This window comes from Haemaphysalis longicornis, unplaced genomic scaffold (genome assembly GCF_048455015.1).
Source record: "Haemaphysalis longicornis isolate Haplotype H1 unplaced genomic scaffold, Haemaphysalis longicornis Haplotype H1 scaffold_2, whole genome shotgun sequence".
Lineage (NCBI taxonomy): Eukaryota > Metazoa > Arthropoda > Arachnida > Ixodida > Ixodidae > Haemaphysalis > Haemaphysalis longicornis.
In genome coordinates this window covers 239,864,805-240,133,023 of record NW_027526295.1, presented here as the reverse complement: position 1 = coordinate 240,133,023, position 268,219 = coordinate 239,864,805, and the positions used below count along the sequence as shown (strand labels likewise).

The 268,219-nt window shown below is 47.4% G+C and overlaps 9 protein-coding genes across 20 annotated transcripts in view; 5 read left to right on the top strand and 4 right to left on the bottom strand.

The window, feature by feature from the left end:
- Window positions 1–15,583, bottom strand: part of LOC144167710 (cathepsin B-like) — a 25,292-nt gene extending 9,709 nt beyond the window's left edge. Inside the window, exons 1-4 of one of the 3 annotated variants that reach the window (XM_077696896.1) lie at window positions 15,230–15,583; window positions 11,544–11,750; window positions 8,693–8,808; window positions 3,727–3,965 (exon numbers count right to left, since the gene is read on the bottom strand). In XM_077696896.1, the coding sequence (XP_077553022.1) occupies window positions 3,727–3,965; window positions 8,693–8,808; window positions 11,544–11,750; window positions 15,230–15,361 (694 nt within the window). In that variant the 5' untranslated portion in view covers window positions 15,362–15,583. The remainder of the gene's footprint in view (window positions 1–3,726; window positions 3,966–8,692; window positions 8,809–11,543; window positions 11,751–15,229) is intronic. The other 2 variants (XM_077696898.1, XM_077696895.1) reach the window with 2 other exon arrangements.
- A 15,872-nt stretch (window positions 15,584–31,455) lies between these two features.
- Dock (SH2/SH3 adaptor protein dock) lies at window positions 31,456–44,331 on the top strand. 2 transcript variants are annotated; one of them, XM_077699915.1, is made up of 5 exons: window positions 31,457–31,711; window positions 31,790–32,262; window positions 33,972–34,199; window positions 37,730–37,927; window positions 42,927–44,331. In XM_077699915.1, exons 1-5 carry the CDS (start codon window positions 31,693–31,695, stop codon window positions 43,125–43,127), a joined length of 1,119 nt encoding a protein of 372 aa, XP_077556041.1. In that variant the 5' UTR covers window positions 31,457–31,692; the 3' UTR covers window positions 43,128–44,331. The 2 variants fall into 2 exon arrangements, with proteins under 2 accessions (XP_077556040.1, XP_077556041.1); XM_077699914.1 differs by having other exon boundaries at window positions 31,456–32,262.
- Window positions 44,332–48,969: 4,638 nt separating this feature from the next.
- On the bottom strand, window positions 48,970–73,127 carry LOC144170248 (tetraspanin-6-like). Its single transcript, XM_077699917.1, has 7 exons — window positions 72,843–73,127; window positions 66,605–66,793; window positions 66,201–66,374; window positions 58,428–58,562; window positions 52,535–52,618; window positions 50,849–50,927; window positions 48,970–50,272 (listed from the first exon to the last, which is right to left on the bottom strand). Exons 1-6 carry the CDS (start codon window positions 72,918–72,920, stop codon window positions 50,859–50,861), a joined length of 729 nt encoding a protein of 242 aa, XP_077556043.1. The 5' UTR covers window positions 72,921–73,127; the 3' UTR covers window positions 48,970–50,272; window positions 50,849–50,858.
- A 1,625-nt stretch (window positions 73,128–74,752) lies between these two features.
- Karybeta3 (karyopherin beta 3) lies at window positions 74,753–106,459 on the top strand. The gene is made up of 20 exons (XM_077699913.1): window positions 74,753–74,900; window positions 82,103–82,376; window positions 82,912–83,014; window positions 83,332–83,428; window positions 84,011–84,115; window positions 90,635–90,760; window positions 90,852–91,063; window positions 92,099–92,205; window positions 95,039–95,163; window positions 95,266–95,748; window positions 96,237–96,320; window positions 96,837–96,969; window positions 99,553–99,614; window positions 99,999–100,328; window positions 101,934–102,101; window positions 102,640–102,762; window positions 103,634–103,708; window positions 104,321–104,694; window positions 104,828–104,969; window positions 105,652–106,459. Exons 1-20 carry the CDS (start codon window positions 74,820–74,822, stop codon window positions 105,736–105,738), a joined length of 3,291 nt encoding a protein of 1,096 aa, XP_077556039.1. The 5' UTR covers window positions 74,753–74,819; the 3' UTR covers window positions 105,739–106,459.
- Window positions 106,460–110,967: 4,508 nt separating this feature from the next.
- On the bottom strand, window positions 110,968–142,860 carry LOC144170241 (uncharacterized). Its single transcript, XM_077699898.1, has 22 exons — window positions 142,644–142,860; window positions 138,185–138,253; window positions 137,294–137,488; window positions 136,481–136,528; window positions 135,808–136,053; window positions 133,751–133,891; window positions 133,499–133,622; window positions 132,211–132,314; window positions 129,560–129,655; window positions 128,371–128,511; window positions 127,607–127,681; window positions 125,658–125,762; window positions 121,000–123,900; window positions 117,570–117,668; window positions 116,846–116,929; window positions 116,309–116,369; window positions 115,155–115,243; window positions 114,896–114,969; window positions 113,898–114,006; window positions 113,772–113,819; window positions 112,610–112,702; window positions 110,968–111,825 (listed from the first exon to the last, which is right to left on the bottom strand). The coding sequence occupies exons 1-22, from the start codon at window positions 142,719–142,721 to the stop codon at window positions 111,814–111,816; spliced, it is 4,992 nt and encodes a 1,663-aa protein (XP_077556024.1). The 5' UTR covers window positions 142,722–142,860; the 3' UTR covers window positions 110,968–111,813.
- Window positions 142,861–143,030: 170 nt separating this feature from the next.
- On the top strand, window positions 143,031–193,008 carry LOC144170243 (leucine-rich repeat flightless-interacting protein 2). 5 transcript variants are annotated; one of them, XM_077699903.1, is made up of 13 exons: window positions 143,031–143,473; window positions 146,678–146,787; window positions 177,190–177,276; window positions 177,534–177,608; window positions 177,697–177,786; window positions 181,461–181,631; window positions 181,708–181,800; window positions 181,887–181,983; window positions 183,949–183,998; window positions 184,984–185,104; window positions 185,648–185,727; window positions 188,432–188,536; window positions 189,214–193,008. In XM_077699903.1, the coding sequence occupies exons 2-13, from the start codon at window positions 146,710–146,712 to the stop codon at window positions 189,313–189,315; spliced, it is 1,149 nt and encodes a 382-aa protein (XP_077556029.1). In that variant the 5' UTR covers window positions 143,031–143,473; window positions 146,678–146,709; the 3' UTR covers window positions 189,316–193,008. The 5 variants fall into 5 exon arrangements, with proteins under 5 accessions (XP_077556029.1, XP_077556030.1, XP_077556031.1 ...); XM_077699904.1 differs by lacking the exons at window positions 143,031–143,473; window positions 146,678–146,787 and adding an exon at window positions 159,551–159,705; XM_077699905.1 differs by lacking the exons at window positions 143,031–143,473; window positions 146,678–146,787 and adding an exon at window positions 175,559–175,593.
- Window positions 191,860–203,167, bottom strand: LOC144170245 (putative oxidoreductase YtbE). The gene is made up of 7 exons (XM_077699912.1): window positions 202,999–203,167; window positions 199,709–199,786; window positions 197,604–197,891; window positions 196,817–196,908; window positions 196,639–196,749; window positions 195,850–195,943; window positions 191,860–195,365 (listed from the first exon to the last, which is right to left on the bottom strand). The coding sequence occupies exons 1-7, from the start codon at window positions 203,060–203,062 to the stop codon at window positions 195,220–195,222; spliced, it is 873 nt and encodes a 290-aa protein (XP_077556038.1). The 5' UTR covers window positions 203,063–203,167; the 3' UTR covers window positions 191,860–195,219.
- On the top strand, window positions 202,101–228,101 carry Med1 (Mediator complex subunit 1). 2 transcript variants are annotated; one of them, XM_077699900.1, is made up of 17 exons: window positions 202,101–202,232; window positions 204,254–204,381; window positions 207,544–207,622; window positions 209,129–209,183; window positions 209,266–209,395; window positions 210,708–210,736; window positions 210,814–210,885; window positions 211,911–211,985; window positions 212,815–212,882; window positions 214,204–214,290; window positions 215,541–215,655; window positions 215,729–215,853; window positions 216,551–216,657; window positions 217,127–217,310; window positions 219,366–219,461; window positions 219,537–219,642; window positions 225,068–228,101. In XM_077699900.1, the coding sequence occupies exons 1-17, from the start codon at window positions 202,223–202,225 to the stop codon at window positions 227,715–227,717; spliced, it is 4,116 nt and encodes a 1,371-aa protein (XP_077556026.1). In that variant the 5' UTR covers window positions 202,101–202,222; the 3' UTR covers window positions 227,718–228,101. The 2 variants fall into 2 exon arrangements, with proteins under 2 accessions (XP_077556026.1, XP_077556025.1); XM_077699899.1 differs by lacking the exon at window positions 202,101–202,232 and adding an exon at window positions 203,573–203,834.
- Window positions 228,102–229,713: 1,612 nt separating this feature from the next.
- Window positions 229,714–247,918, top strand: Icln (chloride nucleotide-sensitive channel icln). 4 transcript variants are annotated; one of them, XM_077699909.1, is made up of 8 exons: window positions 229,719–229,889; window positions 230,189–230,323; window positions 235,481–235,626; window positions 235,687–235,761; window positions 236,768–236,845; window positions 237,793–237,897; window positions 239,295–239,398; window positions 247,447–247,918. In XM_077699909.1, exons 2-7 carry the CDS (start codon window positions 230,205–230,207, stop codon window positions 239,372–239,374), a joined length of 603 nt encoding a protein of 200 aa, XP_077556035.1. In that variant the 5' UTR covers window positions 229,719–229,889; window positions 230,189–230,204; the 3' UTR covers window positions 239,375–239,398; window positions 247,447–247,918. The 4 variants fall into 4 exon arrangements, with proteins under 4 accessions (XP_077556034.1, XP_077556036.1, XP_077556035.1 ...); XM_077699911.1 differs by having other exon boundaries at window positions 229,721–230,041; XM_077699908.1 differs by having other exon boundaries at window positions 229,714–229,889; window positions 235,481–235,761.
- Window positions 247,919–268,219: the final 20,301 nt, after the last annotated feature.

Sequence of the window (268,219 nt, the reverse complement as noted above, 5' to 3'; positions counted from 1 at the left end):
GAGGGGGGGGGGGGGGAATGGAGAGGAGCAAGGTCAAGTAAAGGTCAGGCATTCGAGCAAGTAAAATTCTAAAAGCGGCGGCATACACAAAATACGAGCCGCAAAGGAAGGGAAATCGAGTAGGGATATTTTTATTTCTACACCGAAGCTGTGTTACGGCAGGTTCTTTAAATTTTTTCTTTAAAGCACGCGCGATGAGCACATAGATAAGGCCGCTTGCACTGTAAAAACTGCAATTTATGGCTGATAATTGGTTAAAGCGTCGTTTTCTTTTCTATAGTTTTAGCAGGCATATACCTAGCTTACTTGGCTCGCGCCTCCATGACTTTAAACAAGCGTGTGGTTGTTGTTGCTGAAAGTCCCCTTGGTTGTGAAGTGGAGGAGCCAAGTAAGGTATATAGCATTCGTTAGCAAACCACGCCGCGTAAGGCCACGGAAGCTAATCAAGTTCAGTATTGGCGGTGAGCGCGAACACAGGCGGCGCTGCGAAGCGCGCATCTGTGACGTCAGCTTAGGGATTCCCGCATTTGTCGTCTGCTTCATTCAGTATCGCTCTCCCTGCTGTTTCTTTGCGCTCGGTCAACGTCTGATGCTTGTCCGCACCAGAATTGGCGTGTGGGTAACTTTTTATCAAAATAATAGGCTTAAAATCGCATACACTAGCTCATGGTGTCAATTAAAGTATAGTTTTGGATACCGCTACGAGAGAAACATTGCCGGCGCCACCCCATTCCTTGCGAAGCCGGTCCTGTGCGGAGCGCGAAGAGTCGGAGCTAGGCGTCAGCTTCTCATGTAAGCATTCGAACAAAAGGAACAGTCAACTGTTAATAACCGACAACAGCGAAAATGGAAGGCCAAAACAAATTCTAGGCCTTCAGGGCTGTCGACTTTGGCAAAAGGCATCACGATTCCCGGTAATCAAAAGTAAGGTGAAACAGTTTTTGCCACCTTGCCGAACGCTCGAGCGCGTTTTGTCACATCACTTTACGTTGTAAACGCATGAAAGTTTGCCGACATGCACTATAGACTGCAAAAACTGTAGGTTGAGTTCCAAATAACCCAGTGTGTATATACGCGCGTGCTGATTCTATACCTGGCATCTAACCAGTATCGAGGTTTATTGAGCAAAACGAGTCACGTCTTCGTTAAATTTATAGTAGCACATATATGTTTGTTAAGACCTGGAGGGATATTTAGGAACATTTTGCACAGCCATATCTTCCCGATATTCAGATATGCGTTATAGGAAAACTGCACTTAAGAGGAGGAGGAGGAGTAAGGGGAGGAGGGGAAAACTTTGTTTAATAAATTGATCTGGTTGGTGGGCCGGGTCCTCACTCCAGGACAAGAGAGTAAAAGCAATTTTCTTCAAATCATAGAACGCCATCCCGAGTAGAATAGGATTTGTTAAGGGTTGAAAAGCAAAGAGCTACTTGGAATTCTTCTTCGGTTTCGAGTCTTGTAATATATGCAGGTATACTATTTATTACGTTACTTAGCGAGTATATCGTGCCTTCAACACCGTAATCATGTCATCATTGTTCGAGTTGAGAGTCAGTTCGTTATGATAACGATATAATTACGACAGAAATTCGGAGCACAAAAGCCGCCTTCGAGTACTGTGGACCACGTTGTTTAGGGCGCGATCGCGGTGGCGTAGCACCAACCTTCTCATTGTATTTGCAGGTGAATAAACAAAGCACGCTGCGGATATGCACCTTCTTGCACGCAGCCGTGATGAAAGCCAATTTGTGAAGAAGGGAATGTATGCCATACAAAATGAAGGAAATATCCACACGACCTTTGTGAGGCTCCCAAACATCCCGAAATCTCCTAATAAAAAGTTGGTGACAGCGCAGAAAAATTATTGCGTTGGGCAGAAAAAAAAAAGCAAGAAACATTAATCCGATACAAGTCAACAACGAAAGAAACAGAAAAAAGCCGCTTTATTTCCTGTTGTGCGATGAGCGTGTAGAGCCTCTGCTTGGTACGTAGTATTAGACTGTTGAGTCTTCATAGGAGCATCTCAAAAATACTGCAGGGAAGCCTACGCATTTTGAATACTTATCGAGAAGCTCTGATCGCTGATCCTCGCGAATAAGCAAGAAATCACGAGTTACACACGATCTTCTGACCGATACTCTGAAGAAAGTTGTTCTCTATCTCTTCGTGTGTTGCAAACTTGTGGGAGATACAGCTTCAAATTATTCAGATGCATCAGAAGCTGGAAAAATAACTGAGTCGCTATAAATACGCTTTTTAACGCACTATAGCAACGAAGCGGGCGATTTCTAGCCCAGGCACTGTTGCCCCTCACAAGCGGAGTGTAGCAGACGACAGCGGCGCGAATCCCTAAGCCGACGTCAGAGCCAGGGGGCGCCACTCAAACATCTCACCGCCAATAGTGAAGAGCACAGCGGGGGTAACCTGACGTTTCTAAACTAGCACAACTGGAACGATATGTTCGGCTAATAATTATTAACCTACCAGTGCCTCTGCAGGCGGTCGCGCGACTGCAGCAGCAGTCTATCCTCTTGAATCAATCACTCAACCGAAGGCGGCATCCTCAACGTACACAATAAGCGGCGTGTCTGCTTGCTTCGTTGCAAACGTAAAATCGATAGCGACGATAGCAGTCTCCCGCCCCTGCCGCGTAACACCCTCTCCTCCTCACTCGTTTCCCCTCCGTTCTCCCTCCTGCCATGATTAATGTAATGGAAGTTTGCTCAATTCAATTTTCCCGCGTTCGCACTGCTCCCACGCTGCTTGGTGGGGCCTTTTGTTTCGTTTGCGCTTGGAGCTGCTCGAGCCGACACTTTTTTGTTTTAGTATTTGCTTTCATCTCGCCTGCCGCCGACGCCGTTTTCTTGTTCTTTTCATTTGCTACTGCGAAAACAAATCCAACGTGTATTGCTAGTTAAAAGAACGGTCTTGATTTTATGCTTGCATGTCTCCTCAAACATGCCTGAGGTCTTCTTGGCGCTGAATAATGTGGGCACTCTCGAGATAAATGGCAGCATCTCCACTCCGTGGATGATGACGAGGGTGAGGAGTACGGGGACTCGAAATGACATCCAAGTTGCGCCCCGAGTGACATCCGATTTGCGCCCCGACCGTCATTCGATTTGAGCCGTGAGTTTCACCTTGATTATTTCCTAAATGAAACTGCAACTCACGGCTCAAATCGAATTTCGCTTCATGGTGGTGTGCGCACGGATGGACGCGGACGGACATTGTGCGGTCCTAAGGCACTCCGCACCGTTACAGGCGAGGGAGTAAGCCGTTTGACTCTCGGGTACTAACTCACGGTCGTAGCCCAATGGGTAAGACGACTGACACTAACTCTGTCTGGTCTACCAGACACAGGCTTGAATCCTGCCGGTGCCAGTGTGATTTTGTGCGATTTTAAATGCTATGTGCAACGGACGCGGACGGACATTGTGCGGTCCTAAGGTACTCCGCACCGAAAACTATCTTCACCGGCCTTTCATCCCCCGTCATCAGCACGACCTATGAAGCGAATTTAGTATAAACAATGGCAGCAGCTTTAGTAGCTCCGAATCGTCTTGCCTTTACATACTTCGCTTTCAAGCATTTTCACCCGTTTTTTTTTTTTTTTTCGCTGGACGGTTGATTCGAGTCACAGACAGACAGACAGACAGACAGACAGACAGACAGACAGACAGACAGAGAAGAATTTCCGCGTTTAGGTAGAGATCGGCTCACCGTGACGCTTGTCACTCTCGTAGCCATTTCCATATCCCGGCCGGCAGCGGGTCTCGCATGCGGGCGTGTCAACTATGTGGACATTCCATACGGGACGGGAGCCGGAGCAGTTGGCGTGCCCCCTGTTCGGAGGCACCTGATACGGCCGGCAGCCGTCCTTGGAGCCGCGATCTCCTCCCGTCACGATGCCGCTTTTCAAGTAGTACCGCCACGCTTGCTCTACGGAGCCGCTTCCGCACCTGCGTGCGAAAAATATCAATTTATTGCGAAAATTGTCCAAGGCGTCGTTCAATTTGCAGCGAGAAGACGCCGTTTCTTAGTAGTCTTACGGCTTCGCGTGTCAGTAGCGTCGTTGTTGCGTTCGCCATGCAATGAGTTCGCATAAAAGTTGACGTGTGAAGTTACGTACTCACGCCGTAGAATTCACGCATTCATAGAGGAACACGTGGCAGATAGAAAAAACGGCTAATCTAATGAATAAGTCGGTGGGCCGCTCGGTCGGTCGGTCTGCCGGTTAGTCAGTTAATTGGTTGGTTAATTAATTAATTAGTTAGTTAATCAGTAAGTTCATTTTTTAGTTTGTTTGTTTGCTTGCTTGCTTGCTTGCTTGCTTGCTTGTTGTTAGTTAGTTAGTCAGTCAGTTATTGTTAGTCAGTAAGTCAATCAATCAATCAGTCAGTCAGTTAGTTAGTTAGTTAGTTTCAATTACCATAATTTTAGTAAATAATAACTTCATCTGTCGCGGAAATTCCCACCTGCTCTGAGTGATCCTCCCTTCAGTATACCAACAATGTACTGCATACACAAAAGAGGATTGATCAATGCCTTACAAGACGGCGAAGGAAATAAATCGGCTTAATCTATCAGTTACAACCAATCAGCAGTTTTCATCATTCATTCATTCATTCAGTCATTCAACTTTTTACTCAGATAGTGTTGGTGGAGAGGCAAAAGTATGTGCGGTGCCTGGCGGCGGCTTATCCTCCCCGATACATTAGACGTTGCACAGCATGATGGCAACAAAAGAATTGTGCAGACAGATACAGCATTTACAGCCACTATAAAAAGCCTGTATAAAAGACACAAAGTGCAAAACAACCGTAAAAGCTGAACAAGCCGCACATAAATTAGTCCAGAGACAACAGCTGTACTCTTCAGCACAATGTAGATTTAAAAATGTTTTTTTTTTGTTTAAATACGCAATTCGTTAGATAGCTACATTATGCAAAAAATGACCTGGTTCTTCAAAAAATCAAAGTTCGTTTTTAGGAGAAATGCGATCAAAAGGCGAAGTTTTCCCCCATGCAACCTGAGTCCAAGTCAAAGACCAAAATCAAAACTGCTCCGACCTTGTCGAAATTGCGCAATCGGATAGACGTCGGTTTCATAACGCGAGGTATCCAGATTCAATTCCAACCACGGGAAGCGTTTCTTTTACTGAAGCGCTTGATGTACCTTTGTGTAAATTGGCTTTCCTGCAACGCGTTTCGGGCGTAAGGATTTGGATTTAGGGCTCTGACTTTTGATCAGGGGTCCTATTCCCGACTGCACAAATTAGCAGGGAATTCGTAATTTGTTTTTCCGTAAGCACAACGCAAGCAATCAGTGACGTGATGCACGTATAGCTCTGACGACATGCAGTGTAATTTGAAAGACCCCAACTAAAGTGTCAGATATTAGATGCGAACGCATCTCATTCACTCGCCTTGTCCCTGCATCCATCCGGCGTTGTCGGCGTCCACCCATCCCCCATTCTCCTCGCCGCTCCAGCTGCGCTCTCCGCCGCTCACCCCCTCTCCTCTCCGATAGCGAACACTCTCTCGCGAGGGGCATTGGATTGGATTCGATTGGATTGACTTGGCTTGGATTGGCTTGGCTTGGCTTGGCTTGGATTGAATTAAAGTGGATTGTGCTGGATTGTGTTGCGTAAGCCGCGGCATACGCACTGGCGCCGGCGCGTCCCCTCACCGTTATGCGCGCTATAAAACGCGGTGCCTGCGCCGCTCCGCTCCATCGTTCCAGCGCCGTTCCTCCGCTGTCCGACGCTGCAACGTGAACCCCCTATGCGTCGCATCTACACAGGGGTTCCCGCGAGGGGAGGTGGGAGTAATTTTTTGCCCGTAAGAGATATAAAAACCCTTGGCATGTATTATAAAAATTTAGACGGTAGCTGAGGTTGGCAAGGGAAACATTTCTGCAGGTCAAAATGGCGTGAACACCACAAGGCGATCGAGTAACGTTGATCCAAAAGCGAGCGAAATGAGGTTGAGATAAAGAACATCACACAATCTTTTTTACCGTATCTATTTATTTCTTTCAATTGCTTTTAGTAACGGAGTTGAGCTCTCTGCTTTAATACAAGCTTTGTCGCGTTATCACCTTACCGGCCGCCACCACCGCCACGCTATCGTCTGCTGGAATGTTACATGTTTATGGTGTGATCACAGAAAAAAGACGGTCGTGACCATCGCTTGTATGACGCATAAGGGCAGCAAAGCGCTACGCCTGATAACCGCGGAGCATACCGATGTCGCCGATTCACTAATTCGTCAAGCTTGACTTCAGTCAGCGCAATAATGCATGAGGCAGTCACTTTTCTTTGTTATTTTTTTTCTTGAGTTCGATCATGTGACCCAGCAGCTTACTAGGAGGAGCGTGGGCAAATGCCATGCATTGGGTCCTCTGTCATGGAGAGGCTTCTACTGTCCTATTATGTTGCTGTTACACTAAACAAGTAATCTCTGTCCTTGTCTTGCCTCTCATCTTGTGTAGAGTGTTTTTCGTTGGTTTTTCCCTGAACATGAAGAACCAACAGGCCAAGACTTCCACTTTACTAAGTAATCTCTATTTTATTGTCAATCATAAAAGCAAACTACGGCACGTTATTTGTATGCTCCATGATTACTGACTTGGAAACAGTCAAAACTATTGCTTTAAACCACGCGTCGGGCGAAACTGCGCCTGCTGCAAATTCACGGACATTTCGCGGCGCCAAAAGTGGGTGAAATTTTTTGCCCTATTCCGCGGCAAAGCAGCCGCCATTTGCAAGCTGTTACGTATTACCACGTCATTTTTACGCAGACTAAAGTTGCCAATGTGCGACGTATACATCCTATTCAACTGTTTACGTAACGTCACATCTTTTCAGCTAATCACAGAGAGGGCGTGGCCTGCACGCCATAATGTTGTTGAATGGCAAAGACAGGCCTACGCTGTCACATCCGCTGCATTTCCTCTAGTTTTTCCTTGCCGGCCAAGAATTGTGCACTTCACGTAGAGAGAAATAAGGCAAACTTTAGACCTGTTGACAGTAAACGTCATGAAACGTTAAAATGAAAAAAAGCACACAAAACCGCTTTTTCAACCGGAGGCACTTGACCAAAATTGAAAGCCAATCAGAAAAGACTTCCGGCAAATTTACAGTTCCCTGGGAATTTGTGCAGTCGAGAATAGGGCCCCAGAGAAAGCTTCGTGTTTCAACCATCTTGCTCTTCACTCACGATCATCATCATTGTCAGAAATAGTTGTCGTTCGTGCAGTGCGTCCTGCTACTCCTGCCGTGCGGCGGACGCCATCAGGAAGGCAAAGAAATCTCCGCTTCAATGGGAGTACCGGGGAAGCGAGTTATGAAAGGTTCAACGAAGACATGGCGTGTCGACGCCATGTGTACCGACAGGCGTCGCGCGCAACTAAAAAAAAAAAAAAGGAAAGTTCTTGAATGAGCTGGCGGTCTCGGCCAGACCAGCCGCCCGACTTGCTACGCCAGATGGGGGTGAAGGTGATATGGAAAGATATGAAAATAACTCTCACGTACACATGACTGCTCAAACACACAGACATACAAGGAAAGAACGCAGGCACAGTCAGGCGAAACAGTACTTTGTCCAAGAGTTTGAAGCTCACTGTCGACTCCAGTGTATCGGAGGAACGTTAATAGCGCCTGTGATGCGCGGCATGCCATTCCTGTAGTGAGGCACGGCCCAATAATATACCGCAAAGAGGTCTGGGCTGGCACGAGCAGGTTCAGAGAAAGTTTAGGGGTGGCGCCCGTTCAAGTTCGTAGCGAGGACATGTGCGGATAATGGGCTTCAGGTCTTCGCGAACTGTACAGTTCCGGCACTGAGGGGAGGAAGTATGTGCAAATCTAAATAAAAATTCTCAGTGTAGAGCACATTGAGCCTGGTACGATGCGGGTCAGCTTCTTCTTGGCATTTGAAAGCGGCAGGATGCGCCCAGCGGCACGGAGGTCTTGTTGGGGTCGGTCCGCGGCAAACGTTGAGCGCTCTTTGCAACCGAGGAAGCAAGAAATGCTTGTCGCGCCTTGTGGAAGGGAAGGCACTGCGCCAACAGACGAGTTGCAATGCGCGGAAGCAGCTGCTCTGACAGCGTCATTGTAGCCAGCCACACCACAGTGAGATGGAAGCCACTGCATCACAATAACACGGCGGCCATTTGATGCCCGTGTGTGGAGATTAATTTGTTGCGCGACCTGCTCGTGAGGAAGCGCCATCAGGTGCTGAATGGCTGCGCGGGAGTCGGTAAATACAGCCCATGCCTGAAATGTAGCAGTTAGAACGGGTTGCAATGCAGCACGCAGGGCCGTCAGGGCAGTGACTATCGACGACGTTTTGTGACCGAGCTTAGCGGTGATTTTTGTGCAGGTGGACGGCATTCATATTCCTATGGCAGATGATGTATCCATTACCAAGTCGTCCGTGACAATATCAGTGTTATCTCGGTAAAGAGTGGCGATGTACTCCAATGCGAAGAATTCCGGAAGATAAAAATAGCGCATGGCCATGCGCTATTTTTATCTTTTCTTCAACTTTCTGCTCGTGCTAACGAGCCATTCGGCAGCTTCACAGCATATTCTGTGCCCCTTTTCAAAGCCCACTTATGTGAAGTTGTACTATGTTGAGGGGAAAGTAAAAGGTATCTTGCCGCATCGAGGGGCTGCTGCACTTACCCTAGACCGCACGTCTTGCAGCATGACAAGAGATCTTCGGCAGAGATTTGCACTTTGTTACGGCCCCCGCTTTGAATACAGACCCGGTCGGTCATGACCTCCGTAGCAGCCACCGCCTGCATGCAGAACACAAGGCGTGCTCACTCTTTATCACTGGCGACGAAAAAAAAAATCGTTAGAACTATATATGTCTGCAGTAGTCGACACACTTGTTTATAGCAGCGATGTTCAAAGCCCACTTATGTGAAGCTGTACTATGTTGAGGGGAAAGTTACAGGTATCTTGCCTGAGTGTACGATTGAGCAGTGTAGGGAGATAAAGTTCCTTAAGTTAAGGCCTTTCCAGAGCCGCCTACGAAGCGCAGTGCCGAACCATCGCCAGAGCAGCCACCGGCGCCCGGGAGAAGGTAGCTCTGAAGTGGCACCCACCACGTCGTAGCAATCAATGATTATGGAAAATATTTTGCACTCTTTCTCTTTCTCTTTCTCTCTGTCTGTCTGTCTGTCTGTCTGTCTGTCTGTCTGTCTGTCTGTCTGTCTGTCTGTCTATCTATCTATCTATCTATCTATCTATCTATCTATCTATCTATCTATCTATCTATCTATCTATCTATCTATCTATCTATCTATCTATCTATCTATCTATCTATCTATCTATCTATCTATCTATCTATCGATCCATCCATCCATCTATCCATCCATCCATCCATCCATCTATCCAGCCATCCATCCATCCAGCCATCCATCCATCCATCCATCTCTCTCTCTCTCTCTCTCTCTCTCTCTCTCTCTCTCTCTCTCTCTCTATATATATATATATATATATATATATATATATATATATATATATATATATATATATATATATATATATATATATATATCTATTTCTCCCTTTCAGCCCCACGTAAAACTGACCGTGTATCTGCTTGCTTTGCCCCAAACATCATCGAAAGAGGATAGTCGGATAGTCTTCTGCCGCACCTGCCACGTAACTGCCTCTCCTCCTTCCCCTTCCACCACTGCTGCTCCCCCCATGACGAATGCAACGGAGATTTGTTCAATTTAATTTTCCCGCGTTCCCATTGCTCCCGCGCCATCCGTTGGGACAGCGTGCATGTGTTTCCTTTTTGTTTTTGTTCTGCTTATCTTGCCGAAATCTTTTTAGTGCTTGAGTTCCTCTTGCCTCTCTTCGGCGCCGTTTTTTTTTTTTAAACGCGTAGTTTTTCATTTGCTGTTGCAAGAACTAATCCAACAGGTATTCTTAGTTTAAAAAAACACTGGCACTCTCGTCTATGCACTTCCATTTCACCTCAAACGTGCCTGAGGTTTCGTTAACGCTGAATAATATTGTGGGCATATATTAGTCAGGTCAGCAGTTGTAGTAGTCTGGAACGGTCCTGCCTAATATGTGCTTCGTGTTCGAGCATTCTTTTGCTTTCTTAGGGCAATTTATTTTTTTATTTTTTATTTCAAAAAAACCCTACAGGCCCTCTGGGGAGGGTATTACATATGGTAGGGGGGTTACACTGATGTCACAGGAACTACAAAAAGAACACAATAAACACAAGAACTAAAAATTGCAAAAATAATTTACGTCGCTAGAGTGGAAAAAAATGGGAAAAATTCAGCAGAAAAATAAGAACAGCGATTGGTACAGTAACCAGAACAAAGTACACAGATTATAACCACATGTAATAATACCACACGTCATTTGACAACGCAAGAACTGAGTGAAAGGAGGCAGTGAAATGATACATAGTATACCTTGATATTTTTACTTAAAGCATTAGTAAATTTCATGGTATTCGGTTCAGTAACAATGTTTGATGGTAGATTATTCCAGTCTATTGTGGTACAAGGAACAAATGATTCGGCAAAAGCAACGGTACGACATGTGATGCGTTTGATTTTGCATGAATGATCTCGACGCGGAAAAATGGCTGCGGGTTAACAGATGAATTCGTTACGAAGGGAACGAATTCGAATTTAAGGGAGGAAGTGGCAGACAGACAGACAGACGGACAGGCAGGCGGACAGACAAAATTTTCGCGTTGAAGTAGCTCAAAAAGACTATCGTTTTTGAAACAACGAAAAGGACGCCTGCAGGCCGGTCAGCGCCAGCTGGCAAGCGTTACAAGTAAGCAAAGCGAAAACCACTGGCAAGCGTACTTTCAGTCCAGCTTCCAAGCGGAATGCATTCCCAGATGTTTCCGCGGTGCTTCCACTTGCGTTACTAGGGCTCACCACGAGGGGCGTTCTCATCCGTTCAGTACGCCCGTAGTCTCAACTGCGCAATTCCGTTAGAATTGTTCGTCGCTTATGCGCGCTGCAACTGCGAGCGTGCGAGCATTTCAACGGTTCAAGTGTTACCATGTCCGGTGACCACCCAACTGTTAGCGTATTCAGTATAGGCGATAGCGAGTCAATAACGATGTGTTGTCTCTCCTGGGTATCCTACTACTCTGGCTTGCTCTCCACCTGCTACGGCTGCAGCCTCAAGTTGACGCAGTACAGCAGAATCAAACCTCTCAGAACTGCGGGGCATTCAAATCTTCGGCCACAGTGGGGCCCACGCTGGGACGAATACCCGCCGATGTTCGATCGGCAGAGTGGTACCACTACCGGACCAACGCGACAGCTCCATGCGAAATGCAGTGCACACCATGACTCCACCGCAACGTCTGCGCCAAACCTCTTACCCTTTCCGCGCGCGAAATTTGAGAAAATGAAGACGCGACACAAGACAGGGCGATCTGTATGTTCAGTGCGTTCCTATTCAATGTGTTCACAGTGCTGCAAATACGCCGGCTAGGAATAAGAGGAGTATACAAGAAGACTCAAGTGCTCACCCAGCAGGATGCGCATTCGCCCTGGTCTCGAATGAGACCGATGGACGGGCAGCGGGGCCATTTCTGGCGCGCGTCGAAGGACTCGGGCAGGTTTTCCACATCTTCGTGTGTGTACACGGGCAGACGATCTTTCCCGGTTCGGCCCTGATGCGCAAGCAGACCCATGTAGTACGGGAACTGTTCGTGCTTGTCCCATTTCTCGCCCGCCTGTCGAACAGTCAGGTGGAAAAAAATTCTGCGGGAATTCAGAGAGTTATCCACTATGCGTAGCATTTTATACCGCTTGTCTCGAGTGTGGCTTTTTTCTAGCCAAATTATTTTTTTTTCTAAATCGTTGTTTTTTTTCTAAATCCTAGCTGTACGACCAATTATCTCCATTAATGCTATTAAAACGATTAGAAGTTCAACTTTCGAGAATATGCATTATTGTGGAAATGTAGGGCGCTACGCGGTTCGCCATTTTCCGTAATTTTTTTTATATTTTTCTTATTTTTTAGTGTTTCAAAATTTCTTTCTTCCAATAAACTCAGTTACGCTAATATAACGATAATAGGTGGAACTTCCGCAAAATCTGCATTATTGTGCAAATAAAGGTTGTTATACGATTGGCATTTTCCGTATTTTTTATGTTTTTGATATTTAATATTTTTTCAACATTTAGTTAAACCAATTATCTCCATTTACGCTATTATAACGACTGCAGGTGGAACTTTCCCGAAATCTGAATTATTGAGGAGATGCAGGGCGTTACGCGGTTCGCCATTTTACGTAATTACTTTACATTTTTCTTATTTTTTGGTTGTTTTTTTTAATTTAGTCCAACCTATTATCCCCATTCACGTTATTATAAGAATTACATCTGGAACTTTCTCGAAATATGCATTATTGTGGAAATGCGGGGGAGTTACACGGTTCGCCATTTTTCGTAATTATTTTGTATTTTTATTATTTTTTTTAGTTTTTGAAAATTGCGTTCGACCACTTATTTCTATTTACGCTATTATGAGAAATACATTTGGAACTTTCGAGAAATCTGCAATATTGTGAAAATACGAGGCGTTACACGGTTCGCCAATTTCCGTGATTATGTTTTTTAGTTTATCAAAATTTTGTTCGACCAATTATCTGTATTTACGCTATTATAACGATTACAGGTCGAACTTTCGTGAACTCTGCTATATTTTGGAAATGCCATGCGTTATACGTTTCGCCATTTTCGGTATTTTTTTAATATATTTCTTTTTTAGTTTTTTCAAAATTTCGTCCGACCATTTATCTCCATTTACGTTATTATAAGGATTACATTTGGAACTTTCGCGAAACCTGCAATATTTGGAAATGCAGGGCGTTGCACAGTTCGCCATTTACCGTAGTTATTTTATATTTTTCTGTGTTTTTTAGTTTTCAAAATTTCCTACGATCATTTATTGACCGTATTATAGCGATTACGGGTATAACTTTCGCGAAATCGGCATTACTGCGGAAATGCCATGCGTTATATGTTTTGCCATTTTCCGTAATTTTTAATATTTTTCTTATTTTCTAGTTTTTCAGAACTTCGTCCGACCAATTATCTCCATTTACGTTATTATAACGATGAAATTTGGAACTTTCACGAAATCTGCGTTATTACGGAAATGCAGGGCGTTACACGGTTCGCCATTTTCTAAGATTATTTTATATTTTTCCTTTTCTTATTTAGTTTTTCAAAATTTCGTCGACCAGTTATCTCTATTTACGCTGTTATAACGATTACAGGACGAACTTTCGCGAAATCTGCATTATTGTGGAAATGCCATGCGTTATACGTCTTGCCATTTTCTGTAATTTTTAACATTTTTCTTTTTTTTTCAAAATTTCGTCCGACCAATTAACTCCATTTACGTTATTATAAGGTTCACATTTGGAACTTTCGTGAAATCTGCATTATTGTGGAAATGCAGAGCGTTACACAGTTCACCATTTTTCGTATTATTTTGTATTTTTATTATTTTTTTCAGTTTTTCAAAATTTCGTTCGACCTCTTATTTCTATTTACGCTATTATAACGATTACAGGTCGAACTTTCGCGAAATATGCATTATTGTGGAAATGCCATGCGTTATACGTTTTGCCATTTTCCCTTTTTTTGCCATTTTCCGTTGTTTATTTTTTTTTTACTTTTTTAATTTTCTTAAAGTTTCATACGTCAACCCTTTCGTGTTTGCGGTAGAAAAGAATGCATATTCCTTGGACAAACAACTCCCGCTTATGCAATCAACAATTATAGTATTTATTACTGTGTTGTGTTGTGCCGTGACGCTGCATTTTTCTGGGACGCTTTGCAACAGACTCTTAAAAAGGATTTTGACATTACTCCATACATTACTCACTTACCTTTCCGAAATGCAATCGGGTGCCACTGACCGGCATGCGTAACAACCCTTCCCCCCCCCCCCCCCCCCCCCAATCCCCACCCCCTCCCCCGATCCTTATGTACTTCGGCGCGTTTATGCTGTTTATGCTGCACAAAATGATCCACCGGAGTAACCACTTGCTGGAATTTTGAAGGGCGCCGAAATTCAGTCAGAATTACTTGCCTCACGTTCAATTTCCGTAGGGTGACTGTTTGTTATTCGTTATACGTGTAATCGTCGTCTGTGGGTTTGCCTAAATATTTCTTGCTAAAATAATAGGAGCCACTCCGTTCTGCCAAGGTGAATGACAAGTTTTTAGCACCCGACTTAGAGGTGACACCGCATTTAGGCGGAAGGTTTACCCAAATTCTATTCTGATGGCGTGCGCCCTTACTCTTCTCCCTATCCTCCTATCTGCACTCCTCCCCTTGGAACGAACGAGCGATTAGACGCTTTCACTGCGCAAGCGCACGAGGCGCTGGCTTCCCCTTGACTGAGCTTGCAGATCAGATTGACGGAACGGGGCGTTTTCAGGGTTTGACCTGGAATACTAAACTTCGCTTAAAAAACTGCCGGGGTAACATAAAGTGTAAGAACACTCGACCCTTGAGTGCCGGGTCCTCGGTTCGTTACTTGCCACCGCCAAGTGATTTGTAGCGTGAGCTACACTGGCCGAGGTTTAGCAGTTTCGCGTGGCTCCTGGAGAGCCGTGCTGCGCATGCGCGAGGAGCAGTGACGTCTCACGGCGCACAGCCGGAGCGCTGGAGCCGCCGCCGCCACGACTGGGCTGGACTGGACTGGACTGGATTGGATTGGATTAGATTGGACTGGATTGGATTGGATTTGATTGGAAATCGTTTTAGCAGCAGTAAGCATGATAATCAGCTAATCCTAGACAACCAGGAAACCTAAGAATAAACAGCTGAACCTTAGCTCACCCTACGTATATCCTGGCATAGCCGAGCTAAGCCACTGCTAATTTTTTTAATGCTTTAAGATTTTCGCAAACTGTTAATTTTCACGTAGTGTCCATTATATTGCGCTACGCGTTTTTCGCAGCACGAAAAAACGGGGACCACCATTTTAGGTGATCCTGTAGAAACCCCATATTACTATGCAAATAATAAAAGATACTGCACGCATTAAAAAGATACTGCACGCATTAATAAACACATGGGGTCATGCCAAGGTCTGCGGGGGAAAAAACTGCAGTGGTATTCGGTGAACAGACTTTTCTTCTTTTTTTTTTCTTTTTTTTTTTTTTGCCGACGAGCAAAGGAAAGTTCTTACCTTCCACGTTGTGTTGAGTTCGTTGATAAAGCCGACCATTTCGTGCCCAGGCGCCATCATACGCGACGGATGGAGCTCCACTGAGGGAATTAAAATTCCGAAAAGTACGCCTACTAGCATTAGATTGAGCATGACTGCGTTTAGCAATCCCTATACCTTAGAAACTAGAAGGGTAACCAATCAGCCGCGGATCAAGGCATAACTAGCGGAATCCTCCACTATATCGAAAGGACGGAGACGCCCACCATATATAATACTCGGAAAGCCGCATACGAGAGGGGCGCGGAAGTTCTGTTTGCTGCGGTTGCGCCTGGCGTGGGAGCTGGAATTCGCTTGGCCAACTAAATCTCCGCTTTAGACAAGTGCATACGCACCATTTTTCCCTCGGCGAGTGATAACCTTCACACCCCCAAGGATAATATTTCTTTGTTTTATATACTTCGGTTATTCTGGAGTATACCTACGAGGAGAGGACGTCTGCATGTTCGAAACATCGGTTATTCCGACGTAGTAGTTCGTAGAAGTTTTTCCGACGTATTCTGACGTAGAAGTTCGCGGAAACCTTACACCAATATAAAAAAACAGGTGCTTGCGATAAGCTTGGTCGAATGCACCAAGGCCAGACAGGGCGAATTATATTATTGCTTTGAAAGAGCGTGTTCACTTGTGCGTGTACTGTAAGCCGACCAGTAACACTTTGAGTCAGCATTCCTCATTTTTTCTCCCAGTGATACGGTGGCCTGTATACTATAGGCTGAGTATAGCTGCTGTCGGCTATTGCTGTTCCGTCAAAAATGCCGCAGCCGTTATTCTTAACGTTGCCTTCAACGGTTGCGGAAGCAATGCTGCCGGCGGCTGCAGCGGGGAAGCTTTTTGCTGCATCAGGTTACGTTTCAAGGGCGTGGCAGTTGCAAATGCAGAACGCCCTTCAGGAGCTCAGAACACCTGGCGAAGGTAATTTAGTACTCACGCTTCAACCATGGGAAGACCGGAGCGCCTATATTTAGTCATGCGTCCTTTTGAAATCAAGTGTTGGACAGAAGCGGAGAAACGCATGAAACAAATTAAAAAGAGACACCGACCACGAGTGTTTATAACACGAAAAAAGACGTTTCGGATTGTGAAAAAAAGACAATCTTTTTTTCGGATTAGGAAAAAAGATTGTGAACATGACTCCCGTACGGGATCCGAAACGTCTTCTTTCGTTTTATAAACGCTCGTGGTCGGTGTCTCTTTTTAATTTGTATCATCCGCCCTCTTCACTGCGAAAAACAGCCGCTCGGGCCCCACGGCTTCCAAAAAAGAAGTTTTTAAGCAGCACCACCAATATCTGTCTTTTAAAAAATGACAGGCGAAACTTCATAAACAAAATTTGCGCCGTTTTAGAGGCTAAGGTTTAAAGGCTCGTTTTAGAGGAAGCGACAATAGAGGTTTCTTGAGACATTACAGGAATGGCGTCGATTATAGTTGACTCCGTTAATGCAAAGTTCACTGGGACCACGAAAAACTTCGAATTAAACTAGCTTAAAATTACCCAAAAATAACAAAAATGAGCATTTTATTAGTTTGAAAGCTTACGGTTAGCGAAAAAAAATCCTTAATTGCCGTCTGCTTGTGTTGCAGAATATTGCTGCTGAAAGTAAATGCTGTGTGCTGTAAGTGTGTCCGAGTGCTTCTGCGTTGTGCCCTGCAGCAAAAAACCGCTGCAGGAAAGATAGGGAGAGAGAGAGAATAAACTTCTTTATTAGCAAAAAAAAATCGTGGAGTGGCGGCCTCGATTCAGGACCCCATTCATGGTGCCAGCTGCTACGGCCCTTTCAACCAACCGAAGCTGGTCTTCCAGACTGGAACTGGACAGCACGCTTTCCCACTGCTCATAAGACGGACAAAGAATTCTGTCTAACTTAGAGTTTTTCTGACAACCCCACACCATATGGTAAAGCGTGTCAGGTTCGCTGCAAAACTAACACAGCGAACTGGGTCGGATTCATTAGGTGCAATTTTGTCATGTGGGGAAACGTATTCGTTTGAAGCAGCCTAAGTAATCTCTCCTGGGCTTTCGTTAACTATTCGTGGGCAGGGGGGTAAACCCTGCGCTCGAGCCTGCAATGCTGACTGGTCTCGTGGTAGGGGAGCAGTGGGCTCGCAGCCTCTATCCCTCGTGGTGCCCGATGGGTTAGCTCTCGGGCAGTATTATGGGCGGTGTTATTGCCCTGGAGAATCGAATGAACTGGAGTCCAGAGTACTTTGACTCGTCGGTGAAGGGGACGTTGAAGAAGAATGTTTAAGGCACACTTGGATATTCTTCCATGGAGGTGATTTCGGCATGCCTGTTGCGAATCGGTTATAACTGTATCTGCAGTCGTCTGAGAGATGGCCAGGGCAATGGCAGCCCCTTCTGCTTGGTCAGTGGTTGTGCAGAGTAAGGTGATGCTGGTAATATGCGATCTATATTGATGTGGCAGACTACGCCAGAAGGGGATCGATGACTGCTGTTGTGGAAAGATAGGAAGACAAAGACGCAAAAATGTTGCTTGCACCGGGGGCGCCGGGCTTGAATGCTTGAAGGCCAACCGTACTCAAATTTTCGTCAAGTGAAAATGCTGTAATCGAATAGTACACACAAAAAGAGCCGCAAATGCAAAACAGTGCGTTCAAAATAGGAACACACGCAACGCGAACGGCTCGTAAAATCTGGTGTTTTCGAAACCGAAACTAAAAAATAAGGCCGCCATTACCGGCGGCCGGACGTGACGTAGGTGATGGAACGGAAGCGGGCGCGCCAATGCGTGCGGCCGCTCACTGCAGCCTTGGGATGCGCGTTTCGCTTCGTTGTTTCGACGGAAGAACTGCCACTAACATTTTGCTGCGTGTAGTGAAGTTATGTACCGTGAAAGCGCGTCATCGTGTTGTTATCAGCCGAGACGCGGTACCTCGTGCACCAGTCATATTTGCATTATAGTCTACCGCCGGGATAGTAATTCTTGCCTTGGCGTTACGAGTTAAGACGTAGTGGCCTGATCACCAAGAATTTTTTCTTGTAAAATATCTAAAAGTGTCTGTTACAAAATTTGATCTGGTTGTAAGGAAGACGAGACAGAAGGAATGAGCCCAGCAGCAGCAGCACGGGCTGCGAGGCTCGTGACATCTTCTTCCTTTCCTGATTCACCCGCTCAAAGATCATGACAAACCGGTGCTCCTTTAACCGCGTCTGCTTCCTGGTCTTCAACAGTGTCTTTGCTTAGGCTACGATCTAACTATCATCTCACTTTTATTGGGGGAACGAACCGCGCACGAGCGGCGGCCAATCACAAATTGTGCTTATTGCGTCTTACGTGCACAAAGCTTTGTCAGTCTCAGATCCGTAGCTTTCACCACGACGCACATTCCGAATCGAATTCTAAAATATTACTGAAACCGTTCGTCAACCTACAAAGCTAGATGTTGAGATAAAATTAAAACGACAGAAATGTTACCTATCTACCAGTGTTTGATTATATATATTAGTACCTACTTTCAACACTTGGAACATACTCATTGAATACGAGAGAGAGAGAGAGAGAGAGAGAGAGAGAGAGAGAGAGAGAGAGAGAGAGAGAGAGAGAGAGAGAGAGAGAGAGAGAGAGCTCTTTATTAGAGGAAAGCAGAGAGGTCTGCCGGCATGTTAACTTCGACGTGCTACTCTGCGGGGAGGAGGGAATAAGGTTGCAATAGGAATTAAGAAAGGCGGAAGGGAGAGAAGAAAGAAAGAAGAAAATAAAAGAAGTAAAGAAAGGAGGTAGCGTGTGCGTTGGGGACCGTCAGGTATTCTAGTTCACTATACCGTCAGTGCGACACGTGAAAAGTCTATGGACGGTTGTACAGTGCAAGGATGGTCTGGTCCTATATCAGCTCAGTGACGCCGATGTCATTGAGGTATTCAAATAATGCAGTTAGCCCTTTACGCTGAGAGGAGGGAGATGGCCATGGTCCCAGAAGTGCTTTTAAAGTCAAGGAACTGTAGTTGAGGCACTCGATCTTCTGTGCGAGGTTGATCCTTGCTTGACAGTATGTAGGGCACTCCAGTAAAATATGCTCGACGGTTTCTGGTGAACCGCAGTTGTCACGAGGTTAGGCCAAGGCGATAGCGGTGTGTTAGCGCCACGTTGAGACGTAAGCGATGGAACAAAGTCTCTAGCCGACGTGGAAGTCGCTCCGGTAACCTCAGTGCCAAAGTTGGGTCGACATGATGCAGGAATGGGTGCTGGTTTTCCGGGAGAGACCAGAAGGTGCTTCTTTCCCTGAAAACAAGCTCCTTTGAAAGTCTAGAGGCATCGTGCTTCGTGAAGAAAATGTTCCTCACGTTCCGCAGTCGTAATCCTCTCTTGGCAGCCTCATCTGCTTTTTCATTGCCTATGATGCCGCAGTGGGCAGGGATCCACTGCAGTATCACGCGGGGCCCGGCGACACAAACTAGATGATTTAGGTAAGAGACATCGCGGGATATATGTTCGTGAATGCTGAAGCAGCTGGCACGTCGAAGAGTTTGCCGTGCTGGCTTCGAATCCGTGAAGATTACCCACTGTGGTGGCTGCTGGCGTAGAATGTAGCGAAGTGCTTGTTTGATGGCATGAAGCTCAGCAGATGTAGATGACGTTGGGCGCTCAAGACGGTATGAGAGTGCTTGTCCGGTGGGTGAAATCAAGAGCCCAGAAGAACTGCAGTCAGGCGTAGATGATCCATCAGTAAAAATGTGGGTCATATGAGGAAGGAGGCATATCTGAGGCATAACTTTTATTGAGGTGAGTCCAGGTATGTTTAATTTTATGCATAGGGGTGATAGAGTCCAAGGCGGGAAATCACATGGCATGAGTTGTCGTCGTTGGGTAGGTACAGAGATGTTTATAGTATTTATAGTTTCTGCGAAGCTCGAAATTTCGTTGCATCGTACAATACCTGCCAAGAACTTGGATTTTGCGTGCAGCGTATGCCTCAAGTATATTCGAAATGTTTCCTGCATTCTAATAATATCTAAAGGCAAGCAACCAGCCTCTGCGACAGTGCCAACACACGATGAGCCCTTAGGAAGGCCGAGGCAGGTACGCAGGCAGTTATTCCTAGCCGCATTGAGTTGCTTTTTGCATGTGGGCGACAGCCGTTGCAGAACAGGCAGACTGTAGCGCAGCAAGCCGTCTACATATGCTTTGCAGAGAAGCACCATGGATCTGCAGTCGCTGCCCCATCGACATCCAGCAAGGTACTCAATAACTTGTGCCACCGCAGAGAGACGAGTACGTAATCGCTTGACTTCCGGCGCCCATGATAGATTTCTATCTACGATGATCCCAAGGTATTTTTGGGTTCGTGCGTATTGCAGATAACGACCGCCAAGGATTAGAGGGTATTGGCTCATCCGCTTGCGAGTGAACGCCATGGCAACGCTTTTCTCGGAAGAACAGTGAACAGTGAACAGTGAACTTTATTGACATCATGTACATGTACATAGTACACAATGCCGGAGGGCGGCAGAAAAAGCCAAAAGCCATCTCAAGGATAGCTTGACGGAGCTACGGGCCCCCGTTTTGGCGCCAGCGCACAACGGTGTTCTCAGTACATAAAAAAAAAGCCGCTTAGAAACATGGCATCCATTGCGCCATTGAAAAAAAAAAAAGGGTCCAAGGGTCTTGCGTCCAAGGGTCTTGCGTCCAAGGGTCTCCGCCTTGCGTCCAAGGCGGAGACCCTTGGACGCAAGGTACGAAGACACATTGCTCAAAGCTTTCTGCAGCCGCTGCTGCGTTGTACGACGTGACTTTGCCGCACACCAAATACACATGTCATCCCCATAAAGTGTTACTTTGACGCCGGGAGGGAGCGCACGCTTTAGGTGGATAAGCGTAAGGTTGAATAATAAAGGACTTAAAACGGCTCCTTGAGGCACTCCTTTCTGTATACTGTGATGGGAAGTAGGGCCTTCTGGCGTGCACATGAAAATTTCACGTCATTTGAGGTAGCTCGCAATCCAGGCGTACAGTCTTCCACCAAGACCAAGGGCAGCTAGGGACTCTAGAATTGCAGTGCGCAAGACTGAATCAAATCAAAGCTTACTTTATGTCAAGAAATACTACCGTCGGTATGTGTCCGCTTTGTAGTTCTTCCAGTGAAGCGACGAGAGCGATTATGTTGTCAATAGCGGATCTGTTTTCCCGGAAGCCATTCATTTCAGGTGGGTAAAGGTTTCTGCTTTCCAAGTACCACGTAATTCTCTTAAATATCATTTTTTCCATGATTTTGCCAATGCAGCTAAGTAAGGCGGTAGGCCGGAATGAGTCGAATCTTGTCGGTTGCTTCCCAGGTTTTAGGATTGCAGTAATTTTAGCGATTTTCCATTATGTAGGAACACTACCACAGAGCCAGGTTGAGTTGTAGTATTCCAGAAGGCGTAGGCGGGAATGGTGAGACAGATGGGAAATCGCTTCGTCATGACCTGGAGAAGAACATTTCTTGACATTCGAGATGGCCGTGTCGAGCTCTCGAATAGAAAACGGAAGGTCCATTGCGGCTACAGCGTTTGGTGGCGTTACGTCGGGGACACGTTGAAGGAATAGCTGAGGCATGGATTCTGTAGATATGAGCCGACAATACTCCTCAGCGGCTTCTTTTTTGTGATATGCCTTCGTCTAACGACAGCGCTTTGAAAGGATACAGTTGCTGTTTGTCTGTGCGCATACCTTTTATAATGCGCCATATCCTCGATAATGGTTTGTGGACATCTAAGTTTGTGCAAAAATCACGCCACCGTTGCCGGTTTAACTTTTCTAAATAACGCCTCACGTGTATTTGCGCTTTGCGAGCCTGCCTCAAGTCCTCTAAGTTTTTAGTGCGTCGCGCCTTACGTTCAGCGCGTCTGCGGATGGCACGCAGGCTTTCATATTCTGGATCGGTCTTAATATCTAGGCGCTTCCTCACTACGATCGATGACTCTGTCAAGCAATTAACCATATTTCGTATTATGTCATTGTCGTTAGTGGCTGCGGTTATTCCCACGTCAGTGCGGTTTTTGAAGGCTTCCCAATCCGTGCGCTTGACATAGCTTTGACGTCAACCTACAGCTGCATCTTGATAAGATATTAAAATTGGAAAGTGATCACTGCCTCTCGTTTCCAAATCTGTACGCCAAGTAAATTTTTGGATGAAGCTGTTTGACACGAAGGGAAGGTCAATAAAGCTGCTGATGGTTGTATTTTTTATGTAGGTGATGCTGCCATCATTGAGAGGTTCGATACCGTGATTGATAAGTAGATCAGCAAGCCTTGCTCCACGACAATTGGTATGGGCACTTCCCCATATTTCATTGTGGGCGTTGAAATCACCGCATATGATGTGAGGTGGGCGTGTCCATGCAATTATATTTTCAAGCCTGCGGGCATCAAATGCAGCTCCTGGTTCCAAGTAGGAAGCAATTAATGTAAATCGCTGAGTCCCGATCATAGTGGTGGCACACACATATTCCTCAGTGTCGTGAGGTTGGACGGGTACGCCTGCTGCTTGTACATCTTTCCGAAAACCAATAAACAACCGACTTACTCCCGTTAGGCGGTGCGAGTGAAGGAAATAATAATTTCTTAGCCGAAAGTGATCTTCAACGCGGGATTTCGAGATTACGAGGAATGGGAACTGGTAAGTCTGTACAAGTTGACGGAAATCTGCAAGTTTTGAGCGCAGGCCGCGGGCATTCCATTGTAAGATTGTGCAGTCCTTGAAATTAGTGTTTGTAAGGTATGTCAGGTAAGGTACCTTTGGAGACTTGATTTGAAACTTGGTCGTCATTGCTGTACTCTGAAACCCCGCTGTAGCACCTTGAAGGAGGACGTCACAAGGGGCTCCAAGGCCAAGATAGCCTCGACTTCAGGAAGACATTGAGCGGACGGGTTAGCGTGCAGCAGAGCCTTGAGAGCCATGAAAAGCATGGGAATGAGAAGACTCACAACATCTGGCTGTGTGGATTGATGTGCCGTCTCGTCGAGGTTCTTCCGATGACGTCGCTGTGAAGACGAGGCTGTGCCCTTACTAGCACCTGACAGTTGAGCAGATTTGGGCGGTGTCCGTTATTGGAGTGCTCCCGAATATGACTTGTTCTGTGGTGGGCTTTGAAGCGGTGCGTCGTTCGATGAGGAAGTCACCGTTGTAAAAACAACCTGTGGGTTCGGCGGAGGTTCACGTCGATTGGTTGTTTTGCCCTGGATTTGCTTGACACTGCGAGCGAGAGTAGCAGCCTTTTTCTTCGGGCAAGCTCCATACGACGCGGGATGTGGGCCTCCACAATTCGCACACTGAGGTTTGATCCGGGAGGTGCAGTCCTTGTGCGAGTGATCACCGGAGCATATTTTACAACGCACTGGTCCTCTGCAGTTTTTGACGATATGACCATATGTCGCTGGCCTTTAAAGCATTGCTTCGCTGAACCCATATATTCTGTCACCGGAAAACTTCAGAAGCCAAGGAACATACGTTCCGGCAGGGGTGAACCTGATTTAAACTCCAGAATCACAGATTTTCGGCGAGATTCAGTAACGACGCCGTCGTCATTAGGCCGGTAGGAAACTTGCCTTCGGGCGGATATCCCGCCTTGGTCGCGTAGGTAGTTTCCAATATCCTCGTCCGTGTACTCGAAAGGAACACCTTCGATTTTCCCGTAGATATAGTCATGTAAGAGTGCGGTACCCGAACATCCACAGCCATGCCAGCGAGAGTAGAGATCTGGAGAAGGCGGTTCACGGCGGTCAGAGACGATACGGTGACAGTGAGACTGCCGTCCTTGTTCAGTCTATGCGTTAAGACTTTCTCCTGTGCCGCCGCAACGACGTTCGCAGCCAAGACGTTTGGGTTGACTTTCCCCAGGGTACATCCAGCTACTGTCGGTTGGAACACGACCGGGATTCCGGTGGTTCGTTTCTTCTTGTAAGTGACAGGCGTGAATGGTACCTGGTCCATTTCAACGACGTCGGCATCAGGGTCTGCAGTGTCCGCTGGAGGTTGATCTACTGCGCGCTTTTTCGGGGCTGATGGGCTCTGTGGGTCTGTAGGTGTGTTACATGGTACAGCAGAGGGAGACTGGTGCGGAAGGCTCCTGTCGTGGTTCTCCATGATGGCGGCATGGAGCGCAGGTGATGGCTGCACCCTGCCGTGCCAGAGGGCCCGCTCACTGCTCCCAGCGAGCCGCTTGATGCGGTGGGTCCTCTTCCTGGGGATCGCGGCAATGCTAGGAGGAGACAGTGCGAAGGAAGGTGACCCAGAAGGGTAAACACAGACAAAAGAAACGAAGAATTTGGAGACCGGCTACAGCAACCAGCCTTCCAAATCGATCTTCTTATACGTGCTTCTGATTTTACATTTTCCTTTCATGGAATCTAAATTATACCTTTTGCATAAGTAAATGCGTGATTGCGAGATTTGACAAAAATAAAGTTAATTGCCGTTTAGGAGAGAGGCGCTGTTTCGACGGCCGATCTATGTGCAGTTGCATTTGTTACCACGACCAGGTCTGAGTTGTGTCAATTTAGCGAGAAAGGAAAATGTCGCTCGGGTGTTTCTACCGTATACGCGTAGAACAAGTTTCGTTAGGTCCTTAAAGTTTCGGAAAGGTGAAGATTTTGCCAGCCAAAATAAATATTGAGCACAAGAGTGTAAATGATTAAGCGGGGTGTTTTTTTTAATATCTTGTTTTATTCCGCTTTCAATATTAAGATATGTCAATATTACGGCGTGGTTTACCGCTGTTCTATTTTTTGTTGCAGTTTATTTGCCTTCGCTGTCGTTAGATGCGCTCGCAAGGCCTGATCTGTGATCTTTAGCTTAATTCAGCAAAAAAATTTTGCCTGGCGCGAGTGAAAATTTATCATGCTTCAGCTGCGGTAATAAAATTTTCAAATTGATAAATTAAACAATCAAGGTCACTTTAACAGTGCGATTGTTTGTTTGCAAGGACTCTACATGTACACTACCTCTATGCGCATACTTTCGTGGAACACCAAGGTAAGGCGTCCTTTCGTGACCGTCGAACAAACGTCGGTCAGTATTTTTTGGTTTGTGTCGACCTAAAAAATATCGGAGAAACAACCCTATTCTTCCCCCACTTCACGGCTGCTCAGTGAAACATTGCTGCTTTCATCGTGGGGCCATGATGGAACCTAGACACTTTGTTGGTTTTTAAACAATGGAGAGAAATACCAGGTAGAGCATGCATTTACACAGTAACGGCGGTAGACCGTGGCATCGTAGCAGAGACACCCCCTGCGCCTGGCAACGATCCGGGCCAGTCGCCAGAGAAGCCCGCTGGATGCGCATTCGGCGCAGGTGCGCAGGTACGTCTAGGGTGCCTGGATGTTCCTCCTCGCCCGGAGGAACATCCAGGCACCCTAGGTACGTCCTCTCCGTCACCGGCGCGCGGGGACTTGTTTCGGCGACTCTCCGCCAGGTGCGAACGCCGTCTGCTACAGAGCTGTTTCGAACGCTTGCATTTATTGTGCTATATGGGTGCTGAGCTAAAAATTTGCCCACGGTGATTTTTAGATCTTAAACAACTTATTTCGATCAAATTTGAACAAAGAAAATTTTGAGTGCAATTGAGTCAGTCAGTCAGCAAACTTTATTGATGGGAAAGGGGATAAGGGAAGGGGAAGGTGGGGCTAGAGAACTGAGTGGAGCCCTCTTTCCAGGGCCCCAGTTTCAGCTGCCCCGATCTTCGCTCTCCGGATCAGCTCTCGCTGAGTCCCGAGGGCGGAGTTGGCCAGGGCTGCCTCCCATGTCTCTAGTGTGTTGGGTTCGTGGGCGTTCTCCGAGGGCCATATAACGGGGCATCCCCAGGATGTGTGGAAGAGATTTGCCACCTCTCCACATTTTTTGCAGTGTTCGTTTGTGGTGTTCGGGAACATTAAAGCAAGTCTAGACTTGTGTATGAAGGTGTTTGTTTGAATTTTCCTTAGTGTTTGGCTTTGAGATCGCTATATGAGCTGTGATGCTTTGGTCAACTGCGATGGGGCGGTGATACGACTAGGAGTGGCCCCACAATGTTGTTTTTGCGCTATAAAAATGGTAAATTTATCTGTTGTTCCGGTTTCCCGTCAGTGTTATTTGTCAGTGCTGTACACTGACAAATAACTTCTAATTAACCAATACTTTAGACTTTTACGGAGCATTCTTAACATAGGATTGCATGCGGAGCTGAACATACGCTGTGCGCGAGACTACTGAGCACTTGTGTACCTGCCCGCGATTTGCCGCTGCGCGAGTAACAGCGGCTAGCTGCCTGTCTCGTGTACGACCTGGAGCCAGGCTTTAGTTGTGTCACTTTCTTGGACCCTGGGCCAACAACAATGACTCATCTTGTGGGCCTGCTCTCTACGGCATGCCAAGGAATGAGGCACACTGCGGTTGCGTGAAAGAACTCTTTACTTACATCCTCGTCCGGGCATACACACGCACACACCAGCACCAAAACACTCTGCGTCCCGAGTCCGAGTCCCCGTGCGCGGTTCTTCCTCTTCCCCACCGCCCGCTCCTTCACCCCACTGCCCGCTGCCCCGTGTCCGCCAGCGCCATCTCTCGGGCCCCGACGTCCCCAGGTCCCGCGGCCCTGTAGCCGCACGGCAGGCGAGGAGGGCAAGGGAAGGGAGCTCGCGGCGTGGGGCTCTGGGCAACACCCTATAGGCCAGAAGGTGTCGTGCCAAGGCGCTCCCCACAATCTTTAGGGACAAAAATTCTTCTGCGTTTTTTGCGGGATTCTGGACTAGACAAAACTTTGTAATTCTTGCATTGTGTGCATGGCTACATCTGTACGCGTTTGCGTCGTCATGTTGTGGGATATCGAGGGGTTCTTAGGGGCGACCTAGCCAGTACTCCGGCGTAGGCCCCCACTACCTCAAGGCGTGTCAACCACGCGGGCTCCCATGCCTACGGCAGCCCAGCGCGGTTCGCCGATACGAGAACACAGTAGACAGTAGGGCCAAAGCACAGCCGTTTATTTGGGGACTCCCAAAGCATGCGAGCACAAGGCTCGACGGCGTTCACGAATCACGCCGTCCGGGTCGTGATCGCGAACGGGAGGCAAGCACTCACGGCTCGCGGCAAACAACAGTTACAACCTGAGATACATGTATGATGTATCCGCCACCGCCACGCTGTTCCGCCGAACCCACCCCGACCGGGCCTCCGGCGAGACTCTTAGCACGGCCGCTGGATGAGAGCGCACGCAAGGTGCGCCTTTCATCTAGCGGCCGTGCTTTGCGCCGCCCGCGCGCCTATGTCCGATGGACCGGTGGTGCCATCTTTCGGGGGCGCCGACGAACCAGTCGAGCGCCGGACCGGTTTCAGCGCAACGCGTCTCTCCCGAAGCGCGCGCCGGCTCGGGATCGCGGGCCGCGGTTCTCCACGATTCCCGCAATGTACGCTTTGACTCCTTTTCGTTGTTACGCGCTCTGCGCTTCCTGGGCTCCATTCGCTCTATTTTTTAACTTAACTTTATTTCGAGTTTTTTCTTGCATTTCATTGCGTGCCATTTTTTATTTAACCTTTGTTTTCTCTCTAATTGTTGCCTTCCCGATCTCTCACATTCGTTTCACTGCATTGTAATCACCCCCATCTGGCGTAGCAAGCACTGCCGCTAGCAGAGCTGACCCCTCCAGCCCACATTAGAGAGTTCTCTCTCTCTCTCTCTCTCAAATGACCCTAACTTCACTTCCAATTAACTGATAATTCCAATTAAGCGACTTCGAATTATCGGGAGTCGATTGCTTAAAGACGGCATACAACCTTGCTTCAATCATAAGATAATCATAAGGAGAAAACAAATATGTCCAGTCGAGCACGAACTGCACTTAATCAAACTAGGTAATTAGAAAGTCTGCTGAGCACGAGGTCGCGGGTTAGGCTGGTTAGGCTGGACTGGTTAGGCTGGAATAGCAAGGAACAACCATCCCGCATCGGGCCGATGCCGTTTCCGGGAGGGGGAGTAATGCCTCGGCATTATTATCGTCATTGCCAGACAGACGCGGCGGCCCACACCCAGTATTCGAAGTGAGGACGTTGAAGCGAGCAACTGAGAAAAAAGGCGAAGAGAAAGACGAAGAAGCAGTTTCGGTGGACGCTGTAGCTAGCGGTGACAGCGGACTTACGGGCACAAGTTCGCCCTCTAAATAAAGTGCTTTTCTTCATTGCTACAAACCCCAGTGCTCACTTTCACCGTTACAATATGAAACAAAGTGTTTGAGCTCCTAGGACAAAGCAGCATCGCATGGTCCCATGATTCTACGCATAGGCTTATATGCCCTCCCTTTGAAGATTTGCGTCGCGGGTGTATGAAGCTCACACACAAGCCGTTGCTAGGTAACGTCCTCCTGTTGGAGCGTGAAGTCTTTCAATCAACGTCACGGGAGAAAGGAATGACGCGCCAGTTTGACAAGGCGTTGCTAGACAGCGCCTGGAACAGTCGGTGGGTGGCGCTGCAGGTGAGAGATTGATTGATTGATTGATTGATTGATTGATTGATTGATTGATTGATTGGTTGATTGATTGATTGATTGATTGATTGTAGGGTTTAACGCGCCGACGCAACGCAGGCGATGAGGCGCGCCGTAGTGGAAGGTTCCGGATTAATTTTGACCACCTGGGGATCTTTAACGTGCGCCGAAATCTCGTACGCACGGGCGTTTTTGCTTTACAGCCCTCTCATTTTTATTCCTCTTTTCCGCGCGTCCTCGTTCGCTTGGACCAAGTATTCGCACACGTGAGCTGAAGCTCAGTGAAGCATCTGGCGCTGATGTGTTTGCATGTCAACTATTTTACTTTTCTGGTTGATAGAAGTTTTCCTCTAAGTTCTTTTAAGATAGACGATTTTTTAAGCAGTATTTCTATCTATAACAAGCGTTTAATTGGTGCTGTTTTTTTTTCTGCATATTTCCGTGGCCTAATAATTCCAGCAGGGCTTAGCTGGCCAATGTTTAAATTATTCTGAAGTCAAAAGATTTTTTTCTTTTCTTTGCAAAAAAAAAAAAAAAGCACTGCGTTTGGAGGCGTTCGCATGGAATTTGCAAGACTAAAACTATAAAAAGCATTGATTTGTTTTGCCTGTGTAATATCTTTCGAAACATAATTTGTGTGAACTGGATATCCTTAGAAGGTCTCAGCATGACATGACGTCGGCATGGCATGATTTCGTCGGAACACCTGCTAAATGCGCACAGGATGTTTAGATGGGATATTTCAGGACGGTCCCTGTGATAATACTACGTGACGAAAGTACTTTGGGTGGCCATTGAATATTATGAGAGCGACACTGCATATGGACATCCACGTTACGTGTTATGGCGCGCGCGCCCTCTCGGCGTATTGCTAGGGCCCTATTTTCTAGGGACCGTAGCAATGCTCTCCTCTTCGAATGCCTTGCGATCTTCCAGCTCTCCCCATCCTTTGATTTCACAGCGAGGCTGTTTATGGCTATGGCTTTGTGCATTTTTGTCCTGCTCCAACAGTTCTGCCTCAAAAACGCCTCGCGGCAGAGCCACTTTATCGCAGAGGCGCAGCAAACAAATCGGCCATAACACTTGTATCATCAAGACATGGCAATTGGCCAAGACGACTCTAATTAATTACTCCGATATTCATTTACTTGTCCCGATTAGTTATTTTACTTTGAAGTTGCAAACGTTACAGCTAGAATTCCTGCCTGCTATCAATACACAGGAATCTACAGGGGGAGTACGGTTACAGAAAGTAGCTGTAACTGTTCCTTTATCGAAAGTTTCCCAACAAAATTATATGACAATTGGCTGCCAGGACGACTCTGATTATACCGCGCTTTATTTACTTTTTGTGATAAGGTAGTTCACAGTAAAGTCCCAGTGGTTGTGGAATATCCGCCTGTTGTCAACGCATGGAACTTCTACGGCAGGGAGACGAACAACCCCATGTCTGTCTGCTAGGATAAAACCTTAGTCCTTCTAGATTTTATAAAGTAATCACAAAGCCATAGTCAATAGACCATTACCAAATGTTAAGTAAAACAAATATATACGTGTGCACTAATCAGTAATCATGTGTGATTGTGTATTTTATAAAGATTCATTGGTGGTCATTAACCACCACTGAGTAGAGTGGCTCACAATTTTTTTGAATAATGGATAATTTTACTGTGAAATATTTTGTCGTTTTCTCTATGTGTGGCAGCTTTACGGTGCCCAATTTACGATAACGCTCTGTGTTTTTTCGTTCTGCTTCACATTGTACCAGCTCCAACAGCAACAGTATTCAGGGATCGGCTAATATTGAGCGTGTAAGATTATCACAGGCACCCCAGGACATGTGCGCACGTAGGCATGCAGTTACACCCACCGAACAGAAACAGCTTCAACCGCGATGTTCTGCTACATCAGACAACCGAAACCGAAACAGCCACTCTAGTACCATAGCTCTAGCTTAGTGGCGCCTACCCACGGCCAAGTCTCAGTGCATTTGCACGTTATGGACTCATAATACACTATAATAAGTACACCAATATACTTGTTTTAAGTGGTTTAAGCTAGTTCTATAGATGTAGTGATAGTTTTATTGCGCAAGCGAGATGACGCTTGTCCCTATCACAACACAACTCCGGTTCGGGAGCTCTCCTGGCCTCCCGTACGCCGTCGGCTTTCACGCGCGTGTGTGCTTGTTGTTTATCTATTTCCACCGGGAAAAAAAACGCTCATGCATCGGGAATTTCATAAATAACAACGATTGGCCCTACTAGGAGTTTATCTGACAGGTAAGCACCCTGTGGCAGATAAACAACACGCACGCATGCGCCTGACAGCCGCCGGCGCACGCAGACTAGAGTGAACTAGAATACTAGAGCTAGAGCTAGAATACTAGAACTAGAACTATAGTGAACTAGAAGTATTCTAGTTCACTCTACGCAGACGTACGGGAGGGCAGGAGAGATCTCGAACCGGAACTGGCGGTAGCAGACGACGTACCCATGAGCCTTTGCGCTTTTTACCCGTCACCTATTGAAAAACTCTTACCTGAAGTTCGTTTGTTGGCGATGGGTTTCTAAGGTAATTTCTAGCGTATTATTGTTTAAGTTTAATGTTTAATCCGTCTGATAAAAGCATTAAAACAGTAGCGCGAAACCGCAAGCGATAATGTGGTAATGATGATGGTGTTCTCTCTCTTTTCTCTTCGGACTGAATCACTGAATTCTCTACGCTTCACTTTTTTGCTCATTCGTCTATCCGTCTCGCCAGTCACGCTTGCTCTCGCGCTTTCCCGTCAACTCCCGTTCGGTTCGGGTGCTGTCGAAAGTGGCTCCTCCGCTTCTCGGAGTGTCATGAATCTCAGTGATGGTTAGGACTAAGATGCGACTAAAATCGGTGCTCCTAGGGTAGTATTTATTACATTATCAAAATTGCGCTTGCTCTTGCGAGGGGGGGCCGTTGCTGCCGCGCCCGAAGATGTCCAACTCCAAGTCCGGTGAGCAGTGCATGCGTGCGGCCGCCGCCGGGATGGTGGTGACGGCGGCCGTCATTGATCCCCCCCGCGATGTCCCAGGGAAAGCCGGCAACGAGGAGACTTTCGTGGTGGCCAAGTACGACTACGTGGCCCAGGGCAGCCAGGAGCTGAGCCTGCGCAAGCACGAGCGGCTGGTGCTGCTGGACGACAGCAAGCACTGGTGGAAGGTGCAGAACGCGCAGCGCCAGGCGGGCTTCGTGCCGTCAAACTACGTGAAGCGCGAGAAGCCGTCGCTGTTCGACAGCATCCGACGGCGGGTTCGCAAGCGCAGCGAGGCCAAGCTGTCGCCGGCCTCGTCGCCCGTAGCCGCGGACGAGCCGGGCGGCGGCGGCGGCGGCCCGGCCGAGGCCTGCGGCTCGGCCCTGGTGCGCTACAACTACGAGGCCAAGCAGGCCGACGAGATCTCGCTCGTCAAGGGCGGCCGCGTGCTCGTCATGGAGAAGTCCAGCGACGGCTGGTGGAAGGGCGAGCACTGCGGCCGCCTCGGATGGTTCCCTTCCAACTACGTCCAGGTACACGCCGCCGATTAGTATAGTCAACACAGTGTACAGCACGCCAAGTGATTCCGTTTCCCCCGCCATCGTAGGGGTTCTTTTGGCAGTTGTGCAAGTTCTTGGGACTCCGGTGACAATACCAGCAGGGGTACCTGGCACGAACTGTTACTTGTTTCATTCGACCTGTTGACGTCCACGCGGCGTCAAGTTTCTACCTTTTCTTACGGGGCCTTCATTAGCAACTGCGTGGGTGGTCTGAACGAAAACGACAGCTCGAGGAGCTACTGTTTCGCGGATATTTTGCTGCTATTCCCGTTACTCTCTAAATGAACCGTACAAACAGCTTGCAATCTGCTTGAGAAAAAATTGGGTCAGAGTGAACAGGCGCCCCAATTTTTTACCATGTGCTAAAGGGCTTGACTAACGGCTTTTTGCTTGAGCGTTCCGAGGTGAATATCAAAACTAGTTCATCCTTTCTCGAGCACAAAACAAGTGTCACTCAGTACGTGAACTTTATAAAACTTCATCCTGCGTTATTGTGTATTCAGTTGGTGTTGTGATAGCTTGTGCAAAATTTGTGGGATGCGAATTGTATTTTCTGCTGAAAGATATCACACAAAAATTTTAAGGCTGCGTCAAATCTCACGGCAGCCGTGAGGATTACCTCCGGGATGTTCTCACAGCAGTTTTATAAAAGCTGGCTGGCCTAAAATTCGCTAAATAATATTACGTCCCAATGTAACGTAACGTAACCTAGCCTAATATAATTTAACCGATTCTACCCTACCGAATGTATCAACCTACCCAAATCCAGCCCAACTTCAACAAACCTAACCTGACCCTGCTCAATGACACAGACATCCTATATTAAACCTAATCCAACCCATTCTAGAAGTCCTGTGCATCGATCGCTTAATGTAGTAATAATCGGAGCGACAAAAAAAGCATTAACAAAATTACGATGAGCAGAAACTTCAAAAATTCCAAAAGCTAAAAAAAAAAAAAATTCCCCCTGCCAAACTTGAACCTGAACTTTTTCGTTTAAATGCAGGTGCTATATTACAGCAGCACAGCAGCAGCTGTAGAAGTGAGTTTTTGGCAAATATTTGTCCCAGAGAATTTCCGGCTAACAGGCTTAGCCAATCAGAGGCGACTGCCGTGCGAAATTTCTGACGGTAATTCTCACGGTTGCCGTGATAATAGACACTACCAAAATTTAGCACGGAAACATCCTCACGGTGTAAAATCCTAGTAGTGCTGTATTCAACCCTTTATCTGTCCACAGCAAGTGTATGGCATGTGATATGTGAAGAACAGATAAAAAAATGCGCCAAACTAAAAGAGCCCTGCACTACCACATACCTTGCAGTCTGACTGTTGTTTTTGCCTGTACAATTCCATATTTAAATTCTTAAATGAAGACAACATGCAGTCTCCTTTTTTTCGGGCACCTTTACCTTTCCTTTCACCTCGTACTACATAAAACCAGTAGACAAGAAGTTTTCTTTGCAGCGAGCGAGCAAACATTAACCCCTCAGCTAATGTTCCAAATCTAGTGTTCTGCCGGGTGATGGTGGAAATTTGTCTTTTCTGCAAGTTTTACATTGCTGACAACGACACAGTTTGTTCAGTAGTTCTTTGCACTTTTCTCCTGTCCGTGCTGTCGTCTATGTCTTCTTGTGCAACCTTGCTTGGTGACCCAGTGACGAAGGAGGGCAACCTTGCAGGAGGAGGCCCTGAGCCCGGACGAGGCGGCCACGCCCACAGACGGGCTCCCCGTGGTGCTGGAGACGGTGGTGGCGCTGTACAGCTTCGCCTCGCAGAACGAGGAGGAGCTCAGCTTCACCAAGGGCGAGCAGCTCGAGGTGGTGGAGAAGCCCGAGAACGACCCCGACTGGTGGAAGGCCCGCAACCAGTCGGGAGACACGGGGCTTGTGCCCAAGAACTACGTGCAGGTACGCCTTCTGCCGTCTGGCGTGCCACAGGGGCCTCTTCGGAAATGTTGTGAAACAACGAGGTGTCTAGCCTTAAAAAAGAAATGACCTCCTGAGCTGCCAGTGTCACAAAAGTTAACCTGCAGTGTGCTGCGACCTAGCACTACACCGGGCTTCAGACGCCTCTTCGGACATGCGCAGTGTGGGTGTTCGGTAGCTGCGGAAGTCGTGCGCAAGATTCGTTGGTCAAGATACCAGTTTGCTTGCTGGCGTAATCACCAGAATCTAATACTACTTCCAGATCTTGTATTAGGGGAACTTGTACAACCTCAGTGGCCAAAGCGTTGTGCTGCTGAGCAGAAGGATGGAAGTTCGATCTTGCCCGCTGGGGCCACTTTTTAGCTGGAGGTGGAAAGCAAAAACACTCATGCATAGATTTTTTGGTGGGGCAAGAGTCACCAAGTGGTCAAAACCAATCTGTAGCCCTCCACTACATGGTCCCTTATAGCCCGGATGTGCAGCGAAGTCATGGGTGCCACATATGTATTAAAAGCTGGATATGCATAGCTGTCATTGTGTGGAAACTGATAGCTGGAGTTGTGAAGAGCAACGTGAATTAAAACAGATGATTGTTGTCTTGTACAGTAAGGGAGCAATGGGGCTGTGCAATCGAATGAAACGACGGTTTGGTTCCAAACTGCTTTACACGGTATCAGACTGCCAGTGCTGAAGTAATATCAATAAGAAATTATCACTAGCGACAGTTCAACCCTGCACTGGGTATGTAGAGTGTGCGCGATTTTATAAAAACCTTCCTGGCTTGCACTGGAGTGAAGTGACTTCGCCTGTTCATCGCCAGTTCATCGCCTGTTAATTTCATGCTTCAACCTTGAAGCGCATGCCATGATATGTTTGTTTGAAACCATTTCTTGATTGTCTTAAAGTTTAATACAATGTGTGCATTAAACCAGGTCTTTTGATTCAGGGTGTTGTGGGCTGCTATGCCTCCACTACGGTGCCTACTTAGGTAAAATGATATTTGTATTACGTTCTGCACGTTTTTCATTCCATACTGGCACCAAGGCATTTGTTAGCAGTGGTCTGGGCGCTCATAAAAGCTCTAGGAACACTTCTGGCAGGTGGGCTAATAGGCAACTGCTTTGAAAAACATCAACAGATGGCGCAGTAAGCATTACCATATCGCGACTGAAAACTGGCGAAACGTTCTGCTAAAACTGGCGTTACGGTGCCGATGTAGCGAGCCGCAAAAATTTAGCGTTGCACGCTGTTACAGATTAAACTAACAGATGGCGCCACGTTGTCAAGCCGAGTGCATCGAAGTGACTAAAACCCGACTATCCATAAAGAGAATGCAAATTAAAAGAGCACCCCCGCCATCGTTCTCGCTGAGGTTGCGCTGTCCGCTAGACGTTTTGTAGGTAAAGTAAAAGACTGCGCGGCACATTTACATTGTTTAACCACCATCTTGCGTCCCGTGTGGCACCAAGATTGACATGCGCAGAGGGGTGGGTAACGGACGTGGAGGGGCGGCAAGTGGTTTTGTCGTACGTGCCGAGCACGCGACCAGTGGCTTTTGCGGCCGCGATGGTTCACTCGGTAGATTTTAGTTTTCTTGCTAGACCACGCCGCTGTCTTGCTCGCTTCCAGCCTCCATTTACGTCATGCGAAACATCGTGAAAAGACGCGAGGAATGAAATGTGTTTTTCAATTGGCAACTTCTCGGCAATTAAAGCATCTTTAGTCACTGAATAAGCGCTGAGAGGGCTTTGGGGCAGTTGAACTTTCGTCTGAGCCCAACTTGCTAGTTGCCTTCAGTGTCCCTTTAACTACTGAATATATTACCTGAAATCGATAACACTCAAATCAACTTCCTGGCCTCCTAATAATGCTTGTTTTGTGTTCTATGTAGTCGCAGCCTCCATTTTCTTAGCAAATCGGGTACTGGCATGCCCCTAATGACCTTTAAACCTAGCAGTAAAAGTGAGTCGCACGTAGAATTGACATCGTTGTGTTAACATAGAACAGCATGCTCGCCAATAGGTTTTGGTATCAAAGCTATAATGCTGCAAAACAACAGTGTTCAGAATTGGAGCCACTGTGGGCTTCTCTTATGAAGGCCACCATTCTTTTGAATTTGTGGCTGTGTTTAGTGGTGCTCTGGCACTACTGGGGCGTGTAGTCATGAAAGGTCTGATGAGTCACTAGCTGTTTTTTGCAATTATCTTTCTTAATTAAATGCAGCTTGGAATAAAATTTACGGGCAATAAAATGAGCGTGTTTGTTATTCTAGCGTGACATTGTTTGGTTTGTACTTGTGCTTCTTTTATTGAGGTGTGAATAGGGGCTTAGCACCTGTCGATGATTCACTGGGGTCCTATCAGGGATGCACAGCTCTGCTATGCCGGCTAAGGGCTTTTTTTTTTAATATAGTATTGTTATCTTTTATTGCATTTTTAATTTATGCTGAGTCTGACCCATCTGTATTACAACAAACAAGTGGTTCATTGTACCCAGTGCTAGGAGGCATGGCAGGCTGCTTTGCGGCACCTTATTAGTGCTAGTGAGTCGAGTGCCTCTTTTAGACTTTGCTCGTGGCTTCAGTTAACAAAGCGCCTTGTGAACAGTGCAGTTGCTGACTTTCAATGTGGTGTTTTTATTAGCAAGAGCAGTTGAGTTGCTCACTGTCAAAGTTGCGGGGTACCGTTTAGATACCTTGATAAGTGGAAACAATTCATCCAGGAAATGTGGTCTGGACAAATGTGCATATGGGTTGTCTTGCGGAAACAAATGGTCGTTGATAATAGGCACATAAGTTAACTTGGGGTATCTTTGGAGGTCCACCAAATGCCAGTGAGATTTTAGTCCCAAAAGATGCGAACTGGATATTGCAATGATGAAATTGTGAACTTGTGGAAAATACAGTAAGGAACAAAACTGGCCACATCTTGATGGTCCAGACAACTTTGCAAAAGTTTGGAAATATGCTCAGAAAACCAATCAATACTGGCACTTTTATTATTATTATTATTACGCTTTAAAAGCACCTGTGCATCATATTTTTATTATGCAAAATGGAAAATTTGACTTCCATCTGAAATGCAGCCATACAGCCGCGAGGGAAAGCTATACAGATTTCTCAAAAACTTTCCTGTGGAAAAAAATTTATATCCTAGGCCAAGACGAATTTGTTTCAACTGTGAAGTTTTTGAGAAATCTGTATAGGTTTCCTTGGTAGGCGTACGGCTGCATTTCGGGTGGATGTTAACTTTTCCCTTTGCAGAAACTTACTCCGCCTTAGGGATTTCCCCTAAGCTGGTTGTGTAACGTTTTTCATTATACGTTCAATATTTAGAATGTGGGATTACAAGAACGTTTTCACGAGCCCAGTGGAATTGAAGTCACTAAGGTTCTTTGCACCACTGCCTCTGGGTGTCCGTGTTTAACCGCCTCTCTCTTTGCCGCTGTGCTCGGCAACTTGCGTTTGTCTGTAGGAGCTAACAGAGTGCCTGGTTGCTTGCCTCGCACCCCAGGTGGTGGTGGCCACATCGACGCCGACGTCGACCCCTGCGGCGCCATCGACCCCTGTGCCGCAGCCCGCTGCGGGGCCGCGGCCTGAGCTGCGTGCCAAGGAGTGGTACTTCGGGAGCATCTCACGCTCCCAGTGCGACCAGGTGCTCAACGACCACGCGGTCGACGGGGACTTCCTCATACGAGACAGCGAAACAAACGTGAGTAGTGGGCACCTGGAGGGTGTGCGGGATAGTGGGTCTCTTTATCATGGTTTTGAAAGTACATTGCACTTGCTGGGAACACAGAGACTTGCACGGGAAAAAAATGTAGACCCTCGCGAGAAGACGGTGCACTAACAAAGGTACGTTGCGCTTGCTGTGTTCACAGCAAGCGCAACGTACCTTCAAAACTATGTTACACCAACTAGCCCGACATCAAGCTTTACTGAACTCTTTAAGGGGACACGCGGGTCGAAAAAACGCGATTTTTTCGAAATATACCGATTTTTTGTGCTCCCTTGCATTAGCATCTTTGACTATCCTTCTTTCATGGGTAAAAAAATGAAAACGAAATACGAACGAGAACTTAGTGAAAAATGTGTCTGAATGACTCGCGGTGACCCAAGAAATCGCGCAATCAAGCCAAATTTCGGCCAGGTTTGAGAATTTATTCCGCACGGCAGCGTGGCTCGCCGCCATTTCGGTCACTTGAGAGAGGTAGATCAAGCCTTCTTCTCTCGATCGAGCCGCTCGCCAGCTTCGTATCTCCGCGTAAAAAAAATAAAAAAAATGTTTCTTCCCGCTTGTTTTGCGAGCTCCCACTGGGCATTTAAATCACGTGACGCGAAAGCGGGACCGCCATTGGCTCTTGCCGCTTGTGAGCCGCCATCGCCCGCATCGTTCCGTTCGCTACTTCGCGCTATCTTTTCTATTTCCTTATCGTGTGGTTTTAATCGTGAACGGTGAGGAGAAGCGTGACTTTTGTCGCCGGAAGCAGCGTACTTCATGCCGGTTCAAAGGAAAGCGCAAGCGGCGAAGCATTGTGACGACCACGGCCAATGCCGGCACGACCGGCACCGTGAGGCCTAACGGCGCCGGGCCTTCAAGCGTTGCAAGCGCGGCTCTACCAGGCGGGGCTGATTTTATCAGCGAAGATATCGGCTTTATAAGCGCATCGGAGAAGAAGTCGGCAGCCTTCCAAGGTGAGGAGACAGCCAGCCACGGGAGCGGTGCAGTTATCTGTGAAGTCGGCGCTCTGACTGACCTTGAGTGGCACCGTGTGCGCGACGTGCGGGAAGTGCGAACTCGTCGTAGTTGAGGTTGCGAACAAGCGGAAGGGCCTCGCATCGGTACTGGAACTGAAGTGCAAAAACGAGAAGTGCCCTGCGGGAGTGGCTGCGGGAGTGATTTCTTCTGTTTACTCGTCGCAGCGCGCTGCCGCCGTCGGTCGCGGAGGCCTCAAACCGGAACTCTGCAGGGGAAGTCCCCGTGATAGTTTCGCCGTCAATGTGAAAGCGGTACTCGCTGCACGCGCGGTTAGCATCGGACACGATCAGCTGTGCAGGTTTTGTGCCATTCTTGGTCTACCAAAACCACAGCATCAAAAGACGTTCTACAACACTGCCAAGAAAGTTCATGTTGCGGCCACAAAAGGCGTCTCTGACAATCTTGCTGAAGCAAGGCAAGTAACTGCGTTGCAAGCTGGTCAGACTGACCTCAGTGTGATTTTTGATGGTACTTGGCAGAAGCAAAGACACGAGCCACAACAGTGTTGGCACTGCCATTTCTCTTGACACTGGTCTCTGCCTGGATTTTGAGGTGCTGTCAAACTACTTGTACTAGCCGCCACCAAAAGCTTGATGAGCAAGAGGAGGAAGTGTGGCAAGCCTTTCATGCCTCTTGTGTGTGAAAAAAATGTCGACTGCTCATCCCGTGCCATGGAGACGGAAGCAGCACTGCGCATCTGGCACAGGACGCTATCGTACAACCTGCAGTTCACTGTAGTGGAGACTGCCACTGCCCTCGCAGGGTTGTGGTTCAACAGGGGCCACACTAGCTTTGAGCAAGTTCTCCAAGAACTGGGAATCTTCCCTTCAGAAGAACTGGTCAGACTAAGCAATGCAAGTGACCAGCGGAGGATCAGGCAGATGTGTGCCAAGCTGACTGCTAAGGCTAGCCCCATTGCCGCAGCCTGGTGAAACGGTCCCATACCAAGGACTACCCCAGCAAAAACCGTGAGGGTGCAACTTATGCAGCGGGAGCATTCTAGTTTTAGTACCTCAATGTGGACATTTCAGACTGTATGCCCACCAAATTTCATGTTGTTCGAGCAAGAATTTCTGAATCTGTCAAAGAAATAAACTTTCAATTGCTTTTTTCTCAGCTTGTTGTTTTTGTCCGTTTTCTGAGTTTGTGCACACTTATTTTCCCACCTAAAGTTGTCGTATCAGGATGAAATTTTGCACAGATGTTCATTATAACACGTAGAGTGCACAAATCTTGTTCATTATGCAATTTGTGTCCTTAGATATTTCTGACGGTCATAAAACAAAAATATACAGAACAAAAAAAGGCACACTACCAGTCATTTTTTTTTCGTGGTGAGGAAAATGATGATGAGGCTTTTTCAGGTAGATTTGTGCACTCTGCAGTTCATAAGGAACCACCTAGGCTATTTTAAAAGTTTCAGAAAAAATTTTTACTATAAAAAAAAGTGTGCACAAAAAAGCCATTTTTCTGAAAGTCATGCTGCGTAACATTTTATCCGGAGCAGCTATTCAAAATCTGATTACATATATGACCAGAGGAGCTCAATCTCTACAAGCTGTGAAAATTTCAGCCTCCTAACTTCATTATTAAAAAAAAAGTTGTTTGGAGGAGCACGTCCCCTTAAATCAAAAAGCCCCACTATCTTGCACACCGGCAAAACTAAATCACAGTTTTGGACTCACTGCGGGTAGTCAGAAGACTGTGCCATTGAAATATATGTGAAAATGAATGCTGGATTGCTTCTCTGGAGTCCGCACTGAGTCGGAGACTGATAACTGAAAAGCACCATTGTCAACACGGCTTCCTCCCGCACTGGTGCTTCTATGCTTGCCCTGTGTGTATTTCACGCGTGGGGTGGTGTGTGCATGTGGCTTTAGTATTTTGCGAGAATGTCAGTCTTGCAACCAACCTTTATGCATTGTTATGATGTTTCACAAAGTCCTTGCTGCCAGGTTTGTGTCCCCGCTCCCTCCTTTTTTTTTCCAAAATGCATAGAGGCACAGATTGGTTCAAGAATGAAAGCTTTGCAGACCCTGAAAATAGTCTTCTGGAATAATTTTTAGAACCACCAGAAAATCATTTAAGGGAGCACACTGCTCTTAAAACAGCTTCCTTGCATTTTTAAGTAAACTCTGTGAAACTAGTCGGTCTTGCTGCTTTTTCCCCACTGATTTCCCATATGCCATTATTTTTTTAGTAAGTCATTTAGTTCCCAAGATAATTAGAGATAATTAGTCATTTTTGGAGGAACAATAGACAAAACAGTGTTAGCCATAAAACTGTAATCTTTATATTTTACAATACTATGAACCCTGTTGAGTGCAATAAGAGAATCGGTTTTTTGATGCATCGCTCGGAACTAATTTTACAGCTCATTAAACATTGGTGTTTGAAATAGAAATTCGACATGGTTCCTTGCCACTGGTGCCGCCAAGGCTTAATGAGCTGTAAAATTAGTTCCGAGCGTTGCATAAAAAAACTGTGTCGATTATTGCATTCACCAGGGTTCATAGTATAGGAAAATATAAAGATTACAGTTTTACGGCCAACACTGTTTTTGTCTATTGTTCCTCCAAAAATGACTAATTATCTCTGACTATCTTGGGAACTAATTGACTTACTAAAAAAAATAATGGCATATGGGAAATCAGTGAGGAAAAAACAGCAAGACCGACTAGTTTCACAGAGATTGCTTAAAAGTTAAAGCTGTTTTAAGAGCAGTGTCATTAACAGTGCATCACTGCTGTGCCCTAACGTTACTGCAGAGCTTGCAAGGCAGAACAGGGACCAAAGCTGGCGCTTCTTTTTCTGGGTGTGCTTTTATGAAGTTTTCTGGAAGGACGCTTTTAAAGCAACAAATGAAATGTCCACAGGAAAATGTGAATGTTCATTATTCATGAAGTTTCATGACTATTTTCTCACAAACGTCAAGTATCCCCCGCTTTTTTGTAATGGTAATGTGATACAGTCATCATACTCGCTAAGTAGTACTTGAGCCTTGCCACCATTTTACGCATATGGACAAAACGCTGAAACTTGTGCATTTATAATATCACATTGCGCTATGTGCATTTCATTTTTTGCTGACTGTGCACTAAAGAAATACAGATATCGCTGCGGTGTCATTAGTTTCTTTTAATTTTATTTTAATCTACCTGTAATTTAGAGAGTGGCTGAATGTGACACACCTGGCATGAAAAACATATGAACCTGTGATTGTTTCATGGTAGACGCAAAGGTATGACTCAAATAGCGAGATGCCTAAACTGGTGTAGTTTGCAAAGAACGTTGCATGCACCTTATCTGCCACATTTGGTCATGGATTACTCACAGTATAAAAAGAAAAAAAGGGATCATAATGTACATGCAATTATTGTGCAGCTCAATGCATGATTGTTTTGTTTCCACCCTAGATACAATTGCCTGATTAGGAGCCCATTATGTGTTTGCTATTGCTAGAGCTGCTACTTCACCATTTGTTTTTAATTCCATAGATGCCATTGTGTGATTAGATATGAGATACGTGTTTGCTACTAAGCACTGTTCTGTTTTCCCCCCTCATTTTTGATTGCAACAACCCACCGCTCCAATTGTCTGTTTCTGAGGGCGAGCTGAATGTGTAATTACCAAGTGAGAGACTGACTGGGCATGAGTGCACTTTCGCTATTCCAGCAAAACTGTTCAGATAAAGATCGGCACATTCATTGTTGCAGTTTACTTTTCATAAACTGCATAGTTAGCCAGAAATGATAACGCCTTTGAATAATCGCCTCACAAAGCTTCAGTAATCATTCATGCTGTCTAACGGACTCCACTTATGCTTTAGATTGTTTTTATTCGTATGTCCGAACAAATTCTGCCTCTTGAGAGGCCCGAAGGAAGTGCCCAGAACCGTTGAGTTTTGTGCATTCAGCGTGCAAGGCACCCCGTTTCGTCCTCTGTGTCGCAGGTGGGCGACCTGTCGGTGTCGCTGAAGGCGCCGCAGCGCAACAAGCACTTCCGCGTGCACGTGGAGGACGGCGTGTACTGCATCGGCCAGCGGAGGTTCTCCAACCTGGACGACCTGGTGGAGCACTACAAGCGGGCGCCCATCTACACCAGCCCCAAGGGGGACAAGATGTACCTCATACGGCCCTTCCGCAAGCCCTGACGACCCCCCTTTTTCTACCACAAGGCCGGCCGCAGCGAGGAGGCCGGCCACACTTTGTACGCGTCTCTCCTACTTACTAGTCAGTGCCGTCGTGCTTGTCCGCCATCCTGAGCAGCTCTCTCCCTCCGGCCTGCCCTGGCTGCACCCTCCCCCCGTTTACTCGAGGGCAGCCACTGTGGAGGGTCACCAGCTGCCTTTGCGAATCAGGCTCTGTTGGCGCAGTGCTGTGCCAGTGCCTTGATAGTCCAGCACTGTGGCCATCTGCCACCGCAGCAGCAGGGTAGCAAGAGCGGGGCCCGCACTCCCCATGGCTGTAGATTGTGTCGCTACTCATTAAGCGGCCCAGCTCTGAAATGAAAGGTGAGGTGTCACGCTGTCCGAACTAGTTCTAGCTAGTCTAGGATGGAAGCCTGGGATGTAAAGCCAGCACAGGCCATGCTGTTTGATACGCGATTTTTTACGGTAGTTCTAATCGTTTCTGCAGCACTCTATGTTATTTATGCGATCCTACTGACATGACATTTCAATGATTTTCCGATTCGAGTTTAGGCCGAGAAAAGGCACGCTATACATCTGTGTGCAGCTTATGTGTTTGTAACAGCTGCTTGGCATCATTTTTCCAATAATTATACTCCCAGTCTCCTTTTCTTTGGCACGACTTTGGATCTCGTGCTACCGGCCAACTGTTTTTAGCGTAGCACGAATAGTGCTTTTTCACATTTAGTGCTGCGCAATACCTGCTATGCCACGATTGCGGCTAGCATCATCCCTGTGCCTACGACGGCTATCTGTGCGATTCTAGCACAGGTGATTTTTGAGGGAGGCTGGTGCAGTCGGAGCAGGCCAGTGCTGGAGAGATCTCTTGCCCCCCTCCCCCATCCCTGCGGTTGCCTGAACATTCCACGAAGGTCCCACAGGCTGCCGCTGCCGCCAGAGGGATTTTCGCATGAGCAGCAGCGGCCCCATCTCTCTAGCCTAATTGTCACCAGGCAGCGTTCGAAGGCGACAGACACGAACAGCTCTTGAAATGCTCTAACCGCATTTACGAGGCCACTCTTAATTTATTGACTGATTGTACGGGGCTGTGTGACAACAAGGTAATGACGAGCAAAGCATGTGAATGATGAGTAACATTTATTTTGCTCAGTGTGTGACAACTTGCAAGGAATGATGACTTTGAATAAAAAGTACAAGCCTCTGTGTAGACACTGTGTCCCATATCTTCCTCTTGTGCGGGGGACAACCGCAACACGCGTGCTTTGCACGAAGCATGGGGAAAGCAGAGGTGGGGGTGCTTGACCTAGGCAGGAGTTATGTGCAGCTGACTTTTGCCACCCAGAGCAGAATTCCAAAAAAAAGGACGAACTCACGCAAGCACTCACATAGCTAACCCGCACAACAGCACCTGGACACTATTTAATAACATACAAGCTAGTACTTCGTAACCTTAACAACAATCACTCAATCTCCTTGCCTGTTGCAACCACTACTTGGCAAATGGCACAGTACTGCCCCAGTGGCGCCACACAGATATCACTTTACTTCCCAAGCCTCACAAACCCATCACTTTTGACAACTTGCGATCGAACTCCCTCACATCCTGTGTGGGCAAGCTTTCTGAATATCTGGTGACTCCCAGTCTAACGGACTTCCTTGAAGACACCAACCAGTTACCTCACACCATGTTCAGGTTCCATCCATACTCTCCTCTCTGCGCAAGACGTCAAGACGTCAGAGCAAGACGTTGAGAACAAGTTCTCAACTGCCTCATCAAAGCACACCCCAGTTCCATCCTTGCTCTCAATATTCAAGGTGCCTTGGATAACGAAACTCACACAGCCATTCTTCACCAACTTCAAACCATGGGCTGTGGATCTGCCACAAATGACTACAGTAAAATCTCGTTTCAAAAGACGCTCAAGGGACCCAGGAAACATGTCTCTTGTAACCAAGGTCTCTTGTATGCAATGCTGCAAACTTGGCAAACATAGGAAAATCAACCAAACCATTATCATTCAAGTGTCTCTTGTAAGGAGGTTTTACTGTATGCGAGTGCCTTTTTGACAAATCGAGCTGCCACTCTCCACATTGGCCCTCACCAGACAGAGACCTTTCACACCCCAGCAAAGGGCACTCCCTAAGGCTTGGTTCTCACCACTACTATTCAATCTAGCACTCGTGGGACTCCCGACAGTACTTGATCGAATCCCCCATGTGTCGCACGCCTTGTATGCAGACGACCTCACCATATAGTCGCACGCTCCTCCCAGACAACGGCAAGATAGTTTTCAACAAGCAATCAACACTACGCTCAAATATTTCCAAACCTATGGTCTCTGCTGCGCCCCATCAAAATTCGCCTTACTCGTCCTTCGAGCACAAACCCGGGGCCTCCTACCAAACCTTACCCCCGACCCCTCACTCACTCTCAACAGGCAAGCAATCGCCACCATAAAAAACCTCCGCATCCTGGAAGTCCACCACCACCACGATGGCACCATGGCCACGTACCTCCCCAAATCTCTACAGACAGCCTCCCAACTGACACACCTAATTCAACGAATATGCTCTCGCTAACACGGACTCGAGGATTAACAGATAACTGCCGCATCCTACAAGCAATGCTCATCAGCCGCATCACCTACGGGGCCACCTATCTGGCCTTTAAACTACAAGAACATGCCAAGATCAATGTCCCAATACGCAAATCTTACAAGACAGCCCTTGGTCTGCCCACCTTCACTTCTACCGACTGCTTACTGAAACTGGGTCTACACAACAGCCTCACGAAGATTATTAAAGCCCATCTCCAAAACCAACCACAACGCCTACAACTCACCCCCGCTGGTCGTTGTCATCTCAAAACACTAGGCCGGAAGGTGGTACAAACACCGGACTCGCCACAACGTATACCTCCATCAACGCGATGCAACATCCATGTCTTCCCCATTCCGCATCATATGCACCCTACATGCAACGCCGGCCGTTGTCAGCCTAGTACACGTATCCTCATCAGAAAATACAGCACCGACCCGACCACCCTTTATACGGATGCGTCTCCCTACCCTCAACGACCCGCTCACATCGCTACCATTGCCCGCTTCGACGCCTTCCTCACCCTTCCTCACCTCTAAAGCTGTCTGCACAACCTCTACTACCACGGCCGAAAAAGCAGCCATTGCCCTCACAATGACCCAATCCACAAGTCCCAGCATAACAATTCTGTCAGACTCACAAGCTGCCTGCCGTTGTTTTGTACTCGGACGAGTCTCGGCTCTTACCCTGGCCATCCTTTCTCAATGCCCCACCCTCCCTCGTGCCCACATAGTGTGGACATCCAGCCACACTGCCCTCTCTGGAAATGAGGTGGCACACACCACCGCCCGAGCTGTCCTTCACCTGGCATTCCCAGAAGAGGCCAACAACGCAGCCAGCATTGCAAACTCTCTTACGCCCCTCTTCCAAACCTACAGTGACATCTTCTAACCCGACGCACCTATCCCCCTCCCCACCCTTCCCTTCCTACCGCAGACCCACATTTGGTGCCGACTTCAAACCAACACGTATTACAATCACTTCCATCTCCACCACGTCTGTCCTATGAAGTACCCACTTATTAACATCACAGCTCATCTCGTATGGGCGTGCCCCACCAATCCTGCACCACCCAGATCACATACCCTTGAGCAGTGGGAGTGCACGTTGCAGAGCTACCAGCTCGAAGACAAGGAGGCCCTGATCTCTCGGGCGAGGATGGCAGCTGCGGCACGCGGCCTACCGGACTAGGATGGCCACCCACAGCTCCTAACTCTTTCTCCCCTACTCCGTCCCTGTTGTTTCTATATACTTTTCGCTCTCTCTCTCTCCTGTGCAAAGCTCGCTTCCGAGATCGGTGGCGTGAGCCACTCTGACGACTTGTTACTATGCTTGTTCCAATGTATGAACTAGAGCCCTTCGAAGTTCCTTGACCAACGTAGAGGCCGAGGAAGTTAAAAAGTAGTAATTTAAGCATGGCAACAACTGTCACACCACCACTGGCAGCTTACCCAACACATGCCCCTCCTACTTCTAATTTGCTCTTACCTTGAAGTGTGGCGAACCCACCATCATGTCGTGGACAATGCACATGGCACAGTCTTGAAGTGCCGACAGACGTGTGGCAGGTGCAGCACTGGTAACAATTGTCAATGTCGGTTAACGTTTACCATGGCACCAGACTTGTGCAGAAACCAGTTTCGTGTTCGTGTCCAATTGTGACGACATGACCTAAAATGGCTTTAGGTTGCTTTAGTTCATCACACTGATGTTTGCTTCCAGAAAGATTGCAACTGATACAGTAAAACCTCGTTACAAGACATTGATTGATTTGATTGTGGGATTTTAATGCGCCAATGCAACGCGGGCGATGAGGCGCGCCGTAGTGGAGGGCTACGGATTAATTTTGACCACCTGGGGATCTTTAACATGCGCCGAAATCTCGTACACACGGGCGTTTTTGCTTTTCGCCTCCACCAGAAAAGCAGCCGCCGCGACCGGGATTCGAACCCGCGACCTCGTGCTCAGTAGCCGTTACAAGAGACACTTGGTTAAGAGACGTTTGAATGAAAGCATTTGATTGGTTTTCCAATGTTTGCCACATTAGCAACATTGCATACAAACTTTGGTTACAAGAAACATTTTCCGGGTCCCTGAGCGTCTCTTGTAGTGAGGTTTTACTGTAGCATACCTGCCAACTCTTCCGAATTTTCCGTAAAATGTACGAATTTTGACCAGTCTTACGATTTTACGAATCTTGCCCGAAATATTACAAAAAATATTTGGATTTTCGAAAAAAAAAAAAAAGGAATATCCATTAAAACGACACTGTGCTGCCTTGCGCAGCCACGAAAGGGCAATACGTACTCTTGTTATCATCATCAACAGAAGCTGCGACTTTGTCACCTTCTCGGGGTGGGCTACGCATCCATGTCCGGAATTCGCTTCCACCTCGACCAGCCAGTTTAGAGCGCGTCGTTCGGGGGCCGGTTAGGACCTCCATGTTCGCGTCGCTCTTCGTATGACTGCCGCGACCAATGCACTACGACCTGTGGCATGACCGCGGTAGGTGCTTCGCAGTGCAATGACGCGAAGCCGCGACAATACTGTACCGCGTGTTTGTAAAATCGTACACGACAGAATTTGATCCTCCTGCCTTGTTGTTCATTACTCTTCAAGACTTGCGAATTTCACTTATGGTTGCGAAAACGTGACAACGCTTGACACAGGACGTTAATCCTTTTAAACTTTTAAAAAATTAGTGCGCTGCCCCCCCCCCCTGCCGGACCGCTGGTTTTACGAATTTCCAAGTCACCAGGTTGGCAGGTATGCTGTAGTCTCCACAAATCATGGTAATAGCAGCTACTGTGACAAGTTATTTTTTTTTTTGCGATAGTTGGCCTGCATTGTAATATTAGTTGGTTTCCACAAAATTTCAGGGTCATAGTTGCTTTGTGGGCCTGTACACAGCAAGAAGAAACATAGTATTTCAAAGAAAGACTAAGGGCATTTTAAACAACTTGAAATTTGTAAAGCTTTTTATGCACACTAATGAACTCTCTCTCTAGCACAATGTGATGAACATGTGAGAAGCCCAAGAAAAATTTTGTGCGGCTTTAAGAGTAAAAATTAAAACTGTTGGACATGTGCTGAAAGTGTGATCTCTACCGCAAACCGATCCGTCCACCAAGTTACCTCTTGCGTGCCCACGTGTGAGTGAAATGCAATGGTTCCTCCCCGACATCCTCAGACCATGCAGTGTTTTGAAGCCAACAGTGCTTTTAAGATACAAAATGACAACACATGATGCAGGGTAAAGTTTTAATGCACAGAAAAATAAAAAGAGGAGATTCAACGTCTCGTACAGTGAAACTACAATCATGACAGGCTAAGTATCAAAGCATGAACACACCGGGAACCTTGAAAAGTGCAAGCTGCGCCTTGAACGGCAATAACGGGCCATGAGAGTTAAGACTGGGCGCCTCGTATACGGTGCACAGGCTTGTACTATGACCAGCTTTTCCGACTTAAGTGATGCGCCCAGTGCTCACACACGAAATGCAGAGTGGCCAAGTGCAACGCTCGCAAGCAGCCGTGCCTCGCAGGTGATCCCTCCAAGCAAAAGCAAGGTGGTGCGGACACCTGCACTTGTGGTGACCTATTATATAGTAAACACTGCGTGCGAGGGACACCGACCCTCATCACAGTAATACAAAAGAAAAACCAACAAAAAAAGAAAACAAAACAAAAGCAGCTCTTCGAAGAGTGACAATAATACTTAATAAATGCCTGTAAGACCAAAGAACAGGAAACGGTTGCAATGAGCGAAGCAGAATCTTCCCACACAGCCACAGACGCTGAACAGCGGCATGCTGGATGAAAATGGGCATCACAAGTCAATTGGTTTGTGTTCTTTAAACATTAGTGCAACTTGCTTGAAAGCTGCAAAACTTATGCTTCTTTTATGCCGGAATTTGTAAGGCAGCCTAAGGATCTGTTTTGTTGGTGGTGGTCCTAGATCCACCCAGCCTTTTGCATATCCTTCTGATGACCACTAAAGGATGCTGAGCCGGTTGAACTGAAAGCTGTCTAAGTGCTGGGGCGAAAGAGAGATTCTGGATACTGAAGTTTGAATGCTGCAGCAAAAAAAAAAGAGATTCGGGATACTGAAATGCACGGTACCCATTAGCAGTGGTCTCTCTCGTCTAACCCCTGAAATGGCAGCACGAAAAAGAAAAAAATCCCATTGGTGGCATTGTCGCACTGCGAACTGCGCTGTCGATGTAAGTTGTGGGCCTCTGTTGTGGATACACTGGTGCGAGTTCGGGTGACTTCAATGCCCAGTTCAAGTGACCATGCTGTGAGCCGCTAGCCTGGCAAGTTGCTACTCTTTTTCTCGTGCGGCCATTTCAGGGGGGAACCCCTTACCGTGCCCGAAAAGCTGTAACGGCTCGTGATCTGTCAAGTGCAGTTTCAAGATACACGTATACGGTCACAAAATGAAGCTCCGACCATGGGGGTAGGCGTTGGCCACGTAACACCACCGCCCTCGTCCAAGAACAGTCGTGGGCCCGGGCTGTTGTGACGATGCAACGGTCGGCTCCCCCCAGCTACGGAGGAAGTAGGAGTGACAATAAGTGACGGGCTGTTACATTATGCAGTCAAACACCAGTACAACAATGCATGTGGGACTGCAATAATTCTTCGCTGTACACATTGCTTTGTCATATGCGTCGCACACTTCGCTCATCCCCGTAAAGCACACCGGTAGAATGTTTATTCAAGGCAAATTGAAACGCACCTGACGGAAAACAGACCACAATTTTTTTCAGCACATTATGCCTTACCACATGTGCAACCACCACCGACCTAACGCCGCCAAGCTGCAACGCGAGATGTGTAAGTGACGAGAGGTAGACCCTCAAGTTATCAAATGCTGCTAGCACTCAGCAGGCAGTCAAAACTCAGTTCTTCTGCCACTCTTCGTCACTGCTCATGTACCATTTTTGGCATCCCTTTTCTCTTTGATTGTCTTTATAATGTGATCAGTTGTTTAGGTCAAAGCAGGTATTCTGGGGTTAAAGCTCCTTTTAACTGACGCTTGCAGTTCTCAACTGGCCGAAGCAAATGTCAATCTCTGTGCTGCCGCAAAACACACTGCACAATACTAGAGAAGGCCGTCTTACCTGGCGATCACTAGACGCGCTCGTACTTGGCCTTGTTGACATTTGAGGCCAAGCAGAAGGACAGGAGCACCCCAAGGAGCTGCAAAGACAGAAGCACCTTGTGGGCAACGGCATTCTACGAACAGTGCCCGTCATGATGGATCACTGGCTAATAAAGCATTGGGCTTTTGAGTCTAAGGACACAGGTTCAGCCCAAGCTACAGCAGCAGTTCGTTTGAAGGAGGTGAAAATGAAAACGCCCATACATCGAAATGGTGGAAGAACAATTTTCACATTTTTTAAAGGGGCCATGCAGACAACATACAAGTTTGTTTTATTCGAAAGATTTCGGGTTTTATAGTGCCCTTCGCACTTGTCTGGATGCAAACGATGTTTTGTTCACTGAGAAATTAATTAATTTAAGTTAAAATTTTAATTTTCCTGCTAAATCGTGCGTTTTCGTGGTCTGCAATGACATCACAAGAACAGACCGCACTGCAGCCGATTGGAGAGCCTTGTTTAACGTTGGTGAACCTAGATGGCGCGACCACACCGCAGCAAGCCATTTTCTGTCTTTGGTTTGTTTTTGACCGCATTTAAACTTGGCTTGTTTTTGTTTAGGGAGAAAATAATCGTTTCGTGAAACATAGTGCTCGCTCGGCAAATATGGTAACGCAAGACACCGTTGCTTGCATCAGCCAGTGTCGTCTGAGACAACCCCAAAGCCCCGCAGTCCTGTGCAACTAAACCAAGCATAGTGCGCGCAGTACCAACAGCAGTACGCATCGGTACTTCTATGTTTACGTGCACTTTTGTAACTTCCACTGTTTGTCCCACCATTCTTACTGCTTAAAAAGAATGTGCCCTAAATTTAAGTGCAAATAGCTCGTTCGGCAAGCTGATAAGCTCTGCCTAATTTGCGTTTGCTTTTGCCGGCCTCTGCCAATCGCAGAGCTGGCTGGTATGACATCATAGGTTCTGTTGCGGGAAATGAGCGAGTAGATCGCATGGCCTTTCCCTTTTTTCCTAATTATTCAGCTTATTTGAGCGAAGTTTACGTTAAAGGTGGTGTGAGTATGATTCTAAAGAGGCAATCTTCTGAATGAACCAAACTTGTGTTTTGTCTTCATGGCCCCTTCAAATGCAGATTCGCAGTGTTTCAGTTTCAGTGCAACCGAGAACCCATCATCATTGGGTTTTCTATCGTGGTTGCACTGCCTGGCAGAGACATGGGCTAGCTGTGCCAAAAGATTTGCGACTTGTCATTGGTGTTTTTGCTGCCCTAGCCCTACGAGTCTGCACCACACGACACCCACCAATCAACGATGTTGAAAGCCACAAATGCAATGCTTACATTAGCATCCGAGAGCTCTGGGAACAGTGCCACCAGGCGAAATTTGGGGTAAATGAACAGAGGAGCATCCACGGTTGGCGAGCCTCATGGTAGCTATTTGCAATCCGAACAGTTGAGCATAACCGAGACAAGTTGACATGAGAAGAGCGGGTCTTTATTTTTGTGCCTCGTTCTGCATTTCATTTGTCACTGCTTGTGCACAAGTTTAATATTATTATTTCATTTTCATCACCTTGCACATCCTTTTCCTGTTGCAGCACGAAGGTCAGAGACTCCACCTACCTGCTTGATTATCAGGTAGTACCAAAAAAGTGACCAAATTGCCACGAATGCAAAGACAGAGTTATCCTCACCTGGAAAAATGCAAAGCCGACTGCGCCTCCCGCGATGGCGCTAAGGTTGGTGTCCAGGAAGCGAATCACCTTTGCGTAGCAGCCCTGCAAAAGAACAAGCCGGTCACACAGCTATCTCTCACAAAAGGAAGGAAGGCATCAGCAATATGACCCTTGACATTGTTAAGTGGTTGCAACAACAACGTACAACTTTGCTTCGAACGGAAGATTGGGCCTACCACACTTTTGTCTGACAGGAAATAAATCGGCCAGCACTAAGTAATCCATAATTAAAATGGTAGATTTCAAATTATCATTTTACTCTACCATTTTATTTTTGTGCATGACATAATTAGGAGAGCAGTAAAAATTTTAAAAGGGGTCGTTCCACAAAGTAATTCCGTATTCTGCGTGAGCTTACTTTTTCTCGTTTCTGCTGTCACTGTTGACCTAATTATTATGTTATTGTTTATCTAAATGTTTGCTATTGCTTGTTTAATTCATTATTTTATATCTCTACCCACTCCGAGACAGCACAATTGCATGAATTTTATTTCACATATTTACTAGGATTCACTGCTGCTGTTGTAATAAACGGGCGAGCATGTTCGCCTAGTGTTTGGCAATCAGCGTCAACGTTCCGATCGGTCGACAGTCAGTCGTAACAGTGCTTCCGTTGCATCTCAGTTTTCTTAAAGGGAAGGTGAAGCGGTTTTAGAATTAAAAGAAAAGTTGACTAGCAGCAAGTACACACTGAATAGTTCATGCGTACGAAATATTTTCCCAATACATGCAATAGAAGCAGCGCAATGAGCAAACAAAAGTGGCCCGATGCCCCGCCCCTATCTCGCCGCGCGATGCCGGAAGACCGAAGAGCACGGGCGAAAACCGGGTGAAAAACGTCACACCTGGACTTCCGGCCGGATCAGCCGCCTCGGCCATGCTCTTTTCGCCGTGTTTCCTTGTGAATGATACTTGTTGTTGTTGTGGTTGATAGCACTCATTTGTGCAATTTTCGTGTTCAAAAAGTATGCACGAACGCCAAACGAGGCATACGTTATCATGCCGTATTCCTAAGCAGAATAATGCCACGCCGGGATGCTTGATAACATACGGAAGCGACAGCCGAGGTGGCTGTGCTTAATGACAGAGAATATACTACACTACGTTAAATACTTCGTAAGCGGCGGCCGCTTTTCTGATGGAGGTGAAAAGCAAAAACGCCCGTGTGTACGAGATTTCGGCGCACGATAAAGATCACCAGGTGGTCAAAATTAATCCGGAGCCCTCCACTACGGCGCGCCTCATCGCCTGCGTTGCGTCGGCGCGTTAAACCCCACAATCAATCAATCAATAAATACTTTGTAAACCGCTCCAATGCGTTTTTTTTTTTTTTTTTTTTTTTTTTTTTGATGCGACGGACGTGAATGTTCCCATTAGATTCTAGATTTAGGAAGGATGGGGAATACTGCTGTACTTTGGCCGGGGACGTTTCGTTCCATTCCAGAAACCAAGTCACATTTGTTCAGGAAATACTTGTTTCGTTAAACGCGTCGGTTTTCTTTCCCTATGGGCTCAGGACAGTGTTCAAAAAAACAATTTTTTGGCGAAACTAAAACAAGGGGCCAATACTGATAGAAGTTCTCTCCCGGCTAAGAGGTAAACAGTATTCCTACAAAGTAAAAGAACCAAGACAACCAGATTACTTATTTTGCAAGTATACATGTCACGATAAGGTGATGTTTGTCTGGAATTAGAAAAAAAAAAACACCACTCCGAACCACCACCGTGCCATAATTTGTGTTCACTGCGGGGGCCTAATTTTTTGCCCAAGATTCCGTGTGGCTGCATATTATAACCTGGCAAGCACTTGTTGCCACTGAACCTCAAGTGTGCTTCAGTGATAGTCGGTGATATATATAATGATGATACTAAAAAAATTAGGAGCGAAGACTAAATATACGGCCTCTGTCCGACTAGCGCGGTAAATGCTTAAATCTAGAAATGCTGAAACAGGCCAACGATTCATTATCACAAACGTTTGGTGATTGTTACCTAAAGTAACGTAACTACAACGTAACTGCCTTGTCCGACTGGTCTGTTAATTATAACGAGGTGGCCGTAATATTGTAGCAGAATGCGCAACGCACAAGCGAAAATCAAGCCCTACAACAGCCAATAATGCTGAGCAGGCCTAGTATGCTGCAGTGTTTTCGGAATAAATGCATGTGAAGCAATAAGACGCCACTCATCGAAGTGCAGCTAGCAATCGCGGAGGCGCCGTAGCGCCGCTGCCGAAATGGCGCGCGCGTGTGGGTCTGTGTACGGGGATGAGTAACGGGGCTTGGGTGGGCGACAACGAACAAAGGAAATGCGGAAGCAAAGTCTGCTTGTTGGTTTATGAGTGTACCGGCAAGATGTGTCTCGCATATACGTTTACAGCGCATGAACGCTATTTTTTCGCGCAGTGCACGTACGTGCTTTTCGCTGGTAGATTGTTTATAAAACGCCCATTAATCTTCGGCATAAATGGTTTTGTGTATAATAAGAAACAGTTAAGGCAGTACCTAATATTAACATAAGGTATAAAATCCCCCTATGGTGGTTGCCTAATTCAAAAATATTTTGATGGAACCCACTAGTCGACGTCACAGTCACTGCTTTGGGGTTCTCTGTCGTGTAAAGCAAATTTAAGCTCCAATATAATTGAACCAAACAGCACGGGAAATTATAAAATAAACTTCCAGTCATGTGCGAAAATTAAATTGCAAGCTAAATTGCTGCAAAGACAACCGTGCGATCGTTCGCAATGCTTCCGACAACCCGCGCGGCCGAAGGGTGTCCTCCTTTGACGTCATGACGGGCGCAACCAATCAGGGGCGTCAAAAGACGAAAAGCGCGCGTCTTTCAAACGGGGCCGCGCTTTTTTGCAAGATAAATGCCACTTGGACTCATGTACGATAAATTTCAATGTGATATTCAGAATCAGCGTGCAAGAAACTATATAACTGTTAATCTAACTCAATTTTTTTGGAAAGCGCTTCAGCTTCCCTTTAAGCTCATGACTCAGATGCAAGATAGCGAGAAGCAGCCACTCTCTTCCTCTCATTTTTCTTCTCTGGGGACGATGAAGCAGACACTGGTACAGCATTCCTCTGAAGAAGCCAAAGCACAGTCTAGAGCATAGCCCTATGCTCATACAGCCACAACAGGAATCTTCACAGTGGGAGCACATACGCTCACGCATGCATGTTGCAAGGCCCCCTACCTGATAAAGTAGGAGGTGCACAGCAATAGCTTTTGAGTGTCACATCAAACTTACACTGTGTTGGTTCTTTAACAGCAGAGCTATTTAAGCTTTTCGTTCTGCCCTACAGCGTTACCAGAAAAAAAGTACCGAGAAAACAGACCGAGCGCACGTGAGCGTGCCCCTCATGAGGAGCGCCCGGCGTCAGCCAGCTCGACCTTCAAAAACATTCTGCCGTGTTCATGGCGTGATCTCTCACATGCGTTCACACCTGAAATGGGGAGCACAAATGTGCTAATGCAGTTCACTTTGGGAGAGATGTGAAAGCCTGCGGACAAAACGATCTGGGCCGGCCAGTCATGGAGAACTTTCAGCAGCAAGTTCGGAAATCTGTGTGAGGTGCAACAGCCGGGTCTCCGACAAAGGTTTGGTTGGCTATGAGCCTGCGCTGCACGCCGGCGCTACACCGGCGATGAGGCACGTTGTGGTGGAGGGCTCCGGATTAATTTTGACCACCTGGGGACCTTTAACGTGCGCCAAAATCTCGTACACACAGGCTTTTTCACTTTTCGCCTCCATCAGAAAAGCGGCCGCCGCGGCCGGGAATCGACCTCGCATCCTCGTGCTCAGCAGCACAACTCCAAGGAAGGGAAAGTGGCTGCCAACTCGGCTGTTTCTAAAGCCTTGCACTGTAGTGCAAGCTGCACCAATTCGTTTTTTTTCCATATGTGTGTGAGCACAGGAGGCTCAAATTTGCTGGATCTGTTCTGATCATCAGCAAAGCAGGGGAAGAGTACACCACGTTAGTGGCGGAGCATGCCGTCAACAGCAAGTTGCCAGCACACAGGTTTGGAAGCCTCAGAGCGGAAGTGTGCCATGTGCAAAAGGATGATGTCACATGGTGCACTTACCGCAGTGCATTGCTCATGTTTGCGCTTCGCAGCAGAAGCGTGTCGTGTGTAAAAGGATGGTCGGCGCATTAGACAAAGGGGCACAGAACAAAGTGTGTACTCCATGGAGCATCATGTGCTACTAGCGTGGACAGACCAGGACCATCAATGGACACCGGGACCCGGTGTTAAGTATGTCAAGCCAAGCACTGATGTTTACTACGCCAGTGAGGATGCAACGGATCCGTGCTTACACACATAGAGCGGGTCTGCAACCAATCGACCTTAAAACATTTTTCAACCATACAGTGCACCATTGTGTTGCTTGGGTCCCTTCGACACAGCACGGTTCACTGTCCCATTGATTCAATGTTCAATGTAGCTGCTGTATAGTGTGCACTGCTACTTTGGACCTTGGCACGTTGCGACGCATCACTAAAGTGACCCAGGTACCGCCAATCATGTGCGCAGCTTTGCGGAGGCATGCGAATGTCACAAAATGTTGACAATGTGGCTGTTGCTGTAAAAAGGGCAAAGCTGAATGCCAAAAGATACGGAACAAGAAAAACCATGGACTAGGGTTACTATTTTAAAACTAGTGGGGTACACTGCCTTTTTAATGGCGTGGATATGGGTACTGTTCCTACGTCCAATAATGTACCTCTCTCTAAGGAGAGCATTAGGCTAGAATTCTGTCCCTTCAGTGATACCGGACACAAAATGCTTCTCACAGGACAGGTAGCTTCGATTCGGCAGTCTTTACTGTATACCCTTGTCATGTTGTCACAAGAGCCACTCAGAAACAGTGCCGCGTTCCCAGAGACAAGGGGTTTTTGACTGCTGTAATGTTACACCTCGTCCTTGGAACACTGCTCAGTTTCGCACAAATTTTCGTACCACGACTATTCGTTCATTCAGCCATCACTACACGAAACTGCTACCATTGCCACTAATACTCCTACTCATTCCCATTAGAATCTGCCAAGGCAAAGCGAAGTTCGTAAAGAAGGTCTCGTTTACCTGCCACAACATGCACAGCTTGAAACTGCCCAAGACACACGTGCATAAAGAGGGTGATCAGTGAAACACTACACTCCAAACATGCGTCAAGTGTTTTGCCATTCTCTCTGTAAAACTGTAAGGCAGTGAACCTCATGTTACGCAGTTACACAGGCCACAATGCACTGGGGCTAACTCTGTGTGTTAAGGTGCGTTTGTACTCTGACTTTTCCGGTGGACCGGTGGGCAATTGCGCGGTCAGCGATGGCACATCGGCTAGGCTGCACCAGCGCCAATTTCTACCATCTACACTCCAGTTCGGCCAGTGCAGTGTAGTTATGCATAGCCAGCACGCCCATGGCTGGCGCATGTGCAGAAGGTTTTGCGATTAGTGCACCAACTGTCGTGAAAATCACAAAACGGTTGAGCCTCCGCTCTAGCCCGGCCATGAGCGAGCCCGGCCCGGCCGTGAGCGAGCGACCTAGTTTGGGCAGACTGGCAAGGTGAATTCTGGGATACAGGGCCGACGTGTTGGACGCGCTCCGCGCAGAATAGAGACCTGTTCTATCTCGACGCCCGTGCCGCTGAAGTGCACCGAGCTCTGCTTAACACGCTCACGGTTATGTGACCTTGAACTATAGAAAGCTCTGCATTCGGCGATGTAGCATGGCCGTTCCACACGCGCATGCACACTTACGCTACGTCGGAGTATAAACACAGCTTTAGAGGGCAATGTACTACAGTGGGGTAGCAAGCAGAATGAAAATCCGTCCTTTACCTCGGGGTGCAGGGTGGGGTTGTCTGGCTCGCAGGTGCCAGTTCCTGAACAGCAGCTCTTGGGGTACTGGTTCCGCTCCTTGTAGTAGTCCGTGTTGACCCAGTCGTCGGGGTTGTTCAGGCCACAGCAGCTCAGCTGCAATCACATTGCATGCTCAGACTCAGCTTCAAATGACTTACAGCCTGGCCGATTTTCGTACACTGCAACCTCACTGCAGCAAAGCTGTCTACCAAGCACAGAAAAAACAGGGGGGGGACTTCACTATATTGATATTTTTATTACATGAATCGCGATTATTTGCATACACATCATTACTAGGGGTCTATTGTACCTTTCTTTAAATATATTCATATGTTCCCTACAAAGTAGACAGAACACTTATACAGTGGAACCCCGTACATACGTTTTTCACCGGACCAGGAAAACAAAACGTAACAGCCAGGAAGACGCAGCAGTGGGGAAACCTTCAAAAATGAAGGAAAACAGTGGAGCTTTGACTTGCAACTATGTATTTCTGCAACTTTGTCTTTCGAACCTTAAAGAACTCGAGAATGTAGGATTGCCGCTTTTTGTGATCGCTGGAAAACACCCCGCGTGGAAATGCAAGGTCCCTAGCGAAGTCGACTCTCTTCCGTGCTGGCTCCTTGTCTACTGCGTTTAGTGAGTCAAGCTTTTCCTGAAAAGAAAGTGCCTCCCGTTTTCACGGCGCCATCAAAGCACGACAAAGTTCGCGGTTGCAAGTTTAACAGTGTTCTCAAAGCTTAAAGAGCACGATGGCAATGAGAGAACGTGCTATTCTTGCCGGGGTGCTTTATGGCAAACACACGATTTCAGCATTCCGAAGTGAAACTTCCGTTGTAAACACAGTGATGATGGTGATAGCATAGAGCAGGGGTTCTCAAGCATGTTGGTCCCAGGGAACCCTGCTAAGTTCCGTTAAGTGCCAAGGAACCCCCCCCCCCCTTCCGCCCCCTCCCGCCATTTTTCATTCCGTTCATGCTGCATTAACGTGCAATAAATCTTAAGCAAGCAAGGGTATCGTTTTTTTCCCCCGTCGACTTTACGCGAATGCGTACGCTAGCGGCACCTTTCTCCAAACAGGAGAAATGCGCATGGGGTAATATAAGACCCAGATTCAAGTGCAATAGTTTAACCACGTGGCCCGTTTTCGGAGTCTGGCTGGCTACAAGCTGCTGGCGAGATTTATTGCGCAGCTCGCGCGTTTCTGTTATGCGCCGAGATGTGCTTACTGACACTCGGGCGTGAGTAATGGAGGTTCCTTAGAGCGATCGCACCTCAAGTTCACCATATAAGACTTTGCGACTGCGGAACCAGGGAAAATTTATCAGTGGCTCGCGGAACCCTGAAGAGGGGCCTGCGGAACCCCAAGGTTCCTCGGAACCCACTTTGAGAAACCATGGCATAGAGTAACATAGGGCCATCTTGTGGTGACGAATCGCACCAGCATACGGCTTCATGCAGTCAGTTCCGTAGCCAACCCTGGCCAGGGCTCGTCAAACGTCAAACTGGCGGTCCGCGCTTGTTGCCCGGGCGGCTTCGGAGTTTTAGATTGCGACGAATGATCTCGATATAACTAATCTCGATATAACGAATCTCGATGTAACTAATCACGCTGGACCACTGAAAATCATTCATTATTTCGAAATATCGTTGCAATGAAAAACTGGTGTGCTCATACCGCCAGTGCTGATAACCGAAAATGACGTATGTTAGCAGTAGACGCGTGTGCAAACAGGCAATCTCTCAAATTAAAATGTTGCGCTCACTTCAAGGCTACTTTATTTAGAGAAATTAGTTATTTTTTTCTAGGAATGCCTCTACGAATGCATCTGCATATTCCACCTTGCACAATACCTTATCAGGTTCATCATTGCACCGAGCAATGAAAGAGCAAAATTCGTTCATGTGCACTAAAACACCAATGTTGGACACGATTTCATCTTCTGTGTTCGGAGAACCACAGTGGTATTCTTTCGCGTCGTCATCGTCACTAAAGACAATGAATGCTCTCACTTCTTTTTTTTGCTTTGTCGCTAGCTGCTTTCACCTTTGGATCTCACACGAACTTCACAGAAAAGTCACCTACAACAAAGAAATACCAGCCCGCACACGTGACTAGCATGAAGAATGACCAACCGGCCACCGTCACTGAACACAACGTGAGAGAAAAGACACAAACGCGGCTAGGCCTGCTAGGCTACTGCAGATGAGACCACAGCTTTGTGGTGGCGCTAGCTGTTGGCACTCGACATGGTGATAATGATAGCTGCTGCACTCGGGGAATACACAGAGAAACGGTGGTTTCTGTTCCACGCGAGAGTAGCGACGCTGCTACTCTTCGCCGATTTCCTAATACTGATGTTCCTCGATTATAATGGGTAAAACAAATTACGTGCGTTATTCTGAAGTATCCGCTATATTGAAATTCGTAGTTTTGAAATATTTTTTACATTGAAAATATAGGCAATCTGCCGGAAATTCTTGAAATATTCGTAAATCTGAGAAATTCGTTAATATGGGGTTCGTAGTAGCGAGATTTGACTGTACAAAAGCCAAATAATGGTTCCGAAGAAATTGTGAATGCTCACGCACATGCTGGTTAAGATATGACGGCAGTGTGGCAGTGCACGCTAACGTTGGTGCATGCACTGTTAGCTGGGAGACTACCGACATCTATCGACAAGTGGCCGAAAGGGAAGCGCTCGCCGACAGGTGAGCACTCAGTGGCCGATACCAAAACACAGCAGCTGGCAATCAGCTGACCTGTTTCAACGACTTCAGCCGTGTCTTGCGACAGGTAGGATGTATGACGCTGCACGAAACGGTAGTTAATGTCGAGGTAATGCCTTGAGCTCGCTGGGACGCCCTCATGCGTGCGCCACCATGCCCGAGCCCGTGAGTCCCCGCTGTTGAGGCGGCACACGTGGTTGCTGGCATGCATGCCACGCCAGTGAATACAACCTATAGCTATTACAAAACGCTAGCCACTGCAAAAGAAAAAAAAAAGGGAGCTCGAAGAGATTTGAAACTGACCCTATAACTCCCATAAGCAGACGCAAAACCTCTACATCAAATCACCCGACGGCAAATAGCGTCTGATTAGCTGGTTTCATTTTGTCTGGACGGAACTCCACACTTTTCACTTTGTCTTCCGTCTGGACACAACGCTGGAAACTTCGGGGGGAGGGGGAATAAGAACAGTTAGCAAAATGCGACAGTGCTCTTACATCAACGCACACGGCGATGGCACAGTCAGTGCGTCCATGTGTTACCCTTGTCGCGACCGGCGCAGAGAGAACCAGCTGCAACAGAATTTGGGCTCGAACTGACTTTTTATTCCTCCAGCGCGAGAGCACGTGAGTATGCGCCTCGTGCTTCCGCCTTTGTCGTCGTCATCGTCTCGGCACAGCGGACTCATGGCGCGCTGGTCGCTACAGGGCTCCTCCCCGTAGAGCCGGACGTCGTGCTCGGATGGTGATGAGCTTGCAATCACGAGGTCGTTGAGGGAGGCAAAGACAAAATCTAAACCGCGGGCAACCTTGTTGATGGCACATTGAAAGGTCTGGGCAGCATTACGCAAACTGAAAAACATGCGGACATATTCGAAGAAACAGAATGGGGTAATGATGGCAGTCTTTGGGATTTGAAAGTGAACATTTTGACAGACTTCTGTCTGGTTGGGAAGTTACTGAACTGAGATTTAATTAGGCTCCAACCAATACAATGCAAAAAGGCAAAAAAAACCGACGTTTCGAAGCCGGCTCGGCTCCTTCTTCAGGGGTGACAGTGGCCACGCTGCAGCTCCATCTTATAGTCTCACATTTGCTGGCCTCGCACAAAGCCCCTCGCTGCGGCACGTAATCCGTGTGTGTACACCGAGGGGAGAGTGCCAAGCGAGCGATTAACATTCCCAGGTGTGCGTTGAATATGCCACGATTCGAGGAAAAGCCGTTTCCTCCAGTTCGTTTCCCTTTCAAGGATGGCCGTTCCGGAGAAGTCAATTTTGTGGTCGGCCATGTCACAGTGTTCGGCGACTGCGCTGCGAACTCTATTCTGCTTCCGGACGTCGTTCTTGTGTTGCCTAATCCTCTCCGGCAGGTTTTTGGTTTCACCGATGTACGAGGCGTTGCACCCCGCGCACGGAATGCGGTAGACGACCCCGGGTGCCTTCTCTATTGTCGTGCGGTCTTTGGGGCGGGGGATTAAGCGCCCTATAGTTTTCGAAGGCTTGTGGGCTATGTGTACTCCTACCCCTTTGAAAATGCGGGCCAAGGCCTCGCTTGTTCCGGGGATGCCTTTTTGCATTGTATTGGTTGGAGCCTAATTAAATCTCAGTTCAGTCTTTGGGATGTCTGCTGGCTCCGCAGGTATCTGGTGATAGGCTTTGACCAAGTCCACCTAGCTGAATATCTTGCAGCCTGCCAGATTGGTGGTGAAGTCCTGCAAATGCGGGAGCAGGTACCGGTCCAGCACAGTGATCGCGTTGAGGGCACGGTAGTCACCGCATGGCCTCCAGTCATCGGGGTCCTTTTTGGGTAACATATGCAGGGCTGACGTGTAGTTGCTAGAGGATGGACGGACAATCCCCAATTCTAGCATGTGCTCGAACTCTCGACAAGCAATGGCATAACGCGATCCGGCAAGACAACGCGCTCGTGCGAAGACAGGGGGTCCCTTCGTGACGATGTGGTGTGTGATGGTGTGCTTCACCGGAGACTCCCCTGTGTGGGGGTCTTGTGACCGCAGGAAAATCTGCAAGTATCTTCGCATACACGGAAGATGGCACAAAAGCTCAAAGTCCGGTCACCGTGGCAGAGGAGAGAACGCCATGTACCGAAAAGCTCGTCATCATATCCACGAGGCGTCAAGAGTGCACGTCCATGGATAGGTTGTAGAAAGCCAGGAAATTAGCACTGAGAATGGGCTGCTTGATGTCGGCAATGGTGAAAAGCCACCGGAAAGTGCGATGTACGCCAAAATTGCCTGTGAACGACCGCTGGCTGTGGGTGTTGATCGGCAAGTTGTTGACGGCGATTGACGGGAGGTAATTTCTCGGCAACGTCGGTCTACCGAAAAGGCCAGTAGGACGCTGACCTATTCTTCCCTATCAGCCCAAGAAGTGGTGGCCGGCAACCTTGTCGGTGACGTAGAAGAGGCAGTTAACTGCATGACTGGATTCACTTGCCGCCGCCAGCATCTGGTCTCCTAGTTTCCTGTCTATGAGCAAGGCTGGCTGCACTTGCGTGTGGCAACGCCGAAGGTACGATGATACCAGCAGATGCCTGACGGGCCAGGCTCACTGAGCATTACAGAGGAGCGATGTTGAGAAACAGGACGGGGATGGGGGGTACCGTCGGCCGCGGGATGCACGTCGGTGTCGGTGCAAGAGGGGTACGATGGATAACAGCGAGTGGCTTATTTCATGAGTGCGGCTCTCAAGTCGACCAAGCCTGGAGTCATCCTTTGAGGTGGAGGGTGTATCAGCGACTGTGGCAATGCTTGGGGACCGGGAATAGTCCGCGATCCGGTCAGCCAGTTCCGTGACTTGGTCAAGTGGCCTGTCAGTGGCTGCCGCAAGTACCAATACCATGTTCTGTGGGAGGCATTGAAGGAAGAGCTCCCGAAGAAGTGGATTGTGGAGGTCTTGGCCATGATCGCCCAATAGCTGCCGCATGCGATGTAGCAGCTGCGAAGGTCGCCCGTCGCTGAGCTTTTCGGTTTTCAAAAGCTGCTGCAGCCGCTGCACTCCGACTCAGACTAACGTTGGATGATCGCTGCCTTGAGGTGTATGTACAGCGCAACAGGATGTGGAGCATTGAGGATGTCGGCAAGCTCGTCCGCGATGCTCCTGGCTAGTGATGCGATGCAGACGAAAGCGCGCTTCGACTTGCGTGAATCATGTTCGTGGGTCCCGAGTCCAAAACGGGGGTAGCATAGTGCTTTGTACAGCCGCGGTAGTAGTGTGAGAGGGCGGAACTGCTTCATGGATGGGCGGAGCTTCTTCGTGGTCACTGCTGAGCTGTAGTTGGCCCGCAGAATCCAGCAAGGCCGAAGGGCCCAACATGGCACGGTCAGAAGAGGCGAGTTCGGTCCACGTCACCAATTCATGTCGTGGCCGGCGCAGAGTCAACCAGCCGTGACAGCATTTGAGCTCAAATTGATTTCTTATTCCTCCAGTGCAAGCACACGTGAGCGTGCGCCTCATGCTTCTGCCCTCGTCGTTGCCGTCGTCTCGGCGGACCCATGGCGCGCTGGTCACTAAACCCTATTCGCAGTTTTTCCCCTGAGGGCACTATGTCTTGGGGGCTCATTTTGTGGTTCAGGAACAATAAAACATACATTTTAGGGTTCTAGAGACTTGCGCGAGGACGAGACAATGCAGATTTTAGACCAATCATTGCACGCTAAAGATCTCTGCGGAGTCTGCTGCAGCAAACAAGCAGCTTTTGGGCCGTTGGACTCACCGCGGAATCTCTGAGAAGCAATCCGAAAAACAATCCAGCATTTGTTTGTTTTTTGTTTTAAAGCTTATTTCGATGCCGGGGACAGCTCTCAGACTACCCGCAAACTATGCACGGCGAGTCTGCGACTGATGATAGAAGGGCCCAACTGTCACCGCAGAGCTGGCCTGCAGAAAGCCTGTAGAGATACTATGCCGGAACGACTGTCAGACCTGCCCTAGAGCGTTGCCAGTGATTCGTCAATCACGCTTGCTGACGTTGGTTGCACTCGCTTACCCGACATTCTTCAGTCGATTTTCTTTGCATTTGTGATGTGTGAAGAGAGAACGCCGTGATGAGCTTACATCACACTAGTGATGATGCGGGCGGCGTACACCGCAGGGGTAGGGTATTATGCGAGTGTGGGATTACCGCATTCGATTTCAGACCTCAGTGAAAGCTCTAATCAGTTCCCTCAAATAACCTTGGTCCAACTCAAGAATACGAGAAAAAAATACATTCTGGGTCAGGTTAGGCATGGTTAGATTCATGGCTTATGCAGTAAACACATGACTGCATGGTTCGAGATAACCACGTTGATTTTGAGCCACTCTGGGCGGTGTACGTCCGACATACCTTTAAGAAATCTTGCGGGTGCACATGACGTATAGAAATTTTGCAGATAAGTGCAACGTGCCTTTAGACACAGAGTTTAATTTATTCCTTTTTCTTTTCTTGAAGAGCGCAATTGCTGTTTTTTGGCATTTGGAAGAACGGATGCCACACAACAAAAGCTCAGCCGACACCATTGGTACAACATGACCCCAATGCAAGCATCTGTTAGTTATTCTCCATTCTTTCGTGCACTGTTTTGTTTGCCCACAATCTGAAATGCAGTTGCTTATCAGCACAACTTTAGGGTAGAGGCAACTCACCGCACAGTGGCTCACAATCTCCAAATGTGCTAAGGGGAAGGGTGGTTGGCTATCACATGACTCCAAATTGATTGTCAATGTTATTTTTTTAATCGAGAAAAAACTACACCTTTCACACCTTTCAGACAACTTTACCAATTTCCATCGCTACGACACAATCAATATGGTTCTCTACAGAAACACAGATGCAGGATAGACATACAAGGCACCTGAAAAGATCTAAGTCATCAACAATCAACTGCAAAGCCATTTCATGTGAGTCCCACACCCCATTTTTATTGGCTAATATGGCAGAAGCCTACTGCTGCACCAAGTACTTAGCCAAAAGGGCTGGTCTGACTGTTGAAGGTTGTGCAGGAAGGAAACAGAAAACTTGCCTTGTCCTGGACGAAATCGACCGTCTCATCGGCCATGCCGCGTCCTCCGGTGTAGTGGGAGACAGAGGCGTTCATGCCACGGCCAATCCCCTCACGCACTTGCTTGATGTACACGTATCCCACAATGCCAGCCGTCAGCTCCGCCACAAACACCACCACCAGCAGGGAGCCAAACTGGGGACAACAGCAACCGAAAACGACCACTTTCAGGACATGTTTCATATTCAGCCATGAAACATGAGCAGGGGTAAGACAGCTGAAACAAATTTGGGAGCAGCTTTCGGAACAGCAAAATCTCATTTTGGAGCAGAACGAACATTCATTTGGAGCAGTTAACAACACTTAGGTAATATGTCACCTCAGCAGCTTAAAAAGTCAAATTTGTGTCAGCAAAAGACACTCACGATGTACAGCAGTGCCGACTGGCCCTTGGCGGTGGCCACGCAGGCGAGCACGGCCACCAGCAGGACAAGCAGGCCTGTGGCGATGAAGAGCAGTGGCATGTGCCGGTTGTAGTCAGCTGACAGCTTCAGCACGTGGTACAGCGACACGTTCATCCACACGCCCAGGATTAGCAGCACCAGGCCCGTCACCTGTCATCGGGGCACACACACACCGGGGGAGAAAGAAGTGAGGCCTCTAGCTGTACGAGGCACCGTGTTTGCACTGAGGTGCCAAGGGTGGTGCAGCCACTTGCAGCTGCTGCAAAAAGATGCAAAATGAATAGAACTAAAGGGGGACCATTTTCAGGGTCTCACCAGGGCAAGCCGACAGCAGGCTCCCAGTAATGTTTAATGAGTCCTGCACTGCCCTATCAGCACTCATACTGGAGCTTACTGGGCTGCTTGTAGGGTTGCCACTTGACCGGTTTTGGACCAGCCCGAGCAGTTTTTTAGACAGCAGACTGGTTTCGGGTCTGTACCTATAGTTCATACCACAAGCTGCATGCACCACTGTGGAGGCTACATTGTTGTCAATATAGCGCCCGCTGAGGGTGGCTGCTGTGTGATTGATAAGATCAAAATAAAAAAAGCATTGGGTACGGATGGTGCATTCCAACAAGCCTGCCTGTGCCCTGCCTAAGGTTTTTGGCTCACTTGCTGTCACTGACCCAGTGTACACTTTGCTCCTAACAAACTCCGCCATCAATAATTCGGGCTGACGCTGCTTCAACTTTTTAAAGCAGTAAGACAAGTTGGGCGACCTGTATTTGGCAGGAAGTGGTGACAAGGGTGCAACTAGAACTGAGAGGGATTGGTACAGTATCATATTGCATCTTCAATAAGTTCTAATGCAATTAACAGCTTGAAAAGACAACTTGTCTGGCCACATCTAGGCTATAACTGAAGACAGCCCCTCTCCATTTCAGTTCCAGCACCCCACTTGTAGCTTTTGCAGCACCTGTTTCTGACCAACTATGGCACTGCCATTTAGATATGTTGTAGTAACAGACGGCCACACAATTCGCCCTTTTTTTCAGCAGGCTTCGCAACATAAACAGCTAAAAAATTTGTGTCCGTCATCAAGTGAACACACCAGAAGGCAAGGCTAAGCAGATACCAAAACTATTTCCGACTGAATAGCCTTGCTGCCTGCCCCACTGTACCACGGTAGTAACTCCGGTGCTGCTCTTGTGAGTAAATTTTTTTCTAAAGGGGCTGCACCAGTGTAGTACCCTGTCATATTAAGCTACCACATCTGAAGCGGAAGCAAGTCTGAATCGAAAAATTTTACGAATGGCAGGACCAGACTGTCACAAAGGCTACCAATAACTTACATGTGCCCCACTGATTTTTCTTTTTATTGTTGTTTGCAGTGGCGCTGTCTGATGGCTGGGCTGCAGCGACAGTGACACAATCGTAGCTCGTTTCATGCGTTCGCATACCAACAGCTGTGACAAGCTTGCCTGACACAGTTGGTGATTCAGTGCATTCCCACTAAAAAACATCGCTCGCGGAATGTGCTGTTTGGAGAATTTGTAACTGCAGAGGGCCGTGGGAGGGTAGGCACAGATAAGAAACAAGTGCAAAGCCAAGCTCATGGAACACGCAGTGAGAAAAGCAACATGCTGAAAGTCTGCAGGTGTTAGAGAACCAGGCCTTCTTACATAATCATTTATGTTTCTCACCCATTGTTTTTTTTTGTTTTTGTATTTGACCTATGCAGCATTTTTCGTTATCACTACAGGTGCACAAATATTCGAACTTACAATACTTTAAATAGTGTTTGCTATTCGATTTGATGCGATTGCCATCCAAGTGTCTTGATTTTGTTTATGTGTTTGGAAAGGAGTAAAAGTTGGGTTTGCTGTAAGACACTCGCATTTTTCAAGCTTCATTGAACAGCATACATTTCTTTTGGGTTGGCTTTCCCGCATGATGCAACAGCTGTATAAAAAAGCCAACACATGTAAGCCATGCACAAATAAGCTACGCAAACAGCCAAGTGTGCCAGCACAAATAAAGCCATACATTGCCAAAACTGAGATCTTACTACCATATTTTCCGGTGTATAGGTCGCGGTTTTTTTCTGAAATTTTCGTAGGTGCATCTTATCCACCAGTGCGATTTGTATGGAATAAATTTGGTACGTGGCGGCCGCCCGTGGTCCGTGCTCGAAAAGGTGCCTGTGTGCTGTGTGATGTCAGCGCACGTTAAGAGACGCAGCTCTATGGTCTAAATGAATGAATTATTTGTTAGCGAGTCGGAGGAAGAATGCTTCGATGGCTTTGCCTAAACGCCGTCTGTAAGTACATGCCATCTGTGTGTATCAATAAATCATTTTTGAGAAGTTAGTTCTGTCTAGACTTTGGACGGCAGACGCACGTGTCTAGCACTGCTCACCGGGGGATGCGTTCAGAGGTGGGGGCCGCCGCAACTATGTACTTTCACCGCACTTTCTAACGAACTGATCCTTTATGAGTTTACCCTATTCAAAAGTGTTTTGTACACCGGTGGGTCCTATACACCATTGCAACTTATATACATTTTTTTCTAAAAAAAAACTGCCGTTTTGAGGGGGGTGCGACTTATACAAAAGTGTGCGAGAAAAGTACAGAACAAAATTTTGTCACTACAGCCAACTCAAGCATCCACCCATGGACTTTGCAGCAAGAAAGCCCATTTCAATGTTTGGTCTCTTTCGCATCTTTCTCTAATGCTGTCAAGAAGGCCATTTTCGGTAGTTTGTAAAGTGTATCGTACTTATCAATTACATGCTTTTTATGACTTCTGGTGTATAACAAAATTAAAAAAAATAAAGGGGCCTTGAGCATCAGTGGTTACATCTGTGTTTTATAACCTTTTATTTTTTCAAGCATAAGTAAAGAAAAATATTTTACCAACGATGCGGTACAAACATGCCAACTTACAATGAATCTGACAGTCACACATCTGTTTGTCACAATTAAGTACATAAAAAGTGAACTTTTATTTTGCCAAAATATACTGTTGCAGGCTCAAGTTAGCCATTTATATAAACAAAATCTACATTTGTCACATATGAGCACAATTTTTGGAGACGGGCACTTACTGCTTTCTAGATGGACCATTTGGGTGCCTATATTCATTCAGTCACTATTTTATACGTGCAAAGAAACTTATCTACTCTGGGAAGGAAAAAAATGTGTGCCGTCCAGTGCACACACACCACAGAAGTTCAGACCACGTCAACATTACAACTGAATGTCATTGCAAAACAAAATACAATTTCATTGCTCCTTTTCCAGATAAATAAATCGCTAAGCTAAATGTCAGCAATCAGATGCTACATACACTGTAAAATTCCTAAAGAATGCCCGCCCAAGTTTCAAAGACATCAAGGTAAAAATATGGGGCGGGCGATCTATCGAGTCAGGTGCGAAAAACTACCAAAGAAGTGGCGGCACCACCAACTAAAACTGCAGAAATATCAAGAAAAAAATGCGAGATGGGCGAACTTTCGGGTGACGCGTGGGAAGGACAAATTAGTGCCCGCATCAGCACATGAATAGATGATTCGCGTTTATTTTGCTCGCTCGTCGGCGCTAAAGCCATCAATTTTAGGGGGTGGGTGATCCTTGGGGTCTTTTAGCAAACTGAATAGGTATTTCACTCCTAAATGGGCGATGTTTTGGGGGAGGGTGTTCTCTCAGAACTTTAGGGTAGGCAGAAGTTGCGCAGAAGTTCGGAGAATCATTATTTCTGCAAAGACAGCCTATCTTGCCCATTTCTATCAATTTCAGCCAAACATTGCCAACTCAAAAAAAAAAAAAGAGTCTAACCTCACTTCTAATCTACTGCTCGAACAGTGTTATGTTGAACTCACAGCATATTAACGAAGAGTTTGACATAGCTTGGAATTCAGCAATTCGAAAAAGGGCCAAATTGAACTCCGGGCAGAATAACGAAGAGTCTGACATAGCTTGAAATTCAGCGAGTTCGAAAAAGGGCCATATTGAACTCAGGACAGAATGACGAAGAGTCTGACATAGCTTGAAATTCAGCGAGTTCAAAAAAGGACCATATTAAGGAGAAGTATTTACAGAATTTTTTTTAAAAATCAAAGCCCCTTTCTTAACAGAAAGACGGTTAACACATGAAGCCTTTGCCCCTGCAACCTAAGTCAAAGTCAAAGTCCAGAATACAAACTGCTTCGACCGTGTCAGAATGTAGCAATCGGATAGACACCGGCTTTAAAGGCGAGGGACCGAGGTTCAAGAAGCGTTTTCTTCTTGAAGCGCTTCTGTAAGTTGGCTTTCCTGCACTGTGTTTTGGTGTTACGATCTACAGCGCAAGTGAGGCATCATAGAAAGCTTCACTTGAACAAGAAATAAAACCACCAAATCATAAGTACGGGTTACCAAGATAGCCACACCAGTCAGTGAACTGGTATCGGTAACACTGCAGCTGCATTCAAGAAGGCAGACAAATATTAACCCACTGGATTTTCTCACTACTTTCCCTTTGCTTATCTTTCTCTTCTCTTTTCTTTAACTTCTGTTTTCTTTTTCCGACTACTTTCTCTTTCTTTCTTTTATTCAAAGGCTTGCTCCACTGCACGCCAGTTTTGTGCTATTATTGTTGCAGCTATTACAGTAAGCTTGACGAACAAAACAAGCCCGATTAGTCGCACAACAAAAATAGGTCCTCTGCAATACCTCACAACCAGTAAATAATGCCTCAACCACAATGCAATCAAATTGCAAGCCCGAAATTTCTATTTGGTGTTGTGGATCCCAGTACCAGCATTAGCCAATTCATAAATTAGTCTTACAATTCAGCAAGTGTGGGAAAGCAGCTGGTCAGTCACCACCCTTTCCTGTGTTTTTATTATTGTATGCATCCCATTTAAGCTTATGTTAAAACTGGAATGAGTGGTATTGTTATGAGGCACACTTTCAAATGGAGCAAATCGTGTGTTGTCCAAAAGGTTCCGTTAAGGATGGATGCTCCAAAAACATTCAATTTTTAGCACGCGAGATGACCCTGAGATGAGATGACCCTGGCGCGAGATGAGTGGAGCCCAGTGGACCCTAAAAATTCTCAGCTTTACTCCTTGCATTATCTCCTCCAGTGTGAAGTCCGACATTTGCCTCGCCCGATTCTATATGCCGCCCCTCTTTGTTGCACTTGTTTGGAAGTGGCCGTTACAAACTCCTTATTACAGTTTATTGAGATTTGCGCGACTGTTCATTATTGACACCTAGGAGGCACCTCCGTTCCACTGCATTTAGTGATCTTTGTGTCGCATGATTGCCTGTTCGTAGCGCACAGAATATTACGATATTGGTGCCGACCACCATCCCCATGGAAAGAAATTTAAGAACTTCTGTGCAGCTGAAGTGCTTTTATTCTCTTCCTTATTTCTTTGTACTGCTTCATCCCCTTTTTTGGAGTTGATGCATATCCAAACGACTAATAGTGGTGGTGGTAGTAGTAATAAACTTTATTATGCAGAGCAGGTTTTTCTTTTTTTTCGCTTCCCCCTCCCTACATTAGTTTGGCAAGGCTTCGCCGAGTTTGAACATACATAGAGTTCACTAATTGCAAAAAAAAAAAAAAGCCTTTATAAAGCTCATTAATTCAAAGCAGTAGCGATGTGGAAGTTTTAACGATCGTGCTTAGTTATCTACATGAAACAGGTCACGCGACAGTGCGCTAAAAAGGAACCAAGGTGGTTATTTTGTTCTGTCTGCACCCGGAACTAGAGGGAACTAGACCGGAACCGCGTCCGAGTGCCACCGCAGCTTTTGGAATAGCTGCGCCTTTCTCGGGCCGTTGTTTTAGGCCGGGCGTCAACTTGTGCACCCTGCAACATGAAACCTTTAGGCAGATACAACCATTTAATTTTTGCCCTTTGTTTCCGCCAAGCAATATGGCAGATCCGTACGTCAGGAGCCGGAAAGACAAATTTTACGCTTAGTTACGAAGCGATGCTTGTTTCATTGGTTGAGCACTTGCTTCAGAGGCGACCACAGTTAATCAGCAACGACACTTCCTGGTCGAGCATATGGCATAGAGATTGGGCTATCTGATACACCGACATATGAATCGCCCGGCCAACAAGTATCCGCAAAGCAACAGCGCCATACTTGGATGCGCACCGCTTTCCGAAACAAAGTGAAAGACGACGATCGTAAACAGGTTGTCGAAGGTTACTTACGCCGAATATTATATTGAACGTCATGAGTAGCAGCTTCATGAGGTTGATGCATACTGCTGTTTGGAGTAGTTTCCCCATCGCGAACTCTTCTTAAACACGTTGGCACCACCTACGCCTTTCGGATAACTCGATATCAACCGCAGCGGTATTTGCGCTGTGACGCACGGACGGACGCCTCGAGATGCACAAACCAGAGGCGCTGCACAAACAAATGGGGCCTGGAGGAGAGGAAGGGAATGTCAACCAGTCCTGACGCGCAGCCAGCTGACACAACCAGTAGGGAAGTCAGTGAGGTTAAAAGTCAGAAAACATGTGAAAATGTCATGGCCAAAAGCGACGTTGGAAGGCGCACTCGGCGCTAACGCGTATTCGAGTTTCGGTTTCGTTTGCGTTTTTTGTGCACTTTGTTGAAAACCACGACTACACGTTTTTCCACCCAGAAGTTCTTGATTTTTTTCTCGAAAGATTTGTGAGCCCTTATTTAGAGGCCAGTAGTTTTCTGGAGACTCACCTTGCTGCCCGCTTGTGACGATAAGCCAGTCGTACCTGTTTGTGGCATAGAGTTTCTTACAGTATACCTATACAACGAAACTCTATGGTTTAACTCTATGGTTTGTGGGGTTTCTGGCATCTTGTGTGGAAGCTTAAGCCTTGTCTGCTTGCCCAGCGTTCTGGGACAGTCCGTGAACAATCTGGACACTTTAGAGAGAAAGAATAAACGGCCAATGTAGCAAACGGTGGTGTTTTAGCCGTTATTCAGCTGGATGCATTTCCTCTGTCCAGGTGTCCAAGCATAGGCCTTCTCTGCAGTCCTGGCCCGGATCCATAATCAGTCAGCGCGGTCAGAGTTGGTCAGCATGCGTTTCCTCCGCTGTGCAGGAGAAGAGTTGGGGATAGCTAGGCGAGGAGGATTGGATGTACGATGCCTGGTGAATGTTTCGCCTCCTCGTTTGAGGGTGGAACGTGGAAGCAGGGTAAGCAAAGGTCACGACAGTGGTGGAGAAACAGCTGGAGGCGGCCCAGTGTCTCTGCCTATGTGTTTCCGCCTGTTTCCCAGTGTATCCGCCTATTTCTCTGGATCAGTACTGATCCAGAGGAAAATGCCCGTGATGTGGAAGGGCGCGGGCAGCGCCTTGAACCGCCTCATAATATTCTTCTCGAGCGGAAAGTGACCTGGTTGAGGGATGATCCGCAAGGCGGGAAGGGATCGAGATGCGCCCACGTCCACAGTGAACATTTTGCTGCTAGCTATACTGAGAGCCAATGGTAACGGTGAGGGTTATGTCGTGCCCTGTAACTTCTTCAGCCGAGGTGAGGAGGGCATACAATTCACCGTTACTGCATGAGCTTATGCGGACTCCGTGTAGCGCGTGTCGAGCTGAGAGTGCATCATTTGACAAGCGAAAATGGTTTATTTTTCGGTGCATATGATTGGGAAGGGCACGTGCGAGCGCTGGATTTCCTCGTGCTTGAAGAAATCGCAAAGAAATGCGATGTAGAAGCATTGAAAGTGGAGTCAACCTTGCACGACCTGTGGAATCGTTCATGGGTTTCACTGGTTTCCTTGCATGCACGGCATGCATTCCAAATTCGAATGGTCTGAAGGGAAAACCTCAAGCGAAGAAATTTCGCGTGGTAAACCCTCCCTACTCTGCGGCAGGCTCTTTGAGACCTTTCAGGAAAGGCAAAAGCACAACAAAAATGCGTTGCAGCTCTTTGATATGTTGACTCTATTGCCACCTAGTGGAAAACATAAAATCTAATTTACACGATAATTTAATGTGTATTTAGGTGCCTTTTAGCTTTAAAAAATATTCGCTAGGTAGCGCGAAAAAACTTTTACGCCCGTATTTCTGCCAAAAGTCGTGTTCGCAGTTTTTTGTATACTTTCTCTACTATGTGCTTCACAGATTTCCGCGCTCGTGCCTTTTGCCTCCGGTGCGCGCCGTGGCCGCATGCTGCTTAGCGGTGCTGAACATGGAATATGAACAAGGACAGTTCAACGCACTGCTGCAGAACCTGCTGAGCACAGAAAACGAGATAAGAACCAATGCTGAGGTAAGAAATTCCCCGTTGCTGGCCGTGTCATTAGTCATGTATCGCTGTCAAGCGCTTATTGTGTAGCGGTGGCCCATTCAACGTGCACGCCTTTTGGAGAGTACCTGCTTATTGTAATCGATATCAATAAGTTTTCATCTCCCTGAGCAGTGACCGCTTAGAAATAAATGACGCAATGTCTCCGCGACTCGTTGGACATTTTGTTCAGGTTCTTCAACCTGATCCGCCGCCCCGCACAGGGCGGGAAAAGTAGCACGTTTTCATGCTCTGCCAAAATGTAGGCCTAGCAGACACGGCCCATTTGTGCTTCAACCGCGGGTTGATTGCCGGTAGAAACTCGGTGGAACATGCGCGAGAGGCTACGGCATCTTGTAGCAGCACTCGAGGTTCCCAGCTAGGGGATCTTGTTCTTTGGGAGTGGTTGCCTCCGTCGATGCAGTGTCATCTCTTGTCACTCATCAGCTGTCGTTCGCAGCTTGCGTGCGTCGTCTGTGCGCGGCGCTATTATTTTGCACAATACCGGGCGATCATTTGCAAGGACATTCGGTTGCATCCGACTATAGAACACGCAGGCAGCGCGCAGGAAACACGGCGTGCGCACAGTCCCATCAGAAAACCCGGATAATACCGGTTGAGTCGTGACTAAGCTTCGATAGGGATGCCTGAGAGTCGAAAAAAATAGTGCGCAGAATTAACGGTGCAGTTGGATAGACCGTGTACACGGCGTTTCTCGTTCATGAAACGTTTTAACAAATATTTGTCGTGTATTTATCTCGGTCGGTTGAAAAATGGGAGGAGCCAATTTGTTTCGAACTTTTTAAAAATCTAGGCCGTCGTTTGTAATCGCAAAAAAAAAAAAAGAGTGTATTGCTACTGTGCTCCTGCCATCAAAGCTTTGACCTGGTTTGTGTGACTTGCTCCTTTTTCTATGTTAAAAAGACACTTTAAATATAGCCTGTATCGGGAAATTGGTGTGGCGTCAGTACAAATGTACCACTTGCCGCAGCAGCAGTTGCTTATTAACACAGTGCCAAAATTGGGATAACAGGTGTCGACGCCCCATACATTTCCCCCACACAACACTTTGGGACATCGTGAATGCGTGATGAAATAGGATTGATGAAGCTTGTTGATGTGTTTTTCTGAAACAAACAGCAAGGCTAGGGCATATGAATGTGTATGTGGAAAAGGCATGTGGAACTTTTTTGGAAGCACGAGCCTTATAAAAGACAGATTGATTGATTGATTGTGGGGTTTAACGCGCCGACGCAGGCGATGAGGCGCGCCGTAGTGGAGGGCTCCGGATTAATTTTGACCACCTGGGGATCTTTATCGTGCGCCGAAATCTCGTACACATGGGCGTTTTTGCTTTTCGCCTCCATCAGAAAAGCGGCCGCCGCGGCCGGGAATCGAACCCGCGACCTTGTGCTCAGCAGCGCAACGCCTTAGCCACTGAGCCACCGCGGCGGGTCTTATAAAAGACACAAAGCTCAGCTAGCAATCATTGTAAAATAGAATCCATCACAGGTGAAGGAATGTTTTGTGTCAGTTTTGTTGAAATATTCACCTTGTGGTAAAAATGCATGTGCGGGAACATCAGAGCTTACCATACAAAATTACTACTAGCGCATGTATCAAGGCATGTACCAGCAGCAAAAGTCAGATTAGCATGATTTGCTTTCACTGCCAGGACACAGCGGCTGCCAACTTTTTATTGCTGGCCAATTGCGCGTTGTTTCTACACTTATTATTATTTGGCTTCCAATCCTTATTATGAAAGTGGATGCCAATCAGAACAGTCTTTCGGGAAGATGGCAACGATTGCGTTCAGCCAGGAATAAGGCCCCAGCTCGCTCTGGGTGCTTTGTGATGTGCTCATTGAAGCCATGAAAAAGAAATGGCCGAGAGAAGTGCCAGCTTTAGTTTTTTACTCCTTGGCAAACAGGGCATCAGAAGAGTTGGAACTTGATCTGGTTGGTACATAACTTCGGGAAATAGCGGCAGTGCAACAAGTGGGACGGGATTATGAGAGAAACACTTGTGCTTTGTTTGCACAAGTGTTTTAAAGATTTTATTTCCTCGAAAGTACGAAAAGGCAGGCTGGGACTACAGGCTACAAAAGCCTGACAGAGGTGCCAGCCCCCTTTGGTACAGTTCTATGGCGGTATGAGTGCAATGTATGCAATATAAGCATTTGTAGAGGTAAACATCTAAACAAGGAACACATACATTTTACAAAGATAACATACCATGCAGGGTTTGATAATACAGGTTACAACATTCCTCTGCGTACGGGACTACTGATTAATACTCTTCATTGCAAATCTTTTCAAAATTCATGATTTCGTGACAAGATGATACACAAAATGAGTTGATACACACACTCACTCGGTGATAACAAGTTATAGTCACATCGTGTTAATTTTCTTTTATACCAGTCTTAAAAACTCTGCTAAACTTGGGGTACCAGTTATACATAGCTTGCACTGACGTCACTGTAGTGGCCATCTTGGAGCACCGCTTGCACGGTGGAAGGCCGTGAACTTATCTCCCCCTCCGATCTCGTGTAGCACTGGAAAAGTGGAGAGCAGTACTCCAGAAAGGGCTGTGTGGATGTCACATGCAAGCTATGTATTGACACTGGCGTTGATTTAAAAAATCGTGGGGCACAGAAAAATAAGCAAAAGAGGATGCAAGTGTCTTTACTACTCAGTAGATGGCACCAGCTCTCAGAGCGCACCCTTGAAAGCACAAAAATTAAGTATGAAAATGCCAAAATTTGAACTTCAAAGCATTGGTGGTATACTAGCAATTTGAATAGGCATGGGCAGGAAAGGAAAGCACACTTCAGGCGACTGATTGGCCAGCGGGCCACACACGTTTGTATGACCATTCCCAGCACTGAGCAGTAGCATTGAGGAATGTCGTCTTGTAGTTTGTAATGCCATCTATTAGCGCAGAATTAATGAGTCAAAAGAGCAAAGTTAATCACAAGCACAACTGGGAGCTTTGATTAATATCGGAGCTTGTGTACTGCAGTGGGAAGTAATTGTTCAGCCGGTTTCTTCTATTGGGATGTCTCATTGATTTTGTTAGCAAAAAAATGTCTGACGAAACAAATGCTGATGTTACGATGCGCAACATTACCATTCCAACTGTGTTTATTGTTACTCAGTACCGCTTCGTATTGAGACAACAATGGGCCAACCATGAAGCTAGTGTGAAGAGGTTCACAGGCGGCGGGGTGGGTTTTGACTGAGGGATGGAGGGAAATGTACTTGAAAGAAATACGGTACTGACCTGATAGAGGGAGTAAAGTACACCACTGCCTACGGAGAGAACTTCTAAGTGGAGGTTGCTGCAGGGCAATTCAGCCTCCTTGGATTGAATGTATTTTGTGCCTTTGGCCACTTTGATGCTACCTGGGTGCTTGGAAGGCCAGCAGTGGTTCCTGCGCTGTCTTTCGAAAATTCAGTCCTTTGCTCGTTGGTGCTTTTTGCCCATAGTCTGCTTTGCGCCATTAAAATCCAATCATCATCCTTACTAACCTTTGCTTGTTTGCATCTACTTGGTAGTCAGTTGAGATCCAAGAGCAAGGAGCCAGGTGCGCAGCTATTGGAGTGCATGGCCTCATGCCAAAATGGGGTGGTGCAAGGAGTCCTCGGGTGATATACTCTTTTAGAATGCGTAAAAAGGAGGCTTGGCCCGGGATGCCTGAGGAGGAGGAGGGCGCCTGTAAGGGACTAAAGAATGAATACCAAGTGGCGGTGCACACTGGGCGTCTTGGCAGCTGTGCAGGCTCGCAGCGAGTCACCTCGTGGAACTCGTGCGACGTGGTTGCAAGTGCAAGGTGTGGTCATAGGTGGCAACAGTGAAACTCAACACAATGCTGAAAAAGTTTGTTGAGCGTTTACAGTAGAAGCACAACAGTCATTGAGGAGGTACCCTTCTGCGATGGCTGCTGCAGCAGCTGGCTACTCTGAGGCCAGTTCTAGGCTGCTCCAGACTCTTGCCCTGTGCAGGAAATACACAAAATACACCTTGCTAAGCTGCAGCAGTGCTGAACAACAGTCGGTGCCCCATGTTGTTTTGGAGTGCTCTGAGCTTCAGCACCATATAGAGAAGTAGCTGTATTGGGAGTTAAAGCGGCGAGGCGTGCCAACATTTCCGGCAGTGTTGCTTTCAATCGAGAAAATGCACTTGTGATGATGCAGCTTTCGCAAGCTGAAGGAGCACCCACAGCATGAAACTGTGTCCGGACTCCTTGTCGGTAGCTTGGTAAAAAGATCGTAAAAAAGTGTGTTTGGACTACTTGTCGATAGCTTGGTAAAAAGATAGGCAACAGTACCATCATTAACACCAACAAAAAGTACTTGCATATAAAGCATTGCACGAGTCTGCTCTAGAGGCGGCGAGCCAAGCCGACTGGCACACGTGTATTTGGAACTTTGCCAGTCGTGATCTTTATTTTCGCACCAATGGGCAGGCCTTGAGCGCTGTAGTACGGACACGTGTTTGGGCAGTCAACGTGGGCTAGCTGACTAGAACAAAAAAAAGGTCAGTGTGGGTGCAGCAGGTAGGTGAGCATAGGGCCCAATGGCATGAAATCGTTTAACAAGGTGTAAGGGCCTCTGAGTAGGCCGGTAATGTCGGCGTCTTTGATGCTTTGAACACATTGCATAAGCCTGTGCAATCTCCAGATTACACGCACATGAGTTTGCTTGTATTTCCTGCGAATTTTTTTGAAAGGCCAGTGCTGAAGTGAAGTTAATTACTGAAAAGGGTGAAAGCGCAGCACATACTGAAATGATGTTGGGCAGGCCCTTGCACTTTGACCTGGAAAGAATGCAGTGTGCGATAAAAACAAGCATGAAGGACATCTGTAGTAGTGGCTTTTGATCTTTATTTCTAGGAATGGTGAATCTGGTCCGAAGGCATTTTTAGGGCAATGCACCTTAAAATTGTGGTGAAGCTTGTTTCAGGGCTATTTTGATGGAAGAGTGTTTTTGCCCAGACCAGAGTCCTTCGATGCTTTTCTGGTCATGAAACTGCGGCCGAAGTTTCATTCAGGGACAAAGCTGCCGCTCGGATTGTCCCTGTCAATGAGAAGGCTGTGCAGGCTGTTTCTCCATCGGCAATATGCCTGCATTCTTCAGCTCTTCATTTCTACCTGTAAAAACGCGAGCAAATGCAAGTTGCTTTCGCATGGCGTAGCTGTGACATGGAGGTAAAGACCACGCTAGTTTTGAAGGCATGTTACAGTGTTCATTAGTTGTGACAGGCACGGCTAAGTTCCCCCCCCCCCCCCCCCCCCCCCCTCTCCATGTCTTGGGAAATGAAAGTGCATTTCACATCTAGTTGGTCTGATGAGCCCTACCAGACGGTCTTTAGCATTTTTGGAGCTGCACTGGGTTTTTTCATTCCCGTACCAGCTATTTTGTTTCTTCTGGACTTGCAGGCCATTTATTTTTCTGTGGTTTCATTAACTTTCCTCGGTTCTGGCTATAAGGCGCGGGTGGACATGCATTAATTTTACGACGCACAGCTTGGAATATACTTAACATTTTCGTGTGGCTTATATTCCCATAAAAGGTACGAGTTATTGTCAGGTATTGGGTAATCACATCCCCGAGTCACATTTTTCTATGACCTATAAATTCGAAACAAAGCTGCATTTGTTGTCCGCGCTGAAAAACGAACCACACCTCTCACTGTGCCGGTATCAGGTCTAAATGGAGCGACGATAGGTGGATGTGACAGTGGTGATATGCGTCTGCTGCTGTTGACACCCGCTGCAGCGGCCAAGGAAGCAGGCAGAACCGTGTCCCGGGATAGCGCTTGTTGGTGTTTGAGCACTCTACCAAACAGCAGGTGCTTTTTGAAGTGCCCTAAAAGTTCTGTTTGCTTAAAGACGTCACCGTAACAAGTTGTTAAGGGTGCAGAAAGGCAAAAACAAGCGAAAGAAAACCAAAACACTGCACGAGCCCCTATCAGCCACGCAACGCTCATTCCGTAAACGCCATGAAGAAGCGGCGGCAGGCAGCACAGCGATTGTGAAGCTTGAGGCTTATAGTTGATGTCTGCCAGGCACAATTTAATCACAACACCACAGAAATAGATGCAAAAATTAGATGCGAGAGACTGCAACTTACCAAGAAATTATGACGCTGTTACATGAGGACCGTTGGGTACAACTCTAGCAATTTCCTCATATCCGATATCCTAATAGAACAACGCTTCCAAATGCACTTTCACACATTGAATAACATTTTTCAAGAAGTATTTAGCACTGAAACAGGTTTTTATGAAAAAAGCTTGTTTTAGATCCAATTGGCAGTGGAAATTTTAAGGCGCAAGGAAATGCACCTGCGCAGTGGTGTTTTATCGTTGGCTCTTCAATGCAGGAGTGATGTTTTTTTTTTTTTTTTTTAACGAAGGCAAGTTCGATACGACCAACCGTAGCGTTGAAAATAGAGTTGGATTCGAGTATGCTTCTAGAAACGATACGACTGCTCATGTTTGAAGAAACCTGTTTGGAGAGCACACGGCATGTAGTCTAAGAATTACAATGAAATTTTGGAAACGAGCAAACTACCACCATCACCAGACTTTATTAAAAATTGTGCCTCTTCTCACAGAGAATGAGCGTCCCATGCTACTGGTGCTTCCGGGAGTTGGTTGAACTTGAGGACTAGGTGGAACCCTCTTGATTTTGAGCTTAAACTGCACCGCGAAAGCGAAACTTGAGGCTAAATAGTGTTCATGTAGGTGCTGATATATAAAATAGGCATTTACAGGCATTTAGGCACAAACACCAAAATAGGCATTTATAGGCACTATAAAAACATCCAAATGGCATGATAGGAGCACAAGAAACGGAATAGGCATTCGCCTAAAATCTGGTCTCTACACATCAATAATAATAAAAAATAAAGCCGGCATCACTGGCTGGCACTGAACCAGTGACCCATGTATTGGAAAAGATGGGGTTAAGACAGTTGAACTTGAAGCACTTGCTCCCAAGCTCTTGTGAAAAAGCAAAGGCTTACAGTTGCCTGCAAGAGCTCAAAACTTTTGGCATCTCTAACTTGTTTGGCCCTGACTCAAGGCGCCCCGTGATGCGAGTGCAAATTTGCCGTCAGCTTCTTTGTGCGATGCCTACCTGTGCCTGACAGAGCTGTGCCCTTCTCCTTCTTTTGCAGACGGCCTATGATGGCATCCCGGCCACAAACCGGGCGCTCTTCCTGCTGGGGGCCCTGGGCCCCACTGCAGGAGCGGAGGACGTGCGGGTCCTGGCAGCTGTGCTTCTCAGACGGCTGCTGTCCACCGAGTTTGAGGAGTGCTTCCCCAAGCTCCCGGTGGAGACGCAGGCGCAGGTCAAGCAGCAGCTGCTGGTCGGCATTGAGACGGAGGCCAGCAACACCATGCGCAAGAGGCTCTGCGAGTGCGCCGCCGAACTGGCACGCAAGCTGATCGGTGCGTCTCTGCCTCTCTCTCTCCCCCTCTCCCATCTGTAATCTCTCTGTATCTGCACACGGTCCCCCCCCCCCCCCCCCCCCCCCCTACATTCCTGTTCGTTTTCCTGTTTGCTGATGAGATGTTTTTATGGGTCAATGAAAAATTAAAGAAAAGAAGGTTCTTTTTTTTCGTCAGCTTTGCCCTGGTGTCTGTGACTTGGTGACGAGAAGGACTTAGTACTATGTTGCTGTGATGTGCTGCATGCCTACATGATCACCATGGCATGGCACAAACCCGAGCTCTGGGGAAGTTGGCAAATTGTTAGTGCAGTTGTGTTCGCGCAATATCTTCGTTGTGTTGTATTTTTGCCCTTCAGTTGTATTGTGGAGGTTACCTCTACTTTGTTCTATAATAGGACCATGCCGGAAGTTTAATCTGCTGCTTCAGCATGGCATTCAAGTGCAATATTCCACATTTCTGAATTGACAGCCTCCCATTTTCGCATTGTTTCGAATATAGCATTAAGTTATTCTCTTTTTGTATATCTGTGCAGACGACGATGCCAATAACCACTGGCCTGAGTTCCTCAAGTTCCTGTTCACATGTGCCAGCTCTTCTAACCCGTTATTGAGAGAATCGGCTCTGCAGATATTCACGTAAGTGGTTCAGGATCACTTTTTCTCTGCTAAGTTAAAGGCTACGTACTCAGTGGTAATGTAGCAAGCTCCCCTTTCCCTCTACGCAGTTCCATAATTTTAATGCAGGTGTGATGCAAAAATCAGTCAACGTACTGTGCACCAATTAAGGACTGTGCAGAGTAAAGTTTTTTCATTACCAATCCTGTGACGGCCCTCGCAGTTGGTGCACTTGCCTTGGGATGCTGCATGTTTTATCTGCTGGGATGAGCCACTAACCATGGCTGCTGTGCCTCCATACACTTATTCACAACCCTCCTCCTTTTTGTTCTCCTCAGCTCCGTGCCTGGAATATTTGGGAACCAGCAGAGCCGGTACTTGGACATGATTCGGCAGATGCTGGTGCAGAGCCTAGCTGACACCAGCAATGCCAGCGTGAGTCGTCTTCACCCCTGTATTGGTTACATCTTGCCTAGCTGGACGGTGGGGCTGTCCTTACAAACAGTGGTTATTAGAACATTTTTCGCTTTGACAGATCAATTTTGGCGGTGACTAAAGTGACGCCCGGAGGTCTTATTGGTGGTTCTGCAACTGCAAGTTCACTTGCTTGTGATGAAGGTTGGACTGTTGCCTTGTGTGTGTTCAGATGTTGCAGATATCCTTAAATACGGTGGTGTTGGTTTTGGTTTCTTGAGGTTGGCCAAGATGTTTTTAAGGATGTTTTGATTAATGGTCTTACTGGTGCAGATTTGTGGGGTACAAAACAGGCACATCGGCAAACTACAGACATTTGAAAACTGCCATCTACTAATTTGAGGCAAAGCGGACTGTTTCATTCCTGCACAATTGATTGTGCCATCCAACTCCCTGGGGAGGCTGTGGAGGCTACATTGAAGTGGTGTACATTTTTTGAGCCCCATGTCACAACTGCTTGCTATTGTTTCATCGTTTTCAGATTTCTAATGCAATGGCATGTTGTGTGCCACCCCAGTGCTCATTACGGTTGCTCTTGTGCAGGTTCGGTTTGCAGCGGTGAAGGCCATCATCTCCTTCCTGCTGGTGCACGACAAGGAAGTGTCCATCCAGCGGATGTTCGCAGACTCGCTGCCCGCAATGCTGCAGGTGGGTGGGTGTGGGGTTGCCCTTTTGCCACCTGAGAACCAAGGGCCCTTGCGCCATTTCAACACAGTCATGCTTTCCTGCTCCAGAACAGCGCAAAAGCCAAAAATAGTTGCCCGTATGCCAGCGTCAATGAGAATAAAAGCCAAGTTCACAAGACATGCTTCCCTACACTGGCAACCTGAGCACCATAACTGCCATATCCTCTGCTTGCTAGGGGCTTGAGCTGAGGGGCCATAATTTTTTTCTTCTGCGCACTGGTGATGTGCTTTTCTCCACCTGGATTCTTGGTTTCTTTCTCTGGTGAGGCGCAAATATTGGACACCTGGTGCTACGTGTTAGGTAAGTACAGTGCACAGATCGCTCTATCGGTATGCGGCCAACAGTGGGCTGTCATGAGGGTTAACTTTTAACACCAAATCACAAGATAGGTCAGCAAGTCGAAAGCAATGTAGAAAGGCAAAGCCGCAGGAGATGGTGGCTTTACGGCTGATATATTGTGCCTCAGAGGGCACGTTTAACATACCGTATTTACTCGCATAATCCTCGCACTTTTTTTCCGGAAAAGTCAATGCAAAGTTAGGGGTGCGAGAATTATGCGGAAAAAAAAAAAAAAAAAAATCCGGTGCACAGTGTTGCCAATTTGCCTTATGCCAGTCCCGCTAAATGTAGCGGTCGTTTTTTGTATAGGTAAGTTTAGTGTTGCCAACAGCAGCTATTTCTTTTTATTTTATTATTTACAACGTAAACAGTCTCCCGTCGATCAGCGATCATGAAATTGCCGCCTTTGTTTTCTGGCGCGCGCCCTATCTAGTCGTCGTATGTGCGTGCCCTGCCAGCCCTGCTCCAGTAACGCACGTTGAAGTCGGTGACGCCGAAGTGCCTGCCTGCGGCACGGTTGCCGTGTTCGATCGCGTACTCTTTCGCTTTCAATTTGAAAGCGGCAGTGTAGCTGGCGTTCCTCCCCATGGCGAAGCGGCACCAAGCACAAAACAATTAGATCAAAAAGTTCTCAAAACGGCAGCGAGCTATCCACCACTGACGCGAGTGACTCACTGACTGCTGCCACTCAACGGCGGGACCACGACGGCGACACGACGACACGACAGCGGGCTGCGCGAACGTAGTCTAGTTGCGCGCACGCGAAACCGGCTCAAGTACAGTGTACAGTGTGAGTAGCGTGTTAGGGCGCCTGTTAGGGAGTAGCCATGCAGGTTGTTAGGGCGCCTGGATGGCCTTGGATACACAGCGCTCTCCGCCGAACGGAGAGGCAGCGGGGGAGGGCGCGCGTTGGAGAGCGCGTGCACCATGCGGGTTTCGCGAGCAGGCAACTTTCGCCGCTGCAAAGTTGGGGGTGCGAGGATTATGCGAGGAACCAAAAAATCCAAGTTTTGGTGGCTCACATTAGGGGTGCGAGGATTACGCGAGTGCGAGGATTACGCGAGTAAATACGGTAGCTTGCAGCCCTATTCTCGCAGTGCTTAACTCTTTCGCTACCGCGCCTATCAAAATCGATCAATTTGATCGATACTTTTGGGAGCGCCTTTTCATAGCGTTCCAGGCGTTTCTCGAACAAGTAAAGCTGTTCGGAGTTAGATCAGAAAATGGACTTTCAAAATCAGTTTTGTTTTCATTTTTGCAACGGAAACGTGATTTTTGACACGCTTTTGAACCACCTGGGTGTGGAAAAGGGGCGTGGTCATCGCGCGTCACGGCTACCAACGAACAATGCGTGCAACTCGTAATTACTCTGCACCAGCGCTTTTTTTTTGCTATCAGGGCGTGAATGGGGAACTAGCAAAAGATTTTAAATCGTCAGGTTTGCGCTCTGACAGTAATAATACCAGATATCGGCTGAAAATGTCAAGCAGTGCCTGGTTGCAAAGCTACTTTATGATTTTAGGCAGTTTTATTGCCTTTGTGCTGTTGTTCTAAGTACTGTGGTAGTTCTACTTACCAAAGGACCATTTGTAAACAGTTTACAACAGTTTCGGTTTCGTTTCTGCATCGCGAGATTCATATTTAGTGCTACTACGCAGTTACCCAACTTCAAGGCTACCTGCCATGGCGCCTGAAGCGTCCCCGACTGATCCTCGAACAAAGCACGGCGCTCCTGATTTCCCCCCACCCTAACCCGATTTCTGCAATAAGAACTTCTGATGCAAGTCAAAAGGTCACATCCAGTTGCCAGATATCTGTTCCGCCGAGTACAGCGCTTCAAACTGGCCTTACACTGCCAGCTGTTCGCCTCCCAGTTTCGTTTCCATGCGAGGGTATATCCGGGTGTCTAATGTTGCTGCTTAGTTGAACTGTCTATTCGGACGGAGTCTCTGATAAGTTTTTGTACTGTTTCATTTGAAAAATGTTAGGTGGCGCTGCAAAAGAGGAGGCTCGTTGTGCTGATCTTTTTCAGCGCGCACCTGCTACTCGGCCAAAGACGGCAGGGCACGATTCTAGCTCATCGTACCTCATTTTTGCGGCTCAGCTTTATGTTTTGAGAGATAATTGACCGTGAACGACAACAAACATCAACCACGGCGTTCCGTTTTCAACGTCATGCATGTTTTTTTCCGCATCACGTGCTTGTCCCAAATATTGTGCTCGCTGTAAATGCAAAGTCAGCCATTGGCAAGATGTTTTTACGTTATTTGGGGGCAAATTGGTGCCTCTGATAACGTCAAACCGCCAGAGTTATTCTAGGGAACCACCCGAAATTGCACATTTTGAATAAGAGGTTGGGCTTCACCGCATGACACAAGCACCGTGCGTGCTAACATTTTTTTTTTATATCTGAAAAACTGTTCCGCGCAAGTCGACATTTTTTTTTGGGTGTGTTTTTGAAATGTTTCCCTACAAAATGCATATTCTAATTTTTTTCTACTACCAGTGGTTTGATATACACAACTCCTTTTTTATCATTTTTTTCGACAACTTGACAAAAATTTTGATTTTTATATTTTTTTTCACAACTATGATATATGAAAACCTTTAAAAAACTGGTGTTATTGGAAAGGCCGTTAAATAATCTGCATTTTGTGCTCCTGCAATTTGTGCCTAACCAATTTTTTAGAAGGAAAAAAAATGTTTTCTTGGACCTCTAAAAATTGGTCAATTTTCTGCGGTAGCGAAAGAGTTAAGGTCTTCAATGGTGCCAAAGGCACGAAAAAATGCGAACTTAGTTCTTCTACACAAGAAAGGTCATGCCAAAGAGCTTAAAAATTACAGGCCCATCAGCCTCCTCTCTATTACCTACAAATTGTTTACCATGGTAATTATCAATCACGTAAGTGCCACTTACTTTCAACAGCCACCAGAACAGGCCGGTTTCAGGACGGGCTTGTCAACTTTATACCATATTCACGCTATCAATCAGGTAATCGAAAATTGTTCAGAGTATAATGCACCGGTGTACTGGGCATTCGTAGATGAAGAAAAACATTTGACTCGGTGTGCACTTCAGCAGACGTGATCACGGCGTCGATGAGGCATACATTGCACTTTTCAGGTATATATGACGGATCTACAGGAACTGTACGGCTCCATCGCAGAACTTGTAAATTTCCTATACAAAAGGATGTTCGGCAGGAGGACGCAATATCACCGCAGTTATTCACAGCCTGTCTGGAGGGTGTGTTCAGAAAGCTTAAGTGAAGGAAAACGGGTTCGAATCATTGCGGAATTTCTCAGCCACCTAAGGTTTCCAGACGACATTGTCTTGTTCGACCAAAACAGCCAGGATTTGCAGCGCATGCTTTGCCAATTGTGCTCGGAAAGTATCGCTGCAGGCTTAAAAACGTGAAAAAATTAAAGGTGACTCCCAATGAGCTTGCCAAGACACATGAATTTAAGGTAGGTAATGAAGTCTTGGAAACAGTAGGCAAATGCATATATCTTGTGCAAGTCGATGCCACTGATACAAACCATGTAAGGGAAATTACCTGCAGAATAAGCATAAGTTGGGCTGTTCTTGATAAGAACTTGGATATCCTTGCTGGTAAGCTTTCTCTGTCACTCATTGTATTTAATCGATGCATTCTTCCAATAATGACTTGCTTGGGGTAAAAACTTGAAAATAAACTTAGATCGGCCCAACGAGCATGGAATACAAAATGCTAGGGGTCGCGCTGAGGGACAGGAAAACAGCCGCATGAAATGGGGAACAGACCAAGGTGGAGGACATTTTAGTTGAAATTAAGCGAAGGAAATGGGGATGGGCTGGTCACGTAATGCACATGAGTGACAACAGGTGGACCGTTTGTTCGGCAGACTGGCTGCCAATAGACCGCAAATGCAATAGGTGTCAGCCGAGGACTCAGTAGTGAGGTGAGCTACGAAAATTTGGGGGAAAGTATAAACTCAGCTAGCCTTTGATAGGTGTGGCTGGAAATCTTTCAGAGAGGCTTTCGTCCTGCAGTGGACACAAGGCTTACTTTATTTGTTTCCTGTGAGGTACTATATTGTTCGCAGAAGCTCGGGCACTTGCTGTCGTGGGTTATGGACTTGGCTAATTGCACACCAATGCTTTTTGAAAATGAAACTGAAAGCATGATGGATGACTGAATAGTGAGGGAAGCAGCTTGCCTTGCAGTGTATAAAAGCTGTATTCTGTGTTTTTTACACATAAGCTCATGGAAAGTTTTGATTTACGTTTATTTCACGCGCTCAACCACTTTTGAACTGTTTATTTCAGGAAAACATTATAGAGACTTCTCTCGCCGTTCGCTTTTGCGACGTCACAAACCATAGTACCGTATTTACACGATTGTAAGTCGACTCGAATGTAGGTCGACCCCCAAAAATTACATCTCTCAAAAAAAAAAAAAATGCGAGCGCCGCGTAGAAAATCGTATCACAAAGAAAAGCTCTTCCGTAACCCACACGGTGGCTCTCCACAAGAGCCGTGCGCTCGTGGTAAGCGCGGTAGATGTTAAAAAAGAAAAGCTTTTGTATAAGCACCCGGAATAACAATGCGCTGTAGGTTGAGCGGGAAAAATACATTCGCTGCGAGATGACAACCATCGAAGCAACCGGCAGCGGCCACTGCGGCGCGATACCAAAACAAACATGGCGGCTACGTTAGCGCCGTGCATTGAATCAAGGGATTCGCTAATGATTATTATTATTATTTTTATACGAATAAAACGCTTCTTGACGCGTTTTTGCACGCGATTCGTGCGCGGGTGACTTTTTGATGCCCCCATCAACGACTCCGTGCGCGCGGCAGCTTCTACTGCTTGTAAGGCCGAACCTCATAGAGTGTTTTTTCACGCGATTCGCGCGTGTCGGGAGCGGCAGTGGGAGAAGCCTGACGACTTGCCCCAATGGGGAGGCGCGCTCTTCAAGCCGGCAGTTTGAAAGCGCTTGGGACAGCCGGCTGGCGCCGCCGGAGACGTTTAGGCTTACCACGGTGGCGGATATTTGATTGGCGCTTTCCCTAGCGGCGCGGATGATGCTTTATAGTGTCGTTTTCGACCATATCAGCTCCTATCCTGCACAAACGCCTTCGTTTGTGCCTTCAGTGATATCTTAAAGAGCGGTTAGGAGCGGTCGCTGGAGCTACGCGGACCTCTTCGCGGCTGGTGACGCCGCCATGTTGCCGCCGCCGATCGCGTAGCGCACGCGGGTGGCATTAGCTGCACTGTCAGCGGCGCATTTTCGCGAGCAGAAACGCCCCATGCGGTTCACACTTACGACCATAACCATGGGAACGAGGGTGCAAAGGTGTCCCCACCTCGCAGCAGCCCTGAGTTCTCGTTTCTCTTGCCGTGACTAGCGGTAGACGGTTGATTTCGATTCTAAGTCGACCCCCCAACCTTGGATTGTCAAATTTGAAAAAAAGGGTCGACCTACAATCGTGTAAATACGGTACCCAGAAGCGTACGGGGCGTCATTCCCTATTTTCATGTTTCTGGTGTTTTGTGCCTTGTTAAACAACTGATAGTCGCGAGAATGGTGTGTTTAGTTTCTTGGCACTGTAACCAGAAGCGTACGGGGCGTCATTCCCTATTTTCATGTTTCTGGCGTTTTATGCCTTGTTAAACAACTGATAGTCGCGAGAATGGTGTATTTAGTTTCTTGGCACTAATCTATCGATACAGGCCAACTTGTTTCCACCCTTTAGTGTTCCTTTAACGACTCTTTGCAAGCGGTTCACTTAGCAATATTTTTTTTTATATATAGAAGGGGTAAGTGGATTATCAAAAGCACTTTTAGTTTGATGAATGAATCTCTTCTGTGGCACTTTGCCCAATTTTTTGTATGGTAATTGTATTTTATGTTACAAGTATATTTAGTGGTTTGGAAGGACTGCAGTTCTTTCGAAGCTTCTATTAAAAACTTTCTCTTAGCCAGGCTTTTTTAGTAAATTTTCAGTTGCTCAGGTGCCTTTGGCTTCTAATGTGGTGTTTAACTGGGTGAGCTTGAAATGAATGTTCTCACAATCCTGTTACACCCATCTCTGCCTTGCTCTTGGTGGGGCAGTGCAACAATTAGCGCTGGCTGCATGTGCCTGTGCCCACACAGGTGGTGTCTGAGAGCATTGAGGGCCTGGATGACGACAGCGTGCTCAAGTGCTTCGTGGACTTGGCGGAGTCGTGCCCCCGCTTCTTCCGACCCCACCTGGACACCCTCATGCAGCTCTTCCTCAGGGTGAGCCCCCGGTCCCTTGGTTGTCTTCCGGGCACATTGTTCGAATCGTGAAGGCAGGCTCGGAACCTTACCGCTGCGCCCTGTTGTGCAGGTGACGGGCGAGCCGTCGGTGCCGGACACGTGGCGTCACCTGTGCCTGGAGACGCTGGTCACGCTGGCCGAGAGTGCGCCGGCCATGGTGCGCAAGCTGGCGGCCAAGCACGTGGCTCAGCTGGTGCCCCAGCTGCTGCGCATGATGGTGGAGCTGGACGACGAGCCCGACTGGGCCACCCAGGACGAGCTGCTCGACGAGGACCACGACAGGTGGGCAAGGCTGCGCTTGGGAGGGCCCACGGAGCCACTATAGTTCATACCACAAGCTGCAAGCAGCACTGTGGAGGCTACATTGAAAGGACCTTCCAGTCTCCTCTCTTGGCGGGTGGAACCGCAAGGCCCTGGTGGCTCTTCTGCTTGCTTTTCTTCATAACGCCGCCGCATTTACAATACCGTAGCTAATACTAATGTTCCTTTGTGTATTCTTTTTTTTAATCGGTTACAAGGCTGGACATGTCCCAGAACAAAGACACTAAGAAGGTTTCTTTCAGTTTCAGGAAATCGTTTGGTACTGTTAACTCGGTCAATTCCTGTTTGCACCATTAGGGCACTCTCCCAGCCCTTAGTGGTCGCTCTATTGACAACAGTGCAGCCTCCATAGTGCTGCAAGCAGCTGGTGGTATGAACTGTAGATAATGATGCGGGGCATTCATTGCTTGCGTGCCTTGTTCCCTTGGCTGGCTGAGCAGGGCTACCTAACAAGGGTGGGTCACGCATTGCCTGACCTGATCCGGGATGGTTCCTGCCAGAGAAAACAGTGAGGCTAGAGTGACGTTCGTCCCTTGGGCTGGGGCTTGATGCGTCTCGTGAGCCTCCGACACGAAAGCTGCCCTTGCATCAACTTTTAGGCGAAAGGCTGGCACCTGGGGCACTACCCAAACAAGCCCCTGTTTATTGCATGGCAATGTAATGTCACTTCAGGAATAATAAAAAAAAAAACCCTGATTGTCCTTTTAGTAGTGTGATGCCGTTCCTCCCCCCCTCTCTCAACTCATAAAGTCTTGCTTTTTTTGAACTCGTGTTAAGAAGCAGCCATGAAACAGTGCTGGTGTGGATGGAATTTTGCAGGTATTTACGTCTGGAGCATTTCCAGTGTGGGGTCATGTTTGACCATGTTCTAGACCAGAGGAAGGAAGCTACATCTTCAGAGTCGTGCCCCTTTGCAAGCTCAGTGCTCGTGCAAGAGAACAAATTCTGCTGTGCCAGTGCATGCTCAAGCCACGAGGGGGTGTCTTGTGTGTGCAGTGACCCAGTGGTTGGGGAGTCCTCCCTGGACCGGTTGGCCTGCAGCCTTGGTGGGAAAACGGTGCTGCCCCTGGTCATGCAGTGCGTCTCCCAGATGCTCAGTTCCGGTGAGGGGCCTTTGGCCGGCAGGGGGCGGCAAGGGGTGAGCAGGGCTGCTACGCGCGGGCGGGACGGGCCTGTGTCTGTTCCCTGCCAAGACGGCACCTGCCAGATGAAACAGCAAGAGGCTAGAGTGGCGTTCGTCCCCTGGTCTGGGACTGTGCGCCTCATGAGCCTCCGACACGGACGCGCCTCTCGCATCATTTTTGGATGATCAACTGATGCCTGTAACATGCAGAACTGATACTGGGATGATGTGGATGCGAAGAGAGCAGTGTCGTGCTCAGTCTAGTGAGGTGGTTGGTCTAAAATTTTCTGGCCAAGGCACAGTTACAACTAGCCTTGCAGCTCACTTAAAAAAAAATAAAAAGAAAGGAAGTTTGGGCATTTGGGCACTTAGGGTTCCTAGGAAGGGCTGTGGTTGTGCTTCACGAGGCCGGTTAGACTTGGTTGGATGTGCGGCATCCTAGCCAAGGCAATCAGACTTGTACTACCTCACTACCTCCCAGTGGGGTACCATGTGGTTGCCATACCAAGTGTGTTGTGCACATTGCACACTGTCTAGTTCAGCGCAGCTTGCTGGATGACATTTGGTGGAAATTTTGAACTGCTAAATTATGCTGCATTGCACACTGTCTTGAGTCTGTGGTGTGTAGTCTCAAAATTTGCTCATAATTTTAATTTTGGGATGAAAATTATTTGTTATATCCCATAATTCAGTGCTGCCACTCCTGCGCCAAATGCGCCAATTTGCGCCAAATGAGGTATCCTGCGCCATCCTGATAAAAAACCACGATTTTGCAAGCAAGTGCGCCAAAAGTGCGCCAAAATTTGTGTCGCGCCAATCGCGTGCAGCCTGTTACAAGCACTACTTCGCAGTGGTCTCTAGACATATACTATAACTAAATCGGGTTGATAACTTTAACTCCCTCGCACCCGTAATCGTGTTTTCCGCGGTGAGTTTGGTTGGCGCCGTCACTGTACCGCCGATACAGCAGTGTCTTCGTCTAGCAAGTCATTGCAGCGCTGGCGTACCGCGGTTAAAAACTTTCCTTCTTGTTGTAGTTTCCAATAATCCCTGCTATAAACAATAGGTAGTTTTAGGTGGCGTTTATTGCCGGCCCTCTCCGCTCCGAGGGCCAGCGGGAGCGCCGTTTCGCGGCATGCGTGATACGGTCGGCTGCAAGCTCTCGCTTCGCTTGTTGGGCTCGCGGAGGGGACCGCCGCAAGTGAAGCGGGCCGTGAAAAACAGCCAGTCTCTCTAATGCACAAACCTCATGGAGCGTTTTCTGCTTGTGAAAACGCGCCGCGTAAGCACCCGCACTCTGCGCGCGGCGTGGCAACGTGGCGGCGGCTTCGGCCGCGAAGTGGTGTAGGGAGCTCGAGCGACCACTTTTAAGCGCTCTCTAAAACACCGCTCAAGGCGCGCACGAAGTTGCTTGTGTGGTAAAGGAGCTTATAATGTGGGCGAAATCGGTACTATAAAACATCATCCGCGTCGCTAGTGAAAACGTCCATGCAATACCTGCCGGGTAAGTAAGCCTAAAAACCGCCGACGGAGCCAGCCGGCCGTGACCAGGCTGTCTCGAGCGCTTCAAAACCGCCGCCATGAGGCACGCGCCTCCCCATTGGCGCAAGTCGCCAGGCTCATCCCACTGCCGCGCGCGACGCGCGTCATTTTCTGAGCGTGGTAGAAACTGCCGCGTGCGGGCGTGAAAAAATCGCACGCGCAACGCTGTTGCGCACGAATCGTATGCAAAAGTGCTCCATGCGCATTTCTCGTGCACATTTCCAGCTAGCTTGGAAATGCGCACGGGACTGATAGCAAGCGCCTGCATCTAATAAAATGAAAAAGTAAAACACGAGGGCTTGCCTCAACAATTAATAAACTAGAAAAGAGGCGCGTTGTTTTTTTTGCTAGGCAGGTTTGTCGAAGCATTTCAATGTTCATTATCGTGTTGCATGTTGTCTTTTATCAACACCAGAAAGGAACTAAATACCTTGCAAATTATGTTTTGTTGCATTTTTGCTATTGCGTGGATACTTGGGGATTTAATTGCATCAAACTTCTGGCGACTTCTAGCGACTGTTTCGAAATAAGTGAAAAAAAAATCCCATTGCCCCAGGAATGACAGGTCGGGCTATAAAGAGCCAAATATGGCTACTTTTTCTTGTGGTTGTAGAACTTTTCTTTATTGGCTATTTCGCTATTCTTGGGCTATTGGGAGAGCTGACTGTGAAAGCTATTTTTGATGCATGTTCGAGCCTGCCAACTATGAAGCGTTGTCAGTGACTCCTTGAAAAAGACTTCCCCTAGTAGGGACAAGAAGACCATTATTCTTGAGCTGTGCCGTCCATTTGTGATCGCATGTGGGAAAAGCACCTTGAAGCGCATTCCATGACGACCTACACATAAATTACTGGACGATACTGGTCAATCTTTAGTGTTGAGAGATGCTTTGGACACATCTAGCAGTTGATGTTTAGTTGCTCCAAGGTGCTACAAAACTGGCATTTAGGTGCTCCAAATTGCTCCAAAATTAATAATTTGCTGATACAAAAATTGCTCCAAATCACCGTTCATCAGTGGCACCACTGCATAATTGCATATTTTAATTTATTGATTTTGGATCGTTCATTACATTCATTGCTTGGTATATGTCATCTCGGGAAAACGAGGTTTAACTGTATTTGCACCACCGTGTGTTCAGGGTTTCAGCACCAACTCACCCAACATTCAGCGTGGCTGTGGCACACTGTTGGCCCCAATGATTAGCATGCTTTAGAGGACTGTGTTTGAGGAAAGCATCGCAAGAATGGTGCGGGTTTCTGTTCCCTCAGAGGACTGGCGGCAACGACACGCCGCCCTGATGGCGGTGTCCGCGGCGGGCGAGGGCTGCCACAAGCAGATGGAGGCCATGCTGCCCCAACTCGTGGATGGCGTGCTCAAGTATCTACAAGACCCTGTGAGTAGTGCCATCACGTCAAAATGAGCATTAAACAGAGCCTGAAGTGACAACCTAGGCCAGTTTTGACTTGTTCCTCTCCAACGCTTGTCGCACATGCAGCACCCGCGCGTGCGGTATGCGGCCTGCAACGCCCTGGGCCAGATGGCGACGGACTTCTCGCCGGTGTTTGAGAAGCGCTTCCACGACCGGGTGATCCCGGGGCTGGCGCTGCTGCTGGAGGACCACAGCCACCCGCGGGTGCAGGCGCACGCGGGCGCCGCCCTGGTGAACTTCTTCGAGGACTGCCCCAAGGGCGTGCTGCTGCCCTACCTGGAGGCGGTGGTGGCCAAGATCGAGGCGGTGCTCAATGCCAAGGTGCGTGAGCTCGTCGAGAAGGGCACCAAGCTCATGCTCGAGCAGATCGTCGTCACCCTGGCCGCCCTGGCCGACCGCGCCGAGGAGAAGTTTGTCGACTACTACGACCGCTTCATGCCCTGCCTCAAGTACATCATCCAGAATGCCTCCACGCCCGAGCTGCAGCTACTACGGGGAAAGGCCATCGAGTGCGTCTCCCTCATCGGCCTTGCCGTCGGCCGCGAAAAGGTGCGTGCAGATTGCCGGGGGAGTGGCCACGCATTGCCACTTTCTAACTGCTTTGCGTGGTGGTTGAGTCGGATCTCTCAGCAATGCTGCTTTGTACATGTTTTCAGAAAGTGCCTTGCAGGCACATTTTCTGCAATGTCTTTAGTAGGCTAATTGACTTCTGGCCTTTCGCATGGCAAGAGCTTCAAACATAACCATGTTTAGTGTGAATTGAAATGCTTTAAGATGCTTTTAAGTGAATAAGGAAGTTTGTCTTGGCGAACGGGGCAGGCGTACCATTTCGGTGGCATTTTGGGCATGTGCCTATTCACTGTCGGGACTCTGCGCCTGCCATAGCAAACTGTGGGGTCTAGAGTGACGTCCATCCTTCTTGCTGGGCTGGCGCGTCTCATGAGTCCCCTACAAGAAGCCCTCTTGGGCACTGTTCGTGACCTGTGGCAACTTTACGTACCAATTGATGAGGGTCATGTTTGTCTCACTCCACGCAGTTCATAGCTGACGCCAGCGATGTGATGGACATGCTGTTGAAGACTCAAACGGGAGACATCGAAATCAGCGATGACAATCCCCAGGTTCGTCGTGGTCTTGCATTGTTGCAGCCTTGCTGGGGGCACCTTTCCCGAGTAAGGTGATGTTAAATCATCGTTCAGTTGCTAAAAAGGAATGCACGGGTTGCCCTTTGACCGCATCTGATTTGGCTATTATGCTGTTGCAGATAAGTTTCTGCACTTTTTTTTCTTCCTGTTTGTTTGTCTTTTTCTTTTGGGAAGAGGTCTTGGTTTAAAAAAAAAAAAGGCTCTGGTAGCATTAACCAATAAATATGGAGCATTATTTTGCTTACATTGAGGCGGATAAAGTTGAGCTCCGTTGAGATGTTTTGTAGAGTGGCTGCTGATTTATTGTCCGCTATTCCTATACGCACTGAAGAGTCTGCGCTGCACCGTAAACGTGGTTTAGTGTGCGAACAGCATGCCATCCCAAGCTCTGCATGTAACACACTATTTAGCAGCTAAAATCTATCTAGCTACCGCCCGTTTTGCTTTCCGGTGCCAGTGCTTGACTAGTTTTCCCACCTGCCTCCGTTGCAGCTCTCGTACATGATCTCCGCGTGGGCCCGGATCTGCAAGATCTTGGGGAAGCAGTTCGAGCCCTACCTCCCCTACGTTATGGGCCCCGTGCTCAAGGCAGCTGCACTGAAGCCCGAGATTGCTCTCATGGACAGTGAGTGTGGGGTCTCCTTGCCTGTGTGTGCCATTCGTCTTGCGTGAGCAGAGTGCCTTGGTGTCAGTGAGAATAACGACCGTTGATCGTCGCATGCGATAGTTCAGTGTAGGTTGAATGCCTAGAGGAAGAGAAGTTTTAATTGCTGCCTGCTCAGTGTTTCTTTTTCTGTGTCCACATGTCAACCTACCGTATCGTGCGGAATATAGGTCGAGGTTTTTCTGGAAAGTATTGCTAAGATTTCACCCCTCGACTTATATTGGCAACACACCGCTTCCCTTTTTGGCGTTGCATCAGCATTGACATCGCGAATCGACACCATGTTCTCCTTATTGTGCCGTTAGTGTTCCTATTCCCAGCGAAAGGCCAGCACCAGCTACAAAATTAGCACTGTCACACGGCAGCAGTTCACTGTTGCCTTTAAAAGAAATGTGATTGAGTTCGCTGAAGCGAGCGGAAACATGCCTGCATAGCGGCAGTTCGGTGTGTCCGAAAAAATTGTGCGGCACTGGCGAAGCCATGAACCAAGGATTATGTGCATGAACTGTACAGTGAATGGATGGCCAGCGACAACCCACGCACCCCAACTGGCCAGCTATGCTTGCCGCCTCTGGCAACTGTTTGTGCTTGGGAGTCCCAGGCTTGGTGTGAAGTGCCTAATGAAATGATCGTGCGCGCTTTCAAGAAGTGCTGCATTAGCAATGCCCTCGATGGTACTGAGGACAACGGGCTGTGGGATGCTGCCACTGATAAGCAGTTGTCGAACGAGAGTTGCGACAGCTCTGACGAGTGAGCCACCGTGCCCGTGCAACGTGCCATGATACGTGTGCAGTCTGCGATGAGCAGATGTTTCCAGATGCGAATTTGAACAGTTGGACAAGTTAGCAGCCAAGGAGTAAGACGTTTTGTGCCTAGAATTTTTTTTTGTTGATATGTCTGCCTCAAGTTAAGGAATCGATTTATACAGTGTAGACCATTTATAACGTAACCGCTTATAGTGCGGGACCAGATATAACGCGGGTTTTTGTGACCACCGGTTCACCTCCCATAGAACTCAATGCATAAGCATACCGCTTAGAATGCGGTTGGCCGAAGCACAATACCGTTTATAGTGCGGTTTTCTGGCGGGGCTGCTGATCGACCGGCGCAGCTGGGACATCGTTTTAGGGTAGCAAAAAAAAAAAAAAAAAAAAAGAAGGAAGGGATGAAATCGGCCATCTGACGCAGTGCGCACCCCTTGCTCGCACCCTTTAGTTCACGCGTACGTGATAACCACAACTGACCTTGCTTGACGTACCTCGGAAGATAGCAACCCCCGTCCGCGTCCGCGTGCGGCAAGTTGTTTCTATTAAACGTTAACCGCATGGCCCGTTTTCGCAGACGATTCGTGCACGTCGGCGTTGCGCGTGCGTTTTTTTCACGCTCGTGTAGACGATCTTGCGCTCGCGGTGGCTTCTTCGCGTGGCAGTGCATGGCAGTGGGAGGACCCTGACGACTTGCACCAATGGGGAGGTGCGCACCTAACGGCGGGAGATCCAAAACGGTCCGACCAGCCGGCTGGCTGCGCCAGAGACGTTTAGGCCTACCACCGCGGTGTTTCTTGATGGGCACTTTCACAAGCAACGTGGATGGCAGTTTATATTCCCCTTTTCACCCGTATTATCAGCTCTTTTCTTGCGTGAGCATCCTCGCTTGCGCCTCGTGCGGCATTTCAGCGAGCAGTTAGAAGCGGTCGCTGGAGCTGCCCGCACCACTTCACGGCCAGAGCCGACGCCATGTTGCCGCCTCTTACTGCGCCGCACTGGCCGTACACCACGCCAGTTGTAACCGGGCCGGCATCGCCGCGCCTGCGATGTGCACTGCATGTTTTCGCGAGAAGAAATCATGCGGTTCACGCTTTAGAACGTTGTGCAGATAAGCCACCGCTTTTTTCCTTTCCGAACAAGCGATCCGCACGAAGCCGAAGATTTCCACCACCAGTACGTTGCGCTGATAAGCAGCCGCCTTCGGCATCGTGAACACAAGGTGGGGTAATAATAATAATATTAATAAAAAAACTTCCGTTGGCGTTGCTATCACGTTCCGCGGCATCTGTTCATAGACGCTAAAAACGCGACCACGATCCTGCAAAACACAAACAACGGAAGTTGGAGCCAACGTTTTAGCCGTGCTCGCTGTTTGTAAAATCGCGCTTGCAATGTGTAAGCTGATGTGATAAAAAAATACGATATAAACACCAGGCCTTCGCTTTTTAAGTGCCGCGCGTATGAGTGATGATAAAGAAAGGTCGACTTCAGAGGTAGGTTGCGATGTGGTTGGATTCGAGCATGTTTTGGTTATAGTGCGGATTTTTGAGGCTCCCGCCACATACGTTATAAGTGGTCTACACTGTATTCCACCTCGACCTATATTCTGCATTCATTATACGGTACTGAGATCTTGCAACTTATGGAAGTTGATGTGCAGCGGCAGTGTTGTAAGGGGGCGTTGTATGTTGGAGGGGACTATGGATGCCGAAAAACTGTGCCCCTCGGAGAGGTGTACATTGCTGACGGGGTGATTTGTTGCTTCTTGCCCGCTCAGGTGACGACATGAAGGTTGTTGAAGGGGATGAGGACTGGCAGTTTGTCAGCTTTGGAGACCAGGTCAGTGAATGTGGCCGATCAAGGACAGTGCTTGGTGCTAATCAGGTGTCTCTTGTATGAATTTCTCTCACTTTTTTGGGGATGGCCTGGGTGTTACGTAACACTTTCTCACAACAGAGTGCCTAATAATAGTGTGTACTTTGATGCCTGCTGATCTTTTGACGCAAAATTTACCTGATTGATGCGGAGCGTTAGCAGAGGTATCCCGTAAGCCAAAATTCTCGTCTGTACAGTAGGCTGCAGTGGCAGCTAAACAGTTATTTGTGGTAGCGTGGTGCTGAGCTGGAGTGGGAAATTCTTAGATAGTGGACGTGCACTACAGCGCTGCTCGAGTTAGCTTAGCCTAAGGCAGCCCTTTCCCCCGTTCTGAACCGCGTATTGCAGCAAAACTTCGGCATCCGCACGGTGGGGCTGGAGGAGAAGGCGACTGCATGCCAGATGCTGGTGTGCTACGCGAGGGAGCTGAAGGAGGGCTTTGCCTCGTACGCGGAGGAGGTGGTGAAGCTGATGGTGCCCATGCTCAAGTTCTACTTCCACGACGACGTGCGGTCGGCAGCCGCCGAGAGCCTTCCCTACCTGCTGGAGTGCGCCCGCATCCGGGGCGAGGCCTACGTGGCCGAGATGTGGCACTACATCTGCCCCGAGCTGCTCAGCGCCATCGACGGGGAGCCCGAGAAGGACGTCCTCTCTGACCACATGTCCAGCTTCGCACAGGTCGGTCCGCTTCCTTTATCCTTTCCTCTTCTTTGTCCTCTCCTCTCCTGTCTTCTCATACCGGACTTCTTGCCTACTGCGCTGTACTTGCTCGCATAATGAAACCACTTTTTTTTTTCTTAAAATTCGGCATGAATTTGTGAGGAGGGTTCATTATGCAGGAAAAAGTCGCAACAGATTTTTAAGTTGAAATTTCATCCAATAACGATACTAAGAGAAGCACTGTTAGAACCTTGCTTTTCTAGTAAAAAACGTAGGTAACTATGTAATGGAATTTTTTTTTATTCACAACGTATAGGGGCCCCCTACTTGTCAACGTCCCCGTACTTGCATGGAGCTGTTTTCATTGAAGTCACTTGCCGCCTCGCATTTGTCGTTGGCCCGCACCGTATCGTCTTCCATGTCGTCGGGGCACTCCAAAACTTCTTTTCCCATGCCAGGAAACTTGGGCCCACGAAACACACGGCTATTTCTATTCTCTGCCCAAACCTCTCGTTTTCGCCAGTAGCGTACACACACGGGGTGAACACTGAAGTGCCGCCCAGCCACGCGGTTTCCATGTGCTTCAATGCATGCTCCGCCACCTTCAGTTTAAAACCGGCTGTGTAGCTCATGTACTGGCCCGTCGTACGCCACACACCAGGAGCACAAAAAAGATCGGAACACAGCTGGGCAAAACCATGGAGCAAAATGACAAAGTCTCGGAACAGCACAGAGCAGGGAAGGAGTGTGGAGTACGTTTGGTGCTTTGTTTGCACGCAGCACCACTTTCATGGTGCTATACACGAGAAGGTTTGTTTTGTGTTCAGTAGGTGGCGCTTCGCAAACGCGCAATTTTTAAATTGTGAGCCACGGCATTCCCGCTCACGTCTCCGGGTACTGTTGAGATTTCTTTTTGTTGAAACGCGGTTTTAGCGTGTCTGCGCGTACTGTGGCGTGATATCAAGTTACTGCGATCGTGTGCGGCATCAGCAGCCATGCCAAAATAACAGCATATTCCTGCTAAATTTTTTATGCAAGGTGGCAAGTAAGTAAATTCTCAAGGAGTGGAGTGAGGGTTCATCATGCGAGTAAATACAGTATATTGTTTGGTGAGCTTGTAAAAGTAATTTTAACCTGCAAAACACAATGTGCGTGCGATGTTCTGTTGTTTACCTGGATCATGTATGGGACCACAATTTAATTTTAAATATTTTCGAGGGGTTGGGGGCCATTTCAAAATCAGCATCTTTGCCTTCACTGCCGAATGGTTGGTTGCCGTTGGATTCAGGAAGTGCTGTCACTGCCGAATGGTTGGTTGCTGTGGGATTCAGGAAGTGCCGTTTTTTACAGCACTTGCAATCGTGCTTTGTTGGGAGCAAGCATTTTTAGTAGCCTTCTGTTTTAAAAAAGCATCAGCCCTTTGGATGAGTTATTTTAGGTTAATTAAATGACAGGAGAGTGATGCGAGTGCATAAAAGTGCGTTCTCATAAGCTGTTTTCTTTACCAGCCTGCGATTTTTGTCAGCTGTTGCATGTATAAACACCAATGTGACGACCTCTACTCTGGCTACATGGCAGTGCGTGGGAGGTCAGGAATGAGAGCTTGCTGCGCTTCCGTTCCAGTGTGTGACTGTGTTGGGCACCAAGTGCCTGTCGGAGGAGCAAATGAACAGCCTGATTGGCGTCCTGGACAAGTTCTTGCGGGAGCACTTTGAACGGGCGGACGAGCGCCAACTGAAGCGCAAGGACGAAGACTACGACGAATTGGTCGAAGAGGAACTGCTTGACGAGGTGAGTCTTTCTGGGACTCTCTTGTAGGGCAAGGTTGCTTGATGCTAGTAAAATCACGTGTTAAGGTCTGATGGAGCTTGCAACCCAGTAGGAGAAGGAGGAGGAGGTAATGAAAGGCTCCTTGAAGGACTGGTTGTTTGGCAGAGTCATTGATTACATCTGACGTTCTTACAATTTGTCGCATTTGATAAATACAGGGGGAATGCAGCTGCTGGATACATCTCTCGCAGTGGTGCCTGTATTGAACCCATGTGTAGCAGGTGCATTGATTCGCCTTTTATTGCGCCTTTGTTCATTTCTGGCTGGGAGGCGTTCAAGCATGAAAAAAGTGAGCAAAAGTGCCACTGACGGTGTCATTTTGTGTACCAGTGGTCACGTCACAGCAGTAGAAGAATAGGGTGCATGGGGATAGCTGCAGCTTGAGAGTTGCACTTTTAAGGTTATGCAAACACCGCTGTACTTGATGCCATGAATGAACATTCCTGAAGTCTGATGGTGCTTTGTGACAACAACTGTGCCTCGCCGGTTCTGCTTGCAGGATGACGAGGACGTTTTCTTGCTGAGCAAGGTGGCCGACATCTTGCGGTCTCTACTGACCTGCTACAAGGAGGAATTCTTCCCCCACTTTGACAAGCTGCTGAACCACTTCACCCGCCTGCTGGTGGGTGCATCGCACCCTTTGCATGTTAATATGCCGAGGAAAAAAATATCAAATCAGAAGCACGTGCTTGTCTGTGGAGTGAAGTTGGTGACGGGCAAGCTCTGCGGTTTTCTTACTTTGAAAAGCTCTCAAGGTTCTGCCTGAGAACACAAGACTGAAAAACGTGAACTCAGAAATATTTTTTACTGTGAAAGCACAACAGCTGAATTGAGATCTGGTGGGGAGAGAGTAACATCCTCACTTGCTCAAGGGCCGTGATGGTTTGAAATCGGGCTGCAGTGATTGTTTTATTAACTGTTTCGATAGTATTGGAAATTTCACCCGAAATTACAATGCAATCCCGAGACCAGTTGCGGAGTGAGATTACTGCTGAATTTGCGGATAGTCCCAGTGTGTGTTCTATAGGCTGTGGCAAGTATTTCAGGCAGGTTAATTCATCGGCAGCACAGTATGAGCCTTCCCCTGCAATTTAAGACTAACTTGGTGATTTTCTGATATGTTGACGCAGATTTGTAGGGGCTTCGTGCGACACTGAGTGAGGCGAGGGCGGCCTGTGCACACGATGTCCATGTGTTTCAGTACCCAGTTCGCCTCCTAATCTCAAATTTTGGCTTTCTTTTTCTGATGTATTTAAAAACTGCATTTCCGATCACACCAAACGTGTTCTGTTAAACCTGCTTGGAAGTAGTTATTATATCTTTGTTTATTTCTACTTGCAGTAGGAATAGGTGATGCATGTGTTAGCACAAAAATATTCTGGATTCTTCTTCTTCTTTTTTTTTTTTTTTTTTTTTTTTTTTTTTTTTTTTTTTTGTACAAAACTGGTAAGCATTCATATAACCAGTGTGGTCATTTCGTCCCTCTCCCCTAGGGTCCTGATCGGGCCTGGCCGGACCACCAGTGGGGCCTGTGCGTCTTTGACGACGTCATCGAGTATGGAGGACCGGTATGCATTGCCCTTACAAGTTGCAGTGCAGGGGAAATGGTTGCTGCATGATCAGTCTTTCTTTTTTCTTGATGTCCTTTAAATTTTGTTGCTTTGTGTTACATACTGTGTACCGAGTATTCTCCCCGCCCTTCCTTTGTGCATGTGTGCAAGACAGAAAAAGAAGGGGTTGTGCCATGTTCATGTGGTCTCGCTTGCCACTTATTAAGCATAGTTGGTTACCAGTAGTCAGCAAAGTACTGGCTTTCAGGCAGTTTTTCTCCCATGTTATTGTTTCAAACAAGAAAACAACTTTATTGTCTGCCAAAGCTTCTTCCTTTATGCCACAAAATATGTAACAAATTGGAGTGTTCTTGCGCGACTATATAAGCTCGTCCCCCGCCTTGTGATCAACAAACAGGAAGCAGTGCTTTCTGGAGAACAAATGTCCCACCTCTGCTGACTATTTTTCTAAAAGGTGGCAGCTTGTTATTTTGCCTGATGGAAAAAAAAAAAAAAATGCTCGCTATGAATTGCGCTTTTCTACACTTTGGCCCGGCTAATGGGGCTAAGGGAAAGAGAAAAATAAGGGTAAGAGACAGACAGGTCATGAACATTGCCAACCACTTGCAGGCATGCGAGCGGTACCGGGCGTGCTTCATGGAGCGTCTGCTGGCGCTGCTAGAGAGCCCGAGCGCCGAGGTGCGGCAGGCGGCCAGCTACGGCGTGGGCGTGCTGGCCCAGTTTGGCGGGGAGGGCTTTGTGGCCGAGTGTGCCCGTGCCGTGCCCGTGCTGGTGGCCATGATCGAGGCCCCCGACTCGCGGGCCCCCGAGCGGGTCTTTGCCACCGAGAACGCCATCTCGGCCGTGAGCAAGGTGCTGCTGTGGCGCTGCCAGGCGGTCAACGCCCAGGAGCTCATCCCCCGCTGGTTCTCCTGGCTGCCCGTCTGGGAGGATGACGAGGAGAACCCGCACGTCTACGGCCTGCTCTGCAGCCTGCTGGAAGTGTGCGTGTTTTCCTTGTTTTGTCTCTGGAATCCTGTGCTAGATCTTTTTAGAGCCCTGACGTCACGAACATCCAGTGTACGCGAGTTAATGTGGCTCGTAGTGAATTAACCCTGTCCCTGCCTGGTGCTGCAGGAACCACGCAGCGTTGCTGGGTGCGGACAATGCCAACCTGCCGCGAGTGGTGATGGTCATGGCTGAGGCATTTGCGAGGGAGGCGGTGAAACCCAGCTCGCCCGTGGGTGCGCGCATGGTAGCCCTGCTCAATTCGCTAAAGGTGGGTGTGTGGAGCGCACGTCTCGTGCCACAAGGTCTCCTCCTTGTGCGTGTTTGTTCAGATGTTGCATTCGTGTTTCCAGCTGGAATGTACTGGTGAAACGTGACAATTTAAAGTGGCAGCTGAAATTACTTCCAGCTGTTCAGCTTCCTTTTTGTGTCGTAGCACACGCAGAAGGGCGTAGTAACCAGTGTCTTATATGGGCAACTACCCATCCTCGCTGCAAGCATAGCCACCATTAGAGCATGCTTGTAAAACAGTGCCAGTAAAACCTTGATGACACTTCATTGAGGTGGCAGTGACGGAGCTTGCAGCAGTTCTTCTTGTACATAACCTAGGTACAGCGGTTACTATAGTTCATCTCACAAGCTACCTGCAGCACTGTGGGGGCTACATTGTTGCCCCCCTCAGGGCGCCTAACTCACCGCGAAGGAAGCGACAAAAGGCGCCGGGGCCTTTCAGGGGCCTTTCAGTGTCCTTTCAGGACCCCCTTCACGGCGGATTAGGCGCCCTCAGTGGGCGCACTATTGATAACAATGTAGCCTCCACAGTGCTGCAGCTAGCTTGTGATATGAACTATAGTTGTAACAGTGGGACTTTCTTGTCACTGTTACGGGTGAGCTTGGCTTTGTGTGTACAACGTTCTCTGAGCGTGGCCCTGCCTGCTTCTTCTCCCTTTCAGAGCAATGCGGAGGTGTTTGCCATGTGCGTGTCCCAACTGAGCTTGCCCCAACAAGAGGCCCTGCAGAACGCCCTAGCAGGCTGCTGACCTGCTGCCCGTATTTATTGGACTGCCCTACCAGCAGTGCTTTCTGTGAATAGGATTAATTTTGTACATTTGCCGGATGATTGCGCACCATAAGTGCAGGCCCGTTACATGAGACTGGAGGCCCCACCCTGCTGCCGCTGCCGCAACAGGGTGGATGAACAAGGGGAATAAATTGTCTCAGCACAAACTATCTCGGCTGTCTGTGATGTACGGTGATGCTTTGCGTGGCTGGTGTAGGCATTAACTCCCCAACGCCGGAGAGCTCGGGGCCGTGTGTGACCACAATAAACTGTCCCTCTGCCAGTCTCGAGCCTAGGTCTTTAGCCGAGCAGGAACCTGCCAGTGCTTTCCTCTCTCTGCTGCTGTTCCGAGTGGTGTTGGGGCATTGGGGCTTCTTCCCGGCAACCCTTCCTGTTAATGCATCGAGCGGGAATAAAGTAGGCGTGGGCAAATAGCGATTCTTGCTTTTGAAGCAGGGAATTGTTTTGTTTGAATAGTGTGGAATTGGAGCAAGTGCATTGTAATTGCCAATACTAAAAGTGAAATGTGCGATTTCTCACATGTGTATAATACTTTAAAGTTTGTGGCCGATGGTTTGTATGAAACTTCCATTTTTCTCTATTACTGCGAAAGTGTTGACTCGGTTGGCCACACTGTAATTGAGAAATGGCAAACAAAGTAGCCAATGATACAAAGGGAATAAAAATTGAGTTGAAAAGCATCCAGATTGTGAGTCGAGCATGTCTTTACAACACCAAAACTCGGTGCTGGGCAAAGGTGCACACCTAGTGAATGTATCGTGGCCTTGCATTAGGGACACTAGAGTCTTGCTGTGGCCTACACGAGTAATTTGACAATGTTAATTGGAGTTGTAATTAGGTGAGTGGCTAAGTACGTTCCCACTAAGTGTCCTCTGCTTGGCGTTGCGAACGCTAAGGAACGCCTTTTCTAAATAAAAGCTCCTCTTTTATTTAGAAAGAAGGCTGAGGATAAAAGGGGAAAGTCGAGATTGGAGGGAGCGTGTGTGAGGCCCGATATCCAGGACCTCAGATGTGACAGCTGCAAGCCTGGCTTTCTCTAGTATATGTTTTAGCTGATCTTCAGCAGATGAGCTGGTAAGGGCAACTTCTATGTCTCCATTAGGATAAATGTGTGTGCAGGCCTGGTAATAGTAATGGCAGCGGCTGATCATTAGCACTCCCACTATAAGTGGTGCAACCACAGGCATACATCGTCGTAACTTGTACTTGCAACTTGGTTTCCAATGAGTCTATCATTAGAGCGCGATGAAAGTTGTCCTTCATTTCGTGAAAAAAGGCGATTGCAGAATAGTGCACTGGCTTTCTTGCTCAAAAAGAGTTCACAAGGTCTGCTTTTGTGCGTCCTTGTCACCAATGTTGGCCCGAAGGTAGGAAAAGAAATTGTTGCTAGGGGGTAAGGGTGGTTCATAATTGAACAGCGAGTATAAAGGGCAGATTTAACATCACACGAGCTCACAGAAGACTGGACAAGTGCTGTCCCATCAATCTTCTCCTCTGTTATGCTGTTTGTGCTACACCTTTGGCTGTTCTAGTCCAGCCAAGAGATAAGGCCTGTCCAACTGCTTCCTTCATTCTCCAGCTGTGCAAGCAGTTTTTGAATACTGCTATTTGATTCAAACCAGAATAGAATGTATTCATTTAGATATCTTAATGCAGTAAGCTGGTTAATTCGAACTTCAGTAATTAAAATTTATGGAGAATTTGAACTGCACAACTTGGTCCACCCAAGTCTCCATGAAAGTCTATGCACCGAATTTTCGTGCTTATAACCCGCCCATGCATATATCCGCGCCCCCACTTTCAGCCCGCCAAAAACAAAAAAATCCTCGCGTATTGCCTGTGCATTTGATACAGGAAAGGCTGTACCAAAGCTACTGCTTGAGCAACGCACCCCACACTGTGTAGACAGAAAAAGCTTATATTTAGCAACTAGAATACGCTGACTGGGTCACAATTCACTAATAAAATTCAGTTGTTAGAGTGCGCTCGTTCCTGTTTTTACTTCCTTGTCCTTGTGTGTTTTGCGCAATCGCTGCCATGGAAGGCATAGCCAGTGTTGCTGCGTAGGAGCTTCGCGGCACAACTCGCATTGCCGTGAAGCTGCACTAAAAAAAAAAAACGCCCTGCGTATTATTTGCACCCCGACCTTGCCGCTGAAATTTTCGCATTTTTTGGTGCGGGTTGAACGCGCGAAAATACGGTATAGGTAGTATTCATTGAAAAGCGTAGCTGTCAATTTCTTTGCTCGGCAACACTGGAAACGGCCACGGACATGGCGCGGCTTGTGCCACTGCGCCCGCAGGCCGAAAAAACAAACCGGCGTGCGTCGTCTGCTCCGTTTCAACCCGATTCCCAACGGTGGCGTCAGCAGAGATATTACTAATCGCACTCACGTTGGACTCAAGGCATTACTTCGTGTTCGGTGGGGTAGACCTTGGAACGTCCAACACAAATTGTGCTTATCATGGACAAGTACTGCCATCCTGCGGAGCCCGACGTAACCAGTCACGGCGCACGCCCGCATGCGTGCCTCACCAGTGAATACAAGCTCTAAAGAACTGAGATTTAATTATGCTCCAACCAATACATAGACAAAAACCCGACGTTTCGAAGCCCGCTCGGCTTTGTCTTCAGGGGTGACTGGGGCCACGCTGCAGCTGCGTTTTATAGTCTTTCACTTTTGCTGGCCTCGCACAAAGCGAAAGAAAGTGAAAAGTGACAGACTATAAAACGCAGCTGCAGCGTGGCCCCAGTCACCCCTGAAGAAGAAGCCGAGCGGGCTTCAAAACGTTGGGTTTTTGTCTATGTATTGGTTGGAGCATAATTAAATCTCAGTTCAGTAACTTTCCAACCAGACAGAAGTCTGTCAAAATGTTCACCTTCAAGCTATAAAGAAGCCTGTTAATTTGAACACACACAGGTTCCGCCATGGATAATTCAAACTACAGGCCACTGTTCCAGTGCCTCTGTGTATGGCATATGGACAGAGATATGCCCTGTGCCTACACAGAAGGTTTTGTAGAACGAAGAAGGCAAAATAAGGCAAAACTAATCTCGATCCCACAATGCGGACGTTTTGGAAGGCATTCTTTGCGAACTACGTTGATCAGTATGCAGGACGCAGTGGTGTGAATGGTGTGCATATCTTGGGCCACAAACGCATAACCTCTCGCTGGCGATGACCACAAGGAGGACAAAGATGAAGCACAGTGTGGCCATCCGCTCGGAAGTCATAGCTGGATGGAATGCTGCCCGTCTCAAGTTTTAGAGAAGGCGAAAATGGGCTTTTTGGTACATTCATTTGTTGGAGCAAAAAGTGCCGATTGTCGTCTTTTGGCCGCAACCGCGGGCTTTCTCAAGCATCAAAGTTTTGACATGCCCTAGTGCTTCCCATTTGCAGTGTACCGTTATTATTCCCTGTCATTGCATCTAACTTCCATTAATTTGAGCTGAGATGACACCCCCTTGTGGTTACTGTATTTGCACAACCCCATAAAGCAATTGAGCTAGAACTCGCAGCAAACAGTACAAGTGGCCTTTGTTCTGATCTAGAAACAAGGTGAGCAAAAAAACACGGCTTAGCTAGAAGGTTATCTTGGTTGTACGCTATTTCTGCTGACCGCGTTCGCAGCTCTACATGATGTTTTACGTTTACATGCGAAATTTTTGCGCTGCATGTGTATTGACCGTCTGGCTCATGAGGTTTTCAGAAACTTGTTCATTCCTTTTCCCCGTGCACTAGACTGCCGAGCAACACAAACCAATCGTTCAGTCATTTTGCACGGAATTACTTCTCAAGCAAGCGCGATAAAATACCATTAGCTAGTATGTACTGGCCAAGCATTCAGGGTTACTTGGAAGGTCATCACATACTCTGGTTTCCTAGTTGTACAAAGGTCACCCAAGTATCAAACATGCAAAGCCCAGGGACCCAAGTTCGATCCTGGCCATGACGGCCATTTTTCTGATGCAGGTGAAAAATGAAAATGCCAGTGTCCACATTTAAATCCCCACGTCATATGATTTGATCTGCAGCCCTTCACAACAATGGCTCACAGCCCAAGTGTAGCTTTCTCATGCAAAAGCCCCTTAATTTAAATTAAATGCCCTGAGCAGTGCACCCAATTTTGCTTAGCAATAGTTTACAATAAATTATTGAAGCAAAAAAACTTGGCTAAATATTCACATCTCTGCCAGGGATGATTAGCCAAGAAAATAAAGCTAGTTTTGGTGCACTTTGAAATCTGTTAACTTGTTTCAAAAAAACATCATTACACGAGCATTCATACCTTCCAGTTGATGTTGGGTTTCTCATATCCAACATAGCTGGTATTTGATACTGTCGAACCCGGACAGTAAGTTACTTGCTATAAAAATTTGCTTAAATTGCAAGCTCTATCACAGTAAAAGAACCATCGTAAAAAAATTGACATAAAGACTGCGTTATTAAGTGGGTAGGGGCTTATACCCTTGACAATTATTGCCTATATCTTCTCCCCTGAGAGTTGAAAAAAAAAGAAAAAAAGAATTTACCTGCTGAAGCTGCCCCCAGCTACGTGGCGCGCTGTACTGGAGGGCTACGGATTAATTCAGACCACCTGGGGATCTATAAAGTGTAAAGAAACATCGATGCAGACATTTCCGCTTCCATCCTGGCTGCCACAACCAGGACGGAATGCTTACACAACCTACAAGCGTGCGCTGGTGCGAGGTGTCGCAATGTGCAAGTTGCAGATGTTGACGGCAAGTTGTGCAGTGCTGCTTCCAGTGGAAGTGAGAAGTGCCGGAATCCTTTGGATAATCCCTCGGCGGTATGAGCCGGGATGCATTGTCGTGTGGCATCCGTTGTAGCGATTCGCTTCAAACTACCCCACATGGTGACTTTCCTAATAAGTCGGTAAATCCACTACTACTGTGCTTGCATCAAGTGCTCGCGTAACATCAAGAAATGCAAAGCTATTCACGAGTCTGAATAAACTTTGTAGCAGCATGGTATCATCTCTTGCACAGAACATTGCAAACATTGCTACACATTTCTTACAACCTGCATAGCTTGTTCCATTGGGCATAGAACGCTTGAAGATCACTGAAGCTTGCTCTATGTAAGGCAAGATGGCAGTGTGCTTGCTTTTGTTTATTTAAAACATACCCGCAGGACACTGCCTGGACAACACCACAAAGACCAGAGGATGATGCTCTTTTTTATTTTCACATTAAAATGTTTGTACACTGTCGATGTCTGGCAAGAAAGGATACACAAGTCCGCCACCGGTGGGGTCATTGTAATAGGTTTGTGAAACAATGTTTATACAGCTATGTTGGGGCGCCTTCCTGTCATCCACAAAAAAGTCTGGTGCGAATAGTGTTAACTTATGACTTAGAAATCGCTAGCCGAAACTTTTTGCGTCTGAGCTGCTTTGGCAGACTCTGATGTCCCACAGGCAAAAATTGCGCTTCCCATTCACTTTCACCGGCGGGAGATTTCACCACAGATTGTAAATCCAAGGGCAACCTATTGCAACTTGCACTACGCTTTGGAGTTGCAAAGCTTTTTTCATAAAATCCCCGTTAGTCTAGTCTCGAAATTTTTCACACCCCGAATGAAGCTAGTGCATAGTCTTTCGTAACGGGCGCCCATACTTGTTGAACCTCTTCCTCGTGTATCACGTGCCGCGACTGACGTCGCGTACCAACAAGGTCATGTGGGTGCTACACTTGGAGTGAATCTGAGGTCCCGCAACGCTAGCTTCAGTGGCAAGAGCTGTTGCTTGCAAGTGGAAAAAGTTTGCCCCAGATTGCCACAAGGTCCCTTCTGTATGGAAAGTGTGCACAGTGGATAGCGTGGAAAAAACTGCGTGCTTGTCACATCACACTACACGTTACAAGCCTCTTGCAGTTGATCTGCATGGGGCACTCCCACAGTTTTGGGACCAGCGCGGCGACCACGATGGATCGAATGGAGGGTTCACTCGCACCCAGTCCACACGGACACCATGCCTGCTCGAGGCATTCCGGAACACTCGGCGCACTGCCCTCAGGATTTGACCTGCACAAAAGGGAGCTTTGTTCTTTCCTCGAAAGCACTGATATTGCCGACGAAGCCATTGTACGTTGCCAACCGACAAGCGAGCTAAAAAATCACAGAATACAGTGGAAGATTGATACGATCATGGCGGACGAATTTCTGGATGGTACCAACTGAAAAAACTCGAAGGCTGAAGCGCGCTACACATAAAAGCTAAATTTTGACTGTTGCGAACGCTTTCTTGTACTGCAATGAATGCTACACTTTTACGGGCTTCTACAGCAGTTATTGGTATCAAGCAGCAGCTCTAACTCGTATAATTAATGTATTTGAACACGTTTTGTCCCCACGACAACTCTGTGGTCATGCAGAGCTTTGTTTCATTCGCTGCTGCAGATAATTAGCAATTGCAGTTCTAAAACAAACAATGTGATGCCCCCATGTCCATAGCTGTACGGTGGTTGAAGGAGGATGTTCAAATAACAAAACAAGTTGCAACGAGAGTTTGCTGATACAGTATGTAAGACTGCTTGGCAAAATGATAATTCTAGAGCAAGTTTCATTGCACTGATTAACTTAGAGGTATGCTAAACTGAGACATTAAAACAATCACACATCCTCTGTTTTTTTGGCACAAGTGTGAGTATAGGCATGATAAAATTTAGCACAAGCCCTGAAATGAAACCACACTTATAACAGGACGGATCATAAAGTAAGTGATGGGCATAATAAAGGGACCATTTCCTTTTGCAATAATGTCAGCAGATGTGATCAACAGTTGCTTGCTACAGGAGCACACACTCACCTGTGTGTGTTGTCTAGCCTCTTGTCTTTGCAGTATTTGGTCTTTCTGTTCATCCGAGAACTTGAGCACAGCCGCTATGACCTTGGACAGTGTCTGTAGAAGTGACGAGACAAGCAGGTAAAACACCGCTCAAGAAGCCCCGCCTCCGTGCATTGATACTCTAGTGTCAACCGTTTCAGACCTAAAAGAGTACTGACACTCTACACATTCAGCACATCTGATACTACCCAGAGGTTGGGGTCGTGGGTGAACGGGGATGAAAGATGCCACGAACCCCGCCAAAAGGTTTGCTTTGTGTCATTTTTGCAGTGCACGGGTTTGCATGTTCCCACCTGATATGCACGTTACTCGGAGGGAAGGGCTTAGAAGCGTTCAAGCGACTGGAAGCTCCTCTGTCACACATCTCTGCAGGCCAACCTGATGTCGCAGGGCAGATACCTTATTATCCCACATATAACCCGCACCAAAAATGCAAAAATTTCAGGGGTGAAGTAGAGGTGCGGATTATATGCGAGGTAGTTCATTCGGTGCAGCTTCACTGCAATGTGCATTGGGCCGTGATGCCCTTACAGCAGTAATAGCGACTAAGCCACTGTTATCCCACTGACAGTGTTTATTTTGCACACACAGCTCAACAATATACCAACCTGAAAAGATGTATGCGGCAAGTCATCTAGTTACGTAGTCAGCTAGGTAATTTCTTTTGCATAAACAAATGTGTAATGTTGCTTGAGTAGTAGATTTGGTCTATCCTCTTATGTCTAAAATATGCGAGCAATATGCAGGGATGTTTTTTTTTTTTCTTCGCCGACGGAAAGTGGGGGTGCGGGTTATATGCAGGGGCGGGTTATACGTGCGAAAATGCGGTAATCTGTCTTTTCCTGGCCTCTTAAGGCAGTTGCAATGATATCAATGCAAAAGTGGTTCCCAGCTCTACTTGATGACTGGTAACTGCAGGAAGGCATCTTGGCATCGTCATAAATCTACTTACTTCAGTTTTCAGAAATCAAGTGTCTATGTCACTACTCCATTCAAGTTAGGATATCCAGCAAGTAGTCAATGTGGATAGGCTGCTAAAAGAACAATCTGCACTTTCCTCAGCCATAAAAATCATCTCGTATGGCAAGAAGGTCACTGTAATCGGGAAGATGACAATACTCACCACTGTCTCCTTTCCCATCATGTACTCGAAGAGGATGTTTCGTAAGTACTGCAAAGCAAAGCGGTATTGTTAATGTGGGGTCCACTTGGTGCCAGCGTTGCCATGCGGGTTTTGTGAGGGATATACCTCATACTCCGTTGGCTCTGGGAGCTGGACAGGGCTCTTGCCAGCATGGTTCGAGGCATTGTTATTTTGCTGGGCACGCAGGATGCAGCGCAGGTCATTGATTTCATCCCTGCTCACACGCACACATGTGAAGAAAAAGAAAGGAAAAGGGAAGGAATTGCACACGAGTACTTTAATACCTTCATCCAGCAAAACCCAACCTGTTTTCACTTATGGGCAACTTGGGCTTTTTTTTTGTCATTGAAATGCCATGCACCAGAATAAAAGGATGCTTGTACACATTGCAAATCTCAATGTGCCCTTAGTTGCTGCTACTGAATGCTAAATGAGAAATGGGGATGTAATAACAATGCAAAGAACATTTCTAAACCTAGGTAACAATGTAAAGAACATTTCTAAACCTAGGCTTCATTTCCATGAGACCATAGTACAAAAGCCCCCAAGTCTGCTGTGGCAACAGCCAATAGGGGCCGTTATTTGTATTCCTCACAAATGACTACCTCATTGTTTTGAAATGCAGCCTGTCCAAGCAGCATATCAAGCCGCTTTTCATGCATAAGAAGTGGCTTTAGTGGCGAAAAAGGGATCTCATTTCACTCTGTACACAGTTCCACGGTAAGAAAGTTTGCAACCTTGAATCAGTCCACAAACAGCAATTTCAGCCTCACAAAGCTAAGGATGGGCTTGCAAAGGCTCTTAAACAGTGCAAACCAGAAACAAGGCAACATCTATTTGTAGTTAGCAAAAAAAAAAAAAAAAAAAACATTTTTTTCCCCTAGCGTTACGAGGAAAAGGTATCATTGCTGGTTCATGCAAAAAGAACCTGTTATCAAATGGAGCAACGGCTCCAGTAGGTGCCTGAAGGAGTACAACTTTGCTAAAACTAAGCACCAGTGATGCAGTTCGCAGTGATGCACTTTCAAGGAGAAGGAAAGGCAGACGGAAAAACACGCGCACAATGTTTCCATCATTCGTAAGAACACAGTAGGAATGCCTACCGGTAACGGCCAAGCGTCAGCTGGAGTGCTTCTATCCTCTCGTCAGCTGGACACTCTGGAGGGCTCCACTCTTCCTGCATTTGCGCCACCAACAAACAAAATTTGGGAGTGTTTCACAACTTTCACCGCCGTTTGAGCTTGCCACGAGAACAAAGTATGAGGACCATGCAATGCACCATTTATGGCAAAACCGCAGCCGGGTCTCGGCGGTCACAGTCGACCCTTGGCCGAAATTGGTACGAATGTGGTGGCCACCCACCTCGTCGGGCCATGCGTCGTCCCAGCCGCTGCTGTGTGCGGCAGCAGGCGGTTCTCCCGCGTCCTCCCTGGTGCCATCCACTGGTTGACCTGGTTGGAACACACCATTGAACGTGCAGGTTGGTATCTTAAAGGGGCCATGCAGACAAAACACAAGTTCGGTTCATTCGAAAGATTGCCTCCTTAAAATCATACTGACACCACTCTCAACGTAAACTGCGCTCAAATAAGCTACATAACGAGGGAAAAAGGGAATGGCCATGCGACCCACTAGCTCATTTCTCGCAACGGAACCTATGATGTCATATGTGCCAGCTCTGCAATTGGCTGAGGCCGGCAAAAGCAAACGAAAATTAGGCAGGACTTATCAGCTTGCCGAATGAGCTATTTGCACTTACATATAGGGCACATTCTTTTTATAGCAGTAAGAATGGTGATTCGGTAAGCAAGGCTGCAGAGCCTAATGACGCACTTGAAGTTCGTTAGAATACCGGCCCTTCTGACTTCATGGCAGGCATCACGAAAACACACGATTTGGCGGGAGAATCAAAATTTTGACCTGAATTGTTTAATTCCTCAGTGAATACGGCGGACAAGCACTAGGGGCACTATAAAACACGAAATCTTTCGAATAAAACAAACTTTCCTTTTGTCTGCATGGCCCGTTTTAAGGCACTCATCTACATTTCTTTTTTTTTCCCCTTCACTTACTATCTCACAAACTAGCAACCGACGTGCACACACTGGAAACATGAGCAAAGGCACATGCGTGTAAAAGTAGTCATTTACGAATTAATATCAGAGCAGTATTCGTGGCAAGAAGCAAGACGCAGTCAGGTTTGGTACACAATGAAGTTAGAAAGCTGGAATATTTTTGTTATAGTATAATGGATATTTTGTTATGATCACATGTGCTCCTAAACACGGCTCTACAAATTGAAAACATCTACACTGGCCATCAAAAACTACGGAACAAAGCAGCTCATGCAACAACTTCCATTCAGCCTCCATTAACAGAGCAAGCTTTAGATGCTTGATTAGTCATTTACAAGAGTCATACTTGTGAGAGGGTAAAACAGTTGCAACGCAGTTGATAAAGGAAGAAGATGCACACGAAGGACAACACACATGCCCAGAATAGAAAAAAGGCCTAACCTGATGCGTTACCGTCAGTAGCCTGGTGGTGTTTCCCAGCACCCTGCTGCTGCGCCGTTTCCTATCACAAACCAACGCACATCAGTATGAAACAACACTTTCACCAATTAAATGACCAGCCCTGCCAGGTTGATCATGCACTCTGTCACATAAGACTTGAAACCTTCGAGCCACCACTGGGGTGGTAATTGCCACAGAAGCTGCCTTGGCTCTGAACAACAACCAGTAGTCACATCTGGTGAATGCAAATGACAGTGGTAGCAACTACTACACCTGCAGACGTGAGTTATGCACTGTGGAGCAATTCAATTAATGCATCAGAGGACTGAACTATAGGTTTCTCTTGTTATCACTTCTGACATTTTTTTACAATTCTGAATTGCACTTGTACCAAATCTTTTCTGACCCTGCCCTATTGCAAGAGCTAGTCTTTCGCCCAACGGGAATGAAACAACTCCTATGAGCACTGCAACTCCGAAATGAAAGCTCCGAAAGCTGAAAGCTGCAACTCCGAAATGATACCAAGAGAAAACTTACTCTTTTTAGTTCGCCGTCAAGTTGTTCTGGGATGTTGTCCAGCTGCTCAGTGTGGACCCTGGCATGTGCCTCGTCAACTTCAACCTAAACAAAAAACCAACTTAAAGCCGTTCCACTTAACGTGAAAGCTGTCAGAAGTGCAGAGCAGTGATTCGCCATGATGGACTGTAGCACCGTTATCCGCTCACTGCTACCACACAATGCAATTCAAATTTCCCGCCTTCGCAGTGCTCGTGTGCCCCCTGCCTGAAACTGCGCCGGCGGGAGTTCTGTTCTTTTTGTGCATGCTTTTCTTCCCACACGTGCTGGCGTTGCATTGCCACTTTTTTCACTTACTAACGTAAAAACCAACCCAACGAGCACTCCTAACTAAATGAATGCGGGCGCGGCCGCTTAGTTACGTATGTATTTTGCCTCAAATTTACCTGCAGTTTTCTTTGCGCTAAACAATGGGGAGATGTATGACAAATGCCAGCGGTTCACAAGTTTCGAACGCTTATGACTACATAAACCGCTTGGCTTTCGAAGCCTCTGGGTTACCTACGCCTGTGTGGCTCTACTTGGGTCCAGCGAGCGAGCTACAACGATAAAACAAGGAGTAACCGTACTTTTAAGTGCTCTGCACTTAAAAGTACGGTTGCCCCTTAGGCACTGTCACTGGAAGCAAACTGTGGCTAGCTCTTGCAGTACATGACGACGAGCTTAAATGGTACACAGAGCTTACCGGTTGAGCCCCAAGGCTTTCCCGGACTTCCCGCAGAGACTCTTCCAGTTCAGCAACGCGAGCTTGCAACTTGTGCTCCGCCTCTGACAGATGCTCCTTCTAAAACAAAGTAAATGCAAAGAAAACAAACAGGCATTCTTGGATTTGCAGTGTTCAAGCAGGGGAGTTTACTTAATTCAGGACCAAAAACTTAACCATGTCTGCTAGTCCCTTAATCGTGTCCCATCTTGAAAGACATTTTGAATTTTAATGATTACGCAGCAGAGTCCAACACTGTGGCAGTGACTTTCTGACAGGATGGTTGTAAACAACTTGAACTGCAGCCTTAAGGGGGGACGCGGGGATCAGATTTCGAAAAGTGACCAAAAAATCGTTTTTTTCGGAACTCACATTTTCGGATTGCACGTTTTATATTCTATGCGTTCACAAAGTTTCCCCGCCGCAAACGATCGCGAAGTACCAAAGAAAAATATTTATATCGGCTGAGGTGGCAAAATATTTCCTCAAAATGACGAAAACACGGCAATTTTCGCGGCGCTGTATCTCCGGAACGACGGTACCGGGCGCCGCCATCTTGGTCGCGTTAGATCGGCCGACTCTTTAACTTTCGTTTTCCGGTCGCTCCTTTTGTCATCGCTCGCTCACAAACGCACAAACGGCAGAAAGAGAAAGATAGTGAAACGAAGCAACCGATAGATGGTAACACGCGATTGGCTGTCCGGCCGCGTTTTTAGATACGGCTCTCCTGATTGGGCGCCGCCATGCCAGCAAAAAAATGGCCGCCGGGCTGCTGCGCAATTTACGCGCACTGCGCTCCCGATGTTTTCAAGGTTTCCCGGTCGACTCGGTAGCAGTTTACTCGTTTTATCTGTTGCAGTACTGAACAGTGACATTACTGTTATCGCGGCGATAATGTTGAGATCGTGCGCCAGATAGGGAAGTGCGCGGCTCGAAAGACGCATCGAAAACGTGCCCGCGACGTCGCCGTGGTCTGTCCTTGAGTGGGAAGCGCGGTGCGTGCGCCTACAATTGCGGTTCGTGAAGCGAACTTTTGGACGCATTGTGAGCATTGCGATGTTATAAAACGCTGAGTTATTGCTGTGTTACACAGCGTGCTCGCGAGCTTCGGGAATGGAATGACCGACTCGCCAGAAGTTGCGGCGCGCGCTGCAGTGGCGCGACGTGTTCGGGCAGCGGCCGATTGCGGGATCGGTTGCTATTGCACGCGAGTAATAATAATTGATGTACGGGAAGTGAAATATAATGGGAAAAGCGAAGTGACCAACCATATCAAGGTTACCTAAATTACGATCGTGGGGAACGCACGCGTGGGGGATTGTAAAGGGGGGGGGGGGTGCAATGAACCGTCACCTAGCTTATTTGAGAAACTTTTGCCGTGGCTCTAAACTAGTTCGTACAACGAAGTCTGGGATTACAAAATAATATTTTCAGTGTTAAATAAATTAGAAAAGACGCCGTAAGGGTGCAGCATTCACAATTCGATATTTTTATTGGGTTTTCTATTTTCGCAATGTTTGCAATGCTGTTGTCTATCTTGCAATGATTGATTCTCCTGAAGGTGAAGAGCATGGTATGCTAATAATAATCAATGTTATAATTGTGTAAAAAAAATATACTCTGCTTTCAAATAGCTCATCTTATGCTTGTGATGCCCAGATATAACTTTTTGACACCGAACAGCCTCATGTACTAAGCTGTAGCTTTGGCAATGTTATGAAACCCAGAAATCTGCTGAAAGTCTGCTGGAACATTACTAATATAAAACGAAACCATGCCTTACTCTTCATTTTGGAGACAGCTATGCATTAGGCATACATCAAGTAAAGTTTAGGTACCCTAGTAGCCCATAGCAAACTTTGTGGTACACTAGGTGTAAAACTGGTGCTTCTGCCATCTGAAGGCCTGCACATGAAAACCTTCAATTGGCCAGGAAGGCCTCCCAGATGCACCAAATAGAAGGGCTAAGGTCTTTGAGGTTGTCCCCAAGCAAGGACAGCAAGGACTATGCTGCTGGTGCAGTTTGAAAAATCGTGAAGTCTTCGTAAACTTCAAGAGCCGTTTTCTCAAAAGTGCGTTTTACGAGTTCTTCGTTGCTCGTGGAAAGGATAGCATGGCAACCACTGGGCGGATTTTGACACTGTTTGTTTTATTTCAATCCTTGAAGAGTTCTGCAGGGTATGACATTCTCGGATTTTCATTTTAGGGCCTAGATATTTTTTAAAGTGACATTTACGGCCAAGTCAGCTGTATACTACTAGTTACAGGTGAAAATAATGTTTTCTGTAAAAAAAATGAAGGGTGTAAAAAAAATTCGAAGAATGTCATACCCTGTAGTGTTCTTTTGACTACAATTTAAAAGTATTCTGAACTTCCTACCATATGTCAATACCTTGCTAGGCTTTCCACGAGCGGACAACATGTACACCTCTGTAACACAAAAACTACTGAAGGTATCATTCTTAAATTTAAAAATTCACCATTTGGAGTGTTTTCCAATGTGCCTACCAAATTTCATTACTCTATGTCAAAAAATAAAAAAGTTTGCTCCGATCCCCACCTCCCCCCTTAAAGCTCTCTTTCCAGCTTTAAAAGAACTTTTAGGCACATTGTCTACACCAGGCACCTATCAAAAAAAAAAAAAATTAGCTTAAAATTCACTTAATTATCTTCTGAGGGTTTCAGGCACAAGGTCTCTGCTAACAGTTTAGGCCAGCAATAGGGCTCATTTAGTACATGGCTTAGCCAAACCTATTTTAAGAAAGCACTGAAATGGGAACCAACGTAAGTGGCCTCGACATGGTAAGGTACGGACGGTTACATCACAACAAACACAAATGAAAAAAACTGGTTACATTATAGTTGTGCTGGGCATTACTCACCACCTTTTCCCCTCAATTCTTTGCAGTCTCACTCTCTTTAGCAAAGGAAATGCTTCAAAGCAGTTTAGGTTGTTAGGTGGTACGCACTTCGTATCGAAGCACCCCTACCCCTTTTTAGTTTCACAGGTTTGAAATACTAGAATTGAGAAAATGCACTACTGAAATTCTAGAATTGATTTAGTATCACAGGTTTGAAATACTAGAATCGTGAAAATGCACTATCTTTTCATTTTGTGTGCCACCCGCTGTTGGGCAAAATTCAGCATTTTCCTGAATTCTGCAATTTTCCCAAGTACGTAAGGTTGAACGGTACAGTTACCAAATTATTTAGGGATTCAGCTACGTAAATTCATTTAGATCAACCCAGGAGTTTTGTTTGTATGTTGTCCATAGGATTACTGTTCACAATTGTTGTGTTACATGTTGCTGTGTTATGCAATTGCGTTACACAATTGTTGTGTTACATGTTGTGTTACTAGTTGTGTTACCTTCTCATACATATGATTATGATGGACATGCATGGACGTTACCTCCTGTTGCAAAGCTGCCAGCTGCTCCTTCAGCTCAGCAACAACGGATGCATGCTGCTCTTCAAGGTCAGTTCTTTGGAATGCTTGTGCCTGCTGGAGCTCTTGCTTGGCGCAGGTTGCCTCTGACTCCACTGTCTGGAGTCGGCTTTCCAGCTCCTGCCTTTCCTCAATAACGTCTTCAAGTTTCCTGTGGAATTCTTCAGCCTCGGCACTTAGCCTAACAACTTCAGATTGCTTCTCTTCCGACAACAGAGTCGCTGCTTCAAGGTCTTTCTCAAGGACGTTGCAACGCTGCAAAAGTACGCTCTGTTCTTCTTGCATTCGAGATTTTAGAGACTGCACCTCGGCCGCAACCTGGGACTCTCTCTGTCTGCTCCCCTCAAGCTGTGATATGCTAGCCTGCAGTTCCTCACGAAGGTCCTGAGACTCGGCAGTTAAACTTGCTACATCGGACTGCTTCTCTTCGACCTGAAGCCTTGCCTCTTCAATGCCACTTTGTAGAACATTGAGCTGCTCTTTGAGTGCAACCTCCTCCTGCTCTTTTTGTAACTTCAGTGACAGCATCTCCTCCACCAACTGCGATTCTCTCTGCCTGCTCTCTTCAAGCTGGGATGAGTGCATCTTCAGTTCTTTGTAAAGGCTTTCGGACAGAGAATTGAGCCGGGTGACTTCGGACTGCCTTTCCTCTAACAGCAGCCTGGCTTCCCCAACGTCCTTTTCCAAACCCTTGCACCTCTCCAAGACAGCGCTGTGGTCCGCTTCAGCTTGGGATTTCAGCAAATCTACTTCTTGTGCCAACTCCGACTCTCTCACTCGACTTTCCTCCAGCTGAGACGTGCTTTTATGCAATTCTGTGCGGAGGTCCTCAGCCACGGAGTTCAGTGTGGCAACTTCGGACTGGCTTTTTTCGGACAACAGCTTCGCTTCTTCGATGTCTTTTTCCAGGGAATTGCAACGGTCCAGTAGTGCACTCTGGTCTTGTTCGCTCTGTGCTTTTAATGATACAATCTCTTGCATGAACTGGCATTCTCTCTGTCTACTTTCTTCGAGTTCAGACAAGCTTTTTTGAAGTTTGTCCTGGAAATCCTCAGCCTCAGAAGTAAGCCTGGCAACTTCAGCCTCCTTCTCTTTCGCCAGCTGCCGCAGTTCTTCGGCATCCTCTCGGAGAACATTATACTGTTCAATATGTGCACTTTGGTCTTGTTCCCGCTGTGTTTTTAGACGATTCAACTCCTGCATCAGCCCGGATTCCCTTTGCTTGCTTTCTTCTATCTCCGACAAGTTTGACTGAAGCTCCTTCCGAAGATCTTCCGCCTCACTAGTCAGACAGGCAACTTCAGACTTCTTTTCTTCCAAGACCAGCCTGGCTTGCTCAACTTCCTTTTCTAGGTCTGTACAGCGGTCGAGAAGTGCGCACCTGTCTTGTTCCGACTGTGATTTCAGCAAATTAACATCCTGCAGCAACTGCGATTCTGTCTGCCGGCTTTCCTCGAGCTGAAATGAGCTTGTCTGCAGTTCTTTGCGAACGTCAGCCAGCTCAGAAGTGAGCTGGGCCACCTCAGACTGCTTCTCTTCTGCCAGCAGCCTCATTTTCTCATTGTCCTTTTCTAAGGCCTTGCAGCGTTCTAAAAGATCACTCTGGTCTTGCTCTGTTTGTGATCGCAGTGACTGAACTTCTTGCGCCAGATGTAATTCCCTCTGCATACTCTCTTCCAGCTGGGACGAGCTTAGTTCCACTTCCTTACGGAGGTCTCTGGCCTCGGAAGTCAGTTTCATTACGTCGGACTCCCTCGCCTCTGCCAGCAACCTCAATTCTTCGGCTGTTTTTTCTAGACTACTGCACTGCTCCTGGAACCCTTCTCGATCCTTTTCCATTTGCAACTTCAGTGACTGGATCTCTTGTGTCAACTGTGACTCGTTTTGTCTGGTCTTCTCAAGCGAGGACAGGTTATTCTCAAGGTCTCTGCGAAGGCATTCAACCTCGGATGTCAGCTTGAGCACCTCAGATTGCCTCTCTTGAGCGAGCATCCTGCTGTCTTCTGCATCCTTCTCCAGAGCCGTGCATCGGGCCACAAGCACACCTTGGTCATCTGTTTGAGACCTCAACAACTGAATCTCTTCAGAAAGCCGAGATTCCCTCCTTCTGCTCTCCTCAAGTTCAGACGAGTTTGATCGTAATCTCTCCCGAAGGTCTTCTGCTTCTGAAGACAGTCTTGACACCTCCGACAGTCTTTCGTTTTCCATGAGCCTGGAGTCTTCAATCTCCTTTTCAAGAGCTTTGCACCGCTCCAGAAGCGTGCTTTCCTTATCTCCTGTTTGTGATTTCAGCAGCTGCATTTCTTCAGTCAGCTGCGATTCCCTCTGCCTGCTTTCTTCTAGCTGGGCTAAGTTAGCCTTTAGTTCAGTGCGGAGTTCTTCAGCCACTTTGCCTAGTCTGGCAACTTCCGACTGCCTCTCTTCGGCAAGCAGCCTGCTGTCTTCAATGTCCTTTTCCAATGACTTGCATCGCTCTACAAGAGTGCTTTGGTCTTGCTCCATTTGTGATTTCAACATCAGCATTTCTTGCGTCAGCTGTGACTCCTTTTGCCGGCTTTCCTGTAAATGGAATGTGTTTTCCTCCAGTTTCCTGCGGAGGTCTTCAGCTTCAGGCGTCAGCCTGGCCACCTCAGATTGTTTCTCTTCTGCAAGGAGCTTGGCTTCCTCAAGGTCCTTCTCAATGGCCTTGCACCTATCCTCCACCATGATATGGTCTCTTTCTTTCTGCGATTTCAGAAGCTGCATCTCTTCTGCCAACTGCGATTCCCTCTTTCTGCTTTCCTCAAGCTGCGACAAGTTGTTTCGCATGTCCTCAGTTTGACGGTCCATGGCCTGCTTGATTTCTTCAATGGCTTGTGCCTTTTCCTGAAATGGAGAGACAAAATTCTCAGCAAAAGCTCTACAACACAGTATTTTTTTGCTGTAATGCCACCTACTAAGCACACTTGATGGCACTACCTCAGGTAAATGCAGTGTAGTGTTGCATAAAGCAGCAAGTACAGGCGGGGACTTAATTTTGCAGACCACGTGAGCACGTGGCAAAAGCCACCGATGCGCGCTCTGGAGGCCCGGCGCCTGTTGTCGAGACTAGCGCGGCGCGCATGCGCATCCTGTTTTACTCGCAGGCACGCCGATTTTCTCGCTTCCTGCAGCGGTGCTGAGATTGTCACTGAAGCACCGCAGAGCGACGCATTTGTAGCATTCCTTTTTTTTTTCCGATGGCATATTTGGGGCCTAATGTGACGATTGCGTGGGCTTTGGCGCAAGTGCTCCTCGCGTCCTGATAAACAATTGCGTGGAATGTTTTTGTTTGTTTTGGGCTTTATCGTTTATAGATGATGAGACTAGCGGCTTGCGAACGGCGTAGCCAAATCATATAACGATTGGCTATCGGATATAATGATTGAATCTGGTCCCAGTATGCACCGACAATATGAGCAAATATTGCGGCCCACGGCGCATGCCGTGGGCCGCGATACACCTCATCTCTTCTATTTTTCCGCGGATGGGACATCAGAGCAGATGTTTTGGAAACGTCTAAGTGCCTCACTGAAAAGGCAGATACGTGCTGCAGACAGTGGTGACAGTGATGACTTTGACGACGCAGTTCTGCAGCCTACTCAGGTAGTGTCTTTGGCGGAGGCCCAACGCATGATGCAGTCCCTCAGGGACTTTGTTTCCGCCAAGGACCTTTTGCTCAGCTAGGTGAAGCACCTACAGATGCTCTTGAAAAAGATAGTGCCAGCATCGCGTTAAGCAAACAAAGCCCACTGACTATGGTATCTTTTCTGCAAATAAGTAGTGGTGCGACCTTGCTTGCATGCGAATAAGATGTTTGGATCTCTGTTTCGTCTTATTTTTTCGCAATGAGCTTATAACAATCATCGGTTATAACAATGGGATTTCCTTGGCACTTGGTTATTGTTGTAAGTGGACTCGACTGAATCATTAGCCAGCTCATCATGTCTAGTGGTGCGGTATAAAAAGTGTTCAACCGCATTTTACTCTACTGTTCTAGCTCCATGAGAACGCAGTAAACTAGACTCCCGTTAAGATGAACTTGAAGGGACCATGAAAATTTGTTCGTATTATCAGAAATTCGCCTTAAGTGGCGGGGTCTCTTGCATTGTGGACATTACAAGAAAACAAAAGTGTTGTTCATCATAACCATGAAGTTTGCCTTAACTGAGTTCATCTGAACCGGAGGCTACTGTATATGATATCAAGTTACACTAATGCATAATGTGCGTTTTATGTGTATCGAGAATCTACATGCGCCGTCGTTGTAGTGACCAATTTTTTGTTTACTCGAATGGCTCAGAGATCAACGCCCATTGTACGTTTTGGCTCAACACCGTTTTGATCGCAACATCCTTCTCAGTTGCTGCACATATGTGTGCATGAATGTAAAAGACTCTAGTTTCTTGTGGGGTGGAAGCAAAACTCAGGACACCGTCAAACAGAGGTTGTATTCCGCATCACTTGGCAGACGGCAAAGTGGACGAATACGTGCACAGCAGTCATTCGGAGTGTTGCTTAAATTTGTGCAAAGATGCAGGCTAACTCGTTCTTTACTTTGGCAATTCAAATAATATTGTTTCACAAACGATGAGGGTTTGTACCTGCACTGCTTGGTCGAGCTGTGCCTGCAGGTCTCGGGCCATGTTCAAACTTTGCTCCAGTTCCACTTGCATCTTCTGTATCTGGCTGGACAGCTCTGCCTGGGCCTGTAGCAATCAAGCACAATTTCATAACACAAACAGCATGGTCTTTTGTGGGCTCTCAATTGCCCAATAATTACCGTAATTACCCGATTCTAACGCGCACTTTTTTTCTGGAAAAACAAGCCAAAAAATCGCATGCGCGTTGATTCGGATACGAAACCGAAACAGCCGAAACAGCTGAAATTTCGTCCCACCCATCACCATCGCCATCTCAAGATGGCGCCAAAGCTTTAAGCAATAAATGTCATTATCTCTATGAATTTTTTGGATCTAGACTCCTAGAGTTTTCTATCGGCGTTCACACAAATCGTCAAATCGTTCCACTTGCGCGCTTGATTACAGCAATGGCAGCAGCGGAAACGAAGGTGCGCTGCTTCCACGGCTTACGAGCGGCTCCCACGCGTTCACAACGAGCAGTTCGCTGAAGCGTGCGCCTCTGGAGAAGCTTGCGGTATGGGCGTGCGAGGCGTGGGTCACGATCCCATCGAACATGGTTGAACGTTCGTTCAGAAGTGTGGCATCGCGAACGCGCCTGACGACACCGAGGACGAGATGTCGCGGTCAGCGGAAGGCGACAAGGAGCTCTCGGAGAGCGACGAGGAGTGAGATGCGTGAGATTACTTCGGGAAATAAATCGCCCGTTTCTCTCGCATTCGTTTTTCTTGCTCACAAAGTTCTGTGCGCGTTACAATTGGAGGGGCAAGTTTTTTCGGTTTTTTGCCTGGAAAATAGGGTGCGCGTTAGAATCAGGTAATTACGGTACGTACTTGCAAGGAATACAATGAGTGAACATCTTCTGACGTTTGTGCAATTTTTCAAGAAAAAGAAGGGACGAGTTGCTTCCCTCCAGGTTCATCTCACAAACTCCGTGCAGCACTGAGAAAACTACAGACAGAATTTGCCAACAGGGCGAGTGGGACACCAGTCAATAAAGACTGCAAACACACAGGCAACAATATTCCTTCTCGAAAAACACATCCACGGCTTCTGCTCCGATTAAAGGAAGCAGAGGATGGCCCTAGGGAATCCTTCCCTTGGCACGACATTGGCTGCACTTTTTCAATTCTCACAGCTTCTACAATGGTGCATGAAGTTAACGGAACAGAAATGCACAGCCCCTAAGGAAATAAAAAGAATACTTGTCGAGGCAATAAAGTTAAAATTTTTCTCCTGGAAGAAGTAGCTCATTTATATGCAGCACAATATGCCCTGACCCCTTACACGCTCTGCAGTTGTAATGAAATAAATAGATTATAGTTGGTCCACTTGTCTTGTAGTATCCATCCCAAAACTAGTACTTGCAACAGTGCTTTCCACAGCGTAGTTTTCCTTTTAGATATTTCAAGAAATAAAAAAAAAAAAATGTATACACTTATGAATTATGGTTTCAATTGCTAAGCTGCACAACGCTCTGCTCGCAACTTTGTAGATTTTTCCAAGCAGAAAAATTGCTTAGTTGACTCCCGCCAATACAAACATTGGTTGTAAGCAAAGATGTACAGCTGAATTTCGCAGAAAAAGGTGGCACACACAGTAAAGATTGCAGGGGAAGAGTAAAGATTTGCACACAGAGCAGTGGGAACCTACAGAAAAACTACGGGTAGATTTAAATCAAGAAAAAGCTAAAGCAGACAACCGTTTATGTATAATGCCTCTAACATCAGCAAGCGCTTTCAGCCCTAAAACTGGTGCACTAATCTTACAAGGGCCAAACTTCATTGCTAACCGTATTTGGGGAGCTCTTTCCTTTCTTTTCTTTTCTTTTTTTAACAGCTACTGTTTGTGAACACAGAACGTGCTATCTCTCGGGAGCCAGTGATGCAAGAGGTGCTCAGAGCCATCCTTACCTTGGCTGCCTGTTCTTGTTCGGTAGCGAGCGTAGCCTTGAGCTGCTGCACGCTCTGCTCCAGGTTTGACTTGACCTGAAGAAGGCAGTTGCACGTGCAGATGGTTATGCACAGCAGCGCAGGCAGTGACCGCAACAACAATGCAAATGCAAGAAGACTTTTCAGTGGCCGCACAGCAACATTATTTCACCGCACTCATCATGAAACGCAGCTGATCTTACTGGTCTGGCAACGCACTGACACAGTTGTGTCTCCCGAGACATGTAAGCCAGAGCAAAAATACTTAAACAGGTGCAGGTATGATTACCAGCACGAGCCTTGAAGCAGCAATAGCTGCCGTTTATTAAAAGATGTTACAGAACTTTGAAACCAAAGCAGTTTTCGAACAATGATCAGAATTATAATTATACGTGCGTGTCTACAGGCAAAAGCACGCAAAGCACAAGAACTGTAATGACAACACTTAGGCACTGTAGAAAATGGCACTGAGCATTCCTCAGCCTGGTTCTTGAGCACGGAGACTACACATCACTACAGTAATTGGCTCAGCAGTCAATCTTACTGTTGCACTTATCCTATCAGACAGATAAAGTACTGCACTGGGGATTAAAAGCCATAGACCCACTTAACAGGGTGACATCACAGAGATGGTGGATCCATAATAAAGATAAAACAAAGGTGACATAACAACAGAAATGACTATGTGCCTCTTGCAATAGCTGATGACAGCTTCAATCAGCAGTGCCTCATGGTGTGCAACTTACCAGCTGATAGGACTCAATGTCCCTAAGGATGCCGTCCCCATGTCCTGCAGTGGTGTCATCCATGCTGTCCTGTTCTTCAGCCTCTTCAGTGATGGACTTGAGCTCAGAGAGCTTCATGGCTACCCGCCGCAATTCGTTTTCCTGGACATGCACAGGGGCATGACATGCTATGAGCAAACATGAGCCACCAATGTCACACAGAAATGAAGAACAGTCAGTGCGAGAAAAAAAAAAAAAATCTTTACAGCTGAAATACTGCCAAAGCACCACTATGGGTGTGGCACTATGCTAACCACCAACACAGTGGAGAAATGGAATGGCATTTCTGAATAGATGCCATTCTGCATTGGTAACTTATCACCATTATCTATTAGAAAAAAAAAAAAGCTTTAGGACAGTACAAGACACACAGCTCTACAAATTCACAAGCACAAAGTCTTCAGCCTGATAACATGAGTTACTGGTGATGCAAGCACCAAGGCTAAAAGTCAAGGAAGTATGAAACCGAGTCACAACATAAAACTAAAACAATGCTGCCAAAAGAGATGCTAGAGCTTGGAATTGGTCATAGAAAACACAGGTGGCAAGAACGTTTGTAGTTGGCAACAGTGGTAACCAGCCGATACAAAGCATAGTAACAGCTGCAGCATTTAAGCAATCAGTAGCAGGGAAACTGCAGTTTGTACTTGTAAGTACATAAGTACCATGTAAGCACTTGGAAGGACAAATATCCCTTTTTTAGTGCTTTATTTTGAAAAAAGAAAGTGGAAAAGCCAGATCAGGTCAAGATTTGGTATAGCTACTGCATAAAATTAAAAGGGGAGAAAAAGAAAACGAAACTGTTCTACCAGTACGAACTGGGTTTTAGCAGACTGGAGATTTACCATCGCTCACTAAAACTGCCACACTCAATTTATGAACTGCGCTCTCAGGACAGCACATTGCATTCTGCAGAAGCTAAAAATTGAAGAAACTAAAAAAAAGTGAGGAAGGAGGCCTATGACAAGGCACAAACAAAACGCACAGAGAGAGAGAGAGAGAGAGAGAGAGAGAGAGAGATATTTAGTGCCTGTGAAAAAGATTTCTTCCACCCTTTTCGTTTTTTTTACATTTAAAGTCATTGGGCAGCTTGCATAATCAACATGTCCTCTACCAAACAGCACACCATCGTGCATGCAGTGGGGAGCACCTTTTCCGACATCCTTCGGTGGTACTCCTTCTCAGAGGCCTCCAGCTTCTGAACCCAGTTGTGCTCGGCCGCAGCAATCTTCTTGTCACACTCTTGCTGCAAGAGCGAGGAAAAGAGAAAGGAAAGTGCGATTAACTGAGTGTCATGCCGTACTCAGGTGCACGAGCAATTTACCTGTTTATGAGCAACTTTGATTAAATACTACAGCTCACAAACACGAGCTTGCACTGAAGGAAAGTGCCAAGTGTATTCAAGTCCATATTACAGGTAAAAAGCAAGTTGACAAAATTCTTGCGCGTTAGTACGTGTGACCTGTCCGCAACCAACTGACCACTTGGCCTTCCAAACACACTGGCCCAGAGATCAATCACTTGTAGTAGGCTCTGATCTTGCCGGCTTGTGAGTGGCAGCTTGCATCAGACTTTTTTGAATGTCTCCCTGTAGGTTCTGGTTTATTTCTATGTGCCTGCTGATCGAGCAGCATAGCCTTTGTAGCAGTGTGTCGAACCGAAAAAAATACCGGTTCGGTTACGGTTCTGGTTCAGGCGAAATCATTTCGTTCCGGTTCAGTTCCGGTTCCACAAAATCACGTACCGAACCGGTTCGCGAACCGGTTCGATTAGTTCAATTATCACTCAAATTAAAAAAAAACATTTAGTAGTTTAAAACAACAGTCAAATCAAAATACAGAGAAAAATTCAATATGCTGCTGTTCCCCAAGGGCAGAGGCACAATTGCAAAGCACACTTTAAACGATTACGAGATATTAGAAATACGAGATATTAGAAAAACAGATGAAGTATCGACAATTTACCACCTAGTTTCTCGCCCAGACTTCATGTTGTCCTAGCGACTATGCATAAAGCCACCGCCAAGAGATATGATGGTGGGATATATTTTCTGTCCTTTCCTTTTTTGTTGAATTCGCAATCGTCACTATGGAATCGCCCATCACTCTAACCTTGAAACCTTAAATTTAGGCCTGTGTACCAGCGCTTAATACCAATGGCGCACATTTTTTATATTTGTAACAAAAACGAAAAATCGTACAACAGGCACATAAATACTACAAATGAACTAGATTATTTGGTCACCCTGAATAATTTGTTAGATGTCACCTTATCGAATGTGGTAGCCACACTTTTGTTAAAAGTAAGCTCTAGTTAACGCTCGGTCGCTGCATTATTGCTCTGACCACTGCAATTCCTTTTGCGAAAGCTATACCGGATGTGTGCATTACAATCAGTATGTCATCGTACCGCCTGACCCCCGACCATCGTTCTGTGTGCTACATTGCGGAATCTTATAACAGATTATGTTGTTACAAATAACAGATTATGCTGTTACAAAATGAAAGGGAAATTCGACGCGCGGAGCATGAGATGGGACGTTTTTGGGCAGACGCTCTTTAATTCGGCCACAGCAGTACTCCCCTCCAGAACGAGTAGCAGTAGAAGTAATGTAGCGACTTTTGGCAGTCAGCACAAGTGCACCTTCGAAAAAAAGCAGATCTGAAAGAGACAAAACTGCATCAGCAGCAAACGGCTTTGCCACTGAGCAGCTCCTGCGGTCACACTTGTCAAGTATTAACAATTTGCTGGTGTCGGACCTTTTAAACAAATTACGAAATGCAAAAAGTTTGCACACATCGGGTGTGGGCTTTCGCTGTTGCGCAGTGGAGCACTCCTGCAGCCTGATATTGCTCCAATAAAGTCGCAGCTAGGGAAGGGCAAAGTCGTTTTATATCCCCTGCAAGCTGCCGAGAATGAGATTTCGTTTGGTCAGCTTGCACTACGCTCGCGCTTCCAGCAGCAACAGGCCATTGCTACATTGGTGCTCATTCATTTCCCCTGTTGTTACATAGAGGGTGATAATGTTCAATTGCCTGGAGGGGAAAGTGCGCGAGCGGGTACGAAGTTGATGGTACGTGAAAGAAAAAAATCCTGAATTGCATTGACTGGGAAATATCAACAACGGAGGGTCGAACCGTTTCGGCATGAACCGGTAACCGTTATTTCTTTTTTCGGTTCAGTTCCGGTTCGGGTTCAGCGTGCTCAAAAAATACCGGTTCGGGTTCGGGTTCAGTTCCGGCAAAAATACCGGTTCAGTTCCGGTTTTCGGTTCGGTTCGGTTCCGGTTCGACACCCTGCTTTGTAGTTGTGAAAATTCTTAAAATGGTTATTTACATCAGACTGCACATCAGGAGTTACCACGCCCATGTCCAATATAACAAAAAAAAGCAGTGCATTTCATGACAATCAGACTGGTCTGGCTGTTTTGTTTGTCAATCAAGGCCACAGTTATACGCTAGCCAGTAATTCATGCCTTACGTAGCTCTGCATGTCAAGCAAACACGTGTTGCTCTTTTGGCCTTTCTAGATCATAGGCACACAAACCCACCCCACAAAAATGCCCTTGTGCCTCCAGGAGATGCAAATTCAATGTGCCACTGTTCCACTTGAGAAAACACAGGAATAGCTGCACTTCCTTGCCCAGTCCTCATCCTTCCATAGCCTCATAGATTCAGAACTCAATACCAGAAAAAGGAGAAAAAGGGGGACCAAGACCCCCACTGCCTGTCTCCCCCCCCCCATTTTGCAGTTACACGAGTTGTGAAGCATCACCCATTAAGCAGCCCAGTGACACTCTACCTTGATTATTCCTAGATCGGCTGTCTTGGCACGGGAGCGCTCTTCCTCAAGGGCTTGCTCCAGAGCTGTCAACTGCTGCTGGTGCTCGGCCTGGCTCTTGGACACTGCGCGAAAGTCGATGATTCCTTGTCAAGAGCTGCAGCCAGGAACCATTGCGGCAGGGGCACACATGAACTCCGCAAAGGAATAAACTGAGTGCTCTGTACGTGTGTGTTCTTCCTGTCCTTTGTCTTTGGCTGCGCTAGCTATTCACCCCCTTAATTATGCTTGACCAACTAGCCCAACATGGAACCTTATAAAAATAAACTGATCTCATCACCACTTCCACTCCTCAACACCCTTGCAAAGTTTAGCAGGGGCAGTAGTCTTTAGCATATACCTGTGGGTTGATGCAGCAATTTTAGAGAGATGTGACACAATGGCAACAAAAACACATCAAGGTGGGTTGTACATGTCTACTACTAGCCAATGCCTATTTATAAAGCAACCAAAACCTGTGGCACTATGCCACTATGCCTACGCATTGCACACCTGGCCCCGTGAGAACAGTTTATGAGGTGTAAAGCAAAAGGACACATAGCCAAGCAAGCACATGCAGCATAGATTACTTTAGGAAAAGAACTGTGGGGTGCAAGAAAATAGTGCAGTGCGGCTAAGCCCCGATATTAGCTATAATATATGAGCAAAAATAGAAAAAGAATCTGTGCACGTGAGAACAGTTAAAATGGAAGCAAATAAAGATCAGAGCAAAACGGCAGCATGCTTTTACTACAATTTTGACCAAACACCCACAAAACTGCAACAAAAAATAAAAATAACAGGAAAGGCCGAGTATATGCTAACTGAGTTGACAACCATTTACATGAGACACCTTTGGTATTAAAAAGCATCGACACAAGGAAGGGGGGGAGGAAGGGGGAACCTCCAAACATTGCTTTTCATTGTCTTCTCACACAACCACCAACTGTGAGGCCTTATTTAATTGTTTTTATAGTATAAGGTGCCGCCACATAATCGAATGTGCTCCTCTCAGATGACTGCTGTAATAGGTAACGCCCTTTGGTGTCTTCAGACATTTACAAACTTTTACTAATCCAAAGGATGTTGACAGCACTACCATGAAACAACGCTAATTTATACTGGTGCATTTCAGCAGACTGGCACCTTGGCTTACAGAATTCTTTGCGCTCAGAGGAAAGCTCCCACTACAAAACCCTTCACTTCCCACCAAGGCTAGTTAGTGTGCCAGCTAGTACTACAGGACAGTGAGTGGCCATCCATAGCGTACGCTGTTCCTGCAGCTGGTTTCGCTCAGCCGTGGCTGCGTCGAGGGCCTCGGTGAGCTGGCGTGCCCGCTGCTCCAGCTCCTGCTGCACCATGTGCAGCTTGGCCTGGGCCTCCGCCTCGCTCTCCTGCAAGAACAGATCAAGGACCAGGCACTGGTACTTCTGTGATTCCCTCCGTTCTCCCTCCCCAGCACGGCCAAAGAGTGCGGGCAGCCAAACCAAACCAGCCAGCGGCTCGAGTACACCCACGGTACCTGCAGCTGCTGCAGCTGGCGGCCCTTCTCGTCGAGCGCCCGGGCCAGGGCCTCCCGCTCCTGCACCAGCTGGGTGGAGCGCTCCCGGCTGTTCTGGATGGTGTCCTTGCACTTGGCCATCAGCGCCTCCAGGCGCTGCACCTGCATTGCAGGAGAGGGGGCACAGGCTTGGGTGAAGGAGGAGACAGAACTGAGCAGTGCAGAAGTCGAACTTGGGTCGTTTGCGGGGAGCACGTTTTGAGTATACCTCCGGCTGCAAGAAAGTTGAACCCAGTGACGCTTTTATTTAATTTACTTAGCGAGCGATGATTTTATGTCTGTTGGGGCATTGCTTGGGCAGATGCAGCACAAGATCATAGTTAATTAAAATTGGAAAGTGTTATTTCTCGTGTTAGCCAGATGACGCGATTTCGGCTACGTGCACATGCTACGTCCAACCATACAACGCTTTGCTTTAATACCAAAAACAAGTTATAAGCTAGTGGCACTTGACTAGCATTGTTTACAAAAGTTCCATAACTGGTGTATGTTTCCTGGAAGTCACGAGTGTTTTATAGGAAGGCACTATGCTGTATGCATGTATAAGAGCTCCTCGTGCTGCTCCACCGAGCGAAGATGGCAATTTGACAGACTACACTAGCCAGAAAAAGAAACGCTTTGTCTCAAGTTCCTAAAACCAGCATGCTACTGCTGCCAGTTTACACAGTGTTGATTTCAGAGTCACAAGTCCATTTTTACACATCACTTTTTTCTTACTGCCAAATGCGCAAAAAATTACAACTGTTAAATATTGTTGTTAACATGAAGCTTCATTGCATAAAAAAATAGCATAATCATGACTTGGAAAAGTGTGAGGGGAACAACGAATCCTGCAGAACCCATTTGGTGTTACTGCTACAGTCAAGTAAGGGAGCCCTACAGCACTGGTCGCCCCTTTATGATACTCTAGCCACATCATAAAATGCAATCTTTCGCAATACCAGACCAGTCAAACAGCACATAACTGACTCGCCTTACTCAGTTTCACAGTAGTGACAAAATGAAAGTTACAGCGACAACAGTACGCAGCTGTCAAGATAGATACCTCAATGAGTAAGAAGAGATCTCTGTACACAACAGCATAGTAGGCATGGGCAATTTCATTCACCTCAAACATCGCTGGGCAGATTTTATGGCATCACCAAACTGACCCAAAGAGGCTGTTCTACCTCTCTGAAATTGCTGCCATTCTTACAATGCTGAATGAAAAGCTTGCAAAAGCTTTCAAAAGAAAAAAAAAAAAAAAAAAAAAAAGAAGGGGGCTAACTGGCTATGTCCCAATCAGCTCAGTTAATTAAAACCACACAGAGGAGTGAAATCTCATAGGCTGAGAGGGCTTCTTCTATAGTTATTTGGCTTCGTTGAAGGCTAACAGCACTCAAATTTCACGTCGGCTAAGCTTATTTTGAACGTACAGTTCGTACCACCAAACCAAATGGGACATGACTGGTAGCTCCATGAAATGACCTGTTAATCAGTTGGGAATGTTTTTTAAAATAGCTCCGTCGCAGGCGACGCTCCACCTGGACGGTGGATCGCACAAACAGCCATAAAGCGGAAGTGACATTGCGGCTGGTAGAGTGCTTGGTCCTTCGTCCAGCCTGGTGAACTCATCAAGCTATGCTGGGCATGCTTCTCCTAGGACTGCTGCGAGTGTGAAGCCCTTGCGCGCAGGTTTTCTCCGACCGGCCGGCTGCTCGCTCGCCGGCTGCAGGACCACTTCAGCCTGGCCGTAAAGACCGCACTCTTCTCAATTTCGGTATCAAAATCGTCAATTTTTTAATGGTAATTAACGCCATGCGTACACGTATTTCAGCTATCATATTTCGCAAAGTCTTTTTAGGCAGACTATACGGAAACAGGGTTTTCCAGAGGTCAAAATTTTGAGTGCAGTCGGCCCAAAATGAGAGGGGATGCTGATACATCCCTTCTCGGAGTAGCAGGAATGTCTCGATCCACAACTTCCTGTTTTGATATCGCATGACCAGCCCATTGTACGGTGTCCCCCCCCCCATCACCTTGTCCCTGTAGTGTGCCAGCTCTTCCTCCTGGCCCGCAGCCTCGTTGGGTGCCCCGGGGGTGGCGTTGTTGGCCTTGAGCAGGGCCACCTTGGTCTCGAGGGTCTCAATGAGGTGCTCCTTCTCCTCCAACTGGCAGCGCAGGTTCTCCTCCAGGTGGGCCTTGGCCTGCTGCTCCAGCTGCGCCTGCTCCCGCAGCTCCCCCATGCGGCGCAGGGCCTTGTCCTGGCTCTCGCTCAAGATGCGCTGCGGGACACACGGATGGGCCGGCCGCCACAACCGCCGTGTTAACTAGGCGCATCAAAGAAGCCTCAGCTGCTGCCCAGTAGCGGCCGAGATGTTCGCCGACACCGGAGATTCACTAGTACAACCTTGTTTGGATTACGTGGGAACGGACAAAGAGACAGCAGCTGCTCACAGCTCTGCTTTCTTTGATCCCTCGAATATCCAGACAGCGACACCACCAATGGAGTTTGCACAAAACGGTGAAGTGAGCTGGCATGCATGTTTTTGTACGCAGTAAACCAGGTATAAACGAGGCTTTGTGTGCTTACTGCGCCTTCAGCTTGGGTTTGTTCTACAGGCTGCAAAGGAACACATCCGCTGTGCACAAAGGACTACACTGCTTCCCACTGTTTGGTCATCACTGACAATGTGCAGGAACTGTGCTCACCCTGATCTTTTCCTTTTCGGCATCCAAGGATTGATATGCTTGCACCACCTGCATACGGCAGATAAAGAACACACACTTTCAAATGAGAGAAAACAGGCCCAATAAAAGCAAGCATTTGGTAGGCACATGCCAGGCTTCGGCGAATGATTAGCCTTAGGTGCTAACTGTCCTCCATTGTTTTTGTAAAATTGCATCAGCTTGTAACCATAAAATTCTTTTGTTTTTATTGGCATGTCCAGCCTCCAGCAACAAAAAGGCAGGTTGGACTAGTCAGGATATGGTTTTCAGCAGTTACCTGCAAGGCAGAACATGCATAAGCAGGACAAACTATGAAATATATTTGAGGCAATATACAAAAGGGAGCTGCTCACACAGTTTGATATCAAAGAGCTTGGTGTTGATCACTGTCTTAGAGTCTCTATTTTACTAGATTAAAAAAAAAAGTACTAGGAACAAAAGACTGCAAATTTGGGGTCACCATTGATGAAAGAGCAGTGATTTTCTTGGCACGAAATGCACTTGTCAACTGTCACTTGATAAAACTGGCTTTGATAGGACCAGCCCACATGCGAGCATTCCTACCAGGGCTGGTTAACAGGACCAGACTGTTCTTGTGTCAGTGTCTCAATTTGCTGCTGACTGCTTGGGCCTCCCCAATGTGTTATTAGGCGCGTGAACCATGCACACTTTCCCTGTCTGTCTGCCCTGTACCTTTAAAAATTTTCTTAAAACGAAAGACAAAGACGACAAACAGAGTGTTGAACGCAAGTGCAACCAACCTGGCCTTGAATGTCCGGCCAGTGGCAAGCTCACCTCCGAGTACTTGTTGCGGTACTTGCGCACACGTGCCCGCGCAGTCTGGAAGGCATTCCAGAGCTGCTCCTTGGAGATCAGTTCCAGGTTGTGCTCTTCCGCCTCGCTCTCCGTGTCGGACGGAGCCACCAGGGCGGGGCTGTTCTCTGGCGGTCGGTAGAGAGGCAGGGAGTCTGCACTGCTGGGTCCATTGCCCTGCGGTGCAGGGAAGCCCGTCGTTAAGAACCAACAACAGCTTGCCAATGCGCACTAGGCAAAGTGGTTTACCACTTGCAAACACCTCCTTGAAGTGTGAGAAATAAGTGCGGGCACCTTAGTGCTGAGAATACAAATAAGTAAGACCTTGCTAATATGAAGTCTGCTGGACCAGAAAAAGCACTTGAATTATGCAAGTTTTCATTACCTATCCAGAAAGGCTAATGGGGTTATGGAACCGGTCAAATTCTACAAGTAATCTGAGATTCTGCATTAAAAGATTTCATGCTATCAGGCTGTACTGCATGCGCAAGTTACCAGTCTACCATGTTTGTTCTTGCTTTGTAAAAGGTCTTGCTCCCTTTTTTTAGTCAATTATACTGCTCATCCAGTGGATACTGAATGTATATACAGCAAAGCAATGGCAGCAAGCCAGGAGTCAGTGTGACATGTGACCTGTAAGTTGTCTACAACAGAAGCTTGTTGCGGAATTGATCTGATCAGGATCAGGAGGGTGTCTACTAAGTTACTTCTGACACGCAGGCATCAAATCCCTTCAGTTTTAGTGCAAATAAAGCTTTAAAAAGAAGACGTGCTGCAAAGCTTCCCCCTTGCGAGCCATAGCTTCAGCTTTGTTGTAACCAAAGACAGAGTGAACCTAAAAAGCGTGGCTGGGTGGTGAATGAAGAGCCTCACCTCCTCTGGTAGCTGGTCATCTTCAGTGATGCTGAAGGATCCGTCAACACTTCCTTCTCCAGGACCACCCTGCAAGCCACCACACAAGTGAAATCAAAATGTGGTCAGGTAGGATGGGCCAAGCAAAGGTTGCATCGCATAAGGTAGCAGGTGTGACATGAGCCACATTTCGAGGCCTTCACTCATCTTATGAAGCATTTTAACATCTTCCACGGCACTAAGAAAAATTGTGAAAAATGTTTGACACACCCTGATAACACTCACCATTGCAACCTGCACATGCTAATATCGCAAAATACATCATTTACCCAAAATTTTGGGGGTATGAAGCGGCGAAGCTACAACTGGGCTTTGTGGTGCGCCATAGAGCTCTGGATTAACTTTTGACCCTCTGGGGTTCTTTAACGTGCGCTGAAATCTCGGCACGTGGGCATTTTTGCTTTCGCCTTCATCTGAAAAGTGGCCACCACGGCCGTGAATCGAACTCGCATCCTTGAGCTCAGAAGCACAGCAGCTCAGACACTGAGCCACTGTGGCTGGTATTTACCCCGGATGATAGAATTCAAAACGAAGAATGCAGTGAAACCTATGCGATCTTCTAATTCCGTGAAAGACGAAGGGGCAAGCTTCAGGAAGAGATTGATGAGGAGTGTGACAACGAGTTTGATGAGAGTAATGAGTAGGGCAACGAGGGCTGTGAGAAAGGGGTTCCAGTTTGAGGCTGCCTTTCGTCATCATAACCACCCAGTCCATAAAACACGCCGTACACTGTCAAGGGGGAAGAGGAACTAAGAAAAAAGAGCACTTCTGCATCGTCCTCGACAACTGCACCATCCTATCTCACACCTTCTTTAACCTTTTCAGAATGAATAAAAATGAAATTAAATCAAATCAAGGTTCAGTTCAACATTTCTTGCAATGCTATGGTCTCCCTGGCGAAAGACCTTAAAGCCTGTTCCACAAGGTTAAAATTTACCTGAGAAATCACTGCTGTGGTGCTGCTCATTTATTTTTTTCGCTGTGGCAACAGATCATTTTGCCGCACAAACGGTGCAGCAGCAGCGAATTTGCGAGTAAATTCACACCATGTAGAACAGACAGCTTGACAGTTCTGTTGGCGTTTTGATTACGGTGGTGTTTGAAGATGTGGAACAAGTATCACTGCCATGCAGACGGGAATACAAAAACTACGGGAATACAAAAATACGGGAATACAGAACAAAAACTATTAGAGACTAGGATTTTCGGACTGACAAAACTTCTAAGGCTTTTACCCTAATGAGTGACAAGGTTGCCACTTGGCACAATTGCAATGTGCTTTTTACCTCATTTGTCTTATGCACTGCCTGTTTCAAAATCCTAAGTCACTTGTCAAAACCTGTGTACAGGATGGCACGTTGCCATAGGCTGGCAGCACCTGTTGTGATGGCTGGATCGGCAGCCAAGGCGCTGCACTATTGGGCACGATGTGGTGTGTCTGATTTTCTTACTGTGGTGGCTGAGAAACTATGGGGATGAGGAACTAAAACGGCCATGCATTCTCAGATTTTGACACACATTAAAGATTCCCAGGTGGTCAATAATGGTCCACAGCCTTTTACTACAAGCATGACTCAAAATCCCAGGTGTCACTTAAATGCGAAAATTGTCAATCTGAAAGGTTGTCAGAGTTGAACGTCCATGCTACTTATTTCTTTTCAATTGTGTACCAGGAATGTTACAAATAATATTTGAAGCATTTAAGGTATTTTTAACAAAAATTTTTATAAATGAAAACGAAAAGAAAGTTATTCTGTATCATTAGCCTGAAGGCCCGTTCCCACTTGTGACTTGAGTGACAAAAGCGACACGATTTCTGTCGCTCTAGTCACCCAGCATCGCTCTTGTCGCGTCTCTCACGTCACACTTGTCGTTTGGTCTCAAGCGATTTCTGCCGCCGCGATAAGAGCGACGAATTGTGTCGCTTTTGTCGCTCAGTTGCAAGTGTGAACGGGCCTTGAAGGTGACAAATCTCATACCTTGGCGCTTTCTTTTCCTGGTATACCGTCTGGATTTTCCCGCTTGGGCTGAGATTATTTATTCCTTGGTTGATTATAGCGCTTAACGCGCCAACGCAACGCAGGCAATGAGGCACACTGTAGTGGAGGGCTCCGAGTTAATTTTGACCACCTGGGGATCTTTAACGTGCGCCAAAATTTCGAACACACAGGCGTTATTGCTTTTCGCCTCCATCAGAAAAGCGGCCACCGCGGCCGGGAATCAAACCCGCGACCTCGTGCTCAGCAGCGCAACGCCTTAGCCACTAAGCCACCGCAGCGGGTTGAGATTATTCCTAATCTACATCAGCATGTCCCGCATCAGTTGGTGCCTTTTCTTGCAATGTGCAGACAGTAGAACTATCATAGCTCACTTGACTACACCACCTTACAGTGGTAATAAGTGTACATTACCGACACACAGCCTTGGGCCCCAGCAAGTCATTGTGCACAAAATGCATCAAAATTCGCTCTTAGTCACTCTTCCTCAAGAAGTCACATACACTCCATATTTACAAAGTCAATGGTTCTCAGTTGACTTCCACAAAATTCACATCCCCATCCTGGACCTCATGCTGTCACATAACCTCAATTTTTCAGTCCACATGGCTGGCGCCGTCACCATGGTTCGCGAAACCGTTAGCTTCATGTCTTGCATCACAAAACCATGCAGGCCTGCGGCACTAGGAACACTGTACACTACTGTAGTGCTCCCTATTCTGTAATAATGTTGTGAAATTTGTGCCGCCCTCCATCAACATCATCTCACTGACTGCCTTTAGGGCATGCAACACCATGTGTCCTCGACTATCCATTCTCATGCCCGTAGCAAGTTAACCTTGCCACACCTAAGTTACTCATTTTGCTGGGGGCCTCTAGACAAATGGTGAATGACATTCAGGGCCTGTATGCTGGGAAAACTTTTTGACAGTTTCTTTCACAATACCACGGCAGTGTGTGTCAGCATGAGGTAGGAATAGCCTGAGCTGCTTCATGGGAGAACTGCCTGGAGTGTCCTTACTTTCTGTATCTATTAGGAACTTCTTGTTCCTTTGAGCTCCTCTAAGGGGACCTCTGCCTGGCTCAATCAGCAACTTTCCAGGTGGTTTGCTCACTGTGTATCTCAAAGCCATACAAAACAGTGGTGCACCCAATAGTCCCAGTAGTCCTTTGGTTTTCACACCCCTTCATGCCACCATAACGATCCTTTTGCCCAACCCCACTTTTCCCTTCCTTCCTCACCCCCACCATGTAGTTGCTGGACTGCACCGACCTCCTCCCCTCTGCACCCTCCCCCCTCAACCCGTTCACCTCAATCCCAACCCACTGTCACCAACATGTTATGTCCCTTACACAGTGGTTCACTAGCACGCACACTTGTTTGAGACTTTTTGCTCCACGACTAGCCTGGCACACCACTGTGCATGCCCACAGCTTCTGGTGCAATAAAACTGCAATGACAATTTACTTTCCCTTCTTTAGATGGAGTAACAATGCGGTGGCACGAAAGGTATTGTAATTGACCAAAACGAGTTTGATGGCATTTTACAGCGACCACATTGAAAAAATATGCTAATAAGCTTGCGTTTACCGAATTGCGAACAAAAGGAAGAACAGAGCAAACTAGCTAACATGATATCCCCTTTCCCTCTGTGCTGCCAAAGAAGATTGCTATTTAGACCACAGTATGATTGACCACCAAAGTCCCGAAGTGACTGGTTGACTGACACCTCACGGTCGCAGAGTTCGTCTATGTATTGTACTTGTAGTTGACAGGAACTCCATGTAATTCACACGGCACAAGATTACGAAACGCCAACGAGTTGACACAGATTGTGCATTCTTCTCGCATCCCCGACTTTAATATCTCCTTTCAAAAGCCTGCTTTAGGATGTAAAGCTGTCAAGCTATCCGATAACGAGTGGGTCCCCTCCTCACGGACCCAGAAAACGTCCCAGACGGATGTGATGACACACTGGGATTGCGCAATTTCACTGCGAAAAGACGGGGCAGGTTGCTGCAGTGAGAGCTAACGCAGAAGTTTCGGTTGAGGTCTTGTAATTACGACTGTGGTGCACCTGAGCAGACCGTGTGCAGCACGCACGACTAACAACGATAACGCTGCCGTATTTGACCGTTACAATGTCAATGCTTATCTCCCAGCCAGTGGCTTACAAGGCACGATTGTGGCTGCTTTTGCCCTGCCACTCTACCGCCGGGGTAGATACGCGATCGTCAGATGATGTCATCATTTTCTGCGATGTCCACGCGGCTACCTGAGCCCGCGGCACCTCCCCGCGTGTCCGTTTCTCACAGGTGTAAAGACGAAACTCTGATCGCTTCCTGCTTTTTTTTTCTTCCCCAGAAGCCATGACAACGATGCAGCACGAACAGCACCGAAACCTTCGCGTAAACAAACTGACCTGGCCAGGAAACTGCGGAAATCGGATGGGGGACTGTTTCACTTCTTCCACAATTTTCTCCTTCAGGCGTTTAAACATCTCCGGTGGGCACTCCTGTCAGGCATCCACGGCACAATACATCGTAGACCTCCCCGCAGTAACTCACTTGACCGCTTCGCACAAGCACACACACACGTTCACACCGCGGTCACCACCACCGTAGCCTCCATACGCCAGCTGCCGTTAGCATGCCTGGCACGGATTGCACACGCGCACACCCACACTGTGATATACAAAATCGATTTGATTTTCACGCGTAATTTGATCGTGTTAAGCTAAATACGAATAAATATGACCGAATCTGACATTCGATACGAAAATCGTAGCAATTAGCTCAAGCACTTCCGGTCTATCTTGCGCTGTATTTGGAGACGTCCGGGAAATCATGGCGCTTGCGCGGTTGTGATCTTCGTCAAGGATCCTTCAGGATTCTTCACCACGTGTGGACTTCGCACTGTTGTGGCCTCTAATGTGCTAACGCGTGAAATTTCTGTGCCGTAAGATGCTACCGTCCATATCGAGGCCCACGGGCCACTAGACGAAGTGTCTCGTAGGTGTTCTTCGGATAGTTCGCATCTCGGTTTTCGTCGCCCCCGCATTCGTGACCGACCGCTGCCCAAGCCAGAGTCCTCCAAGCGTGTCAAGGTGCCGAATCCCCTCGTGGCGCCGATGAGGACATGTGTTTTGACGTCCGTGTGCCGGTGCCGTACCTGTACTGACAGGTCAGCGCAAGGAGGACGAGGTAGCGTCAAGGTGTGGCTTCGTGACAGCCGCGGTGCGATACTGTCGTCGTGAGTATTCCTCGGTTCCTCTCCCCAGTATGCGTCAAGAGATCGTCTGCGAAATGCCGTGCCAGCTTCAGTAATTTTGTACGCATCCGGAACCACAATTTGCGATCACGCTCTGTGTTCGCTGGTGGTACGCCCGCATTTTCCGCTCCCAGAGAGGGGCCCTACGAAAGTGATGACAGTGATAAGACGATTGCCAACGTCCCACCGGTTGCTGTCTTGAGTGCTCGATTGATCACGGTTAGCTTTCTCGCGGAATTTTCTTTGTGGTGTAGCAAAAGGCGACACGCCTTTGGTTTATCTTCGGTCTATTCTAGCACCGTAGCTGTTTCGTGTTGACTTGGTGCGAGCATCATAGGCAGGTGATCAAATCGCACTATAATTAAGGTTATCGCGGGACGTGCTAGCCGCTGTGGGTGAGGTTAGGTAACCTTGGTGTTAGCATAATATACTTCAATCAAGTGCACGTCGCAACTCCTTCAATCGTATTGTGACAACGCACGCTATATTGCGGCCGCCGTTGCAGGAAGCCCCTTGCTAGCCTTGTGTTATCAATGTTATTGAAACACACAGCACGCAGTCCGAGAGGCCAAAGGGCGTCGCGTGGGTGAGGTTAGGTAACCTTGGTGTTAGCATAATATACTTCAATCAAGTGCACGTCGCAACGCCTTCAATCGTATTGTGACAACGCACGCTATATTGCGGCCGCCGTTGCAGGAAGCCCCTTGCTAGCCTTGTGTTATCAATGTTATTGAAACACACAGCACGCAGTCCGAGAGGCCAAAGGGCGTCGCGTAGATCGTCGAAGGTTACCTGTCGTTCAAGAACACGAGACAGATCTTTGAGGTTTGAGGTAGGAGGTTTGAGAACGTGCAGTTTAACTAGAACATAGCAAAGACTTTGGCACTGTATTTGATTACCTTTTATCGTTGCGTAGACGCATGACAGTACACGAATGTTGTCAGCACCTGCATTCGAGTAGAGCTTCCGGGAAACCTGTATAGCTAGTTTTAAGGAATATTTCATATGTAATTCAGATCTCTTAATATAAGTCAGTCTCATTAAAGTTAGTATTTTCAAAATAGTATGGCTCAAAATTTTTGAAAATTTTTAAGGGTTATAGACTGCAAAGCAGCATTGATGTGTTGCATCGACAAACGATACTAGATTTGTAATTTTATATGGCCATATTTTGTTCTTGTGGTTGTTTACCACAATTTAAGTGGCACCACTGCCTAATGGGTGATAACTTGAATGGACGTTGCTGTTCTTGAAAAGAGATATGACAGGATTTTCTTTTATAGCGAGAAGTTGTAGTACTCCGATCTGACCTAGAATCATGTATAAGGCGGCTTTTAAAATATTGAGTCAGAGTGTTGTATGAGACGTACATAGCTTTCTCTTTTTAGTTGATGCGGTGGCTTAACATTTATGCTTTTGTAATTATAGGCGTGTGCAGCAGCAAAAGTGTAATTTCTTGAGTTTGATCATGAATAGTAAAATCAAGCTGTTGCAAGCAGTGGTTTCAAAAGCTTCAGCTCTGAGGATCTATTTTGCAATTTACAAATACTACTGCACATTGTTTCCATATGGATAAAAATCTACAGGAGACCAACTACTCTGGAAGTAGTAGTAGCATACGAAAATGAAGTATTTACTGACGCTTTTGGTACTGATCTGTGGAAGCACGAAAAGTGGGTAATATTGAATACCACTTTGTCACATGTATACAAAAATACTTCTTGCCTCTACCTGCAGCAGGATAAATCTCTTTACACTATGCCTACATCTATGGCCTTACATAGTTTTACCATCTTCATTGCATCCTTTAAAGGGACACTAAAGTGTAAAGGCAAGTTGACCTATATTGGTAGATTTGAGGGTCGTAAATACAAATATACCGCATGCAGCAAGCAGTGCCAAGAAAGGCCAAAACCATGAAAACGTATCGCCGCCCCATACATATTCATGCATTACGTTTTGTGATAACACAAATCGGGAAGAATGAGGCACGGGATTTGTGGAGCTTGCCAAAACGTTTTTCCGAAACAAACGCTGGAGCAGCAGGGTCGTGCCGCAGTCAAAAGAGGTATGCATGCGGGTGAACGCAAGATCCTGTCTTGCCTCCTTACCACTAGCACATATATGTTGTGACAGGCCTTCGGAAGTTTTGAGACACAAGTTACGGAAGTAATTTTGTGATAAAAAAAGCTATGGCCAGCCTCCTATTGTGCGGGTATGCGCCACCGGGCTTAAAATGCTAACGGAGAGGCCTTATCAAAGAAGAGAAGAACGAGAACATTTGGAAATTGGCTGGATAAGCTTAGTGCGGTCGAGCTGCTGCTGTACCCGTTGCCGACATTGGATTTTCGTTCGTAAATACACCTTTTAATGACTCATACCCGTGTTATCGCGCGTCAGTATGCGACAGCCAGTGGCAGAATCAGAGATTGTTCGTGCACTCGGCTTCAAACGAGATGGCGGAGAACTTTGTTGGTTATACGTGCACGTATTTTCTATGCCTGCTCTGAAGTGGCCACGCCTCCTTGGGAAGCTTGCCAGTCTCCAAACTCCAGCTATAGAGGCCAGGGCTTGATGACCAATTCTGTCGAGGCACTGCCATACAAACAATCCCTCCCTGATTGGCTGATGGGACAAAACTTGGAAAAGCTTTTAGTCCTGTACTCCTCCTTTCCAAAGAAAATAAAGTTGATTGATTGATTGTAGATAGAACCTTTTTTTATTCAAAAGACATAGTGCTTTACAGTTCCCTCAGCTCTTGTCTAGCAACAAACAATGCTGTATTCACTAAGAAATTTTAATTACAACGAACGTTTCAATTTTACCACTGCTTCGCTTGCTTCATTGATGTGTTACAGGAAGGTACCTGAACCGGATTGTTAGTGTATTGATTCCATGTGGCATGCCAACACTGCAATCCAACAGGAATCGGTACTGAAGCTGACAGGAGGTTGTGCCACAATGTGCAAGTGCCACCTTATCTGCCTGCAAATAGTGTGGGGTGTCGTCAGACTGCCTAGCTAGCTTTTTTGCAGGACTAGCATTACGGGATGTGCAAACAAAAAGTTGTAGTGTTTTGGTTATAGCCTGGTGAGCTGGAGAAATCACCAAGTGAAGGCTTGAGTATAAGCATCAGAAAACTGAAAAAGAAAATCTTCTCATCTAAGTCGTGTCTCTTGCATGCAGGGTAGCACGGATGTAAGTGTCGGCCAAACAAGATGGCGACGGGTGGTCGGCGCAGACTGCCGACCAAGCTGTACAGCACAGCTGATGACCTTGACCAGGTCGCCCGCGAGGTATGTGACCATATCTTTTGACCTCATCGATGAGTCCTGTCCAGCTACAATACTAGTAGCATAACGAGAAGCAACGGACCCGGAATGAATTACTTAAGAACTGCTAGGCTCTAGGGTGCCTGGCTTCCTTGCGGACAGATATGGAAGAAGCTGGCAAGCATTCACTGCTTGCTATTTCCATTATTTGTTTGTGTTTGTGTGTGTGTCTTTATAGTATATATTGCTACGTAAATACATTGCACCCTTGTCGCCGAAATGGGAAAAGCCAACTTAGCGTGTTGCGATTGCCTCCAAGTGGCTCTCTCTGTTTGAAAAGCGAGCGGCTCAGCCGACTTGGCTGTGGGGCTCTCTTTCCTTCTCGCTCTTCTACGCACCACTCTGCCTGTTAAAGAAGCGTCTTTCAGCCTGGGAGCTGCATTTTATCATGACAGTTTGGAGGAGAGTGCTGTGTAGCTGCCCATGCGCTTTGATCTGAAAGGCTTCTTCACTACTAGTTTGGACCCCGTCAACACTACATCCGTTCGCAAAAATAGCCACTGGCTGAGAGGCCTTCAGCCTGAGTTAGGTCTTGCAACACTTCAAAGGCCGTGATGTCTTCAACAGCGAGCAAGGCAAGCCAGCGAACCGGATATGCCCTGCTGTTGGTTTTTCATGCCCCGTGCACCATGAAATCATTTCGTGACAACAGGAATGAAGACGCAGAAGATTGGGTGTACAGCTTCAACTAGTGCTGTGGTATTCAACAAGTGGAACAACAGGTGGAAGCTCAGGAATGTGTATTTGGCTCTCAAGGATGCTGCAAGGACTTGGTTCGAAAACCATAAATCTTCAATGACCACCTGGCCACAATTTTGGTGGAATCTGCTCTCCACTAACAGCGGTAGTGAAAGGAAGGAAATGGTGGAATTCGCTGCCCAGATGAGAGTACAGAAACCAAATAAGACAGTTGCCGTGTTCATTTAGGACATGTGCAGACTACTGAGGTGAGCCGATCCAGACATGCTTGATGAAAAGATGTGTGATTTAATGCACTGCGTAGAAGAGCAGCTGTCTGTCAGACCGGTGCAGGATCCTCTGGACAGCAGAGCCGACTATGGCTGGATCCGGTGCCATGATTACAGTGGTAAGGCGAGTAAGATGAACGAAGCGCTGATAGATGATGTCATCCAAGGTGCCTATAAATGTTTGTCTCATCATATCGTTTTTGTCCTCTAGAGAAGCCAGTAGCGAGCCTTCAGCGTGAGCAACGTCTTCCAATGCCACGCCATGTGTCTGTTGCTATGTGTTCATTACGGCATGCGCATAGTCGCATGTCCATTACCACGTGTTCTTAACGGCACATGGTGCATGTGCCGCCAAGCACAGACCTGATAAACAGTGTGCTTTCACCAGTTCAAAATTTCCAGTGATTGAGCCCAGGCTCCTCAGCTTCTTAAGTGGTTGAACAACCACTTCGCCATGAATGAGTCTTATCAAATGTTGAGATATAATTGTGGGCTTTTCTTCATGCTTTGCGGCCTGTACTAAGGTCCAGAAGGTGGGGGAAAATTCATAACGGCTTGTGGAAATCACTGCAGCTGGGAACAGCAATACCAAAAATATGTGCTGCTGCTGCTGCTGCAGACTTATGCCTACACACACGACGCATGTACCCATGGGCGATTGAACAAAAATTGCAAAGCAGACGACCCTCCAGATGGAGGGTCTTTTGCCCCATGCAAATTACCTATATGTAAGCCCCGTATTACCTATGTGTAAGCACAGGGCACTTTCCACGCTGGAGGTTTATGTCTAGTTTTAAGTAAAACCTTTAAGACGTGGCGTATCAAATATTGTCCTTAGAGAACCCTCATAAGTGCATATCTGTACGTTATCAGCTGCTACTGTAGGTTGTATTATGTTGGTTGATCGAGTCTGAATTTTTTTATGATGCCAGTTAAGTTAGGAACAAGGAACGTGTTTTAGTGGCTAAATAAGGAACCTCATCTGCAAAATACTAGTTATGCAGTTTGCCTGTGCTGCTGTGCTTAGGCGTCCGACAAAATGTGGGAATATACTAGTTTGAAAAGATGTACTGTTTACATTTTTTGAGTCTACAATCATCATCCTGAGGTGGCAGTTGCAATTGCAGTTGCGGTAACTGCAAAAAATGTCTTTAAATCCACTATTTTTGTGACCAGTTCTTGCTGTTTCTTTGAGTGGCTACTGTGTTAAACTTTCGATGGTGCCCCTTTTCCTGAGGCACTAAGTGGTCATTATCAAAAAAATTCACCCCACCTCCCCGAAAGGAATCGTGAGGAAATGTGAATGCACCGGGATCGGCCCGGCGCCGCTGCCGCTTGGTCTCGGCCTCGCGCCTCTTCACCTGAGGATCGACCGAGCGAACGGGAGAGTGGGGCGAGCGTCGAGAGGAGAAGCACCGAAGCACCGCGCCTACCCTCGCCTACACTCTCCCACACACGCGGGAGCTCCGGCAAGCTCCCGCGATGCGAGCGCCCTCACACGCCCGAGCGCGCTCCTCCTCTCCACTCACTCGCCGCTGATCCGCCCGCACCACCTGCTCCGGTTGCTAGGGGAGAGGAGGAGCGCGCGCGCTCGCAGCTGTTGCTATGGGAAAGGGGGTGAGAGCGGAGAGATAACACCTGCGGGCGCGTGGACGCCGCACGGTGCCTGACATGGCTCGACTTAAGCCCATTCTACATGGAGCGAATTTCGCCTGCGAATCCGCTGGAACGAACATTCGCACTTGCAAAGTTCGCAATGCCTGGAATTGTTGTCTACATGGGGCCTGCGAACGCCGCGATTTTCGCATTTCAGATGCACCTTGTTTGCAGACTGAATTAAGTTTGCCACCAGCAAAGGTTGTTGTGATTTTATCAAGGGTGGTTTTATTTTACTTTCTTGGCAAGTTGTTTGTGCCTGGTTTGCGGTAAATATAAGTTTATTTGCGGTTTTATATAAGAATCGCCAATTCTTTATCAATATACGCACACACAGCAGAGAAGACAAACGTTTTGGTGTGCCCGCGCTTTTGTCGCGCTCATACAAGCAACGCCATCTGGTTTCCAAGCGTGCAAGTGGTGCCGAGCTGTGCTCCTCTCTATGCCGCACACGCCGCACGAGCGGCGTTTGCTCAACCGCTTCAAATGTTTGGCACTTTGCCGCACCTACGAAAAAAGGTGGTTTTGCCGCACGAGCGAATTCGCAGGCGAAATCGCTCCATGTAGTACGGGCCTAAGAAATGCATTCGCATTTAAAAATCTTGTCTCGTCAACAAATGCCTGGTTTCGAGCTGGCTTCTTATTGGGCTACTTTGGTGTACTCTAGTCATGTGGTAACCAACTGAAATGTAAAACTAATTTAGTAAACTAATGTATGGGATAATAAATTAATACAAAAGTAACTGTAGAAACATACAAGGCCCATCGATTCAGCGACAGCCTATAAAGGAGCTCTACACTGATGACTATCAATGCCGCCAATCCCACCACAGCACGAACCAGATGTGCTTGTTCTGGCAAATGGAGGTGAAAGAAGAGGAAACTCGTTTTGTGTGTGTCGCTCGATACTGGCATCGCCATTAGTGCTGTGATTTAAGCCTAGTTCTGGCATTAAACTAATTCCTTACGAGTAGCAAACCTCTACATTACGCTACAATACGACTACCAGTAAAGGTAAAAGTGGTCGGAAATACGCATCTAGAAGGGGCAGAGAAGTAACCCTTTAATTGCAGGCAGTAATTTGAGAAGTAGCAGGATACTAGCCCCGATATTTAGTGTCTTATTTTGAGCATTAATTTCAGTATTGCTCCATCTACAAGTCATTTCCGTTTTTTTATATGTGTATAAAATTGGCACTTATTTTGTTCGCTCACACATACACGAGTATTAATGCCAGATGTTGCAAAATTATTGGGCACTGCAATTTTGCACAGTGCAGTGGAAATTTAAGTTTTACAATCTGCCAGCTTGTGCCGAGCCACTTCATCCCTGTAACGCGCAATTTTGCTCATGGCAAACAGCTCCTGTTTTTTCTTGCAGGCAAAAAAAAACGTTTAAAAATCAACAAAGTAACTCAGCATTTGCAAGGTTGTCGTTTTTTACAGCCATTCATTTTCGAGGAAAGATGTAAGCACAACACTAGCTATCAGCCCGAGCACACGCTGTTTAAAAGAGCCATGCAGACGAAACACAAGTTTGGTTCATTTATTTATTTATTTATTTATTTATTTATTTATTTATTTATTTATTTATTATACCTTACAGGCCCATTGAAGAGCATTGAGTAAGATTGTCTCATTAGAACCTTACTGACACCACTTCTAATGTAAACCTCGCTTAAGTAAGCTGTATAATTAGGAAAAAGGTAATGGCCATGCGAATCACTAGCTTATTTCCTGCAATAAAACACATGAAGTCATATGCACAGCCGTGTGATTGGCTAAAGCCGGCAATAGCAAACGCCAGTTTGGAAGGGCTTATAAGCTTGCAGAATGAGCTATTTTTGCTTAACTTAAGTGTAATGCATATCCATTTTATAGCAGTAAGAATCGTAGGGTAAACAACGGAAGAAGTACGATGCGCACTGCTTTTGGTACTGCGCACACTATGCTTGTTATAGCTGCCCAGCAGTTCGGCGCTTTGGGGTTGTCTCACACGACACAGGCCAATTGGTGTAAGTGACATTATCTTACATGGCGCTGTTTGTCGAGCATACCCCATCTTTTATGAAATGATTACTTTCCTCCATAAAAGAAAAAAAAGCCAGGTGCAATTATGGTAAAAAAAACAGCAAAGGAGTACAACGCTCCGGCGATCTGTCCTTGTTGCATTATGGCAGATGTCACGAAACACACGATTTGGCGGGACAATCAAATTTTTAACTTAAATCGATAAATTTCTCAGTGAATAAAGCATCGTTTTCTTGCCGGACAAGCAATGGGGGTACTATAAAACACCAAATCTTTCGAATCAAACAAACTTGTGTTTTGTCTGCATGACATCTTTAAGAAAGCTCTCATATCAAACTTTTAAATAACTTTAAATGCCTGCAACAGTGCCATAATGTTGCTACAGCTTGAATGGGACCTTGTAGGCAGCTAGCATGTTCACTGCATTCAGAGGTACCTGGGCACTCTTTTAACATTATGCCACACAAGAAGTTTTAATCCTTCAGATATTTCCAATTAAACAGCACTTTTTTCTTCCTCATTTTCTCCTCATTGTTTCAAGGCATTTCTCATGATGCGAACAACTGTACAGAAGTGTGCATGGCACCAGTGGGATAGCCGCTATCGAACGCAAGAATACCACCAGTTTGGTAGTTTGGCCGTTTGATCAAGTCAGTGGTGTAGTCTTAAACTTCTGTCCACGGCCTTCCAGCTACTGTTCCCATTCATAACACAAAAACTTTTGCGACGGACATTTTTATAAGATCGTTTGCTTTATTTGAGAGAGCATGAAATCATTTTAGATTGCATTCGATAAGTACACTTGGGCATGCAAGCATCATCACACGCCAATAGACTGCCCGCAACTTTGCACATTGCGCGCCTGTACAGCAGACAGGGGTTGTGGTTTCCCTGGCACCGACTCCTCTTTTCTGTTTTTCTTTTTTTTTTCTCTTGTAATGCTTGAACAGCTGCTTGCTAATCCCAGCTGCTAGCACTATCACCGTATGTAAAACAGTGCCTCAGGCGACCCCCTTGGCTTTAGACATCCATTCTTCCCTCCATAGTGAACTGGATGTGTATGGTGGCATTTCATTCCAATGAATTCGATTGTCTGCAGACCCTGCGTATGTGTGGCGTTGTCCTGGCGCAGCCATCTCAGGCCTCCAAATGTTACTGCCCTTGTGTACACATGAATATTTATTTTGTTAATGTCTTTTTTTGGTGCATAGCGTTACCCTCGACGGGTGCAGAAAGAAAATCTGCAACTCAAAAACAGCGCGCGGCGTGCGTTTTATTTCTGCACCAACGGAGGGCGCCACCAGTCCGCCCGGACCATGGCCCCGTCTGGCCCCGTACTGATGTCACCCTACTACTGGGGCTTCGCGCGCATTGGATTGAATGAGGCGAATACGATTTAAAAAAAAGAAAAAGAAGGCCAAACAGGCAGAAAAGAATAACAAAGGGGAAAAAAATGGTTACTTGAAATGTACCAAAAAATTTGTGCGATATTTCCAATTGTAGCGCATTGCTATTTGTATCTAAGTCCTATGGAAATGAAACATAAATGATTGAAATCATCCGAATATGCCTTCCTGGAGCCCTGGGAGTTAACAGTAACAAGCGGAAAATAGACTGGAAGACAGTGAGAAAGTCTCCAATTCTGATAGGTAGAATGGAGGGTGACAACCTCACGCTGCTGCTAAAGGGACACTGAAGTGATATGTAAACATTGCGGGATTACTAGCGCAAATTGTAGTCCGGAGTCCCCAGGCCATGTTTCGACCACTCTAGGCGCGTTTACGCGATTTTATTTAGTAGAAAAACTAATTCGAAAATGCTGTCCTCCTCTCTTTACGCTCGCCCATTTTATGTGGCGTTTTCGTGTGACGTCAGGAGGGGATGAGCTGGCAATTGGCTGCGGCGCTACTGCACGGCTCCCCGGCCAACAGAGGGGCTCTTCGATTTACAGTTTCGGACTCACCGCGGACTCCCCGAGAAGCAGTCCGGCATTCGATTTTCCCATGTATCCCTAAGGCTTCGGGGAATCCTCGGACTACCCGCGGACTATCCGCGGTGAGTCCGAGAGTGTAAATCGAAGAGCCCCAGAGTCAGTCGGCCCAGCGTTTCGTCCGTCGGCCGCCGGCGGGTCGTCGCAGTCCAGGAGGTTAAAAAAAATTGCTTGGTCGCAATTCGTTCGCTTAGTTGTAACGAAGCCAGGACACGTTTGTGAATGGAAGAATGTGCCTTTCTTTACTTGGTTTGTTTGTACACTGTATCTAGCTCCAAGTCAAGGTCGCTTCACACAAGCGCTGCACAAGCGCACATGCGACGCTTCGCTGACTGGTACGCCAGTAGGAAAATATAAGGCCTCTTGAAGGCGGGAGAAGAGTCAGCGAAGTCAATATAGGTACTAAGGAAATAAAATCAACTGATATTTTTACCGTACAGCGTAAAACTAGGGCGCGGAAAGCACTTTTTTGCGCTGGGCGAACAAGCACAGCGGTCAGGAGCACGACTACGCATCTGCGAACGCTTTTCCGTCTACGAAATGCAATTGCTAGACGTGAGCTACTGTGGAAACTCGGGCGACGCTTTCTGCACGAGCGCAGTACAACAAATAGTCACCTAAGCTGCTTGAAATGCCAAAACTAAATAAAAGTGTAAACCGGTTGTACAATATATACCCTATATTAGCCATTCCTTCGCATCCCGCTCCGTGGCCGAGTGGTTTGGGACGCGCTAGATATGCCACCGCAAGTGTTTTGCAAGTCACGAGTTCAAATCCCCGTGGGTACATGCTTTTTTTTTTTTCGTAAGTTAACTTTTTTGTTTTCCGCCGATGTTTTCTATATTGAGTTCACCTTTTTTTGGTCCGCAACGTTCATGGCTACACGAACTAGTTCACAAAACGCGCGCAGGCTGGCACTGGCGCGCTAGCGAGTTCTCGTTGGCGTGCTGTTGCCATAAGCACCGACTGCTTGCAGGCAGTGGGCACATGCCAGAATGAACAGACCCTTGGCCTGGTGCGAACACGCTTTTTACGATACAGGCATGAGGGAGGCAAGCTCCAAATATGGGGGAAAAGCGCACGACATTTGGGCGTCTGCGGGTACGCGGAGGGCGTTCATGCACTGCGTAGGTCTCGGCTAGTGAATGCTACGACTACAAGCCGTCCTGGGAGGCTTATCTTGTGCATTTTACAGCCGACAACATGGCAGAAGCGCGGTACGATGATTACTGAGATATTGAGAATGTCCATCCAACAACGCCATTGGTTATGTTTTACAGAACCGAAACCGAAACTTGTTTGATTGCTAACCTTGGGCATCGTCCAATCACGGCGCCCCTCCTCCCAACGTCACAGCCTTAGTTGGTGCGGCCGCCGCAAACCGCGCATGGTAGTTTTTCTTATTTCGCGCTTTGTAAAATAATTACCGATTTGTCAACCGGATAAACGATGAAAAGTGTGCTAATTTGAGCCAGTCTACGCAGTGCAAGCAAAAACGGGAGCTTGACAAATTCACTTCAGTGTCCCTTTAACAAATGTGAAGCTCCCTTAGCCTGTCGCTGATAGCAGAACTAAAAATAATTGTCATTATTCTTCGATGTAAACTATTACATCCCATCCTAAGGAGGCACATTCTGCCGAACATTCAACACAGAGGGTAGAAGCCAGTAATTATCATCATCATGACGACTGATTGTGTATAAGACAATTTTAATGAACTGAACAGCCGCGGATACCGTGTACCGCGAGAGGTGCCCAGGTGGGCAAATACTCGTTTTTACTCGATTGGGCAATAATTAGGCAACAGCCGGTTATTGTTACGCCGGAGGAACCACAAAATGCCACGCGTGTGTGAACTATGAGCTCGTAGAAGCAATCGCTTCGCGCACGTACATTTTAGTGTACGCACGCACTTATGTATAAAACACGGTCCCATTTCGTGTTGTTATAGTTCCCCCCAACGTTAAGAGCTCCCCCTGTAGGGGGATTTGATCATGGAGGAAAGGCCCTGTAATTTTCTTGCTGCTCCCTTTAGGGACCATGCAAACCTTTAACTGCATAATTTCAGTACAATGATGAGGGCGATTTATTTCAATTATGTTGCAGAAAAATCTCACGCGCCTAAATTGCCTAAGGACACGAATTGTCATACTCGTATTTTATGCAGGCATTTCTTGTATTGTGCTTCGCAGCGCTTAATGTTGTTGCGAAAAAGCCATCATGAAAGGTGCTTGTCATGCCGGGAAGCTAGACGGGTGCACGTGCCAAGATTTATTGGCGTTCGCAGTTTTTGAATATTCGGGAAAAATTTTTGAATTCCTTGAGCTGCAGCCATGAGCCGGCGATGAAATAGAAGTGTAATTTGCGCGTGTGTGTCCGTCCGTTTGCCCAAAACTCAGAAAAAAAAACGTTTCGGATAAAATTTAGTGTTTGGATGGCTGGTTTGCCCGTTGAAACGCATACAAAGAGTGCATTAAGCGGAACGAAAGGAACGACAACTACAAACGGCGCTGTGTGGCTTTCCACTTTTTGGCCCCGTTGTACGCTCCGTTTGCGTACGTTTCGGTAGTTTTGAACAAGATTGCGAGAGCTTGCGGCATGCTCTGCCACCAGGCGGTGAAGCTAGGCGGGAAAGCCAATGTACGGGAATTTTTGGCGGCAGGAAGAGGTGCAAATGCGAGCAGCAGTTCGCGACACCCCATCACTAAGTACAAAGGAAGGACTGCAGCGAGAAGGTGGCAGAGCTCAACCAGTTCAACTATTTTAAAGGAGCACTGACACCAATTTTCGGCGTTAATATTATTGCACAGTTCGCTTCCTTCACTCGAAATATGAGCGGCCTGCGACGCGAAGAACATAGTTTAATTGGATCTGATTTATCGCGCCGACGGAGCAGCGCGCGGAGCGGCACTCAGCAAATGGACATCAGCATGACATCATCCAGGGAGAGCCAAAAGAAGTGACGCGGCAGCGCTCGTCAAAAGCTCGTGACGTCACTTCATGCGCGCGGCCCCACGAGCGGCGAGCGCGCGCAACACCCTCTCAAGCGGGCGCCGGTGATGTCCGCACAAAGCGGTGAGGTCAGGCAGGGAGTCTGTCATATGCGCCGTTCGGGATGAAAGCGCGGGAATTTGAAACAAACGATTTTCAGGCCGTTCAATGTAATTAACTATCGCGCGCTGAAGTATTTGAAGTGCTGTTTCAGGTTCGCCAGGCCATTAAGCATCGATAAAAGCAATAAAAGTATAACATAAAATTTTCATGTCAGTGCTCCTTTAAAGGAGTACTGACACGAAATTTCAAAGCTGAGATAACTATGTAAAACGCTTCCTTTTTATCAGGAGATATCTCCCAGAAAGTTTCAACAGCAACCGTTCAGCGAAACATATTTAAAATCCATTTTAATCTTCGCCCGCACGAGAAAGACCAGAGCGGGCCGACGTGACATCATCTGCTACGTGCCCCAAACTGCCGACGTCGGGGCTCCCGTGACGAAGCCGACGCGCTGGCTGTGGTTGGCGCGCGCTGCTCGGGCGTGTGTACACGTCATGGTTTTGGGACTGACGTCATGCTGCCCGGGCCTGTGGGGACGGCGAAGACCTCGGCCGGTCTGGGCGCGCGCGTGCGCTCGCTCGCGCGCGCTTCCAGAGAGGCAGCGATACGGCAAGAATGGTGACGCCATGTCATACATGCTGTCATGGCGGCCGCTCGGCGTTTTTTTGTCGAAACCGAAACTGGCACGAATAAACGACGCCGTAAATGAATGTTTACGCTGCGCTCGACCGTCTAATCTGTCAATCTATGATTAATGGGCTGGTAGGCACGCATAGCAGCGAAAAAAACGTAACATAAAAATTTTGTGTCAGTACTCCTTTAAGGGGACAGACAACCGATTTTTGTGGAGTGCATGTCCTCCATCTCATCATGTGAAAGCCAGCGTTTTGTATACTGGGGTGACCGAAATGACTTTTTAAATAAACAGGCGGAAATAATATTAAACTTGCACTAAAATTTATCCATTCTGAAGGGTGGCGCCATGTGGCGTCTAAACGTTACACTACGTTACGTGTCCAAACACGTCTGTCAATTGCGACGCGTGATTCAAGAACCGCATGCAGGAATATGAAATGTTGCACATTATTGTTATTTTAACCGGGGACAAGTTTTTAAATACCGCTTTTAATTTTAACTGTTAACTGTTTAATTTAACTGTTAAAAGTGTGTTGCTGCTGAGCACGAGGTAGCGGGTTCGATTCACGGCCACGGCGGCCGCTTTTCTGATGGAGGCGAAAAGGAAAAACGCCCGTGTGTACGAGATTTCGGCGCACGTTAAAGATCCCCATGTGGTCAAAATTAATTCGGAGCCCTCCACTACGGTGTGCCTCATCGCCCTCGTTGCGTCGGCGCGTTAAAACCCTACAATCAATACACTCAATGAAAGTGTGTTGCCGCACGACTCGCTGTCATGTTTGCCAGCATTCCTTTTGGCGGACACGTATGGCTGGTAGACCTAAAAATTCTGATTTCAAAAGTTCCAGGGGGCTATCAGCAAAATCGTTTCGGATTAAGGTGGTTTAAGTGATGCCCTTTCATTTGGGATAAAGAAAATATAGTCGACGAAAATCGGTTGTCTGTCCCTGTAAGGCTTGTTCTGAGGTTTACGACCCGATTTTACTGGGATATGGGACTTTGAAGGTCGTTGTCGATGGCAAAAACTATGCCACAACTCACCTCGCCTTCGCCAGGAAGGCGAGGTGAGACACGGTGGTTGCCGCTCTTTATTTCCTCGGTTTCATTAAAGTTCTCTCTCTCTCTCTCTCTCTCTCTCTCTCTCTCTCTCTCTCTCTCTCTCTCTCTCTCTCTCTCTCTCTCTCTCTCTCTCTCTCTCTGAAAAGGGGGTCTTTGCTCTCCGAGACTGTGTCAGGGCTATGGGTGTAGAACAGTAAAAAGTGGCTACAGGTCGCCCAGTGTGGCTTTCAGACAATCGTAGTCAACGTTAGTGCGAACGCCGCAGGCTGAATCTTAATGGGCGGGCAAAAAAAGGCCATGCCAGAAACAGCCAACCATCGCAATCAACGACGTTTACCAGACACCCATAAGGAGCTACCTGAGCACTCAACAACAATCAACCAATATTCGCGGAAATAGTCATAGCTTCTGGCTTTTTTTTTTTTGCGCAGTCGTTCAGCAGTGAATTCCGCCAAATTTTTAATCTTTTAGAGATTTTGTTAATTAAAGAAAAAAAATATCTGAGTCCGTGCTGCGGCGGGCCATGGCACGCCGGACGCGTATCTGGGACTATCGGATGCCAACCATGGAGGATGCCGACCATGGGACTATCGGATGCCAACCTGGGGTTGTTATACCCCCTCCCGTTATGCTCGTGGGCGCGTTCTTTTCGATCGAATGTGGTGTTATAAAACTGCAATTTGGCTCTCACTCAAGAAACTCCGTTGTTGACGAGGTTGGATGTTCTTCTGTAAGCAGCTACAAAATAATTCTGCAATAATGGCGCGGGGTAGGTGAAAGGAAAAGTGTACGTGGGCGCATCATTTACTATGATAAAAAAAATGGTGGCGGTTAGTGCTGTTGCGTGTCAAGATTGATCACACCGCCATGAGGAACGTTTGTTCCAACTTTACGCTATAAGAATAGGTGTAAACAGCACCGCGCCGCAGCATGCATCACCGACAAGTCCAAGCTGCAAGTTCTACACATGTGCACTCACAAGCACTCGACCGCTCAAACGCCCGCAGTCAGATAGGCTTGCTTGCCCCACGTGGTCGACCGCTTCCTGCTCTGCGCCCCGCAGATCCAGGAGGAGCCCGACCGAAGAAGCTCTCTCCGTCGGCTCAAGCCGCGGCCACATCCGCATTCTTCCTTTTTTGGAACCGGGGGAGTGAATGGCTCGCTGCCCGTAGTGCTTTCCCCCACCCGGCTCTCCTCGTCGTCTTTGCCGCCAGCTCAGCGAGCCACGGGCGCGTTTCGCAACACAGCCGAGGCTCTCCCGTGCAACAACGCGCGGCGGAGGAGAGAAGGGTGCGGCGGGAGGAGGTTTGAGCTCCGAGGAGGCAACGCCCGTGGCGCGCAGTTAGTGCCACTCGGCGCTTGCCGCCGGTGCCGAGGAAGGGTGTCCCAAGATAGGCTGGCCACGTCGTTCGTCGGCATGGTGTACCAGGCCGGCCTGCTGGCCGCGCTCGACGAGCCGCCGCGCAAGTTCTACATCCGCAACTACCGCGTGAGTCTCTTCGGCGAGAGAGCGGGCCCCGGTCCGGTTGGAGACCCGGGTTGGGCCACGTTGCTACTCGTCGTGCTCTGTGGCATTCGCGTGGTCGCTACTACCCGCCGGGGTATCGGTCGGCGCGATCTGCGTGGGAGTGCTTTCGCGCGCGATTGTCTTGTTCGGATGGCCCCGCGTGCACCGCCCCGATGGACTATGCTTTAAAAAATGTGGCTGTGTGCGCGCGTTGCTTTCTTGGTTTTGTCTGTCACCTTTTTTTTACTGGCTTTTGGTGAGCGGTCACAGGGACACTGTGCTGCCTCTAATGGGCGTTAGGAATACGTCGTTGGGGTCGAAGTATTTATTTATTCATTTATTTATTTATTTATTTATTGATAATACCCTCAGGGTACATTGAAGTACATTGCAGAGGGGAGGGGCAAGATACAATAAAGATATACAAAAGGTATACTAGGAAGCAGATGCAACATTAAAAAAAATCGACAGCAAGAGAAAAAATAAATAAAAAATAGAGACGTGCATAATACATGAAATAACTAAACCAGGTTAGACAATGCATTTTTGAATAGTATGGGGTCGGCTATGCTTGTTAGGGTGGCTTGTAGACAATTCCACTCATTGCTGGTTCTGGGAAAAAAGGACTGTTGATACGCTGATGTGTTACAGCGAGGCACGTTGACCTTTTGTGAATGATCGCGTCGAGATTATATGAATCGCGCAGGTTCAATCCAAAGGGAACGCAAAGAAGGATTGTGAAATAATATTTTGTGGAAGAGGAGAATTCGAGACTGCTTCCGGCGAGTAGCAAGGAATGGAAGATGTAAAGTCGCCTTCATGACCGTTACTATGATTGTTTGTAAACAGTTGCTATGATTGCTGTCTCGTCTCGTGGAGTCTTCAATGAGCCTGCCAGCGTTACACCGTTTGAGAAAGGTCCGAATCCATTCCCGCCGAAAAAAAAAAAAAAAAAAAGGAGTAAACGTTAGCCATTGAAGTGTGAAGTAAGCAATCGGTTTAAAGAAGAAAACGTTTTAAAAAGCAACGACGATGTCGGATACTCACAGGCTTCTGCGCTACCTTGGCTCGCAATGTTAACTAGCCCGGTGAGTCACAACTCGGGGAGGTTGTTTCGGTCTTTTACGAAAGGCAGAGCCCACTGCAGACGCCGGGAATTTGCGGGACATCGCAGTCGTTTCCCTTTCGAGTGACTTTTTCGTAAAGAGCGCTGGTTCTGCTGCTAGTTCGTGACTCCACGAGCGCACTGTTTTCTTATCAAGCTATATACAGAAATCGGCTTTCTCTTGCAACGCTATAGACTCACCCACTGGCGTACGCCTTATGATTATTGCTTGCTACTATTAGATTAACAATTTTGTTTCATTTTGCTATATATGAAGATTGCTCTCTAGAATAACGCAGTGGCTAAGGATAGGGCGCAGTTCAGTTTCAATCATGGGGGTTGTACGTTAGACTCGGTGGCTCGGTAATAAATGCAGTAGCAAATTTGCGTTTAATTAACCTGTCATCAAAGTACACATGCAGCGAGAATTTTTTTTTTTTGCATTACTAACTCCAAATCTCTAAGAAAATGTATTTTATGTTGAGATTATACCTACACGTTAATTTCTACATCGTGGCTCCGTAGGTGAGCACACGCACGCGCATGCACCCGCGCGCCCGAGGCATGAAGGTAGTGATGGAAATAATGACGTTATTTAAGCCTACATAGCACGCGTTAATTCATAAAAAAGCCCCTGTTTATAAAGCGAAGGCTGTACCGCGTCGCGGAGGCACCTCCGGTTGCTATCTTTGACTGGCTCCGTGAAGGCTTGTGATTGATCGCCTTGTTGCTTCGCATCATCTCCGCTGGGCTGTTTGAAAGCCTGGAGACCAATAAGTACACAAAAAAAAGAAGGAACGGGGAGGTGGGCACTTTATTTACTCTGGCCGAAGCTTATACCAGAGTAACGTGTGCCTAATTTTCTTTATACCCCCCCCCCCCCTTTTTTTTTTCTTCTCCATTTCACACCGCGGTTGACGCAGACGTTCCGACTTGTTTGGTGTTCGGACTGTTGAGTCTTTAGCGGTCGTATTTTAAGACGGTCTTTCGGTTCGTTTGCTTGCCGCCTCCTTGTTTGTAAGTTTTCCTTTCCGGTGCACTCGTTCTGGCTGCGCTGTCGACAGGAAAGAAGGTTTGTCGGAGGAAAAGGAAAGTTTTAAAATACTCGAGCGGTTTCGGCACACACGACGGGTTCTCGTCGACGCCGCCTTTTGTAGTCACGCGCGACGCCGACCCTGTGCAACATAGATGTCCCCTGCACAATAGTTGGAGTGGCGGCAATGACGCGATAGTTGCAGTCGCCGCCGCCTGCTCGGGACGGCTCACCCGAGGCATGCTTGTGGCCATCTATAGGTGTTATTCATTGAAAAGTTTAGCTGTCAATTTCTTCGCTTGGCAGTACTGGAAATGGCCACGGACATGGCACGGCTTGTGCCACTGCTCCCGCATGCCGAAAAAACAAGAACACCGGCGTGCGTCGTCTGCTCCGTTTCAACCCGATTCCCAACGGTGGTGTCAACAGAGATGTTATTAATTGCACTCACAGTGCACTCGAGGCAATTCTTTGCGTTCGGTGGGGTAGAGTTTCATGTGCTTATCGCGGACAAGTACCGCCATCCCGCGGAGCCCACGTAACTGGCACGGCCGCTGGATGAGAAGGCCTTTCATCCAGCGGCCGTGTAACTGGTAACTAGAGTATTCTAGTTCACTCTACTGGTAACGGTGCACTCGCATGGTTGCCTGCATGCGTGCCTCGCCAGTGATGCGTCGTTCGAGGTTCGAGCGAGATAAATCTCTTTCAAAAATTGCAGGGCGTTCAAGCTTCGCCTTTAAACGTGAAGCGCAATGGCGTTGTACTCGGCGATGAGTAAGACCAACTTAGGTGGTGTTGGTAAGACTCTGTAGTGCGCCAGGCACAGATATCGATCGCACGAGCGCATCCGTCACACTTGCATCAAGATCGAGCGCGGGCTACGGCGCATTACGCCACAGCCCATAGCGGTGACGTCGTCGTACACACAAACTTTTGTTACACCCTTTTTGGCGGAAAAGGGTGTAAAAATCGTCCCGTGGCACAAACTTTTAACGGGTGTTTTGACTAACAAAAAGGTGTAAGGTGAAAAAAAATTACACTATCTTCCCGCGAGGGGAACCATGGGGTAGATGCGACGCATTGGGGGTTGCCGTTGCGTTTTAACCGAGCGCAAGCTGCGCGCTGACCGCGCTGACGCACAGATGGCGCTGCGGTGAGAGCGGCGGAGCGCGCAGCTGCCGCGGCGAGGAGAATGGGGGAGGGATGCGGACTACGCCGCGACAACGCGCGACAACGCGAGTTAAAGAGATGCGTTGCATCTAAAAAGGATGTGCTTGTGAAAATCCTAAAATAAGGGTGCAATCCTAAAAAAAGGGTCTGGGCAGCGCAGCTACGCATGGCAATGGATCGGCTTAGCCGCAGCAAGTCACACCTGGACAACGAATGAATTGAGCAAGAAAACCAGCGGGATGCAGGGGGAGAGCGAGTATATACTTATTTCAAACACACAGCTGCTCTTGCTTTCATAGCCATCAAATGAAAGTCGTCTGATAGAGACGGTGGGCTTGTCGCAAAAATCAGATATTTTAGCGCCAATTTTTGAATTACGCATTTTAATGTGAGCATATACAAGTCAGCTTGCGGATTAATTTGAAAACACTTCTTAATAGCAAGGCGGAGTGGGAAAAGGGCTGTAGTTATTATGTTCCAGAAGTCATGCAATTTTATTAACGACAAATCACCTATTCCACACCCTTTCAACACTTTCCAAGAAGGGTGTTCATTATTTCACCACCCTTTTGTGTGTGTAAAACAGTGTTGGCACAACAAAAAACAGGCGTGACCACCTTGCAACTGTTTCCACAGCTTTTGGAGAGGACTAAAATGCAAAAAGTTTAGTGTGTGGTGTATTCAAGGTACTCATTTTTCAATACCTTTCAAAATTTTCTATTTTACTGATTCGAACAAACCGTAATAGACTTACAATTATCGTCTCATTCTACGTGATTTACGACGATTTTTAGTCTCACCAGTACTAACAGGAAGAGAACGTTCAGCCCACTAACACTGATTGGTGCGTTGTATAATTATCGCGTAGAGACTGTTAACAGCATTTGAGATAATTTTACCCAGATATCTAAGGGAACCATGCTTCGGAATGAGGGGCTACGGCGGTGGACGTGAACATTTTCTACAGGGGGGGGGGGGTATTTTGTATCTCATGGTGTTTATATGAATTGGCATAGTTTATTTACATTCGAACACCCATTTTACACCATTTCAACACCGTACAGAAAACCGAGGGCGTTGCAGTGTGTCAACACCCTTTTTGCCACAAAAAAGGTTGTAAAGCTGCAAACTATGGTGTTGCAACCCAAGAAAAAGTGTGTGGAAGACCTCAAACACCCTTATTACATTTATACTACGCCCTTTTTAGCGAAAAGGGTGCGAAAAACCTTAGTGTATAGCGGCGCCAGCGAGCAGTGCAAACTTTCCGCTCCTGCTTGCCCGCCATGTGTTGGGGCAGCAATTATGATCCGGGGTGTTTCCGTAAGCACTGCAAGGTGACGATAGGGAATTTTTCACTCACGCCGTTTTTTGTAGCGTAAGCTACACTGGCCGAGGTTGAGCAGTTTCGCGTGGACCCTGAAGGGCCGTGCTGCGCAAGCGCGAGGAGCATTGGATTGAATTGGATTGAATTGGAAATCCAATCCAATTGGGGTATGGGTGTGTAGAGAATTGGGTCTGGACATTCGCCGGTCTGCGCATTCCAGAAGAGTGACGTCATAGCCGTGGCAGAGACACTGGCGCCGGCGCGTGCCCAGCTGTGCGCCTCCGTTGCGCAGTAGCCAAGTCTGACGCTGCGCCGGAGCTGCTTGATAGCCGTTTCGCGTGGCTCCTGGAGAGCCGTGCTGCGCATGCGCGAGGAGCAGTGACTGGACTGGATTGCTGAACCTTAGCTCACGCTATGCATATCCTGACATAGCCGAGCTAAGCCACTGCTAATTTCTTAGCTCATGGTCAGTGCCGCTGACGACGCCGGCTTTTCTGCGACACCCGTTCGCGAGGCCCTTGACACTACGCGTTTAAATGCTTGGTCATTTCACGCGCCGAAGCTGCACATGAACTATTAGGCGCGCCGTAGTGGAGAGCTCCGGATTAATTTTGACCTTTTGGGGGATATTTAACGTGCGCCGAAATCTCGACAAACGAGCGTTTTCATTTTTCGTCTTCGTCAGAAAAAAACGGCCACCGCGGCCGGAATCGAATCTGCGTCTTCGTGCTCAGCAGCGCAACGCCTCAGCCATCGCGACGGTTCTTGGCGTTCAAGACAGCGATTATGCGCTGCAGCTTCGGTAACCCGTACTCACAATTTGATTGATTGTGGGGTTTAACTTGCCGAAGCTACGGATGGGCTATGAGGCGCGCCGCGGTAGTGGAGGTCTCCGGATTAAGTTCTACCACATGGGAGTCTTTAACGTGCGCCGAAATCTCGACACTTCGGCATTTTTGCTCTTCCGCGTACTTAGTACAGTACTCAAGCATTTGTAGCGTTGGGATGAAGTTGTCTAACTCTTAGCTCAGTTATCTCCAAGCTCAATCGTGTGATGCAATGACAAAATCACGTCCTTGTCAGCAGTAGTCGTGCCTTCGTTTCCTGTTGGTTCTGCAGCCACGAAGTCTCCGCACTGAGTGCCCCGTTTTGCATGGGGCTGCTGCCGCGCTCCCAGGTGGCCCGACCGTCGTTGTGCTTCATGGGCCATTTGTGCGGTCGTCCCCGCGAAGATTGCGCCGGCTGCAATGAAGCTTCGACGTGATCGGAAATGTTGCGTTGCTTTCGGTTGCAGACGCTATACGAAAAAGAGAAGGCCTGAAGACGAAAATGTCGCCGAAATAAAGTTCGTTTGCATACCGAAGGCAATAATTAAGCAGCCAGTGAAAGAAGAATAAAGTCACGTCGCATCGCGTCAGGTCAACCCTGTGGGCGTAAATCCCGCGCCGAACCACTACCGATGTGCAGCAAACATTTTATTGTGCAAAGGCCTGTTTCGCGCTGTAAAATGTTTGCTGGGTAATTTTATTTCTTAATTAGCTGTAATATGAAAATTACATGAAACATATCGGGATAAACTGTTGTCGGTAGGTGACCACAGCATTTAACAATTAAAAAAAAAAAACATTAGCGCTGCTTTCGTGCTGCAAAAAGTTTGTTGGGTATAAAGCCTGCAGTTTTCTTCTCCGTCCGACAGCGTCCGATATCGTCCGACATCGTCCTACACGCCTGTCGGGCGTATCGAACGGGACGGACGTGAGACGACTGTCGTCCCAGACTTATGAAGACCATGTACACCTCAGTCATGCCTTTTATTAAGGGATGAGCCAATTTGTCTGCGAAAGGAGAGGGTGTAAGCCTCGTGTCCACCAAGGGGGCACTAGGGAGTTGCGAGAGGGGACGTAGGCTATCGTATGGAATTCCCGATGTATTCATGTTCGCACACGGACAACTTCAAGCCATCTGAAGAAGGGTCCGTTTTTCTTAAGGGGGTGTACTTTGCCTCCCAATTTTTATGCGGCTTGATTTCATTTGCGTATGTGTGAACATGGTATTTGATCGCCGAGCTTGCTGAATATGGTTGTGGTGTGAGTCACGCTCGGACAGTGCACGCGCCGCTGTCCAGATCCAGTCCTCGACCAACGCCTCAACACGCTGGCGCGTTCCCCGAGCTCTCTGCACGCGCGCCCGCCTTCCGCGGTGGTACCATCTGCCGGGGCCCAGTCAACCACCTTCTTCAAAAGAAAGAAAAGAAAACCAGGGAGCGTCACCAGGTGTCATGTGCTGGGCGCTTCGTCTTCTATACTGGAACAAATTAAGAACGGCAATAGCTCATGTACGGTATCCTAAGCGACGGACCCGGATGTCAACGGGCGCGCGCGTTTTGAAAGGAGACTGCTATGAATGTGTGATATTGCCTGCCTTTTCACACGTATAGTTCATTTGGCGTCTCTGCAGTACTTTATAAGCATATTAAGTCCATAAAATCAGGGAAATGGCTCGTGCCACGTTCAAAATATTCCCAGTAACTCACCACTTGCGCCGCTCGGAGTAACATCCGTCTGCGGTGATGAAGCACAAAGGCAACTTCCGTTGCCGTTCTTAAGTTGTAACCGAGTGTAGTCGCCTATCTCCCGATAACAGATTCAGGGTCGCGGATTTCCGTGATTCCCATAAGTTGTCGAAGCGGTTGGTGTGAGAGCAAAAAATAAGTGCACGTTATATTTTCCGATTTTTCGCCCTCAATGAGCGAAGGCGTTACATCATGTTCATGTGATCTGCGATTTAGCCTTCTTTTATGTTCATTTTGGTACGGTTGTAGTTCTAACCTAGTGGACGAACCTTTTGAGAAGATTCGCATTACAACTCGTGTTACAGCATTTTTTTAGTACGCTACATCTTTCAATGTCATTGATCGCGTCGCAAGTGATCTTGAGCCGCCGGCGCTCAAGCGGCGCCTTACGGTTCACTCGTTCAGAGCATCGCCCCTGTGGAACCACGTGACTAGGTGAGGATGAAACGGCTGCTTAGCCGCCGCTTGGTCCCCCAGTCTCCCCATCGATGGTGCGCCGGCTGGGCGATCTGTGCTTACGTTCAGCGCAAGCGAAAGGGTGAATGCAATCATCCAGTTGATATGGCTAGACTGCAAGACTCGAAATCTCAAGCAAAGGCAAGCTTTCAGGAAACACTAGTACATGCATAGCTTTTGCTTTCGCTGGTGATAGCTCGTGATTCATATCGAACGCGGTTTAGACCGCAGGAATGGCTGCAGAAACGGCGGTGTCGTGGAATTCGTTTTTAATTAACTATCGCGATTTGGTAATTACCTGTGATGGCGATTGATGTGGGAGTCGGCACGGTTATAGAGGCGCCTTAGTTAATTAAAACGTGGTATAAACGCGATGTACAGCAGTTTGCCGGGAGCATGTATCTATACGGCTCTCGTGAAAGTGGAGAATCTTCAAGCGAGAATCCCCAAGCATATTTACAAATCACTATTAATCAACAATTAGTGAAATTGAAATCTTTTCTGTGTCTGCCAATAACTTGAAAATTTGTTTTAAGATGCGCGCACACCAGGAAGGACCGTTTGCATGCGCCCATAGCCACTAAACGTCTTGTTCCATCCCGAGCACACTTCTCGCACGAGCTCCGTGTATTTGCCTTGCGCAGTAAATAAACTGCTGCTTCAACTGTGGTGGTATACGATCGTTTACAGCGCTGCCCAAGGAGAATATGTCCGGTACGCTTATGTACATATATGTATACCTCTATAGCTGCGCAGCGTATACGACAGGTCCCTTGCGTACTTAAAATCGTATCAGTGCATGATCAGCCCAAGGTACACAAAGCGCATACGGTCTTCCTCTTTTTCGGTCCCATCGTAAAAAGAACGGGCCGATTCCTCTCCGACGGACGTTACACGCAACAAACTGTGCGCGCAGGAATGTTGGCGGTCGCGCCGCATGCCAGCGTCGCGGGAGCGCGCTTCCACGCCTCCGCTGTTGACTCACAACAAGGCACGCCCGCGTGACGGACGACATCCACGGGCCCGCCAAAAGCGCGTTTGCGAGGCCGCATGCGGCGGTGCGACAGAGCGCTGCCAAGATCGCCGCGTGCAGTGCCGCCGCTGAGAAGCGCCATTGGAATGATTCCAGCACCGTCGCCGCGCTCGGGTCCGACTGTGCGCGATCGGGGCGCGAACACCTCGCCGCGGGGTTTACTCTGAAGGAGCAGCTCTTGTCAGCGGTGCCTGTCGCGCTGAAGGCCTTCCTGCGCGGCCGCCACCGAGGTGTGGCGCAAGGCCCGCAGCCTGGAATAACGAAAGTAAACATGGAGGAGGAACCCGCGGGTACACATACGATGATATGCAATGACGGTCGTCAGCGAAGACAAAGGGCCCCTTCTGTAGCGCGAAAGAGACGAGGAGCGACATGCGCAATGGGTACGCAGTGCCAACAATGTCCCCTGGGAGTCCGTGGGGCATACCTCAACGCCCGTCGTTACCTCGTGCAAGCATATTGGACAGAGCACCCTCATTCATTACACTTCTTCCGATTCGCAGGGTGCTGGAATGGCCGTTAGGCTTAGTGGCGTGGCAAGATAACCCGAACGAATACGCGCCATTCATCGTCGTCATCCCGTTTTAGATGCGACGCTGAGAGCATCTCTTGTCGGCGGACCTGTCCTTCCTGCGTGCGTCCGTCGTCGTCGGCGTCCGCACTATCCTCCGCTCACCCCCTCTCCTCTCCGATAGCGAACGCTCTCTCGCGAGGGGCATTGGATTCGATTGGATTGGCTTGGCTTGGATTAAAGTGGATTGTGTTGGATTGTGTTGCGTCATAGCCGCGGCAGACGCACTGGCGCCGGCGCGTGCCCAGGTGAGAGCGAGCACTCTCTCTCAACATCTGCGGGTGTGCGGCCCAGCGCGCTCTCACTCCGCCGGTGGGCGGCGCTGCGTGCGGTGCTGCGCATGTGCAGTACTCTCTCTCTCCGCGGTTTCCTCTCCTTCGGGCGCGCTGCGCATATAACCGGTGTGCCGCTCTCCGGCGGCGGCCTTTCGGTCGACGGTTGCTCTCCGCTTGCGCTTGAACCCCCCTCAGCGTCGCATCACACCAGGGTTCCCGCGAGGGGAGGTGGGCGTAATTTTTTGTCCACTGCAGCACGAAGGGCCTCTCGCGTGTATACCTCCAGTCTTTCCCGTCTTGTAATGCCCTAATCCAACGTTCATTTCCTCCGACTTTTATCATTTCATCCTTCCGTCGAGTTAATGGTCTTCCTGCACTTCTAGTTCCGTCTCACGGTAGCTGTTCTGTTATCCTGGTAGGGTGCACGGCTTTTCAGTGATCCGCACTGCACGTGTCCAGCCCAAATCTGCCTCTTCTTCCTCTTGATCAATTTGAGCTACGATGTCTTCCACCAAAGTTTGTTCTCTGGTGTGGGGTGCTCGTTTCCTGTGCCCAAGAGTTGCTTTTATTGCCGTTCTGTCGAGCGAACTCGTCTGTCGTTTTGTCTACGGCCACGAGGCGGCACGCGCACGCATGCAGCGCGCTTGAATGCTGCATGCTCTGTGCAGTTGGCCGTCAGCAGATGCACTTCGCTCCCGGGCATGCATATGTGCACACGCGCCGCGAGTTCGCCGCGTGGCTGCGTTTTTCTTCTGGGTGCTGCGGTGTAGTGAAAAGTAGCAATTGATTCCGCGAGTTTTACGCGTGGTGCAACTGTTCCTGTACAAGGTCGTCGATGAAGAAGGCCCAAGCTACGCGACGAAAACGTTCATCCGAAACGTAATAGCAAACGAAGCGCCCCATGGCGATGCCTTTGCGCAAAGATTCGTTAAAAATTGGTGATAAGTGTTCGTCTCATCATTCCGTGCGAGAGGGGGAAGGCTAATTATAATGATCTACTGTTGTATACGAATCTTATTGATTGCCCTCCCATTTTTTGTTTGCTCATATACTGTTAAAGGGACACTGAAGTGAATTTGTCAAGCTCCCGTTTTTGCTTGCACTGCGTAGACTGGCTCAAATGAGCACACTTTTCATCGTTTATCCGGTTGACAAATCGGTAATTATTTTACAAAGCGCGAAAGAAGAAAAACTACCATGCGCGGTTTGCGGCGGCCGCACCAACTAAGGCTGTGACGTTGAGAGGAGGGGCGCCGTGATTGGACGATGCCCAAGGTTAGCAATCACACAAGTTTCGGTTTCGGTTCTGTAAAACATAACCAATGGCTTTGTTGGATGGGCATTCTCAATATCTCAGTAATCATCGTACCGCGCTTCTGCCATGTTGTCGGCTGTAAAATGCCCAAGATAAGCCTCCCAGGACGGCTTGTGTCGTAGCATTCACTAGCCGAGACCTACGCAGTGCATGAACGCCCTCCGCGTACCCGCAGACGCCCAAATGTCATGCGCTTTTCCCCCATATTTGGAGCTTGCCTCCCTCATGCCTGTATCGTAAAAAGCGTGTTCGCACCAGGCCAAGGGTCTGTTCATTCTGGCCTGTGCCCACTGCCTGCAAGCAGTCGGTGCTTATGGCAACAGCACGCCAACGAGAACTCGCTAGCGCGCCAGTGCCAGCCTGCGCGCGTTTTGTGAACTAGTTCGTGTAGCCATGAACGTTGCGGCCCCAAAAAAGGTGAACTCAATATAGAAAACATCGGCGGAAAACAAAAAAGTTAACTTACAAAAAAAAAGCACGTACCCGCGGGGATTCGAACTCGTGACTCGCAAAACATTTGCGGTGAATTCCTAACGCCCCAGACCGCTAGGCCACGGAGCGGGACGCGAATACCTTGCTAATATAGGGTATATATTGTACAACCTGTTTACACTTTTATTTAGTTTTCGCATTTCAAGCCGCTTAGGTGACTATTTGTTGTACTGCGATCGTGCAGTAAGCGTCGCCCGAGTTTCCACAGTAGCTCATGTCTAGCAATTGCATTTCGTAGACGGAAAAGCGTTCGCAGATGCGTAGTCGTGCTGCTGACCGCTGTGCTTGTTCGCCCACCGCAAAAAAGTGCTTCCCGCGCCCTAGTTTTACGCTGTACGGTAAAAATATCAGTTGATTTTATTTCCTTAGTACCTATATTGACTTCGCTGACTCTTCTCCCGCCTTCAAGAGGCCTTATATTTTCCTACTGGCGTACCAGTCAGCGAAGCGTCGCATGTGCAGCGCTTGTGTGAAGCGACCTTGACTTGGAGCTAGATACAGTGTACAAACAAACCAAGTAAAGAAAGGCACATTCTTCCATTCACAAACGTGTCCTGGCTTCGTTTCAACTAAGCGAACGAATTGCGACCAAGCAATTTTTTTTTTAACCTCCTTGATTGCGACGACCCGCCGGCGGCCGGCGGACGAAACGCTGGGCCGACTGACTCTGTCGGCCGGGGAGCCGTGCAGTAGCGCAGCCGTGGCGCAGCCAATTGCCAGCTCATCCCCTCCTGACGTCACACGAAAACGCCACAGAAAATGGGCGAGCGTAAAGAGAGGAGGACAGCGTTTTCAAATTAGTTTTTCTACTAAATAAAATCGCGTAAACGCGCCTAGAGTGGTCGAAACATGGCCTGGGGACTCCGGACTACAATTTGCGCTAGTAATCCCGCAATGTTTACATATCACTTCAGTGTCCCTTTAACCCCCCACTTGAAAAATATTACAGATCGGGAACAACAACAACAAAAGGAGCAATGCGCATTGAACTTAAGCTACTCTTTGGGCCGCTGACATGTTTCGTTGATTGCGACTATGGTTTTTCACGAAGAAATTGGGTGGATGTTCGTCGCTGTTAATTCTTGTTTTACAGTGGCATATTTGCTGCAGTTGCGAGGACTCGAGTTTGTCGGTGGAAAGGGTGGTGTACAAAAAGCTTTACGCGAATGCTATTTTTAGTATTTTTTATCTTCGTGAAATAGTTCAGAGAACGATGGGGAGGAGGGTAAATTTAAATGTAGCATGGTGCTTACACATGCGCGCACAGAGAGAGAGAGAGAGAAGCTCACTTTCAATTGTTTATATTGTTCTGCAACACATGAAGACCTCACCAATTCGTTGAAGCACGTAGGAATGCAAGTCCTTTGTGCGCTAGTCATAGAAGCAGACTTGGAAATTGTCATGTGGCGGCAGTTGGGAACGGAATAAAATTTCGTGGTTTCTCAACAATAAGCGAGTAGAAGTTGGAGCCGGGTTCTTGCATTTTGCCCGTGCCATTTATGGCCAGCGGCGTACGCAGAATGTACCTAATGTGGAGAGGAAGGGGCCGTGTACGCGTGGTCGCTTCCATAAATCTAAGCGGGGAAGAACGCTTTTAGGAGATCTCTTTTGTTCTCAACGAAATTGCGAGCCTTCTTTTCGAAAACGTATATCATTGCTTACATTGTTATTTAATGTAGTTTACATGGTTAACTTATTTTTTAAGCGAAGCTTTCTTTGGCTCTTTAGCCACGTTTGTAGGGGCTGCTGCTTCTGCTGCTTGATGACCCTGCGCAGATGGGTTTTATCGTACACCCCGCAACGGTAGCTTGCCTACGCTTATCGCGCTCCCGGGGCCCGGTAAGTAACTTCGCCCGGTACGTGTCGGCCGGTGCAGAGAGAGATTTATCGAACCGATTTTACGACGTCTTCTCCCGGCTTGATTTGGTCTTCCAGAGTGGGGCTGATCAGCAAGGTCTCCCATCGCTCGGTGAGGGAGGGGGTAGTGGGGGAATAGTTGAGGGGTGGAGGGGTGTTTTTGATGAAATCACATTCTCCGATTATGTGACGGAGCGTGCCGAGTTCTTTTTTACAAAAGGGGCAATTTCGGGTGTAGATTTTGAAGGAGAGGGTGTGGAAAGGACCTAGCCTGTATCTGTCTGTATATTGATTGTTGGTTTCTGTACAGTGACTTGTGTGGGTCAGGGAACCGCTTTCTTTGTTCTTTATAGTATTGCGTTATGTCGCTATAGCTAGTGATGGCGCGTGGCTCTGACTCCTCTGTCCGGTATTCCATTCCTCGGGCGAGTTCATTGCTCTCCAACCCGGAGTGTGACGGCGTCCATATAAGCTCCACCTTTCCATTGGTGGGAGTGCGGCATTTCTTCAGTACTTTAAGTGCTTCGAGAGACACCCAACCTGCTCTGTAGCTGACGTATGCCTTTTGGGAATCTGTGATTATTTTCTTTACTTGTGGTTGCGTTAGTGCAAGCGCAATTGCGGTTTCTTCGGCCACTTCTGGATGGGACGTCCTGATGGAGGCGCAGGTGACGAGTTCACTCCGTGTTGTTATCGCCAGGGTGACCCTTGTGGTGCCCTTAGGTATTGTTGCGTCGGTGTATCGTTCTGCAATCTTCTTCTCGGTCTATTTCCTTTGCGACGGTCTTTGTACGCGCTCATCGTTGCGTCTTAGTTTCATGTTCCGGGGTAAGGGTTTACTCTGTATTCCGTTGGCCCATTTTTCGGGTAGGCGGTGGACAGTTCGTGCTTGTTTCTGCGATCTAGTGGCGTCTTCGCCAGCGAGATTGAAACTTTGAACGCTCCTCCTTACGTCTCGTATTTCTCTACATTTTCGCCACGGCTCACGCTGCGCCAAGCACGCGCCAGTTCGATGCAAGCTGCAAGTACATTTGAGGCAAAATATATGCAGTCAACCGGCAGTCCCCGCATCGGGTTAAGGTTCCCAGGTGGCCAAAATTAATCCGAAGCCCTCCGCTGCGGCACGCCTCATCGCCTGTGTAGCGTCTATGCGTTATACCCAACAATCAATCAAACAATCAATCAATCAATCAATCAAACAATCAATCAGTCCCCGCGCCCATTTATTTAAAAATGCTCATTGGATTGGTTTTTACGATAGTAAACGAAAAAACAAGTGGCCGCCGAAGAAAAAAAAAAAAAAAAGCGGCGCGTTCAAAACGGCGCAGCACGTGCGAGATGAAAGCAAGCCACAAAAGAACAGAACTCGTGCTCGTGCTGTTCCAGGCAGAACAAGAAGCAAAATACAAAGAAAAGGATGCGAGCTGTCCCAGTAGAAGGCGCGTGAGCACTGCGAAGGCGGGAAAATTGAATTGCATTGAACAAACCTCTGTTCAATTCATCGAGGAAGGATTGAGACAGGGAGAGTAGGAGCGTGAGGGGTGGTAGCAAAGAGCGCAAAAGGACGCCACAGCCCCTCTGGCAAATTACTGCTCTGCACTTTCGACAGCTTTCACGACGAGTGGAGCTGCTTTAATTCTTGTCTTCACGGCCCGTTTAGCTGGTGTGATTGTATCGTGCTCTTCATTATAAACGCGGCGCGTTGTTCAGAAGTTAATTGCAGCCGAGATAACGCTTGCGGTTCTCGAGCCAGACCAGTGGTTTTCGACCATGAGTGTCCTTGGACACCTTTTGGGTGGCTTGCAAAAGTGGTGAAGGAATCCACATGAACTATATGGATCCGTGTCATAGTTTTAAATAGTGTGCACATGTAGCCAAAGTCGTGTATACATAATCAGTGCCTGCCTTTTGAGGCTCACTTTTATGCTGATGCTTGTCATATTGTCAAACGATTTGCTCTTGCAGCTGCAAGCCCTTCACATACACACGCTGCCCTTTGGATGTCTGGCTTTTTTGCATAGCTGGCGTGTTGTGCAAAAAGCCGACGTTAAAAATAAGCGCGACGCGGAGACTAAATAAACGTACAGTCGTGCAGCGAAGCCACATTTTTTTGCATTGACAGCACGGTTTGTCGAAAAGGCGAAACAAATGAGGGAGACAGAGAGTGTGGGTGTTGGGGACCCCTGAAATATTCTTGCGGAACCCCTGGGGTCCTTGGACTCTCGTTAGGGAACCACTGGTTTAGACGATAGCGAGTGAGTGCCTTGTCTTTCCTACCTCCCCTACCTCGTCTACGTCAGCTTTTCGGAACCACAAATTTCTGACACATCCCGTTGCCGCGTTCGATGCGGGTTGCGCGGGCGCGTTCACGTGAGCTTGCGTAGCCGCTGTGCGAAGAGCGCAAAGCCGCAAAGCTGGGGGGGGCTTGCGTCGGCCCGAGGCCGAAGAGCGCGCTGCTGCCTGTCGTGTATGACAAAAGGGTGGCCAAACCCTGCCCGTGTTTGTAGCTGTTAAATAAACAATGAAGAGCAAAGCGTGACATCCGCCGCGCCAAGTAGTGGCAGGCTTCCGGAAGCGTTTCCGCTGTTCGCTTCGCGCGCCCAGCAGCCAAGCTGCGCTGCGCGACGACTCGACCCCGGGGGCTTCTGTGCACGGCGCCTGTTTCAGGTCAGCGTCTGGCCAGATGTGCTTCGCTCGTCTCTTCCTTCCTTTCTTTTTCTTTTTTTTTCTTTGCGGCGTGTTCAACTGAATGCGATACGGTTATATAGCATGTTGCGAATTTTACCAGAGGGCCGATGTGATCGGTGTATGGTTCTGTTCGAACTGCGCAGCAGCCAATATCGTCTCCTCTTTGTTTTGTACCGCTGTTGTGGCATTCTTTGAAGTCTGTCTGGAGTCAATATACATTTATAATTTACTGCATTAAAAGCCGATTAACATTGCTTAATCGTAATCCTGCAGGGACGACGCGATAAACAGAAACTGGCGAGACTTATACGCCTGTTTTAGGTAATACGCAAATTGGTACAGCGTTTTCTTCTTCCCCTATGTACTACTGCCATTGCTGGCGACTGCAGCGCGACGAAAATGTCACTGTGCCTGGAGGAATTCAGGTCGATATGATAAGTGCGCGCTACTACCGTCATATCGCGAGACGCTTCGTTCCCCAAAGGTATAACCCCCGCTGCTTCTGGCACGACTTTCAAGGCTGGCTTTGGTTCGTTTATCTCTGCGATGTGCGAATAGTGACGGTAGAAGACAGACTCGTTAGTTGCAGTCGCTGCCCGCTGGAATAACTGGATCTGACGTTCACATTGTCAATAAACGGCACACTTGATGCCACGACAATTCTTTAGGTTTGAGCATCGAGGCGATAGTTGCAGCGACCGTTAAAAAAAAAAAGAAAAAATCAGTGTAAGGTGGTTCTCGGACATTTACAATCGGTATTCTGCAGCTGTTTATTTACGAGTTTTAAAATTGGTGGATGAAGATGCAGATTTGCCCATAGCAGTTTGAAAATTTTACGTCCGTAATCTAATATAACGGGCATTTTCTTAAATAGTTCGAACATTTAATATAACGAACATTTCATAAATTGAACACCGGAACTTGTGAGTGGCTAAAATGCAGGCCAGAGATGAAATCGAGTAAAAAAAACGCCTTCTACCGCAATGCGAGTAGAGCGGAATGGAAGGAAAATTGATTCGGGACGCATGGTTTAACCGAGGCGGAACCGGGCATTGTCGTGATTTAAAGGGGGCGGCCACTGCGCGGGAAAACCGAAAATGTCGTGAATTTAAATTGGCGTCGACTCGAATTTTACCTCAAAAGCGCGAATGGCACAAGGAGTTAAAATGGCAGTTACTCGCCAGATCATCCGTTCATTTCTTTAGTTTTCGTTCAGCGACGTGTCTGACTACGAAGTTTCTTTCTTATGCGCTTCTGCGGTACGGTTTATGCATCGCTAATACCGTCTTCTTGTTGGCGGGAAAGACGGTACGGGTTGTTTCAAAAGTCAGAAACGCTGGTTCCGCCTTGCTACAAGTGCTTCGGCATATACGCGGCGATAAGGGATGTGCAATCTTCTTGGCGAGCGTGATGCAACCGGATTGTCGCAAAGAGATGTAATTGTGTGTGCCTCGCTGCGCACACCGCGTTCGATGTGCTTCGAACATGGTCGCAGCACGGAGGTGGCAATATGGCTCTGCGCGGGGTCGCCGTGTGCCGTGTGTCTTACGCATCGTCCGCCCTCGGAATTCGCAGGCGGAGGCTCGGCTGGCGCAGCGCAGACAGGCTCGGGCCGAGGCCAGGGCGATACGGCTTCGGGAACTGGAGAAGCAGGCGCGAGAGGTAAGCCGTTGGTCTTGCATCCGAGTGGGGGCAGAACAGTGTCATGTCCCGTGGCAGAAGCGAGGGGCTGAGCGAAGACGGACGCTCAGCAGAGTATCTCGTTGGAGTGGGATGGGGGTGGGGCGGCAGTGGTGCTACTACGCTTGCGCACGCTCTGTCGTCTGTTGTGCGGGAGCAGCCAAGGCCCTGCGCTGTGCTCCATGCTTTTCCTCGGCCGATGCATCGCCTGGCTGAGGTGTGGTTACTCGCCCTTCCAGAATGACGAGCAGCTGGACAGGCAGCACTGCGACAGCGGCCCGGAGCCCGTGCGGCCCATGCGCGTCTCCCGGGAGGTGAGGCTCTCTCGAGACCGCGACGCGTGCGATGCCACCGGCGCTGCCATGACGTCTTCTCTCTTTGTGGTGGTCTGCCGTTTCGCAGGGCCGCCCCTTCACATCGGGCTCGTCCTTCTCCGGCTCCCGGCGGAGTAGCGAGGACTCGACCGACGGCGTCGATGGCCGCGACTTCAGGGTACGGACGGCATAGCTGATTTTGTTTTGGCGCTCTGTAGGGCGCCGGGCGCTGAGCGATGATGCCCCTTAAAATCGCTTTCGCCGTCTTGTGGGCGGTGAGGAAATCGTGAAAATAGGAGCAAAGAGGGCCTGAATGGTTACATTATGAGTTCGTGTAGCGAAAGTACGAAGCGGGAATAAGGTAACAAGGGGATACCTAGACGTCTGGAAGCTTTTATTTATTTATTTATTTATAAACACTGCAGCCCAAATAGGGCTATAGCAGGAGTGGGTACACAAAGTACAAATACAATACCAGACAAGTTCAAGTTTGCACATCAAATAGCAAAAAAAAAAACAACAACAAACAAACACCAGGCCCAGACTAGGATAGGAGCATAAAGCAGATAAGGTAAAATAACACAAATCAGTATCGAGCTCCAGGCCTTTGTTTTCTTCTTATCAATGCTTTATGAGATATGTTTGCCGGGAGAAAGCCTCTTGGAAAAGGGGCAAAGGTACTTCTTTTTCCTGATTTTTTTTTTTGGTGTAGAACCCAACTAAAGTGTTTTGACTAGTCCTGCAGTTACATGCTACTGCAACTTGCAAAGTTACACGTTAACTAAGATATGTTTTCTTGGCTTTGCTTGTGTGTGTGTGTACAGTGCTCACGGATTGAAACGTGACACTGCGAGCGCGTGACCTGCGGTACATGCAGCGCCGACCGTGGACGCCCGTGGAAGCTAGGTGTTGAATTGTGGTATACCATGAGGAAAAGAGCGTTTTAACCATAGGCTTGCTGCTTCCGCTTGCCGATAAGCGGGGCTGTGGTTCCCCGCAGCGACAGCGGTGCGCTGCAAGCCTCGAGCGCAGGAGCGTGTTTGTGCGCTGGTGGTAGCCAACCGGCGGTCCGCGCAGCCAATTTCCTGACATCGTCTTCTCGCGCGCTCTTCTTACGTGTGCCCTTCCAACTCGACACAGATAATGTGCATGTAAGGCACGGTCATGCTTATCTGAATACAACGAGCGTCTGCACGAAGGAACAGCTAGCTTTATTCCGTGATATAAACTAAAAAAAGAGGAGAGCCGACGAAGTACTAATGCACCGCACCACACGCGAACGTGTCTGCAAAGGCGTCTTTCCTTTCTCTTATTTTACATCCCGGAATAAAGTTTGCTGTTCCTTCGTACAGAAGTTTCTTTTATACAGATGAGCATGACTGTGCATTCATGAACCTTACTGTGCCGCATTGGAAGGGCACGCGTGACAAGAGCGCGCGCACACGATGTCGCGAAATCGGATGCCCGCACAGCCGGGCTACTACCATCGGCGCACAAACGCGTTCCAGTGCTCCAGGCTCGCAGCGCCCCGCTGTCACTGCGGAGAACCACAGTCCCGATCATTGGCAACTGGAAGCAGCAAGCCTACGGTCAACACGCTCTCATCCTCGCGGTATACCACAATGCAACACCTAGCTTCCACGGGCGTCCACGGGTTGCGCTGCATGTACCGGCGGCCACGCGCTCGCAGTGTCGCGTTTCAATCCGTGAGCACTGTACATGCTATTTTTTTAATCCTCTGAGGACGAATTTAGGAGCTCTACTTTTTTTTTTTTTCCCACAGTGTAGTTTCGCACAGTTTACGAAAACTGCCAATGCTGCGACCAGCGGCTGGATGTGAACTGCAGTGGCAAAGTGTGGACAGTGAACACATATTTTCCAAATGCAGGGTGCGAATTGTGGCTACAAAAGTGGAAAACAAAAACCAAAGAACAATGTATATAGAATTAAGGTGCAGGAGCCGCTAGAAGTAATTGGAACATGGAAGTTGTGGCCGAACCGTATCGGAGGTCTATGTAGCTGCACTGGCAGTAACTGAGAAGAACAGAACATGCACGCACGCATGCTGACGGGGATAGCCGATCTATACCTTTCAATCAACTTTTTTAACCTGGCTACTTTTATTGCTCGCAGCATTTTGGGCTCAGCAATGACGGTGATGGGCGACTAATATCCGACGGCGTCTCTTGCAAGCTTCCAGCGCACGCAAACTGCTGGCGAGGCAAAGCGGCACTGTCACAAGGACCAGAAGAAACCATTTTTCTTTACAAACTCCTTTTTGTCTCTGCTATCAGCCCCTTCGCTGAGACCAGTATCCTACGAAACAAGTTCGTTGAGAGGTTATAGATGAACTATTGCCGTTGGCATGTGTGCATGCGTGTTCTGCTCCTTTCAGTTACCATTGGTGCAGCTTCACGGTGCTCCGATACAGTTCGGCTACAGCTCCCATGTTCAAATTACTTCTGGCAGCACCTGTACATATGGGCAAGCTTTTTACCCACCATTTGATTAGTAATAAGCTAGCTTGTGTCTTAAGAAAAACCTAACATTGCAGGTCACTTTTTGATTACAGTAGCCATATTTTGGGTAAATGCAAAATGTGTACATTTACAGTGCCTTCCACTACATCAGACACCAAACGTAAGTTTAAATGACCATAAGCTTGATCCACGGCTGGCACTTCTTGTAAACAAAAGCCACTAGCCCTCTAGTATTTTTTCTGCTAAAGATGCTTGTTGAAATTTTTTGTTAGGTGCACTGATGCGAAATCCGTTGCGTTTCTTTTTTTTTTTTTTCCACTGCTGTGGTACCTACCAGCAAAATAATAACATAACGGCCCATTAAGTGGCCTGTCGCAGCGTAAGTATTATTTTTATCCTCATATGTTTGTGTCAGTTTTGGTTTCAACAAAACCAGCGCCGGGCAACTGCCATTGCACGAACTGCCTTGTGACATCCCTATTGTAGTCAGTCCTGTACAGCGCATGACACAGGCAGTTGTTCTGCAGGCAACCATGAAGTGGCACAGGTAGCCCCAGCTACCGCTCATTACCGCTCAGAATGCAACTCTTGGTGCAAACAAAGGCTGTTAATGTGGGTGAAAATTGGGCTAAGAATCATCATCCGTGCTGCTAGTGAAAGAGTCCATCAAATACCTGCCTCGGTGGTAAGCCTATACCTCTCTAGGCGACAAGGCTTGGATGCACTGAACGCCTTGGAACCGCTGCTATAGGTGCACCACTCTTATTGTCTCAGGTAGCCTGGCTCCAGTTGTGTACCCAATTGGCACTATGCATACAACGTGCCATGTCATGCTTGTGGCGTGACGCCAACAGTTTGGCTGCCAGACGCTCGGCATGCCACGCTGATGCTTACGTAAAAAGGACTGCATAGTCAGCTTTCACATATGTGCAAAATAAAATTGATTTCAAAGACCTTGTACGAATACTGTTAAAACTGCTACGGTTGCAACTCTGTAGTAGGCATCTCCACATACACAGACAGCCATTTGCATAGTTATGTCAACTTTGAAACTTTGTGTATTTACTCCTTTAGTCGTCATTGTTAATCTATCCCATAGGTGCTATTGCCGGTGCTTTTGCATCCTGTTCTCGTTTTTTTTTGTTCTGTCCTCACTGTGCTACTTATAATAAATGCATGTTAGCTTATACAGTTTTCAAAGAAAAGCGTCAATGTTGTCGCAAGCTTGCCAATAGCGTATACTTGCATTGAGTTCACCTTTCGTGGTGTGTGTGTGTGTGCGTGCGTGCGTGCGTGCGTGCATGTGTGTGTGTGTGTGTGTCACGAAAAGAGCGGCCAGCTGATATCCTTCTCCTCCTCCTCCCACCGTCAGCATCAGCTGCAGGATGTGGAGGAGAACTTCCGCAAAGCCATGATCAGCAATGCGCAGTTGGACAATGAGCGCACGGCCCTGGCGTACCACGTGGACACGCTCAAGGATGACATGGAGGAGATGACCGAGAAGTTCCTGCAGGTGCAGAGGGACCACCGGGAGAAGTCGCGGGTGAGCTTTCACTGGGTGGGGAGGGGGTCTCGCAGCAGGGGCTCACTCCGCCTCCTCCGCTCTGCGGTGGCCGCAGGCGCTGGACCAGCTGCAGAGGGACCTGCGGAAGCTGCAGGAGGAGAACACCATGCTCCAGGAGGGTGTGCGGCAGAGAGACCAGCTCATCGAGGTCCGTGGCGTGGCAGATTGCAAAGCGCGGCGGCAGTGGTGGGGGGCGAGCTGTTGCCGGCTGTAATCTGGCCGGTGTGTTTGCAGGAACATGGCCTGGTGCTGGTTCTCAACGGGGATGGACCGGACCTGGTCACACAGGAGGCAGCCCAGCTGCTGGATCAGGCAGGACATGGCTCTCTCGGTACGGACCACAGGGCATAGATCATGCCTAAGCACGTTTCTGTGTTGATTAGACTGCCACCGAACTGTCCCACTAGTGTTCACGCCATTTATTTTTGTGGACCAGTGAGCTGGTTTGCCATTAGCGCATGAAATTGACACTTGGTGTCTTCGAATAACCTATCCTCGATGGCCCACATGCAGTCCAAGAACTATCGTAATACTGCTTGTGGGTAGTTCTTGGATAACCCACAAACCTTAGAAATGCTTGAAAAATACAGGGGTGAGACAGCTGTGCATATTGCACAGTTTTGATACAAATCTGTTTTGCTGCGCCAAGCTGCTTCAAAACCATAAGAACTGCGAAAATTGCGCCAAACTGCTCCAAACACCCTGAACAGCTAGGATTTTTACACTCACGTGAGTTTCAGTGGTAAAAAAACGCCGACGTGACATCATTTTTCAAGCAGGCTCAAAGTGGTGCTGTTTGTAGCGAACGAAATTCGCATAATGTAAATACAAAAAATGAAGTCCTAGAAGGATTCCTCTATGGCTGTTGAAATGTGAAAACAAGCACAGCGAAACATGCCTGAAGGCTCGAAGTTTTGGCTGCACCGACACAACTCTCCTGCCCCAATGTTCGCGTTAAAACTTCGGTAGTTATGATCCGCACATGCAACTGTACCACAAAACAGTTCTCAAAAAAGCACGAATGCAGGCTCACATTCGCCTGCATCGAAACAATCCTGCTGCCTAAATGTTCGCCGCTAATAACGGTGGCAGTCATGACCGAAACGTGAAACATAGCTCTCAAAATAGTGTATAAAAAAGACGCATTGCCCTGGAGATTGCCAAATTTAAATGGGAGGCGCTAAAGGTGCGTGTCGTACGTACCTTTCGCCCAGCGTCACTGCATGTAAATGTACCGCTTGCAGAGAGGTTCGCAGCAGTGCGTGGGCATCGTGCCTTATAATGCTACAAGAACACTAGCAGCGTATACAAAAAAAAAAAAATCTTTCTATTGTGCTATGTATTGTAATTCGCAGTTGTAAAGATAGCAATGGTCAAATATCCACCGTGATGCTATGCCTAAAGTTCCCAACACCGAGCCGACCCGATAAAACCAAGCCGGTTGCGAGCTGTTGGGGAAACCCCTCTCTCACCGTACGCGAGTGCGTTGAGTTTGGGTCTGAAGCAACTGCATTGACGATATTTCATTCTGTGTACACTGCTTCTCTTTTGTTTTTTATCCTGAGTTTAAAAGTTTGTTAATTTATTTTTGTTACACTCAGAACCACTTGACCACTGTCGACACATTTGAAATTTCGCGTGTAACAGCCAAAACCGCTCTTTGCGATAACCACGGTTAAAGTTTAGTAACCATGGTTAAACGTAACTGCGGTTACTTTCGCCATGTAACTAGGGTGTAATTCAGCATTTTTTAATTCGGTGTTTTAAACCGCTCTCTTCATTGTCAATGCATACAGCCTCAGTAAAATTTATTAAGTTTGTAAGAAGTTAGTTTAGTTCGTATCTTAGCATACTCAGTTAAAAAAATCTTTCTCCACAGGCTGCTTTAGTGTTGTTAGTAGTCCAAACCGATAAAAATTGTACTTCTCCCCGAGTTGCTAGAAATTTGATTTTTTAGGCTGCTAAGATGATTTATCAAATGCCGTTAACTGCTCCAAATTACGGTTCTGCTCCAAAATCGACATTTCGCTGCTCTGAAAACTGCTCCCAATTCTGTTTCCGCTGTCTCACCCCTGAAAATAGGAATACTTATGCAACAACAAAAAAAGGACTGTTCAACAGTCAGCCATCCAGAAATAGTAAGGAGGCAATCTGATAGGAGTTGGTAATGGCAGTGCATGGCTTCAGGAAAGCACCTTATTGCGAAAGTGGAAAAACTATCTGTTTTGCAGCTTCATACTGTTCGTTTCAAGCATTTCATGTAGAGGCCCTTGACCCTTCTCCCCCTTTTTTGCAGATGTGCGGTTGAAGCACTTTGCAGAAGAAAAGCAGCAGCTCCAGGAAGAGGTAGGTATCGTGGCGGGATGTTCAAGCACATGCGCTTTTTTACAATGGGCTCCCTAAATACGAGGGGCTATAGCTTACACAAGCATGCCTACTTAGCACTGTGCCTGCTCGTGAGCTTTTCTGCACACCAGTATGCTGGGTGCTTGTTATGTTTCTCTTCGATCAGAAATGGTCAAGACTGGCTTGAAATAATTCTTGATGAAACACTGTAAGGCAATGTCACAGTCCATGAAAGAATCCCTAGCGCACAAGCTTGACCGGTCAATGCAGCTGACTACCCACTCCAGTCAGCGCACCGACGCGCAACGACGCCATCCTGAAAGTGCTTTTGAAAATAATAGAGCTGGGACCCTTCTCTCCCAATCGGTGTGATGAGTGCCATGGGAAGCATTTCAGAGAGACTGAGGGCTTGATGGCTGACACCCTAGCAATCGTAGAGACAAGAACTCGCCGTGAACTCAGCCGTTGAAGCAAGGTCCTTTGATAGGCCAACCTCATGTGTGTCCACCTGTGGTCTAATGACACTCCCAGCAGCACTAACTGCCTGTTATGTAGTCGCATGCTTGCATATATCGCATTATTTGTCTACATGGTTTTGTGGCTACTTTGCCTTTAGTTACTTTTGTGGCTGATAAAGCCCTTTGCTCACCTCAGCCCCTTAGAGCCTGTCTTGGCAGTGACACCGTCGGAGTTTCAACTCTTAATTGATTTGCACGAGTGCCTTTGCTGATCCCTACTAGCTAGCCAGGATGAGCTATCTACAGCAGCAGAAATCCCACAAAAGCAATTTTTCAATGGATGTGAAATACAGAATACCTTTAATTCCATAGTTACCTGGCCAAATAAAGAGCACAGTGGGGTCCAAGTCGTGCTTGTAGGCATAAAGGGTAATGTGTCCTTTTAAGGGGTCACACACAGTCAAGTTTCCATGCTTCTATTTAAAGCGGTCACTTGATTGCTGATTCGCTGGACCATCCGCGTGCAGATAAACCGGCTGCAGCTGGACTTGTCTGAAGAGCGGCAGAAGGTGACCCGCCTGGAGCAGATCTCGCTCGTGCACGGACCACAGACCAACGGTCCCGAGATGAGGCTAATCGAAGTCCAAAGTGAGTGCACCTTCCACGTTGGCGCACGCCTCACCTTCGTTTTATGCCTACATGGCTGTGGTTTCCTTCAATCCAACGTTGCACTTTTGCCTTCCAGAACTTGTAAAAGTGCCTGCCAGAACTTGCACAAGGAAGCTGTGCACTTAGTGCTACTGTGCACATGCTGCAGTGGGACCAAAGACAATTACTGGTCTCTTATATGCCTGTCCAGAGCAGTTTTGAGCAGTTCCTGGATACTCCAAAACTGCTCTCATAAAAATCCTATGGGCAAATAGAATAAAGACCTACCGTGTTGCTGTTCTGGGCAGTTCCAAATGACAAATAAGAGACCTTGAGGTGTACTGTATGTGGGCTGTGCTTGGTTTCTGTGGGGTTGGAGCTAAGTGAAGGGGGAAGGGGAGCCAGGAAGGACGTGATTGTTAGTGCGGCTGGGCTCAAGCTGTGCCCAGCAATTTGTATGCTGATGCATTTGTTGCCTTCACCCCACTTGCTGGCCAAGTTCGACGCGTGCCTAAAGACGTGGTGCTCTCTGTGCCTGTGCAGGGGAAGCGAACAAGCAGGTGGACGACTACAAGTACCGACTGCGCAAGGCGGAGCAGGAGAACATTGCCCTGCAGAGCAGCGTAAGTGGCCGAGTCTTAGCTCCTCTCAACCCTTTGTGATGCATTGTCGCAGCACTTTTGCTCGTCACTCCTCCAAATTTAAGGTCTGTACAAACAACAGCGTCGAAAGGGATAAAGTTGCTTCCTGTGTTGGCTTCTGGTCTTTGGCCTGGTGAACGAGCACCATAAAAAAGCCTTTCGTACATTGAAAAGCTGTTTCTTGGCTGTACAACAAATAAAAAAAAAATGAAAGGAAAGGGCTGAGGCTATGTGCATATTCTTCTCGCTACCTGTCTACGGTTTCTCTGAGGGCACTGGATAAAGGAATGTCCATTGCTACCCTTTCTGACTTTGATAAAGTCTGGGGAATTAACTTCTAAATTGCAACTTCTGGCGACTTGTGCCAGTGGAGAAAATGAGGCACATCTGAAATAGCGAGCAGCTATAGCAGTAGAGAGTGCGAGAGGTTTATGTTTATGTCCCTGCATAGTTTGTTGACTCGCAGCTGGCTGTTGTAAAGCAGCCAAGTCTGTTTCGGGCGCTGTTGCACAAGCCTCATTGCTCGCAAGTCTTGTCTGGGCAGTGTTGCAAAAGCAGCTTTTCTCTGCTTAGGCATTTCAGAAAGAGCTAAATGCTGTGATCATAGTTGTCGGCAATAGTTTGTTTGGCATTAGCTCTCGCAGGCGAATTCGGTGAAATTTTGTGAAAGTGAATCGTGCAAAATGCCAGGAACAGTATTAGGATATGATTAGGATATGAACCACACAGTATTAGAATATGAACCACATAAACACATAATGTAAGCTCACGTAGAAGTACGCACTGCGGCTTACTATGCCAGAAAGGGCGAGTAACCCCATGGCAGCCGCCGTATGGCCTAGGCCTAACACCACAGGACCGCCGTTAATCAAAGCTCGCACTTGCCATTTCTGACAATTAAATTTCATCAATGTAAAGAATGTTAAAGCAGGGCTTTTTTTTTTAACATGACAAACCATTTTCAACCTGCGAATAAATGTACAGTATGCTCTCAATAAACGAAACTTCAAGGGACCGAAAAAATTCGTTCCATTTAGCAGGAGTTCCGTTTACTGAGAGAGATGTGCAAAAGTGCAAATTTATGTGCATACACACTCCTAAGGGCATTTCATGGAACTCTAAGCACTGGAAGGTGAATGTAGCTGATAGTTTTTCAGAAAGAAAGAAAACTACAAGTGGTTTAGGCACAACATTCGTAAAGTATATTTGGCAACAGTTAGTCACTGTGTCCTAAAAAATGCGTGAAAATGCATCGAAGAGCCACTTTCAAAGTCAAGAGTGAGATCCTCTATTTTCTAATGCAAGCACATGGTGTGCGCGCCTCAGTCCTCGACTTGGCAAGTGCTTACGAGCCACCGAATTTAAGGGACGGCGACACAGTAATGAAGCACGAATTGCACCACGATGGCATGAATGGGACGACAGCAGCTATGCCATGTAACCTCGGCGACTTGAATCAAGACCGAACGACTAGAACAAGAACTGTGATGTTGCATTCGTCGGGCTAATACGGCTGACTACTAATGAGACAAGGCTTACGAGGCCAATGAGGCTTAAAAGAAAAATAAAAAAAAAAAACAAAACAGTTGGAAGCGGAAAAAGCTTATGTTGTTGGCCATGGGTTTGACGAGAAGCTCCGTTTCCGGTTCCGTTTATATGGTGAGGCGGAAATTTCAGTTCGATTACCGAAAGTTTTTTTACTTATCTGAATACAAAACCAACCAACTTACAGGCTACAGTTCCGTTTAAGTTGCAATTCTGTTTAAGCGATTACTGTTTATCGAGATTCTACTGTATAGGGAATACACGGAACCCCGTTCTTGCTATCAACTCCGCTGGTCAACCAGCTGTCCACCAAAATGAGCAAGCAGAACTGGTTTCAGCTCGCAGAGTGCACAGGAGCAGTGTGCAGATATCTGGTTTGCATAGACTTCAGTGCAACAAGCGCGTAGAAATGCATTCGGCATATGCCGGAGTACACCCATTTCACACATGCTTAGGACAAGCTACATCGATGGTCCTTTACCATGTTGTCTTGTAATTAGTTCTCCTGGAGCAAGCACAATGCCCTTTGGCGCCAACCCACGAGGCGGTCGACTCTGAGTGCTGATAGAGCGGCACACTTGAGGCAGGCGAATGTAGACAACTCCGCATATAGGGAGCCTTTAGATACATGGTTGAGCACTTGTTTCTGCATTTTGAGTGGCTTCTAACACACAGTAGAATCAGGTTGAGGCATTTTTTTTTAAAACGAGTGTCTTCTGTAACTGAAATCGGGACCGAACACTCTCCGCGGATCTGCACTTCATTTCACAGTGCTTTAAAGTTCACAGAGGTTAGAAAAATCGTTCCCGCTATGTGGAAGAAGATAAAAGTTGAATTTTCAGCGGGGAAGAAGAAAAGTGAAAATGTTAACCTCGTGTATAGAATGCCCCCCCTGAATATGCGTTGTACGAATTATGCGAGCAAATATGTTACTGCAAGTCAGCAAAATGTTTGAACAGCAGCATACAACAGCTCTCTCTCTGTCTCCTGTCTAGTTGCCGAGATGCTATTGTGCCAAAACTGACCCAACTTGGTGCGATTGTCTTATGCCAGCAGCCCATCACGCTTTGTGCCTGATCAGCTTTGGCTCAGTTTCCTTGTGCCGTCAGCGAGGATTAAACTGCTGCCCCGCCGCGTGCAGGTGTCGCGGCTGGAGACGCAGGTGGTGCGCTTCAAGGCCACACTCGAGGAATCTGAGAAGCTTGAAGACGACCTCAAGGCCGAGAAGCGCAAGCTGCAGAGGGAGGTGAGCGTCTCACTGGGGGATGCAGAAGCAAGCAGCATGGTCTCAAAGGTGTTCTGGTTCTATGCATGAGCATGCTCATCTTGTCATGTGTAGTCACGACTGTGCTTCTGGTGGTAGCAGTGTGTGAAACCACCTATGTACGTGATGCTCGGTGAGTGCCACAGGACTCAGTGCTGTCAAAATTAATTTGTGGGCCCTCATCTACAGAAAATTCGCTAAATGGGGCGTTTCCCTGCCATTTTAAACTAATGTGTGCAACTTGCATGGAAGGGTTCTATGTCTTTGTACTTCCTTTGTCCGCTTGTTAACATCATTGCTTTGTGTGCCGTATACTGGGCATTCTGGATACTGGGCATCCAGTCCTGGATAGTCCGCAAGCAGTCCAAGGCCTGCCCTCAGACTGGAGGTTGACTAGGAATAAATGAGGAAATTGAGCGCCGGATCACGTCTTGGGCAGTCTGCAGACATTCCGGGAGTTATAATTGAGGAGGCCCACTGTGTGGAACTGGAAGCCAGTGCTCCTGTTCTTATGAGCTTTACAAGACTCGTTTCCTGATCCAGAGCTTTTAGCTTGTGCGCTTAACCTGTTCCGAATGCCACATACTGTGTGAAACTGGTGATCACGGTCTCCCTTCCTGATCCAGAGCGTTTAACTGGTGCGCTTGACCTGTTTCCAGTGCCGGGAGGCCCAGGCCAGGATTGAGGAGTTGGAGACGGCCAACAAGCATCTCCAGAAGCGCATCGACAAGCTCAAGTCAGCACGGAACAGCCTCAAGTGACTTTCCCATTGTGTGCAATGCACAGTGCTGACCAGAGCTTGTGTACAGGGGGGGGGGGGTGACTGTGGAGGGGCTTTAACTTATTGTCACACGGCCTGCGCTTTTTTTTTTCTTCCAGCCCTCTTTTGGCGCGTGACGCAAGGTGTGCGAGAAACGAGGCTCATTTTTACACGCCGCAGGCTCTGCCAGCGCCTTTTTGTGGGGCATTAGTTAGCCAACGTTCACTGTGCTCTGTCGGTTCGGAGTACTGAGCCTGTGGCATAGCGTTCCTGCAGTTCTTTTAGAATCCTGTACATATCCAGAGATGGGGGAGACTTGGGAAGCCGTCGTACACTTTTTTTCTCTGTCTCCCTCTCCCAGCAAAGTGTTACTGTTAAGCATGGCGGTCACACAGCACTGCAGCAAAAGTTGTGACATGCGTGACAGTGGCGAAACTTTTGGATGCCAATGACTGTAACGGTGGGGGAAAATACAAAAACACTGCTGGCTTGCCTTCTCCGTCCTGTCGAGGTGTGACCGCAGGAGCTGCATCAGGGCAGCCCAGCTGGCTCTCCTTAATTAAATGATGCTGGTGAAAAACTGTTCCTTGAGTTTATTTTGAGAAAGCGTTTTTTATGTCCCGGGATGTTAACGTAAGTATGAAGTGTGTCTAGTGCTAGGCACTGGTTGCCTGGTTTGCCTTTGTAAAGTTTACAGGTGTATAACAGCACCACTTTTCTGTTGAATGGCGTAAGCTGCATGAGCCCCAACGGGGGAGCTATTCTCGACTTTGGCCGGAAGCTGCCATTGTGCAATTTGTGCACAAGGTATCCGTCGTGGTGGTGAAAGCGTGCAAAAGCTGATTAATTTCTTGCGAAATATTGCATAAAACGACATTTCGGGTCCTGTGGGCACTTATAGAATTTCAAATAAGGGAGAAAACAAGAAACCCTCATTCGTGAAGCTAGAACTAAGCTCAAGTAATGTGCAAGCAACATTGTACACAATTATCTCCTGTGCAAACGACGTGTAGTATTTGCTAACTGCAGGACGCGGCCCTATTTTTACCCTTGTATTATTCCGCTTTGGTAAAGGAAATCTCTCGTCAAACCGGTATTGACATTTGAACACAGCACTTGCCATGCATTCGCTAACAGCACAATCATTATTTCTTGAAATGCAAGCCCGTGACTGTGCTAAGCGACTATCAGTGGGCAGCTTGGGGTGGTTGGGTTATATGGAAGAGCCTAGGAACCAACTGCAAGACCATCTCTTTACTGCTCACAACATACTAGTGGGCTTAGGTAGTGTTTAGCCCAAGAGACCATGCAGTTTTTTTTCTGGAAAATAAAGATATACCTATGTATGTTTGCATTTCACTAGTTGAAGTGCCATCTTAGCGTGAGGCTTTGAATATACAATTGCAAATGTTGACACTTTGTTCGATTTGTCACATTTGGGGTGCTCAGGACTGCACAGAGCAGCTCTATCTTATTTTCCCATAGAATTTCTATTATAAGAGCAGTCATGAACGGCCTACGAACCTTTCCGAGATTTTCTGAACAGGCAAATAATGCCTGTGCTATGCGGCAACTTTCAATTTACAATTGAACACTCGCTTACAAGTGCGCCTAATATATTTACAATGGGACACTCTATAGACAATTGGTTCAACGGCCTTCAGAAGGCCTTTGAAACGGTCGTGTAGCACAGGCATAAGAGAGACAAACTGTTCCAACACTGGCAGCACCTGTCTGCAATGTGGTTGTTTACTGCTACTGTTTCAGTTGCTCTCTTCTGTGCCTGAGCTCTAGAAAGTATGCAATTATTTATTTTGTTAAATTAAAACATTTGGGTGATGAAGTCTGTCAGACAAGTGAGTGTTCGTCGAAAAAGGCAACCTAAATGCTCCCAATGCATTCAACAAACATTCATTGGAACCCCCCTTCCAAAACCATCTGCACTGCAACAAACACTGTCCTTGCAAGGACCGCTGTTACTGCTGATTACAGAACATGGTGCCAAGCTCCGGCATCATGCTGCATTGCTTTTAAACATTCAAACGTTATTGCAACATTAGTGCTGCAGAAATAAAGTGGTGGGACACAGTTTTTCTACTATTGGTTTGAAATGCATCGTCTAACTCAGAATGAAACATGCTCGCTGTTTTAGTGTCCAAATGTTTTCACGAAATGACAAATTGAAGTGTTTCAAGACCTGGGAGACCCAAACTCCTGAAAAAATATTTACTGCAACGACGGCACAAGATGTAATGCATCCACTTTGCGGTATCACGCAAGGCTCATTTGTTAGCTTGGAAACGCTGACAAGACAGAAATCCTAACGGAAAACGCTTCTTGGCTCTGTGCTGAAAACCGCTTCCTGGCAAAGTCGGGAATAGGGACCCTACGGGAATTGACGCAACGAAACGGGCTTCGGCATAGGCATAACAGCAGCTGAAGGTGAACACACTTGCACACAGTGCATTTCTACCATTCAATAAGCTTGTGAAGACTTAGGATTTGCATTAATGTGCACCGTTTTGTACTTCCCGCCATTTCTTCATGTGTGAAGCCAGAGTTTTTGCTGGCGCCTAAACATGATTGAAAGAGCGCTTCCTGAAGTGTGTAGAAGACAAATGCATCGATCCAATCAAGTTGCTTAATTAAGCGTTTGCGTCACAGAGGTTACTACTCTAAGTGCAATGTCTTTTCGGGGTGTAGTTGCATGTATATTTTGACGTGCACCTGAGATTCGTGGCAAAACCCAACCTCTGTAAAGCTTGTCATGGTGAAACTTTTTAAGCGTGACATTTGTGACTGCAATATTTGCACATGTCTCTTCAGCTTGCCTTCTTTTCCGCGTTGTTTCTAAAAAAAAATTTGCGTGTGCTGTGATGTTCCCAATGAGTGCCAATTACTTGCCAAGGCATCGGTGTTTCTTCCCAGCTTAGTCGATATTGCGGGGGCTGTTGCAAATAGCAACCTTTTTTTTTTTTTAACTGTCCTCTGTACTGTTGAACATTTTTGCTTTAATAGTGCAGGCAGTTCTACGGTGTTATTTTTTTTAAATTGCAAGCCATCGTGTCAAACGTACGTAGAAACAGCTTTCTAAACTAAGCCTTGAGTTTGCGTTATTTGAGGCCACGTTTCTAGGCAAGTGGGAAAGCAAGGCTAGATGCAAGGCGTCGTGTATCAGTTTTCCTATGAAACGGGGGGATATTTGAAGCTGGGTCCAGACGTGGCCTGTCCCTTACACAGGTTGTGCCATAAAGTGTGGTGCTGGAACAAACGTTCACGTGTGAACCACTGTGCCTCTCCTTTGATGAGCGCAATTCCCACCTCTCTCCTTGTACCTTAATTTTGTTCTAGGTTTCGTCATGAATTGTGCGACGCTGTTGCCCAAGCAAAGAGCGGAGGGTGTGAGAATTTCTAACCTCCAATTGCACTTTCTCACCATACTAGCAAACCTTTTGCAATAACGAAGCTCGTCCTTTTTTAGTTATCCTGATATTGTGAAGCTCACCGTGTCTCTTTGAAATTGTACGAGAGGATGCCCTTGGAGGGGGATAAAGGCCTTTACACCAAGGTGATAGCTTTCGCCACTTTTCCATGGTTCGTCTTGCTAAGTAACAATCGAGAAATGGCTCAAAGTGTGCAACTAAGATAAGGGAAAGTGCGCGAATACTTTGTGCAAATAAAAAGACTTCAACCACCTTTACGTTTCTTCTTTAATTCGCTTTTGTGTATTTACAGCACTGGTAGCTCTAATATGCGTGCAGTAGCCATGAAAATCATTGTGCAGGTGCCTTGAGCTGTTCTTCGAGTAGTAGTGATCGTAAAATGAATGCACTGCTGCTGTTGAATTGTATGAACATACACCCACATTGGTTTCTGTTGTAGTTGTACATTTTTTTTTTTTACATCAGTCTAATATGAAGGCACAATATGTAAGTGGGCGCATCTACATTTTTGCTAGCACTGGTCACTTTGTCACCTTCATCCAATCTTCAACTTTTCAAAAGGGTTGCAAAATAAACGCGACCATTCCAGTCTCTTGGAGCCATCACATCGCAGATACTGCAGAGCGACAAATATAGCATTCGTATTGCTGCATTTCATGCTGTAAATGGAAAGGAATTGTGGGTCTTTGCAGAGAGCGACTGCTGTTTCATTTTGTTATGCCACAGCAGCGTGGAAAAAGGGGTGGGGGGGGGGGGGGGGGGGGGTGAGAAATACACGCTTATAATTTTTGGAACATCAGGTGCACCTGCCCAAATCAGTAGAGATTTTTGGTCACTTGTTAGGCGACGTGTGAGGAAATGAATGCACCCTCTATTGATGCGTTAACAGCGGGAGGAAAGGGCAGAGTCAACAGTTGTGTGCACGTTATTACTGTTCGTTTCCAACTCTCTGCTAAACTACGTGCAGTTGCCGCTAAGCCATACAGCAACTAGTGTATAAGGGGCCTGACAAAGTGCCAGTCGATTGCAAAAATCAGCCCGGAACATTGCAGTTCAGTGACAGCACTATACTATACCAAAAAGGTAATGAGCTCATCTCTATACAGTTGGGCAAGCCGCTTTTGTCGATAAAAACGTTGGGTGGCGGTGCAGTCGGCCTAGAATACAAATGCCTCATTACAGCCATGCCATGATACCGTACACTCCACAGTTAAACGCTTAACATGCTGAACATTTGTGGTACAAGCATCCAAGTCCGAACACGAAGGCCACCTCTTTCCCTTCACAAGGTGTAGCAAACCTGGGCACTCTGCTTTGTGTCACAAGTTATGGATACCTTCATAGTGCTACATGTAGACGGACCATTGCATTATATTGTGTTCACACTGAACATCTGCTCGCTCTTGCACTGAAAGGGACAGACTACTGATTTTTGTGGAGTGCATGTCATCTAGCTCATATGAAAGCCAGCGTTTTATATAGTGAGGCAACCATGAGGAATTTTTAAATAAATCGGCAGAAATAATTTTAATTTTGCACTAAAACTTCCGAAGTATAAAATATGGCAACACGTAGTGTCTAAACATGACAAACAACTCCGTTGATTTCAAAGTGTGATTTAAAATTAAAAACCACATGAAGGAATATGAAATGTTGCTCATTATTGTTGTTCCAGCCAGGAGCAAGTTTTTAAATACCCTTTTTAATCTTATGTGCAGTTAAAAGTATGTTGCCACATGGCTCACGTATGGCTGGTAGATCTAAAAATTCCGATTTCAAAAGTTCTATGGCTTTTCGAAAATTCTATGGTTTCAAAAGTTCTATGGTTTTTAAAGTTTTTAACAGTTTCTTTTGGTCAGTGTCTCCGTTTTTTTATTTATCAGCAAAATCGTTCAAGTGATGCCCTTTCATTTGGGATAAAGAAAATATACTCAACAAAAATCAGTTGTCTGTCCCTTCAAAGCTTTCCACTGAGCTGCAAAACGACCTAGACTTTCTACGCACATTTGACGGAAGCAACACTTGATTGAGCTCACCTAACTACAGCAACTGCCAAAGTACACCAACTTAATTGCCAATGCACGACGAGCAATGCAGAAGACAAAAAGTGTGCCGGGACGGATCATCCGCTTTCAGCTCTTTCTTCACTGTCCCATTGTCCTATAACGGTAACTTGGGGTGTGCAATACAGACTAGCATAGGGTTGCGTAGAATTGTACACTTCCAAGTGGCTCAGTTGACTGTCTTTTATGCCACTTCGAATTGAAATTTCATATTCATGGAAGAGGCCAGTCTGGTGGTAACATGACAAAAGTAAAGTGCCTTAATTTAAGTATGCCTTCAAATGGGCAGGGCCAAAAAGCTAAAATTCATGTAATTTTCAAAATTTTTGTAGCTGCGTGGCCCTGGTACCTGCACGATAAAGGAAGCAAAAAAAACAGCCTGTGCCATCAGTCGCTTCCTCATGCAATGCTCGTGGGGTCCCAGCAGTAGTGTTTGTTCTTGTCCAAGCTACTGATTTTGGTCACTTCATCCTCCGTGAGAGAGAAGTCGAAGATCTTCGCATTTTCTTCGATCCGCTGTGCATTGCTGGACTTGGGGATGATGGCTGGAAGAGGGGCATGATTTGACAGAGATCAGAATTGTTTCAGCCTTCCCCTAGTGAGAAAGTCGATGCAACTATCCAGGCAAGCTGCTTCACGGCTGATGTGAATAACAAACAGCGGGTGTTTCAAGCCAGAATTGTTCAAATGGCGAGTTTTACTCCATGAGCAGACTCTGAGCTTGATCTTTGCAGGCCGCAACATGCTCGGTGGTTACTTCAATGAGCATCGCTGCCATATTATTAAAACTGAAGAAAAGTTGGGGACAGCCTAACCACTTGATTTCCTTAGCAAGAAACTTGGCTATGGTATAGTCTGAGGCAATTACTGCTTCAGTGAAGGATAACAGCTGGAGTCAGACCACGAACTGGTTACAACGTGGTATTTTTAGTGCATTCAAGCAACCTTTCGCTGACATGCCCATCTAGGTAAGTTCAGGCAACCACGGAGTAGCTTTTTTGTAAGGCATAATATGGAATAGTGCCGCACCTACACCAAGTTGAAGGGCCCATCGAAGAACGACCTGCGCTGGTGTCTTTTGGTGCCGGCCGGCGATTTCCACCACTGCTGGCTCTTGGAGCATCTATGATCAAACCAAAGTGCAACAGCTGTGTTCCACTGGGTTGAGCTAATGGTTTAAATATTACACTACTTAACTTAAACTAGCAATAATAATGCAAGGAGCCTTTGTAACATAACAGGAGTTTTACCAAGTTTATCAGCACCTAGGCTCCTTTTAAGTCAAACTGTTGAGTATTTCCTGATGTGGCAATAATTTGACACTCGAGTATTTATTGTTTGCCCAACGAGCGTGACCTCGGGCGTTCACGTTTCACGTTTCCTACTGTGTCCCAAATTGAAACGCGATTTCATCACGTCTTGACAAATGAAAAATGGCACAACTGGCATAGCAACGGTGTTTTGCAGAGTTAACTTTTTCTCACAATGCCACTGCGATAGCTCCTTCATCGACTGCTACTACGCCACATGGCAACACAGAGGCAAAAAATGATGGCCTGTTACAATGGCTCAGTGGGTAAGGCGTTGCGCTACTGAGCACGAGAGTGTGGGTTCAGTTCCCAGTTGCGATGGTTGATTTTCTGACTGCGTGAAAAAAAATGTGCCAAGATTTTTATCCAAATGACAGATCACCTGCACCAAGGCGCACCTAATGGCTCAGGTGTACAGCATACAAAACCTCAATCTGAAAGCGAGTCAGAAATAAGTAAAGCTCCAGGGAGCGCAACACTGCAGTAATAATGAAGCTCGGGCACTCACAGCGCTGACTCCCGCTGCCGCCCCCAGGGGCGAGTAGGCCTGCAGCACGATCTGGTGCTCCTTGCAGTAGCGCAGCAGGTCGGCTTGCACCAGGTGTGGGTGGAACTCCACCTGCCCCCGAGGAGCACCCCTGATGCTCTGTACCAAGCCTGGCAGTGCCAACCACAACGGCACTCACCTGGTTCACGACGGGTCGGACACTGCAGTAGGTCAGCAGCTCCTGGAGGTGCTTGATGGCGTAGTTGGAGACTCCAATGGCACCCACCTTGCCTGCAGCAGTACGTTCACTCCCTCTGAGCTGCTTTCCCAAGAATCATCCGAGGTCGCAACGACACTATGCTATCAGATGACAAGCGTCTTTCCAGGGGATCGGCTCGGAAACTAAATGCAGTTCCTTTAATCGGAAGTGACCATTTGCTATGGTATCTGCACTAGCTTTACAAGACTGTAATGTAGCTGCTGTGATTTAAACATACAAAGGGTGAGCAGACAATGGACACATCATCACTACTGCCTAAATGTGACCCAAGACGTGTAGGAACCTGAAATGAGGGTACTTGTGAAACCAATGTGAAATTCAGAGCACCTAAAAGGCACATGCAATGTTGAAAACTGACAGCAAACCAACAGTTGATGGGGTTCGCAACTTATTTCATGCTATGCACACGCCAATTTTGAATCTGAGGTAAGTTAATTGCTTGCAACTACTGTCATCAAAAGAATGAGGCACTGACTTGTGCAGGGTACTTTCTTTAAAAAAATACCTGAACTGGAGCTGCCATGAACGCAATGATCAAAGAAGCCTGCTCAAAACTAAAATAATTTACTGAGAAGGCCAAGTGGACCAACCCAGCAAAGTTTGCAAACAGCCGGCACATAGGAATGAAACAAGGCTCTCTTTACTGTGCCACGGTAACAGCCCTTGCGACGAGCAGTCGTGTACCCGCAATGGCAAGGCACCCCACCTTGCTTATACAGGCTCTCCAGCTCGATCCAGCTCTCCTTGCGCAGTTTGGCCTGTTCAGGGTCGCTGGGTTTGAGCCCCTGCACCCCGGGCCAGTGCAGCAGCAGCAGGTCTGGCTTGCCCAGGCGCTCGATGATCCCCTGGGCAAACTCGCGGCACTTGTCCTTGCCTTGTGCCACCGGTGGCACCTTGGTGGCCACCCAAATGTCGGACCTCTGCAGTCCGTACTGAGGTAGCGAGTCCAATGCAGCGACAAGGGCTGCCTCATTCCTGTACAGCGGTGCCGAGTCTGGCGCACCCCAGCCCCCCCAAACACTGCTCAGGCCAACATTGGAGCAATCAAGGCTCCATTTTGCCTCCAAGGATTCAAAGCAAGAGTAATGGGCCTGGAAGCTTTAACATTTTTCTCGCAGTGCAATGTCACTCTTTGTAAAGTGCAGCCCAAGACTACTTGCACATGTTCAGACTATATGGTAGCATTGTGCTGGTGCATGGTAGCAATATGCTGACATCGTTCAAAGCATGCACGTGTAAATGCACTGCAATTAACACACACGCATATGAAAACAGCTTGCAGTCAATTTTGGTGAAGCAGATGCATGTACCATATTTTGAAGGATAAGTTTTTTGAAGCAATTTTTTCTGTCTTGTGTACCGCTAGTGACACTGAATCCTCACACTGCAGTATGGTTCACGTGCCATATAGAACTTCATGTGATCCGTTCTGCTCCGTCCAACTACCAATATCAGAATTCTAGAAGCAACACCATTTTCAGAACCAACTTTGATGGTTCAGCAGTGACCATTCATTCATCCGTAAGTTGATACCTCTGTGGGAGATGCATCATCTTATTGTTTACTTTTGCCTGACGGAATGAAGAGAATTCCACAATCTGCCCCCCTCCATTCTTTTCAAATGCTTTAGCTTTTTTTTATGCTAACTTTGCCACTTTTCGAGAGTGTCGGTCCAGTATGCCAAATTAAGCCAGAGCAGTGCACAGTTATTTATATTTGACTACCTAGATAGTGATGGTTGTGGTTGACAAGTGGTGACGACAGACAGCTTTGGCAACAGTGGCAACAAAGAACAAATACCAATCTTGGCTCACCACGCTTCATGAGTGCCATCCGTATGTCTGGTCGGCTACCGTATTTTCGCGCGTATAACCCGCACCAAAAATGCGAAAATTTCAGCGGCAAAGTAAAGGTGCGCATAAAACGCGGGTTGTTTCCTTAGTGCAGCTTCACGGCAATGCGCGTTGTGTCGTGAAGCTCCTACGCAGTAACACTGACTAAGCCTTCCATGGCAGCGATTGTGCAAAATATACAAGGACAAGGAAGAAAAAACAAGGAAGAGCACACTCTAAATACTGAATTTTATTAGTAAACTGTGACTTTCACCTTGCAGTCAGCGTATTCTACTGGCTAAATGTACGCTTTTTCTGTCTGCATAATACGTCATGTGTTGCTTGAGCAGCAGCTTTGGTGCAGCCTTTCTGTATCAAATGTGCGGGCAATACGCCAGGATTTTTTTTTTTCTTTTCCGGCGGGATGAAAGTGGGGGTGCGGATTATATGCAGGGGCGGGTCATACGTGTGAAAATACGGTAATTGTTTGACCAATTTTAAGTACTAAAAAAGAATACCCTTCAAAGCAGATTGAAGATGAATGACCTCACAAGCACAATATTCACTTTCATATGGCATGACAAGATACACACTGCAAGGGTAGTTATTTATTAAATGCATTCTTTACTGCGCGTACTTCACATGCATACATGGGACTGAAAGTAAACACGTGCTAAAACATTACATCAATAAATCACTCAGTGATTTCAGTGTGCTCTTACCTCATGCTTTTACCATGCAAGTTTTCTCCCTTACATGCTGAACCTACTAATGCGACAAAGGAAGGAAGGACTGCACTATTCATCTTTACTCTTTTTTCAATGTAGAGTCTTTCACAAGTTTTCCTCCTTCACAATACCTGTGGGCCCTCTGTCTATTTTCACTCTGCATTTCACACCCGCACTGAGAACATTAGAATAAGCAATTTTAAAAAAAGAAGCGCTTGGAAGGCTCAGAAGTCTCCAGGGCTGTCACGTACCAATCAGCCGGTACCCCTGCTGCAGCACGGTCGGCAGGAGGGACTTGAGCGCTGCCTCCGAGATACGGTACGTTCCAACTGGATTCAACAGGAAGGCAGTCCATGAAACATTTTCTTTACGAACCAACTGCCGAGAATAACTCTGTGTACATGCAGGCATCGTGCAGAAGAATACTTCCTGGAAGCAGCCACTCGTTTAAACATTGCAAGTCATGGTGGCAGCAGTCTTGATTTGGCTGGTACCAAGTTTCGGCACTGCATTTGAATGGGCCCTTGCCAACGACATGCAACACATAGTGGCGTGGGCTTGGTGTATGTTGGTTTAATTGCAGCACGCGGTATAGGCAAAGTATCTACGGATTAATAATGATGAGACTTGGCTTGGTATACGGTTCCACAATACGCGTTCCCCCTCAGTAAGGTGTCGATCTGACCATATGCTGCAACTCCGTTTCAGTTTTGTTTTACATACAGACAAGTTGTACGCACTCGTAATGCATGAATAGTACCCCAGTGCTTTAAGCTTCTGTATGCATACAGTGCCTACAATTCATCTTGTGAAAATTGAGACTGTCACAACTGTACTGACTGCACTGTTTCGGAGGGTATGCTTTTAAACGTGCTGTGACGAACAACTTTTGTTTATTCAAAAAATTTAGCCCTTGGTAACTCACTCAACTTTATCTCAGCTCAGAAAGATTTTTTTTTTTTTTTAACCAAAATAGAGATAAGGAGCACCAAAAAACTTCTGAATTTTGTGCTGCACAACATCAGCAGTGACATGATAGGAGGAACTGCAAAAACACAGCTACTAGTATGTTAACTCCACGTTAGCATTCAAGTGATACGACCAAAAGGAACTAGAGGCACCACTACAGTTGCAGAGTCATTATTCTTGGCGATGCATTTGGTCAGCGGACACCAGTCCCACCAACAAGACCCAGTGATGTCACGCACACTTAAGATAGGAAGCGATTGGACTTTTGAAGGCAGTCTTTTGAATGAACCAGACTTGTATTTTGTCTTCATGGCCCTTTCGATGACCAGAGACAAAAGAGAACAAAAAAAAAAAAGCAGATTTTGATTGCTTTGTGAATTCCACCTCGCCCTGTCGTCATGAGATATCCAATTCACAGTTTCCTGTAGGGGTGAGTTTCAGGCGCTTTCAAGTGTAAGAAATACAGTGGCAGAATGCTTTTCATTCATGTTCTGATTATAATAAAATACTACTCAGATCACGACGTTCATTTAACCGTTCACACAAACTCTATGATGTCTAACAGGGCTTTTTTTTACTTCTTTTCTCCTCTTTCGTCTGCCCTGTTATCTATAGAGCCTTTTCTCTTTTCTACCCTTTCTTACCCATTCCCCCGCCAAGTAGCATGTCGGTGTTAAGATTCTGGCAAACCTCCTGGCTTTCTTCTCTAATAAAGAACTCTCTCTCTCTCTCTCTCTCTCTCTCTCTCTCTCACACACACACACACACACACACACCTTTCATTTACCGAAACCAAAATCCTGTAATTTTCCGAAATGCAAGCTAGGTAACACCCCGGTCTGGCTTCATCTCCTTAATGTCCTTTTCGCACAGGTTTTGAAACTATCAAACACTTTCTTTTAAATTGTCACGGCTTTCCCTTGTTGCAACTAACATGCATACAATATACTTTTAGTCGGATCAGTTTCTTGTAATCCGCTATTATTGTTCTTTTCACGGGCACTTGGCCCTAGGAGTCTGCACTTTTGAAGGGACGTTGTGTTCGCGTTTCATTCCTCTCTTGGGATGGTAGGTCGGTTGCCCTGCTAGACAGCTATTTCTTCATTCCCTTTTTCTTTCTGGCCCTTTTATTACGTTGCAAGGTTTTTCTTGTTTTTTTTTCTTTATTTTTACATTTTTATATCTAAAGTAACCCAGGACACAGCTTAATTTCTGCAGGCAGCTCCTTGGCCTATTCCCCATCTGGGCATGTTCCACAATCCGAGGTTACAACCAACCAACCGACCATTCTGTGCAACACTGAGGTGTTTTAAAACTTTTTTACAGCACATATCTAAACAACTTTTTGATCATACTATTTTCTTACTCTTATGAATAAAAAGCTTGCAAAATTCTGTTAATCTAGTCGTAACAGCTGCAAGTATGTTTTTTAACAGTTCATTCACATTAGTCCAGCAGTTGGGAACTTTTGCATTTTAATGTCTTTCTTAGGAAGCACTAAGGAGACAATGAGCACTTCGTTGACAATCAATCTTTGCAGAAAACTGCCGCATATAGAACCTAGAATGCGCTCTACTGCAACAGCTGTGTGTGACGGCAGATGTGCATTTGCATTTCTGTGCATTGTCACCAACACAAACACTCATTGTCTGGTTATAATACCAGATACCGCCTTCCAAGTGATAAGACGTGCAAGTGTGCCCTTCCAGCTGCAAGCAAGGCATCGCTTGCTGGCCACAACGAAACTAGAGTGGAACCACCAAAGCCTGTTATACAACAGCATTTCGGGTCGCACAATGGGTCTTGGTAAGTTGTTTTCCTTTGCAATTGCAGGAAAAAAAAAAAGACTGGTTTGTCTTCGTGAAGATAATTTGTGGAAACCACGCAGAGTTGTCACGTACGTACACCATATGCCTCATTTGTTCACCACCAGGCAAAAATAAACAGGGACATATGAGCACTTTGATCACTCTTTCTAAAGCTGTAAAAAAGAACTGTACTCCCCTACACAGCTTGACTCCCGTTTTGGAGAACTGGGAAAGATAGCGAACAGTTCATCCATGCTGACCCTGCTCTCATGACCTTGAGCTATGTAACGTCATGGTATACTGAGGTCTCAAGAGACCACTACACACCACCAGAATAGGCTCGCAATAGCTTCAGCTTATGTATCGCATCCTGCAGTGCACCACCATTCGATAATAGCTAAAGGTCTCTGTGACGCTATTGCATATATTAGCAGTACATAAAATGGCCAAAACGATGTTATACAGTTACGGCGGCACTTCCATGGTACCGTAGAGTGCAACACAATTGACTTATAATTGTCCTTGGCAATGCCGCCACGCAACACGCTTGTAAAGCCTACTTATGAAGCTAGCCCTGTTCGATAAAATTGTAGCACATTCGCCACCAAAACAGCCAGCTCCTAAGCCAACGAGCTTCGTGTCTCACCAACCAGGAAATGCGCATCAGCGGCCTTGCGATCTGCGATCAAGTTTCGGGTTTGCCTATCGGTCAACAAGCATGCATGGAACGAATTTCCCGCTCCTTGCATACGCAAGCTACTTACACCCTATTGCAGGTAGATGCGCCCCATTGTTTAAAAGCATCTTCGTTGCCATCGAAAGCGCCATGCTGCACACCAACAATTATTTAAAAACAAGACTATCAACTCGCATCAGAGTGAAACAGAGTTAAATACTTCGCAAACAAATAAACAGACCAACACGTGAAGTGTTGCCAGGTTCAAAGATGTTATTCGACAAAAGCACCAAAAACACCGTGGAAGTTGAAAAATACAAATAATTGAAGCAGTAAAAAATTTCTCCGCTGCACAATACTACATGTTCAGGTTCAAGGTGATATAAGTGCGTTTCAGTGTTTCACGCGTTTCACCACACGATTTTGGCGAGTGCGCCGCAGTGGCCGTAGCAGCAGATGGAGAGGTGACATTCAGGATTCTGGTTGCTCCAGTGACCTTTTTGCCATTATTTTAAACTTATTTGAATTAAGCACTTACTTTACAAGTCTAATGGCTTCCTGGGCTACCTTGTAGACAGTGACTTGTGTCATAACTAAGGCAAATATGTAATTAGAGCCACGACGGAAAGAAAAATATTTAAGATAACGCGCTACATGTTTAAATCGCGCGCCAAAACTTGCAGTAGTGTACCAGATATTTAAAATTTTATTATTATTGTAATTAGTTTATTACTATCGCCTCTTAGCATGTTCTGAGAGCAACTTCATCACGTAAGAATATATATGTAATCGCAAACACAATAAAAACCAACTCACAAATGCGCATAAACAACAGAAAGAGATGCTTTTCAAGCATGGCGGCTGTCGAAAAGCCAGCGGATGTGAATCCGTGCCCACAAAGTGGGATTAAAGATATCGTAGAAGGTAAGTAATGCCCGCTAGTGCGGCTTGATGTAATCATGAACAGAGCTGTTCGTCGTGGTTACAAAATGCGCACTGATTTCCCCTGTGGTTACAAGTATTCGTTTGTTCAAGACATGATGAGAGTGTAGGCTGCTTTCAGGACGCTGCTTCCAGCAGCGTTTGGTGTTTTTGTTGTATTTCACGTGTCTCCTAATTGCGGTCGTTCCACCGCCAGCTCTGTTCCTCTAAATCGAGTCCAGGTAGCTAGGTTCTGGTTTTCGTGGCGTCGATCCACTGGCGAAGAGTCGTTCCCCAATGACAGCTTGATGTGTCCGTAGGATCCCCGCTGCGCTGCCGCTAGAAACTGCTGCGTCTGTGATTGCAGTTCCTGTGATGTACTCTTAAATTATAATGTCGCGCCCTAACTTTCTCGTTGACAGTTTCGCAGAATGGCAAAGATAACGCGAACGAAAGCCCCATGGAAAACCTCCTGGAGAAATTGCGGGCCAAGGCCAAGCACTACAAACCGTGGGGAGACATGGCCAAGGCGCTTCGCATGGCTATCATGGTAAGATTGCCCTTGGAAAAATCATTTTGCACGTTTGTGGGTCAGCTGAAATCTACTGCTTTCGCTTCCGAGGCAGCATCTTCGTAGTTGTGTGCAGCAGTGGACAGCTAGCGGTGTTGAAGTGTCAAGCCCCAGCACGAATGCAACACACTTCGAAAGTAGAATCACTTAATTGCTTGTATTGTCTATCGTCGGATGCACGAAATTTACCACGAGAAGCATCCAGAGCGGAGAAAAGCTTGGGAGTTTGACAGCTCCACAACATGTTTTTTTCCGCATTGTATTGTTTGCAGTGCTTTTTAACTGTAGTGCATAGGTAATTTGCGCAGATCCGTACCATGATAAATTAAAGCGCTGCGTTTAAAAGCTACAAATATAACTTGCTTTAACTGCTAGAATGCTCACTCACAATGTTGAAGTTCGTTGACAGTAATTGCTTTTGCTCAGACAATTAATAATTGTTACTGTCACATAATTAAACAATATGCGTATTATTGCGGTAGGCAGCGAATTTTTAATGAAGCGATGCAGGTTGTTTTAAACAGACAAGGCACGTACTGTCAAAAACTAGTGTTAAGAAATAACTGCTTCAGAATGTAGTCTATGTGCAATGACGTGGTGCAATTGAGTGACCACCTAACCTATACGTAGGATATTGACATCATAGAGGCATGTTTAAAACATGAAGGTTGCCACTGTTCTGTGCGAAAAATGAAATACGCTGCTGTCACAAACCAGTGGAGCAAACAAGAGGCAAATGTTCTCCGTAAATAAATAGCGCTAAGCACCAACAAGATGTCGCATCTACTTGCACATTAGAATACTCAGCCCCGTGTGGGGACTTGTCAGCCAATGCACGGAGTTGATTAGATGCGTCACTACAAGACCACCGCAAGTACAATATGAGACCACACGATACGAGCAACAACTTCGTCAGCATGAACTTCAAAAATGGTAGAAGAATGGCAGAAAAATTGTGCATGCCTACCTTTGCTACCCACCAGCAGTGACAGCCAGTTGACCAGTGACAGTTGACCAGTGACAGCCGATCGGACAGCCATGGCCCGAATGATGTCGTATAGGCCATGCAAGGGGTGCATAATAAGTAGAATTGAAGAGAGTGCGGTCGGTTTTTCTGCGTCTTTCACAGCGATTTGCACGTTCACCACTTCACGTGCACGTGTAATATTTGGCTCAGGTATTCCTGGCAGTGTAATCTAAACGTCACGCAGGTTTACTTGCACTGCTCAAAGAGTGTTGCAGGGTCCCTTTAACTCTTTCGTTACCACGCCTATTCAAATCGATCACCGGTGATCGATGATTTATATTGCCTATTTCGACATGTTGTAGTCGTTTCTCGTACACCTAATGCGGCCAGTAGTTAGTCTAGGCACTGCCCTTTTAAAATCAGTTTAAATTTTCCCGCTCCGGCGACATTGAGATTTTTGGTGGCGTTTTTTGCGAGCTGAGGTGCGCGTGTTTTTGACGAAGGGGGCGTGGCTGCTGCACTTGAGAAGAAGGATGACGGTCGTGGTTAGGCTGCATTACCATAATATTTTTTTTGTCAAAAGGCTCCTGGCATGTCAAATACCAAATAATAAGGTCAGCTTTGTAACCCGACAGCGTTGAGAGGTGATAATTACTTGAAAATGGCCCCAGCTATTCACTAATGATGTTTGGTTCGGACAAAGGGCAGCTTTATTCTCCCAAAGCTTATTTCTGATGGTCCCCCGCATGTCTAGCAAGTGTGCCTGACATTTTCAACCAGTTTGCAGCAGTTTCGGTTTCGTTTTCGCATTGCGAAATTCATATTTGGCGCTACTACGCAGTTACCCAACTACAAGCTCATTTGCCATGGCGCCTCCGTTGCCCGCTACTGCTCCTCAGAACAAGCGTGCCGCTCGCGCTTGCACTTTATCTACGCCTTGCTTCTGCGATAAGAGCGTCCGCTGAAAGTCAAACGATAACACCAAGTCGTCGGGTATCAGTTCAGACGAGGAGAACGCTTCCAATTGGCCTTGAACACCGCCAGCTGTTCACCGGCCAGTTTCGGTTTCATACGAGGGTATTTCCGGAGGTCTAGTGTCGCTTCTTAGTAGTACTGTTTATTCTGACAAAGTCTCTAACAGCCTTGTATTTGTTTCTTTTCGAAATTGCTAGGTGGTGCTGCAATGTAGTAGGCTCGTAGTTCTGAACTCGCTTCACAGCCCGACGGCGGCTTGGTGAAAGCTTGCTGGGCATGATTCTAGCACATCGTACCTTATTCCTGCAAGCAGGGCTACCATAGTGAGTCAGAACATGATAATAAGCCACAAATGAAAGTTCTGACTGATGAGCGATCATCAGAACGTCAACAAGCATCCACCAAAGAGTTTGGTTCTCAACTCCAAGCGGATTTTTTCACATCGCTTGCTTGCCTTCAATATTGTGCCAGTCATAATCATTGACAAGGTGTTTTTACATCACGTGGAGGCTAATTTGGGCCTTTAATAATGTCAAACAACCAGATTTCTTCTAGAGAACTATCCGAAATAGCAAAACTTGAAATAGAGGTTGGGCTTCACCACATGGCACGGGCACCACGTGGGCTAACATTTTCTTTTATATCTGACAAATTGTACTGCGCAACTCAATTTTTTTTCTAGGACGGGTTTTTGAAATGTCTACCTACAAAATGTATATTCTAAATTTTTTCTACTACAGGTGGTTTATTATACACAACTTACTTTTTTCTTCGACGCGTGGACAAAAATTTCGAATTCGATAATTTTTTTCGGAATCATTATTTAGGAAAACATTATTAAAACTGGTGTCGTTGGAAAGCGCGTGGAATAATCTGCATTGTATGTCACTGCAATGTGTGCCTAACCAATATGTATAGCACAAAAAAATGTTTTGTTAGACCCTTCAAAATTGGTCAATTTCCCGCGGTAACGAAAGAGTTAAAGCATCTCCTACTGAATTGGCTGTATTTTTTAGTGAAGGCAAAAATAGCTGTTTTTGTGTGCTTTGTATGTCGCGCACATCAGAGAGATCTATCTGGCCTAAAGTAATTAATTCCTGTGCTTCTACTATGGCTGCCTTGTGTGCCTTGCACTTTTTTGGGGTGGAAAATAATAAAACTGCAGTTTTTAATTCGGTACCGTTTTGTTTTTCTTCCAGGAAAAACACCACCTGGTGGACAGTGCTGACCGCAGCCAGCTGCAAAAGTGCCTTGACACAATACAGAAGTCCATCAGAGGTAGGCAGGAGGACTTCGGCATTTCTTGTTCACGCTGAAAATTTGGCACCCTTGCAAAATTCAGCTTGTGACGTTGGAGCCTGTCGAAAAGCATATAACACCCTCTTCTCTTTTTCTCTTTGGTGAGGATATGTGGATTCAGAGTGCCGCTGCTGTTGTGCGCACTTTCACATTTGGCCTTGCACTTCACAACATTGCTTTATTAACTTCTTCCTATTATTCTTTTTTCAAATGGCTCTCCTCCACAGCCTGTTTTTATAGTTTCTTATTGCTTCTTTGTTACAAAAAGAGAGGACTACAACATAGTAGAGGAAAATGAAGAAGCGTGCATTCGTGTTTTCTTGCTCTAAAAAAGAAACAAAAAATACCCTGCAGAGCTGTGTTTACATCAACAAATTGTGTGCCAGATGATAAAGGCGCTCTGTCAAGGCATTTGATGAATGGAATCCTTTCCAATTGTTGAGTGTTACTCAGCATGTGACATTAGTGTATGTTGTGGGTTTTGCCAAGCTCTGAAAGGGGAGAAGGTTTTTCTCCACTTCACCACGGTCCCCATGCAAAAGGGATTTAAGCAAAAAGTAAAATGGTTTTTATATAGGTCGGGGCCGGACATAAGTTCCACCATTTGAGTCTTCAAGCTGCTTTCAATTCATTGTCAAAGGTGTTGATGTAATACCCCTGTCAAACGTGCCTATTTAAGTGCACTTGCGCCGAGTGCACTCGGGCTCCCCGAATGACACTTTGGCTGCGCGCTGCTAATGAAGAAATAAAGTGCCCTTGGCCGTGGTGTCAGTGACGATAGCCGGCATAAATATTACGCAAAAATATTTGAAATTCCCCCTTTTGATCACGTGAGAAACAATGTAAACATTTCGTTGTGTTTTCATTGTTGAAGATCGCAATGGGCGCCTCGCACAAGTCTCCACAAAAAATGCAGTCGGGATGGCGACTGAACACCAGCACTGATATCTTGTGTTATTCACTGCGCAGCGACTATCAGCAGCATTATTGTTTGGGGGAAATTATCTGAAAGCGTGAAATATAACAGAAAAGCCTGAAGTGGGAACACAATCACAGGGCCACAAGAGACCACCTACGAGAACGCCGCAGAGAACGGCTGCCATGGAGCAAAACCCTACCAGGCGGCGCTGGCACATCGTTGAGAGAGAGGTTATTTTCTATAATTACCTTTTAAGATTACTTATTATCATCTAAACGCTCGCAATTTTATTTTATTTTTCCCAATTTTCGGACTTCTGCTCAGGAGATACTCACTCGGTGAGCCGGCCCCGGTTAATGTGTTTGGGGAACACACTCAGCTTAAAGTGCATTCCTTGTAAAGTGTCATTTGTGTCTGCCGTTTAGCTGCTCCCGAATGACATTTTGGCCGACTGCACGCTGTGGAAGTGCACTTAAATAGGCAGGTTTGACAGGGGTATATGAGTTTCAGCAGGGACGCTACTTTAGTCGCATTTACGTCAAAGCAGTGAATCCTCCGTTTTTCAGTCACATCGATGCAATCCATGATTGAGAGGCTGGACACCATAACGCGGCAACAAGGGTAAGTAAGCCTCGACCTCAAACACCCCCCGTAGCTGTTGGGCTTTGGTGCGGATGGGTCACGTGGGTGGTGGACGTTGCAGCCTGATGTTCACCACGGGTCCCGGAGGCCAGGAATGCTTCATCAGTTCAGACATGTTCTATGTGGAGGTCCTGCTGGAGCCCAGTGGAACCGTGAAGGACGTCAAGATCTCGCATCACGGAGATCCCTTGGTGAGTTCTCTTTTTCTGCCTCGGCACATAAGTGCATGCACTAAAGCAGAAAGGCCATCAAAGGAAGGAAAGCAGTAGGGATGGGTGAATAGTGAATTTAAGGTTCGAAGCAAATTCAAAGTGAATAGTGATTTGGTCGAATAGTTTCGAATCAAATAGTTCAAATAGTGCACATCACAAATTACAAAGAAAAATAGCAAATTGTGACCCGTCTAAGGACTAGAACTCACGTAGGCACAGCATTTTGTGAAACTATTACCAGTTGAGTATTTATTTAGAAATTGCATGTGCAGCTTTCCTTTACTGTATTGCTCCACATGGTCTAGGGGGGAGCAGCTCCTGCTGGCTGCTGACAATATTCCCTGCTGTCGAGAATTGACAATATTTCCTGCTGCCTTTCAACTCCTTGCCTGCGTGGCAGGAGTTGAAAGGCACTTTCGTGCCACCTTGACCAGCGCTGGTAAAGTTAGCTGCCATGATTCTTCCACCATTCCAGAGGGTTTTCAGACCGCTGGAGCACAGGGGCGCCCAAGTATTCTGTCATCTGAAATCTGTCACATCTGATGCAGTGAGCTGCCGTATTTACTAGATTCTAATTTACTAATTCTAAGCAGATACTGAGAAAAAAATTACTGCCCTTCTATTCTGGGAAGATGCTTGACCGAAAAGCTTGGCTTTTGGCTGTCTATTCGGAAGCAGCGAATAATTTGAAAATTTTGAAAACCTGCATTCGGATCGAAGTGAATAGTGAACAGAGAGCAATTCGATGGAATATTCGACAGCACCGAATATTCACCCTTCCCTAGAAAGCAGGCATAACCAGTGTCCAGACTCCGCTCTGAGGTGCCCTGGATATGGCAGTTCCGTGCTCTCGCGTATTTGCTTGTACTAGATTTTTATGAAGCAGCAGCATTTATATCTGAACAATTATCCAAGCATTTTCGTGCATGTATTGGTTTTGTGGTAGCAGCACGAAGTTTACGCTGGCAGCCGTGTAAAAGCTTGGCCTCATTTGGTTAAAGGGCCTGTGCTACACCACCAATACCTGCCAATTTTGTGAGGGGGCAGTACGCGAGTAAGCATGGCACCTAGTTGTTGCTTGCTGCCAGGGCTATGGGAAACTAGCTGTTGTACAGCTTCGATCAATGTAATGTGGGTTCTGAATGCAGGTCATGTAGGTTCTATTCAGTGTTGCATGCCCAATGTCAGTATTACCCCAAGGTTCATGTCATCGTTAGAGATGTGGGTACAGTGAGACGCTCTATTAACACTGGCATTTTTGCTTTTGTTTTTCCCTCCTCTTTCATGACAGAGCTGTCCTGAGCTGACGGAGGTGCTGCTGTGAGTGAAGCAACCTTTTGTATTTGGTCCCTGCCCTGGTAATTCTTGCTAAAAGCTCTTTTCAATGTTCAATGCAGGAGAGGAGACTTCACAGAGTTCACCAGGCACCTCGAGGGACTGGCATCCATCTACCAGCTGAATGCCGACAAGTGAGCACGTGCTGTTATCTAAAGGGCGGTTTCAGTGCAATGCTTATCTGGGGCACTGCTTATCAGTGAGTGCTGTCATGCTTGTTGCGCTCTCTGAAACACTACAGGGGCCTGAGCTAGGGTGAGGCGCCGCCACAATCAATAAATGGGTACGGTACAGGACAGGCAGAAAAATTGTGTGCAGCCTTTTGTTGCAGCACAGTGACTTACTTCTTTTGACTTTTGCCTTAAGACAGATTTGCACACCACTCATAATCCGTGCTTGGATTGGCACGTTGCTAGGTCATTGTCCTAGATGTGGCACCATAAAATGAGCTAAAACTAATATAAATGCATTAGACTCTAAGTGAAACAGAAACCAAGTGCACTTGTCACTTTGTGGAACAGCAGCTCAAGGATTGTTCGTTGTTCCAAGTACAATTTCTCAGCAAATAGCTAAAGAGGTTACCCTAACTTTAAAGGGGCCCTAAAGCAGGTTTCACCAAACTTCAGAATGCCTTTGCTGTAAAAGTGTTCCACAAGAATTTTATAAAAAGAACTCTGTCGCCATAAAGTGAGAAGTTGCCTCTGCTAGCATCTCCGTGCCTTTTTCCTTCTGCTCATCTTGTACCACTGCAATGGAAGCTGTGCCTCTTCGTTGCATTTCTTTCGTGGTGGTGGCAGCTGGACCCTCACGATCTGTCGATATGCAACAAACCTACGTGTTTGTTCTTTTGCTTGGGGGCTCTCAAGTGGCATTGCTCTTTTTCCCGGGCCTTTGGGAACAGGGAGATTTCTGTGCGGCTTTCTGTTCAACTATTGATTGCACACTTATAATGTTGGACATCTGGCGCAAATGTTGCAGTATTCATCAACCTAAATTCAGCCTTTTCCCTTTCAGTGTGCTTTGTTTTGTGAGGCAAAAGCTTTGTTGTTATGTTCACGTTTGGTGTGAATTGCCGTGAGTTTGGACTTTGTTGGGTGGAACAAGCTGTTGGGTGTCACTAATGGCACTCAATTCTTCACCCTCTCCATTTCTTCCACAGAAAGCAGAAAACCAAGGCTTATCTGGCCCTTCAGGCCCTTGAGACGGATCTGAGCATCTTGTCGCAGCTTCAAAGGTAAGAAAAGCACCGTAGGGATGGAAGGAGCCTCAAAATACGGTATGACTAGTGTGCTGTCAACAATAAATGAAAAGCCAAAGCACGAGTGGGAATAAGGATGCAGATATTCTATATTTCTGAGTGGAAAGCTGACGTAATAGAGTGTAGGTCAGCATTAATTAAGGAGCAAAATGAAGGCCCGTTGTCATTATAAGGTAGGCCTGCTGTTATATTATCCATGCAAACCAACATCCTGTAATTTGCATGTTTGTAAATTTGTGAATGTTAGGTTTTCAGTTTTGTTTGCTTACATCCATTTGCTGCGTCAGCACCAGAGTTTATAATGTGCGACAGTGTATGAGTATTGCAACTGCTCTTCTCTTACTATGCTAAGTTCATTTTGACGATTGTGTTCTTCCTCCTTAAACAACAACAAAGAACACTTACCACATAGAACTTGCCACATGCCAGTTGCGGACAGCAAAAGTGTCTTGTTTTGATTATGTGTGGACCAGAAAAAAACAAAAAAACACGTTGATGTTTGTTGTATTCTTTATTTTCTGTGTGTCCTTTTTCCTCATTTTAGTGCGGTGTTGCAGCAAAAGGTTTTGCAGTGTTTTGTATTGAAGTTTGTATAAGAAGACAAAACGTTGCATGCTGAGAATGCTGTTCACCAGCTACTGCTCTCACTGGGGCTCAGTAGCTTGGGTGGGCTCGATTTCAGCAAAATATTTTGATGACCACGAAAGGAGCATGACGCACGCATGGCTTGCCCGTAGAGACTTAGTACTAGAAAAGCTGCTTCATAGACAACAAACACTTTAGCACCTTTTCCCTCCTTCCCCAGATTCATGAATGAGCCGAGCAACCTTGTGCACAAGTCACCAGTTGGCATCTTACAACCCCGCAAAGGAGGTGAGTGGTGCAGAGCTTCTCTTGACTACGTAGTTCTCGCTGGCAGTGCTGAAGCAGCTCAACGTGCAATGAATAATAATGTGCAAGGTGACGTGTCTCATCAAAATGCAGCATTCGCTGCAAGCAAAGGAATCGGGATACGTTGTGTAGTCTGACAAGCTTTGAAAATGAGCCCTGTTTGACTCCTGTGGAGAAAAATCGTTGCTGAATCCAAGCCCTCTGTCTGTGGCCATGTCTGCCATTTCCAAAAGTCGCTTCTCCTAATTTTCCTGCTCAGTTTTTCTTTCCCTGTTTGTCCAGGTTCACAGAACGTGTTGGTTGACACCAAATTATGTCAGAATATTTTTTCCTTGGAAGCTGTAAAACAGGAAGTTGGAAGCTGTAGGAAACAGGAAGCTGTAATTTAGGAGTAGTTGAAACAGGAAACAGGAAGCTGTAAGCTGAAACAGGAAACAGGAAGCTGTAATTTAGGAGTAGTTAAGGCCTAAATTTTAATGTTTTGTGCCTACAGGTATTGTAAAATACAGGGCTCGTACAGCACCTTGAAAACATTTGAAACTGAAAATTGAGTTTTCAAGAGCCTCGAAAGCCTGGAATGTTTACCTTCTCCTTGAAAACCCTTGATTTTTTTAGGTCAACAAAGAGGAGACCCGATTACGAGACTGGGTTTTTGTGGCTGATATCAGTGTGGCCCTGCACACTGCCCATCCAGAACATGCTTTTTGCAATTTAAAGCCAGCTTGGGGGTGCAGTAGTGCTGCTTTATACAGCTTTTACAATTTAAAGTGAGCTTGGGAGCTCAGGCGTGCTACTTTATACAATGGCTCGTACGGAACGGAATTCCTGCATCAGACGAGGCAGAAGTTAGCATAGGTCCCCTTCCAATTTGCCATACTGCTTTCTGCATTGCCTCATCCTGTTATCTATTTTACATATCTTCCCATTGCTGTATCCTGCCATAGCTATGCCCCACTATGTTTCGAAAACGAATGGTGCTGGCACTCCAGGGTGAAATAAAAATGAGCACAGATAAGCAAAACTCTGAATGTGAGAACAGAGTGCATCATGCTCCTAAACTTTACTGGAATGTATTTTATTTTGACGGGTGTGATGGTGGACAGAGCCAGTGGAGGCATGGATATTCTTGGCAGGGCCTTGAAAGTTTTGAATATTCTTGAATCCTTGTCCCTGAATCCTGTACGAACCCTGAAAATATTAATTAAAAATGAGGTCATAAATTAATGCAGAAGCTCTTCACCTCCTGAGTGTTTCCCACATGCGTAGAAAAAATTGTATTCACATGTGCTTCTTTTCCTTTCAGGGCATCCCATGAAGCTGACATTCTTCATTTCTCCATACGACCTGCTCGATGTGGAGAGCAAGTCTTCCATTCCACTCACTGTTGAAGGTAAGTGCATGCCTTTGCAACACCTTGGCAAAGTAAATGTTGCTGTGGTATTATTCAGCCATGAATAACGTGCCTTCAATGACAAAAAAAAAAAGGTAATGCAAAGTGTACCATTGAAATAGATTGTAGTCATTGGCTAAATGGGTTGCTACAAGAAGTTCCATTCCTGTTCACATTTTTATCTGTGTGTGCAGGTCATAACTAAAAATTACACCTATCTTGGGTGGACTTTCCCCTTGTTTAATGTCTTTCCATTGTGCAAAAATGTTTTCTTGAAAGCCATTTTACTGTCTTAACAGGCGGATAGCCAAAGAGAATCCCATTTAACATGTTTGCTTGCATCAGCTGCTATCTTTACATCTCTTTTTGCATAATTGCTGCTCTCATTGCATAAAATTCTGGATGCAGTGCCCATGCATCTTCAGCATAAAGGTTAATCAAACAACGCCACATACTCTTAATTTTGAAAATAGTGTAATTTTCGAAGTATTAGTAATTGATTTTTGTGGTCCATTCCGCAACAGAAGCTGCCAAGTGCAATGAAAATGCACATGATTTTAAATGGCAGTGATTACCTATATTCCACCAGGAAAAAAGAAGAAAACTCTATTTTGGGTCATTGTCAATTTTTTATACTCAAAACTTCAATGCACTCAACTGGCGTGTCAAAGTTTCAATGTGTGTAAAATATGTGAATGAATCGCGTGGAGGGGTTGGAAAACAAATCTAGGCCTTGGCCGTTGTTATGGACATAAAAAAACGCAGACATACAGATACGAATATGAACTCTTACATTGCCAAATTCTATTTAGTCAGGCAATGTTACGTGACGGTGTGGGTAGTTTTCAAACGCGAATTGTGGTGAGGACCTCACATTCTGGTACAGATATAAGCCATAGCATCATCAGGACTCCTGAGAAAAAGCCTTCAATCATTGACCTGGGCTGTGTAACCATGCAGCAACAACCATGCTACAGTAAAACCTCATTACTAGAGACACTCAAGGGACACACGAAACACGCCTCTTGTAACCAAGGTCTCTTGTATGCAGTGTTGCTAACATGACGAACATTGGAAAGCCTACCAAGTCGTTTTTAATCAAAAGTCTCTTATAACCAAGTGTCTCTTGTGTTGAGGTTCTATTGTATCTGTTCCTCTCCTTCTAAGCATTCAGTCAGTGCTCTGACCCACCACAAGCCCATAAACTGAAATGATCAGTTGGTGGCACTCTGCGTTTGCGTGTCATGCAGCGATCCTGGAGAAGGGCCTGGGTCACTCGGTGTCCGTTTGCATCGAGAGCTCGGGCTCGCACAAGCTGCAGACGACGTCCCTGATCAGCGTCACCAACACCCCCGAGGGGAAGAAGTAAGACCGGCCGCCCTGAGAGAGCGCGTGGCACCAACTGATCCCCCCCCTCCCCCCGCTGCTTGCCTTGCAGCCTGCCCTCATTTGCAGCCCTGAGCAATCTGAACAGCACCATGCTCCCGGCCAGTTTCGTGCTCAAGCTGCCCAAGCCAATCCCCATGGCACTGGCCCTAGTTCGGAAGATACACGCCATCACGTGTAAGCTGCATTATGAACTAAGGGGCAGAAATTTTGACCCTGCACCTTGATAATGAAAAGTTTGTCTGTTTTTTTTTTTTTTTGCCGAGTTCATGATTATTGACGTAAGAGTAATGTACGATTTGTTGTTGTTTTTGTTCTTTTGTTTGTTGCTGTTGTTTTAAAGCAGGTGTATTTTTAAGCAGGCTCCGAGCATACACTGACGAGTATTAATGGCACTTTGTTGTATTGCTTTTCTAGCCCTGATGAATGCTTGCCCTTTTTAAATTCTGAACATCTGCAATGTTGATCTAAATCCCAGCTACTGTTGTCGTTTAAGGTTCTCCAGGTATTGGGGTGGCTGTCCCACTGTCACTGAAATAAGTTACGTTTGTTTTCATTGCACCAGGGAGACTCAAATAGAAAGAAGATTGGGGAAACTTTGTGTGCTAACCCTGCTTGTCCTAGCTGGGCCATCTTTTAACATACACCCAGGCAGCCACAATGCAACACTCTTTTATCTTGCATTGTTCGGTGTTAAGTAATGTGGCCTTAACAGCAGGTTGCAACCACCTTTTTTTGTTTTCATGCCTGTCAGCAATATCGAGCCTAAAATCAACGCCAAGCATGCCAGAATGTGTGTGATACAGTTAAAACAGGAGGGATGCTGTGAAAAAAAAAATTGTTTTATTGCTTCTGTATCTTTGCTACTGCGCAGTGATTGAATGTGCCGACACCAGCTCCTCGCAACCTCTGCTCTCCCTCATCATCAACCAAGCGTCGGAAGGGAAGCTCACGGCATCCAGTGACCGAGGCTTGAATGTGGTGAGTAGAGCTTTCTTTACAGAATTGGTGCATGCCTCCGTAGCATTTTGTGGGCACTCAGCTTGATTGAATCAGGTTGCTCCTCGCAAACGGCATTTTGTGAGTAGTTGTAAGGGGAAATCGTGTGACGTAGTAAAGTTCGGCGGGTAGTGCGTCCCAAGCGGGCCCATTGATGGGATTTTATACAAAATCTTGCACAGAAGCAGTTGGTTCAGAGAGGTTGTGGTCGTACTCTGACCCTTAGTTGACACCTCTCATGATGCCGGTGTTGAAAAAGAAAACAACAACAACAACAAAAAACTGGCTTTCTTGGTTGGCATGTGGGCTGCATTTTGTAAAAGCATGGGTGTGAAATGTGTCATAGGAAGCTGCCCGGGTGGAGCAAGTTTCTGCGAAATCACTGTACTCCGAAATGTGCGGTTGCCGAAATGTGCCCGCCCCTTAGAGTGGCACCCTCGTCGTTCCACAGACACTGCCCGACCAGCAGCACTGCTACTACCTGCTGTCGGGGCAGCCCGAGCTGCCCGGCGTGCTGGTGTCGGGCGTGCCCTTCACGCACCCGACCCATGTGCCCCAGATCCTCGTCTTCCTCCGGCAGCAGCTGCTCTTCAACTCCCTGGTGGCGAGCTGCGTGCGGCCCTCCAGCCGACAGAGTGAGCTCCCCACCTTCCTTCCTTCCCCACCGCACCCGTAGTCCCTCTCCTTCCACGCAGAATGACGCATGCACAAGTGCCAGCATTGTTGTTAACGAAGCGATGCGCCATATTTTCCGATTAAGGTATTGTTCACGCATCGTTTAGGCAGCAATACCCAGGGCCGCAGCTGCATGCGTGAAGCTTACTGTGGCTTTTCCTTCCAAACCAATTGCTTGCTTGTGAGTTTATGCGCATTAATTGTCCACTGGTGGTCAAACTTGATCCGTAGCCCTCCAGTGCTGCATGCATCAAAGCCTAGTTGTATTATCTTTGTATTAGCTTCAGTGAGTAAGACCTCGATTCGAATATGCGAAAAACGGTGACTGCTTTTTTGATGGCGGGGAAAGTGGAATTGCTCGGATGTTGAGATTTTGGCGCAAGTTTAAGAGCCTCGGGTGGTCAAAATTGATCCAGAGCCCTCCACTATGGCGTGGCTCATAGCCCAGTGTAGCTATGGCGCATTAAATACCATAATCTCCCAACCGAATATGCGAAAAACCCAGTTTTAGCACGTGTGAAATCACAAGCTACAGGTTTAGTTCTTTCACTTATCATTACTGTTCCTCTTCTAAAGGGGATGTTAGTCTCAAGTATTAACCACTACACTGTATTAGGGTATTATCGTCATCATCTACCGTATTTACTTGCATAATGAACCCCCCCCCCTCCCCCCCCCCCCATTTTTTTTCGGAAAATTCGGCGTGAATTTGGGGGAGGGTTTATTATGTGGGAAAAAGTTGCAAAAGATTTTTAAAAGTTGAAATTTTATACAGTAAAGGTGCTCAGAGAAGCGCTGTCCTTTCCAGCAGAAACACGTAGGTAATTATGCAACCAATCTTTTTTTATTCACAACACACTTGTGGCCCCCTACTCACCATTGTCCCCATACTTGCCATCGGCGCTGCAATCCTCACTGAAGTCGCTTGCGGCTTCCCGGCCATGTTCGGCCCGCAGCGCATCCTCTTCCGTGCCGTCAAGGCACTCCAAAATTTCTTTTCTCATACTAGGAAAGTTCCCTTCTTTGGGCCCACAAAACACACGGCGATCCCTGTTCATCGCCTAAACCTCCTGTTTTCGCCAGTAGCGTACACGCACTGGGTCAACAGTGAAGTGCCGCCGAGCCGTGCGGTTTCCATGTGCTTCAACGCATGCTCTACCACCTTCAGTTTAAAACCCGCTGTGTAGCTCACGTACTAGATCATTGTGTGCCAGCACCAGGAGCACAAAAAGGGTCAAAACAGCTGAACAGCAAAACCGTGGAGCGTAATGACGAAGTCGCGGAACAGCACAGAGAAGTGAAGGAGTGTGGAGTGCATTTGGTGCTTTGTTCGCACACCTCAAAACAAACTCAAGGAGTTTGTTGTGTGTTCAGCAGATGGCGTACCTCAAGTGCGCAATTTTTAAATTGTGAGCCACGACAGTCGTGCTCGCGTGTTAAGATTTCTTATTGTTAGAATGCTTTCATAGCGTCTCTGCCCTTGCTGCGGGGTGATATCAAGTTACTGTGATCGTTGACGGCATTGGGAACCATGGCGAGATAAAAATACACTGATTGGTACTTTTTCTTTTCCCGCTGCATTTTTTGTGCGAGGTAACAAGAAAGGAAATTCTCAAGAAAAAAAGTATGGGAAGGGGGGGGGGGGGGGGGAAGGGAAGGGGGAAGAGTCATTTCGCGAGTGGGTTCATTATATAAGTAGATACGGTACTTCTGCAAATAAATTGTGCGATTTTTTTTTAAAGCATAACTAGTTGTACAGCTGGTGCTTTAGCTATATAGCTTTCTGCTTATTAACAACCTAGATCATAGTTTAACTTAATCAAATAGGTCTGGTAACGTAAGTTAGCTGCTTTAGCACCATCACTGTTGGAGCCCCAAGCATGCACTGGGACATTTCTTTGCGAGGCACAACCAGGGAATTTTTTCTTGCTTCTAATGGTTTCACATTTGCCACTGGCCGTATAATGCAGCAGCTAATATCTGTCCCTTTTTCTTTTTTCCCCTCCATTCCTCAGGTGCTGAGATGTCGCACATGTTTGAGGTGAACACCACATCTATCTCCAACATAAGCATCTCCTTTGAGCACCCTTTGGATGAATCTCTGGCTACAGGTACCATTCATTTTTACTCTGGAGTTTGTGTTACCCTTGGCTGTGGCTCACTCACCTGCCCTTACCGTTGTGCAGTCGACCTGAACCTGAGTGAGATCACCAGTGTCAAGTGCCGCATCTACACCCTCAACAGCGACATCAGCATCTGCACAGATGAGTACGCCAGCAAGGTGATGCAGAGGTCAGTGTCGTGGCGTTCTTCTCTTTCTGGCAAATTCCTCTCCCTGTCAGCTGAGCAGCCATTCTAGATTCACTTTGGCTGCCGGCTTATTGGCCTTTTGTAATACCCCTGTCACACGGGCACTTTTAGTCCGGAGTGAAGCGAAGCGCAATTGACTTTTCGAGCGCACTCGACGCACCGCCGCTGCTACACGGCACGTTTCAGTACCGATTGAGAAGTTGCACTGGTTGCACTCACATATGCCAGATGGTGCCAAAAATGTGCAAAGGTACTTCGCAGCTGACGTCTGGTAACTTTGCACGGTCATAGATGTACGTAACTATGTAAATGTTACTACATGCCTATTTGCGTCAAGTTATTTGATACAATTTGTAATGTTAGTTGAAGTTGTCGACTTGTGTGCCATTAGTCAGCAGGGACGAGAGTACCACTGCTTTTGTCCGATCGCGCTTGGAAACCTCAATCGCGCTTGGGGAACCAGGATTGAGTTCGAGCAGGATTGGATTAGATTGTGATTGAAACTGCCGTGTAGCAGCGCCCGATCCGGATCAGCTCAATCGCGATTGAAAGTGCCGTGTGACGGGTATAAGTAAATGGGGGGCGGTTATAACATGCAGCATGTTCGTGCTCATCCCATGCTTTAAACCGATCTGTACACGAAACGAATGGCAGGTGGAAAGTATCTGTATAAGCTTTAGTGACGCTTGGTTGGTTGAACACCGTTGGTAGGATTGTGCGCTGGTTAAAACACAAGACGTACTTAAAAAATGAAAAAAAGAGACATACACATGACGTAAAGACTGCGCACTGACAACTGTTTATTAAAATTGAAGTGACAACATATATATGCAAGAAAAGCATTGAAAATATAATGAAAAAACAAGTTGCCAAAGGGAGGGGAAGAGATGAATAATAGGTCTGAAATGAATAGGCCCAGTTCGAGAAGGCAACCGTTTTGTTAAGATTGAAAAATGCACCCAGACGGGAGATCTTCGAGGCATTTTCAGTGTTGTCCAAGTGCGAGGGAGAATGTGTCGGCTCCCCTTCTATCACACTCACCAAACATGAAATGCAATTTTTTCGAGCAATCATTGTGAATGCAGCTTGTGCCACCAAAAAGGTCTTTCAGACCTATTAATTGGCTCTTCCCCTTCCTTCTTTGGCATCTTGTTTTTTCATTATATTTTCTATGCTTTTCTTGTATATATATATATGTTGTCACTTCAATTTTAATAAGCAGGAGTGAATGTGCAGTCTTTATGCCACGTGTATGTGTCCTTTTTTTTTTTAAGTCTGTCTTGGGTCATAACCAGCGCAATCCTACCAAAAAAGTATTTGCGATGTGCACTTTGAGGCACCACGAAGACAAAATCAACCTTTTGTCATTTGAAAGATCTAGCCTTTGGTAACTGAGCCAACGCTATTCTGACCTGAAAGGCTATATCTTCGCCAAGAAAAATGTACACGGCAAAAAAATCTTTCAAATGTCATGGTACACAACGTCAGAAGTGACGTAATACGGGAAACACTGGAAGCAGTTGCTGAGTTAACTCCATGATAGCACCCGCCGTGGTGGCTCGATGGCTAAGGCGTTGTGCTGCTGCGCACGAGGATGCGGGTTCGATTCCCGGCCGCAGTGGTCGCTTTTCTGATGGAGGCAATTAGCAAAAACACCCATGTGTACGAGATTTTGGAGCACGTTAAAGGAGCCATGAAGAGAAAACACAAGTTTGGTTCATTCAAAAGATTGTCTCATTAGAATCATACTGACACCACTTTTAACGTAAACTTCGCTCAAATAAGTTACATAATTAGGAAAAACGGGAATGGTCATGTGACCCACCAGCTCATTTCCCGCAACAGAACCTGTGATGTCACATGAGCTAAGCTCTGCGATTGGCGGAGGGTGGCAGAAGCAGACGCAAATTAGGTAGAGCTTACAAACTAGACGAACGAGCGATTTGCACTTAAATTTAGGGCACATTCTTTACAAAGCAATAAGAATGATGGAACAAACAGTGGAAGTTACGAAAGCACATGTAAACATAGAAGTACTGATGCGTACTGCTGTTCGTACTGCGCACAGTATGCTTGATTTAGCTGCACAGCACTACGGGGCTTGGGGTTGTCTCAGACGACACTGGCCGATTGACGCTAGCAACGGTGTCTTACGTGATTCCATTTGTAGAGCGAGCACTGTTTCAGGGAACGAATATTTTCTCCCGGAACAAAAATAAGCCACGTTTAAATACGGGCAAAAACAAACCAAACGCTTGCCACGGTATGGTGGCGCCATCTAGGTTCAGGAAACGTAAAGAAACGCGGGAACATACCAACACCGCTGTACAGGGTGGAGACAACCTTTGAACGGTCCCGTGCCGCCGCAATTGGGCCAACGGGCTCAACGCGTTATTCTTTTCGTTTCCCATGAGACATAGCAACGCGAAACAGACAATATGATTCAAACTTCTTCAGTAAACTGCGTTGCGGCGATAATTTTAGCGCGGTTTTGACACAATGACTTGCTTCGGCGGCGAGCGAGCAACCGAAAATGGCGGCGCCAGCGTATACGTGTCTCTACCCTGTACGGCGGATGCGTGAATGAAGGTACTCTAGGCTGCAGAGCGGTCGGTTCCTGTGATGTCACTTGGGACCACGAAAACGCACGATTGAGCGGGAAAATCAAAATTTCAACCTAAATTGTTTAATTTCTCAGTGAATAAAGCACCGTTTGTATCCGGACAAGCGCTGGGGGCACTATAAAACACGAAATCTTTCGAATAAAACCAACTTGCATTTTCTCTTCATGGCTCCTTTAAAGATCCCAAGGTGGTCAAAATTAATCCGGAGCCCTCCACTACGGTGCGCCTCATCGCCTGCGTTGCGTTGGCGCGTTAAACCAAATAATAATAATAAAAAAACCATGATAGCATTTAAAGGAGCCATGAAGAGAAAACACAAGTTTGGTTCATTCAAAAGATTGTCTCGTTAGAATCATACTGACACCACTTTTAACGTAAACTTCGCTCAAATAAGCTACATAATTAGGAAAAACGGGAATGGTCATGCGACCCACCAGCTCATTTCCCGCAACAGAACCTGTGATGTCACATGGGCTAAGCCCTGCGATTGGCGGAGGCTGGCAGAAGCAGACGCAAATTAGGTAGAGCTTACAAACTAGACGAACGAGCGATTTGCGCTTAAATTTAGGGCACATTCTTTACAAAGCAATAGGAATGATGGGACAAACAGTGGAAGTTACGAAAGCACATGTAAACATAGAAGTACTGATGCGTTCTGCTGTTCGTACTGCGCACAGCATGCTTTGGTTTAGCTGCACAGCACTATGGGGCTTGGGGTTGTCTCAGACGACACTGGCCGATTGACGCAAGCAACGGTGTCTTACGTGACCCCATTTGTCGAGCGAGCACTGTTTCAGGGAACGAATATTTTCTCCCAGAACAAAAACAAGCCAGGTTTAAATGCGGGCAAAAACAAACCAAACGCTTGCCACAGTATGGTGGCGCCATCTAGGTTACGGAACGTAAAGAAACGTGGGAACAAACCAACACCGCTACAGGGTGGAGACAACCTTTGAACGGTCCCGTGCCGCCGCCGCAATTGGGCCAACGGGCTCAACGCGTTATTCTTTTCGTTTCCCACGAGACCTAGCAACGCGAAGCAGACAATATGATTCAAACTTCTTCAGTAAACCGCGTTGCGGCGATAATTTTAGCGCGGTTTTGACACAATGACTTGCTTCGGCGGCGAGCGAGCAACCGAACATGGCGGCGCCAGCGTTACGTGTCTCTACCCTGTACGGCGGATGCGTGAATGAAGGTACTCTAGGCTGCAGAGCGGTCGGTTCCCGTGATGTCACTTGGGACCACAAAAACGCACGATTGAGCGGGAAAATCAAAATTTTAACCTAAATTGTTTAATTTCTCAGTGAATAAAGCACCGTTTGTATCCGGACAAGCGCTGGGGGCACTATAAAACACGAAATCTTTCGAATAAAACCAACTTGCATTTTCTCTTCATGGCTTTTAAGTCTTACAGTTACGCACCTTCCCGTTTGGCAACCCATCGTGGAACTAGGGGCAACACTACGATTTCACAGTTGTGTTCCTGGGAGTGGCCTTGGTTGGAGGCCACAGATCACACAAATTTCTTGTAATTTCTAAGACCTGGGCAAAAAAGTGGCCAGTGAATCGCCGTTTCTTTGAGATGAAAGCCTTAGATCTTGGTATGTGTCATGGAAAAGTCATGGTGAGATACACAGAATCGCACAGACAATAGGAGTGTGCGCCAGGAAAAGACAACAGCAGCACTGGAAGAGGGTAGGCCACTGCCGCATATGCTTTATGACCTGCCTCGACAGGATTAGGGGCTAAAGGGGGTTAGCAGGTGGCTCCTGGCAATGGCAGGCGAGTGTTGCGTGCTCATGTAATGATGGGGGCAGCCCCAAAGTCCAACAGAGAGCTCAACAGCAGATCAATAGGAGGTTCAGCTAGGCTTTCCTCTCACATTCTTAAAAAGTTGTATGCATTAACCTGCACTTCTTTTTCTTATTGTCTTGTTACATTGCTTGAAGTTTGTGTTCAAATTGGCATTATTGTACCAAGCAGTCTTTCCGAACTTGTATTTTGTCTTTATGGTTCCTCTAACGCACATCGTTCAGCGCTGTTCATATGGGACTTCATGATGACAATCATGTGCTGGTCATGTGTAACTGCCATGAGTTACTGCTTAGTGTTGATGTCAGAATTGAAGCTCATTCATTGTGTAATCAATAATCCTCACACAGGAATTTAGCAGCGCTGATTTGTGTTGTTCCAGGTTCATGCTTTACATTTGCTGAATGACCGAAATTGTGCATGTAAAAAGAAACTCGAAATTGTGTGAATGATGGCTTCTTCAGTCTTTCTTTCCTATTTCATTGCAGAAGAATAGTTTAGCTCTTTACAAAGGAATGTAGAAAGCCCAATAATTTTAGCCTAGAAACATACACTTACAAATGTTGCTCTTTCCTTTTGCTATTCTGTTAGTTGTAGCAATGCACACATAAAGAACAGTACTAACTGTCTTAACTGTCAAGAGTTATTGTGCCGCAAACAAACTAAATCCTCCAAATGATTTTTCGGTCAAAACATTGTTGAAGGGGAATGTCTAGAAGCGTATCAGTGCTCTCTTGGTCTCATTTCTTTAGATTCCCGATTGTTCAAACATCTTTATTGTCCCCGTCAGGTCAGAAAGACTGTTCGTCAACTATCGAGGGTTAATGGGCTCTAAATGGACTTATTAGTTATAACTCATGGTAGCAAGTTGCCGTCAGTATGCACTGCTGCTGCGCACAACATCTTTGCAGCTTGCACTGTGTATGACTGGCCTACGATGTCCCATCAGTGTGTGGTTTTGTGTGCAGGTGCCTGTCCATCCCAGTAACCATGCGAGCGGTGATTCGGAAAGCCCAAGGCCAGCGAGCACGCATGTCCAGCCAGGGGGATTCATACTCCAATGCCCTCAACAGCAGTGGCAACGCGTACTTGGCCGGCCTGCCGGGCTACGGCCCCAACTCGACGACCGGCTCGTTTGGCGACTTCACGCCAGCGGGCAAGGCCGATGGCTACCGAGAAGCAGAAGAGGAACCGGGCACCCTGGGATCGCTCCTGGGCGGGCCCCTGCCATCGCAGAGCCCCAACATGATGCTCATGAGTATGCTGAGCGACGTGCCCTCGGCGAGCAATTCACCCGCTGCCCCGGGGTTCCCTTTTTTAGGCCAGGCCAAGCCTCGGAATAAGCGCAAAAGAAAGGCCACCACTTCGTCATCAGACGGCCGAAGCCCTAAACGCAGAGAAGACGATGGCGGTGGCACCGACCCGGAGGAGGAGCCTTTTTTAGAGTCTGAAGCGGGGCAGAAGAAGGTGGCGCTTCTGAACCCCGCTGAGCCGGCCGGCACCTCTGGAGAGACCACCGCTGCTGACGAGGCTGCCAGCTTCCTCAGGGGAGGAAGCACGTCGTCACTTTTCCCCGACGAGGGCCCTGACCCACCAGAGATTAGTCGGCCTCGAAAAGTGAAGCGAGTGCGCAGCGAAGAGGCCCGGGAAGACATCAAGCTCGAGAGGGAGGGCTCTCGGTCTCAAGATAGCGGTCCAAAAAACTTGCTTCCCGGTGGGGACTCCGATAAGCTGTCCCGCTCGGCGTCACCACCGGTCAGCTTTAAAATTGAAAAATCAGGGGACAGTCTCAAGATTTCCAAGGCCGACAGCAAGTCAGCGTCCAAGCCTCGCGATTCGTCAGAGCTGCGCAAAAAGACTGACAACAAGAAAGAACGCAAGCGGAAAAGAGCCGAGAGTGTTGACTCGGGCTGCCACGAGCCAGCCGTGGCACCTTCTCCAGAGCCGTTGGAGCTCTCTCAACAAGCCTTTAACTTGACTACAAAGCCCCATGGGTCGTTGAGCCCTTCAGCATCTCGTCCTGCAGTAAAGAAGTCCTCCAGCAGCTCCTTCGTGAGCAACGGAAAGAAGCTTGCGAGGCCACTGCAGCCCGCACTTGCAGGTGTTCCAAAGCCTGCCGAAGCTGACAGCCGGCCCGTTCCCAAGTCTCCGCAAAAGAGCAGTCCCAGTAGACCAGCCTCCGCCACGCCAGCGGGTACGTACATGTCCAGCAGCAGTCCTGTGGCAAAGCAGCCGCCATCGTCACCCACAGGGGCACTCAAGCTGAAGCACCTCAACTTGCCCTCATCTACCACCATCACACCAGTTGTGGCCAAGCCGGCCCTGCCATCGCCCACATCTACGGCGGCCCCTAGCATCACGATCGTGCCCACCACTTCGGTAGCGGGCGGCACAAACAACCTCAACAAACCCCCCAAGTCGCGCAAGGGGTGCCTCAACGCGGTGATTGCCAAGCTCACGAACACGATCGCATCGCCGCTTGTGCCAGCCGTTCCAGAAATCGGAGGCACGAGACCCGACGTCACGCTCAAGACAAGCGAAAAGAGAGAGAGCCCTACGTTGGGAAAGGAAGGAAGGGCATCAGCTGTAGAAGCAGGCACGCTCAAAGAGGGTGCAGGCATCAAGCTCACTGTCACTAAAATGTCAGGCATATACAAATGTTCTTCGAGCAAGGCGAAGATGGGCGGTTCGTCATCCAAGGGAAGCCTCTCGAGTGGAGCCAAAGTCAAGAGCTCGCAAAAGCTGAGCAGCTTGTCTATGGGGACACAAGCAAAGAAGGTTCCTTCCAAGGGCTCCACAAAGCTGGCTCCAAGCCAAGACTTTCCGTGTGACAATGCACCTGCGGGGCTTCCCACACTCATACCGCGAGTGGCCCACAACAACGCGAGTTCACTGAAGAACTCGTCTAAACTGGGCCCTACGAGCAAGTCGGGCATGCGCACAGAGAAGAAGGCCAGCGAGCACAGGCCCATGGTTGAAAAAGAGGTGGGTCTGATGCCACCACCTCTACAGTCGAGAGGCCAGACCAAAGGTGTCGAAGGGGTTCCTCCGCTGCCCGAAGAGGCTGCCTTGCGACTCCTCGCTGGTCCTGGTGAGGTGGACGACGACCAGTGGCGCTCACTGAAGGGCGAGCCCAGTGGCGAAGAACCCCTCGCCAAGATTGAGAACGGACCCGAGATTGGGCCTGTAGCGCTCACAGTACCGCGTTTGTCCGAGCTGCGTGCCCCTGACGACAAAGCGGCCAGTGCACCGCCACCCCTCATTCCACCATTGGGTAAGCCGGCCCCCCCGCCTCCCACTGCTGACGACGAGAGCAGTCCAGAGGACGGCTTGGTGATCGATTTTGCCGAGTCGCTGGAAAGTAAGAAGTCGGCTCCCATCCTGTGTCACAGCCCTCCCCGGCCTGAGCCAGTGGTTCCCGATCTGCCAGCAAGGGCGTCGCCGGCGCTCAGCCTGAGTGCGAAGTCACCGTACTTCGTTCCGTCTCCATCACTCAAATCTCCTCAAGCCGGGAGCCCGCCTTCCAACCACTCCGTGTCGAGTTCCCTGTCAAGGCCATCGCCTTGCGTCATAGACGATGACCTCATGGATGAAGCCATTGTGGGACTGGGGAAATGAAGTGCATCCTTCTGTGACAAAACTAGGACAATACCGTGTTACGTTCCCTAATGACACACATGGGTCACTGGTGCTCTCGTGACATGCAGTACCTGCAAGCTACCAGTGCTGTAAATCAGGTTTGACAACCTTACCACAAGGGGGGAGCTGAAACCCCAGTTGTATATGAATGCAATCGTTCGACACGACCCGCGCTTGCACTGTAAAAAGTGTACATACCCTTTTCTGTGTGTGTCAAAGCATGTAAATTAATCTTGAAACATTCAGCCGCGGCGATTTTAAGTTGCTTGCACGTGACAGTATTGGGACTTTTATTCGTGGTGTGCAAATACATGTTACATTTGAAAAGAAAAACGCGATATCACGCTTTTTCACTTACAAAAATGTGTGGTTATTGTGGTTACTAGCCGTCGAGGCTCGCCTTGTACTGTAAGTAGTCGTCCATCTTGAAGAAAGACAGCACAGTCTCGTTCACAACACCCGCATCGCAAAGCGACGTTTGGTCGGACAGTATCAGCTTGTCATCGTCGCCAGTGTTAATGACAGGGTCATTTGACTTTGCCTTGTGGGGTAGGTGCTCGATCTTCAACGTATCGTAGGTGTAGGTCTTCACTGTCGTTGGCATCGTATTGTGGGAACTGATGGCAGCTTGTACCAACTTCTTGAACCCTTCCACCGACTCCGTGGGGCAAACGTCTCGTATCACGATGTGCCATATGTTCCTGTGCTGGAATGAACGTATCACGCGGACGGTTAGAATTAATCGGTCTCGGTGTACGTCTCCCGACATGATTGGTGGCTCGGAAGAATTACGAGCCTCCTCCGACTTTTCAGCAGGACTTGCCGCTCAACTAAATAGAATTGCGGAGCTGTCAGGGAATCGGCGATCCGCAGAAAATGGCAGCGAATTCTGCGTTTGCTGGTACTACGATCCCTAAGAAAGGACACGATGTTTGGCATGCACGAACATTCTTCCATGTGCACGAAGCTCACTTGTGAGCCGCCATCGTTGCTGTGGCCACTGTGGCTGAGCCTCGTCAGGCGCTGCGGGCGGCAGCGATGGCGGCACCGCTCTGACCGCTCCTGCTCCTGCTGTCTACGTAAAATTTATTTTGATTATTTTTACTTCTGCATACACGACGTCGATCGACTCTTGCATATTAAGCCAGTGTAAAATAAAAAAAAAACATTCACATTTTTATTTGCTTTCTTTTTTCTTTCGCTTCGCAGACCAAAGAAACTTGGCTGAAGCAGACGCCTATTGAGACCAAAAACGGCTAGAATATTCAGTTACTGTGTTTTCTGATACGTGCGTGCACTGTTTTTACTCGCTGAGAAAAGATGGTACCATTATAACGGCAATTAGGGCTTGACCAAGCCGTGGAAGCAACACCAGTGTTCAGATTCAAGCAGACGACGTTCGGATGTTCTTGCACGTACGCGGTTACATGGTACGATTGATGCCCAAACAAATTACATCACGTTTTGCTGCACTAAATAAGCTACAATTATGCAAAATAACACTGCTGGGTACATTATAAACGTCCTTAATTTAACCGCAGGCTCATTTCGTCCGGTCATGTCTATGAGAGCCTAAAACTCGTAACTCATCGCTTCTTTTCTGAAAAAGCGGTTAAATGCATGTAGTTCGCACTGTTAAAACTCTATCTAGAGAATCACTTGAAATTTTATTAGTTCGCATCTTTCGTAAATATATTTTAAAGAGCGCGAGCCGACGCAACACACTTGACGCCTACATCTTTTGCCTACACAATGCATCGCTAGTGCTCGCAGCGCCAATTTTTTGCTTACAAGTGCTATGTTTGTTGTTTAGCTTACAAAAGTGAATTTAAAACATTTTTTTATTTTATTTGCATAATGATGTTTATTGTGAATGTGCATTGTGGTTTGCGTTCAAGCACAAAATGATCACTTGAGGTCAATTAAAATTGCCGCGTTTTTCCCTCCAATCAGCGTTCGGATCCTTTCTGCCGCGATACGTCAGTCTCACGACAACGCAGGGGAAACCGCGAAAGGTTGTACGCACGCGGCACGATTCTTGGCGCAGCGACGGGCGCCTCAGAGAGCACCTGCTCGTTCGAAACGTGCTCGAAACTTTGTTTCCACGACCCCAGCGGCCTGTGCGACTTCTCCGCCGTTACTAAGCAAGCCGTGAGTGCGTGAAAAGCGTTTGGCTGCGTTATTTTCATCATGCTCGTGCGTGGATCATCAGTGTGAACAACGCAACGGCAACAGTGTTCGCGCGTGCACACCACTTCGCGTGCCTAGCCAGAGTCAGCGTTTTTCTGCTCATTGTACACGAGGTATGCATTGCACTTCACCATTCCGTCTAATAAATTGTGCTGTCCAATCGTGAGTGAGCGCGTTAATACAGATTCCGCTACTTGCGGCCGATGCACGGGCGCGGCCGAAAAATTTGTTTTGTTGTCTCATTTGCTTCGTTCCCACAGATTATCCCGCAGAGTCATGGTGATCCTCACCAGCTTCCCACCCCCAGAAGAGGGCATCCGTCACCGCGAGGATGCGACTACCGCTTTCATCCAAAGCAGAGGCCTTGGCAAGGGAACCCTCTACATTGCCGAGAGGTGCGTGGTCTTCATTGAGACTTTACTGTTACGTTGAAGCCTCTAGTAAAACAAGGTTAACTACTCAAGGCTGGAGAAATGGAATAGGCGTAATGACAGCGCTCTGGCATGTTAATTAGGATCTGGCAGTAGATCCAACGAGTCCCGCCCTTGTCGGTTTGTTTCAGCCAGTTATGAGCGAAGTCCCCCCAGAGTTCGTTGGGATGACGTGTACACTAGTGTCCTTCGTACGAATGAGTGTGTTTATACCGGGTATTTGTGGCTGGTTTGGATGTGTGCGACTGTGTGCCAAGTAAGTAGTGGTATTGTGGTCCTCATACAGTTCCTTGAGCAGTAAAATAAAGAATGGCGGTTCCTTAACAATACCTGGAGTGTCCAAGTATGCAAGACACAAGGGGGACCAAAGCACCACTTTTCATCATTAAAGGGGCCATGCAGACAAAATACTGTTCGGAGCCCACGAGAGAGACGACCGATCCGTTCAGCAGCAAGAATGGAATTCTTTATTCCCAACAGTCTCGGAGCACACGCTCCACGTCAGGCGCTCTCGCCCAAACGTGTCAGAGTGGCCAGCGGCCCCTACATCTCCCCTCTTAGACTATAACAAAGGTGTATGCTCGAACGCTATAAGTTCAGTCTTTGCGTGGGCCGGACCACTCAGCCAGATCTCGTGCGATAGCTGCCTGGAGACCGCGCCTAATCAGGAACAGAAACTGTCCCAGAAGTTGGCGATCCCCCCTACTCTCTTCTTCCTCGTGTCCCATCCACTCTTCTCCTTCGTGTGACGGCGAGTCCTGCGTCACGTCGGGCTGGAACCGTACCAAGTGGCGGCGGTTTCTTTGCACGATGCCCCTTGGTGTTTGGACTACCAATGAGCGAAGCCTTTGAGCTGGGCTGAGGAGTGTTGCCGGGCTGTTGAGGTCTTTCACCCGTACACTGTCACCTCCGGTTAAAGGAGCCATGAAGACAAAACACAAGTTTGTGTTATTCGATAGATTTCGTGTTTTATAGGGCCCCCAGCGCTTGACCGAATGCAAACGATGCTTTATTCACTGAGAAATTAATTAAAGTTAAAATTTTAATTTTCCCTCTAAATCGTGCGTCTTCGTGATCTGCAATGACATCACAGGGCCTTGTATACCGTTAGTGAACCTAGATGGTGCCACCATACCGCGGCAAGCCGTTTTCTGCCTTTGGCTTGTTTGTGAACGTATTTGTACCTGCCTTGTTTTGTTCATGGAGACAATTGTTTCGTGAAACATGGTGCTCGCTCGACAAATACGGTCACGTAAGACATCGTCGCTTGCGTCAATCGGCCAGTGTCGTCTGAAACAACCCCAAAGCCCCGCAGTCCTGTGCAGCTAAACCAAGCATAGCGCGCGCAGTACCAACAGCAGTATATGCATCGGTACTTCTGTTTACGTGGGCTTTCGTAACTTACACTGTTTGTCCCATCATTCTTAGGGCTTTAAAATGCTGTAAATTTAAGCGCGTATAGCTCGTTTGGCAAGCTTATAAGCTCTGCCTAATTTGCATTTGCTTTTGCCGCCCTCTGCCAATCGCAGAGCTGTCTGGTATGACGTCATAGGTTCTGTTGTGGGAAATGAGCTAGTGGGTCGCATGGCCATTCCCTTTTTTCTTAATTATTTAGCTTATTTGAGCGAAGTTTACGTTAAAAGTGGCGTCAGTATGATTCTAACAAGGCAATACTTTGAATGAACCAAACTTGTGTTTTCTCTTCATGGCTCCTTTAAGGGCAGCAACGGATTAGCGTGGTGTCGAGAGTTGAACGCCTTGGCTTGTTGGGCCATGTAGGCAGCATCCCTATCCTTGAACTCCCGATGACTTGGGCTATGTCGACTCATGCGTTCTAGAAGACTCGGAAGTCGTGTCTGAAGATTGCGTCCCATGAGTAGCTGGGCTGGGGAAAATCCGGATGGTCCCAGTGTATCATGATAGGACAGGAGTGCCAGGTAAGGGTCATCGCTTTTTTCCAGAAGGTTCTTTACTGTCCGTACCTTGCGTTCCGCCTCCCCATTGCTTTGCGGGTACTGTGGGCTGCTGGTTTCATGGTGAAAACCGTACGTTTGAGCAAACTTGGCAAACTCGTTTCATGAAAATTGGGGTCCATTGTCTGTCCGACTGACTACAGGGATCCCGTGCCGCGCAAAGCAACTCTTGGCCGCGTTTATTACTTGCTACGCTAGTCGTGGAAGTGAGGGACACTACTTCGGGAAACCGCGAGTAGTAATCTACAACGACAAGGTGTTCACGGCTTTTGCAGTGGAATAGGTCGATCGGAAGATGTTGCCACGGACGATCCGGTGTCACTGTAGGCATGAGTGGTTCGGGGTTCACCACTCTGTTGGTTGCGCACTGTTTGCAGCTTGTAACCATAGGTTCAATGTGCATGTTGCACCCAGGCCACCAGACACTTTCTCTTGCTCGTTCCTTGCACTGGCAAAGTCCTTGATGTCTGTCATGATGGAGGGCCAGCAAATTGGTTCACAACGCCCGAGGGATAACTAGGCGGCGGTCCAAGAGTATAATTCCATTGAAAGTGCTCAATCTTGCCTTTTCCTTCCAAAATGGCATGAGGTGAACTGGAACCTTGCTCTTGTCTGGCCAGCCATTTTCTATGAAACCACTGACTGCGAGGCATTCCTCGTCGTGGAACTGGGCTTGTCGAATCTGTTTAAGGCGGCTTGCTACTGGTGCCGAGAAACCTTTGCACACATCCCCAATAAAGAGTTCAACAGCATTTACTAATTTGGGGGTGTGGTATCGCAGGAAGCTCTGGACAGCGTGTCTGCAGTTGCCAGCAACTTCCCCGGCACATACTTTACTTGAAATTGAGAGAGACGACCAACCCGTCCAGCAGCAAGAATGGAACTCTTTATTCCCGACAGCCCCGGAGCACGCGCTCCACGTCAGGCGCTGTCGCGCTCTCGCTCGCACGTGTCATAGTGGCCAGCGGCCCCCACAAATACAAGTTTGTTTTATTCAAAAGACTTGTTTTATAGTGCCCCGAGCGACTGTCCGGAAGCAAACGATGGTTTATTGAGTGAGAAATTAATCAATACAAGTTAAAATTTTGATTCTCCCGCCAAATCGTGTGTTTTCGCGACCTCTGCAATGACATCACAAGAATCGCTCTGCAGCCGATTGTGGAGCCTTGCTTACCGTTAGTCAACCTAGATGGCGCCACCATACCACGGCAGGCCATTTTCTGCCGTTGCTTTGTTTTTGACCGTATTTGTACCTGGCTTGTTTTTGTTAAGGTAGAAAATGATCATTTCGTGAAACATGGTGTTCGCTCGACAAGTATGGTCACGTCCCTCCAAATATGGTTGCTTACGCCAGTTGGCCAGTGCCGCCTGAGACAACCCCAAATCGCCGCAGTGCTGTGCAGCTAAAACATAGTGCGCGCAATACCAACGCATACGTACGCATTGGTACTTCAATGCTTATGTGTACTTTTGTAACTTAGTTGTTTACCCCACGATTCTTACTGCTGTAAAATGAATGTGCTTTACACTTAAGCGAAAATAGCTCGTTCAGCAAGCTTGTAAGCCCTGCCTAATTTGCTTTTGCCGGCCTAAGCCAATCGCACAGCTGGGCACATATGACATCATAGGTTCTGTTGCGGGAAATGAGCTAGTGGGTCGCATGGCCATTCCCTTTTTTCATAATTATATAGCCTATTCAAGTGAACTTTACGTTAAAAGTGGTTTCAGTATAATTCTAACGAGGTAATCTTTCGAATGAACCAAACTTGTGTTTTGTCTGCATGGCTCCCTAAAGGAGTTGGATTATATCCCACTAGGAGCATGAGGAATGGGAGGAGAGGTGGGATTGAGAACCTGCTAGAGGTAGGAGTGAAATGAAATGCCACTTCAGCTCACACCGAAGAATGTCATTCAGTTCTGTAAGCAGGTACAGCATGCAGTGGGTCAGCTGCGTTGAGGACTCATTATCCCACATCTCATTGCCTCCTTCCTTTATCACACTCTTTGTTCTTTCCAACCCCTTCAAAACTAAACTGGTGCTATCATCAAGCAACTGCCTAAAGCAGGTGCCGTTTAATATGCGATGTCCTACAATTAACCGTTTAACATGCACACCACTGTTCAGCAATTTTGCATTGGTCGTGCCGCTGTGCTACTGAGGCATTCATATAAAATGTACTAAGGGGCAGGTTCAATTTCTTGCAACACTGGCTGCTTTTAAAAGGAGCTGATATACACAAAATCCCATATCTACAATACTTGAGGGTATAGGTGGTATTCGTTCAAAAGTATAGGTGTCAATTTCTTCGCTTGGCAACACTGGAAACGGCCACAGACATGGCACGGCTTGTGCCACGGCACCCACACACCGAAGAAAAAAAAAAATTGGCATGTATCATCTGCTCCGTTTCAACCTGATTCTCAACAGTGTTGTCAACAGAGATGTTATCAATCGCACTCACATTGGACTCGAGGCATTACTTTGCGTTCGGTGGGGTAGAACTCAGAACGTCCAACACGCATCATGTGCTTAGTTGGACAATCGCACCCCCCTTCCCCCCCCCCAACACCCCTCAACACTGATTTTTCGGCGCGTGTAAAAATTTTAGACTGGGGTGGGGACCATTGCTGTCCGCAGTGAGCAAAGCACCCCTCACCTCTAACTTTTTGTTAGGCGTGATATTGGCTTACGCAACCTGCGCCTTTGTGGGAGTGTACTAATCGCTTTGTCCCCACAGAAAAAAGCACTGGGTGTGCATCTGAGAACAAGTCATGGTATTTTGGTTGGTTGTGCCCTCCTGCCCCTCCCATCAGCATTAAAAATGCCCCCCCCCCCCCCCCCCAAGTTACATCACCCCATGAGCTGCCCTTGCATAAGAAATTCTGTACTTTCGCTGTCTGTGAGTTTGAAAAGAAACTTGCGGTTTATACACCGGAAATTTTTGTTCCTATACTGTTTGTGTAGGGCCATATAAAGAAAATTTCCTTGGTCACAAAAGGTGTTTAAAATAATTGAAACAGACGAAAACTGCAGTTGTGGAGAATGGCCCTGCATTTCTTCAATGGCGCGATTGTGGTGGTAGCATGGAGGACGAAAACGTGCATTTTTTGAGGCACACAACTAATGTCAGGGCATGCAACTGCGCAGTCGTGTCTCGTGGGTTGGCCAGGACAGCTCGGGCTTCTCCCTGGAGTACCCCTCCGTGGCACTGCACGCCCTGTCACGTGACCTGCAAGCATTCCCTGAGGAGTGCCTCTACCTCATGATTGACGGGGACTTAGGCGAGGAACAAGGTGGGTGCCTGTCTGCATGCGGGACTTGGGAATGCGACTCTCACGCTTCTTTCCTCGCAGAGCCCAACGAAAATGGCGAAGATGAAGAGCGGCCGGCGTCTGAGATTCATTTCGTGCCGGAAGACAAGTCGCATTGTGAGTGGCTTGGTTTGTTTATTCCGTGTTCTTGTCCGTGGTTTCGAGTGCTCTTAGAGAAGGCTTGGTTACTTTCCTTCTTCTTCTTGTTGTTTTGTTACTCTTTGCACATAGAGGCTGTAGTTCAACAAAATCATGCATGTTTTTAGGACAAAATTTTGTTCTACGAAGCAGATGATGCTGGCTGATATCAATGGAATTAAAGCTGACATTCTAATTCATTTCAAGCAAATCAATCACCTGCTGAAAAGATGTTTAAAGTTACGATTGTAGGGGGCTGCAGCATGCGTGCTGAGTGCAAAGCCGATAAGTATGGTTGTTTTTTGTGGCTTACTTTTTCGGAACATGCGCAACATAAATACATTCCACACAGACTACCAAGAATGTCAGTGATGTGCAGCTTTCTTGTGCTTACAACTGCTGGCTTTGTCTCCAGGTACTTTTAAAAAGGATGCATTCAATGTAGCTATTCTGTGTTTGCAATGGGGCACAAGCTGTTTTCCCGAGTGTGGTGCTGTTCTTTTCAAAATGGAGAAGAAATGTAGTGACAAAAATCTAACTGAGCTGGGTTTCTAGAATTGGGTTGTGTTATTGTCAGACTTAATTTTATTTGCCATTGCTGCTGTTTCGGTATCCCTGTTCGGATGCTGCCCATTTCATTGTGTAAGAGTTTCACGCATGCAGGAACTCCATGTGAACTTCGTATGAACCTGCCTAATCTATAGTTTATGGTTAAAAGTACCCAGTCTTGTTGAACCGCTGCGCCGGCATTTTCAACTTTGTTGCAACTGTTGAAGCCATACTACAGTCTTGTGCATTTTATTTTTGTTTGTCCGTCAGGTTCAACTTGACAGGTATCTGAAGCACATGATATTAGCAGCTGGATCAACTTTCTCAACGTAATTCTCGCGTCCTCGCCTTGGTCAATTTGTAGCGGGTGTAGGTAGATAGGAAGGTTGGCTCGAAGCAAGCAGCCTGATGGTGCCGCTGTGTGTCTTCCCTGCAGTGGAGGCCATGTACCGGGCAATGACGGAGTGCCAAGCACTGCACCCGGACCCTGCTCAACCTGGAGACTCGGACGAAGGTGGGTGCACGATCACTTTGGGAGCAAGCCTGTGGGAGGGAGCGAGTGGCCAGGGAGCTGGTAGTTGAGTTGGGCCTTGTCTTGGCAGGTTTTGCCACTTGTCTGCCTGGGCAACCTGGCCTATAACCTTCCTTTTACCTCACGTACGGAGCGTCGATAACCCACTGTGGCCTATTTTAAAGCCCCCACGGCTATACCAGACGTCACCTTCCATCTGGTGCAGTGGTGTTTAATTGGAACAAATTCTGGGTCACCCAGGAGGAAGCTAGCTAGGGTGAGCTTCCTATACAAGCAAATGTAAAGGAGCCATGAAGACAAAATACAATTTCATTTAATTTGTAAGAACTAGGCTTCAGTACCATACTCTCAGCTCCATTCCAGCCACTGAAGACGTTCCTTAACCAAGAAAAACGCAAGAAATAGCTCATTCTGCAAGGTTATAAGCCCTGCCCAGCTTGCATTTGCTTTTGCCCGCTTCAGCAGAGCTGCCCGTAAGACGGCGTAGGCTCTAGTGTGGGAATTCACGTTAGTGCGGCCATTCTCTTTTGTCCTAATTGTATAGCTTGAGTGAAGTTTGCGTTAAAAGTGGTGTCAATGTTATCCTAACTAGGCAATTTTTCGGACCAAACTTGCATTTTGTCTGTATGGCCCCCTTAAAAGTGCCCCCATTAAAAACATATAACATGCTATAGATTGGATTCTGTACATGCACTGTTTATGCTTTGCTTATTATTTATTGCCCCTCCTGCAAAAACCAGCATCTTGGTCTGCAGTATGAATTAATTTTAAAAAAATGCGCTGTTTTTCTCTGTCCAGTGTCAGTCTTGCATCGACGTCACGGGAATGTTGGGCTGGTTCCGAACTCCCTGATTGAGTGAAAACCAGGCAGTGATTTCTCCAAGTAATCAGTCTGTGTGTATGAGCCCGCTGCTGTGCTTTGCGTGCAGACGATGGCTGCTACGAGGATGCTGACGAAGAAGAGGAGGGCGCTGAGTATGATGTCCGAGCAGCGGAGCAACAGCGGGGCTGCCAGCAGCTTGACTCTGGTGCAGGTGACGTTTGCTTGTCCTCAATTACGTGCCAATGTCACCCCACATCCAAGGGCAAGATGTTAACTTGCAGAGCCTGGTTGTGTTTGACCATTTACCTGGAGGCCGGGTGTTCAACCTTTCAGGGTCACACTTGTCAACAAGGTGCTGCACCATGATCGGATTACGAAATGATGCTTATATGGCGAGAATGCCATGTAACTTTCACGTCTGCAAGCAAAAATTTACGTGTCTTTAAATTGTGAGACATTGGAGAACTAATGTTCTAGTGCGTGTGCGATTCCATGATCTATGCAATGAAGGTTCTTTCAGTTTAGTTCAATTTTTCTGCGTCTGCACCGCTTGTGCGCTTGTGGCAGCAGGCAACTTTGTTTATCTGGTGTTTTGTTCTGCTTGGAACGGCACGGAACAAAAGAGCGGAGCCAACGTTTGTTCCACCGCTTTGAGAAACTGCTTTGTACGGTGGCATGATAGGCACTAGTGCTTATATTTTTGTATGTATGTAAATAGCTTTTGTACTTGCAGTAATATTCTATAAGGGTCTTGTATTCAAAGTGTATATTTCAATTTTTTTGTTACTTTTTTTGTTTTGATAATCTTTTGATAATATTTGTAATGAATCTGTTGTTTGAAATTATTACTGTTGGAAAGACCTATCCATCCTTTATCATTTCATACCTTACATTTAGCATCTGTCATTTTCTGTGGCAGGAAAAAAGAAAATTTCCTAGACTACGCAAAAAACCACAGATTTTTCCACAGTCACGAAAGTGTTAGCAGAAAATAGAAAGTGTTGTGCAGAGGCATTGCTGTGAGTGAGCAGGCCGGCTGTGACAGCATTGAGCCATGGGGAAACGCATGCAATTATCAGGGGTCAAACAAAGACAAGCGTGGTCAGTCGTTTTGTTGAAGTAGCTGAAAGTACTTGGTTTCCAGCGTCATGCATGTAGCAGTGCCTGCTTTAGGTGGTAGTGGATCCAACCTATAAACAGCCTGTTCCTTCTTTTCCTGCTCTTGTTTACTGAGCATGAGCTCTGCTACAGGTTTTTTTCTCAAACCCTGGCAACGATGTCATTTGTCTTAATTTATCGGGTATCTACATGATTTATGTTCAGATGTTATCTTTCCTAGATTTATTAGGAACAGGCAAAAAATCTATAGACAGAAACACCCCCTTGCTTTGTTATACCTTTGTATCGAGTCAAAAAGAAACGCCAAATTTGTGCCCATTGTATGTGTTCATGCAGGTGTAGTCACTTGCAACCAAGACATGCGCTGGCGGGGTGTGCGTGGCATTTTGTGCCAAAATATTCTCCCCCAGACAAGTGTGATTATGCTTTCCTAAACGTATATGGGACCCCTTCTTAGCATGAAGATCCCTCTTGGTGTCCTCTTTCCAGGCAATGGTGACTGGGGTTCTGAGGGGGCCGATGAACCCATGGACTTGGGGCAGTTTCAAGATGCAGAGCCAGACCACTGAAGGAGGAAGAGCAGGCCTTGCACTGTGAGCAGTTTTTTTTTTCCCCCCTAGGCGTGCTGCTGAGCTTGAGGACGCGGTTTCGATTCCTGGCCGCAGCGGCCACTTTTTGATGGAGGCAAAAAACAAAAACGCCCGTCTGTACGAGATTTCGGCGCATGTTAAAGATCCCCGGGTGGTCAAAATTTTAATCCGGAGCCCTCCACTACTGTGCGCCTCATCGCCTGCGTTGCGTCGGCGTGTTAAACCCTAAAAGAAAAAAAAAAAACGTTGTTTTTGTAGCACAACAGCGTGGCTGTTCTAGCCTTCCAAGTGCGGCTCACACAGCCTCTGCTAGTACACTGCTAGTGCCATGTTGCTGCCCTGAGAAAAAGAAAATATAAAGTTAATAAAAAATAGATGTGTGCAAATATCAAGTTTAGAAGGGCGAATGGAATAGGAATAGCAAGAACTGAGTGTGATTTGAGTATTTACAAATATCAGGGGTGAGACAGCTGCGCATATTGTGCAGTTTTGATACAAATTGGTTTTGCTGCGCCACGCTGCTCCAAAAGCTTGAAAATTGCAAAAATTGCGCCAAACTGCTCCAAAACAGCCCGAGAGCCAAGGATTTTAACGCTCCCGTCAGTTTCAGTGGGGAAAAATGCTTTCTGACGGCATAATTTTTCAGGAGCCCCAAGGTGACGCTGTTTGTAAAGGTTTAATTGATTGATTATTCAATAAAAAACCCGCATAAAATTGTCCCCGAGACAATTTTTTCAAAAATGACCATGTCGGGTTGCACATGTTATAATATTTTGTGAGTTTTTAATGTTTTCCCATCGAAAGCCATTGCAAATTCCTGCAGAAAAATTACTTCTGTGTACGGAGGCGACAAACTGCTTGTGCAAGTTGATGAAAAAACAGCAATTTTCGGAGCGCCGTATCTCCGGAACGGCATAACTGGGCGCCGCCATCTTGGTGTGGTGAAGATTAGAAAACATGGCCGCCGGGCGAAGAAGTTGCTCGGGGTTCAGGCAGAGTGCTCTTTGCAGATTTCTGCCGTGATTCTGGTTATGGGGGTGGCTGGGTTTGCATTTAGTCGTTTGAGTTGTTGGGGGAAGTTGCGCGACTCGAAAGACGGGAGTTCATCAAAAACAACGTGATGCCCGCGAATTCGCCATGTTTCGGCCTTGAGTGTGAGGAGCAGTGCGTGCTTGAAATGAAATTTTGGACTCATTGCAGTGTTACAAAACGCTGAGTTATTGCTGCCTTTGACAGCGAGCTCGCGAGCCGCGGGAATGGGGCGATCGACACTGCCGAAGTGGTGGTGGAGGCTACATCGCCGCAAAATGTTCAAGCAGTGTCCGATAGCGGGACGAGATATTATTGCACGTTAGAGGTAATGGTTCATCTATCTGAAGTGAAATAATACCAAGAGAAAGGTGGCTAAACATACCACCGTTACTGAAATTACGATCGTAGTGAACGTGCACCTTGGGGATTGAAATGGGAGGGCTGGTGGGGTGCGACGACTGCCAGTGACCCTCGCTTTGCGCAACTTTTGCCGGGGCTCTCTACTCTTGTGCATAAGGGCGAGTATGGGATTACAAAAATATTAATTTCGGGATCCACATGATAATAAAAATGCCTTACGATTGCTTAGGTTTTCAATCCAATATCTTCGACGGCACTCTATGCTGTCTATGCGCAGAGTCTAAGAAGTAAAAAAAAATGGTTTGTAAAAAGGTAGTGCAGTTCGTACCTTGTGATGCTCCGGTAGAAAAAACTTTATTGAAAGGCTGTTTCAGTGTTATGCACGTTCGAAACCGATTAAAAAGTGCAGTTTTCCCCTTCGAGTTGCCAAAAATTCGATATTTTAGGCTCCTAAGGTGACATAATAAATGTCGTTCTTCTGCTCCAAATCAAGGTTCTTCTGCTACAAAATCGAAATTTCGCTGCTCCAAAAACTGCTCCCAAAACAGATTTAGCTGTCTCACCCCTGAAATATGAATATCCTTGCTTTAGTGTGTATAGTGTGTATACAGGTTCTAAAGCACAGCTACACAATAGAAAGATAGCGTTTAAGCAGTCAGGGCTGAACACATCTAATTGTTCATGCTTGATAAGAAAACGGTCCAAAAATTTAAAATAGAAGATTATGACAAGATGGGAAAGCAGTGGAACAAAACTTTGGAACACTTTGCCATGAATAAGCGCTGGTTTGTCAGGGGGCTGTGAACACAGTAAGCATATTTGACTGGTTGCATTCCCTTCAGTCTGAAAAATTACTGGGCAAGCTTGTGGCTGGTATGACCACATAATTGTTTCAAGCATTGCCAGTGTGGAATATCTCTTTGTTCCTCACTCATACCACTAATCGACAAGAAACTTAGTTTTGGATAATAAATTTTCTACATGAAGCATTCCATTTTAGCTAACATGCTCTATAGGGACCGGGCGGCCGTTGTATGGCACCACCGTCGCTTCACCGAACAGCACAGCCTGTGGCGAACTGCTCGTCAGTGGAATGCCGGTGGCGGTCAGCACAGCGTAGTTGTGCATGGCTTTCTGTCGTTCTGCTAAAGCACAGCTTGCAAAGCGTAGATAACTACAAGGACTTTTTTCAGATCGGTAAATCTTGATGTAGAGGTGACCTTTACGAGGCATGCGACATGCGTGATTTACATCCATACTCAGTAATTACAAATAGCAGACAACGCTCAATGCGCCAAGCTGGAAGTAAAGCTGGAAGTGCAAGTCCATTCTTTTGCACAAATGTTTCATGCCTGGATGCAATTTGGCGTATTGAGAAATATATTGCAGCTAAATGCTCCCACAAAGCCGGTGGGTGCAGCCGATCCAGGAATGCTGCGGCACTGGCCTTTGGCGGTTGATGACGAAACGGCGTCGTGCACAAGCAAAAGGCGAAGTTGGTGGGCGCCTTCTAAGATTTACCCCCAAACAGAAATTGTGATGGACAACATTTCCATAACTTTATTAACCGCGGTAGAAACGTGTTTAGTTTCACAGAAATGCTCTTACTGCAGTCATCGGGAATCATCTACAGAATAAATACCGCATGATAGTAGAACGTTACTGATTGTCGTGGAAAAGAATTGTTTTACAAGACTTGCAATGGTTGCAGTTCCCGGTTTTTCAAAAAACAATTCCTGCGTGGCTGAAGGATGAGAGACAGGAGGGTGCCAAAACCTGCCCTCAGACTCGCAACTGAATGCTGCGGTCGTTTTACAAGCTGTCACCTACACTTGAAAAATCATGCACTCCCCCATCTAACGACAATGATGGTTTGATGGTTTATCGCAAAGCTTTCTCGTGTGGGTTCCCTTGGTTGCTTCCTGGATTTAAACTTTGACAAGTTGAGGTTTTAACTTGACCAGCGCGCAGTTTTTTTTTTTTTTTTATCGCAGTGTCTTTGACTTTGACCCTTTCTCATTCTATTTCACACGAAGAAAGCTTTGCATTCAACCATCGCCGTAGATGATTTTGCTGTTTAATTTTGCACTTCCATGCACCCGTCTCCAAATCTTCACTGCTTCCAGCGGGTCGGAAATGCGTCTGTGCTGGAGGCCTCAGGCTGATGCACCTCTATTTGAGGCAAAAACTACTCGCGCATATTTGGTTTCTTCACAACGCATTACATGATTTCTTTAGGTACTCGGTAAAGAACACTTAAGCATTAAAAAACACAGGCTGAGGTTAAATATCGGTGCGAACACTACAAATGTAGGAGTTCCGCTTCAGCTCTCAGGCTCCCGTGCTGTTACTCAGGTTCGTAGCTGGCATTATTTTTAGGGGGTTTTGAGTTATGAGAAGGGCTGGTTGTTGCCGAAAGCTTTCAGCAACCCCCAGCCCTTCCCATAACTCAGTAGTAAGTCTCGTGTACGCGTGGCCTAGAAAACATTGGTCTAGAAACCCCCAAACGTGGCCTGGAAACCCCTTTCTAGGCCACTCTAGAAAGCGTGGCCTAGAAACCCCCAAACCCCTCCTCTGGCTTTGTCCCTGCTGTCACTCACCAAAACCGAAGACACAAAGCTCACGGTTACAGAAAGTGTAAATGCCGCGACATTTCCAAGGCCGTACGGTAATCGATCTCGTACGTAAGTGCAGCTCCCTTCAAAGCACACGTATTGAGGTATTCCATTGTTAAGGCAGGCGTGGAAACCATGTTCATTGAAACCAGTGAAGGTAATTTAAACATGTACAAACATGTAGAAGTATTGTAGAAATACTTGTAGTATTTCTACATTGTATTGTAGTAGAAGTATTGTAGAAGAAGTATTGTAGAAATGAATGCTAATAATAATACAGTGGAATCTCGGTCATACGAATCTCAAGGGGCGGCAAAAATATTCGTATCACCCGAAAATTCGTATCATCAGAAAACGAGAAAAAATGAAATAGTGCTGCGCATGTGACAGGCGGCGGCAACATGGCGTTGGCTGTTGCCGTGAAGAGGTGCAAGTAGCTTCAGCGACCACTTGTAACCTTTTGTTAAAACGCAGCTCAAGGTGTGAACTAAATTGCTCATGCGGGAAAGAGCTCACAAAGTGGGAGAAAACTGCGCTATAAAATATCATCCGCGCCAAATATCCGCCGCGGAGGTGGCCCAGCCAGCTGCTGCGAGCGCTTCGAAATTGCCGCCCACGTCTCCCCACTGGCGCAAGTCATAAGGCTCCTCCCACTGCCGTTTGTGGCAACATTGGCGGCCGGGCTAGGGCGGCGGCACGCGCTGTGTCGATACCAACGCGCGCACGCCGCCGCTCTAGCCCGGCCGTGGGCAGAGGTACCACCCCAGCAGAGGCTGGCGCCGGGGTGCCGGCCCAAATCGTCAACGCGGGAGTCAAAAGAACGCGTGCTCACCTTCGATGCGACGTTCGCACGCGAACCGCATGCCCCCGCGACAGATGCTACCTCACTCGGAAAATGACGCCCGACGCGCGCGGCAGTGGGAGGAGCCTGCCGAGTTGCACTCCCGGTGGCCCCGCCGGAGATGTTTAGGCCTAACACCCCAGCAGATATTGAATGGGCGCTTTCACTAGCGGCGCGGACAACGCTTTATACTACCGCTTTCACCTACATTATAAGCTCCTTTACCGCTCAAGCAACTTCGTGCGTGCCTTGAGCGATATTTTAGAGAGCGCTTAGAAGCGGTCGCTCGAGCTCCCGACACCACTTCGCGGCCGAAGCCGCCGCCGTGTTGCTGCCGCCGGCCGCGGCGCGTGTAGGTGGTTATGCGGCAGGGTCAGCGAGCCTGTGGCGTGCGCGGCGCGTTTTCGCGAGCAGAAAACGCTCCATGCGGTTCACGCTCAATGCTTTTGTGCCCGCGCGCAACCAAGGCCGCACGGCCGCACCAACACTCCCGCCTCCCGTCCACGCCGCAGTCGCCTGCTCGCGGCTCGCGTGTTCGTATCACCCGCACCGGAGTGGTAAATGCGTACGGATCATCCGAATTTTTTTACATTGCATACAATGCATTTTCGCCGGGGAATTTTAAAAATTCGTATCACAACGAAATTCGTATCAACCGAATTCGTATCACCGAGATTCCACTGTAGTTTTATTCCTACTCAGATCGCGCAGAGCTCAGCGCAGAACGGTGCAAAAAGCGCTCATGTCAATGCAGCCCATTCCCAACCTTAGAAGTGTCCAATAAGTTTACGTTGTCGTTAGTGCATTTAAGAAAAAATGAATACTAATAATAGTTTTATTCTACCTCAGATTGGCTGGAGCCAAGCGTAGATCGCTGCAAGAAGCACTCATGTCATGGTAGCCCATACCCAACTTGAGAAGCGTCCGACAAGTTTACGTAGCCGTTATTGCATCTAAAAGAACCCAACACATCTGTCTAGACTTCGTTTCGCCGGGCATATCCGCCGACAGCACCACCACAACATTCGAAGCACCGAAGAAAACAGGGCAAAAACAATGGGAGGCTGCGTAGTCCAACACACCGGCTCATTCCACTAACGAGGGGAGCGCCGAGTGGTGGCGCCACCCGTCCAGCTGCCCGGTCCCTGTAGTTAACATTCACTTGCTTTGTGCAAAGCTTTCACGTGTTAATGTTTCTTGCTTAGCTTCCATGTTGTGCAAAAAAAGCAAACTCAAAGGAGCAGAGCATGCAGTGAAGCTTGAAAGTTTGCACGTTGTGCGGCAGGGTAAGCTTATTGCTTTTAATTTTGCAAATTTCAAATATTTGTAATCTTCAAATACAGTGTAGACTTTTATAACATATGTCGTTGGAGCTGTGAAAATCTTCACTATATAGACGGTATTCGTTGAAAAGTTTAGCGGTCAATTTCTTCGCTTGGCAACACTGGAAACGGCCACAGACATGGCCGATGCGCCACAGACACGGCGCAGCCTGGGCCACTGCGGGCGCACGCCGAAGAAAAAAAAGACACCAGCGTGCGTCATCTGCTCCGTTCCAATCCGATTCTAAACTGTAGCACCAACAGAGATGTTATTAATCGCACTCACAGTGAACTCGACGGAATGCTTTGTGTTCGGTGAAGAGTTCGTAACGTGAAACACAGTCATGTGTTTCACAGTCGTGCTTAGCACGGACAAGTGCCGCCATCCCGCAGAGCCTGCCGTAACGAGTGATGGTGCACTGACACAGTTGCATGGAGAAGAGGGGTGCCTGACCTGCGGGCCGTGCGCACAACGTCGCCTAGCAACAGACGCTTGGCCACAGATATGGCGGCGCACACTTAGTTGCCTGCAGCTGTGTTGGTCAATCAGGGGACCCACCAAAAAACCGCACTATAAGCGGTAATGTGCTTCGAGCAACCACATTTTCAGCAGTGTGCTTATGCATTGAGTTCTATGGGAGGCGAGCCGGTGGTCACAAAAACCCGCGTTATATCTGGTCCCGCACTATAAGTGGTTACTTTATAAGTGGTCTACACTGTACTTTGAATGGCAAAACTGGGCTGCAAATCAATTCAAATAGCAAACAACTTTAGCAGAGTATTTGAGCTGTCAAATTTTCATACACCTCTAAAAAAAAAAGTTCTAAACCGGAATGTGGTGCGTACATACTGCAACTCACCTGCTGCGGTGGCTCAGTGGCTAAGGCGTTGCGCTGCTGAGCAAGAGGTCGCGGGTTCCATTCCCGGCCGCGGCGGTCACTTTTCTGATGGAGGGGAAAAGCAAAAATGCCTGTGTGTACGAGATTTCGACGCACGTTAAAGATCCCCAGGTAGTCAAAATTAATCTGAAGCCCTCCACTACGGCGCGCCTCATTGCCTGCGTTGTGTAGGCGCGTTAAACTCTAGAATCAATCAATCAATCAACATACTGCAACTCCCAAAAAATGTGGGCAGCATAATGATGGTCCTGTCGTAACTGTAATTTACAGTGCATAATTATTTATTTTACTTAGTTCTTCCTCTGTCTAAAGCAACCTTCACTGCAAAGATTTTAATCATAGTTATAAAAAATATACTGGTGTTCTTACAGTATGCTTAAAAAAACTGCTGTACATTTGAGTATTCATTATTTTTCATCATCTGCTTACGGCTTTTCAGTAAGTGAAATAAAGAGGTCACTTTTTTTTCTAAAAAGGTGTAACAGTGGACTTGCAGTGTGATATATGCATGTGCGAGGTACCACAGTGCATTGTGGAAAGTTTTGGTAAATGAGGAAATTTCAAAAGTAGTCGGAAGAAACCTTAATAAATCGGGTGATTTGAAGATTGGAACTTGGCAGACACCCTGGCGTGTGCGAGTACCATATTTTCACGATTCTGACACGCACCCTTTTTTGCCAAAATTAGCCTTCAGATCTATGCGTGCGTTGCAATCGCGTTCAAGGCCTAAATCTGCTTCAACGCACCCAGCAACATAACAGTGGACGTGAAGTCCTCGTAGAATTTAAATCTAAATCTGCACGGTAGAATCGGTGTGAAGTAATTTTTTTTCGAATTTTCCTTCGTAAACTTACCTGCGCGTTACAATCAGGGGTGCGTTAGAATCTTGCAAATATGGCAGTCCATCTTTACATTTAGCTCACATGTTTGAGGAAAATAAATCCGCCGTCTAACGCCAGTTTGTTGCCCCCTCTTGTTTCAGCCTTGCTGTACGCTTGTGCCCTGAGACAAGAGCCCAAGCCTCGCTGGTTGCACTGATAAATGGCGGTGGCCTGTCGTCGCACCCATGTTGTTGCACAAGGTGCCGAGGGCTCAAGGCTGGGACATGAAGACTCGGCTGCCAATGATGCTACTAAGTGGGCCCCTGCAGTTGCTTGTACGCAGTGTTCAATTTCGAAAGCTAGATAGGTGGCGCCGGCTGTCTCTCTCAGCTATATGCATCGTTAGCGGAAGAGAAAAGGGTTGCCCGCAAAGGAAATGTAAACAATTAATTTTATGTCACATCATTTGAATTATTTATTGCGTTATTAGCGCAGTGGGTCAGTGAAGCAAAAAACGTGAACATGCGTAGAAGTGGTAGGCACGTCACCAAGCGGAAGCTGCTGTTTTCATTTTTCTTTTTTCAACACAGTTTACGATTTCATTATGCCAAATAAACTTTGTTACTCATTGTACTGTCTGGTCCATGTCTGTTTCTTTCCAGTACGGAGTGGAAGTGTTGGGAACGAATTTGGCTTTGCGCTTTCTTAGATGCACACGAAAATGACTGCTCAAAACGTAAATGCTGTAATATTGCAGTAATGTAGAAACGCACATTGGATAGCCCAGGCTGCATTGTTCCGCCTTGCTATTGGCATTAGTCATGTGTAGGTTGCAATTTGTGGCAGTGGACATCCGTGACAAGCACAAAATAATAACTTTTATTCAAGAATGTTGAGCTATAAAAAAGCTTGTACCCTAAAATATGTATTCGGCGTGTCAGTTTGATGTGTGCGTGGCTGCCCCAGTCGTTTTTTGTACCTCACTTGTTAATGTTTAATATGTCCATCCTTCAGCTTTGTGTGATGCACAGGCCATAGAAACAGCACTTTAAATAGCACTTGCTTTTCCAGCACCCAAAGAAAACTGATGGCAAGGCAAGAGCTGCCAATTACAGCAACACTGGTGCACAGTTTTGCATTATTGAAGATTGATTTTCGGCTTGAATCTAACAACTGGGCACGTGAGATTCCGTTTCCCTGTGGGTACAAACTCAGCTTCCTGTACGCCCCAGTGACATCTACTGGTTGGATTAAAACACTCCACCTGTTGATTTGGGCACCTGCTAATATGTTCGGTCCCAGTAGCCTAGGGGTATAATCACGGGCTTTAGCGTGATGGACCTGGGTTCAAGCCCCAGCGCAAAAAAAAAATTTTAGGGGCGAAGCCCCTTAGGGGCTCGCGCTGTCGGCGTCTCATGTCGTCGTAGTATGTAGTCATAGCAGCGCATGGAAGGGTTAAAACAGGTGAACACAAACCACAGAAGAGCGGAAACGTAAAGATCCAGCTGCCTCAATGGGGCACTTGGAGGTGGGGATGGGGGTCTCCACCACTGGAACTATAGAAGCGTTATATAATCGGCACATTCGTGGGAGGTTGTGGCCATTGCTAGACTAGGGTGGCTAGTCCTGGTCTGGTGTGGGACTGCGTTATTGGCAATGGTCGCCGGGATCAGGCTGTACCCCAAGCCTCCTCCTGCAATTCCATCAACACAGATTTTTTTTTTACCCGGTGGTAAATATGCGGAACTGAGATTCGAACCACGGTCCTTCTGCATGCGAGGTGGATGCTCTACTTCTGCGCCACCACTGCACGCTGCACCGCACCGCTGCACCGCACCGCTGCTTAGTAGAAATTGAGAAGGAAGAAATGGGTGTGAGCAGGGCATGTAATGTGAAGGCAACATAACCGTTGGTCATTAAGGGTAACAAAGTGGATTCCTAGAGAAGGCAAGCATTGCAGGGGGCGGAAGAAGAGTAGATGGGTAGATGAGATAAAGAAGTTTGCAGGGATAAATCGGTCACAGTTTGCCCAGGACCGTGATAATCGGAGATCTATAAAAGAGGCCTTTACCCTGCAGTGGGCATAGACAGGCTGATGATGAATTGGGCCAAGACGTAAGGCAGCTAAGGTACAGCCGTAAAAGTGATTTCCAAGTCATCTAAATAAAGTCTTGGCACGATGTCATAGGCATCCGAAGTGTAAGCGGGTTCCGTGGCAACGATTGAAATCCCTTGGTTGTGGGAAAGATTGTGGGAAGCATCCAGTGCAAAGCAGGAGTCGGGGAAAGCTGGTGTTAAATACCAACGGATGGGCGCACGACGCGGCCGTTAACCTATTGATACTTTGGCTGCTTAAAACCTTCTGTTAAATGGTTGCTGATGCTAGTTATCGAAAACGCTTCGCGTGCCCGCCCTCTTTGTTGTGCTCGTGAGCGCCGCGCCGACAGCTTCTGCTTTTCATAGACGGTTGGTCCGATGACACTTGTAGCGTTGATCCGCGGGCTGCTGGATGCATAGCCAAGTCTACCTTCTTGGCGCCCGGCATCGGTGGTCCTGACGGCCCCTTGACACGTATCCGGTGGAAAGCGTCGCTGAAGTAGACGAGACATTCTAATGTGCGAGAGGGAGGGGTGGCCCCTCAGTGTGAGTGCGAGTGAGTGAGTGAGAGTGATCAGTGAGTGAGTGAAGGGAGGCTTACCGCGAGAGCCTCCCCTCAGGATACATACCTGCGTCACGACCATCATCACCCCTTCGGTGCCTCTCAAAGCCAAAAGTGTGTCTAACCATCCTTGGAGTAACAACGTACTACATGACGCCATTCTAGCCGAAAGATGTGGGAGTGGCAGATGGATTCAAAGTCTGGACGATCTGGACGATCACTTTTAAATGCAGAGCATTTCTTTAACTCACAATGTCACCCGTCCGTTGGCGATCGGCGTCCGCAGCCAGCCAGCACGTGCGCACCTCCCCCGCTCCTCCTCGCTCTCAACAACAGGTGCGGGCGCGCATGCGCGTGCTCCGGTGCTGAAAGGGGCGTTGCAGCAGCAGGTGCTACCTCCTCTCCCTCTACTGCGCTCGCTAAGGCAACGGCGAAGCGTCAGCGTCGAGCGGCCGATCCCGAGTGTTGAGAACGAGAGGCTGCCGCCAGTTGTCAGCGTCGAGCTGCGGATCCATCGAATCGAGAGCGAGACACGGCTTCGAAACGTCAGCGGCGAGCGGCGGACCCCGCGTTACAAGAACGAGATGCCGCGGTCGGCCTTGTTGACGTAGTCCACGACGTACGCCGCGCACGCGTAGTGGTCGAGGATGATCTGCAGGTCCATGTTGGAGTCGAGAACCCTTCCGATCCACGCGTTGAACGCGTTCACGCGCTTCTCGGCGGGGGTCCTCGCGTGAAGCACGCACGGACGCGACGCGCCAGCCCGCAGAATCTCCGAGTACTCCTCCCCGGACCGCACGTCGAAGGCGCGCAGGAACTCGTCCAAGCTCGCAAACTCCCCGTGCTCCAACGCCTCGTGCATTTCGTCGTACTTGGCCTTCAAGCGCCGTCGACGCACCCGTACGACAACAACAACTACAACTACCACCGCCAACTACCACAACCTACGCTACGTGACCACCCCCAATGCTCTGCATTTACTCGTGTCCCTCGCGCAGGGGCATGCGACGGAGGTTTTTTTTTTGTTGAGACCACCGACGGAACAACCTCACAGCACTACATTTCCCGGGACGTCCCACAAGGAAGTGTCCTTAGCCTGACATTGTTCAATCTCACGTTGATACCATACCAACCACTGTACATCTCTCCATATATGCTGACAACATTTGCATCTGGGCATCAGGGGTTTCAAGAAAGCTACGACCCACACATGCGCATTCTTGCATCAACAATTACTTGAAACAGCACCAGATAAGTGTGCAATGCTACTTTCACTTAATGTTACATCTCTACAATGCACTATTTCTTGGTATTCTATGTTACAGCCTGTCGTTCTGTTCAATACATGCAAAACCAACCTACGCACAATTCATGAGGTCTCCGGACATGTCTTGGCCTATCGCATTGCGCTTCAACAGTGGCAACCATATGCACTGCAAGAGACCATCTGATAACAACATTAGACACACATTAGACATCTCTCTTGGCTGCCTCATCACTACCTTGCATCCCTGCGTCAACGAGACCACGGGTATCCTTTTCTAAGGTAGTCGCCACTCACTGCGAGATCCTCCCGTCAGGGTACCCATTTGCTGCACGACCATCATAACTCCTTTGGTGCCTTTTTGAGAGAAGTGTGTCTAACCATCCCGCAAATAACCAAAAAAGCGGCAACAAAAGTCTTTAACAGCTCTCTATGCACTTTTTACATGAAGCCTACAGGGACCGGACTCATGTCTACACTGATGGCTCGGTAACGAATGTTCTGCGGAGAGCTGTAATTGGGGCAGCCAGATCTGTTAACATTCACTGCAAGCTTCCCAATTTAACGACGCCAACCGCATCAGAAGTCACAGCTATTTGCGAGGCTCTTCTGTATCTCAAGCAAGAATTGCCACAAAAATGGGCTATACTTTGCGACTCTAGGCCAGCTCTTCAGTGCCTGCAGTCTGCTCTTCGCCGCGGCTCGTACGAACAGCTTGTGGCCGAGATCCGTCGATCAGGAGTATGACCTCCTAGTCAGTTATGGGCATATTATTATTTTTCAATGGCTCCCAAGCCACTGATGCATTTCTGGGAATAAATTTGCATAAAAAATAAGCGGTTCATTATGCCCATGAAAGTGCCGGATTGGCCTGCATCCTGTTATCGCGCCATGACACTGCAAGCTTAATTGGTCACTGCGCTTCATCGCCCGCAAAATCACGCTTGCTCTTTGGGATACGCCGAAGTTTTCAAACACCCGCTTGTACTCGCTCGACCCCGACCTGCAGTGCCACTTACCCATTGACAGGCCGCACTCGGATGCCACCCTACTATGCTGCATGTGGAGAGAGAGAGAGAGAGAGAGAGAGAGAGAGAGAGAGAGAGAGAGAGAGAGAGAGAGAGAGAGAGAGAGAACTTTATTATTTGCAGTAAGCAGTCTCTAGGAGTCGCTTTCACCAAAGCTTACTCCTTCACTATCGGCATGGCTGATAGCCCTGCTTGTGACGTACGTGCCACGGATATAGAACACCTCTTGTGTCACTGTGCCCGCGGTTTGCAGTGCAGATCTCTGCACCTGCCAACCGCACTACGAAGCTGAGCTTCGTAGTGCGGTTGGCACTACGAAGCTCAGCCAATAACTGTGCAGACTGTTTTATTTCACAGGCGTTTCCCATCGCAGTCCCGAAAGGCCCCAAAAGCATTACTTCGTCTTAACAGCGGAGCTGTTGTTACTGACCTTAAGTTCGGGGTAGCAGAAGAAATGCCAAGAAAATGCCGGGCGCTTGTGAGCGCGTGCCTCGCGGCGACCTCCGAGTGTCCTCGGCGCACGAAATGGCTTTAGCAAAAAGAAAAGAAAGAAAAGCTGGCAAAAACCCTGGCCAAGGAGCGAGAAAATGCCGAGCGCTCGTGAAGGCGTGCCTCGTGGCGACCGCCGAGTCCCCGACTCGAGCAGTAATTTAAAAAAAAAAAAAAAAAAAAAAAACACCAGCGTTCGCTGTGATCGTGGCAACATTTGCTCGGAACGAGAAAGACACGTCATATATCGTATGCCCCTCGTTTGTTCGTCCTCGTGTCGTGCGCATGCGCTCGGTACCGCAAAAGAGCCCTCGCGCGCGGAAGCGTCTGGAAGCTTAGGAGAGGTCACCACGGCCGCCGCATTCTCTAGAAGCCATTATGGACAATTGGAGACATGGGTACTTTTTTTTTATTATTGCCATAGTATGCCCTCTGGCGTAAAGTCAAGTTGGCACCTGTTTCCCGGAGCAAGTCCAGAAGACAGCGGTGTACAAGTGTGCCACTTTTTCCCGAGACGACTTGCAGATCCCGCCACTGCTGCCTCGAATCCAGGACGCACACAGTGAACTTTTTACACCATGTTTGGCCAAAAAGGGTGTATAAAAATTTTGTCCCATCCATAGCACACGCCTTTAAAAGGTGTTTTGTCTGAAAAAGAATGTAAGGATGGAAAAATGGTGTTATTGGGAACACCCTAAAAAGAGTATAAGGTTGCTTAACGCCCTAAAATAAGGGACAGCGCAGCTACGCGTGGCAGTGTGGATCGGTTGAGCGCGCAGCATGACATACAGAAACATTCAAAACGCACAAGTCACACTTGGACCACAAATGAATTGAGCAAGAAAACCAAAGGGATTCACGGGGAAAGCGAGTGCATACGGAAAAATACGCCGCTCTTATTGTTTTATAGCCAGCAGAGGAAAGTCCTGCGATAGAGTCGGAGGGCTTGGCACAAAAATAAGATATTTTAGTGCTAAACTTGGAATTATGCATTTCAATGTAAGCATATATAAGTCAGCATGCGGATTTGCAAAAAGTTTTTATCGCTTTGATTGATTGATTGATTGATTGATTGATTGATTGATTGATTGAACGGTTTAACGCGCCGACGCTACGCGGGCGATGAGGCGCGCCGTAGTGGAGGGCTCCGGATTATTTTTGACCACCTGGGGATCTTTAAAGGTGTTGTGCCACCAAATTTGTTGCTTGTGCATTCTTTGTTGCAAACGTTTTATAATTCGTTAGAAAGCATGATACATGCTCCCACACGCACATATTCTGAGTGAAAAATTTATTATCGCACGATTCATGTGAACAGGATTCGGTTTCGGTTTCTGGGCGCCGATTCAAGCAGTGACGTCACAGTGTTGCGAGGAGGCTCTGCCACGGCGGCGCTGCGGTACGTTGCGACTTTACTGCGGCGTCTGCTCCCCCACATACGTGCTTCACCACGGAAGTAAACACGCCGACTCGTCACGTCAAGCCGCGACAGTTCCGACGCGGATTCTTTGTCTGCATCCACGGATGCAGACAAATGAAAACCATGGATTTGCAAACCATAAAAATGCTAAAAAAACGCTCAAAAAAAAAAAAAAAAAAAAAGCTGCCCCCCCGCGAGTCGAACCGGCAACGTTGACCGGATGGGGGGAACGCGCGAGACCACTAAGCCAGCGAACAAACAATTCCACTCCGCGATATAGCCGGTGTACTAGATGGAGGCCCATCCTTGGAGTCGTACGTCGGTGTTTACTAGCTAGTTTACGGAATTCCTGGCTTGTAAACTCACATTTTTTAAGTAGCGCTTGCGCAGCAAGGTTCCGCGAAGCCCCCGCGACAGCTTATCGCCATCAATTCTGCTCTTCTGCGAAAGCGCTCGCAAAAATAAGTGTGCCCGGCTGCGACTGCGATTTTGCACTGAGGGGATAGTGCTTGCCGTACTTTGGTTTTACGTTTCTCGTTAAAAACCTTTGCCGATACTGATCTCTTATTACCCAAATTACCCTACGTAACTGTTCTTCTGCACGAAACTGACCTTATATTTTCTACAGGCGAGCCGATCGCACACGCATTCCGGGGTAGCGGCGTCGCCGAAGAGCACGGCCGAAGCGTCGAGCGCCAAAATACGGATCGCATTAGCGCTAGTGTTGAGTTGTATGGGCTTCATGGAACTTACTGAGTTTATTACCCTCCAGAAACTAACAAAATAGAGCCGCGTTCATTGCGGCACGAATGTTGTCGGGGCGCAGTTTTCGCTTCTCGGTCGATTGACGACGCGTCGTGCGACCAGTCATGCGACCGGTTTTGTTGGCGTCTTCGGTCGGCGAGTCAGTCACACTACGGCGACTTTCCATCGGCCGACGTGTTTGTGTCGCCGTCGGCGTGGTGTGACAACGCGGTCTGGCAATTCGGCAGTTGGCCGATGTTTTAACGACTCGTCGGCGTCGCGTCGTCGTCGCCGTCGTATCGGTATAGTGTGTCGATACGACCAAGCGACCAAACAAACTGTGGTAACTGGCGTTCACGTTCACGTCGCTCGAGTCGCTAGCGTTGTATGACGTCACAAACTTTGCTGCGCTGGCAATTCACTGACGTCATGGTTAGTGGCGCTAGCGATGGGTCCCGATTTCCAGAAGAGCATTTAGGCAATTTTTAGAAGCAAATTAAAATATATATTAAGCGCTTGCTGTACCCAGCACTTCGTGTTGAGGGTCGTTGCATGCAGAGGAAGCCGACAGCAGGCTTTTTACAGACTTAAAATTTGGTGGCACAACACCTTTAACGTGCGCCGAAATCTCGTACACACGGACGTTTTTGCTTTTCGCCTCCATCAGAAAAGCGGCCGCCGCGGCCGGGAATCGAACCCACGACCTCGTGCTCAGCAGCGCAACGCCTTAGCCACTGAGCCACCGCGGCGGGTAAAAAGTTTTTAATCGCAAGGTAGTTATTATGTTCAATAAATCATTGAATTTGATTAAATATCAAACAACTTTCCCACACCAATTCAACACCCACCAAGAAAGATGTTCATTATTTCATCATCTTTTTTCCACAAGGGTGTAAAGCTACAAATTAGGGTGCTGGAAACTAAACAAAAGGGTGTGGAAGACCGCCAACTAAGAAAAAAACTGTGGTTGATTCCTGTGTCGTAGGAATCCGTAAAACGCGAAAGTGAAATGTGCATCGAAATCTGCAGAGTCTGAGCATGATTTGCCGGTCGGCGGCTGTCTTGTGGTTGTGCTTGGAGAGCGACGTCCTGCTGGCGGGTCGCTTCGGCAAAGGTGTACCGGCGTCATTTCCGTGGCGTCATTTCCGTGATGTGACGTCAGTGAAACCTTGGTATATCCTGGCATAAAACACTTTCGTGTTAATATATGAAACCCGGAAACGAACAACCCTACGTAAGTATAATGTACTCTTTAGTACTAAAGGTTGCTTCCCCGCAAGAAGACCCTGCGTGCAGGGGTGCACCCTTTAAAGGCCGCTTGCTTCGTTGTACTAGCGTCAATTCCGTGACGGAAAATTAACGTCAGTGAAATCTGTGTATGTCCCGGAATAAAACACTTTCGTGTTAAAAAGCCGGGCCATCTACACTAACGTGAAACCTGAGGAGTGCGAAGCATGCAGTGCATACGTGTATGATGCTGTTTCGATGGTGCGGCTTCCATGTACGATGCGGTTTCGAAGTTACGACGAAGCGTATAATGCGGTTTCGATGCTGAGCGCTCGGCATCTTAGGACTGGCGCCTTGGCGTTTTTGGCCACGGAGATGAAACAGTTGGGGGGTAGAGGTATACAGTTTTGCAGCGTATACAGTTTTGCAGAGTTTTGCAGGTATACAGAGAAGTACAGTCTCGTGTCTTTGAAGTACGAAGCGTTCTAGCGCGAGGCGTTGGAAAACGAGTGTCTCGGTGGGTTCTTTTCGTACGTGTTACGTTCTAGCGAGAGACGTTGGGAAACGAGTGTCCTAATGTTTTAGTACCGTGACTACATGAGAGAGAGAAATAACTTTATTGTTTGCCCAGGACGGGTCAGGGGTTGGGTAGGCTGGAAGTCCCTTCCCTCCCTTTTCAGCCATCGGCGGCTTCGGCCATGCCGTCAGCCCAAGAAGGACTCGGCGTTCGAGCTGAGCAGTATCGCCTCCCAGCTGCTCCGGAAGTGTAGTTATCCTTCTTCTCGCTTTATCTGTGGTGAAGATAGCAGGGCAGGCCCAGAGCATGTGTTTCAGGCCAGCTTTTCCTGTGCAGTGTTCACATATGCCGCTGTGCAGTTCTGGATAATAGTGACTGCAGTATGAGGTTGGGGTACATCCCCGTCTGTAGTAGTCTCCACGCAACTGATTTTTTAATTAATATTTTGTGTGCCTGTGGGTTTTTTAGCCTCCCCAATCGGTAAGGATCTATAATTTCTCTGTAAGTGACCATGAGTTCACTGCAGGTTCTGGGCGAGGGCTGCTCCGTGGTGCTTCTTGCGCTATAGTTCGGGCGGTTATTCCTCGAGGTATAGGTTGTGGGCGTCCTCGTTGGTAGGGCTGTGTGAGCTGGTGCCCATATTAGCTGTACTCTTGTGAGCCTTGGACCGCTGTATCCATTCATATTCAGCGCTTCAGCCGATATGCGTCCTCCCGAGAAGTTTCTGACTGCCGTCCTGGAGCCACTGATTATATGTCTTGCTTGGGTTGATGCTAGCGCCATGGCAATGGCAGCTTCTTCCCCTTTTGTGTCGAAAAAGGGTGTACAGCTACAAATAAGGGTGTTGAGATTCAAGAGAAATGGCGTAATGGCCTCCCAACAGCGTTTTTCCACTTATTGCTACACCTTTTTTTTTTTTTGCCAAACGGGGTTCGAGAACATAGCCTCGTGAGAAAGTTTAGTGTGAAGCGCTGGTGGAAGTCTACAACGCTGAGGATGACTTTGCATCCATCATTTGCCGCGACGAAGACGACGACCTCTTCGATACATATGACGAGGATTACCAGCACCTAGCCTTGCTCAAAACCATGACGACGCTACTGCAGAATGATAAAGCAAGTCGCAAACCGCCGTGCCGTAATGAGAGAAGTAGACACTTTGAAGCTGGTGCGCAGCTTTGTAGTGAGCATGGTGCAATTTAGTCTGCCATACCAGAGTATGAACCTGTCCGAAGAGCAACAGGCAGAAATAATCCTAAGAAACTGAGCGTACAAGATGGCGCAAAGGCTACCGATATGCACGTCAAGAGGAAAGCTACTGGCCTCAGGAGTCCATCCTGGTGACGCAGACTTCTCCTCTGCAACTACAGTTGTAACCAGACTACCATTGCATGGAGTAGGTCGTGGTCGAAACCAGCTAAGCGCCCAACCTCAACGCCCCTGTATGATCTGCGCTTCGAACACATTTCAAGAACACAAGGAAGCCCAACTCAAGGCCCAGACTGGGAGGCTTATGCAGACCCCGACGGGTAGGACGCTTCTGCGCCGGCTGGGTTATACAGACAAATAATCAGAGAAATGTCCAAGACAGATGTCGTCGTCGGACGTTCCACGTGGCTCCCATACCTAAACACATGGACCCCGACCTCCACCAAGGGAGACGCCAAGCACGAGCGGACTTCATACGCCGCACGTCTTCCTCCAAGAAGAACACAGTGTACGTGGACGCACCCACACAAGATCCAAGGAAAGGACTCAGGGTGGCTGTGGCAGGGGTTTGCCCAGAATATTGATTGGGGGGGGGGGGGGGGTGTCGAAATTTTTCTGGGGGTGTTTAAGGGGGTATATAAATCCTGAGCAGGTTGCTCGTGGTTGTGGATTTTTTTTTTTTGGCGGGGGGGGGGGGGGGGGGTTGGGCTGTGGTAATAGAATCAGACCTCCATAGGACGTTGCTCGCTACGACATCGTGCCGTGACAGACGCCGAGGACATATAGCTGTCACTCTGGCAGCGGTGGACGGAAGGCTTCCGGACGGCCCGGGACTGGCCAATCACTTGCAATAATGTCCGACTCGAAAGAAGCCTGTGGACACTTTTTGAATGAACGAGTAAGCCACCGCGCACTCCGTGTACTCCTCCAGGCTAAAGGCGGCCCACCCCAACACTCTAAGCAACCCCCCCCCCCCCCCCTACCCCCGTAAAATCCAACACAGGATCCTGTGGGCCCCGGCGCACTCGGACAGGAACATTGAAGCGGACAGCGTAGCTCGAAGCTATACAACAAACTGAGCACCCGACGATTCCGACCTCGAAGAGTCCCCGCGGAATACTCGGCCACACTGGCATACTACCGGGGTAGAGTGAACTATAACCGGGGTATCAGGAAAAGATATACTCTCCGCCACACGAATCCCTGACGAGGGCAGAAGCCACCGACCGGAGACATCTGCAGACAGTCACGTTCCCAAACTTAAACATGGTGGCTCTTGGTGGGCAAAATTTATCCGTGTCGGTATGCAGACGCATGCCCATTGTGCTGTACGTCAAAAACCCACCCTCTACCACACCACATGGGAATGCCAAAGCGCAGCGGTTGGCCCCAAAATCAGAAACAGTAATGCGGAGAAACGGGCGGCACTGCTGGCCAGCGACTGCTGTGAAGACCAGGTTGGTGATTAAGCGGGCACGCACATTGAAGCAGCAGAGGCCGTTGGAGCCCTGGACCAAGGGTACCACCCCTGCTGCCCCCTCGGGAACTGTAGGACGTGGCACCAGGCACCGGTGAAGTGCCGCCCAACAACGCAAAAAAAAAAAAAAAAACGCTTTCCCACCCATCCGTTTGCAACAATGAAAATTAACAGTGATACTGAAACTTAACTATGTGTGCGGCAATGCTTACGCAGCTAGAACAGCTTAGCCATTCAAGTCTTTGGCGTGAGTGCAACCTTCCCTGAATTTTTTGAAGGACACAAGCTTGTCAAAATTAACGATTGTAGGGATGCCGTGTGCCATTTTTATTCGTCATTTGGTTATTTACCTGTTCTGTTATAGGCTTCATAATCGGCCGTTGTTTTGTTCTTGTAGTTGTGCCCTTTCTTTCTATTTACATGCCTCCTTTCCCACTTCTCATGAGTAGGCTAGCCAACCGCACTCTTCCCTGGTTAAGCGCTAACCACATGAGCGATTTTGCAAGTGATTTGGGGAGCGACGCGACTAGCGACGAACTATTTTTCGCCGCGGACCTAATCGCTCATCGCTTCGCTCGGTTCTGGGTCGCCAGCAAAAATCGCCCACCTTTTGGAAGTGGCCTCAGCGACTAGCCATTAGGAGAGCCGTAAGGGGCGGGACTTCCGGCCTGAGGAGAGAATGAACGGAAGAGGCGAGCGGCGGCACAAAAGCACTACCCTCTGTTTACTGAAACACGTTTATTTACCGTTTTTGTGACAAATGCGCACATAAAAGGACATCGCGGCCGTGTGTACTTCGATAATCGTATTGCGCTCTGTGCAGCAATTACTGGAATCGCGCTTCGCTGCTGCTCGCGCGATCGCTGTCGTGTGGTTGCCTCAGCGAGCGTTTGGAATGAGCGATCGCAGATCCCCTGTCCCATCGCTCGTCGCGTCGCTCGCAAAAATCGCTCCATGTTCCTTCCTTCTGTCGGGATCTTCCTGATTGGTGCACTCCAGGTCACAGCGTGGGGAAAGAGGAAAGCGGTCTGAACCGAACGTGTTAATCCCGCGCACCCAGGAGCACGCGTTGTTTACTGAGACTGGATGTATGCAAAATACCCCATCAAGGCTGTTTCTTCGATCTGCTTTGCCCCACTGTATGCCCGACCAGAGAGCAACCAAGTACATCATCGGGCATGCATGCACCACGAATCGCAACGCTGAGTCAGTCGCGCTCAACACTCAATAGAGGACTAACCCTTACCTACAGGATGGCGTCTCCACGGTGATACTGTGGTGTTTACAAGCTTACGAGAAATTCCGCCGCATTGTTTCCGGCCGCTTTAATAAGTCATCCGCATACAATAGAAACTTATTTCTCCACATGTTCCTACGTAGTTGATTTCTGAATGTTTGCCCTCCCATTCCTGGCGGTCAGATGCTGTTTACCACGCCGTCCCCCCGCATTGCATGCAGGGACCATTTCATGGCCGGTCCCTCCAGCTGGCGGTTTCTTTCCAGCGCAAGCTGCGGCAACGCTGAGAAGACCGTCGACTGCTTGCATTCATGAAAACACCTCATGCTCTCCTCAGGCCCAATTTCATGCTCTACGTCCAGTCGAGCTGCAGAGCACCCGATATAGATCGGTGTATGACCAGCAGTACACCACGCCCCCCCCCCCCCCCTCCCCCGCCCCCCTCCCCTTCCATGCATGAGCCATTTTGATGTCTTGGCATCCCACACCATGTGCACAGAGCGTATAATGTGTGTACAGTCCTTGGATGTCGGAGAGCTAGAACGGGAAAGGGGGGGGGGGGCAAGAATAAACGCTTTTCGTGGAGACAGGAAGGTCTTGTCGATGTAGCACCGGGTCCCGTGCGTCACGAAGCCTTTTGTCTGATTATAAATGTGATGACGACGCTTACAGCCAGGAGAAGGGCGGTGAATGCGACGCGGGCAGTCAAAGGCGGAGAGCGCTCTTTGAACATGGTGGCTATCGGGGACCTCCGGTATTCGTTTGCTGAGCCACCGGAAGACGTCCAGCAGGGCTCGTTGGACACGGAGCACACGCTGTACGCCGTTGCTAGGCGCTGCCGCGTCCTTGCTCAAGATGACGATGATGATGATACGCTCAGAAATGGTGACGCAGGAGGCACCATCTCTCGAAGCACTGATACGCCCAGACGGTATATAACAATGCTAGAGTGTAACTTGGCGTTTTTGAATTGAGTACGTATCACCATTAACGCCCGTTGCGTAGTAGTGCCGGCGTCAAGGGGAGTTGCCGTACAGTCCCAGCAGAGGAAGCCAGGGCTATGGCAATGGTGCAGGCGGGAACCTCGACTCGTCTCAACTGCTCCGCGGCCGTTCGCACGGGCGTCGCTACATGTGTTTGAGATTTGGAATGAATGTCTTTAACACAGGAACTAAGCGCTGAATTTTGGTTTCCATTTACTCATTTTTATACTGCAAAACAAGTTGAATCACCCGTTTCTTCTAAAGCTGTTCTATAACTGTGCGAGTTCAGCGGCGTTTTCTTAAGTACGGTGAAGTGTTTGATCGTTGGGTGTTTCCCGAGCGCTTGTAGCATTTTAAATTTACAGGCATTGATCTTTTGGAAGGAAGGGGTAAAGTAAAATGGTTGCAAACCTTATTCTAACCCGCGTGCGTTGAAACAAATTGTACGAGTTTTGTCATCTAAGGAGAAGGAGGAGGAGTAAACATTTTTAAAGCGACCATTTGGTCAAGATGGCAGGGGCACAAGCCCTGGGGGCGCGTTTTAGTCCGGGATGCTCGGGTCTTGGTTGGCCGTACGTGCGACAACTTGTTGCGGCGCAAGGTCCGAGCTGTTCAGCCAGTCCACCCACTGCTCGTATACATGAATATTGTGAGGCAAGTTAAAAGAACATAAAATAATAAGTGCCTCAGCCTGCGCCACTAGGTATAGCAGGCTACTGCTCGTATACAGGTAGGGTTGCAAGGTGGGTGACAAAGACGGGGATCGCTGGCACTCCTATACCTGGCGGTACAGGGATCCAGGGGATTGGCAGTGGCCACAGAGAGAGAAACAATATTTAATGAAAGGAAAGACTGTGGCCAGCCACTCTGCGTTGGGAGGGGCGGAGGGGAAGTACAGGCGGAGAGATATGAGGTGACTATGGTGGAGAACGGCATGAATGTCAGGAGTTTCCACAGTTCTGTGTTATATATGATTCAGGTAAGCCCTCTACCCTATCCCCCTATTCCTATGTACTCTTTCCTCCTTATCCCACCTCCCCTACACCAGCAGGCGTCCAGTGTCCGCCCCTAGCACAATTTACGCCTGCTGGTGGACCTTCCTTTCTATAGAACAATAAATACATACACACATACATACATACATACGTAAGTACATACATACATACATACATACATACATACATACATACATACATACATACATACATACATACATACATACATACATACATACATACATACATACATACATACATACATACATACATACATACATACATACGTACATACATACGTACATACATGCATACATTCCAGTCCACTGCCAAGCAGGGGCATCTGACGAACGTTAGACGATTAACATGATGCAAAGTTCAAAGCACGACTCAAGTCGTATGAGTACGTCGAACGTTGCATTGCAACATTGTAAATCGATACTCATGATCCGCTATGGACCATTAGGTACGTTCCAACGTTAGCGAATTATCGCAAGAAGGGGCTATGCAACGTCCAATACTGGCGAAACAATCCTCGCAGCCTGTGTTTGCACACCAGAAAGCAGTGAACGCATTGTATTTATTAAATGCTTTAGCATTTTCAGAAAAGTCGCGTTTTTTTCTTTGGCTTCGTGACATGTTAGGTAACCCTGGGACACGTTGCAGGATGGAAGGCTGTTTCAGCGGCTGCACGGACGAGACTCCAACGCTGTTTATGCTAATCCACACTTGGTTTGCATACACAACAAGCCGGCAGGTGCACACTACACTCTCAATGCTTCCCGGCCACGTGCCGGCTATCGGCTCCAAACGCCGAGCTGACCTGTCTGGTTGATGCGTGCCTAGATCTCGACTCCCGACTCCCCGCTGCCGTCCCCTCCTACCCGCAACTACTGCTTCCCCACACCAAAAGATCAAACAAACAAAACACAACTCAATACAATAACGACAATGAGTGGTATGCAGGGCGAGTGAAACTATTTCCGAAACATTTGGGTGCTTCGACCTTACCCCCGCTAGCCAAGGCCAGCACGTGAAGTTACGCCATTGTCTGGTACGAAAGCTTTGTCTGGTACGAGAGAGTTCTAGCATTCCGTATGCTCCGTGTTGTACGTGGTTACCGTGTTGACCGAGACCCGCCTGGGCACTTGCGCATTAGTCGCGGTAGGGTGGATTAGTTCCGCGGGCCGACCCTCGCCATGCCCGCGCATTCTTCACGGTAGGGTGCAGCTACTAGAAGAGCTGGAACTTGAGCAGGCAACTATGGCGGCAGCGGCTTTCCGCTGTTTTCACGCCTATTCGCGCTACTGTTCGGGCCGACGTTTCTTTGATTTCCTGGGAGACCTCAAGCTTTATTCTAGTGGGCAAACGTGACTGTCATTTGCCCTACCCCGTCATAGGCATGTTACTGTCTGTGCAACACACCAGCCCAGATCCAGAGCGCTTGATTACGGAGGACAGCTGACAGAGTGCATTGAGCCAACAGTCTTGCACGTTTAAATCTTCCAACAACGCAACGGACATGTCTCGGCAGGGACATGAAGCGTAGCTGTGCGTGCAAGCAGAAACCGGCAACCGGTGATGGGCGCACACACACCGGCAAAAAAGTCGCTCGGAAAGCCTTTCAAGCTGAAGTAGGATTATGGGCTCACGCTAGCGTTCCCACCGAGAAAGTGGCTCTTCAACAGGGAGGTATTCACACCTGCTATCGAGGTGAAATTTGAGGCAGCAACGACGGCGGCGGTTTTAGGTCGTTTTTACGCCCATTTGCACTTTTGCGTATTCTCCGCGATCAGCTGATAGCGGCGCTACCACCGTTGTCGGCCGATTGCGCAACTTGTGGTGGCGAAGGGTCGGCGGTGGTGAGGAGGAGCCCGGAGCGGCGCAGAGTAAAGCGGCTTCACCGGAATGAAAACACGGGGAGGGGGGCGTTAGACATATACTGTTTCGCAGTAATAAATCCGGGGTAAAGTAGCAGAAGAGCCCACTTAGTAAGAAATTTACTAACGTTCTGGGGGTACACCTAAGGTTATGCTCCTCAGGTTCGTACCTGTAAAAAGACAGGGCAATCCCGTCTTATCTTCAATGTTTTATTGTCGGGGAAAACAAAAAAATCTATAAAAATATCTGACCAAGAAAATAAATTGAAGTCATCGTACGAAGAGAACACTTGTAGATAGGCACGGCGTAAAAATATAAAGAACAAGAGACTTGCTAACGCTTACGTAAAAAAATAGGAGAGTATTGTACTGTATTTGAACAAAACTTTCTAAAAAAATACGTGACCAAGAAAATAAATTGGAGTCATCGTACGAAGAGAACACTTGTAAATAGGAACGGCATAAAATATAAAGAACAAGATACTTGTTATCGCTTACGTGAAAAAATAGGAAAACATTGTACTGTATTTGAGCCTCAGGCAACCATAAAACTAAAATGTTCAGGAAGTACAACTCCTGGGTTGATTCATGGTAGAGCCTAAAGGGCACTTAAACGAAGTCTGGTACTCTGCATAATTACGAAGTATAACGTTCCACTGAGTGCCAACGCTCACCGATGTGTCACGGTCCTCGTTCGTTTCACACGCCTGCATTACAAGAAAAATGAAGAAAAGCTGGAAATAGGTCAAGTGTCTTCCATTTGAGAGTAGTAAGCCAAACTTTTCTCCTGAACTTTCTGCACCTCTTTTGAACATGTTAAACGAAAACTTCATCGCCAAGGCATCTGTCACCCTTGAAAAGCGACCTGGCTGCAAAAGTTCGTCCAGTGTCACACCAAAACAGCGTTCAGCGCGCTCGAACTTCCGGCGCGTTTCCGTGTCGAACCACGACTCGTAATTTCCTGCCGAGCTGGCCTCCTCAAACATCATTTCCAAGAGGCACTTCTCCACGCGAAAAAGTACTCTCGGGAACTGCACATAATCAGAAACGGCGTCCTTGGTCGTACTTATATTGAAGACGAGTAGCGGAAAGTACAGAGATTTACCGATGCGGTCGTAGTAACATCTCGTGCTGAAGGCAGAGTGTGTCCACTGGTCCGAATATTCATGTAAAATAGAGTGAACGAATGCCCGTTCGAATGTCGCCACGTAGGATTCAAAGGCAGTGTCGCTGGGCTTAATGGCAGAAATAGTTCTGAGGTAACTATTCAGAAGTGCGTTGTCACTGATCCAAGCCGGAGCCAACACCTTGAAATGTGTGCGGTTCAACAGCTTGCGAATCGAGGACCGCGAAAAAGAGGTGAACAGCGGTGACGTTTCAATGCCAGAGACAAACCGGCTGATGGCTTCATTGATCACGTCAGAAAACTTAAACCGAGAAACGTCCGTGCTTAGATCAGTAAGCAGCGATAGATAAACAATAGGAAACAGAACATTTCCAATGACCCGTAGGCACGTTTTCCATCTCGGAACCGAGTCCTGTAGCTTTCCGTAGAGAAGGGCACTGGAGAAATCTGTCAAGTCTGTTTGAGGTATGAAAGGAGACATCTGAATCATCAACCTCAAGGACAGATAGTTCAATACAACGGTCCGCTCAGTGCTCTCAACAAACGCTACAATACCGTTTACAAGGAGTGGGGACCTGATCAGCACGTCTGGTAACCTTGGGACGAAGGATGCCTGCTCTCCACTGGGAAAGACTTCGGCGAGAAACTTGAAAAGATGCGACGACGTGTTCAGTGTGACGACCTTGTATGGCAGCGGCGTTCCCTGTGACATTGATTTTCCGAGAGTTTCGAGGCCTCCCGCAAAGTTGACTATCTTCAGGGAGTGCTCTGCTGGGACGAAATCTTTGCGCAGCGCCCTGATGGCGGAAAACACGGCGTCCGTGTAAAGTCGCATCACTTGGTTGGCGTCGATTATGTTGCTGCTTGCCAACGTGTCAGGTGGTCCAACTGAAAGGATGGCTTCGTGCGGAGCCAGAGGGTTCAGCGTGGCGCCCGCGCTTAGCAGGGCGGAAACACCAGTTTTGCGAAACAGGTGACCCGCGGCCTTCCAGACAGATATGGAGGAACGCGAAGGCGGCGTCTGGGGAAATACTTCGATTGATGCGGCAGCCATTAATTCTAAGAGAGAGTCCCAGCCGTCGTTTTCTATTTGTTGGGCATCCATGCACTTGTCCATTAGGTTGCGAAACGGCTGAAAGGCTCGTGAGACATGCGACCTGTTGTCAACAAGAGCGAACATCTTCCCCTCAACGCTTGCAACATAGTCTTCGTCTAAGGAGACAGATTGTCCGCTGGGCGCCGTCGCGAACTGACTTTTCCACTTGCGGCAAACAAATGTGTAAAAATTGTCGCAAGGCAAGGCGAAATCCCACGCCAACAAATGGTCCAGGAAGGCCGCATCTCTTCGGCAGACTTCTGACAAACAGCTCTTTGAAGCGGTCAGATTTTGCGCCGGGGGGCTGGCGAAGTTAATTGAAGTGAAGAAAAGCAACAACACAGCGAGGACGAGGATTCCAGTAGCGAGGAATATCGCAGCGAAGAAGAGGGTGTTGGTTTCTCCGCGGCTTTCAGTGGCACTGTGTGTGGAAGCGCTGTTAGCGAGGTTTAGCAAGTCGGCACGGCGATTTGCGTCGTGCGTAGGGTTTGTTGTTGGTTGCCTGTTGTTCCTAGATGGTTGCCCAAGGTCAGCTAGGAAAAGCCGAGGTATGTACCTACGTCTGGTCTTCCTAGCTGCGGTCTCAAGTTCTTCTCTGTGACTACGTTTGGTAGCGAGGGGCTCTACTTCTCTCCGCTGTTGAGAACTTTGCGATAGTTTCCTGCCTCTGCGGATTACAGAAGGCGTTCTTGCGCGCTGGTTGACTCCAGCCGTCTTGTAGGAGACATCAAGGGGCCTCGCAGATGGTGGTTCCTCAATGATGGGTGGTGGGCCCAATCCTGGCGTGCTCTCATGGGTTGTAATGGAAGCAGAAACTTGTTTGTCGCAGACGCGAGGGGGAGAAGGCTTTCGATGAGACACACAAGTTACTGCTCCCAGGTGCGTTTCTGCCGCCTCCACCCTGCTCTTCTCGTCCTGTCTTGGGTTGGATAGCTGTCGAGAACCTCGGGAGAAGGCTTGTTCAACTCTAGCGTCTGGAAAGCTTTCAAATGATGAGGCCAGGTTCTTGCTTTCGGCAATCTGTCCATCTGCGTGACTGCTAAGAAGCTTCTCTGCACTGCGGCGGCGAGCTCTGAATTCCATCTTGCGATGCTTCTTCTTTTCCTTCTTCTTGGAGTACATCAGCGCTTGGCTCTCACGTGTCATCTTCGGCGGAACTTGAACAGGCAACACTAGACAAACATAGACAAATGCTTTGAAACAAACAAAAGAAAACATGGTCAGTTCAATTTTAATTATTTCAAGAACAACAGAGTAGGGGGAAGCAGTTGTAGCACAAAGGAGCATTAAAAAAACTTTATACTTAACGCCATTTATAATCTAGTATCGGAATGTCCTGGATGGGAAAGCATTCCCGGGCATTTTCAGCCCCCAGCCTATCATCGAACTATCTATCTTTCGGCGCCGTTTTCCACTAATGCCAGAGATAAACTGCGCGCATTACCTATTATTATGGATTATACGTTTTCTCTTTCATTTTTTCTAGTCATCACTACTGCCACCGTCATCAACATCATCGTCACTAAAGTAGCGAGATTGCCTTTCCAATAACCCGTTCTGTGCATATACTTTAAAACCCGGCTC

What these genes read in the sequence shown, in the direction of transcription:
- Dock (XM_077699914.1), top strand. Translation starts at nt 31,693, where the DNA reads ATGTCCAACTCCAAGTCCGGTGAGCAGTGCATGCGTGCGGCCGCCGCC. An exon ending in TGCCCAAGAACTACGTGCAG is followed by an intron (nt 34,200 to 37,729) that starts GTACGCCTTCTG and finishes CTCGCACCCCAG; the next exon opens with GTGGTGGTGGCCACATCGAC. An exon ending in TACGAGACAGCGAAACAAAC is followed by an intron (nt 37,928 to 42,926) that starts GTGAGTAGTGGG and finishes TCTGTGTCGCAG; the next exon opens with GTGGGCGACCTGTCGGTGTC.
- LOC144170248 (XM_077699917.1), bottom strand. Translation starts at nt 72,920, where the DNA reads ATGGGGAAACTACTCCAAACAGCAGTATGCATCAACCTCATGAAGCTG. An exon ending in CGTTCAATATAATATTCGGC is followed by an intron (nt 66,794 to 72,842) that starts GTAAGTAACCTT and finishes CCCCGATGACAG; the next exon opens with GTGACGGGCCTGGTGCTGCT. An exon ending in TCGGCTTTGCATTTTTCCAG is followed by an intron (nt 50,928 to 52,534) that starts GTGAGGATAACT and finishes CTGTCTTTGCAG; the next exon opens with CTCCTTGGGGTGCTCCTGTC.
- Karybeta3 (XM_077699913.1), top strand. Translation starts at nt 74,820, where the DNA reads ATGGAATATGAACAAGGACAGTTCAACGCACTGCTGCAGAACCTGCTG. An exon ending in CTCGACGAGGACCACGACAG is followed by an intron (nt 91,064 to 92,098) that starts GTGGGCAAGGCT and finishes TTGTGTGTGCAG; the next exon opens with TGACCCAGTGGTTGGGGAGT. An exon ending in CGAGATTGCTCTCATGGACA is followed by an intron (nt 96,970 to 99,552) that starts GTGAGTGTGGGG and finishes TTGCCCGCTCAG; the next exon opens with GTGACGACATGAAGGTTGTT.
- LOC144170241 (XM_077699898.1), bottom strand. Translation starts at nt 142,721, where the DNA reads ATGTTTAAACGCCTGAAGGAGAAAATTGTGGAAGAAGTGAAACAGTCC. An exon ending in ACCGAAGGATGTCGGAAAAG is followed by an intron (nt 128,512 to 129,559) that starts GTGCTCCCCACT and finishes GTGCATGTCCAG; the next exon opens with GAAAACGAATTGCGGCGGGT. An exon ending in TGATGGGAAAGGAGACAGTG is followed by an intron (nt 112,703 to 113,771) that starts GTGAGTATTGTC and finishes TCACTTCTACAG; the next exon opens with ACACTGTCCAAGGTCATAGC.
- LOC144170243 (XM_077699901.1), top strand. Translation starts at nt 176,614, where the DNA reads ATGGAAGGAAAATTGATTCGGGACGCATGGTTTAACCGAGGCGGAACC. An exon ending in TGGAGAAGCAGGCGCGAGAG is followed by an intron (nt 177,277 to 177,533) that starts GTAAGCCGTTGG and finishes TCGCCCTTCCAG; the next exon opens with AATGACGAGCAGCTGGACAG. An exon ending in GAGGCTAATCGAAGTCCAAA is followed by an intron (nt 185,105 to 185,647) that starts GTGAGTGCACCT and finishes GTGCCTGTGCAG; the next exon opens with GGGAAGCGAACAAGCAGGTG.
- LOC144170245 (XM_077699912.1), bottom strand. Translation starts at nt 203,062, where the DNA reads ATGGCGCTTTCGATGGCAACGAAGATGCTTTTAAACAATGGGGCGCAT. An exon ending in GCAGGGGTACCGGCTGATTG is followed by an intron (nt 197,892 to 199,708) that starts GTACGTGACAGC and finishes GGGGTGCGCCAG; the next exon opens with ACTCGGCACCGCTGTACAGG. An exon ending in CGGCAGCGGGAGTCAGCGCT is followed by an intron (nt 195,944 to 196,638) that starts GTGAGTGCCCGA and finishes GTTTGATCATAG; the next exon opens with ATGCTCCAAGAGCCAGCAGT.
- Med1 (XM_077699899.1), top strand. Translation starts at nt 203,729, where the DNA reads ATGCGCATAAACAACAGAAAGAGATGCTTTTCAAGCATGGCGGCTGTC. An exon ending in GATTAAAGATATCGTAGAAG is followed by an intron (nt 203,835 to 204,253) that starts GTAAGTAATGCC and finishes TCTCGTTGACAG; the next exon opens with TTTCGCAGAATGGCAAAGAT. An exon ending in CTTACAACCCCGCAAAGGAG is followed by an intron (nt 212,883 to 214,203) that starts GTGAGTGGTGCA and finishes TTTTCCTTTCAG; the next exon opens with GGCATCCCATGAAGCTGACA.
- Icln (XM_077699908.1), top strand. Translation starts at nt 230,205, where the DNA reads ATGGTGATCCTCACCAGCTTCCCACCCCCAGAAGAGGGCATCCGTCAC. An exon ending in ACCTGGAGACTCGGACGAAG is followed by an intron (nt 236,846 to 237,792) that starts GTGGGTGCACGA and finishes CTTTGCGTGCAG; the next exon opens with ACGATGGCTGCTACGAGGAT. An exon ending in GCAGCTTGACTCTGGTGCAG is followed by an intron (nt 237,898 to 239,294) that starts GTGACGTTTGCT and finishes TCCTCTTTCCAG; the next exon opens with GCAATGGTGACTGGGGTTCT.